Source organism: Gymnoscopelus braueri, assembly GCF_963280865.1.
Source record: "Gymnoscopelus braueri genome assembly, chromosome: 18".
Classification (NCBI taxonomy): domain Eukaryota; kingdom Metazoa; phylum Chordata; class Actinopteri; order Myctophiformes; family Myctophidae; genus Gymnoscopelus; species Gymnoscopelus braueri.
The window spans coordinates 1812497-2083669 of NC_137618.1; the positions used below are offsets into that span (position 1 = coordinate 1812497).

The following is a 271173-nucleotide window of genomic DNA, read 5'->3' on the forward strand; positions in this document are numbered from 1 at the left end:
CAATGTGTCATTGACCAAAAACGTTTTTTTTTTTTTTTTTTAATTCAAGTTCTCATCCAATATAATGCCAAAGTATTTGACTTCTTCACTACATGTACAAGGAGGGAGACAAAACATAGATAACAACACCCACTTGTCTTTATCCACAAATTAAAATAGATTTTTTTTCTGGTGGTGTGAATACCTATTATAAAGTTATACTTTCCCCTTAAATCTTAGCTTGCTCATGATCATTGAAAATTTGCATATTTCTTGGTAGTAGTGTACTTTTGTTGCAAACATAATTTAGCTATTTGATATTTTCACAAGTTTTGTAAATTTTTAGTAATTTAGGAAGTGAATATTTTGCGTGTTCCTGATACTCAACATTCCACACATTTAGTTTTTTTTTAATTAATAGACATTATAGCATTTTTAGTTGAGTGATTTGTAGTTTTTTGTTGCCAGTTGCGGTGGAGTGGCTGAAAACTACACTAATTCAAAGGAGTCCATACTTCACGTCATCGACCATGGTGCAACCTATATCAAACTATTTTGCTAATCATTGACCTAACTTTTATTTCTATTGCCATGGTACCACTGATAGGGTGGATTAAGTTTGCTTTTTTGTTGTCGTTCACCTTCCATTTCTCTGGAACAGGTCGACTGGTTACAGAAGAGACTTGTACAATTTTGTACAGCCCGAGAATAATGTCAATTGACCTGTGCAAAAGGCACAGGAAAGTTGTTTTGTTGCGTTTCCAATTATATTTTGTGTATGTGTTTTGTGTATGTCAGTCAATGTGAATGAAAACGAATTAACTAACTCACTAGCCTTATTAATCAACCCGATAACAATTTAATTGAATAATTATAGATGCATGCAAACAGGTGTGAGCTTTGTGCTCGTTCTCTTATCACCTTGTTTCACAGCTGAAGGGAGGGCCCTGGGACCCAAATGTTCTAAACTGGTTGGCCAAGAATGTTGTGTTTATATCCCTGATATGTCATCTACTGTGTCACAAATTGTTCCGCAGATCAATATCCTTTGCAAAACATGACATCACAAGACAGTGTAGACACTAAATGGGATTTATTTTCTTGGTTAGACTCATGGGCTTTACCAGGCATTTCCACAATTGTTAAAGCTGCAATGCCATTCTTTTTAATCTTGATACTGTTGTGTGTGGGAATCCAATGTATAAAATCTATGATTGCCTCTGTATTCTTGTGTAACAAACCAGCCACTATGTTGCCTGTTATTGCTCTTTCTGACTTGCATGACGAGCCTTCATGCTACTTTGATTTTGAAGGCTTGTTTGAGGACGAAGAAGAAACAATTGACCCATGAGCAAGCGCGAATCGTGCTTGGAGAAGTGTGATAGTGCTAGTAACCTCTCCCCTTCTCACCCCCCCCCCCGCCGCAAAAGCAAACTCAAAACACACACACACACACACACACACACACACACACACAAGCCCCTTTCCACACACACACACACACACAAGCCCCTTTCCACACACACACACACACACACCCTCTTTCCACACACACACACCCTCTTTCCACACACACACACACACACACACACAAGCCCTCTTTCCACACACACACACACACACACACACACACACACACACACACACACACACACACACACACACACACACACACACACACACACACACACACACACACACACACACACACACACACACACACACACACACACACACACACACACACACACACACACACACACTCCCCAACAACCTTTCCACACACACAAGCCCTCTCCCCAACAACCTTTCCACACACACACACACACACACACACACACACACACACACACACGCGCCAAAAAGGACAAGTAATTTTAATTGAACTATAACTTAACTTACTATTACAGTACAATGTCCATCAAGTCATTTCTTTTATAAAATGCAAGTGATACATTTCATGACACAAACATCTGGTTTTACTGTAGCAAAAATAACATGAGACAGAAGGGGAAGTGGAGCTGTGTTCACAACAGACTGTTTCCTGTATCGATAAAAAAAACAAAAACAAAAAACAATGTGTCATTGACCAAAAACTGAACATTTGTAAATTCAAGTTCTCATCCAATATAATGCCAAAGTATTTGACTTCTTCACTACATGTACAAGGAGGGAGACATAGACAAAACATAGATTATCCACAAATTTAAAGAGAATTATTTTCTGGTAGTGTGAATACCTATTATAAAGTTATACTTTCCTCTTAAATCTTAACCCACTCATGATCATTGAAAATTTGCATATTTCTTGGTAGTAGTGTACTTTTGTTGCAAACATAATTTAGCTATTTGATATTTTCACAAGTTTTATACATTTTTAGTAATTTAGGAAGTTAATATTTTGCGTGTTCCTGATACTCAACATTCCACAATTTTTTGGTTTGTTTAATTAATAGACATTATAGCATTTTTATTTGAGTGATTTCAGATCCATAAGTAGAGAGACTCAAGTACTTTCAGACATTGCTGACATTTTCTTTGTAGTTTTAGGTTTCCAGTTGCGGGGGAGTGGCTGAAAACTACAGTACTTCAAAGGAGCTCATACTTCACATCATCCACCATGGTGCATGTTACGGTCTCCACACAGTAATACAATAAACCAATGGCTCGAAATGGAGACCCCAACATGAAATGGACACCAAACGATTTGCAAAGATTTAAATCAATTTATTACTTCCCACAATGGAAACACGGAACAAACAATATGAGAAATACGTTACCAAACTGAATGGACCAAAAGGAGGCCTGGAGATGCCAGCAAACTAAATAGAATGGAGGGGGGACCAGGCCACCCCCTATAGGGACGCCGAAGCTGCTCCCCCCTTCCTACCTAACAAAATAGTAGTACTAAACTAAAAACTAAACGAAAACAGGGAACTGCCGGCCATCTCCAGGCCAAACTAAAGTTAACAAACTAACTTAAAGAAAAGGCTTTTAGCCGGAACAAAGGAGGGTGTGGGAACTGATGTGTTGCTGGGTCTGTGTCTCCAGAAAGACTAAACCTGGCTGGCTTTATAGTGCCTTGATTGGGGCGACAGCAATCAGAGATCAGCTGCAGGTGTGGCAGCCTGAGTGAGAGGAGAGACAGTGGGGTTTAGTGAATGATTGAGTCAGTGAATGATACATGTCATGGCCACACGCAACAGTGCAACATAGGCCTATATCAAAATATTTTGCTAATCATTGACCTAACTTTTATTTCTATTGCCATGGTACCACTGATAGGGTGGATTAAGTTTGCTTTTTTGTTGTCGTTCACCTTCCATTTCTCTGGAACAGGTCGACTGGTTACAGAAGAGACTTGTACAATTTTGTACAGCCCGAGAATAATGTCAATTGACCTGTGCAAAAGGCACAGGAAAGTTGTTTTGTTGCGTTTCCAATTACATTTTGTGTATGTGTTTTGTGTATGTGGATCAAAGTGAATAAACTAATTAACTAACTCACTAACCTTATCAATCAACCCAATAACAATTTCATTGAATAATAAGGGAATAGTGCTAGTAACCTCTCCCCTTCTCAGCCTCCCCCCCCCGCAATAGCAAACTCAAAAAGGAGAACTGTTCTATCATGGCACACACACACACACACACACACACACACGCGCGCGCATGCGCACGCACACATACACACATACACACACACACACACACACACACACACACACACACACACACACGCACACACACACAAGCCCCTTTCCACACACACACAAGCTCTCTTTCCATACACACACACACACACACACACACACACACACACACACACACACACACACACACACACACACACACACACACACACACACACACACACAAGCCCTCTGTCCACACACACACACAAGCCCTCTGTCCACACACACACACAAGCCCCTTTCCACTCACTCACTCACTCACTCACTCACTCACTCACTCACTCACTCTCACACACACACACACACACACACACACACACACACACACACACACACACACACACACACACACACACACACACACACACACACACACACACACACACACACAAGCCCCTTTCCACACACACACACACACACAAGCCCTCTCCCGAACCGCCAACAACCTTTCCCACACACACACACACACACACACACACACACACACACACACACACACACACACACACACACACACACACACACACACACACACAAGCCCCTTTCCACACACACAAGCCCTCTTTCCACACATACTGTACACACACAAGCCCTCTCCCCAACCGCCAACAACCTTTCCCACACACACACACACACACACACACACACACACACACACACACACACACACACACACACACACACACACACACACACACACACACACAACACGGCACGCACATACGCTGAAGCCAAAAAAGGACAACTATTTTTTTTGGAACGGAAGACCTGAAGATTATTGTGTATGAATTGTCAATTGATACTGATCATATTAATGATATACCCGGTTGAGGGCTACGGCCGCCGCTCAAAAGAAAAACAACAAGATATTACATCAAGGTGGTGGTGCAATTAATTGAGGGCGATAGTCATCTTTTCCTATATGTAGGTTTTTCAACTCTATCCACAATCTATCATTATTGGCCATAATCAATTGACTTTCAATTATTATTTCATCAAATGTGATCATTAATGAATAACCTTGCATTTAGTCTTATGAAGATTTTACTTCTAATGAATTCATGTACCAACATTTTCTTTCTTTCTATTATATTTGCATGTAACAAAAAAAAAGGATGGAATTGAGGAAGAAGTTATATGGCTGCTTTTATCTAACCTTTATATCATACCATCCCTTATAATACTTCTACAATACATTATGATATTTGACAGCTTTTAAGAGTCTAAATGTCTCCACTAGGCCTAACAGCTATTGTTTTGGTACAGCCTATCTTGTTATGGTTCAGTTTGTCCTTCAGGCTGCTACAGTATAACTATGATCTCTGCCTTGTGCTCCAGGCAGAACTACCGTACCACTGACATGAGTGTTAATGTACTTCTGACCATGATATCATGAACATAAAGCATAACCACCTCCACCTAGAATATTGTCTCCACTCCTATGTGCCTTATCCATTGCTGAAATCCACGACACTAGGTTTAGGCATAGTTTACTGAGGTTAAGTTTAGGAATAAGGCTAGTTTTATGAATAGTTTACTGAGGTTAAGTTTAGGAATAAGGTTAGGTTTAGGCATAGTTTACTGAGGTTATGTTTAGGAATAAGGCTACGTTTAGGCATAGTTTACTGAGGTTATGTTTAGGAATAAGGCTAGATTTATGAATAGTTTACTGAGGTTATGTTTAGGAATAAGGCTAGGTTTATGAATAGTTTACTGAGGTTATGTTTAGGAATAAGGCTAGATTTATGAATAGTTTACTGAGGTTAAGTTTAGGAATAAGGCTAGATTTATGAATAGTTTACTGAGGTTAAGTTTAGGAATAAGGCTAGATTTATGAATAGTTTACTGAGGTTAAGTTTAGGAATAAGGCTAGGTTTATGAATAGTTTACTGAGGTTAAGTTTAGGAATAAGGCTACGTTTAGGCATAGTTTACTGAGGTTAAGTTTAGGAATAAGGCTAGATTTATGAATAGTTTACTGAGGTTAAGTTTAGGAATAAGGCTAGGTTTAGGCATAGTTTACTGAGGTTAAGTTTAGGAATAAGGCTAGGTTTATGAATAGTTTACTGAGGTTACGTTTAGGAATAAGGCTAGGTTTAGGCATAGTTTACTGAGGTTAAGTTTAGGAATAAGGCTAGGTTTAGGAATAGTTTACTGAGGGGCGAGCGTTTTGGTAGTCACTGGAGGAAGTGGAGAGAATGAAGAGAGAGAGAGAGAGACAGGAAAGAGAGAGACAGGAGAGAGAGAAATAGACAGAAAAGAGAGAAAGGGAGGGGGGGTGGAGAGGGCAAGCAGGTAACTTTAGTTTGCATCATTAGCTGCATTATTGTTTACAGTCAGTGCATTTAATTGCTGTTATTTAGCCTACATCATAACGTTGACCATGTGGTCCTTAAAACAAATAGCCTATAATAGTTGGTCAAATAGACGGTAACAGGGTAGGTGGGCTCCAAGGAAGAGTGGGCACCTTGGTGCTAAATTGGTTATTTTTTCCAAAATGTAAAAAAATTAGGAAATGTTTAGAAACGTTTTTTTTTAAGTAAATTAAAACATGCTTAAACATTCGACAATTAAGGTCTAATATTTCTACAGTTGCTATAAATTGCTACAAAACCTGTATATCCAGTCATTTTGGGGCATAAACTATAAAATAAAATAAGTTGAAGGATAGAATTAAGTCTGATAATGATGTACCGTGCATGTTCACATGGATTTTCTTTTGGACAAAATAGCCAATTTTACATGAAGGTGCCCAGATGTCCCTAGTGCCCACCTATCCTGTATCCAAATACACTATTAGCCTCCCCCATTCTCTGCCTATGGTTTCTGGTAACATTATTGACCACTTATTTTGTATGTCCGTGGCAGAAATCACATTTTCAGAAAATGTCCACCACACACACACACACACACACACACACACACACACACACACACACACACACACACACACACACACACACACACAGAGCGCGCGCACACACACACACACACACACACACACACACACACACACACACACACACACACACACACACAGAGCGTGCGCGCACACACACACACACACACACACACACACACACACACACACACACACACACACACACACACACACACACACACACACACACACACACAGAGCGCGCGCGCACACACACACACACACAGAGCGCGCGCGCACACACACACACACACACACACACACACACACACACACACACACACACACACACACACACACACACACACACACACACACACGCCTGTACAACCACATTGTTCTGCTGTTGGTCACTGGCTAACTCCAGACTTATGCAAAGGTTAAAACGTCATTTAAATAGTTGGTTTAGACAGATGCTAGGTTCATTGTTTACCACCTGGTATCCTATAGTTTCAATTATTATGATTGATTATTATGTTTGATATTATATTGTTTAGACTGATGCTAGGTTCATTGTTTACCTGTGATCAGGCCTGGAATTTTGTCATTTTAGGGGCAAGGCCACTTGGCCTTTGGTGTTTTTTTTTAGGGTACAAAGGCCAAATGCCAGGGAAGGAAGGCCATCAAATAAAACACATTTTTAGTTTTTAGTTTTTAGTTTAGTTAGTTAAGGAGAATTTCAAATGTAATATGTAGACTATCTGCAGTGAAATAAATACATTATAGTATTTACAATCTGATCCATGATCAGCCCTGCACCAATCAAAGTCACTGGATTGGTTTAAAGATGGGGACTCAAGGAAGTTAAGAATTCAGAATATCAACAAAAGACACTGTAAAGAAAAAGCCACTGGTGTCTACATATTGACAAGAAAGAGACAGAGGAGAGAGTGCTACAGTCAGCTGGGGTATTAAGGCCATTGTGGCCTCAGGGCATGCAATTGTTTTGAGGGGCACAAGGCCAAACTGAGGGGCAACGACGGCCATGGCATTCGTGGCCTCTCTGAAATTCCTGCCCTGCCTGTGATCCTAGTTTACTGAGACACTACACTGGCTGCGGTTACATAAACTGGTTGGCCAAGAATGTTGTGTTTATATCCCCGATATGTCATCTACTGTGTCACAAATTGTTCCGCAGATCAATATCCTTTGCAAAACATGACATCACAAGACAGTGTAGACACTAAATGGGATTTATTTTCTTGGTTAGACTCATGGGCTTTACCAGGCATTTCCACAATTGTTAAAGCTGCAATGCCATTCTTTTTAATCTTGATACTGTTGTGTGTGGGAATCCAATGTATAAAATCTATGATTGCCTCTGTATTCTTGTGTAACAAACCAGCCACTATGTTGCCTGTTATTGCTCTTTCTGACTTGCATGACGAGCCTTCATGGGACTTTGATTTTGAAGGCTTGTTTGAGGACGAAGAAGAAACAATTGACCCATGAGCAAGCGCGAATCGTGCTTGGAGAAGTGTGATAGTGCTAGTAACCTCTCCCCTTCTCACCCCCCCCCCCCCCCACACACACACACACACACACACTTACACACAAGCCCCTTTCCACACACACACAAGCCCTCTTTCCACACATACACACACAAGCCCTCTTCCCAACCCCCAACAACCTTTCCCCACACACACACACACACACACACACACACACACACACACACACACACACACACACACACACACACACACACACACACACACACACACACACACACATACACCGAAGACAAAAAGGAGAACTATTTTTTTGGAACGGAAGACCTGAAGATTATTGTGTATGAATTGTCAATTGATACTGATCATATTAATGATATACCCGGTTGAGGGCTACGGCCGCCGCTCAAAAGAAAAACAACAAGATATTACATCAAGGTGGTGGTTCAATTAATTGAGGGCGATAGTCATCTTTTCCTATACGTAGGTTTTTCAACTCTATCCACAATCGTATCTATCATTATTGGCCATAATCAATTGACATTCAATTATTATTTCATCAAATGTGATCATTAATGAATAACCTTGCATTTAGTCTTATGAAGATGTTACTTTTAATTAATTCATGTACCAACATTGTATTTCTTTCTATTATATTTGCATGTAAAAAAATAATAAAAAAAAGGATGGAATTGAGGAAGAAGTTATATGGCTGCTTATATCTAACCTTTGAACCTCTAGTCCCAACCTCCCAACCTCGGTCATGTGATAAAGAGGTCAGACTTCCTGTATCGGGTTGCTATGGCAACCTGCCAGATCAGACTGAGGGTCTGATAGGCAAATCGGAAAATCAATCAAGCCGAGAGTCTGATCACTGATGGAGGTGGAGTAAGATGCCTAAAACATCAGACTGATCAACAGTCTGTGACGGGTCTTGGAGGCATGTGGAGTGATTGTGTGCTTGCGAATCCCGGACGAACGTTCGGAGCTTTTGTCAATTATATAGCAGTATATAGTAAGATAAGATAATAAAATAACTGTCCACAGCTGGACAAACTGCAATAATATTATTGCCTAATGATAAAATACCTATACCATAGAATAATTGAGAGTTTTTTTTTTTTACTTTACTGGAGTATGCCTATATTTCCTATATTTCAATACTTTTACTTCTACTCCACTACATATTAGAGACACATGTTGCACTTTTACTCCACTACAATAATTTGATAACTTTAGTTACTTTGTAGATTTTGATTATTATTACAAAGCCAACCACTTACACAGTATATATACTTTGGTAATTTGAAAATAGAAGATCTACAAGCTCACACGTGAGCTTGTAGATCTGCTATTTTCAAAGGATTTTTATACATTTTACGTATTTGAAAACTTGTGAAATGGGGCCTTCTGCATAATGAGTACTTTTACTTTTGGTACTTTAAATACATTTTGATACCAATACTTTTCTACTTTTACTCAAGTCAATTTTGAATACCTTACTTTTACTTGTAACAGACGGACGGCACCCAGTATTTTATGGACCCGACAAACATAAAATGTTGTTCTAACACAGTAGGCGAGATGTCAGCTATATCATATGAAATCTAGCCTAACATATAGCAGCCTACAATAAGAGACATTGACAATGACATTAAATTGCATGTTTTCCCCTCATATATAAAATAAATGTCTGATTTAAATTTGAAACTTGCAGCTGATCAATGCATTTCTGTGTTTACGTGTGGACAGGGACTTATTTTTTATCTTTGTCATGTGGCCAGGGATTCTTTTTGAAAACGGAGGACTAAAATATCCGTTTAGAAAAAGATCCATATAAGTGTAGCCTATAGGCCAGAAATCCTCGGAGCGTCCGTTCTCCTGGACAAGTCTGGGCTTAACCATTACAGGCTTATTAAATGACGCTATAGAATAGAATCATTCATTTTATCCCGCAGGAGCGAGCGCTTCTCAGCACCAGCCGTGGCCGAATTAGAGATTTGGACAGTTCTGACAGCACTACTAAGCACGGACATGCGCAAAGGAATGCATGTATTCGAAACAGACAGGAGTGTTCGGAATAAAGTGTTTATATGGTCAATTCCGATTGGCATATACCAATTCAAACGGTATATACCACCCCTCCAAACCCGAATGAAAATTAATTCGGATCAGACTGAAATGGAATATTCTATTCCAATTGAGGTGTTTACGTGAGCAATTCTATTCTGAATGAATTCATCCATCCATTCATTCATTCCGAATAAAACTGTCCATGTAACCGCAGCCACTGTCTCTCTACATTCTATGTATGTGTTTACCTTGTTTACTGTAAGACACTCTTACAGCATCTGATAAATGACTACATTGTAAATTGGAATAGATTAGTGACTTGATCAAGGTCTCAGGACCACCAGAGGAAGTTAAAACAACTTCCTCAAAACTTAAAACTTTTGAGGAAGTTGAAACAGCGTTTTTAAGTTGCAGGTACATTTTGGGGTAAAGAGTCTATTGGCTATTCTGCACTGTGTGCACGCTATAAGGTGTGTCTAAAACAGCGTGTTGGACAGTACTTAGAGTCAGACCCGAACAGACGACAGATCAGAGAGCAACAGTGAAGACCAATGTAGAACCACACAGGACAAAGAGACAAGGTGAGAAGGTAACTTTTCAACATATTTAGAAACAATGCATAATTTAAGTAAATGATAACATATAAGGTACTTCTATTAAGTTGAGTTACTTTGTTTTGTCGTTCCTTAAGATGTCTGACCTGCCAGTCAGACCAAGGAGGGCGAGGCACGATGGAGGAGTGAGAGAGGAGGACAGAGTTGTGGAGGAGGAAGACGAGGATGAGGAAGAGGACACGGTCTACGTCAACGCAGCCAGCGTCAGAGACCAAGGCTCCGGTTCTCAGGGGGCGACAGGAGCTCAAGGTACACTCTTCTCACTCACACCATGCACAGTAGTACCCAAACATGTATCCAACTACTTTTCCAAGGTTGGTGATACTTAGGCTGTGCTCAGAAAAACCTGTACGGCCATATATGGTATGGTCAGTGGTGGACAGTAACGGAGTAAATGTACTTGAGTACAGATTCTGAAGATCTGTACTTTACTTGAGTATTAGATTTTTCTGATACTTGTTACTCTTACTTGAGTACATTTCCAAGACAAATATTTTACTTTTACTCAAGTACATTTCTAGGAAAGTACTGAGTACTTTTAAGCCCACACCACATCCACACCAATGTTTCACCATGCAACTACTTGCAACATGGAACTACTTGCAACCATTATCCCCCATGGCAGTTGCAAGGAGTTGCATAGGTGCGGTTGACCTTAAAAGGGTTTTGTTGCAAGGAGTTGTGACTAGTTGCATTGGTGCAACTAGTCACTTTTAGTCTCTTTTTTTTGTCTTCCCTAAAATACAATTGTCCAGACTTCTGCTCTCACACTGGCCGTGTTTCTGGCTTCCCCCTCCGCTCGCCTCTTTGTTACATCTTGTATGGGTGTATAGGAGTAAAAGCATTTAGTTCTGGTTCCTCAGTCATTTCTATGTTTTTATAGGTGTTTCTGCAGGCTTTGTATAACGTAGTGGTTCTACAAGCACATCAGTGCATGCAGTGCAGGTGGTTTCAGAGAGTTACAGTACTTCTCTGAAGCAAGACTTACAAAAGGTCCTATAATTTCATTGTGAAAACAGTACAGCAATTCATTTATATAAAAATTAAGAAATGTACTTCTACTTTTACTTTAACTTGAACTTTAAGTATTTTTTCAAAGCATGTACTTTGGAATACTTAAGTATATTTAAAAGCAATGACTTTTTTACTCTTACTTGAGTAACATTTTGACTGAGCTACTTTTACTTATAGTGGGGTAAATTTGACAAAGGAGTATCTGTACTCTTACTCAAGTACTGGGGTCGAGTACTTCGTCCACCTCTGGGTATGGTCATGCTCGCCCGACGCACATCCATACAGAGGCTACTGTATCCATACGGCAGGAAAGGCTGACGATGTTATCGTCACCTTGCTAAACTAATGGCCTAAGTCAGGGGTCCTCAACGTTTTCAGGCCAAGGACCCCCTAGCTGAGAGAGAGATGAAGCAGGGACCCCCTCTATATTGTATAAAATTGTGTTTCAGATACATTTTTGCTGCTCTTTTTTCCCCTCTACACACCTTCAGTATAACTCTTTCAAAAATAGCAGATCTACAAGATGTAGATCGGCTATTTTTGGCTAAAGTTCTTCTCAGAAAAGGGATACTATGGGTTCAAGTGGTTAATGTAAAACAAAATAATGATATCACACAAAGATTTGGGGGACCCCCTGTAGCAACTCTGAGGACCCCCTAGGGGTCCCGGACCCCCTGTTGAAGACCCCTGGCCTAAGTCATTTTTTTAGGACATTTTTATTTTGACCTAAGTCAGCTCCTCATGACACTGGCCGTAGAGAGAAAGTGACGTGACTGACTGCCTCCGCCTCGTATTGAAGTTAATGGGGGGGATATGGTTCTCCTATGCACAGAGTTTCAGAGTTCCTACTCATCTATGCACGGCTCCACTCTGACATCTGTCAGCAGGCAATCAGAGCGTGAGTCACATGGGGGCGCGTCTGTCAGCAGCCAATGAGAGCGCGAGTGACATGGGGGCGCGGCTGCACACATACTGCACACAGAGAGACACACACACAGACAGACAGAGACACACACACCCCGAGCACGGTGACATTGTAAGCTGCACTTGGGCGCGTTCGCAATTATTATTTTAATTTGCATTTATTAAGGAACTCTGGGATTTGAAATGTTAAAGATCTCTGTGTTTTATGTTGTGTAATATTTAAGGTTTTGCCTTTTCTGTGAAACAGAATAATAAAGAGATCCTTAAATATTACACAACATAAAACACAGAGATCTTTAACATCTCAAATCCCAGAGTTCCTTAATAAATGCAAATTAAAATAATAACTTTTTTTAAATGGCCTTTTCTGTTGTTTCTTGTATTTTTAGTCTTTTGCTGCAAACAATATAAACAAGCTGAGGTTTATTTTTGGCCATGGTCATGATTCACAATCAACACGTATTGCAATACGTAGCGTATCATATTCTATGAGAGCAATAATTTTTTTTTGCAATGCCTTGCTCAATCCCCCTCTAAATGTACACACTCTCTCTCTCTCTCTCACACACACACACACACACACGCACACACGCACGCACGCACGCACGCACGCACGCACGCACGCACGCACGCACGCACGCACGCACGCACGCACGCACGCACGCACGCACGCACACACACACACACACACACACACACACTTCGGTAGCACTTGTTATGCATCCCATGTGTATAACGCATTAAACACATACTTATAAGGCATTGAAATCTGATCATAATCCTTTATAATCATATTTATAGGAGCGTATAAATAATCATAATGCTTTATACCCATAACACATTTTAAAGCTTATTATAATGACTTATAAGTTGAAGTAAAAATGCATTTTATTATGCTTATAACACGTGATGATTACAGTCATAAATATTCATAACGTATAATGCAATCATAACACATTATACAGCATGTTATAATGACTTATAATGTCAAGTATTATAATACTTAATTGCTACCATGATGTCTTTTTTTTTTACAAATAAAGTATTCAATCAATCAAATTCCTTCTAAATGAAACATTAAATGTGGTCATATTAAATAAAGTGTAAGTGTATTGTACTGATATCCTCCAGGTGTCCAGAGAGAACTGGTCATCCAGAAAGCCATCGTCACAGCGTGTGCAGTCTGTCTGCTGCTGCTCTGTGTTCTAGGAGCATTGAGAACCACACACAAGGCCATGGACTGTGAGTATCAGCTGGTCAACTGTTAAATGACAGTAAAGTGACAATTTAAGGACTTTTAAGACCTTTTTAATACCTAGAAAACACGAGAAAATAACAAAATAACATTACTGTGTTAAAAGTAATCAAGAAACTATACTATCAAATAATATAAGAAAGAGGCAGAAATTGTGAAAATTGCCTACAAGCTCACAACGCCTTGCAATATTTATCTGTGGAACCGAGTCAAACTAAATGTAATGCCTCAACTCCTACCATTCCAAGTGCTTGTCAGGACGGGGGGTCCGTAGTTCAAATATGATTATTTTGGGGGGTCCACAGTTTAAATATGATTATTTTGGGGGGTCCCCAGTTCAAATATGATTATTTTGGGGGGTCCCCAGTTCAAATATGATTATTTTGGGAGTTGTGACCTGAATAGGTTGAGACCCACTAGCCTAGTAGACTATTATACAGGTTGAGATCTATTCACATTCACAAACACACCTGATCAGGAACTCTGAGGTTTCTTGTTTGCAACAACAACTGTGTTTATGATCACATTTTGTTCTTTGCAGATCGTTCAGAATTTGAACAACTGCAGGCCAACTACACCAACCTGATCCTGGAGAGAGATCAGCTGGAGACCAAACTGACCCTGGAGAGAGATCAGCTGGAGACCAAACTGACCCTGGAGAGAGATCAGCTGACCCTGGAGAGAGATCAGCTGCAAAGTGAAGTAAACCAGCTAAAGGCAGCAGGTGAGAGAGATTACAACCCTTTTTGAATCACTATTAATTAGTGGATTATGAATGCCATTGTTATCATGGCCTCAGTATTAGATTGAGAGAAAACACTGTCTGTGACACTTAAGAGCATTGCTCTATATGGTGACTCCTGACAATATGTGTGTGTGTGTGTGTGTGTGTGTGTGTGTGTGTGTGTGTGTGTGTGTGTGTGTGTGTGTGTGTGTGTGTGTGTGTGTGTGTGTGTGTGTGTGTGTGTGTGTGTGTGTGTGTGTGTGTGTGTTCTGCTTGTTTCTTACTCCTGTTCTGTCAAGTTGAGACACAAGGGGGCAGTGTTTAGCTCTATAAGCAGCAGAGTTCTGGTGAAAACAGAGAGGAGTGCCAGTGGCATTTATAGTTCATTAAATACTAGTTAAACATACAGTACAGACCACATGAAGAAACTATATTTATATAATAAATACATATGTTTACCTTCCACTACATTACCGACTGCTATTATTTCAACTTCTCTGTTGTAGAATTGATAAATCAGTGCATTGGAAATCCATGAATAAAACCCATATTTTATGTTTAGTCATGGTGAGTCCTGGTGGATGGAAGCAGTTTGGAGACAGCTGGTATCGCAGGTCTACTGAGGAGAAAAGCTGGGAGGACAGCAGACAAGACTGTCTGAAGATGGGAGCTGATCTGGTCGTCATTAACAGTAAAGAAGAACAGGTGTGTGTGTGTGTGTGTGTGTGTGTGTGTGTGTGTGTGTGTGTGTGTGTGTGTGTGTGTGTGTGTGTGTGTGTGTGTGTGTGCGTGCGTGCGTGCGTGCGTGCGTGTGTGAGAGAGAGAGAGAGAGCGAGAGAGAGAGAGAGAGAGAGAGAGAGAGTGAGAGAGAGAGAGAGAGGGGGGAGAGAGAGAGGGGGGGGGGGAGAGAGAGAGGGGGGGGGGGAGAGAGAGAGGGGGGGGGGGAGGGGGAGGGGGGGGGGGCATCCATACCTCTGCTTTAGATATCCCCTCTGGTCTTTAATGTTTATGTCCGGTAGTCCATAATGTTTTATTCCTGCTTCTGGTCAGACTGAATTAAATACATGCATTTACTTTAGTGAATTATAGACTGTCTGATATTATTAAAATGTATGTTTGATCTATATCACAATTAACACTTTAATTACTAATATATGCTACTGTACCACATTAACACATATATGCTACCACTTTACCACGTTTCAAAATTCATTACAAAACGTTTGTTTGTTTTAATTAAAAACGGGAAAATAGCTACAAACTCATAACATGTCATTGTGATCAGCTCTGTTCATTAGTTGTAAGATTAGGTCATTTATAGAGGACTAAAGTGAAGGAAATGTGTCAATCATCCACATAAACACACATGATTCCATGAAACACTAAAGCTATGAATAAATTAATGATGATTCAATCATGTACAAAAATCTTCAGGAATTCATCAGAGGATTGCGCCAGCCTGATGGTTCTGTATCATGGGTTGGTCTGAAGAAGACGGGTGACAACTGGATCTGGGTGAATGGAATACCAGCGACAGCACAGTGAGACATTTTACATGTTTCATTATTGTAAAATTCAATACATGTTGTTTATTAACTGTGTGTGTGTGTGTGAGTGACAGTGGTGTAAAGTAACTAAGTACATTTACTCAAGTACTGTATACAATTTGTGGGTATTTTTACTTTACTGGAATATTTCCAATTTTCAGTACTTTTACTTACTACATCTCAGAGGCAAATATTGTACTTTTACTCCACTACAATTATTTGAAAACTTTAGTTACTTTTTTGCAGATATAAATCATTACATTATAAAACATACATTAACCACGTTGGCCCTATTCTATATCTGCTATTTGAAAATAGCAGATCTACAAGCTCACAGTGAGCTTGTAGATCTGCTATTTTCAAACTTTTTTAGTACTTTTACTTTTGGTACTTTAAGTACATTTTGATACCAATACTTTTGTACTTTTACTCAAGTAAATTGTTTATTCTAGACTTTTACCTTTAAGGGCGCGCTCCCACCACACTTTTCTTTTACCTCTGGGGCGGAATCTGCCAATGCTTTGTCAAAGCAAATGCGTGGATTCATGGTCTTCCCAAGAATCCACGCATTTACATCTTGGCAGATTCCGCCCCAGAGGTAAAAGAAAAGTGCGGTGGGAGCGCGCCCTAACTGAGTATTTCTACAATGAAGTATTGATACTTTTACTTAAGTAAGAAAAGTGAGTACTTTTTTTCCACCACCGGTGAGTGACTGACTGAGTGAATGTGATTCATACATCATGGTGTTTATTCTGCAGGTACTGGGGCCGTGGACGGCCTGCTACCTATCTATACCGTGGCAACTGTGGAGTATACCATCACAGAGATGGAGGATGTTTTGATTGGCCCTGTACAGGCACATACAAGTGGATCTGTGAGAAGTGATGTTTCTCTTAAAGGAGCACTTCACCCATTTTCCACCTTATTTTCATAATTGGTCCTCACTAATGCTCATGATAAAACGGCTTCATTTCTGTTCTACTCACTCTGTGTCTCAGAGGAGGCGCTGTGGACACTTCAGAAACCCGCCTACCAGTGACATCATCAGTAGGCAGGTTTGGTCAAATCATTTAATTTAAAAATAAATACAAATACATGCATTTGTTTTGTTGTAGCTTCTATTTCAGCATGTTTACTTTCCAGGAAGAGAAAAGGCTGTAGTTTCTATTAGCTTGGAATCCCCATCGATGATGTCACTGGTAGGCAGGTTTGAGAACTGAACAGAAGTGTGACAGAGTGAGTAGACAGGAACGGTGCCATTGTGATTGATGAGCATTAGTGAGGACCAATTATAAGATATTGTCTGATCCCATAGCCCGAAGGGACGGGGGGCCTTTGGCTGAGACTGTGATTGGTTGAGCCAAAACAAGCATGCATGGCCCCGTTTCTGAGCTAAGCTTAGCAAAAAACTAAAGTTAGCAATAAAGCCATTTCATGAGGTCTTTGACACAATGTTTCAATACATGTAATTACAGTATGGTTTGTACCATGTGCTCAAAAACTACATGGGGTACAGTTATTGGCATCACTGCTCCCCCTGCTGGTAGAGGCTTAAACCTGTCCTAATACCGTCCATCCCTGAGGACACACCAATAAAAATACTCACTGTTCATGTTACTTCCACAGTGTGCAAATGTAACCAAATGGACCTGAAAGGGTCCATTTGGTTACATTTGCACACTGTGGGAGTAACAAATGGATACATTAAAAGGTGGGGTGATTTTTTGTTTTTGTTTTGTTAAAAAGGTTAAAGTACTATATTGTGATAGTAATCATTGCTACAGAGCGTTTGTTGGGTCACAGGGGTCTCTCCAGCTCTTTAGTAAACAGAATATATAGTAAATGTTCAGGTAGGTGACAACATTTAAGCCAATCAGGAGAGAGCACTGAAAATGCATTTTCTGTTTAATAAAGAGCTGGACAGACATGGAGACTCCTTTTACTGAACAAACACTCTATAGTAATGATTAATATCATAATATAGAGCTATTTAACACTGCTACTGAACAAATACTCTATAGCAATGAGTACTGTCACAATATACAGCTATTTAACACTTATTTTAACCAAAGTAAATCACTTACCCTACCTTTAACACTGAGTATTTAAAAATACCATTTAATTTGTTATACCATTTAAAAACTGTTAATATTTCATTATGTAAATATGTTTAAAATTTCCAAATATAATATAATATTTTAATGTTATATAGAGTCTGGAACTACACCTCCCGAAAGCCGAGAAAGGAAGCCGTCATCTGTTCTTCATTTCTGTTCACGAAAATATATTAGATATTTTCAGATATTTTCGTGAACAGAAATGAAGAACAGATGACGGCTTCCTTTCTCGGCTTTCAGGAGGTGTAGTTCCAGACTCTATATAACATTCAGGAGGTGTAGTTCCAGACTCTATATAACATTCAGGAGGTGTAGTTCCAGACTCTATATAACATTCAGGAGGTGTAGTTCCAGACTCTAAATAACATTCAGGAGGTGTAGTTCCAGACTCTATATAACATTCAGGAGGTATAGTTCCAGACTCTATATAACATTCAGGAGGTGTAGTTCCAGACTCTATATAGCATTCAGGAGGTGTAGTTCCAGACTCTATATAACATTCAGGAGGTGTAGTTCCAGACTATAACATTCAGGAGGTGTAGTTCCAGACTCTATATAACATTCAGGAGGTGTAGTTCCAGACTCTATATAACATTCAGGAGGTGTAGTTCCAGACTCTATATAGCATTCAGGAGGTGTAGTTCAGACTCTATATAAGATTCAGGAGGTGTAGTTCCAGACTCTATATAACATTCAGGAGGCATAGTTCCAGACTCATGACTATAGTAGTAGAAGTAGTAGTTCTTACTTGTGTGCATTTTTATTCATCTCTGCTGTATTTTTTTGGGGGGGGGGGTGCATGCTTGCACTGGCTAATAATAATTAAGAAAAAATCGAATAAAAAGTTAAGCTTCAACGTTGTCATGTGTGTTAATACTTGTGTTGTGGCTCTCTGTCCCTTAACATAACAATGTAACACTATAGAGAGGGTCTCTCTGGTACCGGGAGAATTAGTAACATTTAATTCAATACCTTAACTTTTTTACTGCCATGGACGCGTTTGAAAAAAAATTACGTTTTTCACACAGAACCAGGAGATAACAGGATCCAAAGATTTGCTGCTCCATTCACTTCCTGGTTAAAGTATTTGGGAAATATTCTGTATCTCGGCTCCTATGTTTAACTAGGTATTTTTTTCAAAACATGCTATTTTCAACTTGCCGTAACTATGGAACAGATTACCATCATTACCACAATTTTTCCCCTCCACATTCTATGAGACCCCTGTGTGTGTAATGAGGGGATCAACGTACAGACAGCGTTCACAGACAATATTCCATGATTTTTCAAAGGTAGGTAAAAACACCAGTTTTCGCTGGCACTGGGGTGACACTATTACAGTTTTACTCTGGCAGTTAAAGAGTTAAGGGCCGTTCAGCAGCACTATAACTAACTTTATGTATTTGTTCATATCAAGCTCCGTAGACGTCCGCTCATACATCCTATTTAAGTGTTCTATGTGTCTGTGTGTGAGCGTCTGGTGCACAGCCCTTTACATTGAATTGTATTATGAAACAGTATATAAATGATTTTGTGAATGTATATTAAAACATCAAAGCCCATAAAGTCTCTCCTCGACTCCTCAGTAGAATCTTTTGAGGGAGACGGAGTGGGGGGGGGGGGGGGGGGGGACCACTGGATCATTTGATGACCAAGAGGACCGGTAGGCAGCGGTTCCGGTAGGAGACACAAAGGAGACTCTTTGTGTCTCCTACCGGAACCGCTGCCGGTCATCAAATGATTGTCTTAGGAATGAGACAAAAACTAAAACAATATCCATGAATTCAAGTCTCCATGAGGTGAACTATCCCTTTAACCCATTAAGACCTGAAGCCCATTCTACATGTCTCCTAAATCCCAACAGTATAATGACAAACCTATGTTTTCTATATCAGTGATGCTCAATCTATTTCATGTCAAGGACCCCCAAAATTATATCTATTTGACCGCAGACCCCCTTCTCAAAATATTTTGTTCCAGGGACCCCCAGAAGGAAAGATTTTTGTTATAAATGTTCGCTTTAAAAAAAAAATATACATATATATATATATATATATATATATATATATATATATATATATATATATATATATATATATATATATATATATATATATATTCAAAGATTTGCACACATTTTCACGATTTTTCAAAAATAGCAGATCTACAAGCTCGTAGTGCGGCACTCGGTGCCGCACGACGAACATTTTTCCTCATTTTTTTAGTCGACAAAATCAACACTGCTCTTTATAAAACTACAAACTTTACAACTCTTTTGGTAGGATGGAATGACAGACCACAATCAGGACCCTAACCTTAACCATAATGATGCTCTGTTACAAATTAAAGTCCGGAATTAAAAATGTTGAATAAAAGTACAAAAGTATTGGTATCAAAATGTACTTAAAGTACCAAAAGTAAAAGTGCTAAAATGTTTGAAAATAGCAGATCTACAAGCTCACAACACGTCGCGATGCAACGCGTTGTGAGCTTGTAGATCTGCTATTTTCAAATAGCCTATGTATAAAATAGGGCTAAAGTGGTTCATGTATGTTGTATAATATGATAATTTATATCTGCAAAGTAACAAGTAATTAAAGTTTTCTAATAATTGTAGTGGAGAAGAAGTATAATATTTCCCTCTGAGATGTAGTGGAGTAGAAGTAAAAGTACTGAAGTAAAAATACCTCAATACCACCACTGCTGACTGACTGACTGAACCAAAAAAGTCCACTTTCAGAGATGACTTTGAACCTGGCTGGCGCCCCTACTTTGGGCATCATGTCATTATAGGCCACAACGAAAATGTTCTAAATATCTTCAAAAATATCTGAGTGAAAATGTTGTAAAACAGCGTGGTGTAGATGTGTTGTTAGAAGAGGGCTTACTGCTCTCCTAGACGTGGTGTCTGTAGGAAGAGGTTTCTCCTTCATGCAGATCACCCTCAGGTCTTCATCCACTTCCAGGATCCCATATTTATGAGTCTCTGTGTGAGGAGAGACAGACATGATTCTACTGTAAACCATTGGTTCTCTGTGTGAGGAGAGACAGACATGATTCTACTGTAAACCATTGGTTCTCTGTGTGAGGAGAGACAGACATGATTCTACTGTAAACCATTGGTTCTCTGTGTGAGGAGAGACAGACATGATTCTACTGTAAACCATTGGTTCTCTGTGTGAGGAGAGACAGACATGATTCTACTGTAAACCATTGGTTCTCTGTGTGAGGAGAGACGGACATGATTCTACTGTAAACCATTGGTTCTCTGTGTGAGGAGAGACAGACATGATTCTACTGTAAACCATTGGTTCTCTGTGTGAGGAGAGACAGACATAATTCTACTGTAAACCATTGGTCTTCCAAACCTTTTCAGCCGAGACAAAAACGTTAAATTTGGTGTCTCCCCCGGACCCAAACTTAGAAAAATCGATTCCATACATTTACCATTTAAGTTACCATTATGCAGTGATGTGTTCTACCGTGGTACGCTGTATACGTATGCCCTGTAGATTTTTTCCGTCACCACCGTCTACATCCAAAAACTGTTCAAAACAGCGTATCTGATACGTTGATACGGTCTGATTGACAGGCAAAATCCCTCAACAGTATTATCCACTTTTTAGTGCATTTTGCATGCCGTTGTCCTTTCCGACTCTATAGTGTAGTTGTTTATTTGGGCTTGTTTCTAAAGTGTAGTTGTTTATTTGGGCTTGTTTCTAAAGTGTAGTTGTTTATTTGGGCTTGTTTATAAAGTGTAGTTGTTTATTTGGGCTTGTTTCTAAAGTGTAGTTGTTTATTTGGTCTTGTTTCTAAAGTGTAGTTGTTTATTTTGGCTTGTTTCTAAAGTGTAGTTGTTTATTTGGGCTTGTTTCTAAAGTGTAGTTGTTTATTTGGGTTTGTTTATAAAGTGTAGTTGTTTATTTGGGCTTGTTTCTAAAGTGTAGTTGTTTATTTGGGCTTGTTTGTAAAGTGTAGTTGTTTATTTGGGCTTGTTTCTAAAGTGTAGTTGTTTATTTGGTCTTGTTTGTAAAGTGTAGTTGTTTATTTGGGCTTGTTTCTAAAGTGTAGTTGTTTATTTGGTCTTGTTTCTAAAGTGTAGTTGTTTATTTGGTCTTGTTTCTAAAGTGTAGTTGTTTATTTTGGCTTGTTTCTAAAGTGTAGTTGTTTATTTGGGCTTGTTTCTAAAGTGTAGTTGTTTATTTGGGTTTGTTTATAAAGTGTAGTTGTTTATTTGGGCTTGTTTCTAAAGTGTAGTTGTTTATTTGGGCTTGTTTGTAAAGTGTAGTTGTTTATTTGGGCTTGTTTCTAAAGTGTAGTTGTTTATTTGGGCTTGTTTGTAAAGTGTAGTTGTTTATTTGGGCTTGTTTATAAAGTGTAGTTGTTTATTTGGGCTTGTTTGTAAAGTGTAGTTGTTTATTTGGGCTTGTTTATAAAGTGTAGTTGTTTATTTGGGCTTGTTTCTAAAGTGTAGTTGTTTATTTGCTTTCTAGATTGCTTTCTTTCATCTTAGAAATATTGCGCGAATTAGAGACTATCTGTCGTTAGACGATGCAAAAACGTTGATCCACACTTTTGTTTTCTCTCGGCTTGATTTCTGCAACGCACTCTACTCTGGCCTGCCAAAGAAAACAACTGACAGATTACAACTTGTTCAAAATGCGGCAGACAGAATTTTAACTAAAACTAGGATGAGAGAACATACTGTATCACTCCAGTTCTAGCTTCACTACACTGGCTCCCGGTTGTTTTTAGGATTGATTTTAAAATTATTTTAATAGTTTATAAAGCTCTAAATGGTCTGGCACCTTCCTACCTCTCTGACTGCCTAGAGAGATATGTTCCAAACCGGGCCCTCAGGTCTTCAAGTGCTGACCTGCGAGGTGCCTACAATGACATATAAAAAATACGGTGAAGCAGCATTCTGCTTGTGCATTCTACAGTGTGGAATAAACTCCCATTACACTTAAGACAGGCAGCCTCTGTCGATAGCTTTAAAGCACAGCTCAAGACCTATTACTTCACTCTTGCTTTTAGCTGATTCTTTGGTTGATTTTTAATTCCTCACTGTATTGCCTATTTTAATGTTGTTTTATGCCTTTGCTTTTATTTTATTTAATTTTTGTTTTGTTTGCTTTATTGTTAAATTGGTTCTAACTGTAATTGTATTCTTGCTCTGTAAAGCACTTTGAGCTGCATTTCATGTCATGAAAGGTGCTATACAAATAAAGTTTATTATTATTATTATTATTATTATTATTATTATTTGGGCTTGTTTCTAAAGTGCAGTTGTTTATTTAGTGTTAATTGTTTCCTGTGTTGTTTAAAGGAGGAGTTCACCCAAAAAATTACTTATTTTCTATCAATTGCACACCCCATGAAGCCTTGAATTCATGGATTTATTTTTGTTTTTGTCACATTCCTGAGCCAATAATTTGATGACCGGGTGTGTATCCGATAGGAGACACAAATAATCTAATTTGTGTCTCCTACCGGATACATTAGCTGGTAGGAGACGGGAATCAAATTATTGGCTTAGGAATGCCACAAAAACAAAAATAAATCTATGGATTCAAGGCTTCATGGGGTGTGCAATTGATAGAAAATAAGTCATTTTTTGGGTGAACTACTCCTTTAAACCCCTGGTTCTCAAACATTTTCATGTCAAAGACCCCAGCCATGGGACCCCATACAAGATTCGTGTTGATGAAATGTTTCCAAACATATTCCAAATATGTAAAAATTATTAATAATTAAAAAAATAGCAGATCTACAAAAGCTCACTTGTAGATCAGCTATTTTCTAAAAGCTGATGTATATGGTTAGTGGTAAGTGATTTTGTAGTCTTTTTTTTGGGGCTTGTTTTATGGAGTTACATTTGTGTATTTTATTAATTAAACAAAAGACAAGGATTTGAGAAAGAGAAACAATACCTACAGAGCAACACATGTTTTTTAGTTTGAAGTTGTTTTCATTCTAAATCATTTTCTGCTCTGTCTTTTCTTTTGTTTTAGGTACTGGTTTCTATTGTGAATGAACCAGTGTGATCCGGTCTAGAGCCCGCCTATTGTATCCGGTTATTTGCACATGCACACACATGCAAGAAACGTTTCCGTATCCGGTACAGACACAGACCGGATCAGCAACTTGCAAACTAAAGCAACTTGATCCCCAGTCCGTAGACCTGGTCGCTTGTTTCTGTCGCAGTTCCCCTCAATCTGGCAACACGGTGTGTGATCCAACATGGCTGCCTCCATGGCGAGTTGAGCTCGAGCTTCATGTTCATTCAACAACTAATAGATATTAAATACTAGTTCTGATATTTTTAGACTCTTTTGGGGGATTTTCTTCACATTGTGACGGAACAACAAAGACCTTTATATGAACAGGTATTTATAATCACTTACATGAACACCAGACTGTTATATCTACTGTTAGCTTTGAGCTAACGGAGCTAATAAATAGTATTTTATTGTTAAACTGCACATTTTTACAGTCATTTAAAGTGAAGTGGAATTGTAATTAATTTAATATCTAAAGTGATGGTAAAACACAGCATGTTATAAAGTTTAATGTTGTGGTGAACTAACCACAAAATATTTAAAAATAGCCTTTTTAAATGATTCTTTCCATTAATATGACACTGTGTGAAGTTTTGTTTCTTCACACTAATACGTCTTATATGATGTTTATATATAATATAAACATCTTCTATGATGTTTATATATAATATAAACATCATATAATAATAATAAGTCTTCTTATATGATGTTTATATATGATATAAACATCATATAATAATAATAAGTCTTCTTATATGATGCTGTTTTAAGGGTTTTGACAGCCTCAGATCAAGACTTATCGTAAATGTATTTTATTGAATCTGACTTTTGTATCTATTTGTATCTATTTGTATCTCTACTAGAGTCTTAGCTCCACCCCCCCAGTTTGTCCTGGAATGTCACCAGTAAAGCCCGTATTTCTCCAAACATGTACAAATGCTAAATATAAGGTTCTTACCCGCTTGTTCTAAATGTTAACTAGGTGTCCGGTGTGTTAGTGTAATGTATTAGTCTATATTATTCCATAAATAAGTGTTTTTGTCCCGTTTGTGGCCGATTCTGTCGGAAGTTCCCAATGCGTGGTAGTGACGGGGCGCATCCGGTGAAAGCCGGAATTACACTCAATGTAAATAGGAAGTAAACGAGGAGGAACAAATGGCGTTCGGCCACAGACGGGATTAAAACACTTCTTTATTGAATAATATGGACTAATACATTAAACGAACACTCCGGACACCTAGTTAACATTTGGGACAAGCGGGTAAAACACCTTATATTTATTATTTGTACATGTTTGGAGAAATACGGGCTTTACTGGTGACATTTCAAGGCAAACTGGGAGGGGGGGAGCTAAGACTCGTAGATATACCTTTTTCCCCCCAAAATTGATAAAAATGAGTCTTGATCTAAGGCTATCAGATGTATTTTATCGATTTTGATAATACATACGAAAGTAAAAGTCAGACTATAAAATACATCTATATAGTCTTGATCCAAGGCTAATGACTCTTATCGATTGCTTTTTCGATTAATCGAGAAATGTATGGTTAAAAAATATATATATTTTTAGAATAACTAAACAATTATAGACACTTATAAGCATTTCATATTTCATCGCACAAGGGTGTCATGCTAAAAAGAGTGAAAATTGCGGATCTACAATCTCATCACAACAGGTGATGTGAGACTGTTGTGAGCTTGTAGATCGTCTATTTTCATTTTTTTTTGTGTGTACAATAACAAGCCCAAAATATGGATTGATTATTTTAGCAAATTATCGATACATATATATTTTTTTTAATCAATCAATAATTTTTGATACTCGGGTATGTTGTCTTTTTTATATTTTAGGTTTGTGTTGGTATGAAGGCGTCTTGTTGAAGAGATGGAAACAGAGATGGACTCACAGCAGGGGGGAGACACCCCTCATGTGGTCGACATGACCACCAGTGAAAAGGTGACCTATACCTTAACCCAGTGGTTCTCAAACTTTTTCATGTCAAGGACCCCCTAATTGACACTTATTAGCCCGCGGACCCCCATTTCAAAAGATATGCCAGGGACCCCCCTAAGGAGAAGATTTTTTACGGCTCTAGCAGTGATGCTCAACCATTTTAATTTCAAGGACCCCCCAGTTTGACATGCATTAGGGTACGGACCCCCATTTAATGGCATTTCTATCACTTGGATAAGGATAAGGATAATTCCTTTTAACAGGTCGTTCATGAAAGTCCTTGCGGTCTTGTTTCCAATGAGAACCTGTGAGCAATTAGGGTTAAGAGTCTTGCTCAGGGACAAATTTCATATCATCGGCACATATGCTGGGATAGCCTGGAATCGAACCTGGGGCAACCAGGGCCAGCTGGTTCCCTAGGCGGGCTCACTAACCACTCAGCTATGGCCGCGATTTATATTGTAAAATCTATGTCAATTTAACCCTGAGAGTAAACGGGGTCCATTTGGTTCCATGTGTACACTCTCAGAGTTACAGACCCATAAGGATCCATTTGGTGCCTAATCTATCATTTAGCTGGGGACCCCCTGGAACTCCCTCAAGGACCCCTGGGGGTCCCCGGACCACACTTTGAGAACCAATGCCATAACCCATTAAAACCCGGAACGCATCTGTGTAACCACTTTAACTATTATCTTATACTTTGGCTATTAAAAAAATAGCAGATATACAAGCTCATAACCTGGCTACGGAGCTTGTAGATCTGCTATTTTTGAAAAATAATTCAATATCCCAAAAAATCCCAGATAACAGTGAGTCTCATGATATTGATATAATGTATTGGTATATTTCACTACGAGACACAGATACATGTGACACAGCTACAGAGTTGGAAACGTTATTTTGAATCTTTCTTTTATTAGGCTGGTATAAAAAAACTAGACATTTTATCATGTGTGTGTGTGTGTGTGTGTGTGTGTGTGTGTGTGTGTGTGTGTGTGTGTGATCCTCTCCCCCAGGTTGTAGATCTGTTGAATCAGGCTGCTCTGATCTCTACAGACGAGAAGCTCACCACCCTTAGACAGGTGGGTCGCAAACTCTCCTCTTACATTACATTGTGGTTCTAAATAAATGAGAATGAATCATTGTCCATACCATACATGGGCCACATGCGGCCCCCACCTTCACTTAACACATTGATTGCCTAGATCAAGTTAACTCGTTTTTCAAAAAAAAAAAAATATATATATATATATATATATTTTTTCTTTTTGACCCAAAGGACCAAGGAGATATGATTTTTTGAAGATCTAGACTCCTATCCACTTCCTTGTTAACTTCAAACTTAAAAAGTCTGTATCTCGTACTTTTTTTTTTCGATGAAAAATCTCTGGCATAAAACTGCAGGTTCATATCAGAATAGTGATATATTATTGATTTCAGCTGTTACAATTCCAAACATGCAAATATGACCCGCTTTTTCTATATTAGTAGCTTAATGACTAGTATTAAAATTGTGTCTATTGTGTTTTTTATGTCCAATGTATTGGTATTTAAGTTCCTAAAGTTAACATAAGTATAACTAAATGCATTTGAAATTAATTAAAAAAAAAAACTTTTCAGGATTCCAATTAAAAAATAGCAAAAACAAAATCTGGATTCCAATTAAAAAATAGCAGATCTACAAGCTCAAAACGCGTCGCGCTGCGACGCGTTTTGAGCTTGTAGATTGGCTATTTTTGCTACTTTTGTGTGAATGGCGAAAAAAGTACCAAGAGATAGTATATGCAATGTGGCCCACTGGAGTAAGTGTGGAAATATGGTGGCCCTCTCCATCATCAAAGATGCATCACTCCTGGTCTATACTCAGAGATGAACCATTTGTAGCCTGGCATGGCCAGACTAATATTACTGCGTAGATATCAGTCTGGAATCTCCGTGTGGAACCTGCATTTCCGAGGGGCAAATTAACACATCACCCGCCAAGGTATTAACCATCGTTTGTTATCCCCTTGCCAGCATAATTACCTTCATCCGATGATCTTTGAAACGCCGTGCAAGTGACATTGTCTACCAAAAAAAACCTAAAAAAAGAGTCCCTGTGGGTAGGCGGAGGGATCTGTGTATCCATAGACAACATGCCAACCGCGAGCCGCCATTTTGGGGCTTCGGCCCGCTGATAACAGTGGTTTTCAATGCAAAAAACAGCAACTGAGTTACAGCTGTTTTTCTGAAAATCCCATAGTATAGTCAGGGCGGGCGGAAGTGACGTTTTTTGGAATGATGTCACATCCACATACTTCTTCTCTGAGTGACGATGGATCATCACAGAGCTGTGTTACGGTGCCTAAAACAGCGTGCACAATTTTTTTTATAGAATAACTTTATGCGTCTTGGCGGGAAATGAGTAAAAAAAAAAAATCACACCCAGTGTGAAGTGAGCGGTGCTATTTATGAGTTATTAATTTCATCATGCATCTCGGTAGCCAATCACAGCACGTCCTGCGAAGTGACGTGCTTACATTTTTTACATCATTATTAATTTCATCACGCGTCTCGCTAGCCAATCGCAGCGCGTCTGCGAAGTTAATTTCATCATGTGTCTCGCTAGCCAATCACAGCACGTCCTGCAAAGCTTAGCCTATGGGCGTGTTTTCCACAGCATGGCGTCGCAGCGAAAGACACATTTTCACGACGGAAAGAAAAACTTTCGCCACGGATTAGGTCCTAAACCCTCTTATAGGAGCGGTTGCACCGCTCAAAAATGCCTCTGATGATAAACCCGCCCCATATTTGCATACTGGGCCCTGATTGGTCCCTCACAAACTTCGGAATGGAGAGAAATCCAATCTCTATTGAGAGGGGCCAGACCTAATCTAAAGAGGGCTTCTTTTTTTTTTTGTTGCAATGGCAGATTGGTCTGGAACCAGGCTAAACCATCTGTACCATTGTTTCTGGAACCAGGCTAAACCATTTGTACCATTGTTTCAGCAATCTGGGAACCCATCGCCAACTGAAAATGAAAAACAGCGCCCTCTGCTGTTTGTTCTATGTCTGTTGGCTCTGGGCGGACGATAACGTAACACCAGAGCACAAGGAAACCGGTGTTTGTGATGCGCCTTCAGCGCATCACTTCCGGTTGGTGCGACTATGTTTTCATTCCCACTAACAATATTTCTACACGGAACACTAACACCACTTCTCCCAGAGAACATGGATCGTTTTGGTTATAAGCCCACTTGTTTCTATGATGACAGTAAGTTAAAATGTGAATATATTTCCGTGGTTTTGTCTGCTCCGCGGACGCTATTGTTAAATTAGTTTCGGTTTGTTTCGAGGGGGAAAGATCGACGGACATGTGAATCCCGCCCACTACATGTGATTGGGTAAAGCGCGGCCTACTTCCTGATCTGAATGCGCACTCGTTATGACGAACCTCCCCGACAGATTCCAACGCAGTGCAGAAGCTGTTCTTGAGAGATTATTGTTTCAGGAACCAGGCTAAACCATCTGTACCATTGTTTGTGGAACCAGGCTAAACCATCTGTACCATTGTTTGTGGAACCAGGCTAAACCATCTGTACCATTGTTTGTGGAACCAGGCTAAACCATTGATTGTTTCAGGTCCAGGAGCTCATTATCAACAAGGATCCCTCACTTCTGGACAACTTCTTAGACGTGAGTAAATCAACAGAGTCTGAGTTACATCATCAAAATGATTAGTTTGTTTTTTGCACAGTACACATACAGTGGTAGGCCTGTCACAATTATGACATAATCCTCTAATCGCTATTATTTTATATAATCCCAATTATTTTTGCATAATCGTCATAATCAATTCCATGTTAAAAAATGTCATATTTTAAAAAAGAATCAAAAATAGTGGATCTATAAGCTCAAAACGCGTCGCACCGCGACGCGTTTTGAGCTTATAGATCTGCTATTTCCACTATTAATGTTATTTTTAAGTATAAAGTAATTAATTATTAATTAGTTATTTGTCATATCTGCCCTGCTAATTTGTTTACAAAAACTAAAAGCCAAACAGAAATGTCATTTTTATCCATTCATTTTCAACGACAGAAACACAATTAAATCGTTAATCGCAATTATTTGAGTGATAATTAATCGTCAACTTAAATGTGTAATGGTGGCAGCCCTACTGGCCACAGAGGCACTTGTTGATGTGAAACTCGTGTCTTGTGCAGGAGATGATCGCCTTCCAGACTGACAAATCCATAGAAGTGAGAAAGTTTGTCATCGGCTTCATCGAGGAGGCGAGGTGGGCGTTCACAGCTTTTGAACCCTAACCCACATTTTACGCTTTTGCATTATTTTGTATCTGTCCAACAGCCTAGAAGTACATTCTATGTGTGAGAGGTGCAGCCAAAACCTTCCTTTTTCTCATTTCTAACCTTTGTGAGTTTTTCTGTCCTCTGCGTTGTGCAGCAAACGAGACAACGAGCTGCTGCTGAGACTGATCGCTAACCTGAACATGCTGCTGAGAGACGAGAGCGTTAACGTGGTGAAGAAGGCTATCCTCACCCTGACCCAGCTCTACAGGGTGGCTCTACAGGTACGGCCCATGGCCGACTTGTCCAACCGCACCACAATTCTGTGGAATTACACATATAGGAGAGTTTAGGATTACGCTTACAGCCAGTGGTGTGTTCTAGATTTTTTTTTCGCAGGGCTTACTATAATTATTCCCTCCCACACGCACGGTATGTGCACACACGCGCGCGGTCCCCGAATGAAATAAACACTCTATTGTTAAGTAGTAAGTTAATGTGTGAATTACTTCGGCCTACAGCATTATATTTTGGATTGAGCTATTTGAATAATATACACATTTTATATAGCAGGGTCATCTTACACAAATACATTAATTACTTACATTACCATTTGCGCATGCTGCGTCACTGCGTGCGTAATGGTTGGTTTCTCAATAATCAATTGCGTTTGAACACATTTTCTAATCAAAGGGCTCTGCACAAAATTGGGCATTTCAGATTAATCCTTCATAACGTGGCTCAGCTGACCTGTTAGGGCAATAAATTACAGACCACTACTCACTCACAGGAGGTTATACTGTATAGTTAGACAGTGGATGCCGTCCGTGCGTCTAGTTGGGACAGCCATGGGAAAGTTGATGAGTTGTGAGAATCTTGTCGTCTCCTCATAGAGCTATTCAGTTCAAAGCGGTAACGTTTTAACGTGTCCACCTCATATAGAGTTAAAAATAGGTCCACGATTATGATTAACGTCGTGTTTCACCTGGATGCCATAGTTGCAGTAGCCTATAGCTGTTGTGGAGAGTATTTACAATGTTGGATATTTCATATTCACCCTGCACTGTTGTTAAACTGTAGGGCAACTTGCCAACTTTACTCACAAGTGCCCTTGTAGTAGCCTAGTGTCTGTGACATATTCTAACTCGTAATGATACAACTTGTGTGTGACTGACTGTTAAATACACAACTTTATGTAATGTAACTTGTAACCGGACCGCGCCGCGGTCTCTGTCTGACTGCCGAGACTCTACGCAGCAGCAGCATAGAGTTAAGAGCAGCAGCAACAGGTAATAATTAATGAACTGCTGTGTCATTATCAACCGGTCAGGATGTCGGAAGAGATTTATTTTTTCCGGTCTTTGTCATAAAAAATCTGTCAAAACCGGCAATTATCGGACTAACGCGACCTCTGATATATATATATATATATATATATATTCAAAGATTTGCACTAATTTTCACGATTTTTCCAAAAATAGCAGATCCACGCTACAAGCTTGTAGATCTGCTATTTTTTTGAATGGCCAAATAAATCTAAAATGACACAGATGCGTTCCCGGATTGAATGAGTTAAAACTCAATCTCAAATGCTAACAGGACCGGACTGGCAACTCTCCTTTTTAGAAAAAGAAACGTTGTGTGATTTTGTCCTATTTGTGTGTGTGTTTGTGTGTGTGTGTGTGTGTGTGTGTGTGCGTGTGCGCGCCCTGTCAGTGGTTGGTTCGCTCCAAGTCGGTGCCAGAGATGCAGGAGGCCTGCTGGGACATGGTGACCCAGATGAAGGGAGACGTCCTGGCCCTGCTGGACTCTGAGAACGACGGCGTCCGAACGCACGCCATCAAGTTCACCGAGTCGCTCATCATCACGCTGTCGCCGCGCACCTCCGACTCCGACGTCCCCAAGAAACAGGAGGGAGACATCAGCCTGGACAAGATCCCCAAAGACCACCCATACATCCGCTCCGGTGAGGAGAACACGGGGGGTCGCTACGTTTACTGTCACAAAACATTATTTACTCGAGTAAAAGTACAAAAGTATTGGCATCAACTGCTTGATTCTGACACACCATTGATCCCTGTAGGGCAGTGTTTATCAACCTTTTTTGTGCCAAGGCACACCTGGCATAGCCAAAAGATCCCAGGGCACACCTAGATATACGGTATATATACAGTATATATATATAATTATATGTATATATACACACACACACACTAGGGGTGTGCCGATACACTAATTTCATGAAACGATACGATACGATATTGGGCACACAACTTCGATACGATACGCACTTTTTTATTATGAAAATATATGGGGGAGAAAAAAAGTAAATTCAAACAAATATTTCTGTTTTTGCATTATTCAGACATGCAAACTTGTAGCTTTTCAGCTTCCACTAGCCGTTTTGAATCCAAATAGGGCAATAGTGTGACACCTGACCCGAAAAAAACAGCATGTTGTCACCCTTTTCACCTCGGGGCTGTTTGCATGCCTGATTATTATTATTGTAAAAAAAATATATATATATTTTTTCAAACCTTCTTCAAACGGCGCGGCACACCTCAGCAGTAGCCCCGGCCCAAAATTGGGACGTTTGCCAGGATTGATAAACACTGCTGTAGGGGCACTGTTTTCACGGACACATTTTCATGGGTCGCGAGTAAATGTCCCCATTTTTTGTGTCTTCCATTAAACTTATTTTCCCCCAAAAGATTACAAATAAAAATAAAATCTCTACTTTTCATCAATTAAACGAATTCCAACATATTTCAAAAGTATTTCATAAATAGAATAATTGCCATAAATAAAAACAACATTGAAGAAGTAGTGAAAATAGCAGAATCTACAAGCTCACAACGCGGTGCGAAGCGACACGTTGTGAGCTTGTAGATCTGCTATTTTAGCGTCTAATTTCTCTTTTGGGTCTGGTGTTAAACACTTTGGGAACCCCTGCCGTAGGGGATGTTTCTTTAGGCTGGTCCAAGAGCAGTCTCAGGGGAACACTTTAGTAATTCTGTGGCTGATTGATTGACCCAGCCAATAATTTGATGACCAGCAGCGGTTCCAGTAGGAGACACAGAGAGTCTCCTTTGTGTCTCCTACCGGAACCGCTGCCTACGGAATGAGACAAAAAAGAAAAACATATCCATGAATTCAAGTCTCCATGGGGTGACTAATCGTGAACTATTCCTTTTAAATCACTGCTGAATTGAATTGCATTCAATATCCCGCTGCTGTCTGTTAGGGTTGCGTCTGTCTGTCTGTCTGTCTGTCTGTCTGTCTGTCTGTCTGTCTGTCTGTCTGTCTGTCTGTCTGTCTGTCTGTCTGTCTGTCTGTCTGTCTGTCTGTCTGTCTGTTGTCTATCTAGTTGCGAACGCAGCGGAAGGAGGCACGCCGAAGGCGCGCCTCCGCGCAAGTGGAGCTTACTATGAAACCGTGCTCGGGTTGTGTCTCTCTCTCTCTGTGTCTCTGTGTCTCTGTGTGCACTGCCTGTGTGCAGCTCCTCTGAGATAAGTAAATGTCCAATATAGACGTACCATACATCAAATGAAAGGTCTTGGAAAACTGAACACACCTGTCAAGGTTGCGTTTAAGCCCGCCCCTTCCCCCGGAAGCCACGCCCCGGAGAAGGCTCCTAAAAACTCCCCATTGAAACCCCATGTTAAATGAAAAGTGCCCGAATCGCTCCGAAACTTTTTCTACCCCCCCTAAGTGGGGGTCTACGAACAAATACTTCGGGCTCGGATTTTGGCTCCACCCCCCGGAAGTGGGTGAAACAGGCACTTCAAACACTTTGTTGAATTGTTCAAAAACATTCAAAGTTATTTTTTTGTGAATTTGTATTTTTATAAAAAAAAAATTGTATTTGTTACTTTTTTTTAAAATATTTGTTTTCATTATTATAATTTTTTTTGTGCGTTCGCTTACCGCGTTCGCGCGTCTTACTTGTGTCTTTCTGTCTATGTCTGTCTGTCTGTTGTCTATCTAGTGTCTTTCTGTCTGTATGTCTGTCTGTCTGTTGTCTATCTAGTGTCTTTCTGTCTGTCTGTTGTCTATCTAGTGTCTTTCTGTCTGTATGTCTGTCTGTTGTCTATCTAGTGTCTTTCTGTCTGTCTGTTGTCTATCTAGTGTCTTTCTGTCTGTATGTCTGTCTGTCTGTTGTCTATCTAGTGTCTTTCTGTCTGTATGTCTGTCTGTCTGTCTGTTGTCTATCTAGTGTCTTTCTGTCTATGTCTGTCTGTCTGTTGTCTATCTAGTGTCTTTCTGTCTGTATGTCTGTCTGTCTGTTTTCTATCTAGTGTCTTTCTGTCTGTATGTCTGTCTGTCTGTCTGTTGTCTATCTAGTGTCTTTCTGTCTATGTCTGTCTGTCTGTTGTCTATCTAGTGTCTTTCTGTCTGTATGTCTGTCTGTCTGTCTGTTGTCTATCTAGTGTCTTTCTGTCTATGTCTGTCTGTCTGTTATCTATCTAGTGTCTTTCTGTCTATGTCTGTCTGTCTGTTGTCTATCTAGTGTCTTTCTGTCTGTATGTCTGTCTGTCTGTCTGTTGTCTATCTAGTGTCTTTCTGTCTATGTCTGTCTGTCTGTTGTCTATCTAGTGTCTTTCTGTCTGTATGTCTGTCTGTCTGTTGTCTATCTAGTGTCTTTCTGTCTGTATGTCTGTCTGTCTGTCTGTTGTCTATCTAGTGTCTTTCTGTCTGTACGTCTGTCTGTCTGAGGCTGCCGCTGACATAATGCAGTCTGTTGTCAAAGAGTGTGTCATGAAAGTTCATAATGGTTGAAGATGACACGTTTAATTTACACGTGTGATGCTTTGCTTTGCTTGTTGGTTCCAGAGGTTCTCTGTGAGGAGGGGAAGGCGGCTCTGGAGCAGCTGCTGAAGTTCATGGTTCACCCGGCCATCTCCAGCATCAACCTGACCACGGCGCTGGGCTCCCTGGCCACCATCGCTCGCCAGAGACCCATGTTCATGTCGGAGGTGGTGCAGGCCTACGAGACGCTACACGGTGAGCAGTGTTGATTTTGCTAATTTTTATTTCGTTTTAGTCAATAGTCTTTTGAATAAAATTCTAATGTTTTACTGTTATTCTAGTTTTATTTGACTAAATATCATAAGATTATAGTTGACTAAATCTACAGTTGATTTAGTCGACTAAAACGCATTTTGTCGGTGCCTTGATGGCGTCGTAATGGCTGATTTTACACTTGGTTGCATGCTGAAAATAGCAGATCTACAAGCTCGCATCGCGACGCGTTGTGAGCTTGTAGATCTGCTATTTTCAGAGCGCAGCACCCGAGCACAACCAAAGATAAAATGACTTGTCTTTTAGTTCTACTGGATCTCTTCTCCACTAGATCCCTCACTAACATTTTAGTCTGGTTTTTATTTGTTGACAAAATTGTCATTATATTTAGTCATAGTTTTAGTCGTCATAGCTTAGTTTATATTTAGTTTGTATCTAGTTCGTCAGTGAAAAAAGGTAGTCGACGAAAATCTTTCGTCATAGTTTTAGTCGACAAAATCAACACTGGTGGTGAGACGAGCTGATCTGCCCTCGCTCTCCTGTCTACAGCCACTGTCCTAAATAAATAAAAACGTTATTTAGGAAATAATACAGCTAAAACATATACACATGGATTAAAGTTTTCAGTCGCCACGACTTGATTTCAGTCATTTTGGTTCCACATGTAGGCATGTAACGATGTAAACAGCAGAGGACGCAATCGAGTTAAAAGATTTGCACACATTTTCACGTTTTTTTCCAAAATAGCAGATCTATGGTGCCGCGCTATGAGCTTGTAGATCTGCTATTTTTGAATAGCCAAAGAAATCTTAAAAATGACACAGATGTGTTCCCGGTCTTAATGGATTAATCCATGTATACTGTAGATTGCCTCATGTCTTTTTTTTTAACACATTGGGTGCCAGCATTTTATAATAACAGATTACGTTCGGTGCCGAAATCTCACCGTTGAGCTGCGCAGCGCTGTTTAAACTGTAGACTCCACGACGTGCATTCCATGTGAAAAAAAGCATGCCTCCATTTTGGCCGATGGTCCTGGCTAACGCCTGGAACGATAACATCTCTCACACGAGTAACAATGGCGCAGCGATCGTGCATACAAAATGAGTCGTTTTCCCCAACGTAAAAAGTTTCGGAGTTATAGGGGTTTTAGAGAAGGATATAGAACGGAAGCGGATGGGCGCCATGTTTTTTGACACGATGATCCATCTGGCCTATCCTTCTCAGAATCACCACGGGTGATCCCAAAGCTGCTCCAGCCCCTCCCGTATGGAAAAAAACGGGGAAAAAAACTAAAAGACACCAAACACGGTTCAGACCGTGTTCGGCACCCGATGTGTTAATAATTTTTTTTTAACCACAACCACTAACTTGTATGTCGTCGTCCTTTCAGCCAACCTCCCGCCGACGTTGGCCAAGTCTCAGGTGAGCAGCGTGAGGAAGAACCTGAAGCTGCACCTGGTGGCCGTGCTGAAGCACCCCTGCAGCCAGGACTTCCAGGCCCAGATTGGGACCCTGCTCCTGGACCTGGGCATGCCCCAGAGCGAGATCACACGCTCCACCCCGGCCCCGCGCGAACCCCGCAAGAGACCCCGAAACGAGCCCTACACAGAGGGCAAAAAGCTCAAGATGGGTGAGTATTCATTTAACCGCCTCCCTATTGGGGGGCGTGTCATTATAGGCTCTTGGCTATAATGGCTGATCATAATAATGGTAAAGCTAATGGCTCTTTTAACACTTGGGGTGCCAGAGGTTTATTAAAATATTATATGTTGAGTGCCAGGATTTTTAACAATTTTTGAACCTTTTTCAAGTAGTCACAAAATATTCCCCTCATTACACACATACAGGTCTCGTACAATCGGGGGAAAAACATTAAAAACATTCGGTAATCCGTTCCATAGTTGCAGCCAGTTGAAAATAGTTAAATTAACATTGTAAAAAAAAAAAGTACACAGGAGCCGAGATACAGGTTTTTGAAGTCATAAGTTAACCAGGAAGTGGATTGGAGTCTAAATCTTCGAACAATGATATCTCCTGGTGCTGTGAAGTTTTTGAAAAACCGTATATATACGGTTTTGGCACCCAATGTGTTAAGCCACCCGCTCATGTTGAACATAATTCCTAAGTAAATAGTTTTTTGAACAGCGAAATCAGTTTGTGTGCCTCAGCCTCAGCAAGGGCTTGTTGTGTGTTGTGTTGTGTTGTGTTGTGTTATTGCTGCTTGTTCTCGGTCGGTGTTGGAGGCGGAGCGATGTGTGTATGAGCAGTTTATTTTATTGTCTCCGCCAGGCCGAAAGGCATGGCGAGAGTACGTTTTACCCCCTGTCATTCTGTGTACAGCTAATCTCCGGCACCGTTGGCTTGATGGCAGCGAAACTGTACAGACACACTCCCTGGATGCCAGTGCAGAACCTCTGCCCCAACTCTTTCACATGGGCCTGTTATAGCGCCACCAGGAGGCCGCTTTTTGCAAAACACATTCTTTGACACTAGTACTCCTACAGATTTTATCCAAACATCACGCAAATCAGTACACAGTATCTCCATAGTCATGTGATCAACAGTCAAGTGATCAAGATGGTTCTGTCCGATTTTTCATATTCCATCCTGATTGGCGAATTCCGAACATTGCTGGCCCACAATAACCTACCTGACCTGGCGGAGACCTGTGCTCCGAGGAACACTTTCTCTAGTTTTTTATGGTTTCATGATAAAAACATGTTTCTTCTTTTTTTGGTTGCCAACCCCAACAGCAGCTTCCCCACGACCCCACTTTGGGTCGCGACCCATAGTTTCAGAACCGCTGCTGTAGAAGACACATGTAATGTGACGTTGAGTAATTTTGTAGGGGTGTGCCGATATATCGTCCCGCGATATATCGCGATACGTTTTCATGACGATATGTATCGTTTTTTTTTTTTTTTTTTTACAAAATAATAATCAGGCATGCAAACAGCCCCGAGGTGCAAAGGGTGACAACATGTTGTTTTTTGTTCGGGTCAGGTGTCACACTATTGCCCTATTTGGATTCAAAACGGCTATTGTAGCTGAAAAGCTACAAGTTCGCATATCTGAATAATGCAAAAACAGAATTATTTGTTTGCAATTGCTTTTTTTCTCCCCCATATATTTTTTATAATAAAAAAAGTGCGTATCGTATCGAAATCGTATCGAAGTTGTGAGCCAAATATCGTATCGTATCGTTTGGTGAAATTAGTGTATCGGCACACCCCTAAGCGCTATATAAATTCCAGGTATTATTATTATTAAAGCCACCCTTTAGTCACCAGTTTACATGATTCTGTCCATGCTGGGGATCGAACCAGTGACCTTTTTGAGACACTGATCGACCTCCCTACATCGAGGCTAACCTACATATACAGTAGTAGAGGAAGGGAAACAATGACCTGTACTTTGTGTTGCTCAGAACCTGCGTTGATGGAGGACGATGAAGACAAAGAGGAACCGGCTCCCTCGTCCGTGTCCAAGCCCTCCGCCGCCCCGGTCCCCCAGACGGCCATCGACCTCACCTCGGACTTCCTCCGCCCGCTGCTCTCGCCGGAGAACGTTGCCAACCTGGTGAGTCACGCCGTAGAGACATGTACCCATACAGTGGTGGAAATTCAGAATTCAAAATGTACTTGAGTAAAAGTACAAAAGTGCTGGTATCAAAATGTACTTAAAGTACCAAAAGTAGAAAGTACTCATTATGCAGAATGTCCCATTTCAAAGTTTTCCGATGTATAAAATGCATAAAAACTTTTGAAAATAGCAGTCGCTATGCGACGCATTCTGAGCTTGTAGATCGGTTATTTTCAAATGGACGAAATGTATATAGGGCTGGAGTGGTTTTCTAATAATAATCTAAATCTACAAAGTAACTAGTAAAGTTTTCAAATAATTGTAGTGGAGTAATAGTTCAATATCTGCCTCTGAGATGTAGTGGAGTAGAAGTAAAAGTACGGAAAATTGGCCAAAAAGGACTTTTGAATATTCCTTTTAAAACACCACGTGAGTTCGATCCATTCGGACCTGTCGATTTTTGAATATACATATATTTTTGGGCGGTGAAACCGCCCCTATAAGTGAGATTTGGAAAAATGTACATTTTCCTGCGCTGTGATCTGGGCCCAGGAAATTAGTAGAATTATCCAGCGCTGTGATTGGCCAATCACAGCCTATTCAGGACTGTGATTGGCCAGTGTCACATGACACATGTGCATAGCCCTATATAAGCAACCATAACTTGAAAAAAAACCAAAATTTGGTTTTTTTCAAGTTATGGTTTTGTCCATCATAAAGAGTGTTTCAATAAATGTATTTATCCTTTGTACATGATTGATCGACTCCATTCAGTATTGTGATTAGCTAGCAAGACACCGCCCACTTCACACAGGGTGTGATTTTTAATATAAAATATTGTTTGCAGTAAAACGTAATTCATCCAGTGTTGATTTTGACAGCAAATTTTTATTTAGTTTTAGTCATAGTCTTTTGAATACAATTCCATTTAGTTTTAGTCATATTTTAGTCATTCTGAAATGTTTTAGTTTTTGTCTATTTTTAGTTGACTAAATATCCTAAGATTATAGTCGACTAAATCTACAGTTAAAATGTATGTTGGCGTCGTAATAGACCACCGAAGTCTGACGTCATTTACACATCCTTTGTTTGTCTACCTGGTTTGCAGTTTTCCACCCCCGTTCTGAATCCCATAGACGTATTGAATATCGCGTCAAATAAGAACTGTGTTCCAAAAATAAACAAATGACCCCGGCGGGTTGACTCTTATGGATATGAAGCATCAACTGACGGTGAGAAAACGCTAATGTTACTTCCGCCGAATTAGTTACATTTTCGCCAGAAACAGACTGTATCAAATATAAGTGACTGACTATCATAAACGATACAGAACCTCCTCCCTGACAATAACGCCGACACGCGGTGTTTATTTTTGGACCACAATTCTTATATGAGATGATTCTAAGATGACCCAATGTTATTCTCCATAGAGAAATTACTTCCGCAAACCTGGGGATGAACGAGTGACGTCAGGACTTCGGTGCTCTATTAAGCAATATTACACGAGAGGGTGTGCTTTACCGTCATTATTGGCACGCCTGTGATGCGGTCAGGAACGAGGCGAAGCCGAGTTCCGCCGCGATCACAGAAGTGACAATAATGTAAGGTAAAGCACACCCTCGAGTGTAATATTGCGATTATACAACAGTTACCAACAAAACACATCCAAATGTATTCATATTGTGGGGCAATTCATAATAAAAAACATTTCGCTTATCCGTTTCCCTGTAAAGAGAAGAGTTTATTTGACTGAGACAAAATAGTCCCTGTACAGCGCAGCACTCCGAGTCATCGTCTCATCAACACAGCTGATTCCAGTAGGCTATATGCTCCGTCGTACGATCGTGTTACGTGGCCAAAATAACTGATCTACAAGCTCACAACGCGTCAAGATGGCGATGCGTTGTGAACTTGTAGATCGGCAATTTTTGCCGTGCGATACCTTCGTACGATAAAGTATAACATACACTGGACTGTTAACGAAATGGGAGTAATTTTACTTCAACACAGGAGGATATTTAAACAGTATGGATGTTACCATTGAAATAAAGCACACTTTTTTCCAGTTATTCCTTTTATTATAGGATTTTAGGCGATTTAGTGTGCTCTCTTCTAACCATTGATCAACCGTAAGTCCACCAAATAAGTCAAAATTAACAACATAGTCCATTTTGCGTAGCTGTTTGTTCTCCGGTGGCGGCGGTGGGTACTGTCTGTTTGTTTTCCTACCGTGGGACAGCGTGACATCACAGCACAGCTGTGTCATATATGGTCTATTCAGGTGCGGACTGCAGTGCGGAGTGATTTATTAATGTGATTAGGCCCGTGCTATGATGCTGGTTTGAAGCACGGCTAGAAAGCTATTTCAGCCAATCAGATTGCTTTGTCGGAACTACCTGTTGTATAATGGCTGATTTTACACTTGGTTGCATGCTGAAAATAGCCGTGAGCTTGTAGATCTGCTATTTTCAGAATGCCCGAGCGTATAAAATGACTTGTCTTAGTTCTACTGGATCTCTTCTCCATAAGTCCCTCATTTTAGTCTAGTTTTTATTTGTTGACGAAGTTGTCAATATATTTAGTCTTAGTTTTAGTCACCATACTGTAGCTTAGCAGAAGCGCGGCGCGGCGCGCGGAACCGCCGGCTGCCCTAGTAGTGTGAGATTTATAGAAGAAAATTGCAATGCACATTTTGGGGAATAGTTAATATATTAGAAGCTTTTCATCCAGAATTGATCTTTGTCACCACGGGCTACAAACTGTAAACTAAAGAAAAAAAAGGAAAACAAAAAAACGTGTTTTCTTTTTTTTCAAAAGGGTACTTCTGGTCAAGAGTGCTCTAGCACCACCTAGAGTATCTGCGCACGTCCCTGATCAAATGAATAACTGATTCATATTTATTTTATCCTACAGCCTCATTTTAGAAAAGCTCAAAGTCAATGTGTTGACACATACATGCTGTCTGCCTCCAGGTACTGATCAGCATGGTGTACCTGCCAGACGCCATGCCAGCGTCCTTCCAGGCCACCTACACGCCAGTGGAGTCGGCAGGAACCGACGCCCAGATCAGACATCTGGCCAGGCTCATGGCCTCGCAGATGACCGCCGCGGGAATCGGACCAGGTCAGTTTTACAGACGCTAAAGTCAGCGTCTAGAACAGAACCTGCATACAGGTTTCTGTCCATGTTGAATGATCTCACTTCTCTCTGGGCAGGTGAAGGTAATTAGGCCTCCTGAACCGTACAGTTACTGGGTGACTAATTACACTCCTCTGAGAGAAATATAGCAGCTACAGTAAAAAATAACACATCTAAAAGCATCTACACGAGTTCAGCTATTGGGATATCTAAGAATTCCATGTCATTTGTGCATATTTCAGGCCGGATGGCAAGTTGAAAACGCCTTAGTTTGAGGACAGTTTTAGATTTCTGCTTCAATTGCTCATTCCTTTCTATTCTTCTTATTGTTATTTTCGAGCTGCGTTCGCTTCCCGCGTTCGCGCGTCTTACTTGTACAGTAATGGTGGGGGAAAAGACATCATGTAAATGTTCATCTCTGCATTAGCTTTTCTAGATTGATTCGTCATCATTTCCCTAAACCACTGTTTTCTGTACTAGGCTTAATTTATGCTCCATCGTACAATGGTACAACACACATAAAATCACTGATATTATAGCAACATAAAGAAACTGTTAGAAGACATTTGTAGAATCTGCCAGAGGCAAAGATTTGAGTTACAAATGTTCGCTTAAAAATATATATTTATTCAAAGATTTGCACAAATCTTCACGATTTTCATGATATATAGTATGAAATTATGGTTATTCAGTTTCAGTTTTACAACACATTAACTGATTCACTGCCAATCACATAGATCTACGTGAACTGATTTTTTCAATTTGACCCAAAGACCAAGGATATATGATTTTTCGAAGATCTAGACTCCTATTCCTTGTTAACTTAAAACTTAAAAATTATGCATCTCGGCTCCTGAGTACTTTTTTTTTTTCAATGAAAAACTCTGACACTGGCTAAAAAAATATGAAAATACCTCTGGCAGTTAATGGGTTAAAAGTCTTTGTCATGCTCCTTCAAACGTGTATAAAAAGTTTAAACTGAAAATTCCACTCCAGTGATCCATTGCAGGTGTCTTTCTCTCACATTTCTAAAGCCTTTTCAACTGCAATGATAAAATAAATCTTTGCCTGCGGGGTGTCGCTGTTGAGTGATTTTGCCTGTCAATCATCACCTGCTCCACCCCCCCCCCCCCCCCCCAAAGGAAAGGATAGGGGGGAGGGGCGAGGAGGAGAGTGGGCGGGATTAATGGCCTGTGACTTCACTATCCAAGGGGAAATCACAGATTACTTTTCAGCCTAATTATTCAGAAAACCCCAGACCACAGAAAATCAGTTCAGTTTTTGGGGGTGTAATTGAGGTCATAAAAACCCCCAAAAAACATAAAAAATAAAAAAAAGTGAAAATGAATGTCATAGAACCTTTAAGTTTATTTTGATGCCAATACCTTTGTACTTTTACTCAAGTAACATTTTGAACACAGGCCTTTTACTTAGTAACAGAGTATTTCTGCATTGTGGTATTGCTGCTTTTTACTTAAGTAAAATATCTGAGTACCTCTTCCACCACTACCTGTCTCTGTAGGCCTGGAGCAGTGCAGAGCTCGAGAGGAGGACGCTGGCAAAGAGGACATGGAGGAGGACTCGGCCATCAAGGAGGCTCTGATCAAGCGCAAGGTGCCGGTGCTGACGGGCCAGGCCATCTCCGTGGTGGGAGGCTACACGGACAAGCCCCAGGCCAGCGCTCCCCTCGTCAAGAGACTCCCTGAACCCATCCAGCCCTCTGCACAGACCAAGTGAGAACAACTAAAACATACACTGCATTCTGTTCTCTTTTCATTAACACCAGTGGTTCTCAGCCAGTGGTCCTTGAGGGGGTTCCAGGGGGTCCCCATTAACCCATTTACTGCCAATCACGTAGATCTACGCGAACCGCTTTAAAGCCACCACGTGCCAATCGCGTAGATCTACGTGAAGTGAAAAAAAAAAAAAAAAAAAAAATTATTATTATGATGAGAGATATGATTACCGGTAGTTGAAGATCTAGACTCCTATCCACTTCCTTGTTAACTTGAAACTTAAAAATGCTGTATTTCGGCTCCTGAGTACTTTTTTTTTCTCCAATGAAAAACTCTGGCACTGGCTAAAAAAATATGAAAATACCTCTGGCAGTTAATGGGTTAAAAGGTGTTGATATATTTTCACCCCTTTGTCCATATTGTATACGTAAATATGACAATATTACACCAGTCCTAAAATCCTTACATTGTCTACCACTCCCCTAGAGAATTGATTTTAAAATGTTGTTACTTGTCTATAAATGTCTCTGTGTCTCTGGGCCCAGCTACATCTTAGACCAGGGGTCTTCAACAGGGGGTCCGGGGACCCCTAGGGGGTCCTCAGAGTTACTACAGGGGGGCCACTAAATCTTTGTGTGATAGGATATGATGAGGTATAGGGGTAGAGGGAAAAACAAGTCTAATCTGAAGCACAATTTTATACAATATAGAGGGGGTCCCTGCTTCATCTCTCTCTCAGCTAGGGGGTCCTTGGCCTGAAAACATTGAAGACCCCTGTCTTAGACATGCTGGAGCCATATGAACCCCCTAGAACCCTTAGGTCATCTGGAGCCATATGAACCCCTTAGAACCCTTAGGTCATCTGGAGCCATATGAACCCCCTAGAACCCTTAGGTCATCTGGAGCCATATGAACCCCCTAGAACCCTTAGGTCATCTGGAGCCATATGAACCCCTTAGAACCCTTAGGTCATCTGGAGCCATATGAACCCCTTAGAACCCTTAGGTCATCTGGGGCTGGAGTATTAATTGTTCCATTTGTTGAAACAAAACATGGTGAAGCAGTATTTCTCCACTATGCACCACAAACCTGGAACAATATTCCAGGTTACATTAGACAATCCCCAACCATAGCCGTTTTTAAGTCCAAATTAAAAACATATTTATTTAACACTTACCCTACCCAATGATGGCTAAGAACTAGGTCTTGCCTGGTCTTTAAATGACTGTCACTTTTAATTATGATTTTTTTGTATAAAAGGTGGGAGTATTTCTTATTTGCTCCTTTTATCTTATTTTAATTGAATCTATTATATGCTCCATTTCTTTTTAAAGCGCATTGTTGCACTCTGTATTTTTTTATTCTGTAAAGCACTTTGAATTGCCCTGGTGTATGTAAAGTGCTATATAAATAAAGTTGCGATGCCTTGCCTTGCCTTGGCTATTACACCATTACATTACACCACCTACTAGGGTGAATATGCCTTTCTGATTGGCCGAAATGTGTCATGTAGGGGTTAAATTAAATGATGGCTTCAGGATACGGGGAGTGGCATATCCTTAAGTTTAAGAAACGACTTTAACAAAGTTCCATTGTTATCTTTTATCAAACTCCTGCCTCCAGGACCCATCATAATAACCGGTTATGTGTGTCCATGTTATTCTCCAGGCTGGCAGGCGCCGGTGGCAAGAAGAAGGTGTTCCGGCTGTGTGACGTGGTCCAGGCGCTGTCAGACAGCCAGCTGGAGAGACTGACCTCCATGGCGGTCAAACGCATCCTGAACTCTGAGAAGAGCATCGCACAGAGCGGCATGTCACATGTAAGATAACATGTTTAATGACATGTATCATAACATGTCACATGTAAGATAACATGTTTAATGACATGTATCATAACATGTCACATGTAAGATAACATGTTTAACTGATTCACTGCCAATCACGTAGATCTATGCAAACCTATTTATAGCACCGGCTTCGAGTGCTATCAATGCATTGAATGGGGAAATAGGCGAGTTTATTAGACCTTTGAATGGGCGAAATAGGCGACCTACTACCTACCCGCGATTTATCAGACCATTCATTCAGGAGCTACTGACCTACTTGGAGGCGGAGCAGTCCCCACAACAATATTTACGATTCTGTGCCTATCGGTACATAACTCGAACGGCGCTGAGTAGGCACAGGCGAACGTCACACCGTTCAGGACGGCAACTCGGTCGCCTTAGCTCCCTCGGTGGTCCTTCACGGGGTGACAGTTCGCCTGTGACTGCGCGCCTCCGTCATGGTCCGAAACCAAAAGCGAAACCTAAACTGAACTATTTAAGTCATGTCCGTTGGTAGGTTAGTATGTCTTGATAACACCCAATGAATGGTCTGATACATCGCGGGTAGGTAAGTAGGTCGCCTATTTCGCCCATTCAAAGGTCTAATAAACTCGCCTATTTCCCCATTCAATGCATTGATAGCATTCGAATCAGGTGTTTATAGCCGCCACGTGCCAATCGTGTAGATCTACGTGAACTATTTCTTTATTATTTTATTTTTTTTCCAATTTGACCCAAAGACCAAGGAGATATGATTTTTCGAAGATCTAGACTCCTATCCACTTCCTTGTTAACTTAAAAATTCTGTATCTCGGCTCCTGAGTACTTTTTTTTTCCAATGAAAAACTCTGGCACTGGCTAAAAAAATATGAAAATACATCTGGCAGTTAATGGGTTAATGACATGTATGATAACATGTCACATGTAAGATAACATGTATCATAACATGTCACATGTAAGATAACATGTTTAATGACATGTATAACATGTCACATGTAAGATAACATGTTTAATGACATGTATAACATGTCACATGTAAGATAACATGTTTAATGACATGTATCATAACATGTCACATGTAAGATAACATGTTTAATGACATGTATAACATGTCACATGTAAGATAACATGTTTAATGACATGTATCATAACATGTCACATGTAAGATAACATGTTTAATGACATGTATCATAACATGTCACATGTAAGATAACATGTTTAATGACATGTATAACATGTCACATGTAAGATAACATGTTTAATGACATGTATCATAACATGTCACATGTAAGATAACATGTTTAATGACATGTATCATAACATGTCACATGTAAGATAACATGTTTAATGACATGTATCATAACATGTCACATGTAAGATAACATGTTTAATGACATGTATCATAACATGTCACATGTAAGGTAACATGTTTAATGACATGTATCATAACATGTCACATGTAAGATAACATGTTTAATGACATGTATCATAACATGTCACATGTAAGATAACATGTTTAATGACATGTATCATAACATGTCACATGTAAGATAACATGTTTAATGACATGTATCATAACATGTCACATGTAAGATAACATGTTTAATGACATGTATCATAACATGTCACATGTAAGATAATATGTTTAATGACATGTATCATAACATGTCACATGTAAGGTAACATGTTTAATGACATGTATCATAACATGTCACATGTAAGATAACATGTTTAATCTAGAATCTAGAATCAAGCCATCCAGGGTCCTGGTGAATCATGACCATAAAACGTTTGATTCTGTTAAAAAACGTTTTTGAAAACGGCAAAACAAAGGCTATTTATTAAATATAGTATATCATATAAATAAATATAAAATTTTAAAAAATCACAGATTTTTTTTTTTTGATTCTAGGTTTAAATGAATTGATATAAATATTTTTGGAAATGTCAATGGGAAAAATGCATCGACTATTTTGAAGTGGAACCAGAAAATGGCCGCCACTGCTATGCCCTACCGGGAGTCGAACGCGGGCCGCCTGGTGTTCCTCATTCCTAAATTTCCCATTCCCCCCCCCCCCCCCCCCCACAGGTGCGCGTGAAGCTGCTGTCTCGGCTGGTCACTCAGTTCCAGGGCATGATGAAGGAGGACGTCCTGGGCTACATCCTGGCGGACATCCGCGGCCGCAGCGAGCTGGCCTTCTCCCTGCTCTACCACGAGTACAACAGCTACCTGAGCCTGATGCCCCACGGTCTGCTGGACAGCTACGACCACTGTCTGTACACCCTGCTGTCCGGCCTGCAGGAGAAACCCGAGCAGAAGGACGGGTGAGCGACGGAACACGTTACTTTCATTATCCGTTGATCTGTGTCATTTTTAGATGTATTTGGGCTATTCAAAAATAGCAGATATACAAGCTCGTAGCACGGCACCGAGTGCCGCGCTATGAGCTTGTAGATCTGCTATTTATTTATTTTTATCGTGAAAATTTGTGCAAATCTTTGAATATATATATTTTTAAAGCGAACATTTCTAACTCAAATCTTTGCTTCTGGGGGTCCCTGGAACAAAACATCTTGAATCGGGGTCCGTGGCCAAGTGTATATATAAAAGTATGTTGCTATAATATCAGTGGTTCTCAAACTTTTTCATGTCAAGGACCCCCAAATTGATATGTATTTGGCCGTGGACCCCCCATCTCAAAATATGTTGCACTCGGTGCAGATTAATTCTGTCAAACACAAAACCACAAGAATAGCATGTTCTGTAGACAGATGCCAGGTCATTGTTGACCTGGCATCTCATAGTGTGTATAGTTTCAATGTACAGGCTGATGATAGGTTCTTGGTTTACGCATGTATTAGTTTATTATGTGATTCTTGGTTTACTTATGTATTACTTTATTAGATTACCATTTCTATGCATTTAATGTATTATCTTGGTTTGTCCTTGCGTCTGCTAAATGCCTAAATTAACACGTAATGTCTATTATTCTTCTAGGCTGTTTACAAAGTTGGTGCTGGAGGCTCCCATCATCACAGAGTCGGCTCTGGAGGTGATCAGGCGATACTGTGAGGACGAGGTAATGGATTACTGTCAAGTTACAATTACATCTTCATTATGTCAGAATACTACTGCTACTAATAGTTATATTACATATTTTAACTATTAACGCTATACAGCTGTAGTATGTCTAGCTGTTTTAACTGCCTTTTATTTGTTTGTTTCAGTCTCGTGTTTATCTGGGCATGACAACTCTGAAGGAACTGATCGTCAAGCGGCCGTCCAAACAGTTCCAGTACCTTCACGTTCTTCTGGATCTCAGCTCTCATGATAAGGAGAAGGTGGGATATTTACTCTCTGGAGTTTTTATACCGGTGTCACTACCCTCAAAAGCACTTAATATTACTGCTATTACTGCCTTAGTTTGATTAGAAAATGTTTTTTTATTAACTTTCTCTCCTACCACAAGAACATCATCTCAATGTAATTATGTTTATTTATTTGACCAGGAAGTCTAATTGAGATTATAAATCTCTTTTACATGAGAGTTCTGACCAGGTTAGCAGCTGTATAAAACAACAAAAATCACAACACATCATCTGTCATTTTAAGATTTCTTTGGCTATTCAAAAATAGCAGATCTACAAGCTCATAGCGCGGCACCGCTATGAGCTTTGTAGAGCTATTTTTGAAAAATCTTTCAATTTGTGCACAGTGAACATTTTTAACTCCAATATTTGCTTCTGGGGGTCCCTGGAAATATATATTTTGAGATGGGGGGGTCCGTGGCCAAATCCATATAATTTTGTGGGTCCTTGACAAGTTGGAGCAGCACTGATATAGCAACCAAACAACACAACATTATATGTATTTGGCCGCGGACCCCATCTCAAAATATTTTGTTCCAGGGACCCCCAGAAGAAAAGATACCAGTTCAAATGTTTGCTTATAAATAATATATATTGAAATATTTGCACCAAAAAAAAATCAACATTTTTGAAAAATAGCAGATCTACAAGCTCAAGGAAAATGTTGATTCAACTGTTTATGGAACCAAAATATACATGTTTTGCTCTTTGATCTTTTTGCATGAAGAACTGCCTGCATCGTATCTTTGGAACGTTGACACACACAGTGAACAGTTTGGTATCGGATCAAACACAATATCGGCATAATGTCAGCCAGGTCCAACTAACAGGCTCATTGACCCCTCAGTAGCTCCGTGTGAGACTGAGCTCCTCTTTAACAGTGTGTGTTCTCTCTCTGAAGGTGCGGACCACAGCCCTGGCCTTCATAAAGCGCATGTATGAGAAGGACCAGCTCAGAGACTACATTGAGAAGTTTGCTCTCAACTACATGCAGCTCCTGGTCCATCCCAACCCTCCGTCTCTGCTGTTTGGAGCCGACAAAGACACAGGTGTGGATGGGAAGGGAAGGGAAGGGTTGTGTGAAATAGTGTTGATTTTGACAGCACATTTTCATTTAGTTTTAGTCATAGTCTTTTGAATAAAATTCCATTTAGTTTTAGTCATATTTTAGTCATCTGAAATGTTTTATTGTTAGTCTAGTTTTAGTCGACTAAATATCATAAGATTATAGTCGACTAAATCTACAGTTGATTTAGTCGACTGAAATGTATCTTGGTGGTGCCTTGATGGCGTCGTAATGGCTGATTTTACACTTGGTTGCATGCTGAAAATAGCAGATCGACAAGCTCACAACACGTCGCGCTGCGACGCGTTGTGAGCTTGTAGATCGGCTATTTTCAGAGCGCAACACCCGAGCGCAACCAAAGATAAAATGACTTGTCTTTAAGTTCTACTGGATCTCTTCTCCACTAGATCCCTCACTAACATTTTAGTCTAGTTTTTATTTGTTAAAGGGGTAGTTCACCCCCAAAATAACTTTTTTTCTATGTATTCCTCACCACCTGGAGCCTTGAATTCATAGATATTTTTTTGTTTTTGTCACATTCCTAAGCCAATAATTTGATTATAATAAATTTGTCCCCATTGATTCCGGTAGGAGACACAAATGCATTTGTGTCTCCTACCGGAATCAATGGGGCTAAATTTATTATAATCAAATAATAAAGGAAGGAATGCGACAAAAACAAAAAAATATCCATGAATTCAAGGCTCCATGGGGTGAGTAATCCATAGAAAAAAAGTTATTTTGGGGGTGAACTATCCCTTTAACAAAATTGCCAATATATTTAGTCTTAGTTTAAGTCGTCATAGCTTAGTTTTTATTTAGTTTTTATTTCATTTTTATGTAGTTTTCCTCAGTGTAAAAAGGTAGTCTACGAACATTTTTCGTCATAGTTTTAGTCGACGAAATCAACACTGGTGTGAATGATGTTTCACCTGTGTGGGGAGGAGAACATCATTAGAATGTCCTCAAAGTAAATACACTGAATTATCTATCTGACATTTGTAAATATGTATCTCTACTGTATACAGTGTAAAACAACATTTTAGACAATTGTAATATTTTGGAAAACGTCACTTACACCTATATATATATACTTAAATCATGGATATTAAAATGATGATCCTGTATATCAGTACACCTATCTTTATCTGTCTGGTGTGTGAATGCAGAAGTGAACTTCCATCATTTTTAACTCTTAAACCGTTTATTTTTTTACATTGAAGTCAATCTGGGAACCCAAAGCCAAATGAGAATGAAAAACAGCGCCCTCTGCTGTTTGTGCTATCTAATGTTGGCTCTGGGACAATGAAAGCGCAGCACACATGCGCAAAGGAAACCGGGGTTTGAGTCTGCCTTCACGCTGCACTTCCGGGTGGTGCGACTATGTTTTCATTCCCACTAACAATATATCTACACGGAACACTAACACCACTTCTCCCAGAGAACATGGATCGTTTTGGTTATAAGCCCACTTGTTTCTATGATGAAAGAGCAAGTTAAAATGTGAATATCTTTCCGTGGTTTTGTCTGCTCCGCGGACGCTATTGTTAAATTAGTTTCGGCTTGTTTCGAGTAGGGAAGGATCAGCGGACACGTAAATCCCGCCCACTACATTTGATTGGGTAAAGCGCGGCCTGCTTCCTGATCTGAAGGCACGCCCACGCCCACTGTTGCGCACATGTTTTGACGAACACGACAGATTCTAACGCAGAGCAGAATCTGTTCTTGAGAGATTACATTGAAGTGAATGGAGCATCAACTTTTTGGAAAATGTTATGTCCTGGTTCTTTGTGACGAACGGAAAAACCCAAAAAATAAAGAATCATTTTAGATTTTTTTTTTTTTGTTGCCAAAAAAGTTTATAATTTAGCAATAGCTACATTCTCATGTGTTAACCCCTTTCAACCTGGCATCTGTATTTGGGCTACGCATGATAGGCAAGCAATAAAAAAAATATAGCAAAAATGGCAGATCTACAAGCACACAGGCTTGTAGATCGGCTATTTTTTAACTTGTCGCACAGCAAAATACAATGGGGTGTTTTAACTAACTTTCTTGCATTGCGTTTGGTGGACACAGAGGTGGCCGCTCCTTGGACAGAGGAGACGGTGAGACAGTGTCTCTTCCTCTACCTGTCCCTGCTGCCCCTGAACCACAGGCTGGTCCACGAGCTGGCCTCCGTCTACACCGAGGCCATCGCCGACATCAAGCGCAGCGTGCTCAGGGTCATCGAGCATCCCGTAAGTTTCACTCACATCCCAACAACACCTCACTGTCTCACCGCCTCCTCTGTCGGTGGTTTGAGCGTAGATTTGAGTTTTTCTGCCGATTATATTCTTTAGGTTCTTCGAAGGTGCATCGAATTTGTTTTTATCTCAATGCTAAATATTTCTAAATATTTCTTAACACATTGGGTGCCAGCATTTTATAATAACAGATTACGTTCGGTGCCAGAAATCTCACCGTTGAGCTGCGCGGCGCTGTTTAAACTGTAGACTCCACGACGTGCATTCCATGTGAAAAAAAACATGCCTCCATTTTGGCCGATGGTCCTGGCTAACGCCTGGAACGATAACATCTCTCACGCGAGTAACAATGGCGCAGCGATCGTGCATACAAAATGAGTCGCTTTCCCCAGCGTAAAAAGTTTCAGAGTTATAGGGGTTTTAGAGAAGGAAATAGAACGGAAGCGGATGGGCGCCATGCTTTTTGACACGTGATCCATCTGTCCTTTCCTTCTCAGAATCACCACGGGTGATTCCAGAGCTGCTCCAGCCCCTCCCATGTGGAAAAAAACAAAAAAAGCAAAAAGACTGTAACAATCGCCCTTTTACTCTTAAGGGAAAATTATTAACTAAAGGAAATTACAACAGGATCGGCAGGTTTTGAACTTAAATACTTTATATAATAAAGCACAAAATAAATAAAAGTCAAATGGTACAACTCAACACCTCGGCTTTGTACTAGGTTTCTGTCCCTGTATCTCTTTCCCTAATAAAACAAATAAACAAGCAAACAAACAAATAAATCAAAAACAAACAATAATCACTTTAACCGCCCCTCCCAGCCCAAACAAATCCCACTGTCCTTTGTAACCCCGCGGATCACAAGTCACACATAAACAATAAACAGGCACGCACGGTGTTTAGATGTCCGTTACGCACGCACGCGGTTTAAATAAGTAAACAAACAGTCCCCACGACCGTCCTCTTCTTACCGCGCTCCCGCGACGCAAACGTCTCCTTAATCCAAACGAAAAGAAAAGTCTCTTCCGTGCACAGCGGCCCAAGTAATAACTAAGTTTCGGGGTACCCCTATAATTTGTAATCCACAAAGAAATATGACGCTCGGTTTGGTCTCACCGGCCTCGGCTCCAATCCCGACCGGTGTCTCGATCTCAGAACCGCAGCGCTCGAGGCCCACGGCACGGCAGCAACGGCAGGTCCGCTGGGCTCGAATGTTCTTCGTTGGTGGCTGCAGTTAACTTTTATTATGTTTAAACTTGGTTACTTTAAACTGTGTAACTGGCGCCTCGGAGACCTCCGCTTTACACCCGTCCTCACTGGTACACGGTCTGTTTGATCTCCCCTCCCCCCGTGTCACACCCTCTATTAGTAAAGTCGGGTGGCACAAATCATTCAATCAACCACTGATCAGACCCATTACCCCTCACGTGAATAGGAAATGTCCACATATCTCACAGTGTCCAACATGTCACATATCAAGCAGATATAATAACGTGCATAAGTACATCAGATGTTACATATCAAACAGATATAATAACACCCCTAGATCAAGCAGATAAATATAATGTGCATTTGTCACAAGACACCAAACACGGTTCAGACCGTGTTCGGCACCAAAGCGCTACTCCGTGAAAACACGGTTCAGACCGTGTTTGGCACCCGATGTGTTAATAAAATCTGATGAGGTGTTCGATTTTCTTCTGACATTATTTTGTTACTTAGATTAGATAGTCTTTATTATCCACGAGGGAAAATAGTTTTGCTCAGGTCAATGCATACATTCAAACAAGACAATACATAAATAAACACCACGATTAAAACACCTAGCAAAGTACTTCAATTCTATAAAAGATAAAAATTCTAAACATTTAAAAGAGACTTATAAAGAAAGCAATGTCCTCTCCACACTTGTGGAGCTCCCAGCATGTGTTTGTGTATGTTTCATGTGTGAGTGCATAAGTCCATGGAGCGATTAGTGTGTGTGTGTGTGTGTGTGTGTGTGTGTGTGTGTGTGTGTGTGTGTGTGTGTGTGTGTGTGTGTGTGTGTGTGTGTGTGTGTGTGTGTGTGTGTGTGTGTGTGTGTGTGTGTGTGTGTGTGTGTGTGTGTGTGTGTGTGTGTGTGCGCCTGCGTGTGCGTTTGTAAACTGTCACTTTACAAATTCTTTTATGACATTGTTCAGTTTATTTTAGTCGTGTCTTCATTGTTTTGTCATTAGCTTTATCTGGTGCACAACAATTGCCCCTAGCAGACAATAAACTATGAATGAATGCTGTTTTATGCTGGTATTGAAATGTATATTTAGATGAGTTGTTGTCACTGCTGTGTAGATCCGTGGGATGGGGATGAACTCTCCTGACCTTCTCCTCCTGGTGGAGAACTGTCCTAAAGGAGCAGAGACGCTGGTCACACGATGTCTCCACATCCTCACCGATAAAGGTACCACAACACATGTCCTTTCTTTGTTCTCCTCAATGTAGTCGTTATGGTAATGAATTCCTCCCCACACACATATCTGTGTTGTCACTGCTGCTGTATCCTACTAGCCTCGCGTGGCCAGACAATATCACACCACACACTGCGTGGATATTAGTCTGGTCCCTATCAACCATAGATTTTTTTCCAAGGGGCGGTTACAAAAAGATCCAAACGGACTCTATTGGTTAGACCTAATCCAATCAGGGCAGTGCTTCCTTGTACGAACCAATTAGAGCAGTGCTTCCTTGTACGTCATTGCTCCAAATAAGGTGATAAGCCCGCCCACATTTGGATTCTGGGCCCTGATTGGTCCCTCACGACTTCGAGAAATGAAATCTCTATGGAGGGGAGCCAGACCTAATCTGCAGAGGGCTAAAGTGCGATGCAATTTTGCAAAGGCAGATTGGTCTGGAACCAGGCTAGTATCCTACTGACTCTCCTGCCAGTGAGGAGCCCCCACCAGGAGGACGTAGAGCCTCCGACCCGTTCTACTCCTCCCGCCCAACACTCCCGTGTTCAGGAGGTCTATTCCAAAAACCTTTTTCTTTTTTGAAAATTCCACAAGAGGGGGCAGGGTTGCCAGATCTGCTTATTATAATTTCCCCGCAAGATTTTATTTGAAAATAGCCGATCTATAAGCTCATGCGATGCGACGTGTTGTGAGCTTGTAGATCTGCTATTTTCAAATAGATGATGTATTATGTTAAAGTGCTCATGTGGCCCATACTCGCTTCTTTTGGGCTGGTTTTCCCAGACCCGGTTGCTTGTTTCTCTCACGGAATCTGGCAACACTGAGAGGGGGCGCTCTAATGCAACTAAGGAATGATCCCTCGACGCTGATAGAAGGAACGGGCGGATGTGACGTCATCCCGTCACTTCTGTCTATATTCCTATATTAGGATTTGTAGAAAAACGCTTCTTTTTTTTATTGCGTGAAAACGAACCATTTTCAACGGGCGATATAGCATCAAAATGGCCGATCGCGGTAAAAAAAAGCTTTCGTTCCAGTGGATAGTGGAGACCCTCCCCCACCCACCGGACACTTGTTGTTCACATCCGCGTGCACATCGTGGCTCCTGCGGCTCTACAAAGATATGTCAAAACACGGTAAAAAAAAACGCTGATATGATATTGAGCAAAAGGAGTCGCTTATATTGTGTTTGGACGGGGTTTATCTGAGTTGCTAGGAGGAAAGCAGAGAGAGGACTGACATTACCTGAATGGGATCCAGACAGAGGGAAGAGAGGGGAAGCAAAGAGTAATGTTTTCCTTTCTTAATCTCGTGTTCCTCCAGTGCCTCCGTCTCCTGAGCTGGTGGAGCGGGTGAGGGATCTGTACCACAAACGTGTGCCAGACGTCCGCTTCCTGATCCCCGTCATCAACGGCCTGGAGAAGGTAAAGTGTGGTCGATAACACAGTAGGGCTGTCAACTTTCCTCAGAAATTATATTCGAATATTGGTCTTCAAAATTGGCAGATATTCGAATATATTCGAATATTATTATTATTTTTAAAAAAAACTTCAAATAAAATAGTTTTTTCAATTATTATTTTTTACAGAAACCAATTTTTTTTTTACAGAAACAATACAAAAAACAATGCTCGGATCCAATAAAACATATATTTTGTTTGTTTTTGTAACTTGATGTAACTTGATATATATTTTTTTATATTCGAATATTAATTTCAGGGTCCCCACGGTCATGAAATTCCTGGAAATATTTTGATTTTTTTTTTTTTTAAATCCAGTACTGGAAAAGGTTTGGAATTGATCAAAGGTCCTGGAATTTATCAAGGGTCCTGGAAAAATATTTGGCTATGCATTGTTTTTGGCTATTGATTTTTTTTAATACAAAACATTTTCATAAACATGTATAACATTACACAAAATATGTAACATAAGTAGTTTTTCGCCGAACGGGCTGTGTAACACCCCATCCGCACTGCCAGCGATGCGACGTGATGCGACGTGACGCGAAGCGAGCAGGCGATGAAATCTCATTAAAATACATGTTTTTGAATGAGACCGTCCTGACCTACCGCGAGCGACAACGAACCGTGCAACGACGTCGTCCACCCCTCCTATTTTCGCTCGCAGGGTCACTATGCCCTAATTTTGCACGAAATGTTGAATGAAATTGTACTATTTTATATTCTATGCTTTATTTTTGCTACACTGCCTATCTTTGGGCATTGTACATAGGAGTAAGAGACACATTATTGCGCTGAATGATTGTTTTATAGGCCTGGAAATTGGGCTAAATATTCTGTAAAAGTTTTGGAAATTCATTGCTAAAAATGTGTGGGGACACAGCTAGACTAGATCAGTGGTTCTCAAACCTTTTCATGTCAATGACCCCCAAAACGTTTTATATTTGGCAGGGACCCCAAAAATATCAGATGTACAAGCTTGTACATCTGATTTTTTTTTTACAGCCATTGATAAATAAATAGATATAGATAAAGTGGTTAAAATAAGTGTGATGCTATGTTAACTACTTTTGCTGGGGACCCCCTGGAACCCCCTCAAGGACCCCACTTTGAGAACCAATTAACTGTACATGGAAACTATAGGATACCAGGTAAACAATGAACCTAGCATCCTGCCCCTGCCTGGATGCTCAGTCAGGTGCACACGGACCATAATGCACCTTGAGAGCCCAAGGACTCGGCACCGGGTTCAAATTTGACCCCCATCTTGTCTCAAACGTCTCTCCTCTCTCTGCTCTTGGTTTCCTGACCTATCAGAATAAAGCATGAAAAAAAACACAATTCAACTATTGTGTACCGTTTACAATCCATGATTTGGTGAAGGTGTGTTTGTTGTGTCTTGTTTGGTCCAGAAAGAGGTGATTCTGGCTCTTCCTAAACTGATCAAACTCAACCCCATCGTAGTGAAAGAGGTCTTCAACCGCCTGCTGGGAACGCAACACAGTAAGACTCAAATGACATACATACTGTATATGTGTGTCTCTTTGTTCAGTTCCCTTTCCTTCATTTTGTCTCTATTTAAATCTTTATTCCCTACTTTCTTTTCTTCCTTTCTTTGTTCCCCCAGCCCTTCAACCCTATCTTGTCCATGAACAGATACCATGTTGTGCATTAGACTCACCCACTGACCAGGGACCAGTTTAGTACTTCAATAAGTACAGTTCAACTGCTGTTTAAAATTAGCCACATAATCCATTTAAGACCGGGAACGCATCTGTGTCATAACGTTTCTTTGGCTTTTCAAAAATATAAGATTATATATATATGAGCAATTTTTTTTGAGAAATCGTGATCTTTTTTGGGGGGGGGCTAATCTTTCAATATATATACTGTAATGTTTTAAAGCGAAAAAAAATTACTCCAATCTGTGCTTTTGGGGGGTCCCTTGAACAACATATTTTGAGATGGGGCTCCGCGGCCAAATGCATATAATTTTGGGGGTCCTTGACATGGAAAGGTTGGAGCACCACTGATATAGCAACATACTGTTAGGATTTAGAAAACATGGTTAGATATGTATTTGGCTGCGGATCTCAAAATATTTTGTTCCAGGGACCCCCCAGAAGCAAAGATTTGAGTTAAAATTGTTCGCTTTAAAACTACATATATTCAAGGATTTGCACAAATTTTCAAGATTTTTCAAAAATAGCAGATCTACAAGCTCATAGCATGTGTGTGTGTGTGTGTGTGTGTGTGTGTGTGTGTGTGTGTGTGTCTCTCTCTCAGGTGAGGGCAGTTCGTCCATGTCTCCTCTCACTCCAGGAGAGCTGCTCATCGCTCTACACAACATCGACTCCACCAAATGTGACATGAAGTCCATCATCAAAGGTCAGTCACACATAGTTACAATTTGTGTGGTGTGTATTTCTGTGACGTTTACAATACATATATGTGACAGAAATAAATGAGGTGAACGTTGTCTCTGGCTGCAGCCACCAACCTGTGCTTCGGGGAGAAGAACGTGTACACCTCAGAGGTTCTGGCGGTGGTGATGCAGCAGCTGATGGAGCAGTGTCCTCTGCCCATGCTGCTGATGAGGACGGTCATCCAGTCCCTCACCATGTACCCCCGCCTGGGCGGCTTCGTCATGAACATCCTGTCACGACTCATCGTCAAGCAGGTCAGTCCTGGTCTCTATACTGCCTCCCCCTGGTCAGCCGGGGCGCCTGATGGAGGGGAAAGGAACTGGTTGGAATAACGCGTTCCTTCCACGCGCTACGTCCTACCGGGGAAACTCCCCCCTGTCAGGTGACAAGAAGCTACGTCCTACCGGGGAAACTCCCCCCTGTCAGGTGACAAGAAGCTACGTCCTACCGGGGGAAACTCCCCCCTGTCAGGTGATGTGAAACGGTGTGCTCACTCCTCATGCGTTGAAGGAGGCATGAGCTCAGTTCAGGGCTCTCCCCAGGCTGGCAGAGGGAGAGTAGCGCCCAGGATTACAACTTAGGCAATTGGCACTGGGTGAAAAAATGGGTTATAAAAATCGTGGGATAAAGAAAATAAGCAGTTGAGTCCCTCATCATGTTCCCCCCCTCTCTACATTGGCTGATGTAGATCGAAGACATTTGGTGTTGACGAGGGAAAGCAGTTCAAGGACAGAGCCGGTTAAGCCGAATTTATACTTTGTCGTATGAAGGTCAATTCTTAATTTTCTTGACCAAATTGCCGTTATGTATTTCTATGTTGTATTGATACTTTTACTTATGTAAAATAAATCTGAGTTCTTCTTCCACCACTGGTAACAAACAAATGTTCTCTCTGGGTTTTAATCAAGTTCTGTGTGATCTGTGTGATCTGTTTGATCTGTTTGATCTGTTTGATCTGTGTGATCTTTTGGCTTTAAATGTCATCCTCACCATGGTAACGGCGGTGTTTTGATTTGATTTGATTGACAGGTGTGGAAGTATCCCAAGGTGTGGGAGGGTTTCGTGAAGTGCTGCCAGCGGACCAAGCCCCAGTCCTACAGCGTCCTGCTGCAGCTGCCCTCGGCCCAGCTGACCAGCGTGTTCGAGCGCTGTCCCGAGATGAGGGAGCCTCTGTTGCAACACGTCCACTCCTTCACCCCTCACCAGGTCAGGAGGTCGTCTCATCTCGTCTCACAAGCCCAGACTGTTGACCTCCCCCAAAATGAGATGGAAGCAATATATAAAATGTTTTAACTCAAATCTTTGCTTTTGGGGGTCCCTGGAACAATATATATAATATATTATAAATATATATATATTTTTTTCGACTGTTAGGATTCAGAAGACATTTGTAGAATCCCCCAGAAGCAAAGATTTGAGTTAAACATTTTCACTTTAAATATATATATATATATGCAAAGATTTTTCAAAACATAACAGATCTACAAGATCGCAGCTTGGCACTCGGTGCCGTGCTATGAGCTTGTAGATCTGCCATTTTTGAATAGCCAAAGTATAAAATAATACTAATAGAAATCTAAATAATCAAAGCCTATGATAGCTTTGCTGCTTGACACTCACTTACAGCAACACACTTTTAGACATTAAATGATATTCATATGTTGGAGCTTCCCAGTAAAACCACATCCTTGTACTGGTGTACAACATTTATATAGCACTTTTCTAAGTACCCAAGGATGCTTTACATGGGGGCATGAGAAAAGAACAAAGAAAAACGAGGGGGAAAAAGAAACGCTCATAAGAAAGAAGAAAGGGCTAAGACTGAAGGAATCAAATCAATAAAAACAGTGGAATGCAGATGCTTTAAAACCGTAAGAAAAAAATAAGGTTTTGTTGGTGTGATCGTCTCCTCAGGTGGATCGACAACAATGTCCAGTCCTTCTTTCTGTAATCCATTCAACTGTTCTATTGTTTACATGTATGCCCAGAAAGATTCTGTATGGGGTCTAAAACTCAGATTTTAGTCGATGGGCTCCACACTGAATGTCGGGAAATTGGCATTCCAGGGAAATTGAAAAAGGAGCGCTCGCTTTTAGGCGCGGGGCTTCGGCGCGAGGCGGGGCTTTTCGAGACGGGGTTTTTTACGTGAGGCTCGCGAGGAGGAGGAGACGCGAGGCGGGGCTTTGATGCGAGGCGGACCTGGCTTTTGTTGTTGTATCACGTACACGTGATAATAGTTATTGTCCATGACGGAGGCGCGCCGACTCAGCAGACCTTGAGGCCGAGGAGGCGCGCCCGAGCGCCTCCAGGCGCGAGTGCCCGCGCCAACCGGCCGATGGTCTACTTGTCGACTAAGCGCCGTCCGAGTTGTAAACCGATAGGGGGAGAATAGATTCATGGGTTACTATCCACGACGACACAGATGTGTGCGTGTGTGCATGTGTGCGCATGCATACACGCACACATGCACACGCACACACGCATGTGCATGCGTGTGGCTTGCATTGCCCTCTAGTGTTGGTTCTACAGAATTGCCTGGGTGGTTGGTAAAAACAAGCGCTCCTTTTTCAATTTCCCTGGAATGCCAATTTCCCTGTAACATATATACCACCCTGTTCTAATGTTGAGTTGAACTGTATTGTGTGTGTGTGTGTGTGTGTGTGTGTGTGTAACAGCAAGCCCACATCCCGACCTCCATCATGTCCGTCCTGGAGGCTGACAGGAAGGCCCAGGAGCCAGAACCCACTCCTCCTCCGGCCGCCGTGGAGACCAGAGAGGTGACGGAGGAACAACAACACGCCACAGACCACCTGAGGCATCAGAAACCTGCTCCTGCTCCTGTCCCTGCTCCTCCTCGCCCCGTCCCAACGGTATGTATGAACACAAAAAAACACTCAACAGTTGGCAGCCGGACACTTAACACTTAGAACCGTGAACACCTGAATATCGTTGCTGTCGGGTGGAATTTTTTTAATGTTAGGAAATGGAAAATCGTCAGAAATAGTGAAAATAACGATTTTGTCGATTTGAATGATTCATATTCTTGAATCCCTCGCTTACCTCGCTCTCCTCTCGTTCCTCCATTTTGTCGTCATCCTCCTCAACTAGGGGTGGGACGATATATCGATATCGCGATATATCGCGATACTTCCTCCCGCGATAAATAATCGATATACTGCCAAAAAATATCGATATTAAAAAAAAATTATAATAATTTTGTGATACGTTTTTTTCCGACTCTGTATTTGTGTGATGATGATGTTTAACTGTTTGGTGCTATTTTATGTGTTTATGAATTGAATACAAGGACTATCGTGATATATCGTTGGTGAAATTTCATGCAATATATCGTGATATCGCAATATATCGAATATCGTGATATTATTGTTATCGAGGGCCTAATATCGCCACAGATATCGTATGGTGAGATACCCATATCGTCATATATACCCCTATCCTCAACGCCTTGTGCCATTTCGTGCTTATGACAGCATGGATTAAAGTTCTCAGTCGCCAAGACTGATTTCAGTCATTTGGATTCCATCATCTTAATCATCTATGGAATATGTATATACACAATATGTATATGTATATATATATATATATACATATACATATGTATATATATGTATGTATATATCACATATATCATATCAAACATATACATATATGTATATATATGATATATAGATGTTATATAGATAGATATAGATAGATATATAGTTCTATGGAAGCATGTTGCGCAGCAAAAATAGCCGATCTACAAGCTCTCAATGCGTCGCAGACGCATTGAGAGCTTGTAGAAAGGCTATTTCCGGTTATTTTAAGATTAGAGCATTTGAAGTGGTCAAACTAGCAATATGTTCAGAAGCATCTTCCATAATATCTTAATCGTCTCGGATATTTCATATAAAAGCAAAGGTTAAAGCCTCAATCTGTGATTTCTTCACACGGTCGGCAGTGTGTAGAACAGCAGAAACAATATTTACTAAAGCGTCCTAATTTTACATGTTGTGTTCGTTGTTTAGGAATCGGCGCTAGTGTGTGTGTGTGGGGGGATCCTTTCACACTGTTTCACAAATCTCACATTGGGACATTTTCACTCGTGAGATTTAATTTAAATTTAATCCATGTGACAGGTTGTGGCTCCGCCCGTCGCCGTGGCGATCCCAGCGGCCCCGGCTGTAGTAGAGATCGTTGTGAAAGAGGACGAACCAAAGCCGGTCCAGAAGCAGCAGCAGCCGCCGCCAGCGCCTGCGCCAGCGGCCATCAGCACCCAGGAGGACCCAGAACCAATGGAGCAGGGGGATCCAGAACCAGCCGGTCAGGAGGACGCCAGTACCACCGTAACACAGGTAACGTGTCTCAACCTTGTGGGCCGCAAGGGTACTGCACGTGGGCTCCCCCCCCCCCCTAAATAATTGACAAAAACACACTTAAGATTTTAATGTCAAAATAACATTAATATTAAGTGACGCCAATAAAGTACACTACGTAGTGGGTTTCTATTGATCCAAGCCAGAACACTGAATGGTGTTTGTAATAATGCAGGCCATAAGGTAAGCACAAACAAATATATAATTATGAGGGCAATGGGTTAACCCATTAAGACCTGGAACACATCTGTGTCACTTAAGATGTATTTGGCTATTTTTGAAAAATATAGATTTTCTTTTTTGATTTTTTTACTGTTAGGATTTAGGAAACATTTTTAACACATTGTGTGCCAGAGGTTTATTAAAATAGTGTACATCCAGTGCCAGCATATCTTCCATCCACTTACGCTGATACGTTTCGTGCTGTAGAAGCCCCGACGCGGACGCGCATGTAAACAAAGCGTGCGTGCGAGACGGCGGAGGGTCCCGACTAACGCCTGGAACAACAATATTTCTAACGCGAAATGGAGATATTAAGCTTTTAGGCAAGGAGTTAACATTGGAGCGGCCGACCGGAAGCATTTTTGACATGGATCCACATCCGGCCCACATCCACATCCGGCATCCGGATCCCAAAGTTTCGTTTACATTATTGCCTCGATGCATGTAACATTAACGAGCATCAACGAGTGTCAGCTGGACACAGACACGCACACCTCCCCTCTGCAGGGGGTAATGCGATGCAGTATGATGTCACAACGATACATATTACGTCACGTTTTAATATAGCGAGACGATATATTGTGACACCCCTAATTTGTGTTTAAAAACACAAACGACTATAAAAGCTAGGATCATTGATGCTAGTCTAAAGCATTGACATCATCATTACACCGTGGGGTTGAACCATATTAACGTTGTAACCATTTGATTGGCTGGGCCAGGGGGCCTTAGGGCTTGTACTTGTACAGCTATACTCTGGGAATGGAGCCTTCTAACTCTAGCCAGTGTTGGTTGGTTCCCACGCCTTTAGCCGTTGAGCAATATACATGAGCACCATAATCATAAGTGTGTGTTTGCTGTTCAGGTGGAACAGACGCCGTCGCCACAACCGCAGAAAGCCGAGGAAGCGATGGAGACGTCTCGCCCCGAGGCCTCGGTCTCCCCGGAAGCAGGAAATGATGTCACACAGGAGCGTAGCGGCGAGCCTGAGGCGGACGCCGAGCCCGGAGCCGAGGAGGCTGACTGAGGATGAAATGCACTTCACCAACCACTTATACTTAACCCATTAAGGCCCGGGAACGCATCTGTGTCATTGTAAGATTTATTTGGCTATTCAAAAATAGCAGATCTACGAGCTCATAGCGCGGCACCGAGCTCATAGCGCGGCTCATAGCGGTGCCGCGCTCATAGCGCGGCACCGCTATGAGCTTGTAGATCTGCTATTTTTGAGAAATCTTGGAAATATGTGCAAATCGTTGAATATATATATTTTTAAAGCGAACATTTGTAACTCAAAACTTTGCTTCTGGGGGATTCTACAAATGTCTTCTTTAAATCCTAACGTTAAAGTTCTCAAACTTTTTTCATGTCAAGGACCCCCAAAATGATATGTATTTGGCCACGGACCCCCATCTCAAAATATTTTTCAAAAATAGCCAAAGAAATCCAAAAATGACACCGATGCGTTCCCGCTCTGAAACGATTTACATGAGATAAAACTGTCTGCTTTGGTTTTTGTTTTCATATTTCTATTCGTTAAATTTGTGAGTACATTTTTTTGTGGGAGGGGAGAGGAGATACATTTGTGCGTGAAAGCCTTCCATTTAAGTTGGAGAATAAATAAATAAAAGGTCATCTGTGTTGTTGTCTCTTTAAGTTGTGTTAATGCTGCTGTTCCACAGCTCAACGTGGTCTGATTTTCACCGGGAACGCATCTGTGTCATCTTTTGATTTCTATGGCCATTCAAAAATGGCAGATATACAAGCTCATAGCGCGGCACAGAGTGCCACGCTATGAGCTTGTAGATCTGCATTTTCTTTTTGAAAATGTGTGCAAATCTTTAGTTTGAATATATATATTTTTGCCAGACCCAAGGGGTCGGGCTTATATGAGGCTTTGTACCTGTTTCGTCCATACATGGGCATGGTCACTTTGTCCTCCGGCCCCAGCCAAAAAAAGGTCTGTCCCCCTTTCGTCCCCTTTCGTCACGAACTATTCATGACATCATTATTATGTCACAAGTATGTAATTAAGTAAAGCTCATCAGCTCATCAGCTTCATTCTGGGTCTGGCAGAACCAGGTCTCCTGGTCTTGTTTTTTAACTCAAATCTCTGCTTCTGGGGGATTCTACAAATGTCTTCTAAATCCTAAGTTTTGTTTTTTTACGTGTTGCTATAATATCACTGGTTCTCAAACTTTTTCATGTCAACGACCCCCTAAATGATATGTATTGGTTTTGTCCGCCGACACTGTCAGTAAAATTATTTTTAATCATGCATCCAAGTCACAGCCTGTGAGATGATGGAGAGTTCAGACAGATCTCTCATGATGCTTCTATTCTCCTCGTGTTGGACGTCAGAGTAATCCACTGAGGAGCCAGTGGTGGAAAAAGTACTCAAATGTTTAAGTAAAAGTATCAATACTGCAATGTAGAAGTACTCTGTTACAAGTAAAAGTCTGGAATTCAAAATGATACCAATACACAAAGTATTGGTATCATAGATCGGCAATTTTCAAATAACTGATGTATAAAATTGGGCTGAAGTGGTTAATGTTTTATAATATAATAATTAATATCTGCAAACTAAGTAACTAAAGTTGTCAAATAATTGTAGTAGAATAAAGTACAATATTTGCCTCTTGAGATTAAGTGGAGTAGAAGTAAAAGTACTGAAAACTGGAAATACTGCAGTAAAGTAAAAAAAAAAGTACCTCAAAATTGCATTTAAATATAGTACTTGAGTAAATGTACTTAGTTACTCTCCACCATTGTCTTTTTATTTTGAAAACAAGACAGTCATTGCAGTATGTCTGAAGACCAGCCTCCTGAGACAATCGGACCAATCAGCGCTCTCAACGTGACAGCGGGGCGTGGTCTGCTGACTTGTGGACGGAAACAAAATGACGCGTTACACTGAAACCGGTGACCTATCGAATGTTGTGACGCCGGGGTGACTGTAGCATCTGGTTCAGAGCGCTAGTGAGTTATCTCTAACTTATAGCCATAGTTCACATGACGCTCGTCTGTCACAAGCGTCATGGCGCAACTTGTTCCTGGTTTTGTAAATTTCTCCATTTAAAACCCGTACATCTACATAAACGTTCACATTTCAAATATAAAGTGCTGAAACCACGACCATAGATGTAAGAAGTTGAAACGCTTGGGTCTAAGTACCCGTATTTTCCGTTTTGTTCAATAAAAAGCATTTTAATCCGACTGGTGGCCATTTTCTCAAAATGTCCTTCATATTCTTTCAACTACGCGATCCTATCGGCTGGTGGGTGTATTGCACTCTGATACATTATAACTATGAGAAAATGGCCACCAATCAGATTAAAATGCTTTTTATTGAACAATACGGAAGATGCGGGTACTTAGACACACCCGTTTCAACGTGTTATATTTGTGGCCATGGGGTCAGCACTTTCTATTTGAAATATGAACGTTTATGTAGATGTACGGGTTGTAAATGGAGAAATCTCAAAAACCAGGAACAAAGTTGCGCCATGACTGTCATGATATGACAGTCATGTTTTATGGCCGCTCTCAAATCATGTTATTATAGACACCTTAAAAACGTGAATTTCCTGAAAAGTTAATATTTTGGACATGGTTCCTGATATTCATTAATATTATATTATTATAGATTACATATATATTATAGTGTCCGACAGAAGAGATATTTATTAAGAATTAATATATTAGATAGAGTATGTGAGGACCTCTATTGAATCAAGCCAAAAGGCTTCTTTGGGTTTTTCATCCTTTTTAGTTGAGCTTGCATGTATTTTGAACTGTACTTCCATCTGTTTTTCTCTCTAAATAAAGTATTCAATCAATCAATCAATATATTATAATGTCCAACAGCAGAGATAATATTCATTAATATTATATTATTATATATATTATAGTGTACGACAGCAGATATATTATTAATATAAATTAAAATAATCCATTCACAAAGAACTCTATTATAGAACTAGTTTAATAATAATATATATATATATATATATATATATATATATATTACATTTAAATTAACTTTCCACGGTACATTATGAACCGTCGTATGACGGTGTCGCGCTCCATAAATAGCAGATGTACAAGCCCACAAGGCGTCACGGAGGCCACTCATTGTGGGCTTGTAGATATGCTACTGTTTTCATCAGAAGCCCACTGCCTGGTTTCTCTTCTGGGTCACTCAGAGTCAGAAAGGAAAACGGCTCAGTGTCGCCCTCCTGTGGTTCATCATTACCTCCACACTCTGAGCTCTGAGATGTACTGTGATGCAAAATGCACTAAAAAGTCGATAATAGCGCCCTCTGGTGGTTCATCTACCAACTCTATGTCATTTAGTAAAGTGTTTTTATTTATTATTAGAGTTACTGTAATAACTTTTATAATAAACGATTAGTGACTATTTAACGTAACTGTTGGACTCATTAAAACAAAGAACAGTTTTACAACAAATGAAGGACGTTTTACATCATTAGAGGAGCTAGCTAGCCTAGCAGGCTAACTGCTAGCCTAGCATGCTAAGATGCTACCGGATGTAAACACAGTCACGTGATGTCAAAGGCGAACGCTCTTTTGTCCACTTCTGGTAAAGGGTTTTTCAAAATAAAACCATTCATTGCGTGTCAAGTTACGCGTCAACAGTTCTGACGTCATTCAAGTTTTTCCGCTTTCTTTTCAAAATAAAACCAGAAGTCTTGTATAGAGCAGAGCACTGCGCTTGCGCAGTTTGTGTTAGCGTTAGCTTTATTTTATCTTCACGCTATTATAATGTGTTACATGTTTTATTGTTGTTCTAAAGGATAGAAGGTTATTTAACACAAACTGTCGATTGAAATGAAGAAAGTTTTACAACAAATACAGGCTTATTTTTTACATCATCTGAGAAGCTAGCTGCTGGCTAACTAGCTAGCTAGTTGATGTAAACACAGTCAGGTCTCAGAATTTAACAGAGATTTCCGGTGTGTTACACTGACATTGATGATCTATGGAATTCTGTGACTAGGTACTGCGGCTGCGCCTTTTTCGAAAATAGCCGATGTACAAGCTCTACAGATCGGCTATTTTCGGCGCGTTGTCGTCGTACGGTGAATAAGGCTCTATTTACTGTTCTGTGCTCACATCCGGTCTACAGCCCGCCTACTGTATCCGGTCATTTTTTGATGCTTTTAAACTCGCACACAACCCGTTTCCGTATCCGTTTTAGACCGGATGCACGGAGTTATGATGGAACATCAAGTTGGTTCAGTAAGCGGAAGTTCTCTCATAGTTTATAGCGTTCGCTGTGACAGATTTTTATCTTATTTTGAAGAGCAACCGGAACTTCTCTAATGGTTGACAGCACTGACTTAACAGACATGTTTGCTCATTTTCACCACAAGAGGGCAGCAAAGCCTAGATTCTGCCGATATATTATGCATTGAGATGAAAATGAGGATAAATCAGCTCTGCTCATAGCCAACATTACACTATATATATATATATATATATATATATATATATATATATATATATATATATATATATATATATATATATATAACATTATACAGCTCTGCTCATAGAGTCAACATTACACTATATATATTATATATTATATATATGTATATATATATAACATTATACAGCTCTGCTCATAGAGCCAACATTACACTATAATATTATATATTATATATATATATAACATTATACAGCTCTGCTCATAGAGCCAACATTACACTATATATATTATATATTATATATATATATAACATTATACAGCTCTGCTCATAGAGCCAACATTACAGACATTATATATATATATATATATATATATATATATATATAACATTATACAGCTCTGCTCATAGAGCCAACATTACACTGCAGTTAGAGGTCTCCGTCTTTAGTCAAAATAAACTAAAGTACTTCACTACTTACTGAAACAAAGGCTGTTTTGTGTTGTTTAAAGTCTATTGTCCAGGGTGGCAGGAGCCTCTCAGGACCCCACCTTCTCTGTAGAATACATTTTATGGGCAGAAATGTAAATATGTCCCGCCAGATGGAAACTATTTATTTTACTCCACTGCGCCCCCTACAGGTCTAATCAATGGTATATTTATATTGACCAGACCTTTAGGGGACGCAGTGGAATAATTAAATACTTTTACTTCTACTCCATTACATCTCACAGGCAAATATTGTACTTTTTTACACCACTGCAATTATTTGACAACTTTAGTTACAAGTTACTTTGTAGATTTAGATTATTATAACAAAACCGGTTATATACAGTATACTTTGACAATTTGAAAGTTGTGAGCTTGTAGATCTGCTATTTTCAAAGCATGTTTTTATATATTTGGAAAACTTGTGAAATGGAACCTTCTGCATAATGAATACTTTTACTTTTGGTACTTTACGTATATTTTGATGCCAATGCTTTTGTACTTTTACTCAAGTAAATGTGTAATACCTCTCAATGTGAGACAGAAAAACACAACCGCGACCGGATTCAATAGGTCACTAATTCCGATGTAACACCTACCACAGACACACCACAGAGAGGAGAGGCTGAAGTCCAGGTTTGGGTTTGGATTTATTTCAGTAAATAACAGCTAAATAGTGAAATATTAAACAACAACAACATCAATAACAGCTAAATAGTGAAATATTAAACAACCAGAAGTCAGATCATCACTTATAGTGTACTATTATCCAGGATACATGAATTAAAACTCTGGTTCTGGTCGAGCTATAACTCTTTATGTGTTGTGTAGTGTTACAGTGAAAGCTGTGACCCTACAGTAAAGTGTGTACAGTTGTTTGATCCAATGAGAGCTGATATATTATTATTATATTATGTATTATTTTTCTTTTATATTATATATTATTATAATATATGTTATTATATATATTATATTAATTGGTGTAAAGTAACTAAGTACATTTACTAAAATGCTGTACTTAAGTAACATTTTTAGGTATGTTTAAGTTTGCTGGAGTATTTCCAATTTTCAGTCCTTTTACTTCTACTCCACTACATCTCAGAGGCAAATATTGTACCTTTAACTCCACTGCAATTATTTGAAAAGTTTAGTTACTAGTTAATTTGTAGATTTAGATTATTATTACAAAACATACATTAACCACTTCAGCCCTATATACATTTCAGCCATTTGAAAATAGCATATTGAAAATAGCAGATCTACAAGCTCACAATGTGTCGCATCATTGTGAGCTTGTAGATCATGAGCTTGTAGATCTGCTATTTTCAAAAGATTAGTCTACCTTTTATACATTTGAAAGCTTGTGAAATGGGACATTCTGCATAATGAGTACTTTCTACTTTTAGTACTTAAGTACATTTTGAAACATACTTTTGTACTTTTACTCAAGTAATTTTTTTTTTTACTTGTAACAGAGTATTTCTACATTGCAGTATTGATACTTTTACTTAAGTAACAAATGTGAGTAGCTACTTTTTCCACCACTGATTTATATTATGTGTCCAGGTGTTCATAATGAGAGCTAATAGCTATAGTCTATATTATATATACTAGATGTCAGGGCCGTTTTGCGGCCCTCACATCTAGTTTAACAAATACAGGTCAAGAGACCCAAAACGCCAAAGCCTGGTGTGAGGAGATGCTTCGCGGCCCTCACATTTAGGCCCCAACCTTATATTGTTCCAATTCTTCTCTTTCTACCTGCCTGGCATTTGCGTGGCTCAAAGTCAAGACACTATTGCAGCGCTCTAATTCATCATAGTCTTCGAACATTTCCTTTGTCATCCCTTCTAAATAGTCAATTTCCTCCTCATGGCTCAAAGTTAATTAAAATATTTCATTGTAAACAATATTGTCAGTTGTTCCCTCATCATTACCCTCAATGTAAACTTTGACAGCGCTGGCTCTCTTTCCCCTTGAGAAGGCTGTGTAGAGTTGGCCATGAGCGAACACAGGCTGAGGTAAGTAGATGCCAACTCTGTCGTTCTCTTGGCCTTGACCTTTATTGATGGTAACGGAGAAAGCTAACCTGACAGGGAACTGGCGTCTGCATAATGTGAAGGGAAGCTCTTCACTTCTGTCATGGTGAGGGATCCTTGGGAGGAAGATTCTTTCACCCTTGTTTGTCCCTACTGCAATCTCACATTCAATGACTTTGTCTCCATCATCTGTACCACCACCATTCTGGTGCCATTCCTGAGAGTGCGCTCGGCACCTGCTTGCAGGTTTCTAAGCAGCATGACTGGGGCTCCTAGTTTCAGTTTCAGATTATGGTCAGGGAGTCCAGAGGGTGTCAGTGAATTTAGGAATTCCACAGGCATAGAGTTCTTGTGGTTGTCCTCCTTAATTGAGTCAGCTGAGAAGTACACTCTGTCTTCTCCAGGGAACTCAGCCATGCACCTGTTGTTGATTTCCCGGATATCGTTGTTTAGCGGAGTGTATACAGTGCCTTTGAGAAGATTGTGTCTGTCAATACATTCATTCTGCAGGTCAGGGAAGGTGTATGAAATTAATGTATTCAAGTCTTTAACCAAGTGGTGTGGCGGAATGTGGATTTGAACTTCAGTGTGTCCATGTGCGAGTCTGTCTTCCCCTAATTCAAGGAGGTAATCAGAGAAGTCCTTCTCAGCTGTATCGATCCTCATGTTGATGTTAAATTTATGCTCCTGCATGGCAAGATATAGTGGTGACATCTGGATGCAAGCTCTAACTATTTGGGCCCTACCTCCTCTCTTGATAACAGGGAGAGTCTGCCAACAGGACCTTTTGATGTTTCCCAGGGGAACATGACAGCATGGCATGAATTGCAGACACTATCCATAGTTGGTGTGTGAAACTATTTCTGTGGGTTGGTGTGGAGGTGTCCATGCTCTTCTGAAGTTTCTGTCCTTTTTTGTGGTCCTATTACGCTTTACTCTCTTGCTTTTACAGTGTGTTGCGTTTAGATGTTCTACTGCACGAAGGAAACACTTGCGCTTGGCGTTTCGGGTCCGACGGCCCAGAGATTGGGCCACGAAAAAGTTATCTTTTCCGTGGCATGGCTCTGTAAGAGATATTCATGAACCATGACGGCGACCTGGCCTAATTATAGCTCTGCACACACGTCATGCGAAGTCCGACCTCTTTGCTTTGCGGCCCTAACCTCTAGTCACATCCTCCCAACCTCGGTCATGTGATAAAGAGGTCAGACTTCCTGTGTCTGGTTGCTATGGCAACCTGCCAGATCAGGCTGAGGGTCTGATAGGCGTATCAGAGAATCAATCAAACCGAGAGTCCGATCACTGATGGAGGTGGGGTAAGATGCCTAAAACATAGCCATAGCTCTGATCAACAGTCTGTGACGGGTCTTGGAGGCATATGGAGTGATCCTGTGCTTGCGAATCCCTGCCGAACTTTGGAGCTTTTGACAATTATATAGTAGTAAGATTAATCCTATATACGTTTATATATTATATATTATGTATTCTTTATTATATTGACCCGTACAGGTGTTCACAATGAGAGCGGTGGTGCTGGCAGCAGGGTATGGCACTAGGCTGCAGAGAGACATGGAGAGAGACACCAGCGGTCAGTTCAGCCATCTGTCCGGCAGAGCCAAGCCTCTGCTGCCCGTCGGACACCAAGCTTTAATATCACACTGGGTCCATGCACTGACCTCTGCTGGCTGTGTGGAACACATCTATGTTGTTGTAAGTGTTAACATCCCTTATGGTTATGTTTCCCCTCATTGGATCACTCCAATGTGGGTATCACTCCAATGTGGGTATCACTCCGCAGCAGAGGGATACATTCGAGGTAAGGATTAACTGATTCACTACCGTGCGCGCGTGGGGGTGTGGCCTCCCCTATATAGGCACTCCACACCCACGCGCGCCTGCTTTTTCATTTCTTGGCGGAACATTCAGGTTCAAGGTCGGTAAGTGAGCAGAGAAGGTATGTAACCTCTACTATAGCTCAATTATTTCACATCCAAGTGTTCTCAGTGGCTAGGTTTTGCCTGGAGCTGCTAACTTTGTAGCCCTCCTCACGAGAACTCTTGATTATTGTGCCGTGTGTACCATTTATGCTGGTTACTAAATGTTTGTAGCGCTGTTAGCGCTGGTTAGCAGTCGGCTGCACTAACCAAGCCTCAGCTTGTACCAACTTTGCTAGCTGTTCTGAGGTCTTTTTGTGCTTTCTTTCCTTGTTTTGCAGGAATCCCAATTAAAGGAAATTCTGCTTTATATTCCAAGGTTTGTATTTACAGTCAATATTACACTAAAAGTCAGTTTTACCATAACCTGGTGCTGACTGTTATTCCCCCTTAGCTGACAGGCATCTCCATAACCTGGAAGCCTGGTCAGTTTGTACCTCTGATTCGGGGCCATGGGCTTTCATGGCAGAGCCTGATTCCCTTGGCCTCCGGGAGTACCCAACCATGGACTCCATGATTGCAGCCATGGACCTGCCAGATAAGGACATCATTGGCAAAACCCCCCGTCTTAAGCCTGGTCCTCCCAGGACGTTTGACGATGACCTCAAGACGGTATATGGTTCACTGACAGCGGTGGGACGCCTGTCTAATGCAGTGATGCTCCTCCATGCCTACCTGCAGAGCTTGCTGCCCTAGGTCACAGGGGATGGAGGACCTCTCACTCAAGAGGTGAAACTGGTCTCTGACCTGATGGTCAGATGGTCAGAGACCAGGCTAGGCGCCACCTTTGGCTGGCACAGACCAAGCTGCCTTCCTCTATGCAGAGCACGTTTGCTGACCTCCCCCTGACCCCCGGTGTTACCTTTGGGCCCGGGGTCGATGATATCTTGCGGCAGACGGCCAGGGTCCGGAAGGATCAGGAGACCCTGAAACATTTCATGCCTCCACCTCGGGTCCGTGCCCCTCCTTTCAGGCCAGGCCGACCGGACCGAGGTGGCCCTCCACCGTCCAGGAGGATGGCCGAGTCCTTGCCTATTCGGCAGCCCCAGGCTGCGCCACCTAACCCGGCTCAGAGGCGAGTCGACAGGCGCAGAGAGGAGGACCGTCGTCGGGGACGCAACGAGACTGGAAGGCCCAGACGCGCCACTCCTAGGGGGGGCGGGCCACAGCAGTTAACCTGACGGTGTCACCGGCCTCGGCCGCTTCTCCCAGGCCCAAAGGGCAATCTGGGAGGAGCGGGTGGAGTCGCCATGGGTTCTTTCTACCATGCTCCAGGGGTACAGACTCCAATTCCGAGACCGGCCGCCTCCATTCACGGGTATCCATCCTACGACAGTGGCCGACCCCCTGAAGACGGAAGTGCTACGGAAGGAGATATCCGTACTGCTGGACAAGGACGCCATCAGGATACTACGGCCGCTAGAACGGCTAGGTGGGTTCTACTCGACCTATTTTGTCATTCCCAAAAAGGGCGGGGGGCTTCGCCCTATTCTCGATCTGCGAAGGGAGAATCGCTGGCTAAAGTGGTTAAAGTTCCGTATGCTTTCCCCAGCTTGTGTTCTTCAGGCCATGTCGAAAGGCCTATGGTTCACGACGATCGACTTGAAGGATGTGTATTTCCAAATTCCCATCCATCCATCCTGTTGGAAGTACCTCCGGTTCGCCTTCGAAGGGACGGCTTATGATTTCATGGTCCTTCCCTTCGGGCTTGCGCTGGTGCCACGGACATTTACCAAATGCATGGTGGCAGTCCTCGCGCCCCTGGCAGCCAGAGGTCTGACTATACCAAACTATCTGGACGACTGGCTAATTTACGCTCACTCCGAGGAGGAAGCGAATTTAGCCACACACAAGGTTGTGCTCCACATACAGCAGTTGGGGTTGGTGTTGAACCACGAGAAGAGTCACTTGACTCCATCCCAGGCTGTGACATTCATAGGGATGTCTTTGGATGCACAGACAATGAGGGCGTCTCTACCGCAGGTAAGGGTAGAGACGATCCTCTCATTCCTGAGCCGCTTTCAGCGGGTTCAGAAGGTGACAGTGTGGGAGTGCCAGCGTCTGTTAGGCTTGCTAACAGCGGCCTCACTGCTGGTTCCTCTAGGCCTGCTCCATCTCAGGCCTCTACAACTGTGGTTCAACTCCCACAGATTTCACTCGAAACGACACAGACATCGTCGCCTTGTGGTGACAGCACAGTGCCTGAGGGCGCTGTCGAGGTGGCACTCACGCTCCTTTCTATGTCAAGGAGTGGAGCTGCACAGGGTGTGACGCAGGGAGCTAGTGACGCCTCCCTGGCAGGTTGGGGAGCAGTGCACAATGGCAGGTCAGCGAGTGGCCAGTGGAAGGCCCCGTGGCTGGACAGACATATCAATGTCTTAGAGCTCAGGGCAGTGCACCTGGCTCTTCAGAGTTTCCTCCCGTCCCTAAGGGACAGACGTGTTGGTGAGGACAGACAATGCCTCAGTGGTGGCCTACATCAACCACCAGGGGGGGGTGAGATCTCCCCGTCTGCACAGAGTGGCAGAGAGGTTGCTCTTGTGGGCTCATGCGCATCTAGCTTCTCTACATGCAGCGTTCATTCCTGGGGCTCACAACACAGCAGCGGACATGCTCTCGAGGGCAGGGCCGCAAGAGAGGGACTGGCGTCTGCACCCTCAGGTGGTGCAGCAGCTGTGGATGAGGTTTGGCCGGGCCCAAGTGGACCTCTTTGCCGCCTCAGGGAACTCTCAGTGCCCCCTCTGGTTCTCAGTGACGGGGCCTCCGGGACCCCTGGGACTGGATGCTCTGGCCCACGACTGGCCAGAGGAACCGCTGTATGCATTTCCTCCAATTCCCTTGATCCCTGCAGTGCTGGACAGGACCAAGCAGGCAGGTCACAGGTTGATACTAATTGCCCCGTTTTGGCCGAGGCGCCCATGGTTCAGTCTCCTGTCGTCTCTCCTTGCAGGGACTCCATGGCAGTTGCCCCTGAGGCCCGACCTGCTCTCGCAGGCCGGGGGGACCCTGTGGCACCCCGAACCACGGGGTGCCACAGGGTGGGGCCTGACCGGAGGAGTGTGCTTTGCCCTGTAAGGGCTGTGCAAGCATATGTGAGTCGCACGCAGTCGCTGCGCAGGACAGACCAGCTCTTTGTGTGCTATGCAGAGGGGGTCCTGGGGTCAAGTCTGTCTGAGCAGAGGCTGTCCCATTGGACACAATCCAGTTGGCATATGGTCTGGCTGGTAGGCCTGGGCCAGTTGGTGTGGTGGCTCATTCCACCAGGGGAATGGCCTCATCTAGAGCCCTCCTGCGGGGGGTTCCACTCTCTGAGGTGTGTCCCGCAGCCAGTTGGGCCTCATCTGCCACCTTTGCCAGATTTTATAATATCAACGTGGCGACACCTAATGCAGTGGTGTCGGCAGTTCTGGGCAGCTCCTCCTGACCTCACAGACGAGGCGGCTAGTTCGGGGTAGGTTCTATGCTTTCAGCCTTCTTGTTGGCCTGACTGTTCCTACCTCAACCACCAGGTGAATCGGGTACTTCTATACCCACATTGGAGTGATCCAATGAGGGGAAACATAACGAAGGTTACGAAGGTAACCACGGTTATGTGACCCTATTGGATCACTCCAATCCTGTCGTGGTGCTTGAGGCGCCTCGAAATGTCCTTCAAGCAGACGCGCGTGGGTGTGGTGTGCCTATAGGGGAGGCCACACCCCCCACGCACGCACAGGTGCGCACTGTAGTGAATCAGTTAATCCTTACCTCGAATGTATCCCTTCGCTGCGGAGTGATCCCCACATTGGAGTGATCCAATAGGGTCACATAACCGTGGTTACCTTCATAACCTTCGTTTCTAGGGATGGGACTAGTCCCTTTCGGGACCCTGAATACCTTTTTTGTATTTGGGAAGGCGGTATCCAGGATAGTGCTTTTTTTTTAATATCGCCTTTTCAAAAATAGCAGTTCTATGAGCTCATAGAACAGCACGAGTGCTGTTCTATGAGCTCATAGAACAGCACGAGTGCTGCGCTATCAGCTTGTAGATCTGCACATTATTTAATAGCCAAAGTATAATGGTTAAAGTGGTTACACAGATGCATTCCCGGTTTGAATAGGTTAATATAGTGTGTGTGTGTGTGTGTGTGTGTGTGTGTGTGTGTGTGTGTGTGTGTGTGTGTGTGTGTGTGTGTGTGTGTGTGTGTGTGTGTGTGTGTGTGTGTGTGTGGGTGTGTGTGTGTGTGTCAATGGCAATGTTCCACAGACCAACAGTGTTTACCATGGAGCTTTCACAGAGTGGGCGGCTGGGTTCTCCATGGTCCACGTCCTCAACGACCAGACCACGACTAATGATGTAAGAACCGTTAAAAGGGTTGGTTCTCAAAGTGGGGTCCGATAATGGCCACCAATAATTTGATGCCCGGTGTCCTATTGAGTCTCCTATTGAAGGATGTCCCGGTCATCAAATTATTGGCATAGGTGCCTCCCCCTGGTCAGCCGGGGCGCCTGATGGAGGGGAAAGGAACTGGTTGGAATAACGTGTTCCTTCCACACGCTACGTCCTACCGGGGAAACTCCTCCCTGTCAGGTGATAAGAAGTTACGTCCTACCGGGGAAACTCCCCCCTGTCAGGTGACAAGAAGCTACGTCCTACCAGGGAAACTCCTCCCTGTCAGGTGACAAGAAGCTACGTCCTACCGGGGAAACTCCCCCCTGTCAGGTGATAAGAAGCTACGTCCTACCAGGGAAACTCCCCCCTGTCAGGTGACAAGAAGCTACGTCCTACCGGGGAAACTCCTCCCTGTCAGGTGACAAGAAGCTACGTCCTACCAGGGAAACTCCTCCCTGTCAGGTGACAAGAACCTACGTCCTACCGGGGAAACTCCCCCCTGTCAGGTGATAAGAAGCTACGTCCTACCAGGGAAACTCCCCCCTGTCAGGTGACAAGAAGCTACGTCCTACCGGGGAAACCCCCCACTGTCAGGTGATAAGAAGCGGCCTGCCAGCTCCTCATGCATTGAAGGAGGCATGAGCTCAGTTCTGGGCTCTCCCTAGGCTGGTAGAGGGAGAGTAGCGCCCAGGATTACATAGGCAATTGGCACTGGGTGAAAGAATGGGTTACAAAATTGTGGAATAGAAAATTAAGAAAAAACTGAATTTGTTTTAGGAATGTGACAAAAAATCTCCATGAATTCAAGGCTTCATGGGGTGTGTAAATGATGGAAAATAAGTCATTTTTTTTGGTGAACTACTCCTTTAATTGTGGGTGTGTTTCACTTACAGTGGTTGTTTGTGTGTGACAGCATTGGACAGACAGAACAAAGCTAAATGACACCCACACCCACAAAGAACATTATTACATAACACAGTGTTTACCCATTAAGACAGAAAGACATGTCTTACTCCCTCAGGAGCGTCTTGGAGCCGTGGCCTGTCTGCAGCTGGCTGTGAAGCACTTTGAGATAGAAGATGATGTCATGGTCATTGGAGGGTATGTTTTACTATGATTTATAAACATAACACCCAGCTTTGATGTGTGGTGTGTATGAAATGACCACATTTCATACGTGGGTATCCATAAAGATGATGATATCGTAAATCAGAAGCTTAACCTATTAAGACCGGAAAATAATCTGTCATTTTTTGATTTCTTTGGCTATAAGAAAATAGCAGATATACAAGCTCATAGCGCGGCACCAAGTGCTATGAGCTTGTAGATCTGCTAGTTTTGTTTAAATCATGAACATTTGTGCAAATCTTTGAATATATATATGTTTTTAAAGGAAACATTTGTAACTCAAATCTTTGCTTCTGGGGGATTCTACAAATGTCTTCTAAATCCTAACAGTTTTTTGTGAAAAAAAACGTATGTTGTAGTGATGTGCGGGTCGGGTTTTTTCATGACCCGCCCCGCCCCAACCCGCGACGGAACGCGACCCGCCTCAACCCGCCCCGCGAACCCATATATAAATCTATGGCTCAACCCGCCCCGCGACCCGCGGTGGGAATATATATATATATTATATAGCGCTCTTTTAAGTACCCAAAGTCCCTTTAAATGTCTACAGTAGCACAACATTGTCATGGGCTGAATAAACAAGCATGTTGTTCAAAATAGGTTTTTTTTTGTTTTTTTGCGTGTGAGAGCGGCTGACCCGCTCACCCTCAGCCCGCATAATTTTCTCTGAAATCCTGACTCGACCTACCCGCGCCGCGGGTTGACCCGCGGGTCCCGCGGGTTACGGGTCGACCCGCTCATCACTAGTATGTTGCTACTGTATATCAGCGGTTTTCAAACTTTTTCATGTCAAGGACCCCCAAAATGGTATTTTGCCGCGGACCCCCATCTCAAAATATGTTGTTCCAGGGACCCCCTAGAAGCAAAGAGTTTGAAAATGTTCCCTTAAAAAATATACATCAATTCAAAGATTTTCACGTTTTTTCAAAAATAGCAGATCTACAAGCTCATAGCGCGGCACTCGCTGTCACACTATGAGCTTGTAGATCTGCTATTACATTTTTGAATAGCCAAAGAACAAAATAATGGATAAAGTGGTTACACAGATGCGTTCCCGGTCTCAATGGGTTCAGCTTCTCTCTGATGATGTGATTAAAGGTCTCTTCTGTGTATAAACAAAGGGACACGCTGTTCAGAGAAGACTTCAGTCTGAGGCGGGTGAAGGAGAGGTTCTGTGAGCTGCAGACACAGAGTGAAGACAACTGTCTGCTTCTGTCTTACCAGTGTAAAGATGAAGGTAAAGCTCTCTGTTAGACTTCTGAAGGTTCTATTGAAATTTTTATGGACCACACTCGGATATTCAATATGTCAGGAGGATATTGTCACGTTTCCTCAGAACTTCAACATAGTGGTTGTACTGGTCAGCTCCCAGTGACCAACCGTAGAAGACTGTGGTTGTACTGGTCAGCTCCCAGTGACCAACAGTAGAAGACTGTGCTTGTACTGGTCAGCTCCCAGTGACCAACAGTAGAAGACTGTGCTTGTACTGGTCAGCTCCCAGTGACCAATCGTAGAAACAACCCAAACAATAAGTCGGGAGCCGGTCCCATTTCTAAATGTCCCTCTTTTTTGTTTTGCATTTAAATAAAAAAAAATCACCGACAAAACAATTATTTAAAACATTTTCTAAAATCCAAAATTTTTAGAGAGATTTTCAAAAATATTTGAAAAGAAAAACAAGATGCATTAATTAAATAAAAGAGCTACTATAGGGGGTCCGCCAAATCTTTGTGTGATAGGATTTCGTTTTTTTTACATTAACCACTTGAACCCTAGAATTCCTTTTCTGAGGGGAACATTAGCCGAAAATAGCAGATCTACAAGCTCTCGCGAGGCGTTGAGAGCTTGTAGATCGGCTATTTTTGGCAAAGAGGCTGTAGGTGTAGAGGGAAAAAAGAGCAGACTAAGTAAAAAAAAAACTTTAATCTGAAACACAATTTTATACAATATAGAGTAGGGGGTCCCTGCTTCATCTCTCTCTCAGCTAGGGGGTCCTTGGCCTGAAAACGTTGAAGACCCCTGCATTAATTACAAAAAGCTATTACATAGTGGTAACTTAAGTGGTAAATGTATGTAATCGATTTTTCTAAGTTTGGGTCCGGGGGAGACACCACATTTAACGTTTTTGTCTTGGCTGAAAAGGTTTGGAAGACCAATGGTTTACAGTAGAATCATGTCTGTCTCTCCTCACACAGAGAACCAATGGTTTACAGTAGAATCATGTCTGTCTCTCCTCACACAGAGAACCAATGGTTTACAGTAGAATCATGTCTGTCTCTCCTCACACAGAGAACCAATGGTTTACAGTAGAATTATGTCTGTCTCTCCTCACACAGAGAACCAATGGTTTACAGTAGAATTATGTCTGTCTCTCCTCACACAGAGAACCAATGGTTTACAGTAGAATCATGTCTGTCTCTCCTCACACAGAGAACCAATGGTTTACAGTAGAATCATGTCTGTCTCTCCTCACACAGAGAACCAATGGTTTACAGTAGAATCATGTCTGTCTCTCCTCACACAGAGACTCATAAATATGGGATCCTGGAAGTGGATGAAGACCTGAGGGTGATCTGCATGAAGGAGAAACCTCTTCCTACAGACACCACGTCTAGGAGAGCAGTAAGCCCTCTTCTAACAACACATCTACACCACGCTGTTTTAGAAACATTTTCACTCAGATATTTTTGAAGATATTTAGAACATTTTCGTTGTGTCCTATAATGACATGATGCCCAAAGTAGGGGCGCCAGCCAGGTTCAAAGTCATCTCTGAAAGTGGACTTTCTTGGTTCAGTCAGTCAGTCAGCAGTGGTGGTATTGAGGTATTTTTACTTTACTGTATTTAAAATGTTCAGTACTTTTACTTCTACTCCACTACATCTCAGAGGGAAATATTATACTTCTTCTCCACTACAATTATTAGAAAACTTTAATTACTTGTTACTTTGCAGATAAATTATCATATTATACAACATACATGAACCACTTTAGCCCTATTTTATACATAGGCTATTTGAAAATAGCAGATCTACAAGCTCACAACGCGTTGCATCGCTGTGAGCTTGTAGATCTGCTATTTTCAAACATTTTAGCACTTTTACTTTTGGTACTTTAAGTACATTTTGATACCAATACTTTTGTACTTTTATTCAAGTACATTTTTAATTCCGGACTTTAACTTGTAACAGATATCATTATGGTTAAGGTTAGGGTCCTGATTGTGGTCTGTCATTCCATCCTACCAAAAGAGTTGTAAAGTTTGTAGTTTTATAAAGAGCTGTTGATTTTGTCGACTAAAACGATGAGGAAAAATGTTCGTCGGCTTTTTCACTGAAAACGAAATAAAAACTTTTCGTCAACAAATAAATACTTGACTAAAATGTTAGTGAGGATCTAGTGGAGAAGAGAAGCAAAACACAAGTCATTTTATGTTTGGTTGCACACGTGTGTTGCGCTCTGAAAATAGCGGATCTACAAGCTCACAACTGCGACACGTTGTGAGATCGGCTATTTTCAGCATGCAACCAAGTGTAAAATCAGCCATTACGACGCCATCAAGGCACCGCCAACATACGCTTTAGTCGACTAAATCAACTGTAGATTTAGACGACTAAAATCTTATATTTAGTCGGCTAAAACTAGACAAACTAAAACTAAAACATTTCAGAATGACTAAAATATGACTAAAACTAAATGGAATTTTATTCAAAAGACTATGACTAAAACTAAATCAAAATTTGCTGTCAAAATCAACACTGCTAAAGAGAGGATTTGTGTCCCAGCCTGATGCTGCGTTCATACTAGTGGCAGCAAAGCCACATGAAGCTACAAAGTGACACCTGACGTTGTGCTACAACCTTTTTTCAGCGCTTCAGTGACGCAGTGAGGCCTCAATCAATCGTATATGTTGTTGTTTCACCATTTCTACGCCCTTCATCCCTCATAATTCCTGCTCCATTCTGTAGATGGAAGGACAAAAATACTTCTCACCGTTAAGTAGTTCCCTCACCCTGTGTGTGGCTTAGAGCAACACTTCAACCATGACTTGACAGAAATGTTGCTCATCACGCTTGGCTGTTTTTGTAGCTTTGTTACAGCTATAGCGTGAACACAGCCTGAGATGACGTCATACCGCCTGAGTGGGGTCTCCTGTTGCATCACTTCTCACAGTTTTCTGGCTGATTCAATGTTTTGTTTTGTATCGTTTTAACCCATTAAGACCGGGAACGCAACTGTGTCATTTTCAGATTTCTTTGGCTATTAAAAAAATAGCGTATATACAAGCAGATAAACTGCTTGTATATAAGCTACGAGCTTGTAGATCTGCATTTTTTTTTTTATCATGAAAATTTGTGCAAATCTTTGAATATATGTATTTTTATAAAACTTTTTTTTTTAACTCCAATATTTGCATCTGGGGGGTCCCTGGGCCAAATACATATCATTTGGACATGAAAAAAGTTTGAGAACCACTGATATTAAAGTTCTTTTTTGTTTTACTGTTAGGATGTAGGAAGACATTTGTAGAATCCCCCAGAAGCAAAGATTTGAGTTAAATGAAATCACTTTAAAAAATATATTTTCAAAGATTTGCAAAAATGTTCAAGATTTAAAAAGAAAATAGCAGATCTACAAGCTCATAGCGCGGCACTCGGTGCTGCGCTATGAGCTTGTAGATCTGCTATTTTTGAAGAGCCCAAAGAAATGTAAAAATTACACAGATTCGTTCCCCGATTGAATGGGTGAAAGTCTTACTGTGTTGTTCTCTCTGCTCTGTCCATGGAGTCGTGTTGATGTTGGTTTGTTGAGCTGTCGCCACAGAGGGAGGTTAACAGGAAATGGATTTGAAAAGTGATTGAAAGCACTGAGCGCTCGCAGCCAACAATAAGAGACACTATTGTGACTATAAGCTTGAAAACGTATCTAGTATCGTTTTAAATGAATACATTTACGAGATCAGCATCGCAATATTTAGACTGTGTTCTTGAGAGCTGCTTGTCAGTCAGCTTTTCTAATGGGAATCAATCCTCATGATTTTCATGTCTGGATGAAAACTCTGGGAACGAAGCAAGAAACTGTCCCTGATCATTTCTGTAACATTTTGTCCCTCAGTGTCCCTGATCATTTCTGTGACATTTTGTCCCTCAGTGTCCCTGATCATTTCTGTGACATTTTGTCCCTCAGTGTCCCTGATCATTTCTGTGACATTTTGTCCCTCAGTGTCCCTGTTTCTATGTGTTTTCCAAGAGAAGCCTTCCGCAGTTAGACACCTTTCTAGAAGAAAAGAGGGTAAGTAAGTGTGTGTGTGTGCGTGCGTACGTACGTGCGTGCGTTTGTCATTATGTGGCCTGGTCAATCAGAACTAAAATGTTTTGTCAATTTTTCATTATTTTATTAGTTTTAGTCACTATAATAACCCATAATACTCGGGTCCAGAATGTCTGAATGACATTCATATCATCCACGGCACACAGGTGATTAGCCTGCATTTTTACCAGAGCCCTAACTCTGTGTTCTTACTCAGTGAGCCCCCCCCCCCACCCCCCCCCATCCGCCCTGTTTCATTGTTTATAGATGGTTTTGGCCTGGGGAGGGTGTAGACTATTAGCATGAGCATCCTTCCATTCACATAGAGATCAAATCTCCTCCCCCAGTTGGCTTTCTTCTTTTTCCCCCAATATATTGTTCAGTCATTGTCTATGACTATGTTTTACACCCTAATCTCCGGCACCGATGGCCCGATCGACGGGAAACTGTGCACACACACTCCCTGGATGCCAGAGCAGAACCTCTGCCCCAAATCTCTCACATGGGCCTGTTATAGCGCCACCAGGAGGCTGATCTTTGCTAAACTTTTTTTTTTTTTATATTACTGTAGGATATTACTCCTACAGATTTTGTCCAAACATCATGCAAATCGGTACACAGTATCTCTATAGTCATGTGATCAAATCGGTACACAGTATCTCTATAGTCATGTGATCAAATCGGTACACAGTATCTCTATAGTCATGTGATCAAATCGGTACACAGTATCTCTATAGTCATGTGATCAAATCGGTACACAGTATCTCTATAGTCATGTGATCAAATCGGTACACAGTATCTCTATAGTCATGTGATCAAATCGGTACACAGTATCTCTATAGTCATGTGATCAAATCGGTACACAGTATCTCTATAGTCATGTGATCAAATCGGTACACAGTATCTCTATAGTCATGTGATCAAATCAGTACACAGTATCTCTATAGTCATGTGATCAAATCGGTACACAGTATCACTATAGTCATGTGATCAACACAGATCTGTCCGATTTTTCATATTCCATCCTGATTTGTCAATTTATTATTATGATATTAAATGTCATAACCAGAATATGGATACGTTTAAAAGAAAAGAAAAACATTAAGATATCACGTAATGTGAATATATTTTTCATACTTTGTTTTCCTCTCATAGGAAGCTCCTATAGAACAGAAAGATGCTCCAGGAAACTTTGTATCTTGGCTCATTCCAAGGTAAGATGTTTAGATGATTTGTTCCAGGGACCCCCCAGAAGCAAAGATTTGAGTTACAAATGTTTGCTTTAAAATATATATATTCAAAGATTTGCACACATTTTTCCAGGATTAAAAAAACAATATCAGATATACAAGCTCATTGCGCGGCACTTGGTGCCGCAACATGAGCTTGTAGATCTGCTATTTTTTAATAGCCAAAGAAATGGAAAATGACACAGATGCTTGTCTTATTTGACAAATGAGTCGTGCTGTTGTTTGATTTCAGACAGCCGGTGTACGTTCAGGAGATCTGTGGGCGTTTCGACGTCGGTAACCTGGCGTCCTACGTTGAATGTGACCTGTACTTCAGAGCAAAGCTTCACCATGTCACCTCATACATGGTGTAGAATAGACCTGTAACAAGATGTCACCTCATACATGGTGTAGAATAGACCTGTAACAAGATGTCACCTCATACATGGTGTAGAATAGACCTGTAACAAGATGTCACCTCATACATGGTGTAGAATAGACCTGTAACAAGATGTCACCTCATACATGATGTAGAATAGACCTGTAACAAGATGTCACCTCATACATGATGTAGAGTAGACCTGTAACAAGATGTCACCTCATACATGGTGTAGAATAGATCTGTAACAAGATGTCACCTCATACATGGTGTAGAATAGACCTGTAACAAGATGTCACCTCATACATGGTGTAGAATAGACCTGTAACAAGATGTCACCTCATACATGGTGTAGAATAGACCTGTAACAAGATGTCACCTCATACATGGTGTAGAATAGACCTGTAACAAGATGTCACCTCATACATGGTGTAGAATAGACCTGTAACAAGATGTCACCTCATACATGGTGTAGAATAGACCTGTAACAAGATGTCACCTCATACATGGTGTAGAATAGACCTGTAACAAGATGTCACCTCATACATGGTGTAGAATAGACCTGTAACAAGATGTCACCTCATACATGGTGTAGAATAGACCTGTAACAAGATGTCACCTCATACATGGTGTAGAATAGACCTGTAACAAGATGTCACCTCATACATGGTGTAGAATAGACCTGTAACAAGATGTCACCTCATACATGGTGTAGAATAGACCTGTAACAAGATGTCACCTCATACATGGTGTAGAATAGACCTGTAACAAGATGTCACCTCATACATGGTGTAGAATAGACCTGTAACAAGATGTCACCTCATACATGGTGTAGAATAGACCTGTAACAAGATGTCACCTCATACATGGTGTAGAATAGACCTGTAACAAGATGTCACCTCATACATGGTGTAGAATAGACCTGTAACAAGATGTCACCTCATACATGGTGTAGAATAGACCTGTAACAAGATGTCACCTCATACATGGTGTAGAATAGACCTGTAACAAGTATTACATATTCCTCTAATCGCAATTACTTAAGATAATCGCAACTATTTTTTGCATAATCGTTTTCATGTTGAAAGATTTTCACAAATTTTCAAACAAAAAAAATCCGAAATAGCAGATCTACAAGCTTACAACGTGACACGTTGTAAGCTTGTAGATCAGCTATTTCTGCAATTTTTAAATGTATACAATTTTTTTTAAATGTCAACAATGTCTTTGTATATTTCAGTTATTTGTCATATCTGTTCTGTTTAATGTTTGATTACAAAGCCTTAAAAGTCTTCATATGTTCCAACGTTCACTGGCTAAAAAACACAACTGACAGATTACAACTTGTTCAAAATGCGGCAGCCAGAATTTTAACTAAAACCAGGATGAGAGAACATATCACTCCAGTTCTAGCTTCACTACACTGGCTCCCGGTTGTTTTTAGGATTGATTTTAAAATTATTTTAATAATTTATAAAGCTCTAAATGGTCTGGCACCTTCCTACCTCTCTGACTGCCTAGAGAGATATGTTCCAAACCGGGCCCTCAGGTCTTCAAGTGCTGACCTGCTCGAGGTGCCTACAATGACATATAAAAAATACGGTGAAGCAGCATTCTGCTTTTACGGACCGACAGTGTGGAATAAACTCCCATTACACTTAAGACAGGCAGCCTTTGTCGATAGCTTTAAAGCACAGCTCAAGACCTATTACTTCACTCTTGCTTTTAGCTGATTCTTTGGTTGATTTTTAATTCCTCACTGTATTCCCTATTTTAATGTTGTTTTATGCCTTTGCTTTTGTTTTGTGTGAGTGGAAGAGAGAGTCACGGTAGTTAAAAGACAAGAGTCTGATAACTCCATCCGGAGGATTTAGTGAATTATCCTCTGGGGCACGTCGACACGTGGTGGACCCTCCAGGGCAGATCCTTTTGTCTATGTTTAGTCTATATATCTTGTATAACCCCGATATCATTCTCAGGGGTGTACGGTGTGTGGTTTGGATGTGATAAGTTAGCAGATCCCCTGGGCTAGTCCACACGTGGTAAACATGGTGAAAATATATTACTAAGGTGTAATATTGACAATTGTGTGAAGATATATTACTAAGGTACACATGTAATATTGGCAATTGTGTGGATATTTCTTTAGCTGTGTTGTAGAGGACAGTGGCCACTACATTTAAGTTATATCCATTTGTGTTGTAGTTGTGTCTACATTCTAGTTGTGTTGTAGTGGCGAGGGCCACTGCATTTTATTATCTGCAATTGTATACTGAGAACGAGCCTTTGCTTTTATTTTATTTTATTTTTGTTTGCTTTATTGTTAAATTGGTTCTAACTGTAATTGTATTCTTGCTCTGTAAAGCACTTTGAGCTGCATTTCATGTCATGAAAGGTGCTATACAAATAAAGTTTATTATTATTATTATTATTAAATCTGTAATCGTGATTATTTGAGTGACAATTAATCATCATCTTACATTAGTAATGGTGACAGTCCTGTAGAGCAGTTTGTTCAGGCTAAGACCCTTTAGCTGAGAGAGAGATGAAGCCCCCCCCCCCCCCCCCCCCACTATATATTGTATACGATCGTGTTGCTTTTTGTGAACGCATCTGTTATTTTTAGATTTGAGCTAAAAAGCATTATTTTACACTTTGGGCTATTCAAAAATAGCAGATATACAAGCTTCTAGCGCGGCACCGAGTGCCGCGCTACGAGCTTGTAGATCTGCTATTTTTAAAAAATCTTGAAAATGTGTGCAAATCTTTGAAAATATATATATATATTTTTAAAGCGAACATTTTTAAATAAAATCTTTCCTTCTGGGGGGTCCCTGGTATAAAATCAATGTGAAAAGATGGTTGCTTGAAAACCAAAGCTGCAACCATTTGTGATCATATTTTAGGTTTTTTTTAGGCTATGTGATGTAATGTAATTGTATTTCACCGTTTGTCTGTTTTCTGATGTTATTGTTTTTCTGTTTTTCTGTTTTGTGTGAGGACTGCGGATGAACATTAGCATCTTTGCTAAATCCGGTGTATTTACGTTCATGTGACGTTCATTAATATGCTCTGTCCTGTCTAAATAAACAAATAAAGTAAAGTAAGTAAAATATTTTGAGATGGGGGTCCGCGGCCAAATACATATAATTTTGGGGGTCCTTGACATGAAAAAGATTGAGCATCACTGATATAGAAAACATAGGTTTGTCATTATACTGTTGGGATTTAGGAGACATGTAGAATGGGCTTCAGGTCTTAATGGGTTAAAGGGATAGTTCACCTCATGGAGACTTGAATTCATGGATATTGTTTTAGTTTTTGTCTCATTCCTAAGACAATCATTTGATGACCGGCAGCGGTTCCAGCAGGAGACACAAAGAGTCTCCTTTGTGTCTCCTACCGGAACCGCTAGCCTACCGGTCCGCTTGGTCATCAAATGATCCAGTGGTCCCCCCCCCCCCCCCCCCACTCCGTCTCCCTCAAAAGATTCTACTGAGGAGTCGAGGAGAGACTTTATGGGCTTTGATGTTTTAATATACATTCACACAATCATTTATATACTGTTTCATAATACAATTCAATGTAAAGGGCTGTGCACCAGACGCTCACACACAGACACATAGAACACTTAAATAGGATGTATGAGCGGACGTCTACGGAGCTTGATATGAACAAATACATAAAGTTAGTTATAGTGCTGCTGAACGGCCCTTAACTCTTTAACTGCCAGAGTAAAACTGTAATAGTGTCACCCCAGTGCCAGAGAAAACTGGTGTTTTTACCTACCTTTGAAAAATCATGGAATATTTTCTGTGAACACTGTCTGTACGTTGATCCCCTCATTACACACACAGGGGTCTCATAGAATTTGGAGGGGAAAATTGTGGTAATGATGGTAATCTGTTCCATAGTTACGGCAAGTTGAAAATAGCATGTTTTGAAAAAAATACCTAGTTAAACACAGGAGCCGAGATACAGAATATTTCCCAAATACTTTAACCAGGAAGTGAATGGAGCAGCAAATCTTTGGATCCTGTTATCTCCTGGTTCTGTGTGAAAAACGTTATTTTCTTTTCAAACGCGTCCATGGCAGTAAAAAGGTTAAGGTATTGAATTAAATGTTACTAATTCTCCAGGTACCAGAGAGACCCTCTCTATAGTGTTACATTGTTATGTTAAGGGACAGAGAGCCACAACACAAGTATTAACACACATGACAATAAAGTTGAAGCTTAACTTTTTATTTGATTTTTTCTTTATTATTATTAGCCAGTGCAAGCATGCAAATAATGTCTGTTGACGTTTGTTCCCCCCCCCCAAAAAAGAAAATACAGCAGAGATGAATAAAAATGCACACAAGTAAGTACTACTACTTCTACTACTATAGTCATGAGTCTGGAACTATGCCTCCTGAATGTTATATAGAGTCTGGAACTACGCCTCCTGAATGTTATATAGAGTCTGGAACTACACCTCCTGAATGTTATATAGAGTCTGGAACTACACCTCCTGAATGTTATATAGAGTCTGGAACTACACCTCCTGAATGTTATATAGAGTCTGGAACTACACCTCCTGAATGTTATATAGAGTCTGGAACTACACCTCCCGAAAGCCGAGAAAGGAAGCCGTCATCTGTTCTTCATTTCTGTTCACGAAAATATCTGAAGATTTCAAATATTTTCGTGAACAGAAATGAAGAACAGATGACGGCTTCCTTTCTCGGCTTTCGGGAGGTGTAGTTCCAGACTCTATATAACATTAAAATATTATATTATATTTGGAAATGCTAAACATATTTACATAATGAAATATTAACAGTTTTTAAATGGTATATATTTTAAATACTCAGTGTTAAAGGTAGGGTAAGTGATTTACTTTGGTTAAAATAAGTGTTAAATAGCTATATTGTGATATTAATCATTACTATAGAGTGTTTGTTCAGTAACAGTGTTAAATAGCTCTATATTGTGATAGTACTCATTGCTATAGAGTGTTTGTTCAGTAAAAGGAGTCTCCATGTCTCTCCAGCTCTTTATTAAACAGAAAATGCATTTTCAGTGCCCTCTCCTGATTGGCTTAAATGTTGTCACCTGCCTGAAAATGTACTATATTGTGTTTACTAAAGAGCTGGAGAGACCCCTGTGACCCAACAAACGCTCTGTAGCAATGATTACTATCACAATATAGTACTTTAACCTTTTTAACAAAACAAAAACAAAAAATATCACTTACCCTACCTTTAATGTATCCATTTGTTACTCCCACAGTGTGCAAATGTAACCAAATGGACAGGTCCATTTGGTTACATTTGCACACTGTGGGAGTAACATGAACAGTGAGTATTTTTACTGGTGTGTCCTCAGGGATGGACGGCATTAGGACAGGTTTAAGCCTCTACCAGCAGGGGGAGCAGTGATGCCAATAACTGTACCCCATGTAGTTTTTGCACACATGGTACAAACCATACTGTAATTACATTTATTGAAACATTGTGTCAAAGACCTAATTAAATGGCTTTATTGCTAACTTTAGTTTTTTGCTAAGCTTAGCTCAGAAACGGGGCCATGCATGCTTGTTTTGGCTCAACCAATCACAGTCTCAGCCAAAGGCCCCCCTTCCCTTCGGGCTATGGGATCAGACAATATCTTATAATTGGTCCTCACTAATGCTCATCAATCACAATGGCACCGTTCCTGTCTACTCACTCTGTCACACTTCTGTTCAGTTCACAAACCTGCCTACCAGTGACATCATCGGTGGGGATTCCAAGCTAATAGAAACTACAGCCTTTTCTCTTCCTGGAAAGTAAACATGCTGAAATAGAAGCTACAACAAAAAAAATGCATGTATTTGTATTTATTTTTAAATTAAATCCTGTTTGAAATGACCAAACCTGCCTACTGATGATGTCACTGGTAGGCGGGTTTCTGAAGTGTCCACAGCCCCTCCTCTGAGACACAGAGTGAGTAGAACAGAAATGAAGCCGTTTTATCATGAGCATTAGTGAGGACCAATTATGAAGATAAGGTGGAAAATGGGTGAAGTGCTCCTTTAAGAGAAACATCACTTCTCACAGATCCACTTGGCTGTGGATGTACAGGACCAAGCATAACATCCTCCTGAGATACTGTCCGTATCTTCCACAGTTGCCACTGTTATCAGGCTGTCCACTCCTCCAGTACCTGCAGAATAAACACCATGATGTATGAATCACATTCACTCAGTCAGTCACTCACCAGTGGTGGAAAAAGTACTCACTTTTCTTACTTAAGTAAAAGTATCAATACTTCATTGTAGAAATACTCAGTTAGGGCGCGCTCCCACCGCACTTTTCTTTTACCTCTGGGGCGGAATCTGCCAAGATGTAAATGCGTGGATTCTTGGGAAGACCATGAATCCACGCATTTGCTTTGACAAAGCATTGGCAGATTCCGCCCCAGAGGTAAAAGAAAAGTGTGGTGGGAGCGCGCCCTTAAAGGTAAAAGTCTAGAATAAACAATTTACTTGAGTAAAAGTACAAAAGTATTGGTATCAAAATGTACTTAAAGTACCAAAAGTAAAAGTACTAAAAAAGTTTGAAAATAGCAGATCTACAAGCTCACTGTGAGCTTGTAGATCTGCTATTTTCAAATAGCAGATATAGAATAGGGCCAACGTGGTTAATGTATGTTTCATAATGTAATGATTTATATCTGCAAAGTAACTAAAGTTTTCAATTAATTGTAGTGGAGTAAAAGTACAATATTTGCCTCTGAGATGTAGTAGAAGTAAAAGTACTGAAAATTGGAAATATTCCAGTAAAGTAAAAATACCCCAAAATTGTATACAGTACTTGAGTAAATGTACTTAGTTACTTTACACCACTGTCACTCACACACACACAGTTAATAAACAACATGTATTGAATTTTACAATAATGAAACATGTAAAATGTCTCACTGTGCTGTCGCTGGTATTCCATTCACCCAGATCCAGTTGTCTCCCGTCTTCTTCAGACCAACCCATGATCCACCACCATACTGGTCCAATCCTCTGATGAATTCCTGAAGATTTTTGTACATGATTGAATCATCATTAATTTATTCATAGCTTTAGTGTTTCATGGAATCATGTGTGTTTATGTGGATGATTGACACATTTCCTTCACTTTAGCCCTCTATAAATGACCTAATCTTACAACTAATGAACAGAGCTGATCACAATGACATGTTATGAGCTTGGAGCTATTTTTACGTTTTTAATTAAAACAAACAAACGTTTTGTAATGAATTTTGAAACGCGGTAATATGGTAGCATATATGTGTTAATGTGGTACAGTAGCATATATTAGTAATTAAAGTGTTAATTGTGATATAGATCAAACATACATTTTAATAATATCAGACAGTCTATAATTCACTAAAGTAAATGCATGTATTTAATTCAGTCTGACCAGAAGCAGGAATAAAACATTATGGACTACCGGACATAAACATTAAAGACCAGAGGGGATATCTAAAGCAGAGGTATGGATGCCCCTCCCCCACCCCCCCCCCTCTCTCTCGCTCTCGCTCTCTCTCTCTCTCTCTCTCTCTCTCTCTCTCTCTCTCTCTCGCTCGCTCGCTCGCTCGCTCTCTTTCTCTCTCTCTCTCTCTCTCTCTCTCTCTCTCTCTCTCTCTCTCTCTCTCTCTCTCTCTCTCTCTCTCTCTCTCTCTCTCTCTCTCTCTCTCTCTCTCTCTCTCACGTACACACATACACACACACACACACACACACACACACACACACTCACACTCACACTCACACACACACACACACACACACACACACACACACACACACACACACACACACACACACACACACACACACACCTGTTCTTCTTTACTGTTAATGACCACCAGATCAGCTCCCATCTTCAGACAGTCTTGTCTGCTGTCCTCCCAGCTTTTCTCTTCAGTAGACTTGCGATACCAGCTGCATCCAAACTTCTTCCATCCAATGGCTAAACATCAAATATAGGTTTTATTCATGGATTTCCAATGCACTGATTTATCAATTCTACAACAGAGTAGTTGAAATAATAGCAGTCGGTAATGTAGTGGAAGGTAAACATATGTATTTATTATATAAATATAGTTTCTTCATGTGATCTGCACTGTATGTTTAACTAGTATTTAATGAACTATAAATGCCACTGGCTCTGTTTTCACCAGAACTCTGCTGCTTATAAAGCTAAACACTGCCCCCTTGTGTCTCAACTTGACAGAACAGGAGTCACACACACACACACACACACACACACACACACACACACACACACACACACACACACACACACACACACACACACACACACACACACACACACACACACACACACACACACACATTGTCAGGAGTCACCATATAGAGCAATGCTCTTAAGTGTCACAGACAGTGTTTTCTCTCAATCTAATACTGAGGCCATGATAACAATGGCATTCATAATCCACTAATTAATAGTGATTCAAAAAGGGTTGTAATCTCTCTCACCTGCTCTCTGTAGCTGGTTTACTTCACTTTGCAGCTGATCTCTCTCCAGGGTCAGCTGATCTCTCTCCAGGGTCAGCTGATCTCTCTCCAGGGTCAGTTTGGTCTCCAGCTGATCTCTCTCCAGGGTCAGTTTGGTCTCCAGCTGATCTCTCTCCAGGATCAGGTTGGTGTAGTTGGCCTGCAGTTGTTCAAATTCTGAACGATCTGCAAAGAACAAAATGTGAACACAGTTGTTGTTGCAAACAAGAAACCTCAGAGTTCCTGATCAGGTGTGTTTGTGAATGTGAATAGATCTCAACCTGTATAATAGTCTACTAGGCTAGTGTGGGTCTCAACCTATTCAGGTCACAACTCCCAAAATAATCATATTTGAACTGGGGACCCCCCAAAATAATCATATTTGAACTGGGGACCCCCCAAAATAATCATATTTGAACTGGGGACCCCCCAAAATAATCATATTTAAACTGTGGACCCCCCAAAATAATTATATTTGAACTACGGACCCCCCGTCCTGACAAGCACTTGGAATTGTAGGAGCTGAGGCATTACATTTAGTTTGACTCGGTTCCACAGATAAATATTGCAAGGCGTTGTGAGCTTGTAGGCAATTTTCACAATTTCTGCCTCTTTCTTATATTTGATAGTATAGTTTCTTGATGACTTTTAACACAGTAATGTTATTTCGTTATTTTCTCGTGTTTTCTAGGTATTAAAAAGGTCTTAAAAGTCCTTAAATTGTCACTTTACTGTCATTTAACAGTTGACCAGCTGATACTCACAGTCCATGGCCTTGTGTGTGGTTCTCAATGCTCCTAGAACACAGAGCAGCAGCAGACAGACTGCACACGCTGTGACGATGGCTTTCTGGATGACCAGTTCTCTCTGGACACCTGGAGGATATCAGTACAATACACTTACACTTTATTTAATATGACCACATTTAATGTTTCATTTAGAAGGAATTTGATTGACATGTAGAGGGGGATTGAGCGAGGCATTGCAAAAAAAAACGTATTGCTCTCATAGAATATGATACGCTACGTATTGCAATACGTGTTGATTGTGAATCATGACCATGGCCTAGACTATTATTCTGTTTCACAGAAAAGGCAAAACCTTAAATATTAAACAACATAAAAGACTGATATTTAACATTTCAAATCCCAGAGTTCCTTAATAAATGCAAATTAAAATATAAACTTTTTTAAAATGGCCTTTTCTGTTGTTTCTTGTTTTTTTTTTGTCTTTTGCTGCAAACAATAAACAAGCTGAGGTTTATTTTTCATAACATCGTCACACCCCAGCATTCCCTGCCGTATGGATACAGTAGCCTCTGTATAGATCGTATAGATAGTTGGGCGAGTGAGCATGACCATATTATATCGCCGTATATATTTTTCTGAGCACAGCCCTAGTATCACCAACCCTGGAAAAGTAGTTGGATACATATTTGGGTACTACTGTACATGGTGTGAGTGAGAAGAGTGCAGTGGTGTAAAGTAACTGAGTACATTTACTTATTTTTTCTTTACTTGAGTATTTCCAATTTCCAATGCCTTTACTTTTACTCCACTACATCTCAGAGGCAAATATTGTACTTTTACTGCACTATAATTATTTAAATATTTTAGTTACTAGTTACTTTGCACATATAAATTATGATATTATGAAACATACATTAACCACTTTAGCCCTATTTTATACCTAGGATATTTGAAAATAGCAGATCTACAAGCTCACAACGCGTCGCATTGCGACGCGTTGTGACCTTGTAGATCTGCTATTTTAAAACATTTTTGTACTTTTACTTTTGGTACTTTAAGTACATTTTGATACCAATACTTTTGTACTTTTACTCAAGTACATTTTTAATTCCGGACTTTTACTTGTAACAGAGTACTTCTTGCAGTATTGATACTTTTACTTAAGTACAACATTTGAATACTTTTCCACCACTGGAAGAGTGTACCTTGATCTCCTGTAGCCCCCTGAGAACCAGAGCCTTGGTCTCTGACACTGTCTGCATTAACGTAGACCGCGTCCTCCTCTCCTCTCTCCTCCTCTCCTCTCTCCTCCTCTCCTCTCTCCTCCTCTCCTCTCTCCTCTCTGACTCCTCCATCGTCCCTCACCCTCCTTGGTCTGAGTGGCAGGTCAGACATCTTAAGGAACGACACAACAAAGTAACTCAACTTAATCAGTAGAAGTAACGTATATGTTATCATGTACTTCAATTATGCATCGTTAAAATATACGGCTATATTTCTAAATATGTTGAAAAGTTACCTTCTCACTTTGTCTCTTTGTCCTGTGTGGTTCTACATTGGTCTTCACTGTTGCTCTCTGATCTGTCGTCTGTTGGGGTCTGACTCTAACTACTGTTTAGGACACACCTTATAGCGTGCACACAGCGCACAATAACCTATAGACTCTTTACCACAGGAAGTACGTGTCAACTTGAAACGCTGTTTTGAGGAAGTGGTTTTAACTTCCTCTGGTGGTCCTGAGACCTTGATCAAGACACTAATCTATTCCAATTTACAATGCAGTCATTTATCAGATGCTCTTTATCCAGAGTGTCTTACAGTAAACAAGGTAAACACAAATACATAGAATGTAGAGAGACAGTGTAGTGTCTCAGTAAACTAGGATCACAGGTAAACAATGAAACTATAGCATCAGTCTAAACTCTATAATATCAATGGTTGTACAGGCGTGTGTGTGTGTGTGTGTGTGTGTGTGTGTGTGTGTGTGTGTGTGTGTGTGTGTGTGTGTGTGTGTGTGTGTGTGTGTGTAACTGAATAGGGGTAAATAGGCGATACAGATTAGAAACTAATCGTTAGCGGGCCATAGCTGAATGAGTAGAGAGGCCGTCTGGGGAAATGTAAAAGGTCCCAGGTTCGATTCCCAACCCTGGCAATGTGTCGACCTAAAACTACTTTTGCTGTCAAAATGAACACTCATCCCTTATGTTCCACAGACAATGGAGTTAATACAGTAATCAATGGCAACAGGCATGTTTGTAGAAACATCTGGGGTGTGTGTGTGCATGCAGCCAGTGTCATAGAAACATCTGGGGTATGCGTGTGCATGCAGCCAGTGTCATAGAAACATCTGGGGTATGCGTGTGCATGCAGCCAGTGTCATAGAAACATCTGGGGTATGCGTGTGCATGCAGCCAGTGTTATAGAAACATCTGTTGTGTGTGTGCATGCTCATATATACGAGCTTGTAGATCTACTATTTTTGAAAAATTTTTTGCAAATCTTTGAATATATATATCTTTAAGGCAAACATTTGTAACTCAAATCTTTGCTTCTGGGGGATTCTACAAATGTCTTCCAAATCCTACAGTTTGTTTTAAAAACATGTTTCTATATCAGTGGTGCTCAAACTTTTTCATGTCAAGGACCCCCAAAATGATATGTATTTAGCCGCCGACCCGCACCTCAAAATATGTTGTTCCAGGGACCCCCAGAAGCAAATATTTGAGTTACAAATGTTCGCTTTAAAAATATATTCAAATATTTGCATAGAATGTTCAAGATTTTTCAAAAATAGCAGATCTACAAGCTCATAGCGCGGCACTCGGTGCCGCGCTATGAGCTTGTAGATCTGCTATTTTTGAATAGCCCAAAGTATAAAATATGGATGCGTTCCCGGTTTGATTGGGTTAAAATCCTTCTCACCACCAAAACAACATCTACCCTGAGGCCACAATGTCCTGCACTGCCCCAGATGATAGTACCGTTTACCAGGCCTGGAGCAGATTAAAGACACATACATAGTTCATTGTTTTGTTGTGTTCATACTAGTGTTGACATTGTGGTGATGTTGATAAACTAAACGTTTTAACAGTATGTCGATTGTCGATTGACTCGATAAGGACTCTGCATCAGTTTGTGGTCAATGACATATTGTTATTCTTTTTTTTTTATCGATACAGGAAACAGAGTCTGTTGTGAACACAGCTCCACTTCCCCTTCTGACTCACGTTGTTTGCTACAGTAAAACCAGCAGTTTGCACGCTTGCATGCGTTCCGTGCGTGTGCAGTTTTTTTTCTGGGTTGGTTACTTTTTGGTTTTTTTTTGTTACTTTATTTGGGTACAAAAAAACACCATGTACTCCAGGAAGTGTAGATGTCGGAGTTTTTTAATTAAAATGTTTTCTTCATCCCAAAAGTTGGGGGGGATATCCCTAAGGGCAGGTACACACTGTAGGACTTTTAAAGTGTTCGGGGGTCGTCTGATCGTTGAGCATTTCACACTACAGGAGTTTATTTCTTGAAATGGGCTGTCATATATCGTTGTGGTTTTCACCCTATAGATTGATTCCCGACCAGGGATTACACACTCTAGGATAGTTCACTAGGATGCTGTCCAGAGTCAGACCCAATACATACATGTATTTGTTTTTATTCCAATTCATTTAATCGACGTCTCCCGTGATCTCTCTCTCTCTCTCTCTCTCTCTCTCTCTCTCTCTCTCTCTCTCTCTCTCTCTCAATTCAATTCAATTCAAAGGGCTTTATTGGCATGAGAAAACATATTTACATTGCCAAAAGCAGAAAGCAATACAACAATACAGCAATACAATCAGAACAAAAAATATGTATACAATACAAATATACACAATGATTAGTCTTCAGGGTGGTTGTGTTCCGTTTGATATCCTTCTCCTATCACAGTAACTCACGAATCTTGCTGCTGTGTTTGCACATTGTTGTACTTCGCCCAGCAGATATGGGAGTTTTTTGTCATTGTCTCCGCCGGAGGCAGAGAGTATGTTTTCGCTTCGTCCCGCTGTGTGTTCACCTCCCCCCTAGCCAAGCTAACATTGGTCAAACTTCACTTGACACGTGACAATATGTTGTCACCAATGCTTTTGATTGGCTAGCGAGACGCATGACGAAATAAAATCCTATAAATAGGAGTGTCACTTCAAAAAGCTCGGAGTAGGACATCGCATCCTCAGGCTGTATTACAACAGTTCTGTTGAAGGCATCCTAACAGGCTGTGTCACGGCCTGGTACGGGAACTGCACTGCCCGAGAAAAGATCAGCCTACAGCGAGTAGTGCGATCGGCAGAGCGAATAATGGGAGGCGAGCTCCCAGCGCTCCAGGAACTGTACAAAAAGCGGTGCGTGGTCAAAGCCAAGCGCATCATCAAGGACAAGCACCACCCAAGTCACAGACTGTTCAAACCCCTACAACGACCGCGACCGGGCAAGGGGCTCTACCGCAGTATCAAGAGTTCCACCACCAGGTACTGGTGCAGTTTTAATCCGGCTGCTGTCAGAATGCTGAATGAGGCATAAGCCTTGTTCAGCAGCCTGACAACAGGCGGTGCAGACTTTTCTGGCTCTTCCTGAACACACCTGTGGATTATACCAGGGACAAATGACTTGGACTTAGCTCCCCCTCGGACACACCTGTGGACTACACCAGGTACAAATGACTTTTTTTTGCACTCCCTCATGGAGCTACTTGCGGATTATACTAGGGTCAGTCCACCCTAGGTGGACACGCACTGACCTTTTGCACCTTAATCCCATGTATAACGCACTGACTTTTTTTGGTCTTTTTTATTGTGCTCTTTTTTTCTCTAAGCACCTTAACGTCCATATGTATATCATGCACAGTATAAGTATAACATGCACAGTATACATACATTGCTGCTATGCTCAGGCACCTTAGTTTTTTATTATCTCAGGTACTTTGTAAATATGTAGGTAGATAACTTGTCTGGCCTTCTGCTGTTCTCTTGTTTTGATCTCCTTCCCACTTGCCCCCCACCGCACTTCTTCTCCCCCCCCCCCCTCTTCTTTCTATGGAAATTAACGTTGCGATGGGAACGATGTACAAAAACGAATTTCACCCACTTTTTTACCTTGTAAACCTGTGATGTGACAATAAAACTGATTCTGATTCTGATTCTGAAAGCCATTTATGTTTTTTGAAGTGAGGTAAGACAGGATCAATCAGTCTTGATTGGAACAGTACCTTCCAGTACAAATCACCCGTCCGTGCGTGTGTGTGTCCCTCTGAGAACACCTAACATTGGTCAAGCAAAGGCGCAGAAGGCCAAAGAAAGCATACTCATCTACAACAGTAACACAGAAGAGGACTATAGAGTTCAATTGATCCCACAACAAGGCCGAAGTCTTAATACTGTAACAATTGGCCACCTTGATCAAATACATTATGTAGCACTAGAGAAAACTGACATAGATCAAACACACCAATCAACTGCTGAAACTGTTCAAGACAATGAAGATGAAGAAGACAGACAAGCATTTGAACAAACCAGTCAATTACGAGGACTCCCATTATGACACATTGCTTCAAGAAGATTTTTTTTTAGATGCAGACACTACATATTCAGTCGCCCCTGCAGAACACCAAAAACCACGCGCATTCTACCAAGACGACCCGTGCTATTAAAATAGCACGGGTCTGCTGGCGGAGACTTGTGCTCCGAGGAGCACATTTTCTAGTTGGTCATGTTTTCAAAATCTCTGTGTGTGGTTGTAATCTGTGAGAAGTATGTGTCTCTGATGTCTTGGTACAATGGACAGACGGTTAGGAAGTGTAGCTCGGTTTCCACTTCATCTCTCTCTCTCTCTCTCTCTCTCTCTCTCTCTTGTCAGAAGCAGTCAGTGTTGCCATGTCAGCTTATTATAAGCGACTTTGGGATTGTTTTTCTGTTGCTTGAAAGTGTAGTTACTTATTTGGTCTTGTTTCCTAATGTTGTTTGAGCCAGTTGTTCTCAAACATTTTCATGGCAAGGACCCCCAAATTAATATTTGTCCGCAGACCTCCCCCCTTCTGAAGATATGTTGTGCCATAGACCCCCATACAAGATCTGTGTGGATTTGGAAAATATCCCACAATTTTCTCAAGATTTTTCTTTGAAAATAGCTGCGATGCGTTGTGAGCTTGTAGATCGGCTATTTTAAAATATGCAATGTATTTGTATATAGGGTTAAAGTGCTGATGTGGCCTGCCCTATAGTTCGCTTTTGTTGGGCTTGTTTTCTGGTTGCTTATTCCTCTAGCAAAATCTGGCAACAACAAACAAAAAAGGCATGCGAGGCTAGACAGTGACAGACACACTGCTCACGCAGACACGCACACGCATATTACACATACACACATACACACTGTTGAACATCTGGAAATGTATTAGAACGTAATTTATGTTGAACAGCTCACTTTAGGATATAGGCTTTAAATTATGTTATTACTTGATTTGCCTAAAGAAAGAATATGATATTGACTGGTTGAAATGACTGCTGAGGTGCACTCGAAGGCTTGCAGCAGGCAGAGGCCTGCATTTCCTTTATGTGCATTTCCTGTATGTGAGCTACACTTGCTGCATACGTGACATACAGTACAGCCTGCATCTATGGCTGATCAGTGAGGTCAAAGAGTACCCAATAAGATTTGATAGATTTAAGCAAATGTTACATGCACACATGCAAGTGTGAATCAATTGATTTTCTGATGTTATTAATGATTTAATTTAATCATATATAATTGCTGATAATATGCAGTATAATTGCATTTACGGAATTATGCTCAGGTATAAGACACATTTTGGGGGACATTTAACCCCTCAGTATGCATATATGGCAATGCTGATAATGTCGTGCAAGGTGCAAAGTAAGTGTTTTTTTGTGTGTGTGGGTGGCTGTTGGACAAGTCACACATACACCCACATACACACACACACACACACACACACACACACACACACACACACACACACACACACACACACACACACACACACACACACACACACACACACACACACACACACACACACACACACACACACACACACACATACACACACAATGACTTCTTACATTTTCTAAGAATCACCAAGGCGTCTGACTTCTGAGAATCACGCCTTCGTGCACACACCTACGTGCACACACATACACACACTGATGTCTGGAGAGCTTCCTTTAGACTGTACTACCGTATAAAGGGGCGTTCACAAGAGCATCACAGCAGAGGCTGGAGAGGCAGAGGCTGAGGGAGACTTGGGAGGTTTTGGACACGGACGGCTGTTGGGGGCCCTTTGGGCCCCTTGGGCTCTTAGGTTTTTGGGGCTTCTTCTCTTGCACCTTGCTCAGATGTTAAACAGTCATGGCTCCACATGGAGGAAGGTAACAATTACTTAAATTAGGAAGGTAAAATATTACTTAAACTAATTAATTAAATCATAAAGGGTAAATTTCTCTATTTTGAGATTAAACCTATTTAGTGCTACTTTAAGGACATTTTTGGAATTACCAAATTTAGACTAGCCTGTATTTCAGGCTGAATGAGATCTAAATGGAACCTCCTCTTTTTAATCTAAATTCTAAATTAGTTTAGGACAAGCCTAAATTAAGGCATTTTTAATCTGACCAGACAGACATGAAACATTACTAGATTTCATTTCTATTTGTATTTTGTATTTTGTATTTTGTATTGTTAAAATACACATCTGTAATCCCACTATGAACTGAGCAAATAAAGGGAAGCTTTTAATCTTCCAAAAAGCCTCATTTTCTGAGTTAGTGTTATAAAGATAAATAGACTAGGGGTTTCTTTTGAAGGACACCATCCCGCCCTCGGTGAGTATGAGAATTCCACACTACGGCAACACACATATACATTCAATTCACACCCCATACAGGTAGAGATTTGTAACTGATGCAAAGTTTGATGCAAACGTTTGATGCAATGCTGTGCAGAGTAATGTATTGAGTAATGTTTTTGGAGTGCAATGTTTGGTATGCAATGAATTGTGAGCATTGAGTTGTTTTGCAATGACGGTGTGCTATGATGATGTGCTGTGGGTTGGCATGGTGGTGTAAAGAGTGATACGGTTTGCATGTGTTGGCTCATTATCCCTATGTGACTAGACTTAAGAGTAACAATAATTTTCTGGGTTGTAGGCATAGGGGATGTAGTGGGTTTGTAGAACACATGAGCTTCAGTGCATTTCTCTAGACAGAGGAGTAGGATAGGTTGTTTCAGTCTCTTGATTGAGTTAGTGGTCAAGTTGATATTTCTGTTGAAGCGGGCCAGTAAGTTTAGGGGGCCCCTCTGCTCTCTGCCCTTCTTATAACTGTGATATCCTCAGATCCATAGTTTGTCTTAAGTCGGGGACTGGATATTATGGGAGGGGATTAAGTTATTAAGGGGCTTACAGATGGTGACCAGACTTAGACTAAAACTTAGCCGTAAATTCCCTGAAATCCACGGGCCTGCTAAACACAGTCGAATTTGCTCTGAAATCACCATGGCGGAGAACAGGTTGTTCTTCCGTCGCCACAAGTGAATATACAGTTTTTACGCTTCTGTGTGTTGCTTGTTCAAAGGGTCCCTGAGCCTGGGGACCTCCTATCTGGAATGTACGCCGCTCCAGTCGTGGTCTGGAACGGTTAATATCTTCTTCTCATCCTGATATTTATCTTCCTCCTCTATATGATTCTGTAGGACCGTCTTCCAGACCAGATTGAGGACGATGGACACAGGTTTTTGTTCTTCTTGAAGAAAGTCACTGGATCCAAGAGCACCTACATGCTTGAGCCATATGTCCACTCCTCCCACTTGCTGGGATTTGATCATGTTGACAAACTGGTTGTGCTTCCACAGAATGCTGAAGTTTATGGGAGTCTGTGTGCACACAATATGTGTGAGCTTTCAGATCTATAGACCTATTTCAGATCTATAGACCTATAGCCCTTCTCTGTTCTGATTAACTGAACCTCTACTTGCACTCAGAATTATTTACGTGGGTCAACTTGCACCTAGCACAAAGCCACAAGCTGATTCTAAAGTGGCAGGAGATTACAATAGATCTTGTTGCGTCGTGGCATGTTGTGCTGTACAGAGCAAAAGCCCTCTTGGTTTGCAATCCATTTTGACGTTAGTCATGCTGTTGGCATTGACTGAATGACCTCAGATTACCTTGCATGTTGCCTCAGTCCTTTTAGCTATCAGTGTGTGTGTGTGTGTGTGTGTGTGTGTGTGTGTGTGTGTGTGTGTGTGTGTGTGTGTGTGTGTGTGTGTGTGTGTGTGTGTGTGTGTGTGTGTGTGTGTGTGTGTGTACGTGCGTGCGTGCGCGCGTGTGGAATATCCCTTTTTCCCTCCTAGACCAAGGTATTATGTACTTTCCCACGGTGTGACCTTTGATGTTGGCCCGTTAGCTGCTGCTCCAGAGATAGGGAGGACTTGAATCTGTGTGATTTGCCAACAAGCTGTGATGATATAGTTGTAAGGCTACTTCTTGGCCTCAATCACAAAACCCATCTAACCCCTGCTCATTTTGCTAGGATTGGATGGCTTAGGGTTGAGGACAGAGTACAGCAACTTGCTATGGGCCTGGTCTTCAAGATACACCATAACATTGGGATCCCCCTGTATTTGTCAAAATACTTCCAAAATGTTAATGAAGTCCATGATCATAACACCAGAGGCAGCTCCACAAATTATGTTCAACCCAGATTTGGCTCAACTAAGGGAATGAACTCGTTCTCATGCTATTCATCAAAAATGTGGAATGCCCTACCAAAAGGAGTAAAGGTGTGTAAAACCCTACTCACTTTCAAAACTGCCCTAAAGATACACCTTCAGGAGGCTGCAATTCAAAAATGGCCACTGTCTAAGTCTTAACCTACCCCCCCCCCCTCCTTAATTTTCCTCTTTTGTATATATATATATTTTTTTCTCTCTTCATAGCAGTAACCTGGAAGCTGATTGTATGACATTCTGTATAGTAGTGTGTATATCTGTCTGCCTCTTATATGTCATCATGATTTGTGTGCATGGGGTTCTCATCTTAAACAAGCGTTATGCTTAATGAGATTTCCAGTTTAGTAGACCCTGTATTGTGAATTTGTACTTCCATGTACTGTTATGTACTGTCATGTACTATTCTCATGTCTTACTAAATAAACTACATCAATCAATCAATCAATGCATGACTCGGCTGTCCGGAGGCCAGCCTGCCTCCTCTCTCTCTCTCGGGGGGATTTACAGTCTATTACACTACATAATGGACTTTAATATCATTCAAACCGGGAAGGCATCTGTGTAACCACTTTAACCATTATTTTATACAGTTTTGCTATTCAAAAATAGCAGATCTACAAGCTCATAGCGCGGCACCAAGTGCCACACTATGAGCTTGTAGATCTGCTATTTTTGAAAAATCTTGAAAATGTGTGCAAATCTTTGAAAATATATATATATATTTTTTGTTTTTAAAGCGAAAAATGTTAACTCAAATATTTGCTTCTGGAGGGTCCCTGGAACAACATATTTTGAGATGGGGGTCTGCGGCCAAATACATATCATTTTGGGGGTCCTCATATATATTGTAGTGTCCGACAGCAGAGATATTTATTGATATTATATTAGTATAGATTACATATATATTATAGTGTCTGACAGCAGAGATATTCATTAATATTATATTATTATAGATTACATATATATTATAGTGTCTGACAGCAGAGATATTTATTGATATTATATTATTATAGATTACATATCTATTATAGTGTCTGACAGCAGAGATATTCATTAATATTATATTAATATAGATTACATATATATTATAGTGTCTGACAGCAGAGATATTCATTAATATTATATTATTATAGATTACATATATATTGTAGTGTCCGACAGCAGAGATATTCATTAATATTATATTATTATAGATTACATATATATTGTAGTGTCTGACAGCAGAGATATTCATTAATATTATATTATTATAGATTACATATATATTATAGTGTCTGACAGAAGAGGTATTTATTAAGAATTAATATATTAGATAGAGTATGTGAGGACCTCTATTGAATCAAGCCAAAAGGCTTCTTTGGGTTTTTCATCCTTTTTAGTTGAACTTGTATTTTGAACTGTCTGTCTGATCTGTTTTTCTCTCTAAATAAAGTATTCAATCAATCAATCAATATATTATAATGTCCAACAGCAGAGATAATATTCATTAATATCATATTATTATATATATTATAGTGTACGACAGCATAGGCTATATATTATTAATATACATTAAAATAATCCATTCATATAGAACTCTCTCTCTCTCTCTCTCTCTCTCTCTCTCTCTCTCTCTCTCTCTCTCTCTCTCTCTCTCTATATATATATATATGTATATATATATATATATATATATATATATATATATATATATATATATATATATATATATATATATATATACATATGTATATATATATATATATGTATATATATATATATATATATATATATATATATATATATATATATATATATATATATATATATATATATATATATATATATATATATATATAGGGGTATATGGGGTTCTCATCTTAAACAAGCGTTATGCTTAATGAGATTTCCAGTTTAGTAGACCCTGTATTGTGAATTTGTACTTCCATGTACTGTTATGTACTGTCATGTACTATTCTCATGTCTTACTAAATAAACTACATCAATCAATCAATCAATGCATGACTCGGCTGTCCGGAGGCCAGCCTGCCTCCTCTCTCTCTCTCGGGGGGATTTACAGTCTATTACACTACATAATGGACTTTAATATCATTCAAACCGGGAAGGCATCTGTGTAACCACTTTAACCATTATTTGATACAGTTTTGCTATTCAAAAATAGCAGATCTATATATATATATATATATATATATATATATATATATATATATATAAATAGAACAACTAGTTTAATTCACATTCATTCATTTAAGGTAACTTTCCACGGTACATTTATGAACCGTTGTATAACGGTTTCGTGCTCCATAAATAGCAGATCTACAAGCCCACAAGGCGTCATGGAGGCCACTCATTGTGGGCTTGTAGATCTGCTACTGTTTTTATCCACTTTCTGGTTTCTCTTCTGGGTCACACAGAGTCAGAAAGGAAAACGGCTCAGTATCGCCCTCCTGTGGTTCATCATTACCTCCACACCCCTATGGTTCTGGGGGCTTGTCTGAGATGCACTGTGATGCAAAATGCACTAAAAAGTGGATAATAGCGCCCTCTGGTGGTTCATCTACCAACTCTATGTAGTAAAGTGGTTTTATTTATTATTAGAGTTACTGTAATAACTTTTATAATAAACGATTAGTGATTATTTAACGTAACTGTTGGACTCATTAAAATAAAGAACCGTTTTACAACAAATGAGGGACGTTTTACATCATTAGAGGAGCTAGCTAGTCTAGCAGGCTAACTGCTAGCCTACTATGCTAACATGCTACCGGATGTAAACACAGTCACGTGATGTCAAAGGCGAACGCTCTTCTGGCCACTGTGTGTTACAGTGTGTTACACTGAAATTGATGATCTATCGAATTCTGTGACCGGGTACTGCGGCTGCGCCGTCATCGAAAATAGCCGAAGTGCAAGCTATACAGATCGGCTATTTTCGGCGCGTTGTCGTCGTACGGTGAATAAGGCTCTATTTACTGTTCTGTGCTCACATCCGGTCTACAGGCCGCCTACTGTATCCGGTCATTTGTTGATGCTTTTTAAACTTGCACACAACCTGTTTCCGTATCCGTTTTAGACCGGATGCACAGAGTTATGATGGAACATCAAGTTGGTTCAGTAAGCGGAAGTTCTCTCATAGTTTATAAAGTTCGCTTTGACAGAAATATATTTTATTTTGAAGAGCAACCGGAACTTCTCTAATGGTTGATAGCACTGACTTAACAGACATGTTTGCTCATTTTCACCACAAGAGGGCAGCAAAGCCTAGATTCTGCTGATATATTATGCATTGAGATGAAAATGAGGATAAATCATCTCTGCTCATAGCCAACATTACACTATATATATATATATATATATATATATATATATATATATATATATATATATATATATATATATATATATATATATATATATATATATATATATATATATTTATTAGGCAAAAGAATGTAAAACAACACAGTTACATTTATGATGCTTTTGTCTAAAAGGTCCGGCCAAAAAAGTCCTTGCGGACTTGTTTCCGTTGGGGTCCTTGAATTAATTTCATAGACATATATAGTAGCAACCAAACAGTTCGAAAATCAACATAAAAATACAGATAATACAGAAAAAATACCACTATGTACAAAAAAAGCATGAAAAGCATGAAAAAATACAAAAATATGTACAAAAAAATGGGGGGGGGGGGGGGAGCATGGAAAAATAAAAATTATATACAAAAAAAGCATGAGAAATAAAAGATATGTACAAAAAAGAGGAGGGGGGAGGGGGTCGTCTGTCTACAGGGAAACTGGTACTAGCTCCTCTTTCGGCCTCCAGAAAGATGAGTTTTTAGGGCTGTTTTGAATGAGCCCAGCGAACTGCATTTTTTGAGGGATGGGGTTAGACTATTCCATTCCTTGGTGGCTGTGCTATAGAAGGAGAATTTGCCCATGTTTGTTTTATGGGTGGGTGGTACCAGATTGTTGTTTACGCTCCCTCTAGTTTCGTGGCTGTGGGTGTCACTAACTTTTTCGAGGTATTTATACAGATATGCGGGTATAGGGGGCATTTCGGGCAAATCTGCATTTACAATTTTGAAGACCAGTCCCATTTTTAGTTGTTTAACCCTGTCTTCCACCCTGAGCCAGCCTAGGCTGGCAAAGTGAGTGGGAGAGAGGTGTGTCAGTTTGTTTTGGGAGGTTTGAAGCTTAGTCTTCAGTGACACTGAGGTGTTGGAGTACCAAGAGGAGCTAGCATAGTCAAAAAGGGGCTGAATAAGGGCCCCTGAGAGGGTCCTGAGGGCCTGAGGGTTGACAAAAGAGGAAACTCTGCCCATAAATCTGGTTCTCTGGTTTACTCCTTTGACCACCTTTGTTGCCATGCTTTCACCTGTCAGGTATTCATCAAGAATACATCCCAAATAGGTAATCTCTTCTTTGCTAGTGATGATTGTGTCATCGACTTTGACCTTGAAGTCATTTACCTTCATTTTACTGAGGGAATGTTTGGTCCCAAAGAGAATGGATTCAGTTTTCCCAAGGTGTAGTGACAGTTTGTTATCGGTAAGCCAGGTACGGATTTTTGAGAGTTCAGAGCTGAGAGCTTCCTCAACTTGCAACTTGTCCTCACCCGAGATCAGGAGTGCCGAGTCATCAGCGAACAGGAACAGTTTGCAGTTACAGGCAGCATTCATGTCGTTAATGTATAGAAGGAACAGTAACGGCCCTAGAATGCTGCCTTGAGGAACCCCGCAGCTCACCGGGAGGGATGAGGACATGGTTCCGTTGATGTCAACCACTTGTTCTCTACCCTCCAAGTAAGATCTCATCCAATTTAGTGATGTGCAATCAAAACCAATCGCCTTCAGCTTATCAAGTAGAATTGCATGGTTTACAGTGTCAAACGCCTATATATATATAACATTATACTGCTCTGCTCATAGAGCCAACATTACACTATATATATAATATATAATATATATATATATATATATATATATATATATATATATATATATATATATATATATATATATATATATATATATATATATATATATATATATATATAACATTATACAGCTCTGCTCATAGAGCCAACATTACACTATATATATTATATATTATATATACATATATATAACATTATACAGCTCTGCTCATAGAGCCAACATTACACTATATATATTATATAGTATATATATATATATATATATATATATATAACATTATACAGCTCTGCTCATAGAGCCAACATTACACTATATATATTATATAGTATATATATATATATATATATAACATTATACAGCTCTGCTCATAGAGCCAACATTATACTGCAGTGAGAGGTCTCCGTCTTTATAATTTTTATTTTGTCTTTTTATTTTGACTATAGTCAAAATAAACTAAAGTAGGCCTACTTCACTACTCACTGAAACAAAGGCTGTTTTGTGTTGTTTAAAGTATATGGTCCAGGGTGGGAGGAGCCTCTCAGGACCCCACCTTCTCTGTAGAATACACTTTATGGGCAGAAATGTAAATATGTACCGCCAGATGGAAATTCTTTATTTCACTCCACTGCGCCCCCTACAGGTCTAGTTAATGGTATATTTATATTGACCAGACCTGTAGGGGACGCAGTGGAGTAATTAAATACTTTTACTTCTACTCCATTACATCTCAGAGGCAAATATTGTACTTTTACACTTACTTACACATACTTTTACACCACTGCAATTATTTGACAACTTTAGTTATAAGTTACTTTTACTTTTGGTACTTTACGTATATTTTGATGCCAATGCTTTTGTACTTTTACTCAAGTAAATTTGTAATACCTCTCAATGTGAGACAGAAAAACGCAACCACGACCGGATTCAATAGGTCACTAATTCCGATGTAACACCTACCACAGACACACCACAGAGAGGAGAGGCTGAAGTCCAGGTTTGGGTTTGGATTTATTTCAGTAAATAACAGCTAAATAGTGAAATATTAAACAACAACAACATCAATAACAGCTAAATAGTGAAATATTAAACAACCAGAAGTCAGATCATCACTTATAGTGTACTATTACCCAGGATACATGAATTAAAACTCTGGTTCTGGTTGAGCTATAACTCTTTATGTGTTGTGTAGTGTTACAGTGAAAGCTGTGACCCTACAGTAAAGTGTGTACAGTTGTTTGATCCAATGAGAGCTGATATATTATTATATTATGTATTATATATTTTTCTTTTATATTATATATTATTATAATATATGTTATTATATATATTATTATATTATATTAATTGGTGTAAAGTAACTAAGTACATTTAATGCTGTACTTAAGTAAAATTTTGAGGTATGTTTAAGTTTGCTGGAGTATTTCCAATTTTCAGTCCTTTTACTTCTACTCCACTACATCTCAGAGGTCAATATTGTACCTTTAACTCCACTGCAATTATTTGAAAAGTTTAGTTACTAGTTACTTTGTAGATTTAGATTATTATTACAAAACATACATGGCTGTGGCCATGAGCGAACACAGGCTGAGGTAAGTAGATGCCAACTCTGTCGTTCTCTTGGCCTTGACCTTTATTGATGGTAACGGAGAAAGCTAACCTGACAGGGAACTGGCGTCTGCATAATGTGAAGGGAAGCTCTTCACTTCTGTCATGGTGAGGGATCCTTGGGAGGAAGATTCTTTCACCCTTGTTTGTCCCTACTGCAATCTCACATTCAATGACTTTGTCTCCATCATCTGTACCACCACCATTCTGGTGCCATTCCTGAGAGTGCGCTCGGCACCTGCTTGCAGGTTTCTAAGCAGCATGACTGGGGCTCCTAGTTTCAGTTTCAGATTATGGTCAGGGAGTCCAGAGGGTGTCAGTGAATTTAGGAATTCCACAGGCATAGAGTTCTTGTGGTTGTCCTCCTTAATTGAGTCAGCTGAGAAGTACACTCTGTCTTCTCCAGGGAACTCATGCCATGCACCTGTTGTTGATTTCCCGGATATCGTTGTTTAGCGGAGAGTATACAGTGCCTTTGAGAAGATTGTGTCTGTCAATACATTCATTCTGCAGGTCAGGGAAGGTGTATGAGATTAATGTATTCAAGTCTTTAACCAAGTGGTGTGGCGGAATGTGGATTTGAACTTCAGTGTGTCCATGTGCGAGTCTGTCTTCCCCTAATTCAAGGAGGTAATTAGAGAAGTCCTTCTCAGCTGTATCGATCCTCATGTTGATGTTAAATTTATGCTCCTGCATGACAAGATATAGTGGTGACATCTGGATGCAAGCTCTAACTATTTGGGCCCTACCTCCTCTCTTGATAACAGGGAGAGTCTGCCAACAGGACCTTTTGATGTTTCCCAGGGGAACATGACAGCATGGCATGAATTGCAGACGCTATCCATAGTTGGTGTGTGAAACTATTTCTGTGGGTTGGTGAGGAGGTGTCCATGCTCTTCTGAAGTTTCTGTCCTTTTTTGTGGTCCTATTACGCTTTACGCTCTTGCTTTTACAGCGTGTTGCGTTTAGATGTTCTACTGCATGAAGGAAACACTTGCGCTTGGCGTTTCGGGTCCGACGGCCCAGAGATTGGGCCACGAAAAGTTTTGTTTTCCGTGGCATGGCTCTGTAAGAGATATTTATGAACCATGACGGCGACCTGGCCTAATTATAGCTCTGCACACACGTCATGCGAAGTCCGACCTCATTGCTTTGCGGCCCTAACATCTAGTCACATCCTCCCAACATCCCAACCTCGGTCATGTGATAAAGAGGTCAGACTTCCTGTGTCTGGTTGCTATGGCAACCTGCCAGATCAGGCTGAGGGTCTGATAGGCGTATCAGAGAATCAATCAAACCGAGAGTCCGATCACTGATGGAGGTGGAGTAAGATGCCTAAAACATAGCCATAGCTCTGATCAACAGTCTGTGACGGGTCTTGGAGGCATATGGAGTGATCCTGTGCTTGCGAATCCCTGCCGAACTTCGGAGCTTTTGACAATTATATAGTAGTAAGATTAGTCCTATATACGTTTATATATTATATATTATGTATTCTATATTATATTGACCCGTACAGGTGTTCACAATGAGAGCGGTGGTCCTGGCAGCAGGGTATGGCACCAGGCTGCAGAGAGACGTGGAGAGAGACACCAGCGGTCAGTTCAGCCATCTGTCCGGCAGAGCCAAGCCTCTGCTGCCCGTCGGACACCAAGCTTTAATATCACACTGGGTCCATGCACTGACCTCTGCTGGCTGTGTGGAACACATCTATGTTGTTGTAAGTGTTAACATCCCTTATGGTTATGTTTCCCCTCATTGGATCACTCCAATGTGGGTATCACTCCAATGTGGGTATCACTCCGCAGCAGAGGGATACATTCGAGGTAAGGATTAACTGATTCACTACCGTGCGCACCTGTGCGTGCGTGGGGGTGTGGCCTCCCCTATATAGGCACTCCACACCCACGCGTGCCTGCTTTTTCATTTCTTGGCGGAACATTCAGGTTCAAGGTCGGTAAGTGCAGAGAAGGTATGTAACCTCTACTATAGCTCAATTATTTCACATCCAAGTGTTTTCAGTGGCTAGGTTTAGCCTGGAGCTGCTAACTTTGTAGCCCTCCTCACGAGAACTCTTGGTTATTGTGCCGTGTGTACCATTTATGCTGGTTGCTAAATGTTTGTAGCGCTGTTAGCAGCCGGCTGCACTAACCAAGCCTCAGCTTGTACTAGCTTTGCTAGCTGTTCTGAGGTCTTTTTGTGCTTTCTTTTCTTGTTTTGCAGGAATCCCAATTAAAGGAAATTCTGCTTTATATTCCAAGGTTTGTATTTACAGTCAACATTACACAAAAAGTCAGTTTTACCATAACCTGGTGCTGACTGTTATTCCCCTTAGCTGACAGGCATCTCCATAACCTGGAAGCCTGGTCAGTCTGTGCTTTATATTTCAAGTTTTGTGTTTTCAGTCAGTTTTACCATAACCTGGTGCTGACTGTTATTCTCCCTTAGCTGACAGGCATCTCCATAACCTGGAAGACTGGTCAGTCTGTTGTTTGCTGACTACATTTATTACTGTTTAAGAAATAAGTGTATTGTTTTCAGTTACAAGCGTGACACAGGTGTAAGACCCTTACAGGGCGGCCATTGTCATTGGGCCTCTCCCCTGGTAATTCCCTTACGGCGTGCCAGGTGCACAGGTCCACCACAGGATGTCAGCCCTTTGTGTCAAGTGCAGAGAGGACATCCCACCTGGGGATGCGCATGCATCTTGCATGCACTGCCTGGGGCTGGCCCATGCAGAGGAGGCGGTGAGGTGCCCTAATGGCTGCCTGTACTGCTCAGTCTTCTCTGAGCGCCTGAGAGTGGCCCGACTGGGGGCATCAGCAGGTGGACGCTGACCAAGGAGACGACATTCTCTCAGTGGAGGCCAGCGAGGGCCTTTGGCTGGGAGATGACGCCGGCACTGTTAACCGCAGTCCGAGCAGTCAGCGGGGAAAGAGGATCAGAGTTACCCTGGACATTGCCCAGGAGGGTCCTCTGGGCAGCCCGCCAGTGGTGCCCATATCCAGTGCCTTCAAGGAGGCCCTGATGGAAGGCTGGGCTGAAAAAAGAGCCGCTTCCACTTTACCTCTGATTCGGGGCCATGGGCTTTCATGGCAGAGCCTGATTCCCTTGGCCTCCGGGAGTACCCAACCATGGACTCCATGATTGCAGCCATGGTCCTGCCAGATAAGGACATCATTGGCAAAACCCCCCGTCTTAAGCCTGGTCCTCCCAGGACGTTTGACGATGACCTCAAGACGGTCTATGGTTCACTGACAGCGGTGGGACGCCTGTCTAATGCAGTGATGCTCCTCCATGCCTACCTGCAGAGCTTGCTGCCCCAGGTCACAGGGGATGAAGGACCTCTCACTCAAGAGGTGAAACTGGTCTCTGACCTGATCGGCCAGATCCAGAGAGACATGGCCCGGGCTAATGGGAAAGCCTTGGGCCAGATCGTGACTGCTAGGCGCCACCTTTGGCTGGCACAGACCAAGCTGCCTTCCTCTATGCAGAGCACGTTTGCTGACCTCCCCCTGACCCCCGGTGTTACCTTTGGGCCCGGTGTCGATGATATCTTGCGGCAGACGGACAGGGTCCGGAAGGATCAGGAGACCCTGAAACATTTCATGCCTCCACCTCGGGTCCGTGCCCCTCCTTTCAGGCCAGGCCGACCGGACCAAGTTGGCCCTCCACCGTCCAGGAGGACGGCCGAGTCCTTGCCTATTCGGCATCCCCAGGCTGCGCCACCTAACCCGGCTCAGAGGCGAGTCGACAGGCGCAGAGAGGAGGACCGTCGTCGGGGACGCAACGAGACTGGAAGGCCCAGACGCGCCACTCCTAGGGGGGGGGGCGGGCGACAGCAGTCAACCTGACGGTGTCACCGGCCTCTGCCACTTCTCCCAGGCCCAAAGGGCAATCTGGGAGGAGCGGGTGGAGTCCCCATGGGTTCTTTCTACCATGCTCCAGAAGTACAGACCCGCCTCCATTCACGGGTATCCATCCTACGATAGTGGCCGACCCCCTGAAGACGGAAGTGCTACGGAAGGAGATATCCGTACTGCTGGACAAGGACGCCATCAGGATACTACGGCCGCTAGAACGGCTAGGTGGGTTCTACTCGACCTATTTTGTCATTCCCAAAAAGGGCGGGGGTCTTCGCCCTATTCTCGATCTGCGAAGGGAGAATCGCTGGCTAAAGTGGTTAAAGTTCCGTATGCTTTCCCCAGCTTGTGTTCTTCAGGCCATGTCGAAAGGCCTATGGTTCACGACGATCGACTTGAAGGATGTGTATTTCCAAATTCCCATCCATCCATCCTGTTGGAAGTACCTCCGGTTCGCCTTCGAAGGGACGGCTTACGATTTCATGGTCCTTCCCTTCGGGCTTGCGCTGGCGCCACGGACATTTACCAAATGCATGGTGGCAGTCCTCGCGCCCCTGGCAGCCAGAGGTCTGACTATACTAAACTATCTGGACGACTGGCTAATTTGCGCTCACTCCGAGGAGGAAGCGAATTTAGCCACACGCAAGGTTGTGCTCCACATACAGCAGTTGGGGTTGGTGTTGAACCACGAGAAGAGTCACTTGACTCCATCCCAGGCTGTGACATTCAGAGGAATTGGATGCACAGACAATGAGGACGTCTCTACCCCAGGTAAGGGTAGAGACGATCCTCTCATTCCTGAGCCGCTTTCAGCGGGGTCAGAAGGTGACAGTTTGAGTGCCAGCGTCTGTTGGGCTTGCTAACAGCGGCCTCACTGCTGGTTCCTCTAGGCCTGCTCCATCTCAGGCCTCTACAACTGTGGTTCAACTCCCACAGATTTCACTCGAAACGACACAGACGCTGTCGAGGTGGCACTCACGCTCCTTTCTATGTCGAGGAGTGGAGCTGCACAGGGTGTGTCGCAGGGAGATAGTGACGCCTCCCTGGCAGGTTGGGGAGCAGTGCACAATGGCAGGTCAGCGAGTGGCCAGTGGAAGGCCCCGTGGCTGGACAGGCATATCAATGTCTTAGAGCTCAGGGCAGTGCACCTGGCTCTTCAGAGTTTCCTCCCGTCCCTAAGGGACAAACATGTGTTGGTGAGGACAGACAATGCCTCAGTGGTGGCCTACATCAACCACCAGGGCAGGGTGAGATCTCCCTGTCTGCACAGAGTGGCAGAGAGGTTGCTCTTGTGGGCTCATGCGCATCTAGCTTCTCTACATGCAGCGTTCATTCCTGGGGCTCACAACACAGCAGCGGACATGCTCTCGAGGGCAGGGCCGCAAGAGGGGGACTGGCGTCTGCACCCTCAGGTGGTGCAGCAGCTGTGGATGAGGTTTGGCCAGGCCCAAGTGGACCTCTTTGCCGCCTCAGGGAACACTCAGTGTCCCCTCTGGTTCTCAGTGACGGGGCCTCCGGGACCCCTGGGACTGGATGCTCTGGCCCACGACTGGCCAGAGGAACCGCTGTATGCATTTCCTCCAATTCCCTTGATCCCTGCAGTGCTGGACAGGACCAAGCAGGCAGGTCACAGGTTGATACTAATTACCCGTTTTGGTTCAGTCTCCTGTCGTCTCTCCTTGCAGGGACTCCATGGCAGTTGCCCCTGAGGCCCGACCTGCTCTCGCAGGCCGGGGGGACCCTGTGGCACCCCGAACCACGGGGTGCCACAGGGTGGGGCCTGACCGGAGGAGTGTGCTTTGCCCTGTAAGGGCTCTGCAAGCATATGTGAGTCGCACGCAGTCGCTGCGCAGGACAGACCAGCTCTTTGTGTGCTATGCAGAGGGGGTCCTGGGGTCAAGTCTGTCTGAGCAGAGGCTGTCCCATTGGACACAATCCAGTTGGCATATGGTCTGGCTGGTAGGCCTGGGCCAGTTGGTGTGGTGGCTCATTCCACCAGGGGAATGGCCTCATCTAGAGCCCTCCTGCGGGGGGTTCCACTCTCTGAGGTGTGTGCCGCAGCCAGTTGGGCCTCATCTGCCACCTTTGCCAGATTTTATAATATCAACGTGGCGACACCTAATGCAGTGGTGTCGGCAGTTCTGGGCAGCTCCTCCTGACCTCACAGACGAGGCGGCTAGTTCGGGGTAGGTTCTATGCTTTCAGCCTTCTTGTTGGCCTGACTGTTCCTACCTCAACCACCAGGTGAATCGGGTACTTCTATACCCACATTGGAGTGATCCAATGAGGGGAAACATAAAGAAGGTTACGAAGGTAACCACGGTTATGTGACCCTATTGGATCACTCCAATCCTGTCGTGGTGCTTGAGGCGCTTCGAAATGTCCTTCAAGCAGGCGCGCGTGGGTGTGGTGTGCCTATAGGGGAGGCCACACCCCCCACGCACGCACAGGTGCGCACTGTAGTGAATCAGTTAATCCTTACCTCGAATGTATCCCTTCGCTGCGGAGTGATCCCCACATTGGAGTGATCCAATAGGGTCACATAACCGTGGTTACCTTCATAACCTTCGTTTCTAGGGATGGGACTAGTCCCTTTCGGGACCCTGAATACCTTTTTTGTATTTGGGAAGGCGGTATCCAGGATAGTGCTTTTTCTTTTTAATATCGCCTTTTCAAAAATAGCAGATCTATGAGCTCATGCTTGTAGATCTGCACATTATTTAACCCATTAACTGCCGGAGGTATTTTCATATTTTTTTAGCCAGTGCCAGAGTTTTTCATTGGAAAAAAAAAAGTACTCAGGAGCCGAAATATAGACTTTTTAAGTTTTAAGTTAACAAGGAAGTGGATAGGAGTCTAGATCTTCTACTAATCATATCTCCTTGGTCTTTGGGTAGATCTACGCGATTGGCACGTGGCGGATTTAAATCGGTTCGCGTAGATCTACGTGATTGGCAGTGAATCAGTTAATAGCCAAAGTATAATGGTTAAAGTGGTTACACAGATGCGTTCCCGGTTTGAATAGGTTAATATATTGTGTGTGTGTGTGTGTGTGTGTGTGTGTGTGTGTGTGTGTGTGTGTGTGTGTGTGTGTGTGTGTGGCAACGTTCCACAGACCAACAGTGTTTACCATGGAGCTTTCACAGAGTGGGCGGCTGGGTTCTCCATGGTCCACGTCCTCAACGACCAGACCACGACTAATGATGTAAGAACCGTTAAAAGGGTTGGTTCTCAAAGTGGGGTCCGATAATGGCCACCAATAATTTGATGCCCGGTGTCCTATTGAGTCTCCTATTGAAGGATGTCCCGGTCATCAAATTATTGGCATAGGTGCCTCCCCCTGGTCAGCCGGGGCGCCTGATGGAGGGGAAAGGAACTGGTTGGAATAACGTGTTCCTTCCACACGCTACGTCCTACCGGGGAAACTCCCCCCTGTCAGGTGATAAGAAGTTACGTCCTACCGGGGAAACTCCCCCCTGTCAGGTGATAAGAAGTTACGTCCTACCGGGGAAACTCCCCCCTGTCAGGTGATAAGAAGCTACGTCCTACCGGGGAAACTCCTCCCTGTCAGGTGATAAGAAGTTACGTCCTACCGGGGAAACTCCCCCCTGTCAGGTGATAAGAAGTTACGTCCTACCGGGGAAACTCCCCCCTGTCAGGTGATAAGAAGCTACGTCCTACCGGGGAAACTCCCCCCTGTCAGGTGACAAGAAGCTACGTCCTACCAGGGAAACTCCTCCCTGTCAGGTGACAAGAAGCTACGTCCTACCGGGGAAACTCCCCCCTGTCAGGTGATAAGAAGCTACGTCCTACCGGGGAAACCCCCCCCTGTCAGGTGATAAGAAGCGGCCTGCCAGCTCCTCATGCATTGAAGGAGGCATGAGCTCAGTTCTGGGCTCTCCCTAGGCTGGTAGAGGGAGAGTAGCGCCCAGGATTACATAGGCAATTGGCACTGGGTGAAAGAATGGGTTACAAAATTGTGGAATAGAAAATTAAGAAAAAACTGAATTTGTTTTAGGAATGTGACAAAAAATCTCCATGAATTCAAGGCTTCATGGGGTGTGTAAATGATGGAAAATAAGTCATTTTTTTGGGTGAACTACTCCTTTAATTGTGGGTGTGTTTCACTTACAGTGGTTGTTTGTGTGTGACAGCATTGGACAGACAGAACAAAGCTAAATGACACCCACACCCACAAAGAACATTATTACATAACACAGTGTTTACCCATTAAGACAGAAAGACATGTCTTACTCCCTCAGGAGCGTCTTGGAGCCGTGGCCTGTCTGCAGCTGGCTGTGAAGCACTTTGAGATAGAAGATGATGTCATGGTCATTGGAGGGTATGTTTTACTATGATTTATAAACATAACACCCAGCTTTGATGTGTGGTGTGTATGAAATGACCACATTTCATACGAGGGTATCCCTAAAGATGATGATATCGTAAATCAGAAGCTTAACCTATTAAGACCGGAAAATAATCTGTCATTTTTTGATTTCTTTGGCTATAAGAAAATAGCAGATATACAAGCTCATAGCGCGGCACCAAGTGCTATGAGCTTGTAGATCTGCTAGTTTTGTTTAAATCATGATCATTTGTGCAAATCTTTGAATATATATATGTTTTTAAAGCAAACATTTGTAACTCAAATCTTTGCTTCTGGGGGATTCTACAAATGTCTTCTAAATCCTAACAGTTTTTTGTGAAAAAAAACGTATGTTGTAGTGATGTGCGGGTCGGGTTTTTTCATGACCCGCCCCGCCCCAACCCGCGACGGAACGCGACCCGCCTCAACCCGCCCCGCGAACCCATATATAAATCTATGGCTCAACCCGCCCCGCGACCCGCGGTGGGAATATATATATATATTATATAGCGCTCTTTTAAGTACCCAAAGTCCCTTTAAATGTCTACAGTAGCACAACATTGTCATGGGCTGAATAAACAAGCATGTTGGTCAAAATAGGGTTTTTTTTTTTTTTTTCGTGGAGAGCGGCTGACCCGCTCACCCTCAGTCCGCATAATTTTCTCTGAAATCCTGACTCGACCTACCCGCGCCGCGGGTTGACCCGCGGGTCCCGCGGGTTACGGGTCGACCCGCTCATCACTAGTATGTTGCTACTGTATATCAGCGGTTTTCAAACTTTTTCATGTCAAGGACCCCCAAAATGGTATTTTGCCGCGGACCCCCATCTCAAAATATGTTGTTCCAGGGACCCCCTAGAAGCAAATAGTTTGAAAATGTTCCCTTAAAAAATATACATCAATTCAAAGATTTTCACGTTTTTTCAAAAATAGCAGATCTACAAGCTCATAGCGCGGCACTCGCTGCCACACTATGAGCTTGTAGATCTGCTATTACATTTTTGAATAGCCAAAGAACAAAATAATGGATAAAGTGGTTACACAGATGCGTTCCCGGTCCCAATGGGTTCAGCTTCTCTCTGATGATGTGATTAAAGGTCTCTTCTGTGTATAAACAAAGGGACACGCTGTTCAGAGAAGACTTCAGTCTGAGGCGGGTGAAGGAGAGGTTCTGTGAGCTGCAGACACAGAGTGAAGACAACTGTCTGCTTCTGTCTTACCAGTGTAAAGATGAAGGTAAAGCTCTCTGTTAGACTTCTGAAGGTTCTATTGACATTTTTATGGACCACACTCGGATATTCAATATGTCAGGAGGAGGATATTGTCAAGTTTCCTCAGAACTTCAACATAGTGGTGGTACTGGTCAGCTCCCAGTGACCAACAGTAGAAGACTGTGGTTGTACTGGTCAGCTCCCAGTGACCAACAGTAGAAGACTGTGGTTGTACTGGTCAGCTCCCAGTGACCAACAGTAGAAGACTGTGGTTGTACTGGTCAGCTCCCAGTGACCAACAGTAGAAGACTGTGGTTGTACTGGTCAGCTCCCAGTGACCAGCCGTAGAAGACTGTGGTTGTACTGGTCAGCTCCCAGTGACCAACCGTAGAAACAACCCAAACAATAAGTCGGGAGCCGGTCCCATTTCTAAATGTCCCTCTTTTTTGTTTTGCATAAAAATAAAAATAAATCACCAACGAAACAATTATTTAAAACATTTTCTAAAATCAAACATTTTCAGATAGATTTTCAAAAATATTTGAAAAGAAAAACAAAATGAGGGGGTCCTCAGAGCTACTATAGGGGGTCCGCCAAATCTTTGTGTGATAGGATTTCGTTTTTTTACATTAACCACTTGAACCCTAGAATTCCTTTTCTGAGGGGAACATTAGCCGAAAATAGCAGATCTACAAGCTCTGCGAGGCGTTGAGAGCTTGTAGATCGGCTATTTTTGGCAAAGAGGCTGTAGGTGTAGAGGGAAAAAAGAGCAGACTAAGTAAAAAAAAAACTTTAATCTGAAACACAATTTTATACAATATAGAGTAGGGGGTCCCTGCTTCATCTCTCTCTCAGCTAGGGGGTCCTTGGCCTGAAAACGTTGAAGACCCCTGCATTAATTACAAAAAGCTATTACATAGTGGTAACTTAAGTGGTAAATGTATGTAATCGATTTTTCTAAGTTTGGGTCCGGGGGAGACACCAAATTTAACGTTTTTGTCTTGGCTGAAAAGGTTTGGAAGACCAATGGTTTACAGTAGAATCATGTCTGTCTCTCCTCACACAGAGAACCAATGGTTTACAGTAGGATCATGTCTGTCTCTCCTCACACAGAGAACCAATGGTTTACAGTATAATCATGTCTGTCTCTCCTCACACAGAGAACCAATGGTTTACAGTAGAATCATGTCTGTCTCTCCTCACACAGAGAACCAATGGTTTACAGTAGGATCATGTCTGTCTCTCCTCACACAGAGAACCAATGGTTTACAGTAGAATCATGTCTGTCTCTCCTCACACAGAGAACCAATGGTTTACAGTAGAATCATGTCTGTCTCTCCTCACACAGAGAACCAATGGTTTACAGTAGAATCATGTCTGTCTCTCCTCACACAGAGAACCAATGGTTTACAGTAGAATCATGTCTGTCTCTCCTCACACAGAGAACCAATGGTTTACAGTATAATCATGTCTGTCTCTCCTCACACAGAGAACCAATGGTTTACAGTAGAATCATGTCTGTCTCTCCTCACACAGAGAACCAATGGTTTACAGTAGAATCATGTCTGTCTCTCCTCACACAGAGAACCAATGGTTTACAGTATAATCATGTCTGTCTCTCCTCACACAGAGAACCAATGGTTTACAGTAGAATCATGTCTGTCTCTCCTCACACAGAGAACCAATGGTTTACAGTAGAATCATGTCTGTCTCTCCTCACACAGAGACTCATAAATATGGGATCCTGGAAGTGGATGAAGACCTGAGGGTGATCTGCATGAAGGAGAAACCTCTTCCTACAGACACCACGTCTAGGAGAGCAGTAAGCCCTCTTCTAACAACACATCTACACCACGCTGTTTTACAACATTTTCACTCAGATATTTTTTAAGATATTTAGAACATTTTCATTGTGGCCTATAATGACATGATGCCCAAAGTAGGGGCGCCAGCCAGGTTCAAAGTCATCTCTGAAAGTGGACTTTTTTTGGTTCAGTCAGTCAGTCAGCAGTGGTGGTATTGAGGTATTTTTACTTTACTGTATTTAAAATGTTCAGTACTTTTACTTCTACTCCACTACATCTCAGAGGGAAATATTATACTTCTACTCCACTACAATTATTAGAAAACTTTAATTACTTGTTACTTTGCAGATATAAATGATCATATTATACAACATACATGAACCACTTTAGCCCTATTTTATACATAGGCTATTTGAAAATAGCAGATCTACAAGCTCACAACGCGTTGCATCGCGACGCGTTGTGAGCTTGTAGATCTGCTATTTTCAAACATTTTAGCACTTTTACTTTTGGTACTTTAAGTACATTTTGATACCAATACTTTTGTACTTTTATTCAAGTACATTTTAATTCCGGACTTTAACTTGTAACGGAGCATCATTATGGTTAAGGTTAGGGTCCTGATTGTGGTCTGTCATTCCATCCTACCAAAAGAGTTGTAAAGTTTGTAGTTTTATAAAGAGCAGTGTTGATTTTGTCGACTTTCACTGATGAAAACTAAATAAAAACTTTTCGTCAACAAATACAAACTTGACTAAAATGTTAGTGAGGGATCTAGTGGAGAAGAGATCCAGTAGAACTAAAAGACAAGTCATTTTATGTCTGGTTGCACACGTGTTGCACTCTGAAAATAGCAGATCTACAAGCTCACAACTGTGACACGTTGTGAGCTTGTAGATCGGCTATTTTCAGCATGCAACCAAGTGTAAAATCAGCCATTACGACACCATCAAGGCACCGCCAACATACATTTTAGTCGACTAAATCAACTGTAGATTTAGACGACTAAAATCTTATGATATTTAGTCAACTAAAATATGACTAAAACTAAATGGAATTTTATTCAAAAGACTATGACTAAAACTAAATCAAAATTTGCTGTCAAAATCAACACTGCTAAAGAGAGGATTTGTGTCCCAGCCTGATGCTGCGTTCATACTAGTGGCAGCAAAGCCACATGAAGCTACAAAGTGACACCTGACACCTGACGTTGTGCTACAACCTTTTTTCAGCGCTTCAGTGACGCAGTGAGGCGTCAATCAATCGTATTGTTGTTGTTTCACCATTTCTACGCCCTTCATCTTTGCCCATAATTCCTGCTCCATTCTGTAGACGGAAGGAAAACAAATAGTTCTCATCATTAAGTAGTTCCCTCACCCTGTGCTGTTTTCATTTACACAGTGTGTGTGGCTTAGAGCAACACTTCAACTATGACTTGACAGAAATGTTGCTCATCACGCTTGGCTGTTTTTTTTTAAATCTTTGAATATATTATGTTTTTATAAAGCGAACATTCTTAACTCCAACATTTGCTTTTGGGTGGTCCCTGGAACAAAATATGTTGGTGGACAAATACATCATTTTGGGGGTCTTTGACATGAAAAAAGTCCCTCAGTGTCCCTGATCATTTCCGTGACATTTTGTCCCTCAGTGTCCCTGTTTCTACGTGTTTTCCAAGAGAAGCCTTCCGCAGTTAGATGCCTTTCTAGAAGAAAAGAGGGTAAGTTGTGCGTGCGTGCGTGCGTGCGTGCGTGCGTGCGTGCGTGCGTGCGTGCGTACGTGCGCGCGTTCGTCATTATGTGGCCTGGTCAATCAGAACTAAAATGTTTTGTCAATTTTAGTTTTCATTATTTCATTAGTTTTAGTCACTATAATAACCCATAATACTCCGCTCCATCCACGGCACACAGGTGATTAGCCTGCAGTTTTACCAGAGCCCTAACTGCATGTGTTCTTACTCAGTGAGCCCCCCCCCCCCATCTCTCATCTCCTCCCCCAGTTGGCTGGCTGGCTTTCTTCTTTTCCCCCCAATATATCGCCATTATACATATTGTTGAGTCTTTATCTCCTCCAGGCCGAAGGCATGGCCCAGACTATGTGTTGCACCCTGTCCGTCCGTCTCTCCGTGTGTCCGTCCGTCCGTCTGTGAAAAGCTAATCTCCGGCACCATTGACCCGATCGACGGGAAACTGTGCACAGACTGCACACACACTCCCTGGATGCCATGCAGAACCTCTGCCCCAAAGGAAGCCATTTTTACAAAACACATTTTTTGATTGTACTCCTACAGATTTTGTCCAAACATCATGCAAATCGGTACACAGTATCTCTATAGTCATGTGATCAAATCAGTACACAATATCTCTATAGTCATGTGATCAAATCAGTACACAATATCTCTATAGTCATGTGATCAAATCAGTACACAATATCTCTATAGTCATGTGATCAAATCAGTACACAATATCTCTATAGTCATGTGATCAAATCAGTACACAATATCTCTATAGTCATGTGATCAAATCAGTACACAGTATCTCTATAGTCATGTGATCAAATCATTACACAGTATCTCTAAAGTCATGTGATCAACACAGATCTGTCTGATTTTTCATATTCCATCCTGATTGGTGAATCTTTTATTATGATTTTATGTCATAACCAGAATATGGATAAGTTTAAAAGAAAAAAAGAAAAGAAAAACATTAAGATATCACGTAATGTGAATATATTTTTCATACTTCATGTTTTCCTCTCATAGGAAGCTCCTATAGAACAGAAAGATGCTCCAGGAAACTTTGTATCTTGGCTCATTCCAAGGTAAGATGTTTAGATGATTTGTTCCAGGGACCCCCCAGAAGCAAAGATTTGAGTTACAAATGTTTGCTTTAAAATATATATATTCAAAGATTTGCACACATTTTTCCAGGATTAAAAAAACAATATCAGATATACAAGCTCATTGCGCGGCACTTGGTGCCGCAACATGAGCTTGTAGATCTGCTATTTTTTTATAGCCAAAGAAATGGAAAATGACACAGATGCTTGTCTTATTTGACAAATGAGTCGTGCTGTTGTTTGATTTCAGACAGCCGGTGTACGTTCAGGAGATCTGTGGGCGTTTCGACGTCGGTAACCTGGCGTCCTACGTTGAATGTGACCTGTACTTCAGAGCAAAGCTTCACCATGTCACCTCATACATGGTGTAGAATAGACCTGTAACAAGATGTCACCTCATACATGGTGTAGAGTAGACCTGTAACAAGATGTCACCTCATACATGGTGTAGAGTAGACCTGTAACAAGATGTCACCTCATACATGGTGTAGAATAGACCTGTAACAAGATGTCACCTCATACATGGTGTAGAATAGACCTGTAACAAGATGTCACCTCATACATGGTGTAGAATAGACCTGTAACAAGATGTCACCTCATACATGGTGTAGAATAGACCTGTAACAAGATGTCACCTCATACATGGTGTAGAATAGACCTGTAACAAGATGTCACCTCATACATGGTGTAGAATAGACCTGTAACAAGTATTACATATTCCTCTAATCGCAATTACTTAAGATAATCGCAACTATTTTTTGCATAATCGTTTTCATGTTGAAAGATTTTCACAAATTTTCAAACAAAAAAAATCCGAAATAGCAGATCTACAAGCTTACAACGTGACACGTTGTAAGCTTGTAGATCTGCTATTTCTGCAATTTTTAAATGTATACAATTTTTTTTAAATGTCAACAATGTCTTTGTATATTTCAGTTATTTGTCATATCTGTTCTGTTTAATGTTTGATTACAAAGCCTTAAAAGTCTTCATATGTTCCAACGTTCACTGGCTAAAAAACACAACTGACAGATTACAACTTGTTCAAAATGCGGCAGCCAGAATTTTAACTAAAACCAGGATGAGAGAACATATCACTCCAGTTCTAGCTTCACTACACTGGCTCCCGGTTGTTTTTAGGATTGATTTTAAAATTATTTTAATAGTTTATAAAGCTCTAAATGGTCTGGCACCTTCCTACCTCTCTGACTGCCTAGAGAGATATGTTCCAAACCGGGCCCTCAGGTCTTCAAGTGCTGACCTGCTCGAGGTGCCTACAATGACATATAAAAAATACGGTGAAGCAGCATTCTGCTTTTACGGACCGACAGTGTGGAATAAACTCCCATTACACTTAAGACAGGCAGCCTCTGTCGATAGCTTTAAAGCACAGCTCAAGACCTATTACTTCACTCTTGCTTTTAGCTGATTCTTTGGTTGATTTTTAATTCCTCACTGTATTCCCTATTTTAATGTTGTTTTATGCCTTTGCTTTTGTTTTGTGTGAGTGGAAGAGAGAGTCACGGTAGTTAAAAGACAAGAGTCTGATAACTCCATCCGGAGGATTTAGTGAATTATCCTCTGGGGCACGTCGACACGTGGTGGACCCTCCAGGGCAGATCCTTTTGTCTATGTTTAGTCTATATATCTTGTATAACCCCGATATCATTCTCAGGGGTGTACGGTGTGTGGTTTGGATGTGATAAGTTAGCAGATCCCCTGGGCTAGTCCACACGTGGTAAACATGGTGAAAATATATTACTAAGGTGTAATATTGACAATTGTGTGAAGATATATTACTAAGGTACACATGTAATATTGGCAATTGTGTGAAGTGTGGATATTTCTTTAGCTGTGTTGTAGAGGACAGTGGCCACTACATTTAAGTTATATCCATTTGTGTTGTAGTTGTCTACATTCTAGTTGTGTTGTAGTGGCGAGGGCCACTGCATTTTATTATCTGCAATTGTATACTGAGAACGAGCCTTTGCTTTTATTTTATTTTATTTTATTTTTGTTTGCTTTATTGTTAAATTGGTTCTAACTGTAATTGTATTCTTGCTCTGTAAAGCACTTTGAGCTGCATTTCATGTCATGAAAGGTGCTATACAAATAAAGTTTATTATTATTATTATTATTATTATTAAATCTGTAATCGTGATTATTTGAGTGACAATTAATCATCATCTTACATTAGTAATGGTGACAGCCCTGTAGAGCAGTTTGTTCAGGCTAAGACCCTTTAGCTGAGAGAGAGATGAAGCCCCCCCCCCCCCCCACTATATATTGTATACGATCGTGTTGCTTTTTGTGAACGCATCTGTTATTTTTAGATTTGAGCTAAAAAGCATTATTTTACACTTTGGGCTATTCAAAAATAGCAGATATACAAGCTTCTAGCGCGGCACCGAGTGCCGCGCTACGAGCTTGTAGATCTGCTATTTTTAAAAAATCTTGAAAATGTGTGCAAATCTTTGAATATATATATATATATTTTTAAAGCGAACATTTTGAAATAAAATCTTTCCTTCTGGGGGGTCCCTGGTATAAAATCAATGTGAAAAGATGGTTGCTTGAAAACCAAAGCTGCAACCATTTGTGATCATATTTTAGTTTTTTTTTTAGGCTATGTGATGTAATGTAATTGTATTTCACCGTTTGTCTGTTTTCTGATGTTATTGTTTTTCTGTTTTTCTGTTTTGTGTGAGGACTGCGGATGAAAATTAGCATCTTTGCTAAATCCGGTGTATTTACGTTCATGTGACGTTCATTAATATGCTCTGTCCTGTCTAAATAAACAAATAAAGTAAAGTAAGTAAAATATTTTGAGATGGGGGCCAAATACATATAATTTTGGGGGTCCTTGACATGAAAAAGATTGAGCATCACTGATATAGAAAACATAGGTTTGTCATTATACTGTTGGGATTTAGGAGACATGTAGAATGGGCTTCAGGTCTTAATGGGTTAAAGGGATAGTTCACCTCATGGAGACTTGAATTCATGGATATTGTTTTAGTTTTTGTCTCATTCCTAAGACAATCATTTGATGACCGGCAGCGGTTCCGGCAGGAGACACAAAGAGTCTCCTTTGTGTCTCCTACCGGAACCGCTAGCCTACCGGTCCGCTTGGTCATCAAATGATCCAGTGGTCCCCCCCCCCACCCCCCCACTCCGTCTCCCTCAAAAGATTCTACTGAGGAGTCGAGGAGAGACTTTATGGGCTTTGATGTTTTAATATACATTCACACAATCATTTATATACTGTTTCATAATACAATTCAATGTAAAGGGCTGTGCACCAGACGCTCACACACAGACACATAGAACACTTAAATAGGATGTATGAGCGGACGTCTACGGAGCTTGATATGAACAAATACATAAAGTTAGTTATAGTGCTGCTGAACGGCCCTTAACTCTTTAACTGCCAGAGTAAAACTGTAATAGTGTCACCCCAGTGCCAGCGAAAACTGGTGTTTTTACCTACCTTTGAAAAATCATGGAATATTTTCTGTGAACGCTGTCCGTACGTTGATCCCCTCATTACACACACAGGGGTCTCATAGAATTTGGAGGGGAAAATTGTGGTAATGATGGTAATCTGTTCCATAGTTACGGCAAGTTGAAAATAGCATGTTTTGAAAAAAATACCTAGTTAAACACAGGAGCCGAGATACAGAATATTTCCCAAATACTTTAACCAGGAAGTGAATAGAGCAGCAAATCTTTGGATCCTGTTATCTCCTGGTTCTGTGTGAAAAACGTAATTTTTTTTCAAACGCGTCCATGGCAGTAAAAAGGTTAAGGTATTGAATTAAATGTTACTAATTCTCCAGGTACCAGAGAGACCCTCTCTATAGTGTTACATTGTTATGTTAAGGGACAGAGAGCCACAACACAAGTATTAACACACATGACAATAACGTTGAAGCTTAACTTTTTATTTGATTTTTTCTTTATTATTATTAGCCAGTGCAAGCATACAAATAATGTCTGTTGACGTTTGTTCCCCCCCCCCCAAAAGAAAATACAGCAGAGATGAATAAAAATGCACACAAGTACTACTACTTCTACTACTATAGTCATGAGTCTGGAACTATGCCTCCTGAATGTTATATAGAGTCTGGAACTACACCTCCTGAATGTTATATAGAGTCTGGAACTACACCTCCTGAATGTTATATAGAGTCTGGAACTACACCTCCTGAATGTTATATAGAGTCTGGAACTACACCTCCTGTGAATGTTATATAGAGTCTGGAACTACACCTCCTGAATGTTATATAGAGTCTGGAACTACACCTCCCGAAAGCCGAGAAAGGAAGCCGTCATCTGTTCTTCATTTCTGTTCACGAAAATATCTGAAAATTTCAAATATTTTCGTGAACAGAAATGAAGAACAGATGACGGCTTCCTTTCTCGGCTTTCGGGAGGTGTAGTTCCAGACTCTATATAACATTAAAATATTATATTATATTTGGAAATGCTAAACATATTTACATAATGAAATATTAACAGTTTTTAAATGGTATATATTTTAAATACTCAGTGTTAAAGGTAGGGTAAGTGATTTACTTTGGTTAAAATAAGTGTTAAATAGCTATATTGTGATATTAATCATTACTATAGAGTGTTTGTTCAGTAACAGTGTTAAATAGCTCTATATTGTGATAGTACTCATTACTATAGAGTGTTTGTTCAGTAACAGTGTTAAATAGCTCTATATTGTGATATTAATCATTACTATAGAGTGTTTGTTCAGTAAAAGGAGTCTCCATGTCTCTCCAGCTCTTTATTAAACAGAAAATGCATTTTCAGTGCTCTCTCCTGATTGGCTTAAATGTTGTCACCTGCCTGAAAATGTACTATATTGTGTTTACTAAAGAGCTGGAGAGACCCCTGTGACCCAACAAACACTCTGTAGCAATGATTACTATCACAATATACTACTTTAACCTTTTTAACAAAACAAAAACAAAAAATATCACTTACCCTACCTTTAATGTATCCATTTGTTACTCCCACAGTGTGCAAATGTAACCAAATGGACCCTTACAGGTCCATTTGGTTACATTTGCACACTGTGGGAGTAACATGAACAGTGAGTATTTTTACTGGTGTGTCCTCAGGGATGGACGGCATTAGGACAGATTTAAGCCTCTACCAGCAGGGGGAGCAGTGATGCCAATAACTGTACCCCATGTAGTTTTGAGCCCATGGTACAAACCATACTGTAATTACATTTATTGAAACATTGTGTCAAAGACCTCATGAAATGGCTTTATTGCTAACTTTAGTTTTTTGCTAAGCTTAGCTCAGAAACGGGGCCATGCATGTTTCTTTTGGCTCAACCAATCACAGTCTCAGCCAAAGGCCCCCCTTCCCTTCGGGCTATGGGATCAGACAATATCTTATAATTGGTCCTCACTAATGCTCATCAATCACAATGGCACCGTTCCTGTCTACTCACTCTGTCACACTTCTGTTCAGTTCACAAACCTGCCTACCAGTGACATCATCGATGGGGATTCCAAGCTAATAGAAACTACAGCCTTTTCTCTTCCTGGAAAGTAAACATGCTGAAATAGAAGCTACAACAAAAAAAAATGCATGTATTTGTATTTATTTTTAAATTAAATCTTGTTTGAAATGACCAAACCTGCCTACTGATGATGTCACTGGTAGGCGGGTTTCTGAAGTGTCCACAGCCCCTCCTCTGAGACACAGAGTGAGTAGAACAGAAATGAAGCCGTTTTATCATGAGCATTAGTGAGGACCAATTATGAAGATAAGGTGGAAAATGGGTGAAGTGCTCCTTTAAGAGAAACATCACTTCTCACAGATCCACTTGAGTGTGGATGTACAGGGCGTATCATAACATCCTCCATAGTAGTGAGAGTATCTTCCACAGTTGCCAATGTTACCAGGCGCTCCACTGGCCCAGTACCTGCAGAATAAACACCATGATGTATGAATCACATTCACTCAGTCAGTCACTCACCAGTGGTGGAAAAAGTACTCACTTTTCTTACTTAAGTAAAAGTATCAATACTTCATTGTAGAAATACTCAGTTAGGGCGCGCTCCCACCGCACTTTTCTTTTACCTCTGGGGCGGAATCTGCCAAGATGCAAATGCGTGGATTCTTGGGAAGACCATGAATCCACGCATTTGCATTGACAAAGCATTGGCAGATTCCGCCCCAGAGGTAAAAGAAAAGTGTGGTGGGAGCGCGCCCTTAAAGGTAAAAGTCTAGAATAAACAATTTACTTGAGTAAAAGTACAAAAGTATTGGTATCAAAATGTACTTAAAGTACCAAAAGTAAAAGTACTAAAAAAGTTTGAAAATAGCAGATCTACAAGCTCACTGTGAGCTTGTAGATCTGCTATTTTCAAATAGCAGATATAGAATAGGGCCAACGTGGTTAATGTATGTTTTATAATGTAATGATTTATATCTGCAAAGTAACTAAAGTTTTCAAATAATTGTAGTGGAGTAAAAGTACAATATTTTCCTCTGAGATGTAGTAGAAGTAAAAGTACTGAAAATTGGAAATATTCCAGTAAAGTAAAAATACCCCAAAATTGTATACAGTACTTGAGTAAATGTACTTAGTTACTTTACACCACTGTCACTCACACACACACAGTTGATAAACAACATGTATTGAATTTTACAATAATGAAACATGTAAAATGTCTCACTGTGCTGTCGCTGGTATTCCATTCACCCAGATCCAGTTGTCACCCGTCTTCTTCAGACCAACCCATGATCCACCACCATACTGGTCCAATCCTCTGATGAATTCCTGAAGATTTTTGTACATGATTGAATCATCATTAATTTATTCATAGCTTTAGTGTTTCATGGAATCATGTGTGTTTATGTGGATGATTGACACATTTCCTTCACTTTAGCCCTCTATAAATGACCTAATCTTACAACTAATGAACAGAGCTGATCACAATGACATGTTATGAGCTTAAGCTCATAACATGTCTAGCTATTTTTCCTTTTTTAATTAAAACAAACAAACGTTTTGTAATGAATTTTGAAACGCGGTAATATGGTAGCATATATGTGTTAATGTGGTACAGTAGCATATATTAGTAATTAAAGTGTTAATTGTGATATAGATCAAACATACATTTTAATAATATCAGACAGTCTATAATTCACTAAAGTAAATGCATGTATTTAATTCAGTCTGACCAGAAGCAGGAATAAAACATTATGGACTACCGGACATAAACATTAAAGACCAGAGGGGATATCTAAAGCAGAGGTATGGATGCCCCTCCCCCACCCCCCCCCTCTCTCGCTCTCGCTCTCGCTCGCTCTCTCTCTCTCTCTCTCTCTCTCTCTCTCTCTCTCTCTCTCTCTCTCTCTCTCACACACGTACACACACACACACACACACACACACACACACACACACACACACACACACACACACACACACACACACACACACACACACACACACACACACACACACACACACACACACACACACACACACACACACACACACACACCTGTTCTTCTGTACTGTTAATGACGACCAGATCAGCTCCCATCTTCAGACAGTCTTGTCTGCTGTCCTCCCAGCTTTTCCATTCAGTAGACATGTGATAACAGCTGCATCCAAACTGCTTCCATCCACTGGGACACGACATGACTAAACATCAAATATGGGTTTTATTCATGGATTTCCAATGCACAACAGAGAAGTTGAAATAATAGCAGTCGGTAATGTAGTGGAAGGTAAACATATGTATTTATTATATAAATATAGTTTCTTCATGTGGTCTGCACTGTATGTTTAACCCTGTAAGACCCGGATATATTTCTACTTGCAAAAAAAATGTTTTAACCTTTCAGATGGTCTTGTAGGAGTACTTAGGAGAGGAAAATATAATGTTTTTTTATTTTTTATGTTTTGGTAAGTTTTTATGCAAATGTTTCCATATGGAAACGTTGGGTCCATCAGGTAGCAAAATTTCCTATAGGCCATTTTTAAAGATAACATGGCAAATGTGTAATTACTTCACTAAAACAACTTAAGGATTCATTTATATGGTTTATTATTTGGCCTCAGATCAATTATGAATAATATTTGGCCTCAGAACAGTATACATTATGAATAATAACACCAATAAGATATTTTTAAATCAATTTTATTAAAAGAACAACAAAATAAAAATCTGTACAATATAAGCCACTGATATCTTGAATCACGGCGCTGAGCGGGTTTGGTCAGTTGGGGCGGCTGAATGTCTGCTGGGCGGTCAGTGGGTTCACTGGGTGGTTCACTGGGTGGTTGGTTTTCTTTGGACCCCATGCCACAGTCCTCTTCATCTGACTCTTCATCAGTCTCATTGATGTCTATGTCAACATCACTCTCTCCGTTCATCACGATATCCAGAACATCCCTTGCTGAGAAGCGAGGCCCTTTCTGTTGTTGTGGCATTCTGAAATGAAATAAAGACATACCATTAGTACATTTAGTAGTGCTTACACATCACTGCTTACTGCAGTGATGATGAAACAACATTTCACAAGTCATACAATACTGTCTGGCAAACCTATTGTGTAATGATGATTGCCCCTAAGTGGGCATCATTCCATTGCCCCTAAGTACCCACCACACCTTGAATGAATAATGAATAATAATGAACAACCCCCACAACCCCCAACAAGTACCACAGTGGTCCCACTGTCCTTGTAGTATTGAAAGCAAATTAAACATACTGAGAAATAACAAGGGAATATATTAGTTAAACTATGGTTGAATATGTATTGTTTAGGGGGAGAGAGAAAGTTTGGGTGGCTATTTTCTGAGGCTTACTGCTCAAAGCAAACAATTCAGTTTTTGTGAACAAAGGAACCAGCTTGTATGGTTCTGACTGTTAAAACAATGGTTACAAATATCATTGGAAATTAGAAATTAAAGTAAAAATGCACTTATAGCCTACTCTCTCTCACTGTTTCTCTCTCTCATATATATATATATATATATATATATATATATATATATATATATATATATATATATATATATATATATATATATATATATATATATATATATATATATATATATAGTAATGCAAAGTGGGGGAAATACACATATAACTGTTTAAATCTATTGTGAAAACTATATATAAGGCTGAACAGTAGCAGGTGAACATTAGGCCTGCCCTTGTATTTTTTTGCAACCAAGAGGGCCCAACGATTCCAAAAAGACACAAGTATGAATCATGCTCTAATTTAAATTTGGGACATATATTTCACAATAAGAACATATGTACATGTTCTAGACATTGTAATGTTCACCAAAACAAATATTACAGGCATATTACTTACGTTTTTGTGAGGAATATCTTCCAGAGAAAAAAGAGATGCTGTTCCAACAGAGATTTTTCAAGTTGTGATGATTCCCCGCTCTGTGGGGGGTATTTATATGCAAATATCCTGGCCAATGGCATTGTAAGACTAAACAATAGGACCCAATGAGGATTTAGAGGTGAAAAAATAACAGAAATAAATAATATTTAAACATCTTTCTTTATAAAATATAATTGTTTCCAAAAGGGATCACTGGGTCTTAGAGGGTTAACTAGTATTTAATGAACTATAAATGCCACTGGCAATCCTCTTTTTTCACCAGAACTCTGCTGCTTATACAGCTAAACACTGCCCCCTTGTGTCTCAACTTGACAGAACAGGAGTAAGAAACACACACACACACACACACACACACACACACACACACACACACACACACACACACACACACACACACACACACACACACACACACACACACACATACACATACACATACTCACACACTCTATGGACATTAAAGACATACACATTGGGCCTCATGCAGCAACCGTTCTTAAGAGGAAAATTCTTCTTAAACCCACTTAAGAAGTTTTTAAGAAGATTTTGGTATACTCCAATGTTTTCTTAGCTGTGATCTGTTCTCAGGTAAGAACAGAATCTACACACTCTGAAGAGCACTCTTAGGGTGGCCTTTGAGTTCTTAAGTGTTTGTGCAAAAATAATCAATTCTCGAAGTTTCTTCAATTCTACAGTATTAATTGAACCCTGAAGTGTTCAATTAAATACTTTATTAGTCAGAAATGTTAAACAGCCTGTGGTACAGTAAGACATTAATCGCCCTATTCTCCAGAACTTTTCCCCCCTCTAAACCACGTTAAATCCGGATAATGGAGCTGCGCCGCCCCAATAGGTTATTCTAGCACCTGCTCTACCCGTCACCATTATGCCGACGCCGTTATTTGCGCGTGGAGGTGTGCCCGTGGGCGTGTTGTTGCTATATCCCCCACATTGCAATTCTGCAGACACACATGGGTACGGCTTGGGGAGGGGGGATAGTGGAATTTAATACCACCCGCTGGTTTCTAAAAGCACCCGCCAAGTGCACACAGACACTACAATGGCTTTGTGCGTTGGACCATGAGCCGTGTTGCCAGCCTTGGCGAGAAATAAGCAACCGCAGGTCTATGAAAACAAAAAGAAGCAACTATAAGGCCACATGAGCACTTCAAACTACTAACTAGAGCTTTCATATCCCCTAAATATTTCAGCCCGGCTCGACTAATAATTGACAAATTAGGCCCAGCCCAGCCCGTCAGTAATTTTTCTAAAGAAGCCTTATTTCTCATTAAATCTTGGTAATTCGTTAATTCTTCCAACAGTCTATATTTTATTTAAAAAACAGCTTGGAGCAAATAGGGCTATATAAATATATACACTGCCCCATAACCATTTTAAAAATGATTATGGTTATTCTATGAAATATATGTTTCATAGAATTACCGTAATCATTTTTTGCGATGGAGAAATCACATCCGATGTTACCTTCTAGGCTACTGCCCGCTGCCTGTGCTCTCATTTGAAGAAATAATCCAACATTTACTTTGAGGTGAAAAAGACATGAAGAAAGCTCAATAGTCTGAAGATGTCATGTTATGGTTTAAACTTTAAAGGGGGCTCGATCTGCTGCTGCATCATGACAAGACAGTTGATTGATTTGACCTACTTTTGCGTTGCGCTGCCCTGTTGATTAATTATTTGGCATCAGCTGTGTAAGAATATATAACTATTTTAAATGGATTTCATATACTCTTGGGGATCTGACTAATATGACAAGTTGCTTATTGTGAACACAATAGCCTACGCTACAAATTAATTAATATGTGAATTTATTTGGATGTAAAAAAAACGTAGACCCGGCTCAGCCGGTGCCGACGGGCCGGGTCGGGTCCCGTTGGGTTTGGGCTAAAATCTTAAGCACTTACATTTTTTATAAGATGATAGGATCATCTAGTGTGATTTTCATTTTGGCTGCTGTCTCGTTAAACCCATGCTGCGGGTGAATATTATATTATAGCCTATATTATATATATTAGCCTATATTATTATTATATTCCCCGTGTAAACGCTACGTTCATGACCCCCCCAAAATAACCATATTTGAACTGGGGACCCCCCCATTTTGTTTGACTCTGAAAATAGCAGATCTACAAGCTCGCCAGGCGTTGGGTGCTCCATTGTGGTCTCGACCCACAGGTTGAGAACCACTGCATTACAAGCTCCAAGCAAGTTACATGTCTAGTATGTTGTTGACCACGTAGGCCTAATGTAATGTTTTTGGTTTAGTGTTAGGCTTCTCCGTGGCGCGCGCGCCTCATTGCATGCTGTCCAAAATAACAGATCTGTAAGCTGTCTGTTATTTTGGGTAGGTAGGCGACGCACATACGCATCGCAGCAATGTGTCTGGGTTTGAGAGGGTTTGATTGATGTAAACTTAAAGTTTAGCTCTGTTCGGGATTACTGAACAAAGGTGGATGATGAAAGATAACGGGGACAATATGGATGTAAGTTAACTTTAACTGCGTCACTTCAGAGGAAACTATGGAGCAACTTCAGAGATGTTTACACACCCCTGGAATCCATTAGAATGGTGGAAATAGAACAAAACAGCCAACGTGAGTACATAGGCTATAGACCTTTCCTAAAACTGTCCAATTTATTATACCCATGTGCTACTGTTTGTCTGTGTACCACGTAGGAGCGTTGTTGCAACATGATGTAATTAATTATTTGGGAGCAGCCGGTGTGTACCAATAGTATAAATATTTTAAATGGCTTTCATATACTATTCCGGATCTGACTAATATGACAAGCTTATTGTGAACACAATAGGCTACACATTAATATAAAAATGTATTTGGATAAAAAAAATTAAAAAAGGAAAACAAGCCCAATGTGGCTTATAATAATCAGACCAGGCAACAGTGCAGACAGGTAGATAGGCTAGAGCATATATTGGATCGGGGATGACGGCTAGCGCAGTCTTCTCTTAATAAAGGCAATGGCTTCTGGCACGGTGATTGGTTTTATCATTGTAACGCCCAAACCACACCTATGCATAATGTAACGGGTAGCTCAGGTGTTTGGCGGGTGAGAGGGGTTCCACAGAATACCGAATTTTGCGGGGAAACGCCTCTTGCCTAGTCCGAAATCCGTAATTAGTGGTTTGTTCAAATCTCACACAGAATAGAGCCCTAAGGGCCCTATGTTGTGCCCAAGTCGCACTACCCACTATTTGGGGATTTAGCATGGCCGTGGCCAAGTTGCTATCTTCCAACACCAGCCTTATCCCTAAAACACCTGTGCTACCCGTTACATTATGCATAGATGTGGTTTGGGGGTTACATTAATAAAACCAATCAGCGTGCCAGGTGCCATTGCCTTTAAGAGGAGCATAAGCCATTATAATGAGAGTTTTCTCCTGTTTGAACTAAATATGGGTGGTACCGAATACATTTCACTCACTAGTGGCTGTCGGTGTCATTCACTTGTATTGTATTTTTTTTGTTGTTGCTCAGATTAATGATAAATGATGAAAAAGATGAAAGAACAATGAATAAAAACAGTAATGTCTCACTGACCACAGAGTCTCCTCTTCAGCTCTTCTGGGCTTTCAGTTGGTTTGGTTTCAGTTGGTTTGGTTTCAGTTGGTTTGGTTTCAGTTGGTGTGGTTTCAGTTGGTGTGGTTTCAGTTGGTTTGGTTTCAGTTGGTGTGGTTTCAGTTGGTGTGGTTTCAGTTGGTGTGGTTTCAGTTGGTTTGGTTTCAGTTGGTTTGGTTTCAGTTGGTGTGGTTTCAGTTGGTGTGGTTTCAGTTGGTTTGGTTTCAGTTGGTTTGGTTTCCGTTGGTGTGGTTTCAGTTGGTTTGGTACATCTGGACTCTAAGTCGTCACAATGTCCAGTCAGGTTGTTGTATCTGGACTGTAGCTGGTCCAGGTCTTTGACCAGCTTGTCTTTCTCTTTCATCCATTCTGTAAGAAGGACAATCAACAAACTGAAGACTTTTACATTACTCAATACAACATTTGTTGACTCAAATACCAATTGGTAATTTACCATGTTAATTTAACTATGTAAATGGTTCCGGGTCCATTTGGTTCCATTATGTGTAGGTTACCCTCTCTGGGTTACAATTACAAAAACACCCGAAACGAAAGAAACGTTCTATTTCATGACTAAAAGTAGCTTATTGTTATTCATCCATCTCATCATCATTTCCCCCAAGACCTAAAAAAGGCCAAAATACTCCCCCTGTATAAAAAAGGAGAAAAGAATTACCCTGGTAATTATCGACCGATGTCAATTTTGGGTTCTGTGTCAAAAATATTTGAGAAGGTAATTAAAGAGCAACTAAACGAGTACTTAAATAGAAACAATCTAATGTATAAACTTCAATCAGGTTTTAGAAAGTCGTACTCAACCGACACATTATTATGATTTTTAACAGAACAAATTAGGAAAGAGGTAGACAGTGGGAAGCTCTGTGGAATGGTGCTGCTCGATCTACGGCGAGCGTTCGACACAGTGAACCACAATAGGTTACTGAGCAAGCTGGAGGCCCTGGGGGCAGACAGGGCAGCATGCAGGTGGTTTCAATCCTACCTAACGGGCCGCGAACCGAGGGTAGAGGTAAATGGAGTTTTGTCTGACCCTAACATCATGGAATGTGGAGTTCCTCAAATAAAGCATTCTAGGCCCAGCCCTGTTTTTAGTGTACGTGAATGATATGACAGACGCCTGTAAGTGTGATTTATTCTTGTACGCTGATGATTCTGCTCTGCTCATGTCCCATAAGGAGCAAGCCACACTGGAGAGTTCCCTGAGTGAGGAATTGGCAAATGTTAATTCTTGGTTTATTGATAACAAGTTATCTTTACACTCTGGGAAGACAGAATCAATTCAGTTTGGCTCCAAAATCTAATTAGGAAAGAGCCCTGAATTCAAGTTTAAATTAAATTCGGACTTCATAGCAGCAAAAGCATCGGTGAAATACCTGGGTATCTTGGAGGTCCCCATATTTTTAAAGACATGTTTTACTCAGAGAAACGAAGTACACCATTTTTTTACTAGAGCCAGTGTTGCAGATGTGAGCCATCTCATCTTTAAAGGTGAATTTACTTACACAGGAGCCACATAGTGGAACGATCTCGAAACCAGTGTCAAACTGACAACCAATCTGAGGTCTTTTAAGCAGCACACAAAAGCATTCCTGATAGAAAAGGTTCCCCTTTAGAGGGTCATTAGTTTAGGGAAAGATAAGGGAGCACTTGTTTGCTTTGTGCTTTGTATTGTATGTATTTTTAACTTATTTAATTATTTTATAGGTGTGACAGAGAAACGGGGGTTGGTTATCGATGTTAACATATCACCGTGTATTTTAACTTATTGACTTAAATGTGAGAGGACCTCAATGGAAATAAGTCTCAAGACTTTCTTGTGTAATCCTCGAACTGCTGTAACCATGTGGTTTTGCTTTTCAAAATAAATCAAATCAAATGAAATCAAATTAATAATCAAGCTGTCAAAAACACAGACCGAGTCGGGGGGGGGGGGGGGTGTTTTACCTCATTCCCAGCCGGCAGCTGTAGCCTACTGCCCGGGGAGATTGAGCAGGACCACCCGCTCGGTGAGGTGTCACCTTCGGCTCGGGACAAGGGAGTGAATAGAACGCAGTGTGTTGACAGGGACTAGTTTTGTTTCCAAACACATAGGCTACAACAACAAGATAAAATGTACACAGGGACCCCTCCAGTGTTAATTTACAGTGTTAATTTAACTTTGGGAGTGTAACCAAATGGACCCGATCGTTCCAATTTGTACCTCAGGGTTACGAAAACACCCAAGACGGCTCGGTTGTAGCTTATATTGTCTTTCCCCCTTTGCTGGTTCTTGGTCAGTTGGAGCTGGAAGAATGAAACCAAATATCCAACAGAACAATATCAACGCTCATTGGCTGTCAGGACGCAATGGGTGAAGTGGGGGGGGGAAGCGATCGTCGCTTCAGTTGGATTGTTCCATCCAAAGCTAAGATACCGAGGTGAGTGGTCGCTCCGTTCACGTCGCCCCGTTCGCGTCGCTCGATGTAACATTGCGCCCGGTCGCACCACGTCGCGTCTTTGCATTGACTTTGTATGTAATCGCGCCGCTCTAACAAAATATTCAGGTCTGAACGCACCTCTAAGGTTGTAGTAGCTGCTCTTTCTGTTCATTCAGGTTATTATATTTGCTCTGTAACTTCATTCAAGTTATTGTTTCTGGCCTGTAACTGGTTGTAACTGGTTGTTACTAGCCTGTAACTGGTTGCAACTGTTTGTGACTTATTGGAAATGCTTGAAACTGCTTGTAACTGCTTGTAACTGCTTGTAAGTAGTTGTAACTGCTTGTAAGTAGTCGTAACTGCTTGTATCTAGTTGTAACTGCTTGTATCTAGTTGTAACTGCTTTTAAGTAGTTGACACAACTGTTGACACTGCTCCTGGACACCCTTGCTGACCTTGGCATAAAAATAAAGTGGTTCTCCTCCTACCTGACTGGCCGTACCTACCAGGTTGCTTGGAAAAGGTTTGCCCTCCTGACAACAAGAGCTTCCTACAGCATGAACACTCAGGTACGCTCGGGTCCTGGGTACATGACGTATGTCATGTCTGAGCTCAACCATAGTAATTATAAGTAACTAGATTTTCACACTGCTTTAATGCTGATGTAGTGGCCCATATGTGTGAAATTTAGTTTTTTGTTTGTTTGACAATTGTCATGGCAGACTCCTGAACAGTGTTTGTGGCAAGTTTGGAGCAACGGTGCGCCTTGCATGTTACATTTGTGACGTCCATCGTCGGTTGACCCTCTAAGCAATCTTAATATAGGCTGTAAGACATTAAACACTGTCATCTCTTACATGCATTGACTGAACACCATTCTGGTCTAATTACCTTTCATTTCTTTCCTCGAGTTCTCCACCTGGTCTTCAGTGGTACTGAGTCTGGTCTGGAGGCTCTGGATCAGTGTATGGTTGCAGCAGCTAAACGTAAATTCAGTCCTTAGTTATGGCTTAAAGGAATAGTTCACAGAAGAAATTACTTTATTTCTTTCGTTTACATACCCGATGTTGTCTTTGACTCGCACAAGAGTCAAAAGACAATTTGTAAAACATTCCCTAATGGTGAATCCAGAATCCAATTAACATTATCTCTGGGGTGATGTGATCAAGATGTATGAGTCTATTTTTTCTGATCCTACTCCAAGTGGCTATGACTGCATTCCAAAGTGTGTGGGCCCTGGGTAGGCAACCCGGCCTGGCGGAGACCCGTGCTGTGAGGAGAATTTTTTTCTAGTTGGAATTTTTGGTTTGCTTTATAAGTTCTTTGCATCATGTTGAATCACATCGCATCGAATCGAGTCGCATCGCATTGTGTAGAATAAAATCGTCACCAAATCGAATTGCGTTTTGGCGGCCGGGGGTCCACGGGGGTCACCGGGGGGCCAAAAGCCAATGTTCTTTTTCGGGCTTGTAGATCTTGGATTTTCGCATAAGAATTGAATAAGTCTGGAAAAACTCATTGGTTTGTGATCAGATTGACTGTTTAATGAACAGTAAAGGCAATAGGATTAGTTAAACCTGGCAGTTAGCCTGGTCTGGACCAGGACCTGGTCTGACTCTGGACCTGGCTAACTTCACCGCTAAATTACCATGGTAACTAATGTGGCATTGCTTTCATGAAACCCAGTCATGGATAAACATATCCAGGTTTACTGGCTAAATTAATCTGCCGAGATAACTCAGCTTTCATGAAACCGATACATGGCTGATCCTGGATAAATTAATCCTGGATAGCTGATAAATCCCGGCTTAATCCCCAATCTAGGTTTGGTGAAACAGGCCCAGCTCTAAGGCATTAACACAACAATGTGAAACAGGCCCAGCTCTAAGACATTAACACAACAATGTGAAACAAGCCCCAGCTCTAAGACATTAACACAACAATGTGAAACAAGCCCCAGCTCTAAGGCATTAGCACAACAATGTGAAACAGGCCCAGCTCTAAGGCATTAACACAACAATGTGAAACAGGCCCAGCTCCATGCATTAGCACAACAATGGCTGCGGGTACATGGACCATCATGTATTCATTCAGAATGAATTCATTCAGAATGAACTCATTCCGAATAGAGGAATCTGATCCACTCACCTGTTTACATGGGACCTGAATAAAAGTATTCCTCGTTTACATGACCAAAGCATTCATTCGGAATATAACTTTTGACATGCGCAAAGTGGTTCCCGCCTACGCCCGGGCATGGACCAGGGGCCACTACCCGGAGCAGAGCTTCCCCTGGTGGGCATGGGAGGAGGCAATAGCCCCCTTGTGCCTCCGCGGCGGAGGTCTGTCGGTCGTAGACAGGCCGGTAAGCAACGCACCGACTCCTGGCCAGGCAGCGTTGTATGCGGTGCAAGCCTGTGTTCCTTTGTTATCGCCGTTTTAATGCAAAAGTAGCAGATCTACAAGTTCAGCCCAGTTTATTTTTTTGTATTGGTACCAGACACGGTAAAACGTAGGCTAGCCTATACTATTTGTCACATTTCTCATGTAGGTACAATGACGTCATCGCGCATTCGCACATGGTCATTATAATAATAAATAATAATACATAAACACCAGACCGCTCATGGTCATTATAATAATAAATGGAGAGAGAGAGAGAGCAACACTACAGTCTATGAAACAAGGCATGCTCATTTATGGCAAAAGTACAAAAGTATTGGCATCAAAATATACTTAAGTAGAAAGTATAAGCTACTCATTATGCCGAGTGTCACGTTTTTCTTGTATTATTATGAAAAAGCTTTGAAACATGCTGTAACTCATTCACTGTGACGAAAACCCTCTTTCTGCGCCGAGTAGCGCGCGGTGCGCACACGGAGAATGCGGAGTCTGTCGCCCTAAAACACAATCGCCCCGGGTCAAAATCCAGAGACCATGGAGCGGCCGTGGATGGCCCGCTCAAAAGGTGCGTGGGGCGTAGTGTTTTGGGACGACCGTTCCGGCTGACCATGTAATGAATTGATTAAGTAAAACTCATCTGTTTTCGCTGCAGCTGCGCCCTAATAATGTAGTTTTCATTTATTTTTGTTCACGTATGCTATTAAAACAATGCAGCTATTGCAGTATTGGGCCTTAACATGTGATTAAAAATGTATACGTATTTGGCCCCTCATATATAAAATAAATGTAAAATCTGAATTAAAATTGAAACTTGCAGCTGATCAATGCGTTTCTGCGTTTATGTGTGGACAGGGATTTAAAAAAAAAATCTTTGTCATGTGGCCAGGGATTCTTTTTAAAAACTGAGGACTAAAATACCCGTTTAGAAAAAGATCCATATAAGTGTAGCCTAGGCCGGCAATCCTTGGAGCCTCCTGGACAAGTCTGGGCTTAACCATGGCTTATTAAATGACGCTATAGAATAGAATCCCGCAGGAGCGACCGTGGCCGAATTAGAGATTTGATAGGTCATTTTTGGACAATTCTGACAGCACTATAAGCACGGACATGCGCAAAGGAATGCATGTATTCCAAACAGAGAGGAGCGTTTGGAATAAAGTGTTTACATGGTCAATTCCAATTGGTATATACCGATTCAAACGGTCTATACCACCCCTCCTAACCCGAATGAAAATTCATTCGGGTCAGACTGGAATGGAATATTCTATTCCAATTGAGGTGTTTACATGAGCATTTCTATTCTGAATGAATTCATCCATTCATTCATTCCGAATAGAAGTGTATTCATTCCGAATGAAACTGTCCATGTACCCGCAGCCAATGTGAAACAGGCCCAGCTCTAAGGCATTAACACAACAATGTGAAACAGGCCCCAGCTCTAAGGCATTAACACAACAATGTGAAACAGGCCCCAGCTCTAAAGCATTAACACAACAATGTGAAACAGGCCCCAGCTCTAAGGAATTAACATAACAATGTGAAACAGGCCCCAGCTCTAAAGCATTAGCACAACAATGTGAAACAGGCCCCAGCTCTAAGACATTAACACAACAATGTGAAACAGGCCCCAGCTCTAAGGCATTAACACAACAATGTGAAACAGGCCCCGGCTTTAAGGTATTAACACAACAATGTAACAGGCCCCAGCTCTAAGTCATTAACACAATAATGTGCGCATCGGCCGAATGCTTTGCTGAACTAAATGCCAACTTTTGCCAACAGACTACCAATCTGTTGTAGTCTGAAGTAGTCTGTTTGGTGGAGAGTCACCTTGAGATAAGTTTGATGGTAAGAAACAAGCAGGTGTGCTTCCTCTGGATGCCGTTTTTGTTTAGGCGCTCATCTACGAATATAACTAGGTTCAAATACAAGTGGAGAAAGCGGCACTCCAAAATAAAGGATGCAAGACGGGCTCAGATGCACATTCTTCTATTTGTTGCAGACGGTAATAATATCAATTTTAACTTAGTGTGAGTCTAAGTAAGATAAGTTTGAACTTAGTGTGAGTCTAACTAAGATAAGTTTGAATTCAGTGTGAGTTTAACAAAGATAAGTTTGAATTTAGTGTGAGTCTAACTAAGATAAGTTTGAACTTAGTGTGAGTCTAACTAAGATAAGTTTGAACTCAGTGTGAGTCTAAGATAAGTTTGAACTTAGTGTGAGTCTAACTAAGATAAGTTTGAACTTAGTGTGAGTCTAACTAAGATAAGTTTGAACTTAGTGTGAGTCTAACTAAGATACGTTTGAACTTAGTGTGAGTCTAACTAAGATAAGTTTGATCTTAGTGTGAGTCTAACTAAGATAAGTTTGAACTTAGTGTGAGTCTAACTAAGATACGTTTGAACTTAGTGTGAGTCTAACTAAGATACGTTTGAACTTAGTGTGAGTCTAACTAAGATAAGTTTGAACTCAGTGTGAGTCTAACTAAGATAAGTTTGAACTTAGTGTGAGTCTAACTAAGATAAGTTTGAACTTAGTGTGAGTCTAACTAAGATAAGTTTGAACTTAGTGTGAGTCTAACTAAGATACGTTACTCAGTGTGAGTCTAACTAAGATAAGTTTGATCTTAGTGTGAGTCTAACTAAGATAAGTTTGAACTTAGTGTGAGTCTAACTAAGATACGTTTGAACTTAGTGTGAGTCTAACTAAGATAAGTTTGAACTCAGTGTGAGTCTAACTAAGATAAGTTTGAACTTAGTGTGAGTCTAACTAAGATAAGTTTGAACTTAGTGTGAGTCTAACTAAGATAAGTTTGAACTTAGTGTGAGTCTAACTAAGATACGTTACTCAGTGTGAGTCTAACTAAGATAAGTTTGATCTTAGTGTGAGTCTAACTAAGATACGTTTGAACTTAGTGTGAGTCTAACTAAGATACGTTTGAACTTAGTGTGAGTCTAACTAAGATAAGTTTGAACTCAGTGTGAGTCTAACTAAGATAAGTTTGAACTTAGTGTGAGTCTAACTAAGATAAGTTTGAACTTAGTGTGAGTCTAACTAAGATAAGTTTGATCTTAGTGTGAGTCTAACTAAGATAAGTTTGAACTTAGTGTGAGTCTAACTAAGATAAGTTTGAACTTAGTGTGAGTCTAACTAAGATACGTTACTCAGTGTGAGTCTAACTAAGATAAGTTTGATCTTAGTGTGAGTCTAACTAAGATAAGTTACTCAGTGTGAGTCTAACTAAGATAAGTTTGAACTTAGTGTGAGTCTAACTAAGATAAGTTTGATCTTAGTGTGAGTTAAACTAAGATAAGTTTGAACTTAGTGTTAGTCTAACTAAGATAAGTTTGAACTTAGTGTGAGTCTAACTAAGATAAGTTTGATCTTAGTGTGAGTCTAACTAAGATAAGTTTGAGTGAGTGAGTCTAACTAAGATAAATTTGATCTTAGTGTGAGTCTAACTAAGATAAGTTTGAACTTAGTGTTAGTCTAACTAAGATAAGTTTGATCTTAGTGTGAGTCTAACTAAGATAAGTTTGATCTTAGTGTGAGTCTAACTAAGATAAGTTTGAACTTAGTGTGAGTCTAACTAAGATAAGTTTGAACTCAGTGTGAGTCTAACTAAGATAAGTTTGAACTTAGTGTGAGTCTAACTAAGATAAGTTTGAACTTAGTGTGAGTCTAGCTAAGATAAGTTTGAACTTAGTGTGAGTCTAACTAAGATACGTTTGATCTTAGTGTGAGTCTAACTAAGATACGTTTGAACTTAGTGTGAGTCTAACTAAGATACGTTTGAACTTAGTGTGAGTCTAACTAAGATAAGTTTGAACTCAGTGTGAGTCTAACTAAGATAAGTTTGAACTTAGTGTGAGTCTAACTAAGATAAGTTTGAACTTAGTGTGAGTCTAACTAAGATAAGTTTGAACTCAGTGTGAGTCTAACTAAGATAAGTTTGAACTTAGTGTGAGTCTAACTAAGATAAGTTTGAACTTAGTGTTAGTCTAACTAAGATACGTTACTCAGTGTGAGTCTAACTAAGATAAGTTTGATCTTAGTGTGAGTCTAACTAAGATAAGTTTGAACTTAGTGTGAGTCTAACTAAGATAAGTTTGAACTTAGTGTGAGTCTAACTAAGATACGTTTGAACTTAGTGTGAGTCTAACTAAGATAAGTTTGATCTTAGTGTGAGTCTAACTAAGATAAGTTTGAACTTAGTGTGAGTCTAACTAAGATACGTTTGAACTTAGTGTGAGTCTAACTAAGATACGTTTGAACTTAGTGTGAGTCTAACTAAGATAAGTTTGAACTCAGTGTGAGTCTAACTAAGATAAGTTTGAACTTAGTGTGAGTCTAACTAAGATAAGTTTGAACTTAGTGTGAGTCTAACTAAGATAAGTTTGAACTTAGTGTGAGTCTAACTAAGATACGTTACTCAGTGTGAGTCTAACTAAGATAAGTTTGATCTTAGTGTGAGTCTAACTAAGATAAGTTTGAACTTAGTGTGAGTCTAACTAAGATACGTTTGAACTTAGTGTGAGTCTAACTAAGATAAGTTTGAACTCAGTGTGAGTCTAACTAAGATAAGTTTGAACTTAGTGTGAGTCTAACTAAGATAAGTTTGAACTCAGTGTGAGTCTAACTAAGATAAGTTTGAACTTAGTGTGAGTCTAACTAAGATAAGTTTGAACTTAGTGTGAGTCTAACTAAGATAAGTTTGAACTTAGTGTGAGTCTAACTAAGATACGTTACTCAGTGTGAGTCTAACTAAGATAAGTTTGATCTTAGTGTGAGTAACTAAGATAAGTTTGAACTCAGTGTGAGTCTAACTAAGATAAGTTTGAACTTAGTGTGAGTCTAACTAAGATAAGTTTGAACTTAGTGTGAGTCTAACTAAGATAAGTTTGAACTTAGTGTGAGTCTAACTAAGATACGTTACTTAGTGTGAGTCTAACTAAGATACGTTTGATCTTAGTGTGAGTCTAACTAAGATACGTTTGAACTTAGTGTGAGTCTAACTAAGATACGTTTGAACTTAGTGTGAGTCTAACTAAGATACGTTACTCAGTGTGAGTCTAACTAAGATACGTTTGAACTCAGTGTGAGTCTAACTAAGATAAGTTTGATCTTAGTGTGAGTCTAACTAAGATAAGTTTGAACTCAGTGTGAGTCTAACTAAGATAAGTTTGAACTTAGTGTGAGTCTAACTAAGATAAGTTTGAACTCAGTTTGAGTCTAACTAAGATAAGTTTGATCTTAGTGTGAGTCTAACTAAGATAAGTTTGAACTCAGTGTGAGTCTAACTAAGATAAGTTTGATCTTAGTGTGAGTCTAACTAAGATAAGTTTGAACTCAGTGTGAGTCTAACTAAGATAAGTTTGAACTTAGTGTGAGTCTAACTAAGATAAGTTTGAACTCAGTTTGAGTCTAACTAAGATAAGTTTGATCTTAGTGTGAGTCTAACTAAGATAAGTTTGAACTTAGTGTGAGTCTAACTAAGATAAGTTTGAACTTAGTGTGAGTCTAACTAAGATAAGTTTGAACTTAGTGTGAGTCTAACTAAGATAAGTTTGAACTCAGTGTGAGTCTAACTAAGATAAGTTTGAACTCAGTGTGAGTCTAACTAAGATAAGTTTGAACTCAGTGTGAGTCTAACTAAGATAAGTTTGAACTCAGTGTGAGTCTAACTAAGATAAGTTTGAACTCAGTGTGAGTCTAACTAAGATAAGTTTGAACTTAGTGTGAGTCTAACTAAGATAAGTTTGAACTCAGTGTGAGTCTAACTAAGATAAGTTTGAACTCAGTGTGAGTCTAACTAAGATAAGTTTGAACTTAGTGTGAGGTGCTGTGACTGACCACTGGTCTTCACCGGTACCCAGTCTGGTTTGGAGGACTTCAACCTGCTTCTGGCTGGCACTCAACTTGGCAGCCATTACTGAGGAGAGAAAATGAATAAATGAATGAATGAATGAATGAATGAATGAATGAATGAATGAATGAATGAATGAATGAATGAATGAATGAATGAATGAATGAATGAATGAATGTCACAGAGAAACATGAAGAGTTTTAAACCAACCTTCGTTGTCTCCTCTCAGGTCTTCCACCATGCCTCTCAATACTCTGACCTCCCTCCACACATCGCTCAGTGAGGGGGTCTCCTGAGTCCCCCCCGCCTCAAACACACACAATAGTACGACAAGCAAAGCTGGACCAACCGTCATTGTGGACAAATGACTCTAACTGTGTCAATCAGCTCCATTTATACATTGTTCCTGCTAGGTTGTCTTGTTCTGATTGGAAGCTGGTGTAAGGCGATATGTTTACAGCTACACTGATTGGTTGGTTCAGGGGGACAATCATGTCTGTACACACACACACACACACACACACACACACACACACACACACACACACACACACACACACACACACACACACACACACACACACACACAGACACAGACACAGACACAGACACAGACACACATGCACACACACACATGAATATTTGTTTTAATGTTATAACATTAAACATGAAACATGATATTATGAAGCTTTATTATAGGACTCATTGTTAGATCAGTAGAGGAGTCTGTGTGTGTGTGTGTGTGTGTGTGTGTGTGTGTGTGTGTGTGTGTGTGTGTGTGTGTGTGTGTGTGTGTGTGTGTGTGTGTGTGTGTGTGTGTGTGTGTGTGTGTGTGTGTGTGTTGTGTCTTCCAGAGTCCTGAATTGACTGAATGGAAACAGGTCCAGTAAATGTTTGGTCAATATTTGACCATTTCATCACAAACAGCATGACAGCAACAAACAGAGTGTGTGTGTGTGTGTGTGTGTGTGTGTGTGTGTGTGTGTGTGTGTGTGTGTGTGTGTGTGTGTGTGTGTGTGTGTGTGTGTGTGTGTGTGTGTGTGTGTGTGTGTGTGTGTGTGTGTGTGTGTGTGTGTGTGTGTGTGTGTGTGTATAGATTAGTCTACCTTTTGTACAAAACTTGTGAAATGGGACATTCTGCATAATGAGTAAATAATAATCAAGTACATTTTGAATACCAGACTTTTACTTGTAACAGAGTATTTCCACATTGCAGTATTGATACTTTTACTTAAGTAACAAATGTGAGTAGCTACTTTTTCCACCACTGATTATATTATGTGTCCAGGTGTTAAGGAGAGCTAATAGCTATAGCCTATATTATATATATTAGTCCTATATACGTTTATATATTATATATTATGTATTCTATATGATATTGACCCGTACAGGTGTTCACAATGAGAGCGGTGGTGCTGGCAGCAGGGTATGGCACCAGGCTGCAGAGAGACGTGGAGAGAGACACCAGCGGTCAGTTCAGCCATCTGTCCGGCAGAGCCAAGCCTCTGCTGCCCGTCGGACACCAAGCTTTAATATCACACTGGGTCCATGCACTGACCTCTGACCTCTGTGTGGAACACATCTATGTTGTTGTAAGTGGTTTCTACTTTATGTGTTGTGTATATTGGACGTTAATATAATACTTGTGTAAGGTAGGTTCTGAATATTTGTACGTAGAACCTACCTGTATGTATGTCAGTCTGAAGAGTTATGCTCAACTTTATGTATTTGGTTTTTGCATATTTGGTATCTGCTGCGAGACTGCAGAACTCTCACACTATATGCATTTATTTTTTATTTTTTCAATCTTACCTTTTGAATACCCATAGACTAAGTGATATGACAAACTTATTTATTAATTGTGTGCCGCACTATGAGCTTGTAAATGTGCTATTTTTTGAAAAATCTTGAAAATATTTGCACATCTGTCCGTGGCCAAATACACATAATTTTGGGTGGTCCTTGACATGAAGAAGTTTGAGCACCACTAATATCATAGCATAGATATCTGTAGAATCATAGATATCTGTAGAATCCCCCCAGAAGCAAATATTTGAGTTGCAAATGTTCGCTTAAAAATATATATATATATTCAAAGATTTACATGATAAAAAAAAAATAGCCAAAGAAATCTTAAAGACACGGATGCTCTTTCCCTCGCCTGACTACAACCTAATAATAGGCTATAAAGGGTGAGGCCCCTTATAAGACCCATCATCAAATTGGGAGATCTTTTAGTCTAATACAGGCACTATGTTTTTGGCTGATTTTTTCTACCCCATCTATTATTATTAAGCAGCTAAATTCCATATTCGCACAAGTCAGAGACTAATTCCCCAACTCGGGTGATATGGTGAGATTACTCTAACAGACCCCAGGTCTCTAACGACAGCGCGTAAAGTCTCTCAACAACTTGCTCTCTGAACACTGTTTATAAAGGGCATTTTGGCCCATCCTATTTTTCCTACCACCCATGCTCTCTTGACCATATCCCGTTTATTACCCCATGGTCAGCGTGACTGTGCTTGATGCGTCATTACCCTTTTAATCTATGTCTGGGAAATATCACCTCTTCCCTATTCTTACACACTATTTCACCATATGCAATACCCTTAGGGAAATGATGTTTCCATCGTCTCAGTAGCTATTACCCTATACACTAGTCGTGACCATTATTTTCCTATCTATACTATTTATCTCAGTTTACTTATGGTCAGCTAACTAACCCAAATAAACTCTTATTTAAGTATAAAGCATTTACTCTTCACCCCACTATCGCCTAATCAGTGTATTAAACTTATTACATCTCTTTAACCCATTAAGACCTGGAACGCATCTGTGTCACTTTAGATTTCTTTGGCTATTAAAAAATAGCAGATATACAAGCTCATAGCACGGCACTCAGTGCCGCACTATGAGCTTGTAGATCTGCTATTTTTTGAAAAATCTTGAACATTTTTTTTTTGTGATTTTTTTTCAAAAAACTGTTAGGATTTAGATTTTTTTTAAAGAATCGCCTCAGGTCTTATATTAACCTGGATGTTTACCTTTATTAATTATTATTACTAGTCAGCGTATTCCTGTGCTACACCCAGTCTGTCTAGTAAGGCCTTTTCTCCCCCCTTGTAATACTATACGTTACCTTCTATCTTTATACTTTCCTCCCTAACACTCCTTTCAGTCATTACTTCATCCTTACCACTTCTTCTAGTGAGTAACACAATCTTTAAGCATATAGTAATCATCACCACACTTTATCGTTATTGTTACTCCATCTCCTCTTATTTCATTTACCTTTTACTGTCTTTAAGTATTTTTATTCTTATAGAGAGTAGAGTAAAAATAGTAGAGTATTTCTACTCTTTCTTCTCAAAGTCACACTCTCTCTGCTTTTTGGCTCCTCGCCCAGCTTTCATGGTTCCCTGTCCTCCACTAGAAGTTCCTCTTTTCTAGCTGTTTCTTTTACTGCTAACCTATTTCGTCATTCTCACACACACTGTCGTGGCCCTGTCTTTTCTCACATCTTCATTTTAACCCCTTGCATTCCAGCTTGAAACAGAAAAAGATTTTAAGTACCCTCCTCAGTACTCAGTTCATCAAATTAACATAGTTTAGGCATAAGGCATCCATACAATGAATATATGAAACAATATTGATTTATTGATTGATTGAAATTTGTATTAGGCAAAAGAATGTAAAACAACACATTTATAATACTTTTGTCTAAAAGGTCCGACCAAAAAAGTCCTTGCGGACTTGTTTCCGTTGGGGTCCTTGAATTAATTTCATAGACATGTATAGTAGCAACCAAACAGTTAAAAAAATCAACATAAAAATACAGAGACAAAATACCACTATGTACAAAAAAAGCATGAAAAATAAAAAATATATACAAAAAAAGGGGAGGGGGGGTCGTGTGTCTACCGGGAAACTGGTACTACCTCCTCTTATGGCCTCCAGAAAGATGAGTTCTTAGGGCTGTTTTAAATGAGCCCAGTGAACTGCATTTTTTGAGGGATGGGGTTAGACTATTCCATACCTAGGTGGCCGTGCTGTAGAAGGAGAATTTGCCCGTGTTTGTTTTATGGGTGGTACCAGATGGTGGAGGATGGCTCTGATCTCCCTCAACTGATTCTCTTATGGACTGTCCGGTGATGATGGAGGGGTAGGTGAATTCCCCCTTCCTGGAGTGGAAGGCACGTAGACCAGGGAATGATGCAACCTGGTGATGATGCGGCCTGGTGATTGTGGTCGTTGCGACATCAACCTTATCAGCTGCTGCTGTTGGGGCGTCGCCTCTGGACCCTGTTCTAACTCCACCTCCCTGTGCTCCTCACTCCCCCGCTGCAACTCCTCTATGTCACTCTCCTCATCACTTCTTAACACTATCACAGCATCTCTGTTCCTAGCGTCTGATTCCATCCTGTCTTCATCATCGCTGATTTCTATCACTACCCTCTGATGCTCTCTCTCTCTCTCTCATTGTTTCTCCTAATTCCTCCATATTCCTCTCCACATTTTCTCTTTCTGCATTAAGAGTGGTGATTGCTCTGGGCCCTGCTCTGTTACAAGGCATAGCGCCATCTGAAGGCCCCTGAGCCGCTGAGCTGGGCCCTCCTTGACTGTTATGGGGCATAGCGCCATCTGAAGGCCCCTGAGGTGTCGGTACCACATAAGCTACTTGTTTGGCCGTGGATCTCCATTCATACAAACAACTGTTACTAGAACTGATCTGCTATACAGTAACAATAGGCCCACCCATAACTCTGAGAGTGTACTACAAATGGAACCAAATGGACCCGTACACTCTCACAGTTACAGACCTGTAAGGGTCCATTTGGAACCCCCTCAAAGGACCCCAGAGGGTCCCTGGACCTCTACAATAACATGTATCCCAATACTGTCTGTATGATTTAATAAGTGTTTATCAAACATTTTAATAAAGGTCCAAATTATATGGATTTATAAAATATATGAATATATAAATTAAAGAGGGAATTCTTAACCCATTCAATCCAGGAACTCATCTGTGTCATTTTAGATTTGAGCTATAACCATTATTTTATATATTTTTATGAGCTTTGTAGAAATCTAAAAATGACACAGATGCTTTCCCGGCCTTTTTTTTTTTTTGTCTTTAAATCTTTATCCCACGATTTTGTAACCCTATTTTTTACACCCAGTGCCAATTATCTATGTAATCCTGGGCGCTACACTCCCTCTGCCAACCTAGGGAGGCCAGGGCCGAGCTCATGCCTCCTTCAATGCATGAGAGCCAACTGACCTTCTTGTCACCTGACAGGGAGGAGTTTCCCTGGTTGGACGTAGCTTCTTGTCACCTGACAGGGAGGAGTTTCCTTGGTTGGACGTAGCTTCTTGTCACCTGACAGGGGAGAGTTTCCCTGGTTGGACGTAGCGCGTGGAAGGAACACGTTATTCCAACCAGTTCCTTTCTTTCCCGGTCTTAATGGGTTAAAGTACTAACATTAATTGTGGGTGTGTTTCACGTACAGTGGGTGTTAGTGTGTGAACAAAGCTAAATGACACCCACACCCACAAAGAACATTATTACATAACACAGTGTTTACCCATTAAGACAGAAAGACATGTCTTACTCCCTCAGGAGCGTCATGGAGGCGTGGCCTGTCTGCAGCTGGCTGTGAAGCACTTTGAGATAGAAGATGATGTCATCGTCATTGGAGGGTATGTTTTACTCTGACCGTCCATTTATAAACATAACACCCAGCTTTGATGTGTGGTGTGTATGAAATGACCACATTTCATACGTGGGTATCCATAAAGATGATGATAACGTAAATCAGAAGCTTAACCCATTCAGACCGGAAAATAATCTGTGTCATTTTTTGATTTCTTTGGCTATTAAAAAATAGCAGATATACAAGCTCATAGCGCGGCACCAAGTGTTATGAGCTTGTAGATCTGCTATTTATTTTTAAATCATGAAATATATATATCTTTGAATATATATATATATGTTTTTAAAGCAAACATTTGTAACTCAAATCTTTGCTTCTGGGGGATTCTACAAATGTCTTCTAAATCCTAACATTTTTTTGTGAAAAAAAACGTATGTTTCTACTGTATATCAGCGGTTTTCAAACCTTTTCATGTCAAGGACCCCCAAAATGATATGTATTTGGCCGCGGACCCCCATCTCAAAATATGTTGTTCCAGGGACCCCCTAGAAGCAAAAGAGTTTGAAAATGTTCCCTTAAAAAAATATACATAAATTTAAAGATTTTCACTATTTTTCAAAAATAGCAGATCTACAAGCTCATAGCGCGGCACTCGGTGCCGCGCTATGAGCTTGTAGATCTGCTATTTTTGAATAGCCAAAGAATAAAATAATGGTTAAAGTGGTTACACAGATGCGTTCCCAGGTTAATGTGTTTGGGTTAAGCTTCTCTCTGATGATGTGATTAAAGGTGGACATACACTACGAGATAATCTTAATATTAATGATTTTTAAATCGGGTATCATCACACACTACAAGATAATCTTTCAAGATTCTCTTATCAGATTATCTTAACATGCACACACTACACGATTAAAAACATCGGGGGCATCTCACATTACAAGATTCTATCCAGATTCTCGGGCTTGCCCGAACAGCAATAATAAATAGAAAAATGTATTTAAAAAATATATAAATTATGAATTATTAATAATTATAATTATATAAGATATTATATCAGTAGCCTATATTATTTTGATATTAAATAAAGTTACACATTACAATCCGTACATTTTCATATGTCAATTCAGTGTTTTTCTCCGACAGCCAGCTGCGCTCCAGCGCAGCGCGCGCGCACACACACACACACACACACACACACACGCACACGCACACACACGCGCACACATACACAGACACACACACACACACACACACACACACACACACAGTGCACCGCATCAGAGCAGATCTACAAGCTCACAACGCGTCTCATTCGCGGTAGGCTACTTGTGGTCTTGTATATCGCATTAGCTGTAGAATACAACTCTCGTAGACGTATTTATGATTCTGACGTTTTCAATCTACGAGAGTTGTAGGGTTCACCCCCCATGGACACAGAGACTTTCAGCACTATACCCCGTAGACACTCCAAACATGTACAAATTAAAAATAAAGGTGCTTATTCCCACGCCCCAAATGTTAACTCTCGCTACGGGGTAGTAGTTTAATGTAATAATCCATATCTTTCAATAAAGAAGTGTTTTAATGCCGTCTATGGCCGAATGCCATTTTTTCACCCTCGCTTAATTCCTGTTTACATTGAGTGTAATTCCGTGTTTCACCAGATGGGCGCGTCACTACCGCCCATTGGGAACTTCCGACAGAATCAGCCACAGACGGCATTAAACACTTCTTTATTGAAAGATATGGATTATTACATTAAACTACTACCCCGTAGCGATAGTTAACATTTGCTGCGTGGGGGTAAGCACCTTTATTTTCAATTTGTACATGTTTGGAGTGTCTACGGGGCATAGTGCAGAAAGTCCCTGTGTCCATGGGGGTGAACCCTACAACTCTCGTAGATTGAAAACGTCAGAATCATAAATACGTCTGCGAGAGTTGTATTCTACAGCTAATATCGCATAATGTTAACCACTCGAAACCATTGTGCGACGAAGAACAAAATAATCCTGGCTGGCACAGAGACTTCCCTTGCAACATTTATCAGAATCAGAATCAGATGACTTTATTGCCATGACATGTAGACATGTCAGGAATTTGGTTTGATGCAGTGGAGCGCAGTTTACAACAGGACTGGTGCAAGACAGGACAAGACAGTGCAAACCACATCATAGTGCAACAACAAGTAATAAATACAAATAAATATGAGAAGTGCCAAAAAGTGCCAAAAAGATCAAGTGTTCAGTTAGGACAGTCTCTGAGGTCAGGTAAGGACAGGGGGGGGGGGGGGGGGGGACCAGCAGCATTCAGTAGCCGGATGGCCGTGGGGAAAAAGCTGTGTGAGTGTCGTGCCTTCACAGTCTTTGGTGACCGCAACCTCCTGCCTGAGGGGAGCGGGGCAAAGAGACCATGTCCTGGGTGTGTGGGGTCAGCCATGATCTTCCTGGCCCTCCCCAAAGCCCTACTTTTAAACAGGGCCTCCAGGGGGGGCAAAGGGCAGCCAATCACCCTCTCCGCCGAGCGTATCACCCGCTGCAGCTTGGCCTTGTCCTTGGCCGCTGCAGCGGGGAACCAGATGATGATGGCGAAGGTGACAATGGACTCGATGATGGCTGTATAAAAGTTCACCAGCATGGACCTTGGGAAGTGGAGTTTCCTGAGCTGCCTCAGGAAAAACAGTCTTTTCTGGGCTTTTTTAGTGAGGGCGTCGATGTTGGGCCCCCACTTCAGGTCCCGAGAGACTGTCACCCCAAGGAAGCGGCATGACTCCACTGTGGCGACTGGAGTGCCTCCCAGTATGATTGGAGACGGAGGGGGCGGGTTCCTCCTGAAGTCCACGATCAGCTCCACCGTCTTAAGAGCATTTAGCTCCAAGTTATTCCGGCTGCACCAGGAGACCACCAAGTCGATCTCACTCCTGTAAGCAGATTCATCCCCCCTGGAGATGAGTCCTACCAGGGTGGTATCGTCCGCGAACTTAAGGAGCTTGACCGACTGGTGGCTGGAGGTGCAGCAGTTGGTGTAGAGGGAAAACAGAAGGGGAGACAGGACACAGCCCTGCGGGGAACCGGTGCTAATAGTCATCAGCTCGGAGATGGACTTCCCGAGCTTCACCCGCTGAGTCCTGTTGGACAGGAAGTCCGTGATCCACCTGCAGGTGTTGTCAGGCACCTGCAGCGCAGAGAGCCCACATTCCAGTATGGATGGCAAGATGGTGTTGAACGCCGAACTGAAGTCCACAAACAGGATTCTGGCGTAGGTCCCATCAGTGTCCAGATGTTTCAGGACGTAGTGTAGAGCCATGTTGACCGCGTCTTCCACGGACCTGTTGGTTCTATACGCAAACTGCAGGGGGTCTAGGAGAGGGTCTGTGATGGACTTCAGGTGGGCAAGGACGAGGCGTTCAAAGACCTTCATAACTACAGAGGTCAGGGCAACGGGTCTGTAGTCATTAAGGCCTGTGATCCTCGGCTTTTTGGGGACAGGGATGATGGTGGAGGTCTTGAAGCAGGCTGGTACCTGACAGCGCTCCAGGGAGGAGTTGAAGATGTTACTGAACACAGGGGACAGCTGGTCAGCACAGAACTTCAAGATGGAGGGTGAGACAGCGTCCGGTCCGGCCGCCTTCCGGGGGTTCTGTCTCTTGAACAGGCGGTTCACCTCTCTCTCTGAGACAGAGAGGTATGGGCGGGCAGAGGAGGTTGGGGAGAGGGGGGGAGGGGGGGCAGGAGCAGAGGGGGCAGACTGTTGTTCGAATCTGCAGTAAAACTTGTTCAGCTCATTAGCCAGTAGAGTGTTATCCATGACCTGAGGGGGTTTTGGTTTATAGTTGGTTATTTGTTTTAGACCCTTCCAGACAGAGGCAGCGTTACCATCTGAGAATTGTTGTTGCAGTTTCTCAGAGTAGCGATGTTTTGCCTTCTTAACAGCTGCCTCAAACTTGTACCTGGCGTCTCTAAACCTGTTCTTGTCTCCCCTCCGCCACGCATCCTCCTTCTCCAACCTCAGCCTTCTGAGCTGGGCTGTGAACCAGGGTTTGTCATTATTGTAACTGACCCTGGTCCGAGTCGGAACACACGCTTCCTCACAGTAGCTGACGAATGACGACACAGTGTCAGTGTACACATCCAAGTCATTGCCAACATTTAGCAAAATTCATGGATTTAAGAACTATGAAGGTGCACCAACATGAAAGTTTTTTTTCTAAAGCATTAGATGGCGGGCCAGAACATAATGAAAGGCTAATTTAAGAAATGGATAGTTAACAAATGTACTGGAACTCCAACAGTCAAGACAGAACGCCTTATATTTGGCACACATTTGTGATACTCTCACAGAGAATGAATCAAAATGTAAGCTATTAGGTGGCATAATAAACCGTAAACGAGCGGTCCCCCCCCCCCCCCCCCCCACCTCCAAGACTGACCATGTAGCAAAGCCTACCGTCCTCATCATAATCATTCAATAATTTGAATGATTTTACTTGTATTCTCATTATACCCCGCAATGCCAGACGTAGGCTACAACGTCACATTATCAAGCATGATTCATCAGGATCGCTTTGCAAATCCACAAGCTCACACTGCAGCGCAGATTGAATATATTCGGGGCGCAACACCGTTGTCATAAAGTAACAAAGTACATGTAGGCCTACTCAAGTACTGCACTTAAGTACAATTTTTAGGTATTTTTACTTTACTGGAGTATTGCCAATTTTCAGTGCTATTGTATTACTTCTACACCCCAACGGCAAATATTGTACTTTTACTCCACTACAATCATTTGAAAACTTTAGTTACTAGTTACTTTGCTATTATCAATTATTATATCATAAAACCACTTTAGCCCTATTTTATAGGCCTACATAGGCTATTTGAAAATAGCCGATCTACAAGCTCACAATGCATCGCATGCAACACATTGTGAGCTTGTAGATCTGCTATTTTCAAATATTAGTACTTTTACTTTTGGTACTTTAAGTACATTTTGATACTAATACTTTTGTGCTTTTACTCAATTTTGAATTCCGGACTTGTATTTGTAACCGAGTATTGATACTTTGCATCGCATGCAACACATTGTGAGCTTGTAGATCTGCTATTTTCAAATATTAGTACTTTTACTTTTGGTACTTTAAGTACATTTTGATACTAATACTTTTGTGCTTTTACTAAATTTTGAATTCCGGACTTGTATTTGTAACCGAGTATTGATACTTTTACTTAGGTAAAACATCTGAGTACTTTTCCCACCATGCACATCCATGTTGTACGTCGAAGCATAAATTGGTCGTTACTGGATGGATTGCAGCTGTGAGAGAGACAGACTGCTTGAGATCGCTAAACATTAATCTGCTAGTTAACAAGAGAAATGACACTATCCAAAAGTATAATGCAGGGGTCTTCAACAGGGGGTCCGGGACCCCTAGGGGGTCCTCAGAGTTACTACAGGGGGTCCGCCAAATCTTTGTGTGTTATCTTTTTTTTTTTTTTCCTTAACCACTTGAACCCTGGCATCCCTTTTCTGAGGAGAACTTTAGCCAAAAATAGCAGATCTACAAGCTCACAACGCCCTGCGAGGCGTTGTGTAGATCGGCTATTTTTGGCAAAGAGATATATAGGTGTAGAGGGGGAAAAAGAGCAGACCAAGTAAACAAAAAAAGTTTAATCTGAAACACAATTTTATACAATATAGAGGGGGTCCCTGCTTCTGAAAACGGGTCCTTGGCCTGAAAACGTTGAAGACTCCTGGTATAAACAGTATAAAAGATATGTGTAAAAGATATGTGACAGTGCTGAAAACAGGGCATTTAAAGATGAATTTGGACACATTGGACAGCAGCAGTGCGTTCGGAAATTGCGCACCAGAGCGCACTCGCCTATTAGTTTGTATTGGCCAGTGTGCTCATGAGTTTCTTATACCTGGTGTCATCAATGCAAACTGCAAAGCCGTTGTGTTTCATCGGCTACACACGTTTTGGCTGTTTGCAAGCCAAGGAATATAATTTTAGACGGCAAGATGAAGCATGCATGGTACCAGGCAAGTTATAAAGTTTAATAAGCATCTTTCAGGTGGGGATATATTCTCTATGGACATTATAGGACTGTCAGTCCATATTTTAAAATGAAAATCATTATCAAAATAATGTATTTTAATATAAAACATGGATCCACCGCAGCTGCACACATGATTGTCCATCCTACATAAACAACGTGTGTGTGTGTGTGTGTGTGTGTGTGTGTGTGTGTGTGTGTGGCATTGCGGGTTTCTCTCGGTCCGACCCGCGCCAGGTGTTCCATACAGTAGCGATACAGATAAATATCAAACATTTTTTTAAATGATTTTGATGAAGTCAAAAAAGGGGGGAGGGGGGGTTCACCCGAGGGGAGGGGTTTTCACTCGAAATATCAAACTATTTTGAACGTGATCGGAGTGGCCCCGATCGTCTTGTGAGCAACTCGGGAGGGTTCAGATTGGATCTTTGAACCCTCACACTAGACGATGTTTATGCCCGAGTTTCGCCCCCGATCTAGGCTGGGGTAGACACGCCCCCCCGATACTCGTGAGGGTTGTTTTTTAGCCCGATTATCTCGTAGTGTATGTCCACCTTTAAGGTCTCTTCTGTGTATAAACAGAGGGACACGCTGTTCAGAGAAGACTTCAGTCTGAGCCTGAGGCGGGTGAAGGAGAGGTTCTGTGAGCTGCAGACACAGAGTGAAGACAACTGTCTGCTTCTGTCTTACCAGTGTAAAGATGAAGGTAAAGCTCTCTGTTAGACTTCTGAATGTTCTATTGACATTTTTATGGACCACACTCGGATATTCAATATGTCAGGAGGATATTGTCACGTTTCCTCAGAACTTCAACATAGTGGTGGTACTGGTCAGCTCCCAGTGACCAACCGTAGAAGACTGTGCTTGTACTGGTCAGCTCCCAGTGACCAATCGTAGAAACAACCTAAACAATAAGTCGGGAGCCGGTCCCATTTCTAAATGTCCCTCTTTTTTGTTTTGCATTTAAAAAAAAAAAAATCACCGACAAAACTATTATTTAAAACATTTTCTAAAATCCAAAATAACCAAATGTTACATGCAATTTAATCATATATAATTGCTGATAATATGCAGTATAATTGCATTTACGGAATTATGCTCAGGTATAAGACACATTTTGGGGGACATTTAACCCCTCAGTATGCCCATATATGGCAATGCTGATAATGTCGTGCAAGGTGCAAAGTAAGTGTTTTTTTGTGTATGTGGGTGGCTGTTGGACAAGTCACACATATACACACATACACACACACACACACACATACACACACATACACACACACACACATACACACACACTGACTTCTTACATTTTCTAAGAATCACCAAGGCGTCTGACTTCTGAGAATCACGCCTTCGTGCACACACCTACGTGCACACACATACACACACTGATGTCTGGAGAGCTTCCTTTAGACCGCACTACTGTATAAGGGACTCTCACAAGAGCATCAGTAGAGAGGCTGGGGAGACAGAGGCTGAGGGAGACTTGGGAGGTTTTGGACACGGACGGCTGTTGGGGGTCCTTTGGGCCCCTTGGGCTCTTAGGTTTTTGGGGCTTCTTCTCTTGCACCTTGCTCAGATGTTAAACAGTCATGGCTCCACATGGAGGAAGGTAAAACATTACTTAAATTAGGAAGGTAAAATATTACTTAAACAATTAATTAAATCAAAAAGGGTAAATTTCTCTATTTTGAGATTAAACCTATTTAGTGCTACTTTAAGGACATTTTTGGAATTACCAAATTTAGACTAGCCTGTATTTCAGGCTGAATGAGATCTAAATGGAACCTCCTCTTTTTAATCTAAATTCTAAATTAGTTTAGGACAAGCCTAAATTAAGGCATTTGTAATCTGACCAGACAGACATGAAACATTACTAGATTTCATTTCTATTGGTATTTTGTATTTGTATTTTGTATTGTTAAAATACACATCTGTAATCCCACAACTGAGCAAATAAAGGGAAGCTTTTAATCTTCCAAAAAGCCTCATTTTCTGAGTTAGTGTTATAAAGATAAATAGACTAGGGGTTTCTTTTGAAGGACACCACCACGCCCTCGGTTAGTATGAGAATTGAACTCTGTTCTTGTTCAAAGGGTCCCTGAGAGCCAGGGACCTCCTATCTGGGATTAGGCCGCTCCAGCCGCTCCAGCTGGACGGTCTTACAATTTATATGCCCCTCTGTTTACAGTCTGTGTTGGTTGGTTAATGTTGTTACTGTGTTCAGTCAGTTACCTAGTGTTGTCTTTATATTCCCTGTTTAATTAATAAACCCCCCTGCATCTGAATCGTTCCGTCTCCGCTTCACTGTCTGCGCTTGGCTCCTACACCTCTCTGCCTCGCACCGTGACCGTTTGACTAACACTGTAGTGATACTAGTATAGCTTATCAGTGTCCCAAATGCTGTCTAACAGCCCCGGTCAATTAGCTATAGTAACAATGAAAGCAGTCTGGTTAGTCTGGACTAATGTTTCCATGAGGAAGACAATACTCTGATCTTTGTACATGCCAGGCAGGCCACAGAGGAGGGTAGCAAAGCCATTGTGATCAAAGCCAATGACACTGACATTGTTGTCATAGGACTAAGCATGTTTCCCTCACTTCAGGACCTCGGTCTCCAGCAGCTGTGGGTTGCATGTGGGCGTGGTCAGAGCCTAAAGGTGGATTGGTGTACAATGACCTGTACCGCTGTATTGGACCAGTAAAGACCAAAGAAAGACATACTGTTCTTTTATGCCTTCACTGATTGCGATACTGTATCCGCCTAAAGGCAAAACAAGACTCCTTGGAAAACATGGGACATTTGCTCAGAGGCATCTCTTATCTTCACCAAACTAAGCAAAGTAATCGCAATTATTGTTGCATCATCGTCACAATCGTTTCACACATTTTCAAGTATAAAAAAAGAGCAGAAAGAGCAGAAATAGCAGATCAGATTTTTTTTATTATTACAAAGCCTTAAAAGGCTTCATATGTTCCAACGTTCACTGGCTAAAAAACACAATTAAATCATTAATCGTGATTATTTGAGTGACAATTAATCGTCATCTTACATTAGTAATGGTGACAGCCCTGTAGAGCAGTTTGTTCAGGCTAAGACCCTTTAGCTGAGAGAGAGATGAAGCCCCCCCCCCCCCCCCCCCACTACATATTGTATACGATCGTGTTGTTTTTTGTGAACGCATCTGTGTTATTTTTAGATTTGAGCTAAAAAGCATTATTTTACACTTTGGGCTATTCAAAAATAGCAGATCTGCAAGCTCGTAGCGCGGCACCGAGTGCCGCGCTACGAGCTTGTAGATCTGCTATTTTTGAAAAATCGTGAAAATGTGTACAAATCTTTGAATATGTATATTTCTAAAGCGGACATTTTTTAACTAAAATCTTTGCTTCTGGGGGGTCCCTGGAACAAAATATTTTGGGGGTCCGCGGCCAAATAGATATCATTTTGGGGGTCCTTGACATGAAAAAGATTGAGCATCACTGATATAGAAAACATAGGTTTGTCATTATACTGTTGGGATTTAGGAGACATGTAGAATGGGCTTCAGGTCTTAATGGGTTAAAGGGATAGTTCACCTCATGGAGACTTGAATTCATGGATATTGTTTTAGTTTTTGTCTCATTCCTAAGACAATCATTTGATGACCGGCAGCGGTTCCGGTAGGAGACACAAAGAGTCTCCTTTGTGTCTCCTATCGGAACCGCTAGCCTACCGGTCCGCTTGGTCATCAAATGATCCAGTGGTCCCCCCCCCCCCCCCCCCCCACTCCGTCTCCCTCAAAAGATTCTACTGAGGAGTCGAGGAGAGACTTTATGGGCTTTGATGTTTTAATATACATTCACACAATCATTTATATACTGTTTCATAATACAATTCAATGTAAAGGGCTGTGCACCAGACGCTCACACACAGACACATAGAACACTTAAATAGGATGTATGAGCGGACGTCTACGGAGCTTGATATGAACAAATACATAAAGTTAGTTATAGTGCTGCTGAACGGCCCTTAACTCTTTAACTGCCAGAGTAAAACTGTAATAGTGTCACCCCAGTGCCAGAGAAAACTGGTGTTTTTACCTACCTTTGAAAAATCATGGAATATTGTCTGTGAACGCTGTCTGTACGTTGATCCCCTCATTACACACACAGGGGTCTCATAGAATTTGGAGGGGAAAAAATTGTGGTAATGATGGTAATCCGTTCCATAGTTACGGCAAGTTGAAAATAGCATGTTTTGAAAAAAATACCTAGTTAAACACAGGAGCCGAGATACAGAATATTTCCCAAATACTTTAACCAGGAAGTGAATGGAGCAGCAAATCTTTGGATCCTGTTATCTCCTGGTTCTGTGTGAAAAACGTTATTTTCTTTTCAAACGCGTCCATGGCAGTAAAAAAGTTAAGGTATTGAATTAAATGTTACTAATTCTCCAGGTACCAGAGAGACCCTCTCTATAGTGTTACATTGTTATGTTAAGGGACAGAGAGCCACAACACAAGTATTAACACACATGACAATAACGTTGAAGCTTAACTTTTTATTAGATTTTTTCTTTATTATTATTAGCCAGTGCAAGCATACAAATAATGACGTTTGTTCCCCCCCCCCCCCCCCCCCAAAAAAAATAATACAGCAGAGATGAATAAAAATGCACACAAGTAAGTACTACTACTTTTACTACTATAGTCATGAGTCTGGAACTATGCCTCCTGAATGTTATATAGAGTCTGGAACTACATCTCCTGAATGTTATATAGAGTCTAGAACTACACCTCCTGAATGTTATATAGAGTCTGGAACTACACCTCCTGAATGTTATATAGAGTCTGGAACTACACCTCCTGAATGTTATATAGAGTCTGGAACTACACCTCCTGAATGTTATATAGAGTCTGGAACTACACCTCCTGAATGTTATATAGAGTCTGGAACTACACCTCCTGAATGTTATATAGAGTCTGGAACTACACCTCCTGAATGTTATATAGAGTCTGGAACTACACCTCCTGAATGTTATATAGAGTCTGGAACTACACCTCCTGAATGTTATATAGAGTCTGGAACTACACCTCCCGAAAGCCGAGAAAGGAAGCCGTCATCTGTTCTTCATTTCTGTTCACGAAAATATATCTGAAAATTTCAAATATATTTTCGTGAACAGAAATGAAGAACAGATGACGTCTTCCTTTCTCGGCTTTCGGGAGGTGTAGTTCCAGACTCTATATAACATTAAAATATTATATTATATTTGGACATTTTAAACATATTTACATAATGAAATATTAACAGTTTTTAAATGGTATAACAAACTCTTTTTTTTTTAAATACTCAGTGTTAAAGGTAGAGTAAGTGATTTACTTTGGTTAAAATAAGTGTTAAATAGCTCTATATTGTGATATTAATCATTACTATAGAGTGTTTGTTCAGTAAAAGGAGTCTCCATGTCTGTCCAGCTCTTTATTAAACAGAAAATGCATTTTCAGAGCTCTCTCCTGATTGGCTTAAATGTTGTCACCTACCTGAACATTTACTATATATTGTGTTTACTAAAGAGCTGGAGAGACACCTGTGACCCAACAAACACTCTGTAGCAATGATTACTATCACAATATAGTACTTTAACCTTTTTAACAAAACAAAAACAAAAATATCACTTATAATAATGTATCCATTTGTTACTCCCACAGTGTGCAAATGTAACCAAATGGGTGCACACTGTGGGAGTAACATGAACAGTGAGTATTTGTATTGGTGTGTCCTCAGGGATGGACGGCATTAGGACAGGTTTAAGCCTCTGCCAGCAGGGGGAGCAGTGATGCCAATAACTGTACCCCATGTAGTTTTTGCACACATGGTACAAACCATACTGTAATTACATTTATTGAAACATTGTGTCAAAGACCTCATGAAATGGCTTTATTGCTAACTTTTGTTTTTTGCTAAGCTTAGCTCAGAAACGGGGCCATGCATGTTTCTTTTGGCTCAACCAATCACAGTCTCAGCCAAAGGCCCCCCTTCCCTTCGGGCTATGGGATCAGACAATATCTTATAATTGGTCCTCACTAATGCTTATCAATCACAATGGCACCGTTCCTGTCTACTCACTCTGTCACACTTCTGTTCAGTTCACAAACCTGCCTACCAGTGACATCATCGATGGGGATTCCAAGCTAATAGAAACTACAGCCTTTCTCTTCCTGGAAAGTAAACATGCTGAAATAGAAGCTACAACAAAAAAAATGCATGTATTTGTATTTATTTTTAAATTAAATCTTGTTTGAAATGACCAAACCTGCCTACTGATGATGTCACTGGTAGGCGGGTTTCTGAAGTGTCCACAGCCCCTCCTCTGAGACACAGAGTGAGTAGAACAGAAATGAAGCCGTTTTATCATGAGCATTAGTGAGGACCAATTATGAAAATAAGGTGGAAAATGGGTGAAGTGCTCCTTTAAGAGAAACATCACTTCTCACAGATCCACTTGACTGTGGCTGTACAGGGCCCAGCAGAACATCCTCCAAAGCTGTGAGAGTATGCTCCACAGTTGCCACTGTTATCAGGCTCTCCACTGCCCCAGTACCTGCAGAATAAACACCATGATGTATGAATCACATTCACTCAGTCAGTCACTCACCAGTGGTGGAAAAAGTACTCACTTTTCTTACTTAAGTAAAAGTATCAATACTTCATTGTAGAAATACTCAGTTAGGGCGCGCTCCCACCGCACTTTTCTTTTACCTCTGGGGCGGAATCTGCCAAGATGCAAATGCGTGGATTCTTGGGAAGACCATGAATCCACGCATTTGCATTGACAAAGCATTGGCAGATTCCGCCCCAGAGGTAAAAGAAAAGTGTGGTGGGAGCGCGCCCTTAAAGGTAAAAGTCTAGAATAAACAATTTACTTGAGTAAAAGTACAAAAGTATTGGTATCAAAATGTACTTAAAGTACCAAAAGTAAAAGTACTAAAAAAGTTTGAAAATAGCAGATCTACAAGCTCACTGTGAGCTTGTAGATCTGCTATTTTCAAATAGCAGATATAGAATAGGGCCAACGTGGTTAATGAATGTTTTATAATGTAATGATTTATATCTGCAAAGTAACTAAAGTTTTCAAATAATTGTAGTGGAGTAAAAGTACAATATTTGCCTCTGAGATGTAGTAGAAGTAAAAGTACTGAAAATTGGAAATATTCCAGTAAAGTAAAAATACCCACAAATTGTATACAGTACTTGAGTAAATGTACTTAGTTACTTTACATCACTGTCACTCACACGCACACACACAGTTGATAAACAACATGTATTGAATTTTACAATAATTAAACATGTAAAATGTCTCACTGTGCTGTTGCTGGTATTCCATTCACCCAGATCCAGTTGTCACCCGTCTTCTTCAGACCAACCCATGATGGATAACGATCACCCTGGTTCAATCCTCTGATGAATACCTGAAGATTTTTGTACATGATTGAATCATCATTAATTTATTCATAGCTTTAGTGTTTCATGGAATCATGTGTGTTTATGTGGATGATTGACACATTTACTTCACTTTAGTCCTCTATAAATGACCTAATCTTACAACTAATGAACAGAGCTGATCACAATGACATGTTATGAGCTTGTAGCTATTTTTCCGTTTTTAATTAAAACAAACAAACAAATAACCCACGTTTTGTAATGAATGAACACACACACACACACACACACACACACACACACACACACACACACACACACACACACACACACACACACACACACACACACACACACACACACACACACACACACACACCTGTTCTTCTGTACTGTTAATGACCACAAGATCAGCTCCCATCTTCAGACAGTCTTGTCTGCTGTCCTCCCAGCTTTTCTCCTCAGTAGACATGAAATACCATCTGTCTCCAAACTTCTTCCATCCACTGGGACACGACATGACTAAACATCAAATATAGGTTTTATTCATGGATTCCAATGCACTGATTTATCAATTCTAAAACAGAGAAGTTGAAATAATAGCAGTCGGTAATGTATTGGAAGGTAAACACATGTATTTATTATATAAATATAGTTTCTTCATGTGGTCTGCACTGTATGTTTAACTAGTATTTAAAGGTAGTGTAAGTGATTTGCAAAGTTTCAAATAATTGCAAAATGGGTATATGTTCTGATAGTACTCGTTACTATAGGGTGTCCTGTCCATGTAAGGAGTCTCCATGTCTCTCCAGCTCTTTATAAAACAGAAAATGTATTTTTTTTTTTTTGTAGTTTCATTTCCAATTTTATCCAACCAGGACAGAGAACTCAATCAGGACACAGATTAAACAAGTGAAATTGGAAGTGATGACACTAAGAAATGAGCATGCAAAATTTGAACTGAAAACTATACAAATTAAGCTTAAAAATGGGTACTTTCTCCTGATTGGCTGAGATTTTGACACCTACCGAAAAATGTATTTTCTGTTTATTAAAGAGCTGGAGAGACAGGGAGACATCTGTTACTGAAAAAACACTCTATAGCAATGATTACTATCAGAATATAGTATTTTAACCTTTTAAAAAAATACTTTTTGTTTTAACCAAAAAATATCACTTACCCTACCTTTAATGAACTATAAATGCCACTGGCAATCCTCTCTGTTTTCACCAGAACTCTGCTGCTTATAGAGCTAAACACTGCCCCCTTGTGTCTCAACTTGACAGAACAGGAGTCACACACACACACACACACACACACACACACACACACACACACACACACACACACACACACACACACACACACACACACACACACACACACACACACACACACACACACACACACACACACACACACGCATTGTAGGGAGTCACCATATAGAGCAATGCTGACACAGACAGTTTTTTCCCCCAATATAATACTGAGGCCATGATAACAATGGCATTCATAATCCACTAATTAATATTGATTCAAAAAGGTTTGTAATCTCTCTCACCTGCTTCCTTTAGCTGGTTTACTTCACTTTGCAGCTGATCTCTCTCCAGGATCAGGTTGGTGTAGTTGGCCTGCAGTTGTTCAAATTCTGAACGATCTGCAAAGATCAAAATGTGATCATAAACACAGTTGTTGTTGCAAACAAGAAACCTCAGTGTTCCTGATCAGGTGTGTTTGTGAATGTGAATAGATCTCAACCTGTATAATAGTCTACTAGACCAGTGTGGGTCTCAACCTATTCAGGCCGCAACCCCCAAAATAATCATATTTGAACTGTGGACCCCACAAAATAATTATATTTGAACTACGGACCCCCCGTCCTGACAAGCACTTGGAATGGTAGGAGTTGAGGCATTACATTTAGTTTGACTCGGTTCCACAGATAAATATTGCGGGGCGTTGTGAGCTTGTAGGCAATTTTCACAATTTCTGCCTCTTTCTTATATTATTTGATAGTATAGTTTCTTGATTACTTTTAACACAGTAATATTATTTTGTTATTTTCTCGTGTTTTCTAGGTATTAAAAAGGTCTTAAAAGTCCTTAAATTGTCACTTTACTGTCATTTAACAGTTGACCAGCTGATACTCACAGTCCATGGCCTTGTGTGTGGTTCTCAATGCTCCTAGAACACAGAGCAGCAGCAGACAGACTGCACACGCTGTGACGATGGCTTTCTGGATGACCAGTTCTCTCTGGACACCTGGAGGATATCAGTACAATACACTTACACTTTATTTAATATGACCACATTTAATGTTTCATTTAGAAGGAATTTGATTGATTGAATAATGTATTAGTAAAAAAGACTCAGAGTATAGAATATATTAACACATTTAATCCATGTCATCAACAAATACAACCCAAATCTACCCTGACAGTACGTTTTAACAGCGGGCGACTCTCGGGCGATCGCCGGGCGACATCGTCCAAAAGATAAAGAAAATCCATCTTTCATCGCCCCCCCGCCCACTTCGCCCTATCGCCAGTAGTTGCCGGCTCTCATAGACATATAATGCACTTCCGGAAAATACTATCCTGAATCGCCCGCTGTTAAAACGCACCGTGAGTCATCCTAGACTAAACTTAACCCTGTCCTCTATCCTGAGTCATCCTAGACTAAACTTAACCCTGTCCTCTATCCTGAGTCATCCTAGACTAAACTTAACCCTGTCTTCTATCCTGAGTCATCCTAGACTAAACTTAACCCTGTCCTCTATCCTGAGTCATCCTAGACTAAACTTAACCCTGTCTTCTATCCTGAGTCATCCCAGACTAAACTTAACCCTGTCTTCTATCCTGAGTCATCCCAGACTAGCAAAGTGTGTTGGAATTAGGTGGGTCATATAGGCTTAAGGCCGAGTACTAGTCGAATCAGTTTATTTTGAGAGGACTGAAGCTTAGTTGTCAGTGACGTAGAGATGTTGGAGAACCAAGAGGTCAAGCATAATCAAAATGGTATTGAATGAGGGCTACAGCTAGTCTTTAGTGCAGCTAGTGCAGTGAATATTATTATATAGTTAAAGGGGAATTTTGCACCACGGTTTTCTTAACTTTTCTATGATTTATGATATCCTAGGATGAATGGTACAGTAGAATAATTTCATAACTCCAGCCCGGGTCCGCCACAGCTTAAAACGTGTGCCAATAGGCCTTGTGCTAGATCGCGTATTTTAATAGCTTTTTATTTATTTTATTTTTTAGATCTGACGTTCATAGTGACAGAACACTATGCAACCCTAACCCAAAAAAAGGAAGTTCACGAGATTGAAATCTCGTCTAGCGAGACTTCCGTTTTTAGTTTTTTTTTGTTTTGCATAGTGATGTGTCACTATGAACGTCAGATCTGTGTGTGTGTGTGTGTGTGTGTGTGTGTGTGTGTGTGTGTGTGTGTGTGTGTGTGTGTGTGTGTGTGTGTGTGTGTGTGTGTGTGTGTGTGTGTGTGTGAGGCATTGCAAAAAAAATGGTTGATCTCATAGGATATGATACGCTACGTATTGCAATACGTGTTGATTGTGTTTCACAGAAAAGGCAAAACCTTAAATATTACACAACATAAAACACAGGTCTTTAACATTTCAAATACCAGAGTTCCTTAATAAATGCAAATTAAAATATTAACTTTTTTAAATGGCCTTTTCTGTTGTTTCTTGTATTTTTAGTCTTTTGCTGCAAACAATAAACAAGCTGAGGTTTGTTTATCATAACGTCACCTTGCTAAACTAATGGCCTATACGTAAGTTTTTCAGAAAAAATAAACAACTGATCCAAAACAAAACTATATGATATTTCTTAATCATTTCACCCAAAATGTTTACAATATAACAACTTATGACTATTAACATATAATAGGCCTGTCAGTTATGTAACATAAGAGATTTAAATGGGTTTAAATAGGATTAAACCTGACTTAAAATCATTTGAAGTCAAAATCATTTCGCAATTTTTTGGCCTAAGTCACAAAACCATGTGACTTAGGCCCAACAAATGGCCTATTTTGGCCCAAGTCCCACTAAGGAGATAGACCATTATACTAAAAGGGGAGGGAACAGCATTATCCTTTTCAATTAGGAGATAGGTGATTTTACCAGAGGTGGCCAGTGTCATGAGGAGCTGACTTAGGTCAAAATAAAATAAAAAATAACTTAGGCCATTAGTTTAGCAAGGTTACGATAACATCGTCACACCCCAGCATGTCCTGCCGTATGGATACAGTAGCATTTACTTAAGTACTGTACTTAAGTACAATTTTGAGGTATTTGTGCTTTACTTGAGTATTTACAATTTCCAATACTTCTACTCCACTACAACTCAGAGGAAAATATTGTACTTTACTCCACTACAATTATTTGAAAACTTTAGTTACTAGTTACTTTGCAGACAAGCATACATTAACCAGTCCTATTTTATACCTATAGGCGATTTGAAAATAGCCGATCTACAAGCTCACAACGCGTCGCATCGCGACGCGTTGTGAGCTTGTAGATCTGCTATTTTCAAACATTTTAGTACTTTTACTTTTGGTACTTTAAGTACATTTTGATACCAATACTTTTGTACTTTTACTTGTAACAGAGTACTTCTACATTGCAGTATTGATACTTTTACTTAAGTAAAACATTTGAGTACTTTATCCACCACTGGAAGAGTGTACCTTGAGCTCCTGTCGCCCCCTGAGAACCGGAGCCTTGGTCTCTGACACTGGCTGCGTTGACGTAGACCGTGTCATCTTCCTCATCCTCGTCTTCCTCCTCCACAACTCTGTCCTCCTCTCTCACTCCTCCATCGTGCCTCGCCCTCCTTGGTCTGAGTGGCAGGTCAGACATCTTAAGGAACGACAAAACAAAGTAACTCAACTTAATAGAAGTACCTTATATGTTATCATTTACTTAAATTATGCATTGTTTCTAAATGTGTTGAAAAGTTACCTTCTCACTTTGTCTCTTTGTCCTGTGTGGTTCTACATTGGTCTTCACTGTTGCTCTCTGATCTGTCGTCTGTTCGGGTCTGACTCTAACTACTGTTTTAGACACACCTTATAATATGCACACAGTGCAGAATAACCAATAGACTCTTTACCACAAAATGCACGCGTCAACTTAAAAACTTTGTTTCATCTTCCTCAAAAGTTTTAAGTTTTGAGGAAGATGTTTTAACTTCCTCTGGTCCTGAGACCTTGATCAAGACACTAATCTATTCCAATGTACAATGCAGTCATTTATCAGACGCTCTTTATCCAGAGTGTCTTACAGTAAACAAGGTAAACACAAATACATAGAATGTAGAGAGACAGTGTAGTGTCTCAGTAAACTAGGATCACACACAGGTAAACAATGAACCTATAGCATCAGTCTAAACAATATAATATCAAACATAATAATCTGTACATTGAAACTATAGGATACCAGGAAAACAATGAACCTATCATCTGTCTAAACAACTATCTAAATGACATTTTAACCTTTGCTCAGATATATGAGCTTGTAAATCTACTATTTTTGAAAAAATCTTTGCAAATCTTTGACTATATATTTTTACGTTTTTTTTTTAAACACATCTTTGCTTCTGGGGTATTCTAAATGTCTTCTAAATCCTACAGTTTAAAAAAACAACAACGTACGTTTCTATACCAGTGGTGCTCAAACTTTTTAATGTCAAGAACCCCCAAAATGATATGTATTTAGCCGCCGACCCGCACCTCAAAATGTGTTGTTCCAGGGACCCCCCAGAAGCAAATATTTGAGTTACAAATGTTCCCTTTAAAAATATATTCAAATATTTGCACAAAATGCTCAAGATTTTTCAAAAATAGCAGATCTACAAGCTCATAGTGCCGCGCTATGAGCTTGTAGATCTGCTATTTTTGAATAGCCCAAAGTATAAAATATGGATGCGTTCCCGGTTTGATTGGGTTTGATCTACCCTGAGGCCACAATGTCCTGCACTGCCCCAGATGATAGTACCGTTGGCGTTTACCAGGCCTGGAACAGATTAAAGACACATACATAGTTCATTGTTTTGTTGTGTTCATACTAGTGTTGACATTGTGGTGATGTGTAGATAAACTAAAAGTTTTAACAGTATGTCGATTGACTCGATAAGGACTGTGCATCAGTTTGTGGTCAATGACAATTTTTTTTTTTTTTTATCAATACAGGAAACAGAGTTTCCTGTATCCACTTCCCCTTCTGACTCACGTTGTTTGCTACAGTAAAACCAGCAGTTTGCACGCTTGCATGCGTTCTGTGCGTGTGCAGTTTTTTTTCTGGGTTTGTTACTTTTTGGTGTTTTTTGTTACTTTATTTGGGTACAAAAAAGCACCATGTACTCCAGGAAGTGTAGATGTCGGAGGTTTTTTATTTTTATTTTTTCTTCATCCCAAAAGTTGGGGGGATATCCCTAAGGGCAGGTACACACTGTAGGACTTTTAAAGTGTTCGGGGGTCGTCTGATCGTTGAGCATTTCACACTATAGGAGTTTATTTCTTGAAATGGGCTGTCATATATCGTTGTGGTTTTCACCCTATTGATGATCCCCGACCAGGGATTACACACTGTAGGATAGTTCACTAGGATGCTGTCCAGAGTCAGACCCAATACATACATGTATTTGTTTTTATTCCAATTCATTTAATCGACGTCTCCCGTGATTAATAATACAATAATTATATATATATATATAATATATATATATATATATATATAATATATATATATATATATATATATATATATATATATATATATATATATATATATATATATATATATATATATATATATATATATATATATATATATATATATATATAACATTATACAGCTCTGTTCATAGAGTCAACATTACGCTATATATATTATATATTATATATATATATATAACATTATACTGCTCTGCTCATAGAGCCAACATTACACTATATATATTATATATTATATATACATATATATATAACATTATACAGCTCTGCTCATAGAGCCAACATTACACTATATATATTATATATTATATATTATATATATATATATATATATATATATATATATATATATATATATATATATATATATATATATATATATATATATATATATATGACATACAGCTCTGCTCATAGAGCCAACATACTGCAGTGAGAGGTCTCCGTCTTTATAATTTTTATTTTGTCTTTTTATTTTGACTATAGTCAAAATAAACTAAAGTACTTCACTACTCACTGAAACAAAGGCTGTTTTGTGTTGTTTGAAGTTTATTCTCCACTAGTTACTTTGTAGATTTAGATCATTATTATAAAACCAGTTATATACAGTATACTTTGACAATTTGATTGAAAGTTGTGAGCTTGTAGATCTGCTATTTTCAAAGGATGTTTTTATTTTTGAAAACTTGTGAAATGGAACCTTCTGCATCATTTTGGTACTTTAAGTATATTTTGATAACAATACGTTTGTACTTTTACTCAAGTAAATGTGTAATACTTCTCAATGTGAGACAGAAAAACGCAACCGCGACCGGATTCAATAGGGCACCAATTCCGATGTAACACCTACCACAGACACACCTCAGAGAGGAGAGGCTGAAGTCCAGGTTTGGGTTTGGATTTATTTCCGTAAATAACAGCTAAAGCGTGAAATATGAAAGAACCAGAAGTCAGATCATCACTTATAGTGTACTATTATCCAGGATACAAGAATTAAAACTCTGGTTCTGGTCGAGCTATAACTCTTTATGTGTTGTGTAGTGTTACAGTGAAAGCTGTGACCCTACAGTAAAGTGTGTATAGTTGTTTGTTCCAATGAGAGCTGATAGCTATATATTATATTATATTATATTATATTATATTATTATATTATATTATATTATATTATATTATATTATATTATATTATATTATATTATATTATATTATATTATATTATATTATATTATATATTATATATTATACATTATATTCAGTGTTGTAAGGTAACTTAAGCACATTTACTTACGTACAATTTTGAGGTATGTTTACTTTGCTGGAGTATTTCCAATTTTCTGTACTTTTACTCCACTATTATTTGAAAACTTTAGTTACTAGTTACTTTGTAGATTTTGATTATTATTACAATACATACATTAACCACTTCAGCCATATATACATTTTGGCCATTTGAAAATAGCAGATTGACAAACTCACAATGCGTCGCAATGCGACACATTGTGAGCTTGTAGATCGGCTATTTTCAAAAGATTAGTCTACCTTTTTATACAAAACGTTCTGCATAATGAGTAAATAATAATCAAGTCAATTTTGAATACCAGACTTTTACTTGTAACAGAGTATTTCCACATTGCAGTATTGATACTTTTACTTAAGTAACAAATGTGAGTAGCTACTTTTTCCACCACTGATTATATTATGTGTCCAGGTGTTCATAATGAGAGCTAATAGCTATAGCCTAAATATTATATATATTAGTCCTATATATGTTATATTATTATATATTATGTATTCTATATTATATTCCCTTTAATATCACACTGGGTCCATGCACTGACCTCTGACCTCTGTGTGGAACACATCTATGTTGTTGTAAGTGGTTTCTACTTTATGTGTTGTGTATATTGGACGTTAATATAATACTTGTGTAAGGTAGGTTCTGCATATTTGTACGTAGAACCTACCTGTATGTATGTCAGTCTGAAGAGTTATGCTCAACTTTATGTATTTGGTTTTTGCATATTTGGTATCTGCTGCGAGCCTGCAGAACTCTCACACTATATGCATTTATTTTTTATTTTTTCAATCTTACCTTTTGAATACCCATAGACTAAGTGATATGACAATAAACTTATTTATTATATTATTTATTATGAGCTTGTGAATCTGCTATTTTTTTAAAAATCTTGAAAATGTTTGCACATCTGTCCGTGGCCAAATACATATAATTATATGTATTGTATATATTATAATAATAATATACTGTCCGTGGCCAAATACATATAATTATATGTATTGTATATATTATAATAATAATATACTGTCCGTGGCCAAATACATATAATTTTGGGTGGTCCTTGACATGAAGAAGTTTGAGCACCACTAATATCATAGCATAGATATCTGTAGAATCATAGATATCTGTAGAATCATAGATATCTGTAGAATCCCCCCAGAAGCAAATATTGGAGTTGCAAATGTTCGCTGTGTGTGTGTGTGTGTGTGTGTGTGTGTGTGTGTGTGTGTGTGTGTGTGTGTGTGTGTGTGTGTGTGTGTGTGTGTGTGTGTGTGTGTGTGTGTGTGTGTGTGTGTGTGTGTGTGTGTGTGTGTGTGTGTGTGTGTGTGTGTGTGTGTGTGTGCGCGCGTGTGCGTGTGTGTGTGAAACGTCTCTTTTAAATGCAGGAAATGTCAAATGTATTATAGTATTGCTTACAGCTTTAAGCAGAAAATTCAGGTAAAAGTAAGTAGAATTGAATACAATGTTCAATTAAGCTGTTACAGATTAATCCATATCACATACATGAGAATATTAAAGTTCTATCCAAATAGATCTCAAATACATAGGTACCCTTACCCTCCCATGCTGTGATAAAACAAGACATAACTAAAATATCACCTTCTGGTAGTTCCTTCCAATTATCCAGATTCCTTCCTTCTACCTGTTGTCTATTTTAAAGCAGAGCGAGGTATAAGGCGTACAATCTTTCCCTCGCCTGACTACAGCCTAATAATAGGCTATAAAGGGTGAGGCCCCTTATAAGACCCATCATCACATTGGGAGATCTTTTAGTCTAATACACGCATGTTTTTGGCAGATTTTTTTTCTACCCCATCTATTATTATTAAGCATCTAAATTCATATTCGCACAAGTCAGAGACTAATTCCCCAACTCGGGTGATATGGTGAGATTACTCTAACAGACCCCAGGTCTCTAACGACAGCGCGCAAAGTCTCTCAACAACTTGCTCTCTGAACACTGTTTATAAAGGGCATTTTGGCCCATCCTATTTGTCCTACCACCCACGCTCTCTTGACCATATCCCGTTTATTACCCCATGGTCAGCGTGACTGTGCTTGATGCGTCATGACCCTTTTAATCTATGTCTGGGAAATATCACCTCTTCCCTATTCTTACACACAATTTCACCATATGCAATACCCTTAGGGAAATTATGTTGAAAAATGAAAAATATATATATATGAATATATAAATTAAAGAGGGAATTCTTAACCCATTCAATCCAGGAACTCATCTATGTCATTTTAGATTTGAGCTATAACCATTATTTTATATATTTTTATGAGCTATGTAGAAATCTAAAAATGACACAGATGCTTTCCCGCTCTTTTATTTTATTTATTTATTTATTTCTTAAAATCTTTATCCCACGATTTTGTATTTGTATTTTTTACACCCAGTGCCAATTAACTATGTAATCCTGGGCGCTACACTCCCTCTGCCAACCTAGGGAGGCCAGGGCCGAGCTCATGCCTCCTTCAATGCATGAGAGCCAACTGACCACCTTGTCACCTGACAGGGGGGAGTTTCCCTGGTTGGACGTAGCGCGTGGAAGGTACACGTTATTCCAACCAGTTCCTTTCTTTCCCGGTCTTAATGGGTTAAAGTACTAACATTAATTGTGGGTGTGGTTCACGTACAGTGGGTGTTAGTGTGTGAACAAAGCTAAATGACACCCACACCCACAATGAACATTATTACATAACACAGTGTTAACCCATTAAGACAGAAAGACATGTCTTACTCCCTCAGGAGCGTCTTGGAGCCGTGGCCTGTCTGCAGCTGGCTGTGAAGCACTTTGAGATAGAAGATGATGTCATCGTCATTGGAGGGTATGTTTTACTATGACCGTCCATTTATAAACATAACACCCAGCTTTGATGTGTGGTGTGTATGAAATGACCACATTTCATACGAGGGTATCCATAAAGATGATGATATCGTAAATCAGAAGCTTAACCTATTCAGACCGGAAAATAATCTGTCATTTTTGGATTGCTTTGGCTATAAAAAAATAGCAGATATACAAGCTCATAGCGCGGCACCAAGTGCTATGAGCTTGTAGATCTGCTATTTTTGTTTAAATCATGAACATTTGTGCAAATCTTTGAATATATATATATATATATGTTTTTAAAACAAACATTTGTAACTCAAATCTTTGCTTCTGGGGATTCTACAAATGTCTTCTAAATCCTAACAGTTTTTTGAAGAAATTTATATTATTTTATTTGCAATAATATCAGAGGTGCTCAAACCTTTTCATGTCAACAGTATGTATTTGGCTGCGGACCCCCATCTGCAAATATGAGGTTCCAGGGACCCCCAGAAGCAAAGATTTCAGTAAAAAAATTATATATATTCCAAGATTTGCACACATTTTCAAGATTCTTCTAAAATAGCAGATCTACAAGCTCATAGCTTCAATATATCTGCAATTTTTGATTAGCCAAAGAAATCTTAAAATGACACAGATGCGTTCCCGGTCCCAATGGGTTCAGCTTCTCTCTGATGATGTGATTAAAGGTCTCTTCTGTGTATAAACAAAGGGACACGCTGTTCAGAGAAGACTTCAGTCTGAGGCGGGTGAAGGAGAGGTTCTGTGAGCTGCAGACACAGAGTGAAGACAACTGTCTGCTTCTGTCTTACCAGTGTAAAGATGAAGGTAAAGCTCTCTGTTAGACTTCTGAAGGTTTTATTGACATTTTTATGGACCACACTCGGATATTCAATATGTCAGGAGGATATTGTCACGTTTCCTCAGAACTTCAACATAGTGCTTGTACTGGTCAGCTCCCAGTGACCAACCGTAGAAGACTGTGGTTGTACTGGTCAGCTCCCAGTGACCAACAGTAGAAGACTGTGGTTGTACTGGTCAGCTCCCAGTGACCAACAGTAGAAGACTGTGGTTGTACTGGTCAGCTCCCAGTGACCAACCGTAGAAGACTGTGGTTGTACTGGTCAGCTCCCAGTGACCAACCGTAGAAGACTGTGGTTGTACTGGTCAGCTCCCAGTGACCAACAGTAGAAGACTGTGGTTGTACTGGTCAGCTCCCAGTGACCAACAGTAGAAACAACCCAAACAATAAGTCGGGAGCCGGTCCCATTTCTAAATGTCCCTCTTTTTTGTTTTGCATAAAAATAAAAATAAATCACCAACACAACAATTATTTAAAACATTTTCTAAAATCAAAATTTTTCAGATAGATTTTCAAAATTAAAAAGAAAAAGAAGAATTGAAAAGAAAAACAAAATGAGGGGGTCCTCAGAGCTACTATAGGGGGTCCGCCAAATCTTTGTGTGATAGGATTTTGTTTTTTTACATTAACCACTTGAACCCTAGAATTCCTTTTCTGAGGGGAACATTAGCCGAAAATAGCAGATCTACAAGCTCTCAACGCCTCGCGCTGCGAGGCGTTGAGAGCTTGTAGATCGGCTATTTTTGGCAAAGAGGCTGTAGGTGTAGAGGGAAAAAAGAGCAGACTAAGTAAAAAAAAAACTTTAATCTGAAACACAATTTTATACAATATAGAGTAGGGGGTCCCTGCTTCATCTCTCTCTCAGCTAGGGGGTCCTTGGCCTGGAAACGTTGAAGACCCCTGCATTAATTACAAAAAGCTATTACATAGTGGTAACTTAAGTGGTAAATGTATGTAATCGATTTTTCTAAGTTTGGGTCCGGGGGAGACACCAAATTTAACGTTTTTGTCTCGGCTGAAAAGGTTTGGAAGACCAATGGTTTACAGTAGAATCATGTCTGTCTCTCCTCACACAGAGAACCAATGGTTTACAGTAGAATCATGTCTGTCTCTCCTCACACAGAGAACCAATGGTTTACAGTAGAATCATGTCTGTCTCTCCTCACACAGAGAACCAATGGTTTACAGTAGAATCATGTCTGTCTCTCCTCACACAGAGACTCATAAATATGGGATCCTGGAAGTGGATGAAGACCTGAGGGTGATCTGCATGAAGGAGAAACCTCTTCCTACAGACACCACGTCTAGGAGAGCAGTAAGCCCTCTTCTAACAACACATCTACACCACGCTGTTTTACAACATTTTCACTCAGATATTTTTGAAGATATTTAGAACATTTTCGTTGTGGCCTATAATGACATGATGCCCAAAGTAGGGGCGCCAGCCAGGTTCAAAGTCATCTCTGAAAGTGGACTTTTTTGGTTCAGTCAGTCAGTCAGCAGTGGTGGTATTGAGGTATTTTTACTTTACTGTATTTAAAATGTTCAGTACTTTTACTGCTACTCCACTACATCTCAGAGGGAAATATTATACTTCTACTCCACTACAATTATTAGAAAACTTTAATTACTTGTTACTTTGCAGATATAAATTATCATATTATACAACATACATGAACCACTTTAGCCCTATTTTATACATAGGCTATTTGAAAATAGCAGATCTACAAGCTCACAACGCGTTGCATCGCGACGTGTTGTGAGCTTGTAGATCTGCTATTTTCAAACATTTTAGCACTTTTACTTTTGGTACTTTAAGTACATTTTGATACCAATACTTTTGTACTTTTATTCAACATTTTTAATTCCGGACTTTAACTTGTAACAGATATCATTATGGTTAAGGTTAGGGTCCTGATTGTGGTCTGTCATTCCATCCTACCAAAAGAGTTGTAAAGTTTGTAGTTTTATAAAGAGCAGTGTTGATTTTGTCGACTAAAAAAATGAGGAAAAATGTTCGTAGTGCGGCACCGAGTGCCGCACTACGAGCTTGTAGATCTGCTATTTTTGAAAAATCGTGAAAATGTGTGCAAATCTTTGAATATATATATATATATATATATATATATATATATATATATATATATGTATATATTTTTTTTAAAGCGAACATTTATAACAAAAATCTTTCCTTCTGGGGGTCCCTGGAACAAAATATTTTGAGAAGGGGGTCTGCGGTCAAATAGATATAATTTTGGGGGTCCTTGACATGAAATAGATTGAGCATCACTGACATAGAAAACATAGGTTTGTCATTATACTGTTGGGATTTAGGAGACATGTAGAATGGGCTTCAGGTCTTAATGGGTTAAAGGGATAGTTCACCTCATGGAGACTTGAATTCATGGATATTGTTTTAGTTTTTGTCTCATTCCTAAGACAATCATTTGATGACCGGCAGCGGTTCCGGCAGGAGACACAAAGAGTCTCCTTTGTGTCTCCTACCGGAACCGCTAGCCTACCGGTCCGCTTGGTCATCAAATGATCCAGTGGTCCCCCCCCCCCCCCCACTCCGTCTCCCTCAAAAGATTCTACTGAGGAGTCGAGGAGAGACTTTATGGGCTTTGATGTTTTAATATACATTCACACAATCATTTATATACTGTTTCATAATACAATTCAATGTAAAGGGCTGTGCACCAGACGCTCACACACAGACACATAGAACACTTAAATAGGATGTATGAGCGGACGTCTACGGAGCTTGATATGAACAAATACATAAAGTTAGTTATAGTGCTGCTGAACGGCCCTTAACTCTTTAACTGCCAGAGTAAAACTGTAATAGTGTCACCCCAGTGCCAGCGAAAACTGGTGTTTTTTACCTACCTTTGAAAAATCATGGAATATTTTCTGTGAACGCTGTCTGTACGTTGATCCCCTCATTACACACACAGGGGTCTCATAGAATTTGGAGGGGAAAATTGTGGTAATGATGGTAATCTGTTCCATAGTTGCGGCAAGTTGAAAATAGCATGTTTTGAAAAAAATACCTAGTTAAACACAGGAGCCGAGATACAGAATATTTCCCAAATACTTTAACCAGGAAGTGAATGGAGCAGCAAATCTTTGGATCCTGTTATCTCCTGGTTCTGTGTGAAAAACGTTATTTTCTTTTCAAACGCGTCCATGGCAGTAAAAAAGTTAAGGTATTGAATTAAATGTTACTAATTCTCCAGGTACCAGAGAGACCCTCTCTATAGTGTTACATTGTTATGTTAAGGGACAGAGAGCCACAACACAAGTATTAACACACATGACAATAAAGTTGAAGCTTAACTTTTTATTTGATTTTTTCTTTATTATTATTAGCCAGTGCAAGCATGAAAATAATGTCTGTTGACGTTTGTTCCCCCCCCCCCCACAAAAAAAAACAACAGCAGAGATGAATAAAAATGCACACAAGTAAGTACTACTACTTCTACTACTATAGTCATGAGTCTGGAACTATGCCTCCTGAATGTTATATAGAGTCTGGAACTACACCTCCTGAATGTTATATAGAGTCTGGAACTACACCTCCTGAATGTTATATAGAGTCTGGAACTACACCTCCTGAATGTTATATAGAGTCTGGAACTACACCTCCCGAAAGCCGAGAAAGGAAGCCGTCATCTGTTCTTCATTTCTGTTCACGAAAATATCTGAAAATTTCAAATATTTTCGTGAACAGAAATGAAGAACAGATGACGGCTTCCTTTCTCGGCTTTCGGGAGGTGTAGTTCCAGACTCTATATAACATTAAAATATTATATTATATTTGGAAATGCTAAACATATTTACATAATGAAATATTAACAGTTTTTAAATGGTATATATTTTAAATACTCAGTGTTAAAGGTAGGGTAAGTGATTTACTTTGGTTAAAATAAGTGTTAAATATCTATATTGTGATATTAATCATTACTATAGAGTGTTTGTTCAGTAACAGTGTTAAATAGCTCTATATTGTGATAGTACTCATTACTATAGAGTGTTTGTTCAGTAACAGTGTTAAATAGCTCTATATTGTGATATTAATCATTACTATAGAGTGTTTGTTCAGTAAAAGGAGTCTCCATGTCTCTCCAGCTCTTTATTAAACAGAAAATGCATTTTCAGTGCCCTCTCCTGATTGGCTTAAATGTTGTCACCTGCCTGAAAATGTACTATATTGTGTTTACTAAAGAGCTGGAGAGACCCCTGTGACCCAACAAACACTCTGTAGCAATGATTACTATCACAATATACTACTTTAACCTTTTTAACAAAACAAAAACAAAAAATATCACTTACCCTACCTTTAATGTATCCATTTGTTACTCCCACAGTGTGCAAATGTAACCAAATGGACCCTTACAGGTCCATTTGGTTACATTTGCACACTGTGGGAGTAACATGAACAGTGAGTATTTTTACTGGTGTGTCCTCAGGGCATTAGGACAGGTTTAAGCCTCTACCAGCAGGGGGAGCAGTGATGCCAATAACTGTACCCCATGTAGTTTTTGCACACATGGTACAAACCATACTGTAATTACATTTATTGAAACATTGTGTCAAAGACCTCATGAAATGGCTTTATTGCTAACTTTAGTTTTTTGCTAAGCTTAGCTCAGAAACGGGGCCATGCATGTTTGTTTTGGCTCAACCAATCACAGTCTCAGCCAAAGGCCCCCCTTCCCTTCGGGCTATGGGATCAGACAATATCTTATAATTGGTCCTCACTAATGCTCATCAATCACAATGGCACCGTTCCTGTCTACTCACTCTGTCACACTTCTGTTCAGTTCACAAACCTGCCTACCAGTGACATCATCGATGTGGATTCCAAGCTAATAGAAACTACAGCCTTTTCTCTTCCTGGAAAGTAAACATGCTGAAATAGAAGCTACAACAAAAAAAATGCATGTATTTTTATGTATTTTTAAATTAAATCTTGTTTGAAATGACCAAACCTGCCTACTGATGATGTCACTGGTAGGCGGGTTTCTGAAGTGTCCACAGCCCCTCCTCTGAGACACAGAGTGAGAAGAACAGAAATGAAGCCGTTTTATCATGAGCATTAGTGAGGACCAATTATGAAAATAAGGTGGAAAATGGGTGAAGTGCTCCTTTAAGAGAAACGTCACTTCTCACAGATCCACTTGAATGTGAGTGTACAGGACGCATCATAACATCCTCCTACGTTGTGTCCGTATGCTCCACAGTTGCCACTGTTATCAGGCCATCCACTCCTCCAGTACCTGCAGAATAAACACCATGATGTATGAATCACATTCACTCAGTCAGTCACTCACCAGTGGTGGAAAAAGTACTCACTTTTCTTACTTAAGTAAAAGTATCAATACTTCATTGTAGAAATACTCAGTTAGGGCGCGCTCCCACCACACTTTTCTTTTACCTCTGGGGCGGAATCTGCCAAGATGTAAATGCGTGGATTCTTGGGAAGACCATGAATCCACGCATTTGCATTGACAAAGCATTGGCAGATTCCGCCCCAGAGGTAAAAGAAAAGTGTGGTGGGAGCGCGCCCTTAAAGGTAAAAGTCTAGAATAAACAATTTACTTGAGTAAAAGTACAAAAGTATTGGTATCAAAATGTACTTAAAGTACCAAAAGTAAAAGTACTAAAAAAGTTTGAAAATAGTAGATCTAAGCTCACTGTGAGCTTGTAGATCTGCTATTTTCAAATAGCAGATATAGAATAGGGCCAACGTGGTTAATGTATGTTTTATAATGTAATGATTTATATCTGCAAAGTAACTAAAGTTTTCAAATAATTGTAGTGGAGTAAAAGTACAATATTTGCCTCTGAGATGTAGTAGAAGTAAAAGTACTGAAAATTGGAAATATTCCAGTAAAGTAAAAATACCCCAAAATTGTATACAGTACTTGAGTAAATGTACTTAGTTACTTTACACCACTGTCACTCACACACACACACAGTTACTAAACAACATGTATTGAATTTTACAATAATTAAACATGTAAAATGTCTCACTGTGCTGTCGCTGGTATTCCATTCACCCAGATCCAGTTGTCACCCGTCTTCTTCAGACCAACCCATGATAAACCACCCTGGTTCAATCCTCTGATGAATACCTGAAGATTTTTGTACATGATTGAATCATCATTAATTTATTCATAGCTTTAGTGTTTCATGGAATCATGTGTGTTTATGTGGATGATTGACACATTTCCTTCACTTTAGCCCTCTATAAATGACCTAATCTTACAACTAATGAACAGAGCTGATCACAATGACATGTTATGAGCTTGTAGCTATTTTTCCTTTTTTAATTAAAACAAACAAACAAATAACCCACGTTTTATAATGAATTTTGAAACGCTGTAATGTGGTAGCATAAATGTGTTAATGTGGAACAGTAGCATATATTAGTAAATAAATAGTGTATTTAATTCAGTCTGACCAGAAGCAGGAATAAAACATTATGGACTACCGGACATAAACATTAAAGACCAGAGGGGATATCTAAAGCAGAGGTATGGATGCCCCCCCCCCCTCTCTCACTCTCTCTCTCTCTCTCTCTCTCTCTCTCTCTCTCACTCACTCACTCACTCACTCACTCACTCACTCACTCACTCACTCACTCACTCACACACACACACACACACACACACACACACACACACACACACACACACACACACACACACACACACACACACACACACACACACACACACACACACACACACACACACACACACACACCTGTTCTTCTTTACTGTTAATGACGACCAGATCAGCTCCCATCTTCAGACAGTCTTGTCTGCTGTCCTCCCAGTTTTTCTCTTCAGTAGACATGCGATACCAGCTGCATCCAAGCCGCTTCCATCCACCAGCTAAACATCAAATATAGGTTTTATTCATGGATTTCCAATGCACTGATTTATAAATTCTACAACAGAGAAGTTGAAATAATAGCAGTCGGTAATGTAGTGGAAGGTAAACATATGTATTTATTATATAAATATAGTCTCTTCATGTGGTCTGTACTGTATGTTTAACTAGTATTTAATGAACTATAAATGCCACTGGCACTCTGCTGCTTATAGAGCTAAACACTGCCCCCTTGTGTCTCAACTTGACACACACACACACACACACACACACACACACACACACACACACACACACACACACACACACACACACACACACACACACACACACACACACACACACACACACACACACACACACACACACACACACTCTATGGACATTAAAGACACATACACATTGTCAGGAGTCACCAGATAGAGCAATGCTCTTAAGTGTCACAGACAGTGTTTTTTCTCAATCTAATACTGAGGCCATGATAAAAATTCCATTCATAATCCACTAATTAATATTGATTCAAAAAGGTTTGTAATCTCTCTCACCTGCTCTCTTTAGCTGGTTTACTTCACTTTGCAGCTGATCTCTCTCCAGGGTCAGTTTGGTCTCCAGCTGATCTCTCTCCAGGGTCAGTTTGGTCTCCAGCTGATCTCTCTCCAGGGTCAGCTGATCTCTCTCCAGGGTCAGCTGATCTCTCTCCAGGGTCAGTTTGGTCTCCAGCTGATCTCTCTCCAGGGTCAGGCTGGTGTAGTTGGCCTGCAGTTGCTCAAATTCTGAACGATCTGCAAAGAAACAAAATGTGTGTTTGTGAATGTGAATAGATCTCAACCTGTATAATAGTCTATTAGGCCAGTGTGGGTCTCAACCTATTCAGGCCGCAACCCCCAAAATAATCATATTTGAACCGCGGACCCCCCAAAATAATCATATTTGAACCGCGGACCCCCCCAAATAATCGTATTTGAACTGGGGACCCCCCAAAATAATCATATTTGAACTGCGGACTCCCCAAAATAATCATATTTGAACTGCGGACCCCCCAAAATAATCGTATTTGAACTGGGGACCCCCCAAAATAATCATATTTGAACTGCGGACCCCCCAAAATAATCGTATTTGAACTGCGGACCCCCAAAAATAATCATATTTGAACTGGGGACCCCCCCCAAAATAATCATATTTGAACTGCGGACCCCCAAAAATAATCGTATTTGAACTACAGACCCCCCATCCTGACAAATACTTGGAATTGTAGGAGCTGAGGCATTACATTTAGTTTGACTCGGCTATTGTGAAAATTGCAAGGCGATGTGAGCTTGTAGATTAGGCAATGTTCTCAATTTCTGCCTCTTTCTTATATTATTTGATAGTATAGTTTCTTGATTACTTTTAACACAGTAATGTTATTTAACAGTTGACCAGCTGATACTCACAGTCCATGGCCTTGTGTGTGGTTCTCAATGCTCCTAGAACACAGAGCAGCAGCAGACAGACTGCACACGCTGTGACGATGGCTTTCTGGATGACCAGTTCTCTCTGGACACCTGGAGGATATCAGTACAATACACTTACACTTTATTTAATATGACCACATTTAATGTTTCATTTAGAGGGAATTTGATTGACATGTGGAGGGGATTGAGCGAGGCATTGCAAAATAATAATTGCTCTCATAGAATATGATACGCTACGTATTGCAATACGTGTTGATTGTGAATCATGACCATGGCCTAGACTATTATTCTCTTTCACAGAAAAGGCAAAACCTTAAATATTACACAACATAAAACACTGATATTTAACATTTCAAATCCCAGAGTTCCTTAATAAATGCAAATTAAAATATAAACTTTTTTAAAATGACCTTTTCTGTTGTTTCTTGTATTTTTTTGTCTTTTGCTGCAAACAATATAAACAAGCTGAGGTTTGTTTTTCATAACATCGTCACACACCAGCATTCCCTGCCGTATGGATACAGTAGCCTCTGTATATAGATTGTATAGATAGTTGGGCGAGTGAGCATGACCATACCATATATCGCCGTATATATTTTTCTGAGCACAGCCCTAGTATCACCAACCTTGGAAAAGTAGTTGGATACATATTTGGGTACTACTGTACATGGTGTGAGTGAGAAGAGTGCAGTGGTGTAAAGTAACTGAGTACATTTACTTAAGTACTGTACTTAAGTAGGTATTTTTTCTTTACTTGAGTATTTCCAATTTCCAATGCCTTTACTTTTACTCCACTACATCTCAGAGGCAAATATTGTACTTTTACTCCACTATAATTATTAGAAATTTTTAGTTACTAGTTACTTTGCAGATAAACTATGATATTATGAAACATACATTAACCACTTTAGCCCTATTTTATACCTATGATATTTGAAAATAGCAGATCTACAAGCTCACAACGCGTCGCATTGTGACACGTTGTGACCTTTAGTCCATGAGCCAGAGCCCCAAAATTGAGCAATGATTATCGAAAGAGTGGGCAAAACCAAACCTATATTAAATTGTTCATAGGGTCAATACGAGTAAATAAATATATGATAACCTCTCCACAGGACCAGCTTTTTCATAGTTATCACACATTTTGTAATTTTCCCCATACGTACATGACAGGTGAAAAAATGACAAAATTTAAAAAAGAGTTATCATAATGAAACTTCCTGAGTTGATTACTTACATGAAGACAATGATTTATCGTATTACAAGTTTTCTGAAATTGTATATTTAAATATGCAAATTAGGCATTAGGAAAATATGCCCAAATTTGCATAACTTTCCAGAATCAACATTGGAACATTGGACAAAGCCAGAGTCAACATACTTATTTCATTTTGTTAAGATGTTGGAGTCAAAGGTTTTTAACGAGGGAATATTCAATATCTGGCTCAATTTTGGGGCTCTGGCTCATGAACTAAATGCCTAATTTGCATATTTAAATATACAATTTCAGAAAACTTGTAATACGATAAATCATTGTCTTCATGTAAGTAATCAACTCAGGAAGTTTCATTATGATAACTCTTTTTTAAATGTTGTCATTTTTTCACCTGTCATGTACGTATGGGGAAAATGACAAAATGTGTGATAACCATGAAAAAGCTGCTCCTGTGGAGAGGTTATCATATATTTATTTACTCGTATTGACCCTATGAACAATTTAATATAGGTTTGGTTTTGCCCACTCTTTCGATAATGAAATCTTGTCTGGCTCATGGACTACTTGTAGATCGGCTATTTTAAAACATTTTAGTACTTTTACTTTTGGTACTTTAAGTACATTTTGATACCAATACTTTTGTACTTTTACTCAAGTACATTTTTAATTCCGGACTTTTACTTGTAACAGAGTACTTCTTGCAGTATTGATACTTTTACTTAAAGGAGGAGTTCACCCAAAAAATGACTTATTTTCTATCAATTGCACACCCTATGAAGCCTTGAATCCATGCATTCTTTTTTGTTTTTGTCGCATTCCTAAGCTAATAATTTGATTCCCGTTTCCTACCGGCTAATGTATCCGGTAGGAGACACAAAGTAGATTATTTGTGTCTCCTACCGGATATACACACGGTCATCAAATTATTGTCTTAGGAATGCCACAAAAACAAAAATAAATCTATGAAATCAAGGCTTCATGGGGTGTGTAATTGATAGAAAATAAGTAATTTTTTGGGTGAACTCCTCCTTTAAGTACAACATTTGAGTACTTTTCCACCACTGGAAGAGTGTACCTTGATCTCCTGTAGCCCCCTGAGAACCGGAGCCTTGGTCTCTGACACTGTCTGCATTGACGTAGACCGTGTCCTCCGCTCCTCTCTCCTCCTCTCCTCTCTCCTCCTCTCCTCTCTCCTCCTCTCCTCTCTCCTCTCTGACTCCTCCATCGTCCCTCACCCTCCTTGGTCTGAGTGGCAGGTCAGACATCTTAAGGAACGACACAACAAAGTAACTCAACTTAATCAGTAGAAGTAACGTATATGTTATCATGTACTTCAATTATGCATCGTTAAAATATGCGGCTATATTTCTAAATATGTTGAAAAGTTACCTTCTCACCTTGTCTCTTTGTCCTGTGTGGTTCTACATTGGTCTTCACTGTTGCTCTCTGATCTGTCGTCTGTTGGGGTCTGACTCTAACTACTGTTTAGGACACACCTTATAGCGTGCACACAGCGCACAATAAGCTATAGACTCTTTACCACAGGATGTACGTGTCAACTTGAAACGCTGTTTTGAGGAAGTGGTTTTAACTTCCTCTGGTGGTCCTGAGACCTTGATCAAGACACTAATCTATTCCAATTTACAATGCAGTCATTTATCAGATGCTCTTTATCCAGAGTGTCTTACAGTAAACAAGGTAAACATAAATACATAGAATGTAGAGAGACAGTGTAGTGTCTCAGTAAACTAGGATCACACACAGGTAAACAATGAACCTATAGCATCAGTCTAAACAATATAATATCAAACATAATAATCTGTACTTTGAAACTATAGGATACCAGGAAAACAATGAACCTATTATCTGTCTAAACAACTATCTAAATGACATTTTAACCTTTGCTCAGATATATGAGCTTGAAGATCTACTATTTTTGAAAAAATCTTTGCAAATCTTTGACTATATATTTTTACGTTTTTTTTTTAAATACATCTTTGCTTTTGGGGGATTCTACAAATGTCTTCTAAATCCTACAGTTTAAAAAAACAACAACGTACGTTTCTATATCAGTGGTGCTCAAACTTTTTCATGTCAAGAACCCCCAAAATGATATGTATTTGGCCGCCGACCCGCACCTCAAAATATGTTGTTCCAGGGACCCCCCAGAAGCAAATATTTGAGTTACAAATGTTCCCTTTAAAAATATATTCAAATATTTGCACAAAATGCTCAAAATTTTTCAAAAATAGCAGATCTACAGGCTCATAGCGCGGCACCGAGATCTACAAGCTCATACTGTAGCGCGGCACTCGGTGCCGCGCTATGAGCTTGTAGATCTGCTATTTTTGAATAGCCCAAAGTATAAAATATGGATGCGTTCCCGGTTTGATTGGGTTTGATCTACCCTGAGGCCACAATGTCCTGCACTGCCCCAGATGATAGTACCGTTTACCAGGCCTGGAGCAGATTAAAGACACATACATAGTTCATTGTTTTGTTGTGTTCATACTAGTGTTGACATCGTGGTGATGTGTAGATAAACTAAAAGTTTTAACAGTATGTCGATTGACTCGATAAGGACTGTGCATCAGTTTGTGGTCAATGACACATTGTTTTGTTTTTTATCGATACAGGAAACCGAGTCTGTTGTGAACACAGCTCCACTTCCCCTTCTGACTCACGTTGTTTGCTACAGTAAAACCAGCAGTTTGCACGCTTGCATGCGTTCCGTGCGTGTGCAGTTTTTTTTCTGGGTTTGTTACTTTTTGGTGTTTTTTGTTACTTTATTTGGGTACAAAAAAACACCATGTACTCCAGGAAGTGTAGATGTCGGAGGTTTTTTATTTTTATTTTTTCTTCATCCCAAAAGTTGGGGGGATATCCCTAAGGGCAGGTACACACTGTAGGACTTTTAAAGTGTTCGGGGGTCGTCTGATCGTTGAGCATTTCACACTACAGGAGTTTATTTCTTGAAATGGGCTGTCATATATCGTTGTGGTTTTCACCCTATAGATTGATCCCCGACCAGGGATTACACACTGTAGGATAGTTCACTAGGATGCTGTCCAGAGTCAGACCCAATACATACATGTATTTGTTTTTATTCCAATTCATTTTAATCAACGTCTCCAGTGATATCTCTCCCTCTCCCTCCCTCCCTCTCAGTGTTGCCATGTCCGCTTATTATAAGCGACTTTGGGATTGTTTTTCTGTTGCTTGAAAGTGTAGTTGCTTATTTGGTCTTGTTTCCTAATGTTGTTTGAGCCAGTTGTTCTCAAACATTTTCATGGCAAGGACCCCCAAATTAATATTTGTCCGCAGACCTCCCCCCTTCTGAAGATATGTTGTGCCATAGACCCCCATACAAGATCTGTGTGGATTTGGAAGATATTCCACAATTTTCTCAAGGTTTTTCTTTGAAAATAGCTGCGATGCGTTGTGAGCTTGTAGATCGGCTATTTTAAAATATGCAATGTATTTGTATATAGGGTTAAAGTGCTGATATGGCCTGCCCTATAGTTCGCTTTTGTTTGTCTTGTATTCATAGATCTGGTTGCTTATTTCTCTAGCAAAATCTGGCAACAACAAACAAAAAAGGCTTGACAGTGACAGCAACGCTGCTCACGCAGACACGCACATGCATATTACACATACACACATACACACACACTGTTGAACATCTGGAAATGTATTAGAACGTAATTCATGTTGAATAGCTCATTTTAGGAAATAGGCTTTAAATTATGTTATCACTTGATTTGCCTAAAGAAAGAATATGATATTGACTGGTTGAAATGACTGCTGAGGTGCACTCGAAGGCTTGCAGCAGGCAGAGGCCTGCATTTCCTTTATGTGCATTTCCTGTATTTTAGCTACACTCACTGCGTACGTGACATACAGCCTGCATCTATGGCTGATCACTGAGGTCAAAGAGTACCCAAGATTTTATAGTTTTAACCAAATGTTACATGCACACATGCAAGTGTGAATCATTTGATTTTCTGATGTTATTAATGATTTAATTTAATCATATATAATTGCTGATAATATGCAGTATAATTGCATTTACGGAATTATGCTCAGGTATAAGACACATTTTGGGGACATTTAACCCCTCAGTATGCCCATATGGCCATGCTGATAATGTCGTGCAAGGTGCAAAGTAAGCGTTTTTTTGTGTGTGTGTGGGTGGCTGTTGGACAAGTCACACATACACCCACATACACACACATACACACACATATACACACACTGACTTCTTACATTTTCTAAGAATCACCAAGGCGTCTGACTTCTGAGAATCACGCCTTCGTGCACACACCTACGTGCACACACATACACACACTGATGTCTGGAGAGCTTCCTTTAGACTGTACTACCGTATAAAGGGGCGTTCACAAGAGCATCACAGCAGAGGCTGGAGAGGCAGAGGCTGAGGGAGACTTGGGAGGTTTTGGACACGGACGGCTGTTGGGGGCCCTTTGGGCCCCTTGGGCTCTTAGGTTTTTGGGGCTTCTTCTCTTGCACCTTGCTCAGATGTTAAACAGTCATGGCTCCACATGGAGGAAGGTAAAAAAAAAAAAAATTAGGAAGGTAAAAAATTACTTAAACAATTAATTAAATCAAAAAGGGTAAATTTCTCTATTTTGAGATTAAACCTATTTAGTGCTACTTTAAGGAAATTTTTGGAATTACCAAATTTAGACTAGCCTGTATTTCAGGCTGAATGAGATCTAAATGGAACCTCCTCTTTTTAATCTAAATTCTAAATTATTTTAGGACAAGCCTAAATTGAGGCATTTTTAATCTGACCAGACAGACATGAAACATTACTAGATTTCATTTCTATTGGTATTTTGTATTTGTATTTTGTATTGTTAAATACACATCTGTAATCCCACTATGAACTGAGCAAATAAAGGGAAGCTTTTAATCTTCCAAAAAGCCTCATTTTCTGAGTTAGTGTTATAAAGATAAATAGACTAGGGGTTTCTTTTGAAGGACACCATCACGCCCTCGGTGAGTATGAGAATTCCACACAACGGCAACATACATACACATTCAATTCACACCCCATACAGGTAGAGATTTGTAACTGATGCAAAGTTTGATTCGAACGTTTGATGCAATGCTGTGCAGAGTAATGTATTGAGTAATGTTTTTGGAGTGCAATGTTTGGTATGCAATGAATTGTGAGCATTGAGTTGTTTTGCAATGACGGTGTGCTATGATGATGTGCTGTGGGTTGGCATGGTGGTGTAAAGAGTGATACGGTTTGCATGTGTTGGCTCATTATCCCTATGTGACTAGACTTAAGAGTAACAATAATTTTCTGGGTTGTAGGCATAGGGGATGTAGCGGGTTTGTAGAACACATGAGCTTCAGTGCATTTCTCTAGACAGAGGAGTAGGATAGGTTGTTTCAGTCTCTTGATTGAGTTAGTGGTCAAGTTGATATTTCTGTTGAAGCAGGCCAGTAAGTTTAGGGGGCCCCTCTGCTCTCTGCCTTTCTTATAACTGTGATATCCTCAGATCCATAGTTTGTCTTAAGTCGGGGACTGGATATTATGGGAGGGGATTAAGTTATTAAGGGGCTTACAGATGGTGACCAGACTTAGACTAAAACTTAGCCGTAAATTCCCTGAAGGCCACGGGCCTGCTAAACACAGTCGAATTTGCTCTGAAATCACCATGGTGGAGAACAGGTTGTTCTTCCGTCGCCACAAGTGAATATACAGTTTTTACGCTTCTGTGTGTTGCTTGTTCAAAGGGTCCCTGAGCCTGGGGACCTCCTATCTGGAATGTACGCCGCTCCAGTCGTGGTCTGGAATGGTTAATATCTTCTTCTCATCCTGATATTTATCTTCCTCCTCTATATGATTCTGTAGGACCGTCTTCCAGACCAGATTGAGGACGATGGACACAGGTTTTTGTTCTTCTTGAAGAAAGTCACTGGATCCAAGAGCACCTACATGCTTGAGCCATATGTCCACTCCTCCCACTTGCTGGGATTTGATCATGTTGACAACTGGTTGTGCTTCCACAGAATGCTGAAGAAGTACAAGAACAAAGCTACTTTTCCCTGCAGGATTGTTAGATCTCCCCAGCACCCCAGTAGAGCACACCAGTTGATTTGATCCCTTAGTTATTTAGTATTAGTATCTGTTTTCAGTTATGACGGGCTCGGTTATAAGTATTGTTGGCGTTTTTTCCTTTACTTGTTAGTTTAGTTTGTTTTGTTGTTCTGGTAGTTTATGGGAGTCTGTGTGTACACATATTGTGTGCACACAATATGTGTGAGCTTTCAGATCTATAGACCTATTTCAGATCTATAGACCTATAGCCCTTCTCTGTTCTGATTAACTGAACCTACTTGCACTCAGAATTATTTACGTGGGTCAACTTGCACCTAGCACAAAGCCACAAGGGGCGGCCATAGCTGAGTGGTTAGTGAGCCCGCCTAGGGAGCCAGAGGCCCTGGTTGCCCCAGGTTCGATTCCAGGCCAGACCAGCATATGTGTCGATGAAATGAAATTTGTCCCTGAGCAAGACTCTTAACCCCTAATTGCTCACAGGTTCTCATTGGAAACAAGACCGCAAGGACTTTCATGAACGACCTGTTAAAAGGAATTATCCTTATACAAGCTGATTCTAAAGTGGCAGGAGATTACAATAGATCTTGTTGCGTCGTGGCATGTTGTGCTGTACAGAGCAAAAGCCCTCTTGGTTTGCAATCCATTTTGACGCTAGTCATGCTGTTGGCATTGACTGAATGACCTCAGATTACCTTGCATGTTGCCTCAGTCCTTTTAGCTATCTGTGTGTGTGTGTGTGTGTGTGTGTGTGTGTGTGTGTGTGTGTGTGTGTGTGTGTGTGTGGAATATCCCTTTTTCCCTCCTAGACCAAGTAATAGAGTTGTTTTCTCCCCCTGACCCACACAAAGTACCAGATAACTTCATAAGGAGGCAACAAGGAAAAAACTCAGAACAGGCAGCCATGGGTATAATGAAAGATCTTGTATTCAGACAGAGAGAATAGAAGGTTACAGTGTCACAGGTATGGGAGGCATCATCGGTCGTCCGTCTCTCTGTCGTGTAACAGAGAAAGCACTAGGCTTTAACAGTGTCCAGTAACATAAACATATGACATCATAGGATGTGACATAGATGAGGTTCCGGGCGAAGGTGGACTTCTCGGATTGGATGAGAGCGATGATTACGCCGTCGTCTGATGAGGATGATGATGGTAGATGATGAAGATGGTGTGACAGTTTATCTTTGGAAAAACAGCGTCCCCATGTCTGGGTCAACACGTTGACATCGGCTGACCTGTCACTGGTCAGTGGTGGCTTGGTGACACTAAAGAAAGGATTAGCGTGGAAAAGAACACCGATATAGTGTTCTCAAAACATAGATAGCCACAGAAAAAGCCTGCAGCTAGTTTGACCTTGGCTTGCAAAGACACAGAGAATAAGAGTACAGAGTACTTTTAACATGACTGTATTACAGGCCCAAAAAGACATCATTATTAATAGGACATTTTAACCAGGTTAATGGACCATAGACACATTATGATAATTGGATAAGAGATTAACTCTATCACCAAGGTATGATGTACTTTCCCACGGTGTGACCTTTGATGTTGGCCCGTTAGCTGCTGCTCCAGAGATAGGGAGGACTTGAATCTGTGTGATTTGCCAACAAGCTGTGATAATGCATGACTCGGCTGTCCGGAGGCCAGCCTGCCTCCTCTCTCTCTCTTTGGGGGATTTACAGTCTATTACACTACATAATGGACTTTAATATCATTCAAACCGGGAACGCATCTGTGTAACCACTTTAACCATTATTTTATACAGTTTTGCTATTCAAAAATAGCAGATCTACAAGCTCATAGCGCGGCACCAAGTGCTACACTATGAGCTTGTAGATCTGCTATTTTTGAAAAATCTTGAAAATATGTGCAAATCTTTGAAAATATATATATATATTTTGTTTTTAAAGCGAAAAATGTTAACTCAAATATTTGCTTCTGGAGGGTCCCTGGAACAACATATTTTGAGATGGGGGTCTGCGGCCAAATACATATCATTTTGGGGGTCCTCATATATATTGTAGTGTCCGACAGCAGAGATATTCATTAATATTATATTATTATAGATTACATATATATTATAGTGTCCGACAGCAGAGATATTCATTGATATTATATTATTATAGATTACATATATATTATAGTGTCTGACAGAAGAGGTATTTATTAAGAATTAATTTATTAGATAGAGTATGTGAGGACCTCTATTGAATCAAGCCAAAAGGCTTCTTTGGGTTTTTCATCCTTTTTAGTTTAACTTGTATTTTGAACTGTCTGTCTGATCTGTTTTTCTCTCTAAATAAAGTATTCAATCAATCAATCAATATATTATAATGTCCAACAGCAGAGATAGTATTCATTAATATCATATTATTATATATATATTATAGTGTACGACAGCATATATATTATTAATATAAATTAAAATAATCCATTCATATAGAACTCTATTATAGAACTAGTTTATTATATATATATCTTTTTGAGTTTGAGATGCACTGTGATGCAAAATGCACTAAAAAGTGGATAATAGCGCCCTCTGGTGGTTCATCTACCAACTCTATGTAGTAAAGTGGTTTTATTTATTATTAGAGTTACTGTAATAACTTTTATAATAAACGATTAGTGATTATTTAAAGTAACTGTTGGACTCATTAAAATAAAGAACCGTTTTACAACAAATGAGGGACGTTTTACATCATTAGAGGAGCTAGCTAGTCTAGCAGGCTAACTGCTAGCCTAGCATGCTAACATGCTACCGGATGTAAACACAGTCACGTGATGTCAAAGGCGAACGCTCTTCTGGCCACTGTGTGTTACAGTGTGTTACACTGAAATTGATGATCTATCGAATTCTGTGACCGGGTACTGCGGCTGCGCCGTCGTCGAAAATAGCCGATGTACAAGCTCTACAGATCGGCTATTATCGGCGCGTTGTCGTCGTACGGTGAATAAGGCTCTATTTACTGTTCTGTGCTCACATCCGGTCTACAGCCCGCCTACTGTATCCGGTCATTTTTTAATGCTTTTAAACTCGCACACAACCCGTTTCCGTATCCGTTTTACACCGGATGCACGGAGTTATGATGGAACATCAAGTTGGTTCACTAAGCGGAAGTTCTCTCATAGTTTATAGCGTCCGCTGTGACAAATTTTTATCTTATTTTGAAGAGAAACCGGAAGTTTTCTAATGGTTGACAGCACTGACTTAACAGACATGTTTGCTCATTTTCACCACAAGAGGGCAGCAAAGCCTAGATTCTGCCGATATATTATGCATTGAGATGAAAATGAGGATAAATCAGCTCTGCTCATAGAGCCAACATTACACTATATATATTATATATTATATATATATATATATATATATATATATAACATTATACAGCTCTGCTCATAGAGACAACATTACACTATATATATATATATATATATATATATATATATATATATATATATATATATATATATATATATATATATATATATATATATATATATATATATATAACATTATACAGCTCTGCTCATAGAGCCAACATTACACTGCAGTTAGAGGTCTCCGTCTTTAGTCAAAATAAACTAAAGTACTTCACTACTCACTGAAACAAAGGCTGTTTTGTGTTGTTTAAAGTCTATTGTCCAGGGTGGGAGGAGCCTCTCAGGACCCCACCTTCTCTGTAGAATACACTTTATGGGCAGAAATGTAAATATGTCCCGCCAGATGGAAATTCTTTATTTCACTCCACTGCGCCCCCTACAGGTCTAGTTAATGGTATATTTATATTGACCAGACCTGTAGGGGACGCAGTGGAATAATTAAATACTTTTACTTCTACTCCATTACATCTCACAGGCAAATATTGTACTTTTTACACCACTGCAATTATTTGACAACTTTAGTTACAAGTTACTTTGTAGATTTAGATTATTATAACAAAACCGGTTATACAGTATACTTTGACAATTTGAAAGTTGTGAGCTTGTAGATCTGCTATTTTCAAAGCATGTTTTTATATATTTGGAAAACTTGTGAAATGGAACCTTTGAATACTTTTACTTTTGGTACTTTACGTATATTTTGATGCCAATGCTTTTGTACTTTTACTCAAGTAAATTTGTAATACCTCTCAATGTGAGACAGAAAAACGCAACCGCGACCGGATTCAATAGGTCACTAATTCCGATGTAACACCTACCAAAGACACACCACAGAGAGGAGAGGCTGAAGTCCAGGTTTGGGTTTGGATTTATTTCAGTAAATAACAGCTAAATAGTGAAATATTAAACAACAACAACATCAATAACAGCTAAACAGTGAAATATTAAACAACCAGAAGTCAGATCATCACTTATAGTGTACTATTATCCAGGATACATGAATTAAAACTCTGGTTCTGGTCGAGCTATAACTCTTTATGTGTTGTGTAGTGTTACAGTGAAAGCTGTGACCCTACAGTAAAGTGTGTACAGTTGTTTGATCCAATGAGAGCTGATATATTATTATTATATTATGTATTATTTTTCTTTTATATTATATATTATTATAATATATGTTATTATATATATTATTATATTATATTAATTGGTGTAAAGTAACTAAGTACATTTACTAAAATGCTGTACTTAAGTAACATTTTTAGGTATGTTTAAGTTTGCTGGAGTATTTCCAATTTTCAGTCCTTTTACTTCTACTCCACTACATCTCAGAGGCAAATATTGTACCTTAACTCCACTGCAATTATTTGAAAAGTTTAGTTACTAGTTACTTTGTAGATTTAGATTATTATTACAAAACATACATTAACCACTTCAGCCCTATATACATTTCAGCCATTTGAAAATAGCATATTGAAAATAGCAGATCTACAAGCTCACAATGTGTCGCATCATTGTGAGCTTGTAGATCATGAGCTTGTAGATCTGATATTTTCAAAAGATTAGTCTACCTTTTATACATTTGAAAGCTTGTGAAATGGGACATTCTGCATAATGAGTACTTTCTACTTTTAGTACTTAAGTACATTTTGAAACATACTTTTGTACTTTTAATCAAGTAAAAAAAATGAAATTCTGGACTTTTACTTGTAACAGAGTATTTCTACATTGCAGTATTGATACTTTTACTTAAGTAACAAATGTGAGTAGCTACTTTTTCCACCACTGATTTATATTATGTGTCCAGGTGTTCATAATGAGAGCTAATAGCTATAGTCTATATTATATATACTAGATGTCAGGGCCGTTTTGCGGCCCTCACATCTAGTTTAACAAATACAGGTCAAGAGACCCAAAACGCCAAAGCCTGGTGTGAGGAGATGCTTCGCGGCCCTCACATTTAGGCCCCAACCTTATATTGTTCCAATTCCTCTCTTTCTACCTGCCTTGCATTTGCGTGGCTCAAAGTCAAGACACTATTGCAGCGCTCTAATTCATCATAGTCTTCGAACATTTCCTTTGTCATCCCTTCTAAATAGTCAATTTCCTCCTCTTGGCTCAAAGTTAATTAAAAAATTTCATTGTAAACAATATTGTCAGTTGTTCCCTCATCATTACCCTCAATGTAAACTTTGACAGCGCTGGCTCTCTTTCCCCTTGAGAAGGCTGTGTAGAGTTGGCCATGAGCGAACACAGGCTGAGGTAAGTAGATGCCAACTCTGTCGTTCTCTTGGCCTTGACCTTTATTGATGGTAACGGAGAAAGCTAACCTGACAGGGAACTGGCGTCTGCATAATGTGAAGGGAAGCTCTTCACTTCTGTCATGGTGAGGGATCCTTGGGAGGAAGATTCTTTCACCCTTGTTTGTCCCTACTGCAATCTCACATTCAATGACTTTGTCTCCATCATCTGTACCACCACCATTCTGGTGCCATTCCTGAGAGTGCGCTCGGCACCTGCTTGCAGGTTTCTAAGCAGCATGACTGGGGCTCCTAGTTTCAGTTTCAGATTATGGTCAGGGAGTCCAGAGGGTGTCAGTGAATTTAGGAATTCCACAGGCATAGAGTTCTTGTGGTTGTCCTCCTTAATTGAGTCAGCTGAGAAGTACACTCTGTCTTCTCCAGGGAACTCAGCCATGCACCTGTTGTTGATTTCCCGGATATCGTTGTTTAGCGGAGAGTATACAGTGCCTTTGAGAAGATTGTGTCTGTCAATACATTCATTCTGCAGGTCAGGGAAGGTGTATGAAATTAATGTATTCAAGTCTTTAACCAAGTGGTGTGGCGGAATGTGGATTTGAACTTCAGTGTGTCCATGTGCGAGTCTGTCTTCCCCTAATTCAAGGAGGTAATTAGAGAAGTCCTTCTCGGCTGTATCGATCCTCATGTTGATGTTAAATTTATGCTCCTGCATGGCAAGATATAGTGGTGACATCTGGATGCAAGCTCTAACTATTTGGGCCCTACCTCCTCTCTTGATAACAGGGAGAGTCTGCCAACAGGACCTTTTGATGTTTCCCAGGGGAACATGACAGCATGGCATGAATTGCAGACGCTATCCATAGTTGGTGTGTGAAACTATTTCTGTGGGTTGGTGAGGAGGTGTCCATGCTCTTCTGAAGTTTCTGTCCTTTTTTGTGGTCCTTTTACGCTTTACGCTCTTGGTTTTACAGTGTGTTGCGTTTTGATCATGTTCTACTGCACGAAGGAAACACTTGCGCTTGGCGTTTCGGGTCCGACGGCCCAGAGATTGGGCCACGAAAAGTTTTATTTTCCGTGGCATGGCTCTGTAAGAGATATTTATGAACCATGACGGCGACCTGGCCTAATTATAGCTCTGCACACACGTCATGCGAAGTCCGACCTCTTTGCTTTGCGGCCCTAACATCTAGTCACATCCTCCCAACCTCCCAACCTCGGTCATGTGATAAAGAGGTTAGACTTCCTGTCTGGTTGCTATGGCAACCTGCCAGATCAGGCTGAGGGTCTGATAGGCGTATCAGAGAATCAATCAAACCGAGAGTCCGATCACTGATGGAGGTGGAGTAAGATGCCTAAAACATAGCCATAGCTCTGATCAACAGTCTGTGACGGGTCTTGGAGGCATATGGAGTGATCCTGTGCTTGCGAATCCCTGCCGAACTTCGGAGCTTTTGACAATTATATAGTAGTAAGATTAGTCCTATATACGTTTATATATTATATATTATGTATTGACCCGTACAGGTGTTCACAATGAGAGCGGTGGTCCTGGCAGCAGGGTATGGCACCAGGCTGCAGAGAGACGTGGAGAGAGACACCAGCGGTCAGTTCAGCCATCTGTCCGGCAGAGCCAAGCCTCTGCTGCCGGTCGGACACCAAGCTTTAATATCACACTGGGTCCATGCACTGACCTCTGCTGGCTGTGTGGAACACATCTATGTTGTTGTAAGTGTTAACATCCCTTATGGTTATGTTTCCCCTCATTGGATCACTCCAATGTGGGTATCACTCCGCAGCAGAGGGATACATTCGAGGTAAGGATTAACTGATTCACTACCGTGCGCACCTGTGCGTGCGTGGGGGTGTGGCCTCCCCTATATAGGCACACCACACCCACGCGCGCCTGCTTTTTCATTTCTTGGCGGAACATTCAGGTTCAAGGTCGGTAAGTGCAGAGAAGGTATGTAACCTCTACTATAGCTCAATTATTTCACATCCAAGTGTTTTCAGTGGCTAGGTTTAGCCTGGAGCTGCTAACTTTGTAGCCCTCCTCACGAGAACTCTTGGTTATTGTGCCGTGTGTACCATTTATGCTGGTTGCTAAATGTTTGTAGCGCTGTTAGCGCTGGTTAGCAGCCGGCTGCACTAACCAAGCCTCAGCTTGTACTAGCTTTGCTAGCTGTTCTGAGGTCTTTTTGTGCTTTCTTTTCTTGTTTTGCAGGAATCCCAATTAAAGGAAATTCTGCTTTATATTCCAAGGTTTGTATTTACAGTCAACATTACACAAAAAGTCAGTTTTACCATAACCTGGTGCTGACTGTTATTCCCCTTAGCTGACAGGCATCTCCATAACCTGGAAGCCTGGTCAGTCTGTGCTTTATATTTCAAGTTTTGTGTTTTCAGTCAGTTTTACCATAACCTGGTGCTGACTGTTATTCTCCCTTAGCTGACAGGCATCTCCATAACCTGGAAGACTGGTCAGTCTGTTGTTTGCTGACTACATTTATTACTGTTTAAGAAATAAGTGTATTGTTTTCAGTTACAAGCGTGACACTGGTGTAAGACCCTTACGGGGCGGCCATTGTCATTGGGCCTCTCCTCTGGTAATTCCCTTACGGCGTGCCAGGTGCACAGGTCCACCACAGGATGTCAGCCCTTTGTGTCAAGTGCAGAGAGGACATCCCACCTGGGGATGCGCATGCATCTTGCATGCACTGCCTGGGGCTGGCCCATGCAGAGGAGGCGGTGAGGCGCCCTAATGGCTGCCTGTACTGCTCAGTCTTCTCTGAGCGCCTGAGAGTGGCCCGACTGGGGGCCATGCGGGCATCAGCAGGTGGACGCTGACCAGGGAGACGACATTCTCTCAGTGGAGGCCAGCGAGGGCCTTTGGCTGGGAGATGACGCCGGCACTGTTAACCGCAGTCCGAGCAGTCAGCGGGGAAAGAGGATCAGAGTTACCCTGGACATTGCCCAGGAGGGTCCTCTGGGCAGCCCGCCAGTGGTGCCCATATCCAGTGCCTTCAAGGAGGCCATGATGGAAGGCTGGGCTGAAAAAAGAGCCGCTTCCACTTTACCTCTGATTCGGGGCCATGGGCTTTCATGGCAGAGCCTGATTCCCTTGGCCTCCGGGAGTACCCAACCATGGACTCCATGATTGCAGCCATGGTCCTGCCAGATAAGGACATCATTGGCAAAACCCCCCGTCTTAAGCCTGGTCCTCCCAGGACGTTTGACGATGACCTCAAGACGGTCTATGGTTCACTGACAGCGGTGGGACGCCTGTGCTCGCCTGTGCTCCATCTCAGGCCTCTACAACTGTGGTTCAACTCCCACAGATTTCACTCGAAACGACACAGACATCGTCGCCTTGTGGTGACAGCACAGTGCCTGAGGGCGCTGTCGAGGTGGCACTAACGCTCCTTTCTATGTCGAGGAGTGGAGCTGCACAAGGTGTGTCGCAGGGAGATAGTGACGCCTCCCTGGCAGGTTGGGGAGCAGTGCACAATGGCAGGTCAGCGAGTGGCCAGTGGAAGGCCCCGTGGCTGGACAGACATATCAATGTCTTAGAGCTCAGGGCAGTGCACCTGGCTCTTCAGAGTTTCCTCCCGTCCCTAAGGGACAGACATGTGTTGCTCTTGTGGGCTCATGCGCATCTAGCTTCTCTACATGCAGCGTTCATTCCTGGGGCTCACAACACAGCAGCGGACATGCTCTCGAGGGCAGGGCCGCAAGAGAGGGACTGGCGTCTGCACCCTCAGGTGGTGCAGCAGCTGTGGATGAGGTTTGGCCAGGCCCAAGTGGACCTCTTTGCCGCCTCAGGGAACTCTCAGTGCCCCCTCTGGTTCTCAGTGACGGGGCCTCCGGGACCCCTGGGACTGGATGCTCTGGCCCACGACTGGCCAGAGGAACCGCTGTATGCATTTCCTCCAATTCCCTTGATCCCTGCAGTGCTGGACAGGACCAAGCAGGCAGGTCACAGGTTGATACTAATTGCCCCGTTTTGGCCGAGGCGCCCATGGTTCAGTCTCCTGTCGTCTCTCCTTGCAGGGACTCCATGGCAGTTGCCCCTGAGGCCCGACCTGCTCTCGCAGGCCGGGGGGACCCTGTGGCACCCCGAACCACGGGGTGCCACAGGGTGGGGCCTGACCGGAGGAGTGTGCTTTGCCCTGTAAGGGCTCTGCAAGCATATGTGAGTCGCACGCAGTCGCTGCGCAGGACAGACCAGCTCTTTGTGTGCTATGCAGAGGGGGTCCTGGGGTCAAGTCTGTCTGAGCAGAGGCTGTCCCATTGGACACAATCCAGTTGGCATATGGTCTGGCTGGTAGGCCTGGGCCAGTTGGTGTGGTGGCTCATTCCACCAGGGGAATGGCCTCATCTAGAGCCCTCCTGCGGGGGGTTCCACTCTCTGAGGTGTGTCCCGCAGCCAGTTGGGCCTCATCTGCCACCTTTGCCAGATTTTATAATATCAACGTGGCGACACCTAATGCAGTGGTGTCGGCAGTTCTGGGCAGCTCCTCCTGACCTCACAGACGAGGCGGCTAGTTCGGGGTAGGTTCTATGCTTTCAGCCTTCTTGTTGGCCTGACTGTTCCTACCTCAACCACCAGGTGAATCGGGTACTTCTATACCCACATTGGAGTGATCCAATGAGGGGAAACATAACGAAGGTTACGAAGGTAACCACGGTTATGTGACCCTATTGGATCACTCCAATCCTGTCGTGGTGCTTGAGGCGCCTCGAAATGTCCTTCAAGCAGGCGCGCGTGGGTGTGGTGTGCCTATAGGGGAGGCCACACCCCCCACGCACGCACAGGTGCGCACTGTAGTGAATCAGTTCATCCTTACCTCGAATGTATCCCTTCGCTGCGGAGTGATCCCCACATTGGAGTGATCCATTAGGGTCACATAACCGTGGTTACCTTCATAACCTTCGTTTCTAGGGATGGGACTAGTCCCTTTCGGGACCCTGAATACCTTTTTTTGTATTTGGGAAGGCGGTATCCAGGATAGTGCTTTTTTTTAAAATATCTCCTTTTCAAAAATAGCAGATCTATGAGCTCATGCTTGTAGATCTGCACATTATTTAACCCATTTACTGCCGGAGGTATTTTCATATTTTTTTAGCCAGTGCCAGAGTTTTTCATTGGAAAAAAAAAAGTACTCAGGAGCCGAAATATAGACTTTTTAAGTTTTAAGTTAACAAGGAAGTGGATAGGAGTCTAGATCTTCAACTAATCATATCTCCTTGGTCTTTGGGTAGATCTACGCGATTGGCACGTGGCGGCTTTAAATCGGTTCGCGTAGATCTACGTGATTGGCAGTGAATCAGTTAATAGCCAAAGTATAATGGTTAAAGTGGTTACACAGATGCGTTCCCGGTTTGAATAGGTGTGTGTGTGTGTGTGTGTGTGTGTGTGTGTGTGTGTGTGTGTGTGTGTGTGTGTGTGTGTGTGTGTGTGTGTGTGTGTGTGTGTGTGTCAATGGCAACGTTCCACAGACCAACAGTGTTTACCATGGAGCTTTCACAGAGTGGGCGGCTGGGTTCTCCATGGTCCACGTCCTCAACGACCAGACCACGACTAATGATGTAAGAACCGTTAAAAGGGTTGGTTCTCAAAGTGGGGTCCGATAATGGCCACCAATAATTTGATGCCCGGTGTCCTATTGAGTCTCCTATTGAAGGATGTCCCGGTCATCAAATTATTGGCATAGGTGCCTCCCCCTGGTCAGCCGGGGCGCCTGATGGAGGGGAAAGGAACTGGTTGGAATAACGTGTTCCTTCCACACCCTACGTCCTACCGGGGAAACTCCCCCCTGTCAGGTGATAAGAAGCTACGTCCTACCAGGGAAACTCCCCCCTGTCAGGTGATAAGAAGCTACGTCCTACCGGGGAAACTCCCCCCTGTCAGGTGACAAGAAGCTACGTCCTACCAGGGAAACTCCCCCCTGTCAGGTGATAAGAAGCTACGTCCTACCGGGGAAACCCCCCCTGTCAGGTGATAAGAAGCTACGTCCTACCGGGGAAACTCCCCCCTGTCAGGTGATAAGAAGCTACGTCCTACCAGGGAAACTCCCCCCTGTCAGGTGATAAGAAGCTACGTCCTACCGGGGAAACCCCCCCCTGTCAGGTGATAAGAAGCTACGTCCTACCGGGGAAACTCCCCCCTGTCAGGTGATAAGAAGCGGCCTGCCAGCTCCTCATGCATTGAAGGAGGCATGAGCCCAGTTCTGGGCTCTCCCTAGGCTGGTAGAGGGAGAGTAGCGCCCAGGATTACATAGGCAATTGGCACTGGGTGAAAGAATGGGTTACAAAATTGTGGAATAAAAAATTAAGAAAAAACTTAATTTGTTTTAGGAATGTGACAAATACAAAAAAAAATCATGAATTCAAGGCTTCATGGGGTGTGTAATTGATGGAAAATAAAAAAAAAATTTGGGTGAACCACTCCTTTAATTGTGGGTGTGTTTCACTTAAAGTGGTTGTTTGTGTGTGACAGCATTGGACAGACAGAACAAAGCTAAATGACACCCACACCCACAAAGAACATTATTACATAACAGTGTTTACCCATTAAGACAGAAAGACATGTCTTACTTCCTCAGGAGCGTCTTGGAGCCGTGGCCTGTCTGCAGCTGGCTGTGAAGCACTTTGAGATAGAAGATGATGTCATCGTCATTGGAGGGTATGTTTTACTATGACCGTCCATTTATAAACATAACACCCAGCTTTGATGTGTGGTGTGTATGAAATGACCACATTTCATACATGGGTATCCATAAAGATGATGATATCGTAAATCAGAAGCTTAACCTATTAAGACCGGAAAATAATCTGTCATTTTTAGATTTCTTTGGCTATTCAAAAACAGCAGATATAGATATAAATCTGCTATTATTGAAAAAACTTGAACATTTGTAAAAAAAATAAAAGATTATATAATATATATATATATTTTTTATATGTATATATTTTTAAACCGAATATTTGTAACTCAAATCTTATTGCTTCTGGGGATTCTACAAATGTCTTCTAAATCCTAACAGTTTTTTGAAGACATTTATATTATTTTAATTGCAATAATATCAGAGGTGCTCAAACCTTTTCATGTCAACAGTATGTATTTGGCTGCGGACCCCCATCTGCAAATATGAGGTTCCAGGGACCCCCAGAAGCAAAGATTTGAGTAAAAAATGTATATATATATTCCAAGATTTGCACACATTTTCAAAATTTTTCAAAAATAGCAGATCTACAAGTGTATATCTGCTATTTTTGATTAGCCAAAGAAATCTTAAAATGACACAGATGCGTTCCCGGTCCCAATGGGTTCAGCTTCTCTCTGATGATGTGATTAAAGGTCTCTTCTGTGTATAAACAAAGGGACACGCTGTTCAGAGAAGACTTCAGTCTGAGGCGGGTGAAGGAGAGGTTCTGTGAGCTGCAGACACAGAGTGAAGACAACTGTCTGCTTCTGTCTTACCAGTGTAAAGATGAAGGTAAAGCTCTCTGTTAGACTTCTGAAGGTTTTATTGACATTTTTATGGACCACACTCGGATATTCAATATGTCAGGAGGATATTGTCACGTTTCCTCAGAACTTCAACATAGTGCTTGTACTGGTCAGCTCCCAGTGACCAACCGTAGAAGACTGTGGTTGTACTGGTCAGCTCCCAGTGACCAACAGTAGAAGACTGTGGTTGTACTGGTCAGCTCCCAGTGACCAACAGTAGAAGACTGTGGTTGTACTGGTCAGCTCCCAGTGACCAACCGTAGAAGACTGTGGTTGTACTGGTCAGCTCCCAGTGACCAACCGTAGAAGACTGTGGTTGTACTGGTCAGCTCCCAGTGACCAACAGTAGAAGACTGTGGTTGTACTGGTCAGCTCCCAGTGACCAACAGTAGAAACAACCCAAACAATAAGTCGGGAGCCGGTCCCATTTCTAAATGTCCCTCTTTTTTGTTTTGCATAAAAATAAAAATAAATCACCAACACAACAATTATTTAAAACATTTTCTAAAATCAAAATTTTTCAGATAGATTTTCAAAATTAAAAAGAAAAAGAAGAATTGAAAAGAAAAACAAAATGAGGGGGTCCTCAGAGCTACTATAGGGGGTCCGCCAAATCTTTGTGTGATAGGATTTTGTTTTTTTACATTAACCACTTGAACCCTAGAATTCCTTTTCTGAGGGGAACATTAGCCGAAAATAGCAGATCTACAAGCTCTCAACGCCTCGCGCTGCGAGGCGTTGAGAGCTTGTAGATCGGCTATTTTTGGCAAAGAGGCTGTAGGTGTAGAGGGAAAAAAGAGCAGACTAAGTAAAAAAAAAACTTTAATCTGAAACACAATTTTATACAATATAGAGTAGGGGGTCCCTGCTTCATCTCTCTCTCAGCTAGGGGGTCCTTGGCCTGGAAACGTTGAAGACCCCTGCATTAATTACAAAAAGCTATTACATAGTGGTAACTTAAGTGGTAAATGTATGTAATCGATTTTTCTAAGTTTGGGTCCGGGGGAGACACCAAATTTAACGTTTTTGTCTCGGCTGAAAAGGTTTGGAAGACCAATGGTTTACAGTAGAATCATGTCTGTCTCTCCTCACACAGAGAACCAATGGTTTACAGTAGAATCATGTCTGTCTCTCCTCACACAGAGAACCAATGGTTTACAGTAGAATCATGTCTGTCTCTCCTCACACAGAGAACCAATGGTTTACAGTAGAATCATGTCTGTCTCTCCTCACACAGAGACTCATAAATATGGGATCCTGGAAGTGGATGAAGACCTGAGGGTGATCTGCATGAAGGAGAAACCTCTTCCTACAGACACCACGTCTAGGAGAGCAGTAAGCCCTCTTCTAACAACACATCTACACCACGCTGTTTTACAACATTTTCACTCAGATATTTTTGAAGATATTTAGAACATTTTCGTTGTGGCCTATAATGACATGATGCCCAAAGTAGGGGCGCCAGCCAGGTTCAAAGTCATCTCTGAAAGTGGACTTTTTTGGTTCAGTCAGTCAGTCAGCAGTGGTGGTATTGAGGTATTTTTACTTTACTGTATTTAAAATGTTCAGTACTTTTACTGCTACTCCACTACATCTCAGAGGGAAATATTATACTTCTACTCCACTACAATTATTAGAAAACTTTAATTACTTGTTACTTTGCAGATATAAATTATCATATTATACAACATACATGAACCACTTTAGCCCTATTTTATACATAGGCTATTTGAAAATAGCAGATCTACAAGTTCACAACGCGTTGCATCGCGACGTGTTGTGAGCTTGTAGATCTGCTATTTTCAAACATTTTAGCACTTTTACTTTTGGTACTTTAAGTACATTTTGATACCAATACTTTTGTACTTTTATTCAACATTTTTAATTCCGGACTTTAACTTGTAACAGATATCATTATGGTTAAGGTTAGGGTCCTGATTGTGGTCTGTCATTCCATCCTACCAAAAGAGTTGTAAAGTTTGTAGTTTTATAAAGAGCAGTGTTGATTTTGTCGACTAAAAAAATGAGGAAAAATGTTCGTAGTGCGGCACCGAGTGCCGCACTACGAGCTTGTAGATCTGCTATTTTTGAAAAATCGTGAAAATGTGTGCAAATCTTTGAATATATATATATATATATATATATATATATATATATATATATATGTATATATTTTTTTTAAAGCGAACATTTATAACAAAAATCTTTCCTTCTGGGGGTCCCTGGAACAAAATATTTTGAGAAGGGGGTCTGCGGTCAAATAGATATAATTTTGGGGGTCCTTGACATGAAATAGATTGAGCATCACTGACATAGAAAACATAGGTTTGTCATTATACTGTTGGGATTTAGGAGACATGTAGAATGGGCTTCAGGTCTTAATGGGTTAAAGGGATAGTTCACCTCATGGAGACTTGAATTCATGGATATTGTTTTAGTTTTTGTCTCATTCCTAAGACAATCATTTGATGACCGGCAGCGGTTCCGGCAGGAGACACAAAGAGTCTCCTTTGTGTCTCCTACCGGAACCGCTAGCCTACCGGTCCGCTTGGTCATCAAATGATCCAGTGGTCCCCCCCCCCCCCCCACTCCGTCTCCCTCAAAAGATTCTACTGAGGAGTCGAGGAGAGACTTTATGGGCTTTGATGTTTTAATATACATTCACACAATCATTTATATACTGTTTCATAATACAATTCAATGTAAAGGGCTGTGCACCAGACGCTCACACACAGACACATAGAACACTTAAATAGGATGTATGAGCGGACGTCTACGGAGCTTGATATGAACAAATACATAAAGTTAGTTATAGTGCTGCTGAACGGCCCTTAACTCTTTAACTGCCAGAGTAAAACTGTAATAGTGTCACCCCAGTGCCAGCGAAAACTGGTGTTTTTTACCTACCTTTGAAAAATCATGGAATATTTTCTGTGAACGCTGTCTGTACGTTGATCCCCTCATTACACACACAGGGGTCTCATAGAATTTGGAGGGGAAAATTGTGGTAATGATGGTAATCTGTTCCATAGTTGCGGCAAGTTGAAAATAGCATGTTTTGAAAAAAATACCTAGTTAAACACAGGAGCCGAGATACAGAATATTTCCCAAATACTTTAACCAGGAAGTGAATGGAGCAGCAAATCTTTGGATCCTGTTATCTCCTGGTTCTGTGTGAAAAACGTTATTTTCTTTTCAAACGCGTCCATGGCAGTAAAAAAGTTAAGGTATTGAATTAAATGTTACTAATTCTCCAGGTACCAGAGAGACCCTCTCTATAGTGTTACATTGTTATGTTAAGGGACAGAGAGCCACAACACAAGTATTAACACACATGACAATAAAGTTGAAGCTTAACTTTTTATTTGATTTTTTCTTTATTATTATTAGCCAGTGCAAGCATGAAAATAATGTCTGTTGACGTTTGTTCCCCCCCCCCCCACAAAAAAAAACAACAGCAGAGATGAATAAAAATGCACACAAGTAAGTACTACTACTTCTACTACTATAGTCATGAGTCTGGAACTATGCCTCCTGAATGTTATATAGAGTCTGGAACTACACCTCCTGAATGTTATATAGAGTCTGGAACTACACCTCCTGAATGTTATATAGAGTCTGGAACTACACCTCCTGAATGTTATATAGAGTCTGGAACTACACCTCCCGAAAGCCGAGAAAGGAAGCCGTCATCTGTTCTTCATTTCTGTTCACGAAAATATCTGAAAATTTCAAATATTTTCGTGAACAGAAATGAAGAACAGATGACGGCTTCCTTTCTCGGCTTTCGGGAGGTGTAGTTCCAGACTCTATATAACATTAAAATATTATATTATATTTGGAAATGCTAAACATATTTACATAATGAAATATTAACAGTTTTTAAATGGTATATATTTTAAATACTCAGTGTTAAAGGTAGGGTAAGTGATTTACTTTGGTTAAAATAAGTGTTAAATATCTATATTGTGATATTAATCATTACTATAGAGTGTTTGTTCAGTAACAGTGTTAAATAGCTCTATATTGTGATAGTACTCATTACTATAGAGTGTTTGTTCAGTAACAGTGTTAAATAGCTCTATATTGTGATATTAATCATTACTATAGAGTGTTTGTTCAGTAAAAGGAGTCTCCATGTCTCTCCAGCTCTTTATTAAACAGAAAATGCATTTTCAGTGCCCTCTCCTGATTGGCTTAAATGTTGTCACCTGCCTGAAAATGTACTATATTGTGTTTACTAAAGAGCTGGAGAGACCCCTGTGACCCAACAAACACTCTGTAGCAATGATTACTATCACAATATACTACTTTAACCTTTTTAACAAAACAAAAACAAAAAATATCACTTACCCTACCTTTAATGTATCCATTTGTTACTCCCACAGTGTGCAAATGTAACCAAATGGACCCTTACAGGTCCATTTGGTTACATTTGCACACTGTGGGAGTAACATGAACAGTGAGTATTTTTACTGGTGTGTCCTCAGGGCATTAGGACAGGTTTAAGCCTCTACCAGCAGGGGGAGCAGTGATGCCAATAACTGTACCCCATGTAGTTTTTGCACACATGGTACAAACCATACTGTAATTACATTTATTGAAACATTGTGTCAAAGACCTCATGAAATGGCTTTATTGCTAACTTTAGTTTTTTGCTAAGCTTAGCTCAGAAACGGGGCCATGCATGTTTCTTTTGGCTCAACCAATCACAGTCTCAGCCAAAGGCCCCCCTTCCCTTCGGGCTATGGGATCAGACAATATCTTATAATTGGTCCTCACTAATGCTCATCAATCACAATGGCACCGTTCCTGTCTACTCACTCAGTCACACTTCTGTTCAGTTCACAAGCCTGCCTACCAGTGACATCATCGATGGGGATTCCAAGCTAATAGAAACTACAGCCTTTTCTCTTCCTGGAAAGTAAACATGCTGAAATAGAAGCTACAACAAAAAAAATGCATGTATTTGTATTTATTTTTAAATTAAATCCTGTTTGAAATGACCAAACCTGCCTACTGATGATGTCACTGGTAGGCGGGTTTCTGAAGTGTCCACAGCCCCTCCTCTGAGACACAGAGTGAGTAGAACAGAAATGAAGCCGTTTTATCATGAGCATTAGTGAGGACCAATTATGAAGATAAGGTGGAAAATGGGTGAAGTGCTCCTTTAAGAGAAACATCACTTCTCACAGATCCACTTGAGTGTGGATGTACAGGACGTATCATAACATCCTCCATAGTAGTGAGAGTATCTTCCACAGTTGCCAATGTTACCAGGCGCTCCACTGGCCCAGTACCTGCAGAATAAACACCATGATGTATGAATCACATTCACTCAGTCAGTCACTCACCAGTGGTGGAAAAAGTACTCACTTTTCTTACTTAAGTAAAAGTATCAATACTTCATTGTAGAAATACTCAGTTAGGGCGCGCTCCCACCGCACTTTTCTTTTACCTCTGGGGCGGAATCTGCCAAGATGCAAATGCGTGGATTCTTGGGAAGACCATGAATCCACGCATTTGCATTGACAAAGCATTGGCAGATTCCGCCCCAGAGGTAAAAGAAAAGTGTGGTGGGAGCGCGCCCTTAAAGGTAAAAGTCTAGAATAAACAATTTACTTGAGTAAAAGTACAAAAGTATTGGTATCAAAATGTACTTAAAGTACCAAAAGTAAAAGTACTAAAAAAGTTTGAAAATAGCAGATCTACAAGCTCACTGTGAGCTTGTAGATCTGCTATTTTCAAATAGCAGATATAGAATAGGGCCAACGTGGTTAATGTATGTTTTATAATGTAATGATTTATATCTGCAAAGTAACTAAAGTTTTCAAATAATTGTAGTGGAGTAAAAGTACAATATTTTCCTCTGAGATGTAGTAGAAGTAAAAGTACTGAAAATTGGAAATATTCCAGTAAAGTAAAAATACCCCAAAATTGGATACAGTACTTGAGTAAATGTACTTAGTTACTTTACACCACTGTCACTCACACACACACAGTTGATAAACAACATGTATTGAATTTTACAATAATTAAACATGTAAAATGTCTCACTGTGCTGTCGCTGGTATTCCATTCACCCAGATCCAGTTGTCTCCCGTCTTCTTCAGACCAACCCATGATCCACCACCATACTGGTCCAATCCTCTGATGAATTCCTGAAGATTTTTGTACATGATTGAATCATCATTAATTTATTCATAGCTTTAGTGTTTCATGGAATCATGTGTGTTTATGTGGATGATTGACACATTTCCTTCACTTTAGCCCTCTATAAATGACCTAATCTTACAACTAATGAACAGAGCTGATCACAATGACATGTTATGAGCTTAGCTATTTTTCCTTTTTTAATTAAAACAAACAAACGTTTTGTAATGAATTTTGAAACGCGGTAATATGGTAGCATATATGTGTTAATGTGGTACAGTAGCATATATTAGTAATTAAAGTGTTAATTGTGATATAGATCAAACATACATTTTAATAATATCAGACAGTCTATAATTCACTAAAGTAAATGCATGTATTTAATTCAGTCTGACCAGAAGCAGGAATAAAACATTATGGACTACCGGACATAAACATTAAAGACCAGAGGGGATATCTAAAGCAGAGGTATGGATGCCCCTCCCCCACCCCCCCCCCTCTCTCTCTCTCGCTCTCGCTCTCGCTCTCGCTCGCTCTCTCTCTCTCTCTCTCTCTCTCTCTCTCTCTCTCTCTCTCTCTCTCTCTCTCTCTCTCTCTCTCTCTCTCTCTCTCTCTCTCTCACACACGTACACACACACACACACACACACACACACACACACACACACACACACACACACACACACACACACACACACACACACACACACACACACACACACACACCTGTTCTTCTGTACTGTTAATGACGACCAGATCAGCTCCCATCTTCAGACAGTCTTGTCTGCTGTCCTCCCAGCTTTTCCATTCAGTAGACATGTGATAACAGCTGCATCCAAACTGCTTCCATCCACTGGGACACGACATGACTAAACATCAAATATGGGTTTTATTCATGGATTTCCAATGCACAACAGAGAAGTTGAAATAATAGCAGTCGGTAATATAGTGGAAGGTAAACATATGTATTTATTATATAAATATAGTTTCTTCATGTGGTCTGCACTGTATGTTTAACTAGTATTTAATGAACTATAAATGCCACTGGCAATCCTCTTTTTTCACCAGAACTCTGCTGCTTATACAGCTAAACACTGCCCCCTTGTGTCTCAACTTGACAGAACAGGAGTAAGAAACACACACGCACGCGCACACACACACACACACACACACACACACACACACACACACACACACACACACACACACACACACACACACACACACACACACACACACACACACACACACACACATACTCACACACTCTATGGACATTAAAGACATACACATTGGGCCTCATGCAGCAACCGTTCTTAAGAGGAAAATTCTTCTTAAACCCACTTAAGAAGTTTTTAAGAAGATTTTGGTATACTCCAATGTTTTCTTAGCTGTGATCTGTTCTCAGGTAAGAACAGAATCTACACACTCTGAAGAGCACTCTTAGGGTGGCCTTTGAGTTCTTAAGTGTTTGTGCAAAAATAATCAATTCTCGAAGTTTCTTCAATTCTACAGTATTAATTGAACCCTGAAGTGTTCAATTAAATACTTTATTAGTCAGAAATGTTAAACAGCCTGTGGTACAGTAAGACATTAATCGCCCTATTCTCCAGAACTTTTCCCCCCTCTAAACCACGTTAAATCCGGATAATGGAGCTGCGCCGCCCCAATAGGTTATTCTAGCACCTGCTCTACCCGTCACCATTATGCCGACGCCGTTATTTGCGCGTGGAGGTGTGCCCGTGGGCGTGTTGTTGCTATATCCCCCACATTGCAATTCTGCAGACACACATGGGTACGGCTTGGGGAGGGGGGATAGTGGAATTTAATACCACCCGCTGGTTTCTAAAAGCACCCGCCAAGTGCACACAGACACTACAATGGCTTTGTGCGTTGGACCATGAGCCGTGTTGCCAGCCTTGGCGAGAAATAAGCAACCGCAGGTCTATGAAAACAAAAAGAAGCAACTATAAGGCCACATGAGCACTTCAAACTACTAACTAGAGCTTTCATATCCCCTAAATATTTCAGCCCGGCTCGACTAATAATTGACAAATTAGGCCCAGCCCAGCCCGTCAGTAATTTTTCTAAAGAAGCCTTATTTCTCATTAAATCTTGGTAATTCGTTAATTCTTCCAACAGTCTATATTTTATTTAAAAAACAGCTTGGAGCAAATAGGGCTATATAAATATATACACTGCCCCATAACCATTTTAAAAATGATTATGGTTATTCTATGAAATATATGTTTCATAGAATAACCGTAATCATTTTTTGCGATGGAGAAATCACATCCGATGTTACCTTCTAGGCTACTGCCCGCTGCCTGTGCTCTCATTTGAAGAAATAATCCAACATTTACTTTGAGGTGAAAAAGACATGAAGAAAGCTCAATAGTCTGAAGATGTCATGTTATGGTTTAAACTTTAAAGGGGGCTCGATCTGCTGCTGCATCATGACAAGACAGTTGATTGATTTGACCTACTTTTGCGTTGCGCTGCCCTGTTGATTAATTATTTGGCATCAGCTGTGTAAGAATATATAACTATTTTAAATGGATTTCATATACTCTTGGGGATCTGACTAATATGACAAGTTGCTTATTGTGAACACAATAGCCTACGCTACAAATTAATTAATATGTGAATTTATTTGGATGTAAAAAAAACGTAGACCCGGCTCAGCCGGTGCCGACGGGCCGGGTCGGGTCCCGTTGGGTTTGGGCTAAAATCTTAAGCACTTACATTTTTTATAAGATGATAGGATCATCTAGTGTGATTTTCATTTTGGCTGCTGTCTCGTTAAACCCATGCTGCGGGTGAATATTATATTATAGCCTATATTATATATATTAGCCTATATTATTATTATATTCCCCGTGTAAACGCTACGTTCATGACCCCCCCAAAATAACCATATTTGAACTGGGGACCCCCCCATTTTGTTTGACTCTGAAAATAGCAGATCTACAAGCTCGCCAGGCGTTGGGTGCTCCATTGTGGTCTCGACCCACAGGTTGAGAACCACTGCATTACAAGCTCCAAGCAAGTTACATGTCTAGTATGTTGTTGACCACGTAGGCCTAATGTAATGTTTTTGGTTTAGTGTTAGGCTTCTCCGTGGCGCGCGCGCCTCATTGCATGCTGTCCAAAATAACAGATCTGTAAGCTGTCTGTTATTTTGGGTAGGTAGGCGACGCACATACGCATCGCAGCAATGTGTCTGGGTTTGAGAGGGTTTGATTGATGTAAACTTAAAGTTTAGCTCTGTTCGGGATTACTGAACAAAGGTGGATGATGAAAGATAACGGGGACAATATGGATGTAAGTTAACTTTAACTGCGTCACTTCAGAGGAAACTATGGAGCAACTTCAGAGATGTTTACACACCCCTGGAATCCATTAGAATGGTGGAAATAGAACAAAACAGCCAACGTGAGTACATAGGCTATAGACCTTTCCTAAAACTGTCCAATTTATTATACCCATGTGCTACTGTTTGTCTGTGTACCACGTAGGAGCGTTGTTGCAACATGATGTAATTAATTATTTGGGAGCAGCCGGTGTGTACCAATAGTATAAATATTTTAAATGGCTTTCATATACTATTCCGGATCTGACTAATATGACAAGCTTATTGTGAACACAATAGGCTACAAATTAATATAAAAATGTATTTGGATAAAAAAAATTAAAAAAGGAAAACAAGCCCAATGTGGCTTATAATAATCAGACCAGGCAACAGTGCAGACAGGTAGATAGGCTAGAGCATATATTGGATCGGGGATGACGGCTAGCGCAGTCTTAATAAAGGCAATGGCTTCTGGCACGGTGATTGGTTTTATCATTGTAACGCCCAAACCACACCTATGCATAATGTAACGGGTAGCTCAGGTGTTTGGCGGGTGAGAGGGGTTCCACAGAATACCGAATTTTGCGGGGAAACGCCTCTTGCCTAGTCCGAAATCCGTAATTAGTGGTTTGTTCAAATCTCACACAGAATAGAGCCCTAAGGGCCCTATGTTGTGCCCAAGTCGCACTACCCACTATTTGGGGATTTAGCATGGCCGTGGCCAAGTTGCTATCTTCCAACACCAGCCTTATCCCTAAAACACCTGTGCTACCCGTTACATTATGCATAGATGTGGTTTGGGGGTAAAACCAATCAGCGTGCCAGGTGCCATTGCCTTTAAGAGGAGCATAAGCCATTATAATGAGAGTTTTCTCCTGTTTGAACTAAATATGGGTGGTACCGAATACATTTCACTCACTAGTGGCTGTCGGTGTCATTCACTTGTATTGTATTTTTTTTGTTGTTGCTCAGATTAATGATAAATGATGAAGAAGATGAAAGAACAATGAATAAAAACAGTAATGTCTCACTGACCACAGAGTCTCCTCTTCAGCTCTTCTGGGCTTTCAGTTGGTTTGGTTTCAGTTGGTTTGGTTTCAGTTGGTTTGGTTTCAGTTGGTTTGGTTTCAGTTGGTGTGGTTTCAGTTGGTGTGGTTTCAGTTGGTTTGGTTTCAGTTGGTGTGGTTTCAGTTGGTGTGGTTTCAGTTGGTGTGGTTTCAGTTGGTTTGGTTTCAGTTGGTTTGGTTTCAGTTGGTGTGGTTTCAGTTGGTGTGGTTTCAGTTGGTTTGGTTTCAGTTGGTTTGGTTTCCGTTGGTGTGGTTTCAGTTGGTTTGGTACATCTGGACTCTAAGTCGTCACAATGTCCAGTCAGGTTGTTGTATCTGGACTGTAGCTGGTCCAGGTCTTTGACCAGCTTGTCTTTCTCTTTCATCCATTCTGTAAGAAGGACAATCAACAAACTGAAGACTTTTACATTACTCAATACAACATTTGTTGACTCAAATACCAATTGGTAATTTACCATGTTAATTTAACTATGTAAATGGTTCCGGGTCCATTTGGTTCCATTATGTGTAGGTTACCCTCTCTGGGTTACAATTACAAAAACACCCGAAACGAAAGAAACGTTCTATTTCATGACTAAAAGTAGCTTATTGTTATTCATCCATCTCATCATCATTTCCCCCAAGACCTAAAAAAGGCCAAAATACTCCCCCTGTATAAAAAAGGAGAAAAGAATTACCCTGGTAATTATCGACCGATGTCAATTTTGGGTTCTGTGTCAAAAATCTTTGAGAAGGTAATTAAAGAGCAACTAAACGAGTACTTAAATAGAAACAATCTAATGTATAAACTTCAATCAGGTTTTAGAAAGTCGTACTCAACCGACATATTATTATGATTTTAACAGAACAAATTAGGAAAGAGGTAGACAGTGGGAAGCTCTGTGGAATGGTGCTGCTCGATCTACGGCGAGCGTTCGACACAGTGAACCACAATAGGTTACTGAGCAAGCTGGAGGCCCTGGGGGCAGACAGGGCAGCATGCAGGTGGTTTCAATCCTAACTAACGGGCCGCGAACCGAGGGTAGAGGTAAATGGAGTTTTGTCTGACCCTAACATCATGGAATGTGGAGTTCCTCAAATAAAGCATTCTAGGCCCAGCCCTGTTTTTAGTGTACGTGAATGATATGACAGACGCCTGTAAGTGTGATTTATTCTTGTACGCTGATGATTCTGCTCTGCTCATGTCCCATAAGGAGCAAGCCACACTGGAGAGTTCCCTGAGTGAGGAATTGGCAAATGTTAATTCTTGGTTTATTGATAACAAGTTATCTTTACACTCTGGGAAGACAGAATCAATTCAGTTTGGCTCCAAAATCTAATTAGGAAAGAGCCCTGAATTCAAGTTTAAATTAAATTCGGACTTCATAGCAGCAAAAGCATCGGTGAAATACCTGGGTATCTTGGAGGTCCCCATATTTTTAAAGACATGTTTTACTCAGAGAAACGAAGTACACCATTTTTTTTACTAGAGCCAGTGTTGCAGATGTGAGCCATCTCATCTTTAAAGGTGAATTTACTTACACAGGAGCCACACAGTGGAACGATCTCGAAACCAGTGTCAAACTGACAACCAATCTGAGGTCTTTTAAGCAGCACACAAAAGCATTCCTGATAGAAAAGGTTCCCCTTTAGAGGGTCATTAGTTTAGGGAAAGATAAGGGAGCACTTGTTTGCTTTGTGCTTTGTATTGTATGTATTTTTAAATTATTTAATTATTTTATAGGTGTGACAGAGAAACGAGGGTTGGTTATCGATGTTAACATATCACCGTGTATTTTAACTTATTGACTTAAATGTGAGAGGACCTCAATGGAAATAAGTCTCAAGACTTTCTTGTGTAATCCTCGAACTGCTGTAACCATGTGGTTTTGCTTTTCAAAATAAATCAAATGAAATGAAATCAAATTAATAATCAAGCTGTCAAAAACACAGACTGAGTCGGGGGGGGGGGGGGGGGTGTTTTACCTCATTCCCAGCCGGCAGCTGTAGCCTACTGCCCGGGGAGATTGAGCAGGACCACCCGCTCGGTGAGGTGTCACCTTCGGCTCGGGACAAGGGAGTGAATAGAACGCAGTGTGTTGACAGGGACTAGTTTTGTTTCCAAACACATAGGCTACAACAAGATAAAATGTACACAGGGACCCCTCCAGTGTTAATTTACAGTGTTAATTTAACTTTGGGAGTGTAACCAAATGGACCCGATCGTTCCAATTTGTACCTCAGGGTTACGAAAACACCCAAGACGGCTCGGTTGTAGCTTATATTGTCTTTCCCCCTTTGCTGGTTCTTGGTCAGTTGGAGCTGGAAGAATGAAACCAAATATCCAACAGAACAATATCAACGCTCATTGGCTGTCAGGACGCAATGGGTGAAGTGGGGGGGGGAAGCGATCGTCGCTTCAGTTGGATTGTTCCATCCAAAGCTAAGATACCGAGGCGAGTGGTCGCTCCGTTCACGTCGCCCCGTTCGCGTCGCTCGATGTAACATTGTGCCCGGTCGTACCACGTCGCGTCTTTGCATTGACTTTGTATGTAATCGTGCCGCTCTAACAAAATATTGAGGTCTGAACGCACCTCTAAGGTTGTAGTAGCTGCTCTTTCTGTTCATTCAGGTTATTATATTTGCTCTGTAACTTCATTCAAGTTATTGTTTCTGGCCTGTAACTGGTTGTAACTGGTTGTTACTAGCCTGTAACTGGTTGTAACTGTTTGTGACTTCTTGGAAATGCTAGTAACTGCTTGTAACTGCTTGTAACTGCTTGTAACTGCTTGTAAGTAGTTGTAACTGCTTGTAAGTAGTCGTAACTGCTTGTATCTAGTTGTAACAGCTTGTATCTAGTTGTAACTGCTTGTAAGTAGTTGACACAACTGTTGACACTGCTCCTGGACACCCTTGCTGACCTTGGCATAAAAATAAAGTGGTTCTCCTCCTACCTGACTGGCCGTACCTACCAGGTTGCTTGGAAAAGGTTTGCCCTCCTGACAACAAGAGCTTCCTACAGCATGAACACTCAGGTACGCTCGGGTCCTGGGTACATGACGTATGTCATGTCTGAGCTCAACCATAGTAATTATAAGTAACTAGATTTTCACACTGCTTTAATGCTGATGTAGTGGCCCATATGTGTGAAATTTAGTTTTTTGTTTGTTTGACAATTGTCATGGCAGACTCCTGAACAGTGTTTGTGGCAAGTTTGGAGCAACGGTGCGCCTTGCATGTAACATTTGTGGCGTCCATCGTCGGTTGACCGTCTAAGCAATCTTAATATCGGCTGTAAGACATTAAACACTGTCATCTCTTACATGCATTGACTGAACACCATTCTGGTCTACTTACCTTTCATTTCTTTCCTCGAGTTCTCCACCTGGTCTTCAGTGGTACTGAGTCTGGTCTGGAGGCTCTGGATCAGTGTATGGTTGCAGCAGCTAAACGTAAATTCATTCCTTAGTTATGGCTTAAAGGAATAGTTCACCCAAGAAATTACTTTATTTCTTTCGTTTACATACCCGATGTTGTCTCTGACTCGCACAAGAGTCAAAAGACAATTTGTAAAACATTCCCTAACGGTGAATCCAGAATCCAATTAGCATTATCTCTGGGGTGATGTGATCAAGATGTATGAGTCTATTTTTTCTGATCCTACTCCAAGTGGCTATGACTGCATTCCAAAGTGTGTGGGCCCTGGGTAGGCAACCCGGCCTGGCGGAGACCCGTGCTGAGAGGAGAATTTTTTTCTAGTTGGAATTTTTGGTTTGCTTTATAAGTTCTTTGCATCATGTTGAATCACATCGCATCGAATCGAGTCGCATCGCATTGTGTAGAATAAAATCGTCACCAAATCGAATTGCGTTTTGGCGGCCGGGGGTCCACGGGGGTCACCGGGGGGCCAAAAGCCAATGTTCTTTTTCGGGATGGTAGATCTTGGATTTTCGCATAAGAATTGAATAAGTCTGGAAAAACTCATTGGTTTGTGATCAGATTGACTGTTTAATGAACAGTAAAGGCAATAGGATTAGTTAAACCTGGCAGTTAGCCTGGTCTGGACCAGGACCTGGTCTGACTCTGGACCAGGCTAACTTCACCGCTAAATTACCATGGTAACTAATGTGGCATTGCTTTCATGAAACCCAGTCATGGATAAACATATCCAGGTTTACTGGCTAAATTAATCTGCCGAGATAACTCAGCTTTCATGAAACCGATACATGGCTGATCCTGGATAAATTAATCCTGGATAGCTGATAAATCCCGGCTTAATCCCCAATCTAGGTTTGGTGAAACAGGCCCAGCTCTAAGGCATTAACACAACAATGTGAAACAGGCCCAGCTCTAAGACATTAACACAACAATGTGAAACAAGCCCCAGCTCTAAGGCATTAGCACAACAATGTGAAACAGGCCCAGCTCTAAGGCATTAACACAACAATGTGAAACAGGCCCAGCTCCATGCATTAGCACAACAATGGCTGCGGGTACATGGACCATCATGTATTCATTCAGAATGAATTCATTCCGAATGAACTCATTCCGAATAGAGGAATCTGATCCACTCACCTGTTTACATGGGACCTGAATAAAAGTATTCCTCGTTTACATGACCAAAGCATTCATTCGGAATATAACTTTTGACATGCGCAAAGTGGTTCCCGCCTACGCCCGGGCATGGACCAGGGGCCACTACCCGGAGCAGAGCTTCCCCTGGTGGGCATGGGAGGAGGCAATAGCCCCCTTGTGCCTCCGCGGCGGAGGTCTGTCGGTCGTAGACAGGCCGGTAAGCAACGCACCGACTCCTGGCCAGGCAGCGTTGTATGCGGTGCAAGCCTGTGTTCCTTTGTTATCGCCGTTTTAATGCAAAAGTAGCAGATCTACAAGTTCAGCCCAGTTTATTTTTTTGTATTGGTACCAGACACGGTAAAACGTAGGCTAGCCTATACTATTTGTCACATTTCTCATGTAGGTACAATGACGTCATCGCGCATTCGCACATGGTCATTATAATAATAAATAATAATACATAAACACCAGACCGCTCATGGTCATTATAATAATAAATGGAGAGAGAGAGAGAGCAACACTACAGTCTATGAAACAAGGCATGCTCATTTATGGCAAAAGTACAAAAGTATTGGCATCAAAATATACTTAAGTAGAAAGTATAAGCTACTCATTATGCCGAGTGTCACGTTTTTCTTGTATTATTATGAAAAAGCTTTGAAACATGCTGTAACTCATTCACTGTGACGAAAACCCTCTTTCTGCACCGAGTAGCGCGCGGTGCGCACACGGAGAATGCGGAGTCTGTCGCCCTAAAACACAATCGCCCCGGGTCAAAATCCAGCGACCATGGAGCGGCCGTGGATGGCCCGCTCAAAAGGTGCGTGGGGCGTAGTGTTTTGGGACGACCGTTCCGGCTGACCATGTAATGAATTGATTAAGTAAAACTCATCTGTTTTCGCTGCAGCTGCGCCCTAATAATGTAGTTTTCATTTATTTTTGTTCACGTATGCTATTAAAACAATGCAGCTATTGCAGTATTGGGCCTTAACATGTGATTAAAAATGTATACGTATTTGGCCCCTCATATATAAAATAAATGTAAAATCTGAATTAAAATTGAAACTTGCAGCTGATCAATGCGTTTCTGCGTTTATGTGTGGACAGGGATTTAAAAAAAAAATCTTTGTCATGTGGCCAGGGATTCTTTTTAAAAACTGAGGACTAAAATACCCGTTTAGAAAAAGATCCATATAAGTGTAGCCTAGGCCGGCAATCCTTGGAGCCTCCTGGACAAGTCTGGGCTTAACCATGGCTTATTAAATGACGCTATAGAATAGAATCCCGCAGGAGCGACCGTGGCCGAATTAGAGATTTGATAGGTCATTTTTGGACAATTCTGACAGCACTATAAGCACGGACATGCGCAAAGGAATGCATGTATTCCAAACAGAGAGGAGCGTTTGGAATAAAGTGTTTACATGGTCAATTCCAATTGGTATATACCGATTCAAACGGTCTATACCACCCCTCCTAACCCGAATGAAAATTCATTCGGGTCAGACTGGAATGGAATATTCTATTCCAATTGAGGTGTTTACATGAGCATTTCTATTCTGAATGAATTCATCCATTCATTCATTCCGAATAGAAGTGTATTCATTCCGAATGAAACTGTCCATGTACCCGCAGCCAATGTGAAACAGGCCCAGCTCTAAGGCATTAACACAACAATGTGAAACAGGCCCCAGCTCTAAGGCATTAACACAACAATGTGAAACAGGCCCCAGCTCTAAGGCATTAACACAACAATGTGAAACAGGCCCCAGCTCTAAGGAATTAACATAACAATGTGAAACAGGCCCCAGCTCTAAAGCATTAGCACAACAATGTGAAACAGGCCCCAGCTCTAAGACATTAACACAACAATGTGAAACAGGCCCCAGCTCTAAGGCATTAACACAACAATGTGAAACAGGCCCCGGCTTTAAGGTATTAACACAACAATGTAACAGGTCCCAGCTCTAAGTCATTAACACAATAATGTGCGCATCGGCCGAATGCTTTGCTGAACTAAATGCCAACTTTTGCCAACAGACTACCAATCTGTTGTAGTCTGAAGTAGTCTGTTTGGTGGAGAGTCACCTTGAGATAAGTTTGATGGTAAGAAACAAGCAGGTGTGCTTCCTCTGGATGCCGTTTTTGTTTAGGCGCTCATCTACGAATATAACTAGGTTCAAATACAAGTGGAGAAAGCGGCACTCCAAAATAAAGGATGCAAGACGGGCTCAGATGCACATTCTTCTATTTGTTGCAGACGGTAATAATATCAATTTTAACTTAGTGTGAGTCTAAGTAAGATAAGTTTGAACTTAGTGTGAGTCTAACTAAGATAAGTTTGAATTCAGTGTGAGTTTAACAAAGATAAGTTTGAATTTAGTGTGAGTCTAACTAAGATAAGTTTGAACTTAGTGTGAGTCTAACTAAGATAAGTTTGAACTCAGTGTGAGTCTAAGATAAGTTTGAACTTAGTGTGAGTCTAACTAAGATACGTTTGAACTTAGTGTGAGTCTAACTAAGATAAGTTTGAACTTAGTGTGAGTCTAACTAAGATACGTTTGAACTTAGTGTGAGTCTAACTAAGATAAGTTTGATCTTAGTGTGAGTCTAACTAAGATAAGTTTGAACTTAGTGTGAGTCTAACTAAGATACGTTTGAACTTAGTGTGAGTCTAACTAAGATACGTTTGAACTTAGTGTGAGTCTAACTAAGATAAGTTTGAACTCAGTGTGAGTCTAACTAAGATAAGTTTGAACTTAGTGTGAGTCTAACTAAGATAAGTTTGAACTTAGTGTGAGTCTAACTAAGATAAGTTTGAACTTAGTGTGAGTCTAACTAAGATACGTTACTCAGTGTGAGTCTAACTAAGATAAGTTTGATCTTAGTGTGAGTCTAACTAAGATAAGTTTGAACTTAGTGTGAGTCTAACTAAGATACGTTTGAACTTAGTGTGAGTCTAACTAAGATAAGTTTGAACTCAGTGTGAGTCTAACTAAGATAAGTTTGAACTTAGTGTGAGTCTAACTAAGATAAGTTTGAACTTAGTGTGAGTCTAACTAAGATAAGTTTGAACTTAGTGTGAGTCTAACTAAGATACGTTACTCAGTGTGAGTCTAACTAAGATAAGTTTGATCTTAGTGTGAGTCTAACTAAGATACGTTTGAACTTAGTGTGAGTCTAACTAAGATACGTTTGAACTTAGTGTGAGTCTAACTAAGATAAGTTTGAACTCAGTGTGAGTCTAACTAAGATAAGTTTGAACTTAGTGTGAGTCTAACTAAGATAAGTTTGATCTTAGTGTGAGTCTAACTAAGATAAGTTTGATCTTAGTGTGAGTCTAACTAAGATAAGTTTGATCTTAGTGTGAGTCTAACTAAGATAAGTTTGAACTCAGTGTGAGTCTAACTAAGATAAGTTTGAACTTAGTGTGAGTCTAACTAAGATAAGTTTGAACTTAGTGTGAGTCTAACTAAGATAAGTTTGAACTTAGTGTGAGTCTAACTAAGATAAGTTTGAACTTAGTGTGAGTCTAACTAAGATACGTTACTCAGTGTGAGTCTAACTAAGATAAGTTTGATCTTAGTGTGAGTCTAACTAAGATAAGTTACTCAGTGTGAGTCTAACTAAGATAAGTTTGAACTTAGTGTGAGTCTAACTAAGATAAGTTTGAACTTAGTGTGAGTCTAACTAAGATACGTTACTCAGTGTGAGTCTAACTAAGATAAGTTTGAACTCAGTGTGAGTCTAACTAAGATAAGTTTGAACTCAGTGTGAGTCTAACTAAGATAAGTTTGAACTTAGTGTGAGTCTAACTAAGATAAGTTTGATCTTAGTGTGAGTCTAACTAAGATAAGTTTGAACTTAGTGTGAGTCTAACTAAGATAAGTTTGAACTCAGTGTGAGTCTAACTAAGATAAGTTTGAACTCAGTGTGAGTCTAACTAAGATAAGTTTGAACTTAGTGTGAGTCTAACTAAGATAAGTTTGAACTTAGTGTGAGTCTAACTAAGATACGTTTGATCTTAGTGTGAGTCTAACTAAGATAAGTTTGAACTTAGTGTGAGTCTAACTAAGATACGTTTGAACTTAGTGTGAGTCTAACTAAGATACGTTTGAACTTAGTGTGAGTCTAACTAAGATAAGTTTGAACTTAGTGTGAGTCTAACTAAGATAAGTTTGAACTTAGTGTGAGTCTAACTAAGATACGTTACTCAGTGTGAGTCTAACTAAGATAAGTTTGATCTTAGTGTGAGTCTAACTAAGATAAGTTTGAACTTAGTGTGAGTCTAACTAAGATAAGTTTGAACTTAGTGTGAGTCTAACTAAGATACGTTTGAACTTAGTGTGAGTCTAACTAAGATAAGTTTGATCTTAGTGTGAGTCTAACTAAGATAAGTTTGAACTTAGTGTGAGTCTAACTAAGATACGTTTGAACTTAGTGTGAGTCTAACTAAGATACGTTTGAACTTAGTGTGAGTCTAACTAAGATAAGTTTGAACTCAGTGTGAGTCTAACTAAGATAAGTTTGAACTTAGTGTGAGTCTAACTAAGATAAGTTTGAACTTAGTGTGAGTCTAACTAAGATAAGTTTGAACTTAGTGTGAGTCTAACTAAGATACGTTACTCAGTGTGAGTCTAACTAAGATAAGTTTGAACTTAGTGTGAGTCTAACTAAGATAAGTTTGAACTCAGTGTGAGTCTAACTAAGATAAGTTTGAACTTAGTGTGAGTCTAACTAAGATAAGTTTGAACTTAGTGTGAGTCTAACTAAGATAAGTTTGAACTCAGTGTGAGTCTAACTAAGATAAGTTTGAACTCAGTGTGAGTCTAACTAAGATAAGTTTGAACTCAGTGTGAGTCTAACTAATAAGTTTGAACTCAGTGTGAGTCTAACTAAGATAAGTTTGAACTCAGTGTGAGTCTAACTAAGATAAGTTTGAACTTAGTGTGAGTCTAACTAAGATAAGTTTGAACTCAGTGTGAGTCTAACTAAGATAAGTTTGAACTCAGTGTGAGTCTAACTAAGATAAGTTTGAACTTAGTGTGAGGTGCTGTGACTGACCACTGGTCTTCACCGGTACCCAGTCTGGTTTGGAGGACTTCAACCTGCTTCTGGCTGGCACTCAACTTGGCAGCCATTACTGAGGAGAGAAAATGAATGAATGAATGAATGAATGAATGAATGAATGAATGAATGAATGAATGAATGAATGAATGAATGAATGAATGAATGTCACAGAGAAACATGAAGAGTTTTAAACCAACCTTCGTTGTCTCCTCTCAGGTCTTCCACCATGCCTCTCAATACTCTGACCTCCCTCCACACATCGCTCAGTGAGGGGGTCTCCTGAGTCCCCCCCGCCTCAAACACACACAATAGTACGACAAGCAAAGCTGGACCAACCGTCATTGTGGACAAATGACTCTAACTGTGTCAATCAGCTCCATTTATACATTGTTCCTGCTAGGTTGTCTTGTTCTGATTGGAAGCTGGTGTAAGGCGATATGTTTACAGCTACACTGATTGGTTGGTTCAGGGGGACAATCATGTCTGTACACACACACACACACACACACACACACACACACACACACACACACACACACACACACACACACACACACACACACACACACACACACACAGACACAGACACAGACACAGACACACATGCACACACACACATGAATATTTGTTTTAATGTTATAACATTAAACATGAAACATGATATTATGAAGCTTTATTATAGGACTCATTGTTAGATCAGTAGAGGAGTCTGTGTGTGTGTGTGTGTGTGTGTGTGTGTGTGTGTGTGTGTGTGTGTGTGTGTGTGTGTGTGTGTGTGTGTGTGTGTGTGTGTGTGTGTGTGTGTGTGTGTGTGTGTGTGTGTGTGTGTGTGTGTGTTGTGTCTTCCAGAGTCCTGAATTGACTGAATGGAAACAGGTCCAGTAAATGTTTGGTCAATATTTGACCATTTCATCACAAACAGCATGACAGCAACAAACAGAGTGTGTGTGTGTGTGTGTGTGTGTGTGTGTGTGTGTGTGTGTGTGTGTGTGTGTGTGTGTGTGTGTGTGTGTGTATAGATTAGTCTACCTTTTGTACAAAACTTGTGAAATGGGACATTCTGCATAATGAGTAAATAATAATCAAGTACATTTTGAATACCAGACTTTTACTTGTAACAGAGTATTTCCACATTGCAGTATTGATACTTTTACTTAAGTAACAAATGTGAGTAGCTACTTTTTCCACCACTGATTATATTATGTGTCCAGGTGTTAAGGAGAGCTAATAGCTATAGCCTATATTATATATATTAGTCCTATATACGTTTATATATTATATATTATGTATTCTATATGATATTGACCCGTACAGGTGTTCACAATGAGAGCGGTGGTGCTGGCAGCAGGGTATGGCACCAGGCTGCAGAGAGACGTGGAGAGAGACACCAGCGGTCAGTTCAGCCATCTGTCCGGCAGAGCCAAGCCTCTGCTGCCCGTCGGACACCAAGCTTTAATATCACACTGGGTCCATGCACTGACCTCTGACCTCTGTGTGGAACACATCTATGTTGTTGTAAGTGGTTTCTACTTTATGTGTTGTGTATATTGGACGTTAATATAATACTTGTGTAAGGTAGGTTCTGCATATTTGTACGTAGAACCTACCTGTATGTATGTCAGTCTGAAGAGTTATGCTCAACTTTATGTATTTGGTTTTTGCATATTTGGTATCTGCTGCGAGACTGCAGAACTCTCACACTATATGCATTTATTTTTTATTTTTTCAATCTTACCTTTTGAATACCCATAGACTAAGTGATATGACAAACTTATTTATTAATAGTGTGCCGCACTATGAGCTTGTAAATGTGCTATTTTTTGAAAAATCTTGAAAATATTTGCACATCTGTCCGTGGCCAAATACACATAATTTTGGGTGGTCCTTGACATGAAGAAGTTTGAGCACCACTAATATCATAGCATAGATATCTGTAGAATCATAGATATCTGTAGAATCCCCCCAGAAGCAAATATTTGAGTTGCAAATGTTCGCTTAAAAATATATATATATATTCAAAGATTTACATGATAAAAAAAAAATAGCCAAAGAAATCTTAAAGACACGGATGCTCTTTCCCTCGCCTGACTACAACCTAATAATAGGCTATAAAGGGTGAGGCCCCTTATAAGACCCATCATCAAATTGGGAGATCTTTTAGTCTAATACAGGCACTATGTTTTTGGCTGATTTTTTCTACCCCATCTATTATTATTAAGCAGCTAAATTCCATATTCGCACAAGTCAGAGACTAATTCCCCAACTCGGGTGATATGGTGAGATTACTCTAACAGACCCCAGGTCTCTAACGACAGCGCGTAAAGTCTCTCAACAACTTGCTCTCTGAACACTGTTTATAAAGGGCATTTTGGCCCATCCTATTTTTCCTACCACCCATGCTCTCTTGACCATATCCCGTTTATTACCCCATGGTCAGCGTGACTGTGCTTGATGCGTCATTACCCTTTTAATCTATGTCTGGGAAATATCACCTCTTCCCTATTCTTACACACTATTTCACCATATGCAATACCCTTAGGGAAATGATGTTTCCATCGTCTCAGTAGCTATTACCCTATACACTAGTCGTGACCATTATTTTCCTATCTATACTATTTATCTCAGTTTACTTATGGTCAGCTAACTAACCCAAATAAACTCTTATTTAAGTATAAAGCATTTACTCTTCACCCCACTATCGCCTAATCAGTGTATTAAACTTATTACATCTCTTTAACCCATTAAGACCTGGAACGCATCTGTGTCACTTTAGATTTCTTTGGCTATTAAAAAATAGCAGATATACAAGCTCATAGCACGGCACTCAGTGCCGCACTATGAGCTTGTAGATCTGCTATTTTTTGAAAAATCTTGAACATTTTTTTTTTGTGATTTTTTTTCAAAAAACTGTTAGGATTTAGATTTTTTTTAAAGAATGGCCTCAGGTCTTAATATTAACCTGGATGTTTACCTTTATTAATTATTATTACTAGTCAGCGTATTCCTGTGCTACACCCAGTCTGTCTAGTAAGGCCTTTTCTCCCCCCTTGTAATACTATACGTTACCTTCTATCTTTATACTTTCCTCCCTAACACTCCTTTCAGTCATTACTTCATCCTTACCACTTCTTCTAGTGAGTAACACAATCTTTAAGCATATAGTAATCATCACCACACTTTATCGTTATTGTTACTCCATCTCCTCTTATTTCATTTACCTTTTACTGTCTTTAAGTATTTTTATTCTTATAGAGAGTAGAGTAAAAATAGTAGAGTATTTCTACTCTTTCTTCTCAAAGTCACACTCTCTCTGCTTTTTGGCTCCTCGCCCAGCTTTCATGGTTCCCTGTCCTCCACTAGAAGTTCCTCTTTTCTAGCTGTTTCTTTTACTGCTAACCTATTTCGTCATTCTCACACACACTGTCGTGGCCCTGTCTTTTCTCACATCTTCATTTTAACCCCTTGCATTCCAGCTTGAAACAGAAAAAGATTTTAAGTACCCTCCTCAGTACTCAGTTCATCAAATTAACATAGTTTAGGCATAAGGCATCCATACAATGAATATATGAAACAATATTGATTTATTGATTGATTGAAATTTGTATTAGGCAAAAGAATGTAAAACAACACATTTATAATACTTTTGTCTAAAAGGTCCGACCAAAAAAGTCCTTGCGGACTTGTTTCCGTTGGGGTCCTTGAATTAATTTCATAGACATGTATAGTAGCAACCAAACAGTTAAAAAATCAACATAAAAATACAGAGAAAAAATACCACTATGTACAAAAAAAGCATGAAAAATAAAAAATATATACAAAAAAAGGGGAGGGGGGGTCGTGTGTCTACCGGGAAACTGGTACTACCTCCTCTTATGGCCTCCAGAAAGATGAGTTCTTAGGGCTGTTTTAAATGAGCCCAGTGAACTGCATTTTTTGAGGGATGGGGTTAGACTATTCCATACCTAGGTGGCCGTGCTGTAGAAGGAGAATTTGCCCGTGTTTGTTTTATGGGTGGTACCAGATGGTGGAGGATGGCTCTGATCTCCCTCAACTGATTCTCTTATGGACTGTCCGGTGATGATGGAGGGGTAGGTGAATTCCCCCTTCCTGGAGTGGAAGGCACGTAGACCAGGGAATGATGCAACCTGGTGATGATGCAGCCTGGTGATTGTGGTCGTTGCGACATCAACCTTATCAGCTGCTGCTGTTGGGGCGTCGCCTCTGGACCCTGTTCTAACTCCACCTCCCTGTGCTCCTCACTCCCCCGCTGCAACTCCTCATGTCACTCTCCTCATCACTTCTTAACACTATCACAGCATCTCTGTTCCTAGCGTCTGATTCCATCCTGTCTTCATCATCGCTGATTTCTATCACTACCCTCTGACGCTCTCTCTCTCTCTCTCATTGTTTCTCCTAATTCCTCCATATTCCTCTCCACATTTTCTCTTTCTGCATTAAGAGTGGCGATTGCTCTGGGCCCTGCTCTGTTACAAGGCATAGCGCCATCTGAAGGCCCCTGAGCCGCTGAGCTGGGCCCTCCTTGACTGTTATGGGGCATAGCGCCATCTGAAGGCCCCTGAGGTGTCGGTACCACATAAGCTACTTGTTTGGCCGTGGATCTCCATTCATACAAACAACTGTTACTGGAACTGATCTGCTATACAGTAACAATAGGCCCACCCATAACTCTGAGACTGTACTACAAATGGAACCAAATGGACCCGTACACTCTCACAGCTACAGACCTGTAAGGGTCCATTTGGAACCCCCTCAAAGGACCCCAGAGGGTCCCTGGACCTCTACAATAACATGTATCCCAATACTGTCTGTATGATTTAATAAGTGTTTATCAAACATTTTAATAAAGGTCCAAATTATATGGATTTATAAAATATATATGAATATATAAATTAAAGAGGGAATTCTTAACCCATTCAATCCAGGAACACATCTGTGTCATTTTAGATTTGAGCTATAACCATTATTTTATATATTTTTATGAGCTTTGTAGAAATCTAAAAATGACACGGATGCTTTCTCTGTCTTTTATTTTATTTATTTATTTATTTCTTAAAATCTTTATCCCACGATTTTGTAACCCTATTTTTTACACCCAGTGCCAATTATCTATGTAATCCTGGGCGCTACACTCCCTCTGCCAACCTAGGGAGGCCAGGGCCGAGCTCATGCCTCCTTCAATGCGAGGCGGCCATAGCTGAGTGGTTAGTGAGCCCGCCTAGGGAGCCAAAGGCCCTGGTTGCCCCAGGTACGATTCCAGGCCAGGCCAGCATATGTGTCAATGAAATGAAATGTGTCCCTGAGCAAGACTCTTAACCCCTAATTGCTCACAGGCCCTCATTGGAAACAAGCCCGCAAGGACTTTCATGAACGTCCTGTTAAAAGGAAAAGGAATTAGAGCCAACTGACCCAACTGATCTACAAGCTGGCCATCGCGACGCATTGTCAGCTTGTAGATCAGTTATTTTGGCCACGTGACACGGTCGTACGACGGAGCATATAGCCTACTGGAATCAGCTGTGTTGATGAGACGGTGCCTCAGAGCGCTGCTACAGGGACTATTTAATGTCTCAGTCAAATAAACTCTTCTCTTTACAGGGAAACGGATAATAGCGAAACATTTTTATTATGGATTGCCCCACAATATGAATACATTTGGATGTGTTTTGTTGGTAACTGTTGTATAATCTCAATCTTACACTTGAGGGTGAGCTTTACTGCTATTTTTTGTTTAAATCATGAACATTTGTGCAAATCTTTGAATATATATATATATATATGTTTTTAAAGCAAACATTTGTAACTCAAATCTTTGCTTCTGGGGAATTCTACATATGTCTTCTAAATCCTAACATTTTTTTGTGAAAAAAACGTATGTTGCTACTGTATATCAGCGGTTTTCAAACTTTTTCATGTCAAGGACCCCCAAAATGATATGTATTTGGCCGCGGACCCCCATCTCAAAATATGTTGTTCCAGGGACCCCAAGCAAAGAGTTTGAAAATGTTCCCTTAAAAAATATACATAAATTCAAAGATTTTCACGTTTTTTCAAAAATAGCAGATCTACAAGCTCATAGCGCGGCACTCGCTGCCACACTATGAGCTTGTAGATCTGCTATTTTTTGAATAGCCAAAGAATAAAATAATGGTTAAAGTGGTGACACAGATGCGTTCCCGGTCCCAATGGGTTCAGCTTCTCTCTGATGATGTGATTAAAGGTCTCTTCTGTGTATAAACAAAGGGACACGCTGTTCAGAGAAGACTTCAGTCTGAGGCGGGTGAAGGAGAGGTTCTGTGAGCTGCAGACACAGAGTGAAGACAACTGTCTGCTTCTGTCTTACCAGTGTAAAGATGAAGGTAAAGCTCTCTGTTAGACTTCTGAAGGTTCTATTGACATTTTTATGGACCACACTCGGATATTCAATATGTCAGGAGGATATTGTCACGTTTCCTCAGAACTTCAACATAGTGGTTGTACTGGTCAGCTCCCAGTGACCAACCGTAGAAGACTGTGGTTGTACTGGTCAGCTCCCAGTGACCAACAGTAGAAGACTGTGGTTGTACTGGTCAGCTCCCAGTGACCAACAGTAGAAGACTGTGGTTGTACTGGTCAGCTCCCAGTGACCAGCCGTAGAAGACTGTGCTTGTACTGGTCAGCTCCCAGTGACCAATCGTAGAAACAACCCAAACAATAAGTCGGGAGCCGGTCCCATTTCTAAATGTCCATCTTTTTTGTTTTGCATTAAAAAAAAAAAAAAAATCACCAACAAAACAATTATTTAAAACATTTTCTAAAATCCAAAATTTTCAGGGAGATTTAAAAAAATATTTGAAAAGAAAAACAAAATGCATTAATTAAATAAAAGAGCTACTATAGGGGGTCCGCCAAATCTTTGTGTGATAGGATTTCGTTTTTTTTTGCATTAACCACTTGAACCCTAGAATTCCTTTTCTGAGGGGAACATTAGCCGAAAATAGCCGATCTACAAGCTCTCAACGCCTCGCAGCGCGAGGCGTTGAGAGCTTGTAGATCGGCTATTTTTGGCAAAGAGGCTGTAGGTGTTACTACGTAACTTCAGTGGTCAGGTTCTGGTAATAACTAGAGAGGAGTCAAGAATCATTCTAAGCTTGGTTTATTAGGACAGGCCTGTCAGGGTTAGTAAAAATGTTAATCTCTCTCTCAAGTGAGACATGCTTTAGATATACAAGTCACTTCCACAAGCTCCTCCTTCCTACACATCTGTTATCCATTAAACAGAACAAACACTCATTAAGAACAAAACACAGAGCATTTCATTGTGGTCACTCTTGACCCTTTAAATTAACCTTTACCAGGGTCTAAGTCAAATTAACATTCCATGGAATTAGCTGGACACTGATCCACTTCACCTAGACAACTAGACATTGTCTCAGGCACATCTTCATTATACTTCACAGAGAAGGAATAAAGCTTTAAACTATATAATTGCAATCAAATATACTATCAGTTAATAATACATACTAACAATGATCCCCACTTTTTTTTTTTTTTTTTTTTTTTCCGGTCACTCCCTTTCTTTTGTGAAGAGTGACGTTAGCCAATCAAAACTAGTACATTAAGCAATCGTAGCAGTAGGGATAAAACAAATGACAGTTTAATACTGTCGAACAAATTTCAATTTAAACAAGTAGTATAATAAAAAGGATATATGTCATGACAACAAACTTAACACAGTAAACTGTACATGATATAGTGATGAAATGGTAACCAACATCCAGGTGAAGGCGAAAAAACCTATGTAAACCGTTTGTGTTTATATCATACTTAGGAAAAATTCCCCCACGATCCCCTAAAAATCCAACCAACCAACCTAGGGCGACCATTACAAAAACCTGGATTAATTTGTAGTTAACAACACACCACATCATAATATCAATAACATTAATATACCATTTTAAGTATAAAAAAAATACAGTTCCCAACTACATTGATATTTATTTTGGCATAACTATTCAGTTATGTTTCTGTCAATATACTTTTCACACTTGGACCAATGTTCACTTAAAATCAAACAAAACAGTGAGAGATCCCAGCCAAAAAGAACAAAAGTTAGGAAGGACACCAGACCAGCCACGCAATGGGCCGACGAATCCAGTTCCTTCCCCTCACCTATCAAAACACAGAAATGTACCCTAACCAAAATAAGAAACGAAAACTGGACTACCAGTAACCTCTCACCAAGATAGAGACAGAGGTAGGAAGAGAGAGCAGAAATAGACAGATAGGCAGATAGATAGAGACACAGAGAGAAATAGAGCCTATATTAATGGCCAAGTGTGTGTGACTACATCTCATTGTGTGCAGAGACCACCTCATGGTGTTTGACCCCCATCAGGGATCAGGGGTTAATCTGGGTCTTGCCCATTCTTCCTCTTTCATCCTATTGTTTCAACATCCTATTGGAAGTCCACCAAGGGTCAGTCAGGTCCACATCTGGGGACTGTTTCCCTGCCGGGTCTCAGTTTCTGCAACTGCGTCCTCCTCTCCATCTTCGCCAACCCTATGTAAGAAATGAAAGAAAAGATCTTAGAACATATTCTCTATTATTGAGGAATCAGAAGATGACATAGAGTCATTATCAAGAGATTTTTTTTTTTAGCTGGAACCACATGTACCGCCAGTAACTATAACATCAGACATTGGGGCTTGTACCATAGTAAAGTTAGCAACAGAGGAGATAGATTTCATGACAAACATACGTAAAAGTGGAATACAACAACACTGTATAGCAATAGTGAAATTGCCTATACCTTCGCTTTCTGAAGGTAACTATGTCCATTAGTCTTACCCATATGAAAATTATTCTGTGTTATAATTGGTCTCGGTCTTACCTGTTCTGTTGATTGCACGCCTACCGTAGAATGTGATAATATATTGATAAGCCACCATACACAAAGTTGGAAGTCCATCAGGTCCCGTCAGTGGCCTAGCCATGAAAGGAAAAACTTCCTCTGTGGAATAAGGGATCAAAGAACAGGCATAACAAGAGTGGGGCGTAATTTTTCTAACTTTGTTCCATAGCCTTATACCAGAAATTCAAAGCAAATGGATGATTCGAATACTTCTAAGTCTAGGAACAGTTGCTCTGGATTATCTTCTATCATAAGTGTAGTATTAGTGTTATCTGTGATCATGATGAGGCCTTCCCCAGACTGCTTAAGCTCGGTAGGGGTGCTGCCCTTTGACCTTAAGTGCAGTCCGTGTTGACAGAAGAGCATGGACGGGTGGTCCGTCACCAGGACTAAATGAATGCAGCGGTTGATCCCCTGGACTGGGCAGAGACTCGAGAACCTGTTGATAATACTCAGAAACACAGACAAACAAACTAAATAAGAAAAAAGATTGCGCATTAACAACATGTTTTCTCAGTGGAGTGCTAGACCCAAAATCCAGTATACATCACAAGTAGGAACTAGGAAGAATCCCAAAAAGGCAGCTCATTATGAAACTGGCCTCCCGAATACTCTGAGGTCATTGGTATGGATACATCATTAAACTGACCTCCTGCATACTGAGGGATCAGTTGTGGAGCCTGTAATTTAGATTTAACTGTTGGAAATAATCCTACAGCATCTAGTTCTCTAAGTTTCTTCAACAGGTCTACTGGTGATAATGAATGCACATTTGGGGCAGACAATTTCAGGGTGTGCGCTGAGGATTCATCCATGCCATTCAATATCATAGAGGCAAAGAATGCATCTGCTTCCTCATTTAATTCCAATTTAGCTTGCTCACGCCAGCACTTCTGGAATCTATTTGCAAAATCACACATGGACTCACCAGGTTTACGTTTACAGTTCAGCACATGTGTAATGTCCTTTCCCAATGCGGCATGCTCTTTTAGGAATGCCTCCATCTCTCCCACGTGGGTGTCTCTATGATCTGGGTCTAACCATGGGTATTTGTCTGTAAGCTTAGGGTCCTTAGTGTCTATAGGCCCATCATACTTGACTTTAAGAGTAGGACACTTTTCAATCAATGTGTCAAGTTTAATGTTTGGCATCAGTGTGGTAAGGATATAGCGCAAATCCCTGCCAGACATAGAACCATGCATCAATAGACTCTTATACCAATTAAGAAATCTAACATGATTCTCAAACACTTTAGGAGCATCATCCGTGATTTTAGACAGCTCAGCCAGTGACAATGGTTTTTCCATCACCTTCCCGTCAAATACTATCAACGGGGCATTCAGGTTCTTATCTGCATCAACTACTAATGTATTTTGTTGTTGTGCACTCTCTTGTTCACGAGCAAATTGCATTATTAACTTATGCAATGCCCTGACAGAAACATCATCAATTAAGGCACTTATGCCTATGGTATGTTTCTTGTCATAATCCTTGCCAAAGGTAATCTGCAGTGTCTTGTCCTGTTCATACTGTTTGACTGCATTTTGAAATGCGGACAGCATAGCCTTGATTGGGCCATATGACATGGTATCCATGTCCTTGCCATTATTAGCTAATGTCACAATTTTCTTGAACTCAGAAGCCATAGCTTCCTTCAACCAGGTTAATTGACGAGAAAGCACGAGATTACTGTCTCCCGTGGTACGCCTGTCTATGTCCTCAAAAGCCTTAACACATTTGTTCATCCAGTTAAGAAGACATGCCTGCCTTCTATGTAAATGAGGTGTAGGCAGAGAGTCGATCATCGGAAAAATAATCAAAGCCTTTATCTGAGGAGCATGATACTGGTTACTAGTATCATGATCAGAGCCATGGGCTCGAGAACAGGAAAACATTACATCGTTTTCATCCTTGTTGTCCTGCTTTGTGTATTTAGGAGGTGCATCAGACAATGACTGCAAGGCTGGATAGCAGGATTGGGTCTTTATTTTACCCTTAGAAGGCTTGCTATCAGCAGGACTCACACTAGTATCAATCAAAGCCAAATTGGTAATTGCGGATGACTTTTGTCTCCTTGAATCTTTGGGTAGGCCAAATGCTGGCCATTGTGGACTGATTTGTTCCCATGCCTTGAAGCAAGTGGTCATGTACTCAAAATCCCATGCAGAATTTGCAACCAATTTTCTTGTGACAAGATAAGAGCGTATCAGATCCATCTTATCTTTGTCAAAACTTCCATCACTGGAATATCTATTATCTGTCCATTCTGATAATAGTGTTAAGTAAGGCTCAACATAGAAAATCCCCAATTTGGATAACATCCACTCACGTGGTGTCATCTTTTGAGGCAATTTATTAGGCACTTGCTTCAAATGTGGGTTAGTCAGCAATAGCTTTTTAACAGCTTTGCGCTCTTTCTTAGGCAAATCATCTTCAGATTTGTATCTGATCCCATTGTTACATGTCTGTACATCTTTACCAGAATTACCCCCCATGTTACCTTTTTTTTTTTTTTTTTTTTTTTTAGAAAAACACAGTTATGATAAGAATTAGTAAAACATGCAGTAACAAGCAGTAGAAGGACTCCCTCCCCTATAACTAACAAATCTCGTCAACAATCATAAACCACCTGGGCAATGAGCACTTGGAGATGCTGCAGACATTAACTCCAATCAAAGAACAACAATGACCCATACAACACAAAAAAGCGCGGTAAATCCATCGTCACATACCATATCCAGTAGCTATACGTGCCACCTACTTAGATCAGTAAATATCAACTAACATGATACCAGCCACTAACACAGCGGTGTGCCAAACCAATCTTGTCACCTACAGTATCCAGTATATCAAGGCCACCTACTGCGATAAGTAAATAACTCAAGTATACAAGCCACCTAATTAGACATGTGTCATGCCCTCGAGCTGCAACGCCATATACGCCAGCTTAAAATAAACTGCCACACAGTTTAAGAAAAAATGAATAGACTGCATCACAAAGTAAACAAAAGTATAGGAGAAATAGACGTGTCGACTGACAACCTGACGCGTACTCGCCTGACACAAGAAGGCAACACCGAATCTAATCATACCATAATAATGCCCAAAATAATGAAACAACCTAAAACATTAGTACAGCCAACACAGAGATTCAGACCCTGTGTGCCAACACATTCAACTGCCCTAAAACAGTCAAGATACCCTTGCCCCACATAGGAACACAGCCTGGGTCAGAGGCACAAACACATTAACACAAGCTCATTGACCAAGTGGAGAATAACATTGCAAGAACAAAACAACCAAGAACCAACAACCAGTCACTTCACCAAAAAAGGAGAAATGAAGACCACCATCCAATTAAACAAAACACAGGTTACCAAACAGTGAGAGATGACAAAGGCAAGCAGAAAAAGCATAATATAACACCAACACACATTCTGCTTACCTGGTCAAACTGCAACACCGCACCAACGTGACGCCAATTGTTACTACGTAACTTCAGTGGTCAGGTTCTGGTAATAACTAGAGAGGAGTCAAGAATCATTCTAAGCTTGGTTTATTAGGACAGGCCTGTCAGGGTTAGTAAAAATGTTAATCTCTCTCTCAAGTGAGACATGCTTTAGATATACAAGTCACTTCCACAAGCTCCTCCTTCCTACACATCTGTTATCCATTAAACAGAACAAACACTCATTAAGAACAAAACACAGAGCATTTCATTGTGGTCACTCTTGACCCTTTAAATTAACCTTTACCAGGGTCTAAGTCAAATTAACATTCCATGGAATTAGCTGGACACTGATCCACTTCACCTAGACAACTAGACATTGTCTCAGGCACATCTTCATTATACTTCACAGAGAAGGAATAAAGCTTTAAACTATATAATTGCAATCAAATATACTATCAGTTAATAATACATACTAACAGTAGGTGTAGAGGGAAAAAAGAGCAGACTAAGTAAATCTGAAACACAATTTTATACAATATAGAGTAGGGGGTCCCTGCTTCATCTCTCTCTCAGCTAGGGGGTCCTTGGCCTGGAAACGTTGAAGACCCCTGCATTAATTACAAAAAGCTATTACATAGTGGTAACTTAAGTGGTAAATGTATGTAATCGATTTTTCTAAGTTTGGGTCCGGGGGAGACACCAAATTTAACGTTTTTGTCTCGGCTGAAAAGGTTTGGAAGACCAATGATTTACAGTAGAATCATGTCTGTCTCTCCTCACACAGAGAACCAATGGTTTACAGTAGAATCATGTCTGTCTCTCCTCACACAGAGAACCAATGGTTTACAGTAGAATCATGTCTGTCTCTCCTCACACAGAGAACCAATGGTTTACAGTAGAATCATGTCTGTCTCTCCTCACACAGAGAACCAATGGTTTACAGTAGAATCATGTCTGTCTCTCCTCACACAGAGAACCAATGGTTTACAGTAGATTCATGTCTGTCTCTCCTCACACAGAGAACCAATGGTTTACAGTAGATTCATGTCTGTCTCTCCTCACACAGAGAACCAATGGTTTACAGTAGAATCATGTCTGTCTCTCCTCACACAGAGAACCAATGGTTTACAGTAGATTCATGTCTGTCTCTCCTCACACAGAGAACCAATGGTTTACAGTAGAATCATGTCTGTCTCTCCTCACACAGAGAACCAATGGTTTATAGTAGAATCGTGTCTGTCTCTCCTCACACAGAGAACCAATGGTTTACAGTAGAATCATGTCTGTCTCTCCTCACACAGAGAACCAATGGTTTACAGTAGAATCATGTCTGTCTCTCCTCACACAGAGAACCAATGGTTTACAGTAGAATCATGTCTGTCTCTCCTCACACAGAGAACCAATGGTTTACAGTAGAATCATGTCTGTCTCTCCTCACACAGAGAACCAATGGTTTACAGTAGAATCATGTCTGTCTCTCCTCACACAGAGAACCAATGGTTTACAGTATAATCATGTCTGTCTCTCCTCACACAGAGAACCAATGGTTTACAGTAGAATCATGTCTGTCTCTCCTCACACAGAGAACCAATGGTTTACAGTATAATCATGTCTGTCTCTCCTCACACAGAGAACCAATGGTTTACAGTAGAATCATGTCTGTCTCTCCTCACACAGAGAACCAATGGTTTACAGTAGAATCATGTCTGTCTCTCCTCACACAGAGAACCAATGGTTTACAGTAGAATCATGTCTGTCTCTCCTCACACAGAGACTCATAAATATGGGATCCTGGAAGTGGATGAAGACCTGAGGGTGATCTGCATGAAGGAGAAACCTCTTCCTACAGACACCACGTCTAGGAGAGCAGTAAGCCCTCTTCTAACAACACATCTACACCACGCTGTTTTACAACATTTTCACTCAGATATTTTTGAAGATATTTAGAACATTTTCGTTGTGGCCTATAATGACATGATGCCCAAAGTAGGGGCGCCAGCCAGGTTCAAAGTCATCTCTGAAAGTGGACTTTTTTGGTTCAGTCAGTCAGTCAGCAGTGGTGGTATTGAGGTATTTTTACTTTACTGTAATTAAAATGTTCAGTACTTTTACTTCTACTCCACTACATCTCAGAGGGAAATATTATACTTCTACTCCACTACAATTATTAGAAAACTTTAATTACTTGTTACTTTGCAGATATAAATCATCATATTATACAACATACATTAACCACTTTAGCCCTATTTTATACATAGGCTATTTGAAAATAGCAGATCTACAAGCTCACAACGCGTTGCATCGCTGTGAGCTTGTAAATCTGCTATTTTCAAACATTTTAGCACTTTTACTTTTGGTACTTTAAGTACATTTTGATACCAATACTTTTGTACTTTTATTCAACATTTTTAATTCCGGACTTTAACTTGTAACAGAGCATCATTATGGTTAAGGTTAGGGTCCTGATTGTGGTCTGTCATTCCATCCTACCAAAAGAGTTGTAAAGTTTGTAGTTTTATAAAGAGCAGTGTTGATTTTGTCGACTAAAAAAATGAGGAAAAATGTTCGTCGTGCGGCACCGAGTGCCGCACTACGAGCTTGTAGATCTGCTATTTTTGAAAAATCGTGAAAATGTGTGCAAATCTTTGAATATATATATATATATATATATGTATATATATTTTTTAAAGCGAACATTTATAACAAAAATCTTTCCTTCTGGGGGTCCCTGGAACAAAATATTTTGAGAAGGGGGTCTGCGGTCAAATAGATATAATTTTGGGGGTCCTTGACATGAAATAGATTGAGCATCACTGATATAGAAAACATAGGTTTGTCATACTGTTGGGATTTAGGAGACATGTAGAATGGGCTTCAGGTCTTAATGGGTTAAAGGGATAGTTCACCTCATGGAGACTTGAATTCATGGATATTGTTTTAGTTTTTGTCTCATTCCTAAGACAATCATTTGATGACCGGCAGCGGTTCCGGCAGGAGACACAAAGAGTCTCCTTTGTGTCTCCTACCGGAACCGCTAGCCTACCGGTCCGCTTGGTCATCAAATGATCCAGTGGTCCCCCCCCCCCCCCCCACTCCGTCTCCCTCAAAAGATTCTACTGAGGAGTCGAGGAGAGACTTTATGGGCTTTGATGTTTTAATATACATTCACACAATCATTTATATACTGTTTCATAATACAATTCAATGTAAAGGGCTGTGCACCAGACGCTCACACACAGACACATAGAACACTTAAATAGGATGTATGAGCGGACGTCTACGGAGCTTGATATGAACAAATACATAAAGTTAGTTATAGTGCTGCTGAACGGCCCTTAACTCTTTAACTGCCAGAGTAAAACTGTAATAGTGTCACCCCAGTGCCAGAGAAAACTGGTGTTTTTTATCTACCTTTGAAAAATCATGGAATATTTTCTGTGAACGCTGTCCGTACGTTGATCCCCTCATTACACACACAGGGGTCTCATAGAATTTGGAGGGGAAAATTGTGGTAATGATGGTAATCTGTTCCATAGTTACGGCAAGTTGAAAATAGCATGTTTTGAAAAAAATACCTAGTTAAACACAGGAGCCGAGATACAGAATATTTCCCAAATACTTTAACCAGGAAGTGAATGGAGCAGCAAATCTTTGGATCCTGTTATCTCCTGGTTCTGTGTGAAAAACGTTATTTTCTTTTCAAACGCGTCCATGGCAGTAAAAAGGTTAAGGTATTGAATTAAATGTTACTAATTCTCCAGGTACCAGAGAGACCCTCTCTATAGTGTTACATTGTTATGTTAAGGGACAGAGAGCCACAACACAAGTATTAACACACATGACAATAACGTTGAAGCTTAACTTTTTATTTGATTTTTTCTTTATTATTATTAGCCAGTGCAAGCATGCAAATAATGTCTGTTGACGTTTGTTCCCCCCCCCCCAAAAAGAAAATACAGCAGAGATGAATAAAAATGCACACAAGTAAGTACTACTACTTCTACTACTATAGTCATGAGTCTGGAACTATGCCTCCTGAATGTTATATAGAGTCTGGAACTACACCTCCTGAATGTTATATAGAGTCTGGAACTACACCTCCTGAATGTTATATAGAGTCTGGAACTACACCTCCTGAATGTTAGAGTCTGGAACTACACCTCCTGAATGTTATATAGAGTCTGGAACTACACCTCCTGAATGTTATATAGAGTCTGGAACTACACCTCCTGAATGTTAGAGTCTGGAACTACACCTCCTGAATGTTATATAGAGTCTGGAACTACACCTCCTGAATGTTATATAGAGTCTGGAACTACACCTCCTGAATGTTATATAGAGTCTGGAACTACACCTCCCGAAAGCCGAGAAAGGAAGCAGTCATCTGTTCTTCATTTCTGTTCACGAAAATATCTGAAAATTTCAAATATTTTCGTGAACAGAAATGAAGAGCAGATGACGGCTTCCTTTCTCGGCTTTCGGGAGGTGTAGTTCCAGACTCTATATAACATTAAAATATTATATTATATTTGGAAATGCTAAACATATTTACATAATGAAATATTAACAGTTTTTAAATGGTATATATTTTAAATACTCAGTGTTAAAGGTAGGGTAAGTGATTTACTTTGGTTAAAATAAGTGTTAAATAGCTATATTGTGATATTAATCATTACTATAGAGTGTTTGTTCAGTAACAGTGTTAAATAGCTCTATATTGTGATAGTACTCATTACTATAGAGTGTTTGTTCAGTAACAGTGTTAAATAGCTCTATATTGTGATATTAATCATTGCTATAGAGTGTTTGTTCAGTAAAAGGAGTCTCCATGTCTCTCCAGCTCTTTATTAAACAGAAAATGCATTTTCAGTGCCCTCTCCTGATTGGCTTAAATGTTGTCACCTGCCTGAAAATGTACTATATTGTGTTTACTAAAGAGCTGGAGAGACCCCTGTGACCCAACAAACGCTCTGTAGCAATGATTACTATCACAATATAGTACTTTAACCTTTTTAACAAAACAAAAACAAAAAATATCACTTACCCTACCTTTAATGTTTCCATTTGTTACTCCCACAGTGTGCAAATGTAACCAAATGGACCCTTACAGGTCCATTTGGTTACATTTGCACACTGTGGGAGTAACATGAACAGTGAGTATTTTTATTGGTGTGTCCTCAGGGATGGACGGCATTAGGACAGGTTTAAGCCTCTACCAGCAGGGGGAGCAGTGATGCCAATAACTGTACCCCATGTAGTTTTTGAGCACATGGTACAAACCATACTGTAATTACATTTATTGAAACATTGTGTCAAAGACCTCATGAAATGGCTTTATTGCTAACTTTAGTTTTTTGCTAAGCTTAGCTCAGAAACGGGGCCATGCATGTTTCTTTTGGCTCAACCAATCACAGTCTCAGCCAAAGGCCCCCCGTCCCTTCGGGCTATGGGATCAGACAATATCTTATAATTGGTCCTCACTAATGCTCATCAATCACAATGGCACCGTTCCTGTCTACTCACTCTGTCACACTTCTGTTCAGTTCACAAACCTGCCTACCAGTGACATCATCGATGGGGATTCCAAGCTAATAGAAACTACAGCCTTTTCTCTTCCTGGAAAGTAAACATGCTGAAATAGAAGCTACAACAAAAAAAATGCATGTATTTGTATTTATTTTTAAATTCAATCTTGTTTGAAATGACCAAACCTGCCTACTGATGATGTCACTGGTAGGCGGGTTTCTGAAGTGTCCACAGCGCCTCCTCTGAGACACAGAGTGAGTAGAACAGAAATGAAGCCGTTTTATCATGAGCATTAGTGAGGACCAATTATGAAAATAAGGTGGAAAATGGGTGAAGTGCTCCTTTAAGAGAAACATCACTTCTCACAGATACACTTGAATGGGAATGTACAGGACGCATGATAACATCCTCCTTTGCTGTGATAGTATCCTCCACAGTTGCCAGTGTTATCAGGCTCTCCACTCCTCCAGTACCTGCAGAATAAACACCATGATGTATGAATCACATTCACTCAGTCAGTCACTCACCAGTGGTGGAAAAAGTACTCACTTTTCTTACTTAAGTAAAAGTATCAATACTTCATTGTAGAAATACTCAGTTAGGGCGCGCTCCCACCGCACTTTTCTTTTACCTCTGGGGCGGAATCTGCCAAGATGCAAATGCGTGGATTCTTGGGAAGACCATGAATCCACGCATTTGCTTTGACAAAGCATTGGCAGATTCCGCCCCAGAGGTAAAAGAAAAGTGTGGTGGGAGCGCGCCCTTAAAGGTAAAAGTCTAGAATAAACAATTTACTTGAGTAAAAGTACAAAAGTGTTGGTATCAAAATGTACTTAAAGTACCAAAAGTAAAAAAAGTTTGAAAATAGCAGATCTACAAGCTCACTGTGAGCTTGTAGATCTGCTATTTTCAAATAGCAGATTTAGAATAGGGCCAACGTGGTTAATGTATGTTTTATAATGTAATGATTTACATCTGCAAAGTAACTAAAGTTTTCAAATAATTGTAGTGGAGTAAAAGTACAATATTTGCCTCTGAGATGTAGTAGAAGTAAAAGTACAGAAAATTGGAAATATTCCAGTAAAGTAAAAATACCCCAAAATTGTATACAGTACTTGAGTAAATGTACTTAGTTACTTTACACCACTGTCACTCACACGCACACACAGTTGATAAACAACATGTATTGAATTTTACAATAATTAAACATGTAAAATGTCTCACTGTGCTGTCGCTGGTATTCCATTCACCCAGATCCAGTTGTCTCCCGTCTTCTTCAGACCAACCCATGATCCACCACCATACTGGTCCAATCCTCTGATGAATTCCTGAAGATTTTTGTACATGATTGAATCATCATTAATTTATTCATAGCTTTAGTGTTTCATGGAATCATGTGTGTTTATGTGGATGATTGACACATTTCCTTCACTTTAGTCCTCTATAAATGACCTAATCTTACAACTAATGAACAGAGCTGATCACAATGACATGTTATGAGCTTGTAGCTATTTTTACTTTTTTAATTAAAACAAACAAACAAATAACCCACGTTTTGTAATGAATGAACACACACACACACACACACACACACACACACACACACACACACACACACACACACACACACACACACACACACACACACACCTGTTCTTCTGTACTGTTAATGACCACCAGATCAGCTCCCATCTTCAGACAGTCTTGTCTGCTGTCCTCCCAGCTTTTCCTCTCAGTAGACACGAAATACCGTCTGTCTCCAAACTGCTTCCATCCACTGGTACACACCATGACTAAACATCAAATATGGGTTTTATTCATGGATTTCCAATGCACTGATTTATCAATTCTAAAACAGAGAAGTTGAAATAATAGCAGTCGGTAATGTAGTGGAAGGTAAACACATGTATTTATTATATAAATATAGTTTCTTCATGTGGTCTGTACTGTATGTTTAACTAGTATTTAATGAACTATAAATGCCACTGGCACTCCTCTCTGTTTTCACCAGAACTCTGCTGCTTATAGAGCTAAACACTGCCCCCTTGTGTCTCAACTTGACAGAACAGGAGTCACACACACACACACACACACACACACACACACACACACACACACACACACACACACACACACACACACACACACACACACACACACACACACACACACACACACACACACACACACACACACACACACACACACTATGGACATTAAAGACACACACACATTGTAGGGAGTCACCATATAGAGCAATGCTGACACAGACAGTTTTTTCCCCCAATCTAATACTGAGGCCATGATAACAATGGCATTCATAATCCACTAATTCATATTGATTCAAAAAGGTTTGTAATCTCTCTCACCTGCTTCCTTTAGCTGGTTTACTTCACTTTGCAGCTGATCTCTCTCCAGGGTCAGCTGATCTCTCTCCAGGGTCAGTTTGGTCTCCAGCTGATCTCTCTCCAGGGTCAGGTTGGTGTAGTTTGCCTGCAGTTGTTCAAATTCTGAACGATCTGCAAAGAACAAAATGTGATCATAAACACAGTTGTTGTTGCAAACAAGAAACCTCAGTGTTCCTGATCAGGTGTGTTTGTGAATGTGAATAGATCTCAACCTGTAATAGTTTACTAGACCAGTGGGTCTCAACCTATTCAGGTCACAACTCCCAAAATAATCATATTTGAACTGTGGACCCCCCAGAATAATCATATTTGAACTACGGACCCCCCGTCCTGACAAGCACTTGGAATGGTAGGAGTTGAGGCATTACATTTAGTTTGACTAGTTCCACAGATAAATATTGCGGGGCGTTGTGAGCTTGTAGGCAATTTTCACAATTTCTGCCTCTTTCTTATATTATTTGATAGTATAGTTTCTTGATTACTTTTAACACAGTAATATTATTTTTGTATTTTATTTTATTGTTTTTTTTAGGTATTAAAAAGGTCTTAAAAGTCCTTAAATTGTCACTTTACTGTCATTTAACAGTTGACCAGCTGATACTCACAGTCCATGGCCTTGTGTGTGGTTCTCAATGCTCCTAGAACACAGAGCAGCAGCAGACAGACTGCACACGCTGTGACGATGGCTTTCTGGATGACCAGTTCTCTCTGGACACCTGGAGGATATCAGTACAATACACTTACACTTTATTTAATATGACCACATTTAATGTTTCATTTAGAAGGAATTTGATTGATTGAATAATGTATTAGTAAAAACGACTTGATAGAGTATAGAATATAATAACACATTTAATCCATGTCATCAACAAATACAAATAGCTATATTTACAGAGGAGAAAAAGTCAAAACGGCACCAGCATATGAACCCTCATTCAATGGGATTTAATATTTATCTACACTTGTAGTTTTCTGACAGATGATTATTCAGGCAAGTTTTTAAATAAACTACTGATTCACATCCTTTAATGGATGATGTCAGGACATTACATTATATATATCTTTATTATTATTATTATTATTATTATTATTATTATTATTATTATTATTATTATTATTATTACCCTTATTATCATTATTATTATTATTATTATTATTATTATCATTATTATATTATATATCTTTAATGGATGATGTCAGGACATTCTACATTATATATATCTTTATTATTATTATTATTATTATTATTACCCTTATTATTATTATTATTATTATTATTATTATTATTATTATTATTATTTTTATTATTATTATTATATTATATATCTTTAATGGATGATGTCAGGACATCTTACATTATGGTGGCAGAGCAGTAGAATGAGAATGTTCCCTTGTTTGTTCTACATTTCGGGGGTACCAGATCATGGTCACTCCCTGTGTCTGTGGGTCACTCACTTTGGAGAAGTAGTTAGTCATGTATGTGGGCTCTGATCCTCTGAGAATCTTAAATACCAATCCTATTGATATTTACTTAACCCTGTCTTCTACCCTGAGTCATCCTAGACTAAACTTAACCCTGGCTTCTATCCTGAGTCATCCTAGACTAAACTTAACCCTGGGCCTGTTCCTCAAAAGGTGAATTAGAGCTAAAGCCTGGCTTTTCCACCTATCCTGGCTTAATTTAGCCAGGATTAGAGCTGAGTCGGTTCCTCAAAAGGTGAATTATCTTGAAGATTAGTTTAGCCAGTTCACCCTGGCTAAGTTTAGCCTTATCCGATTCCTCAAAAGAGAATTGAAGCAAGCCTAGCTTAGTTACCATGGCAATTTAGCTGTGAAGTTAGCCTGGTCAGGAGCAGGCTAACAGCCAAGCTTACTTAATCTAGTGCCTTGTTCTTCAAGTTTCTCCACAGTTAATTCAAAACATGTGTTTGTATATGGACTCATTTTAATGACCCTGCATTCAAATAAAATGAAATAAATACAATAAGATATAATCAAATTAATTACTGAAATAGTGTGTGACCATGAATCATAATCATAATTGTTTCACAATGACTCATGTGATATGTCATTGTCACTCTGTTAACACTATAGTTCATATTGTTGTTAGATGTTTGATAATATATTACAATTTTTTTTTAAATATTATAAAAAATGTCTGACACATACATACATACATACATACATACATACATACATACATACATACATACATACATACATATATATATATATATAATATATATATATATATATATATATATATATATATATATATATATATATATATATATATATATATATATATATATACACACACACACACACACACACACACCACACACACACACACACACACACACACACACACACACACACACACACACACACTCTGTGTGTGCTTGCAATACTTTGCCACGCTTTCTCCCTGGATCTATTTATTGCGGTCGCGTTTCCTTTCTTGCTTAAATACATTTTACTTCCTTGTATGATTTCATGAGCTGCTGCAGTGCTGCTGTTCAGCCACAGAGAAGAACGCCGCTCTGGTTTTGGACTCCGTGATTGGTCAAGTTCAAGGATTCTGCTATCGACTTTCATGGTCTTTTATAGAAATACGTGAAGCCTGGCTTCATTATCCTGGCTCGACACAGCCTGGCTTGACAAGGTCTAGCTTGACAAAGTCGCTCCTTTTCAGCCTGGCTTGGCGTTCCAGGAACCGAATAAACCAGGCTATACGGACCTGACTTTGTCAAGCCTGGATTTGACTTAAGGCCAGGCTTATTTAATTCACCTTTTGAGGAACAGGCCCCCTGTCTTCTACCCTGAGTCATCCTAGACTAAACTTAACCCTGTCTTCTATCCTGAGTCATCCCAGACTAAACTTAACCCTGTCTTCTATCCTGAGTCATCCTAGACTAAACTTAACCCTGTCTTCTACCCTGAGTCATCCTAGACTAAACTTAACCCTGTCTTCTATCCTGAGTCATCCTAGACTAAACTTAACCCTGTCTTCTATCCTGAGTCATCCCAAACTAGCAAAGTGTGTTGGAATTAGGTGGGTCATATAGGCTTAAGGCCGAGTACTAGTCGAATCAGTTTATTTTGAGAGGACTGAAGCTTAGTTGTCGGTGACATAGAGATGTTGGAGAACCAAGAGGTCAAGCATAATCAAAATGGTATTGAATGAGGGCTACAGCTAGTCTTTAGTGCAGCTAGTGCAGTGAATATTATTATATAGTTAAAGGGGATTTTTGCACAACGTTTTTCTTAACTTTTCTATGATGTTATGATATCCTAGGATGAATGGTACAGTAGAATAATTTCATAACTCCAGCCCGGGTCCGCCACAGCTTAAAACGTGTGCCAATAGGCCTTGTGCTAGATCGCGTATTTTAATAGCTTTTTTTTTTTTTGTGAGATCTGTTCATAGTGACAGAACACTATGCAACCCCCCAAAAAAAAGGAAGTTCACGAGATTGAAATCTCGTCTAGCGAGACTTCCGTTTTTAGTTTAGTTTTGTTTTGCATAGTGATGTGTCACTATGAACGTCAGATCTCACCAAAAAAAGCTATTAAAATACGTGATCTAGCGCAAGACCTGTCTGTCTGTCTGATCTGTCTGTCTGTCCGCCTGTCTGTCTGTGAACAGCTAACCTCCGGCACAGCCTGAATGATTGATGTGAAATTTGCAAGCTCACTCGATTTTGTAATCGGTGTGTGTGTGTGTGTGTGTGTGTGTGTGTGTGTGTGTGTGTGTGTGTGTGTGTGTGTGTGTGTGTGTGTGTGTGTGTGCGTGCGCGAGGCATTGCAAAAAAATGGTTGATCTCATAGGATATGATACGCTACATATTGCAATACGTGTTGATTGTGTTTCACAGAAAAGGCAAAACCTTAAATATTACACAACATAAAACACAGATCTTTAACATTTCAAATACCAGAGTTCCTTAATAAATGCAAATTAAAATATTAACTTTTTTAAATGGCCTTTTCTGTTATTTTTAGTCTTTTGCTGCAAACAATAAACAAGCTGAGGTTTGTTTATCATAACGTCACCTTGCTAAACTAATGGCCTATACGTACGTTTTTCAGAAAAAATAAACAACTGATCCAAAACAAAACTATATGATATTTCTTAATCATTTCACCCAAAATGTTTACAATATAACAAATTATGACTATTAACATAATAATACTGTCTGTCAGTTATGTAACATAAGAGATTTAAATAGGTTTAAATAGGATTAAACCTGACTTAAAATCATTTGAAGTCAAAATCATTTCGCAATTTTTTGGCCTAAGTCACAAAACCATGTGACTTTAGGCCCAACAAATGGCCTATTTTGGCCCAAGTCACACTAAGGAGATAGACCATTATACTAAAAGGGGAGGGAACAGCATGATCCTTTTCAATTAGGAGATAGGTGATTTTACCAGAGGTGGCCAGTGTCATGAGGAGCTGACTTAGGTCAAAATAAAATAAAAAATAACTTAGGCCATTAGTTTAGCAAGGTTACGATAACATCGTCACACCCCAGCATGTCCTGCCGTATGGATACAGTAGCATTTACTTAAGTACTGTACTTAAGTACAATTTTGAGGTATTTGTGCTTTACTTGAGTATTTACAATTTCCAATACTTCTACTCCACTACAACTCAGAGGCAAATATTGTACTTTACTCCACTACAATTATTTGAAAACTTTAGTTACTAGTTACTTTGCAGACAAACATACATTAACCAGCCCTATTTTATACCTAGGCTATTTGAAAATAGCCGATCTACAAGCTCACAACGCGTCGCATCGCGACGCGTTGTGAGCTTGTAGATCTGCTATTTTCAAATATTTTAGTACTTTTACTTTTGGTACTTTAAGTACATTTTGATATCAATACTTTTGTACTTTTACTTGTAACAGAGTACTTCTACATTGCAGTATTGATACTTTTACTTAAGTAAAACATTTGAGTACTTTATCCACCACTGGAAGAGTGTACCTTGAGCTCCTGTCGCCCCCTGAGAACCGGAGCCTTGGTCTCTGACACTGGCTGCGTTGACGTAGACCGTGTCATCTTCCTCCTCCTCCTCTTCCTCCTCCTCAACTCTGTCCTCCTCTCTCACTCCTCCATCGTGCCTCGCCCTCCTTGGTCTGACTGGCAGGTCAGACATCTTAAGGAACGACAAAACAAAGTAATTCAACTTAATAGAAGTACCTTATATGTTATCATTTACTTAAATTATGCATTGTTTCTAAATATGTTGAAAAGTTACCTTCTCACTTTGTCTCTTTGTCCTGTGTGGTTCTACATTGGTCTTCACTGTTGCTCTCTGATCTGTCGTCTGTTCGGGTCTGACTCTAACTACTGTTTTGGACACACCTTATAATATGCACACAGCGCAGAATAACCAATAGACTCTTTACCACAAAATGCACGCGTCAACTTAAAAACGCTGTTTCATCTTCCTCAAAAGTTTAAAGTTTTGAGGAAGATGTTTTAACTTCCTCTGGTCCTGAGACCTTGATCAAGACACTAATCTATTCCAATTTACAATGCTGTCATTTATCAGACGCTCTTTATCCAGAGTGTCTTACAGTAAACAAGGTAAACATAAATACATAGAATGTAGAGACAGTGTAGTGTCTCAGTAAACTAGGATCACACACAGGTAAACAATGAACCTATAGCATCAGTTTAAACAATATAATATCAAACATAATAATTTGTACATTGAAACTATAGGATACCAGGAAAACAATGAACCTAGCATCTGTCTAAACGACTATCTAAATGACATTTTAACCTTTGCTCAGATATATGAGCTTGTAGATCTACTATTTTTGAAAAAATCTTTGCAAATCTTTGATTATTTATATATTTTTAAGGTAATTTTTTTAACACATCTTTGCTTCTGGGGGATTCTACAAATGTCTTCTAAATCCTACAGTTTTTTTAAAAAACGTACGTTTCTATGTCAGTGGTTCTCAAACTTTTTCATGTCAAGGACCCCCAAAATGATGTGTATTTGGCCGCCGACCCCCATCTCAAAATATTTTGTTCCAGGGACCCCCCAGAAGCAAATATTTGAGTTACAAATGTTCCCTTTAAAAATATATTCAAATATTTGCACAAAATGTTCAAGATTTTTCAAAAATAGCAGATCTACAAGCTCATAGCGCGGCACTCGGTGCCGCGCTATGAGCTTGTAGATCTGCTATTTTTTAATAGCCCAAAGTATAAAATATGGATGCGTTCCCGGTTTGATTGGGTTTGATCTACCCTGAGGCTACAATGTCCTGCACTGCCCCAGATGATAGTACCGTTTACCAGGCCTGGAGCAGATTAAAGACACTCATTGTTTTGTTGTGTTCATACTAGTGTTGACATTGTGGTGATGTGTAGATAAACTAAAAGTTTTAACAGTATGTCGATTGACTCGATAAGGACTGTGCATCAGTTTGTGGTCAATGACATATTGTTTTATTTTTATCGATACAGGAAACAGAGTCTGTTTTGAACACAGCTCCACTTCCCCTTCTGACTCACATTGTTTGCTACAGTAAAACCAGCAGTTTGCACGCTTGCATGCGTTCCGTGCGTGTGCAGTTTTTTTCTGGGTTTGTTACTTTTTGGTGTTTTTTGTTACTTTATTTGGGTACAAAAAAACACCATGTACTCCAGGAAGTGTAGATGTCGGAGGTTTTTTATTTTAATTTTTTCTTCATCCCAAAAGTTGGGGGGATATCCCTAAGGGCAGGTACACACTGTAGGAATTTTAAAGTGTTCGGGGGTCGTCTTATCGTTGAGCATTTCACACTACAGGAGTTTATTTCTTGAAATGGGCTGTCATATATCGTTGTGTGTTTTTCACCCTATAGATTGATCCCCGACCAGGGATTACACACTGTAGGATAGTTCACTAGGATGCTGTCCAGAGTCAGACCCAATACATACATTTGTTTTCATTCCAATTTATCTCCCGTGATCTCTCTCTCTCTCTCTCTCATAGACCCCCATACAAGATCTGTGTGGATTTGGAAAATATTCCACAATTTTCTCAAGACTTTTCTTTGAAAATAGCTGCGATGCGTTGTGAGCTTGTAGATCGGCTATTTTAAAATATGCAATGTATTTGTATATAGGGTTAAAGTGCTGATGTGGCCTGCCCTATAGTTCGGTTTGGTTGGGCTTGTTTTCATAGATCTGGTTGCTTATTTCTCTAGCAAAATCTGGCAACAACAAACTAAAAAGTCATGCGAGGCTAGACAGTGACAGACAGACAGTGGCAGACACGCACACGCATACTACACATACACACATACACACTGTTGAACATCTGGAAATGTATTAGAACGTAATTTATGTTGAATAGCTCATTTTAGGATATAGGCTTTAAATTATGTTATTACTTGATTTGCCTAAAGAAAGAATATGATATTGACTGGTTGAAATGACTGCTGAGGTGCACTCGAAGGCTTGCAGCAGGCAGAGGCCTGCATTTCCTTTATGTGCATTTCCTGTATGTGAGCTACAGTTGCTGCGTACGTGACATACAGCCTGCATCTATGGCTGATCATTGAGGTCAAAGAGTACCCAAGATTTGATAGTTTTAACCAAATGTTACATGCACACATGCAAGTGTGAATCATTTGATTTTCTGATGTTATTAATGATTTAATTTAATCATATGTAATTGCTGATAATATGCAGTATAATTGCATTTACGGAATTATGCTCAGGTATAAGACACATTTTGGGGGACATTTAACCCCTCAGTATGCCCATATATGGCAATGCTGATAATGTCGTGCAAGGTGCAAAGTAAGTGTTTTTTTGTGTATGTGGGTGGCTGTTGGACAAGTCACACATACACCCACATACACACACACTGACTTCTTCCATTTTCTAAGAATCACCAAGGCGTCTGACTTCTGAGAATCACGCCTTCGTGCACACACCTACGTGCACACACATACACACACTGATGTCTGGAGAGCTTCCTTTAGACCGTACTACCGTATAAAGGGGCGTTCACAAGAGCATCACAGCAGAGGCTGGAGAGGCAGAGGCTGAGGGAGACTTGGGAGGTTTTGGACACAGACGGCTGTTGGGGGCCCTTTGGGCCCCTTGGGCTCTTAGGTTTTTGGGGCTTCTTCTCTTGCACCTTGCTCAGATGTTAAACAGTCATGGCTCCACATGGAGGAAGGTAACAATTACTTAAATTAGGAAGGTAAAATATTACTTAAACAATTAATTAAATCAAAAAGGGTAAATTTCTCTATTTTGAGATTACATCTATTTAGTGCTACTTTAAGGACATTTTTGGAATTACCAAAGCCTGTATTTCAGGCTGAATGAGATCTAAATGGAACCTCCTCTTTTTAATCTAAATTCTAAATTATTTTAGGACAAGCCTAAATTGAGGCATTTTTAATCTGACCAGACAGACATGAAACATTACTAGATTTCATTTCTATTGGTATTTTGTATTTGTATTTTGTATTGTTAAATACACATCTGTAATCCCACTATGAACTGAGCAAATAAAGGGAAGCTTTTAATCTTCCAAAAAGCCTCATTTTCTGAGTTAGTAGGGGTTTCTTTTGAAGGACACCATCCCGCCCTCGGTGAGTATGAGAATTCCACACTACGGCAACACACATATACATTCAATTGACACCCCATACAGGTAGAGATTTGTAACTGATGCAAAGTTTGATGCGAACGTTTGATGCAATGCTGTGCAGAGTAATGTATTGAGTAATGTTTTTGGAGTGCAATGTTTGGTATGCAATGAATTGTGAGCATTGAGTTGTTTTGCAATGACGGTGTGCTATGATGATGTGCTGTGGGTTGGCATGGTGGTGTAAAGAGTGATACGGTTTGCATGTGTTGGCTCATTATCCCTATGTGACTAGACTTAAGAGTAACAATAATTTTCTGGGTTGTAGGCATAGGGGATGTAGTGGGTTTGTAGAACACATGAGCTTCAGTGCATTTCTCTAGACAGAGGAGTAGGATAGGTTGTTTCAGTCTCTTGATTGAGTTAGTGGTCAAGTTGATATTTCTGTTGAAGCGGGCCAGTAAGTTTAGGGGGCCCCTCTGCTCTCTGCCCTTCTTATAACTGTGATATCCTCAGATCCATAGTTTGTCTTAAGTCGGGGACTGGATATTATGGGAGGGGATTAAGTTATTAAGGGGCTTACAGATGGTGACCAGACTTAGACTAAAACTTAGCCGTAAATTCCCTGAAGGCCACGGGCCTGCTAAACACAGTCGAATTTGCTCTGAAATCACCATGGCGGAGAACAGGTTGTTCTTCCGTCGCCACAAGTGAATATACAGTTTTTACGCTTCTGTGTGTTGCTTGTTCAAAGGGTCCCTGAGCCTGGGGACCTCCTATCTGGAATGTACGCCGCTCCAGTCGTGGTCTGGAACGGTTAATATCTTCTTCTCATCCTGATATTTATCTTCCTCCTCTATATGATTCTGTAGGACCGTCTTCCAGACCAGATTGAGGACGATGGACACAGGTTTTTGTTCTTCTTGAAGAAAGTCACTGGATCCAAGAGCACCTACATGCTTGAGCCATATGTCCACTCCTCCCACTTGCTGGGATTTGATCATGTTGACAACTGGTTGTGCTTCCACAGAATGCTGAAGAAGTACAAGAACAAAGCTACTTTTCCCTGCAGGATTGTTAGATCTCCCCAGCACCCCAGTAGAGCACACCAGTTGATTTGATCCCTTAGTTATTTAGTATTAGTATCTGTTTTCAGTTATGACGGGCTCGGTTATAAGTATTGTTGGCGTGTTTGGGCGGTGGAACCGCCCTTATAAGTGAGGTTTGGATATTTGTACAACAAATCCTGCGCTGTGATTGGCCAAAAATGTACAAGTGAGGTTTGGATATTTGTACAACAAACCCTGCACCGTGATTGGCCAATCACAGTCTATTCAGGACTGTGATTGGCCAGTGTCACATGACACATGTGCATAGCCCTATATAAGAAACCAACTTTAAAAGAAACATAAATTTGTTTTTTTTAAGTTATGGTTTCTTCCATCATAAAGAGTGTTTCAATAAATGTATTTATTTTTTGTACATGATTGGTTGACTCCATTCAGTATTGTGATTAGCTAGCAAGACACCGCCCACTTCACACAGGGTGTGATTTTTTCCTTTACTTACTTTACGTTAGTTTAGTTTGTTCTGGTAGTTTATGGGAGTCTGTGTGTACATATATTGTGTGCACACAATATGTGTGAGCTTTCAGATCTATAGACCTATTTCAGATCTATAGACCTATAGCCCTTCTCTGTTCTGATTAACTGAACCTCTACTTGCACTCAGAATTATTTACGTGGGTCAACTTGCACCTAGCACAAAGCCACAAGCTGATTCTAAAGTGGCAGGAGATTACAATAGATCTTGTTGCGTCGTGGCATGTTGTGCTGTACAGAGCAAAAGCCCTCTTGGTTTGCAATCCATTTTTACGCTAGTCATACTGTTGGCATTGACTGAATGACCTCAGATTACCTTGCATGTTGCCTCAGTCCTTTTAGCTATCAGTGTGTGTGTGTGTGTGTGTGTGTGTGTGTGTGTGTGTGTGTGTGTGTGTGTGTGTGTGTGTGTGTGTGTGTGTGTGTGTGTGTGTGTGTGTGTGTGTGTGTGTGTGTGTGGAATATCCCTTTTTCCCTCCTAGACCAAGGTATGATGTACTTTCCCATGGTGTGACCTTTGATGTTGGCCCGTTAGCTGCTGCTCCAGAGATAGGGAGGACTTGAATCTGTGTGTTTTGCCAACAAGCTGTGATGATATAGTTGTAAGGCTACTTCTTGGCCTCAATCACAAAACCCATCTAACCCCTGCTCATTTTGCTAGGATTGGATGGCTTAGGGTTGAGGACAGAGTACAGCAACTTGCTATGGGCCTGGTCTTCAAGATACACCACAACATTGGGATCCCCCTGTATTTGTCAAAATACTTCCAAAATGTTAATGAAGTCCATGATCATAACACCAGAGGCAGCTCCACAAATCATGTTCAACCCAGATTTGGCTCAACTAGGGAATGAACTCATTCTCATGCTATTCATCAAAAATGTGGAATGCCCTACCAAAAGGAGTAAAGGAGTGTAAAACCCTACTCACTTTCAAAACTGCCCTAAAGATACACCTTCAGGAGGCTGCAATTCAACAATGGCCCCTGTCTAAGTCTTAACCTACCCCCCCTACCCCACCCCTCCTTCATTTTCCTCTTTTGTATATATATATATATATTTTTTCTCTCTTCATACCAGTAACCTGAAAGCTGATTGTATGACATTCTGTATAGTAGTGTGTATATCTGTCTGCCTCTTATAGTATATGACATCATGATTTGTGTGCATGGGGTTCTCATCTTAAACGAGCTTAGTGCTTAATGAGAGTTCCAGTTTAGTAGACCCTGTATTGTGAATTTGTACTTCCATGTACTGTTATGTACTGTCATGTACTATTCTCATGTCTTACTAAATAAACTACATCAATCAATCAATCAATGCATGACTCGGCTGTCCGGAGACCAGCCTGCCTCCTCTCTCTCTCTCGGGGGGATTTACAGTCTATTACACTACATAATGGACTTTAATATCATTCAAACCGGGAAGGCATCTGTGTAACCACTTTAACCATTATTTTATACAGTTTTGCTATTCAAAAATAGCAGATCTACAAGCTCATAGCGCGGCACCAAGTGCCACACTATGAGCTTGTAGATCTGCTATTTTAGAAAAATCTTGAAAATGTGTGCAAATCTTTGAAAATATATATATATATTTTGTTTTTAAAGCGAAAAATGTTAACTCAAATATTTGCTTCTGGAGGGTCCCTGGAAAAACATATTTTGAGATGTACATATGTACAAATACATATCATTTTGGGGGTCCTCATATATATTGTAGTGTCCGACAGCAGAGATATTCATTAATATTATATTATTATAGATTACATATATATTATAGTGTCTGACAGCAGAGATATTTATTGATATTATATTATTATAGATTACATATATATTATAGTGTCCGACAGCAGAGATATTAATTGATATTATATTATTATATATTACATATATATTATGGTGTCTGACAGAAGAGGTATTTATTAAGAATTAATTTATTAGATAGAGTATGTGAGGACCTCTATTGAATAGAGCCAAAAGGCTTCTTGGGTTTTTCATCCTTTTTAGTTGAACTTGTATTTTGAACTGTCTGTCTGATCTGTTTTTCTCTCTAAATAAAGTATTCAATCAATCAATCAATATATTATAATGTACAGCAGAGATAATATTCATTAATATCATATTATTATATATATATTATAGTGTACGACAGCATATATATTATTAATATAAATTAAAATAATCCATTCATATAGAACTCTATTATAGAACTAGTTTATTATATATATATCTTTTTGAGTTTGAGATGCACTGCGATGCAAAATGCACTAAAAAGTGGATAATAGCGCCCTCTGGTGGTTCATCTACCAACTATGTAGTAAAGTGGTTTTATTTATTATTAGAGTTACTGTAATAACTTTTATAATAAACGATTAGTGATTATTTAACGTAACTGTTGGACTCATTAAAATAAAGAACCGTTTTACAACAAATGAGGGACGTTTTACGTCATTAGAGGAGCTAGCTAGTCTAGCAGGCTAACTGCTAGCCTAGCATGCTAACATGCTACCGGATGTAAACACAGTCACGTGATGTCAAAGGCGAACGCTCTTCTGGCCACTGTGTGTTACAGTGTGTTACACTGAAATTGATGATCTATCGAATTCTGTGACCGGGTACTGCGGCTGCGCCGTCGTCGAAAATAGCCGAAGTGCAAGCTCTACAGATCGGCTATTTTCGGCGCGTTGTCGTCGTACGGTGAATAAGGCTCTATTTAGCAGTGTTCAGTCAGCAAATATAACGGAGCAAATATAAGACTTCCGGTGGACGATCTCTTCAGAATAAGAGTACCCTCTAGAGTAAAAAGAAACCATTGAAAACCATTGAAAAACGGTTCATTTGCACATTAAAACTATAAATTAAGCATTTAAACGAAGCTATATATCACATATTATGTTTCTGTGTAACAAAAACGGATTTAAAACATTAATTATTTATCTAAATTGATAGATGCTGTTCAAAGGAGTGCATAGCCTATACAAATTGGACACTGGACAGGAGACGGTGCTTAGTGCCGGAACTTCTGAGGTACGCACACGTTCGGGGAGACCCCCTCTACACAGCCACACTCTCCGCTAAGCGGCACTAAGGTGTAGAAAAAAGTGGCGGGCCGTCCAGTGAGGTCAGGGGTCAGAAAAGGGCCGTTTTCAGTGCATAGCCTATACAAATTGGACACTGGACAGGAGACGGTGCTTAGTGCCGGAACTTCTGAGGTACGCACACGTTCGGGGAGACCCCCTCTACACCGCCACACTCTCCGCTAAGCGGCACTAAGGTGTAGAAAAAAGTGGCGGGCCGTGGCGGGCCGTCCAGTGAGGTCAGGGGTCAGAAAAGGGCCGTTTTCAGTGCATAGCCTATACAAATTGGACACTGGACAGGAGACGGTGCTTAGTGCCGGAACTTCTGAGGTACGCACGCGTTCGGGGAGACCCCCTCTACACAGCCACACTCTCCGCTAAGCGGCACTAAGGTGTAGAAAAAAGTGGCGGGCCGTCCAGTGAGGTCAGGGGTCAGAAAAGGTTCTTTTTCAGTGCATAGCCTATACAAATTGGACACTGGACAGGAGACGGTGCTTAGTGCCGGAACTTCTGAGGTACGCACGCGTTCGGGGAGACCCCCTCTACACCGCCACACTCTCCGCTAAGCGGCACTAAGGTGTAGAAAAAAGTAGCGGGCCGTCCAGTGAGGTCAGGGGTCAGAAAAGGGCCGTTTTCAGTGCATAGCCTATACAAATTAGACACTGGACAGGAGACGGTGCTTAGTGCCGGAACTTCTGAGGTACGCACACGTTCGGGGAGACCCCCTCTACACCGCCACACTCTCCGCTAAGCGGCACTAAGGTGTAGAAAAAAGTGCCGGGCCGTCCAGTGAGGTCAGGGGTCAGAAAAGGGCCTTTTTCAGTGCATAGCCTATACAAATTGGACACTGGACAGGAGACGGTGCTTAGTGCCGGAACTTCTGAGGTACGCACACGTTCGGGGAGACCCCCTCTACACCGCCACACTCTCCGCTAAGCGGCACTAAGGTGTAGAAAAAAGTGGCGGGCCGTCCAGTGAGGTCAGGGGTCAGAAACGCAAACGCGGTCATCGGACGCAACCCCACACAACCCCACACAACCCCACACAATAAAAGAATACAGACAAGGCTTTGAAAGTTTAAAAAAAGACCTTTTAATTACTCTTTACTAATAAAACAGTGTACAAATTATCAAACATTTTTATAAATAAAGTTTCCAATATTTGTTTTTAAACATTGCCAATTGTCTTAAGGTGGACTGATAGGCTACTTTAGTGGTTTAGTAGTCACAGATTTGATCAATTTACTTTATGTGTGTGTGTGTGTGTGTTAATAACAGCACTCATTATTCAAACACAAATCATGCAAAACTGTAAAAATGTGGAAGTTCTAGGAAGTGCAAACCACACTCAAAATTATAAAATGGTACTGCGTGCAACGTACCTAAATGCAAACATCACTCAAATGTATAATAAACGGGTACAACATGCAATGTACCACGGTGCAAAGATCACTCAAATGTATTATAAACGGGTACAACGTGCAATGTACTCAAAAGTGCAACACAGCAAACATAAAGTGCAAACATTTTACACGCACACACACACACCACAAATTGATCAAAAGACAGATGTACGTATATAAAGCAAAACCAGCTCAGTCCAAACATTGCATAGTCTTGTGCTCTAACGTTTGTTTTTAGATGATCACAGTAAGCACAAAGACTAAAAAATAAAATAAAATAAAATTAGATTAAATCAAAACCTAAAGGAAAAAAAAGCCCAAAAAAGACCAAAATGAAATTCCCTCCTGGTGTCTTGGGAAGATGTCAGTTCGGGTCCTTTGCATTCCTCCATTGGCAATGTTCTCCTGCAACATAGACACAACAGAACCTTTTAGGTAGTTTGTCCAAGGTAAGGTAAATCATCACAGTACATGCTTAAACTTTGTACTCAGAGAATTAACTTTCCGCCTGACAACTCATACATAACACAATCTCGCTTTTCACGCTGGCTTTTGAAAGTGTTGAGGCTCACATCAAACAGAATAGCTTTGGAAAACAAACAAGTGAAAATACCACAGCTGCTGCCGTCTTTTTGTGCTATGAAATTGGGACAACTGTGATAACACTCATATCTAAATGTGATACTCATACCTCTGCCATACAATGCAAAGTACTGTAAGGCTAAGTACTTTTGCAGTGGAAAAAATACCTTAACCAGGTCTTGCTCATACACACGTAGTGAATCCATTATCACAACATCTAATGCTATAACATCACCCTTCACTGTCTTTTTTGAGAAATCTACCGCGATGGCTCCCCAATGGGACTTATTTGCGTTGACAGGCAGTATCACCAACTCATAATTCCACCAATTGCCTGATGCTCGTGGTACATCTGGCAGGACACTGATGTCATCACACCAAGTACTCTGTAACTGTTGGCTGACAAAAGTGCTGGGACAAATATACGCTTTTTTTTCAACACCAGAAAGCAAGAGCTGATGGTACTCATCGATCGTCTTATCACTCAGCCACCCGTTATTCTTCACAGTTGGCTTTGAAATGGGTCTCACTTTTCTATCCCTTGTCTGCTTGTGTTGTTTGCATCTGTCTGTGCATTTATGTTTTCGTTTGACCTGCGGAAAGTTGATTAGTTTCACACTATTAGTTTTCTCGTATGACACGACAAAGAAACTAGCTGTGGTCAGTATTTTTTGCATCAGCTCAAAGGTATAGCCTGCTGTGTCATTGGATGCATTTGTCATGATATGCCATTGCTGGTCTTTACAGGTGTATAACTTCCACATTTTTACAGTTTTGCATGATTTGTGTTTGAATAATGAGTGCTGTTATTAACACACACACACATAAAGTAAATTGATCAAATCTGTGACTACTAAACTACTAAAGTAGCCTCTCAGTCCACCTTAAGACAATTGGCAATGTTTAAAAACAAATATTGGAAACTTTATTTATTTATTTTTTTGATAATTTGTACACTGTTTTATTAGCAAAGAGTAATTAAAAGGTCTTTTTTTAAACTTTCAAAGCCTTGTCTGTATTCTTTTATTGTGTGGGGTTGTGTGGGGTTGTGTGTGGTTGCGTCCAATGACCGCGTTTGCGTTTCTGACCCCTGACCTCACTGGACGGCCCGCCATTTTTTTCTACACCTTAGTGCCGCTTAGCGGAGAGTGTGGCGGTGTAGAGGGGGTCTCCCCGAACGCGTGCGTACCTCGGAAGTTCCGGCACTAAGCACCGTCTCCTGTCCAGTGTCCAATTTGTATAGGCTATGCACTGAAAAGGGCCCTTTTCTGACCCCTGACCTCACTGGACGGCCCGCCACTTTTTTCTACACCTTAGTGCCGCTTAGCGGAGAGTGTGGCGGTGTAGAGGGGGTCTCCCCGAACGCGTGCGTACCTCGGAAGTTCCGGCACTAAGCACCGTCTCCTGTCCAGTGTCCAATTTGTATAGGCTATGCACTGAAAACGGCCCTTTTCTGACCCCTGACCTCACTGGACGGCCCGCCACTTTTTTCTACACCTTAGTGCCGCTTAGCGGAGAGTGTGGCGGTGTAGAGGGGGTCTCCCCGAACGTGTGCGTACCTCAGAAGTTCCGGCACTAAGCACCGTCTCCTGTCCAGTGTCTAATTTGTATAGGCTATGCACTGAAAACGGCCCTTTTCTGACCCCTGACCTCACTGGACGGCCCGCCACTTTTTTCTACACCTTAGTGCCGCTTAGCGGAGAGTGTGGCGGTGTAGAGGGGGTCTCCCCGAACGCGTGCGTACCTCGGAAGTTCCGGCACTAAGCACCGTCTCCTGTCCAGTGTCCAATTTGTATAGGCTATGCACTGAAAACGGCCCTTTTCTGACCCCTGACCTCACTGGACGGCCCGCCACTTTTTTCTACACCTTAGTGCCGCTTAGCGGAGAGTGTGGCGGTGTAGAGGGGGTCTCCCCGAACGTGTGCGTACCTCAGAAGTTCCGGCACTAAGCACCGTCTCCTGTCCAGTGTCTAATTTGTATAGGCTATGCACTGAAAACGGCCCTTTTCTGACCCCTGACCTCACTGGACGGCCCGCCACTTTTTTCTACACCTTAGTGCCGCTTAGCGGAGAGTGTGGCGGTGTAGAGGGGGTCTCCCCGAACGCGTGCGTACCTCAGAAGTGCTGGCACTAAGCACCGTCTCCTGTCCAGTGTCCAATTTGTATAGGCTATGCACTCCTTTGAACAGCATATCCATTTAGATAAATTATTAATGTTTTAAATCCGTTTTTGTTACACATATCAGACACACACACACACACACACACACACACACACACACACATATATATATATATATATATATATATATATATATATATATATATATATATATATATATATATATATATATATATATATATATATATATATATTATTATTTACTCTTTACCCGATGCTGCAAAGTTTGCCTAAAAAAAACCCCTTACTTTACAACCTTCTAATCAGCTGTGACCTGCTCAAATCCCCTGCTCATTATAATCACAGACACGATACCGGCAGCATAATTAGAAATAACAGATTTTTTGTATATACATTTCAACAAAACATTTTAACATACTGTACAACAAGATCATTGATGCACTAACCTAACAATCAAATATTCACAACCTCTGTAGAAAATATAGGTTTAGTGTGTGGACTACAGTGGCTGGATTCAGACAAAACTGTTTTTTAACAACTGTAGTTGTTGCATTGACACACACACACACACACACACACACACACACACACACACACACACATATACATATACATATACATATACATATACATATACATATACATATACATATACGTATATATATATATATATATATATATATATATACATATATATTATATTCAATGGTATTTGGGCTTTGTGCTCTAAAGAAATTGAGGGAAAAAAACACCATGCCATGAGAAACACACACACACACACACACACACACACACACACACACACACACACACACACACACACACACACACACACACACACACACACACACACACACACACACACACACACACACACACACACACTGTATTGTATTGTTAAATATGTTATAAACCCCCCACATGTTACACCTGTACAAGCTACTATTATTATTTATAGAAAGGGGATTGCCATCTTTGGCATTCCAATTTAAATCTGAAACCTGTTTACAGTCTAATCACAGTGGTTAAACATGGGTGTATGGAAAATGTGCCCATTGAATGTGGATCAAAGGCCAATTTCAATAACGACCTGTTAGGGCGTATTGGCTAATTCTTATATTTACATCCATCAATGCAGTTGTGGAAAAAGTACTAAAATGTTTTACTTAAGTAAAAGTATCAATACTGCAATGTAGAAATACTCTGCAAAAGTAAAAGTCCTGAATTCTAAATGTAATTAAGTAAAAGTACTGGTATCAAAATGTAATTAAATATACAAATATTTTGCTTGTAGATCGGCTATTTTCAAATTGCCAAAGTTTAAATAGGGCTGAAGTGGTCTTGTATAAATATAAAAATCTTTTGCTTGTAGATCGGCTATTTTCAAATATCCAAAGTTTAAATAGGGCTGAAGTGGTCTTGTAATTATAATCAAAAATATACAAAGTAACAAGTAACTAGTATAATATCTGCCTCTGAAATGTAGTGGAGTAGTACTTAGTTACTTTCCACCACTGTATACGTGTATTTTTCAAAATGCATAGTACAGTAATTGATTACATGTACTTAGTTACTTTCCACCACTGTATAAATGTCTTTTTCGAAATGCATGTATGTCTTTCATAAAACATTAAATGCGATGCTCTTACTTTGAAGGCAACCGGAAACCTTATATTTGCTAGCTCAAAAACCGGATGTGTTATATTTGCTACCGGAACGGAGCTGCTCTATTTACTGTTCTGTGCTCACATCCGGTCTACAGCCCGCCTACTGTATCCGGTCATTTGTTCATGCTTTTTAAACTTGCACACAACCCGTTTCCGTATCCGTTTTAGACCGGATGCACAGAGTTATGATGGAACATCAAGTTGGTTCAGTAAGCGGAAGTTCTCTCATAGTTTATAAAGTTCGCTTTGACAGAATTATATTTTATTTTGAAGAGCAACCGGAACTTCTCTAATGGTTGACAGCACTGACTTAACAGACATGTTTGCTCATTTTCACCACAAGAGGGCAGCAAAGCCTAGATTCTGCCGATATATTATGCATTGAGATGAAAATGAGGATAAATCATCTCTGCTCATAGCCAACATTACACTATATATATATATATATATATATATATATATATATATATATATATATATATATATTATATATTGATTGATTGATTGAAATTTTTATTAGGCAAAAGAATGTAAAACAACACAGTTGCATTTATGATGCTTTTGTCTAAAAGGTCCGGCCAAAAAAGTCCTTGCGGACTTGTTTCCGTTGGGGTCCTTGAATTAATTTCATAGACATATATAGTAGCAACCAAACAGTTCGAAAATCAACATAAAAATACAGATAATACAGAAAAAATACCACTATGTACAAAAAAAGCATGAAAAGCATGAAAAAATACAAAAATCACACCCTGTGTGAAGTGGGTGGTGTCTTGCTAGCTAATCACAATACTGAATGGAGTCAACCAATCATGTACAAAAGATAAATACATTTATTGAAACACTCTTTATGATGGACGAAACCATAACTTGAAAAAAACAAATTTTTGGTTTTTTTCAAGTTATGGTTGCTTATATAGGGCTATGCACATGTGTCATGTGACACTGGCCAATCACAGTCCTGAATAGACTGTGATTGGCCAATCACAGCGCAGGATAATTCTACAAATTTCCTGGGCCCAGATCACAGCGCAGGAAAATGTACATTTTTCCAAATCTCACTTATAGGGGCGGTTTCACCGCCCAAAAATATGTACAAAAAAAGGGGGGGGGGGGCATGGAAAAATAAAAATTATATACAAAAAAAGCATGAGGAAATAAAAGATATGTACAAAAAAGAGGAGGGGGGAGGGGGTCGTCTGTCTACAGGGAAACTGGTACTAGCTCCTCTTTCGGCCTCCAGAAAGATGAGTTTTTAGGGCTGTTTTGAATGAGCCCAGCGAACTGCATTTTTTGAGGGATGGGGTTAGACTATTCCATTCCTTGGTGGCTGTGCTATAGAAGGAGAATTTGCCCATGTTTGTTTTATGGGTGGGTGGTACCAGATTGTTGTTTACGCTCCCTCTAGTTTCGTGGCTGTGGGTGTCACTAACTTTTTCGAGGTATTTATACAGATATGCGGGTATAGGGGGCATTTCGGGCAAATCTGCATTTACAATTTTGAAGACCAGTCCCATTTTTAGTTGTTTAACCCTGTCTTCCACCCTGAGCCAGCCTAGGCTGGCAAAGTGAGTGGGAGAGAGGTGTGTCATGGGCCCCAGTCCGAGAAGTAGTCGAATCAGTTTGTTTTGGGAGGTTTGAAGCTTAGTCTTCAGTGACACTGAGGTGTTGGAGTACCAAGAGGAGCTAGCATAGTCAAAAAGGGGCTGAATAAGGGCCCCTGAGAGGGTCCTGAGGGCCTGAGGGTTGACAAAAGAGGAAACTCTGCCCATAAATCTGGTTCTCTGGTTTACTCCTTTGACCACCTTTGTTGCCATGCTTTCACCTGTCAGGTATTCATCAAGAATACATCCCAAATAGGTAATCTCTTCTTTGCTAGTGATGATTGTGTCATTGACTTTGACCTTGAAGTCATTTACCTTCATTTTACTGAGGGAATGTTTGGTCCCAAATAGAATGGATTCAGTTTTCCCAAGGTGTAGTGACAGTTTGTTATCGGTAAGCCAGGTACGGATTTTTGAGAGTTCAGAGCTGAGAGCTTCCTCAACTTGCAACTTGTCCTCACCCGAGATCAGGAGTGCCGAGTCATCAGCGAACAGGAACAGTTTGCAGTTACAGGCAGCATTCATGTCGTTAATGTATAGAAGGAACAGTAACGGCCCTAGAATGCTGCCTTGAGGAACCCCGCAGCTCACCGGGAGGGATGAGGACATGGTTCCGTTGATGTCAACCACTTGTTCTCTACCCTCCAAATAAGATCTCATCCAATTTAGTGATGTGCAATCAAAACCAATCGCCTTCAGCTTATCAAGTAGAATTGCGTGGTTTACAGTGTCAAACGCCTATATATATATAACATTATACTGCTCTGCTCATAGAGCCAACATTACACTATATATATAATATATAATATATATATATAATATATATATATATACATATATATATATATATATATATATATATATATATATATATATATATATATATATATATAACATTATACAGCTCTGCTCATAGAGCCAACATTACACTATATATATTATATATTATATATACATATATATATAACA

General features: G+C 40.4%; 8 protein-coding genes and 1 long non-coding RNA gene across 10 annotated transcripts; 6 read left to right on the forward strand and 3 right to left on the reverse strand.

Annotated features, from left to right (window-relative positions):
• Window positions 1-10827: 10827 nt before the first annotated feature.
• Window positions 10828-16212, forward strand: LOC308105812 (uncharacterized protein; the record flags this gene model as incomplete). Its single annotated transcript, XM_080456737.1, has 5 exons — window positions 10828-10999; window positions 13820-13930; window positions 14485-14667; window positions 15230-15372; window positions 16102-16212. 5 exons carry the CDS (start codon window positions 10828-10830, stop codon window positions 16210-16212), a joined length of 720 nt encoding a protein of 239 aa, XP_080312863.1.
• An 8356-nt stretch (window positions 16213-24568) lies between these two features.
• Window positions 24569-65203, forward strand: sympk (symplekin). Its single transcript, XM_080412832.1, has 27 exons — window positions 24569-24720; window positions 26245-26350; window positions 27367-27432; window positions 29972-30025; window positions 30556-30629; window positions 30797-30923; window positions 32356-32605; window positions 35473-35643; window positions 37055-37294; window positions 39092-39243; window positions 42219-42369; window positions 43907-44117; window positions 45789-45939; window positions 48035-48270; window positions 48944-49025; window positions 49174-49287; window positions 50216-50363; window positions 52460-52620; window positions 54955-55063; window positions 56397-56497; window positions 57945-58035; window positions 58819-58920; window positions 59025-59212; window positions 59988-60164; window positions 61634-61828; window positions 63098-63313; window positions 64422-65203. Exons 2-27 carry the CDS (start codon window positions 26279-26281, stop codon window positions 64581-64583), a joined length of 3801 nt encoding a protein of 1266 aa, XP_080268958.1. The 5' UTR covers window positions 24569-24720; window positions 26245-26278; the 3' UTR covers window positions 64584-65203.
• Window positions 65204-70062: 4859 nt separating this feature from the next.
• LOC308073747 (mannose-1-phosphate guanylyltransferase catalytic subunit beta-like) lies at window positions 70063-85977 on the forward strand. Of its 2 annotated transcripts, XM_080412856.1 has the most exons (9): window positions 70063-70137; window positions 73050-73250; window positions 77721-77810; window positions 78868-78947; window positions 80096-80211; window positions 81499-81596; window positions 84197-84265; window positions 85439-85497; window positions 85766-85977. In XM_080412856.1, exons 2-9 carry the CDS (start codon window positions 73059-73061, stop codon window positions 85884-85886), a joined length of 825 nt encoding a protein of 274 aa, XP_080268982.1. In that variant the 5' UTR covers window positions 70063-70137; window positions 73050-73058; the 3' UTR covers window positions 85887-85977. The 2 variants fall into 2 exon arrangements, with proteins under 2 accessions (XP_080268982.1, XP_080268983.1); XM_080412857.1 differs by lacking the exon at window positions 77721-77810.
• Window positions 85978-91967: 5990 nt separating this feature from the next.
• On the reverse strand, window positions 91968-173487 carry LOC308105813 (uncharacterized protein; the record flags this gene model as incomplete). Its single annotated transcript, XM_080456738.1, has 8 exons — window positions 173436-173487; window positions 173154-173325; window positions 170592-170702; window positions 170002-170097; window positions 94412-94615; window positions 93751-93881; window positions 92837-92940; window positions 91968-92079 (listed from the first exon to the last, which is right to left on the reverse strand). The coding sequence occupies exons 2-8, from the start codon at window positions 173323-173325 to the stop codon at window positions 91968-91970; spliced, it is 930 nt and encodes a 309-aa protein (XP_080312864.1). The 5' UTR covers window positions 173436-173487.
• Window positions 110788-126157, forward strand: LOC308073746 (mannose-1-phosphate guanylyltransferase catalytic subunit beta-like). Its single transcript, XM_080412855.1, has 9 exons — window positions 110788-110882; window positions 113013-113213; window positions 118472-118561; window positions 119619-119698; window positions 120845-120960; window positions 122660-122757; window positions 124392-124460; window positions 125502-125560; window positions 125829-126157. The coding sequence occupies exons 2-9, from the start codon at window positions 113022-113024 to the stop codon at window positions 125947-125949; spliced, it is 825 nt and encodes a 274-aa protein (XP_080268981.1). The 5' UTR covers window positions 110788-110882; window positions 113013-113021; the 3' UTR covers window positions 125950-126157.
• On the reverse strand, window positions 166453-187760 carry LOC308073750 (C-type lectin domain family 4 member M-like). Its single transcript, XM_080412860.1, has 4 exons — window positions 187646-187760; window positions 168819-168961; window positions 168362-168468; window positions 166453-167600 (listed from the first exon to the last, which is right to left on the reverse strand). Exons 2-4 carry the CDS (start codon window positions 168957-168959, stop codon window positions 167483-167485), a joined length of 366 nt encoding a protein of 121 aa, XP_080268986.1. The 5' UTR covers window positions 168960-168961; window positions 187646-187760; the 3' UTR covers window positions 166453-167482.
• LOC308073752 lies at window positions 179186-181512 on the forward strand. The gene is made up of 3 exons (XR_013932037.1): window positions 179186-179330; window positions 180048-180163; window positions 181415-181512. It is a non-coding gene; the product is annotated as an uncharacterized lncRNA (long non-coding RNA).
• Window positions 187761-194783: 7023 nt separating the features above from the next.
• LOC308105814 (uncharacterized protein) lies at window positions 194784-213549 on the forward strand (the record flags this gene model as incomplete). The annotated part of the gene is made up of 7 exons (XM_080456739.1): window positions 194784-194792; window positions 203029-203229; window positions 207001-207090; window positions 208107-208186; window positions 208885-209000; window positions 210252-210349; window positions 213505-213549. The coding sequence occupies exons 2-7, from the start codon at window positions 203038-203040 to the stop codon at window positions 213547-213549; spliced, it is 621 nt and encodes a 206-aa protein (XP_080312865.1). The 5' UTR covers window positions 194784-194792; window positions 203029-203037.
• A 33153-nt stretch (window positions 213550-246702) lies between these two features.
• On the reverse strand, window positions 246703-254836 carry LOC308073748 (C-type lectin domain family 12 member B-like). The gene is made up of 7 exons (XM_080412858.1): window positions 254785-254836; window positions 254503-254674; window positions 250110-250220; window positions 249466-249615; window positions 248747-248889; window positions 248321-248424; window positions 246703-247569 (listed from the first exon to the last, which is right to left on the reverse strand). The coding sequence occupies exons 2-7, from the start codon at window positions 254672-254674 to the stop codon at window positions 247452-247454; spliced, it is 798 nt and encodes a 265-aa protein (XP_080268984.1). The 5' UTR covers window positions 254785-254836; the 3' UTR covers window positions 246703-247451.
• Between the last annotated feature and the right edge of the window lie 16337 nt (window positions 254837-271173).

Coding starts and splice junctions, on each gene's coding strand:
- LOC308073748 (XM_080412858.1), bottom strand. CDS start 254,674: ATGTCTGACCTGCCAGTCAGACCAAGGAGGGCGAGGCACGATGGAGGA. Junction 248,890..249,465: donor AAACCAGCTAAAGGAAGCAG/GTGAGAGAGATT, acceptor TTTGATGTTTAG/TCATGGTGTGTACCAGTGGA. Junction 248,425..248,746: donor TTAACAGTACAGAAGAACAG/GTGTGTGTGTGT, acceptor AAAAATCTTCAG/GAATTCATCAGAGGATTGGA.
- LOC308073746 (XM_080412855.1), top strand. CDS start 113,022: ATGAGAGCGGTGGTCCTGGCAGCAGGGTATGGCACCAGGCTGCAGAGA. Junction 119,699..120,844: donor GATGTCATGGTCATTGGAGG/GTATGTTTTACT, acceptor GTATAAACAAAG/GGACACGCTGTTCAGAGAAG. Junction 125,561..125,828: donor GTATCTTGGCTCATTCCAAG/GTAAGATGTTTA, acceptor GTTTGATTTCAG/ACAGCCGGTGTACGTTCAGG.
- sympk (XM_080412832.1), top strand. CDS start 26,279: ATGGAAACAGAGATGGACTCACAGCAGGGGGGAGACACCCCTCATGTG. Junction 30,924..32,355: donor TCTACAGGGTGGCTCTACAG/GTACGGCCCATG, acceptor GCGCCCTGTCAG/TGGTTGGTTCGCTCCAAGTC. Junction 49,288..50,215: donor GCTCTCATGATAAGGAGAAG/GTGGGATATTTA, acceptor CTCTCTCTGAAG/GTGCGGACCACAGCCCTGGC.
- LOC308073747 (XM_080412856.1), top strand. CDS start 73,059: ATGAGAGCGGTGGTGCTGGCAGCAGGGTATGGCACTAGGCTGCAGAGA. Junction 77,811..78,867: donor ACCAGACCACGACTAATGAT/GTAAGAACCGTT, acceptor TTACTCCCTCAG/GAGCGTCTTGGAGCCGTGGC. Junction 78,948..80,095: donor GATGTCATGGTCATTGGAGG/GTATGTTTTACT, acceptor GTATAAACAAAG/GGACACGCTGTTCAGAGAAG.
- LOC308073750 (XM_080412860.1), bottom strand. CDS start 168,959: ATGTCGTGTCCCAGTGGATGGAAGAAGTTTGGAGACAGATGGTATTTC. Junction 168,469..168,818: donor TTAACAGTACAGAAGAACAG/GTGTGTGTGTGT, acceptor AAAAATCTTCAG/GTATTCATCAGAGGATTGAA. Junction 167,601..168,361: donor GGAATACCAGCAACAGCACA/GTGAGACATTTT, acceptor TTTATTCTGCAG/GTACTGGGGCAGTGGAGAGC.